The sequence below is a fragment of the Hemitrygon akajei genome, chromosome 5, assembly GCF_048418815.1.
Source record: "Hemitrygon akajei chromosome 5, sHemAka1.3, whole genome shotgun sequence".
NCBI classification, from domain to species: Eukaryota; Metazoa; Chordata; class Chondrichthyes; order Myliobatiformes; family Dasyatidae; genus Hemitrygon; species Hemitrygon akajei.
Window position 1 is genome coordinate 70,899,105 of NC_133128.1, and position 288,358 is coordinate 71,187,462.

Genomic DNA, 288,358 nt, shown 5'->3' on the forward strand with positions numbered 1-288,358 from the left:
ATTGTAAAAAGACATCTCCGTACCTTCATCAGAAAGGTCATTGTTGTTCCTTTCCATGCCCCTCTCCAACCACTGGGTGGTCATTGTATCTCTTCGAGTGAAAGGTTGTTAACAGTAACTGTTACGTGCTTGCTCCACTGTTCTACTCTCTCTACACTTATGACTGCGTGGCTAGGCACAGCTCAAACACCACCTATGAATTTGTAGATGACACCACCATTGGCCAAATTTCAGATGACGATGAAGATCAAGGGTAGGACAGATCTGCTGGTTGAGTGGTGTCACAACAGCAACCTTGCACTCAACGTCAGCAAGGCCAAGGAATGGATTGTGGACTTCAGGAGGGGGAAATTGGGGTCAGCAGTGGAAAGTGTGAGCAGCTTCAGGTTCTGGGGTGTAAATATCTTGGAGGATCTATCCTGAGCCCAACATATTGATATCATCATGTCAAAGGCATGTCGGTGGCTATGTTTCACGAAGGGTTTGAGGAGATTTTGTACGTCACCAAAGATTCCAGCAAATTTCTATAGGGAGCATTCTGACTAGTTGCATCACTGTCTGGTAAGAAGGTGCTAATGCACAGGATCTTCAGAGGCTTCAGAGGGTTGTAAGCTCAGTCAGCTCCATCATGAGCACAAGCCTCCCCACCATCAAGGGCACCTTCCAAAGGCAATGCCTCAAGAAGGCAGCCTCCATGATTAAGGAACCTCACCATCTGTGTACACATGCACTGTTTTCATTATTGTCACGTTTGTTCTTGATAAAAGACAAACTGCAGGGGTAAAACTAACACATACTGTATTTATTTACAGTTCACTCCAGTCATGGCTTCAGCTCCACACCAGCGGGTGTGACCAGCTCAGCAACGGCACTTCCAGTTCCGGGTGAACCACCCACATTGCACACTGGGAAATGAAATTCTGTATGATGTACAAACAAAATAACACAACTACTACCATCAGGGAGGAGGCTCAGGGGCCTGAAGACACACACTCAACATTTTAGGAGTGGCTTCTACCCTTTTACTGTCAGATATCTGAATGGTTCATTGAACCCACGAACATTACCTCACTATTCATCCTTTGCACTAAACAAACACATTTCACAACTTATGATGACAAACCTGATTCTGACCTGCTGGGTATCTGTGGCACCATTTGCTCGTATGGAGTGAAAATGCAATAAGTATCTTATGAGCTGATTATTTCACCCACAGTGTTGCTTTTAGGTACTTTAATTATAACTGCAATAATTTTTCTGCCATCCTTGATTGGCAAATCCAGAAACTCCTGTTGATAATTGGATTCTAGATCTCCAGGAAATTTCATTTTCTTGTTAACAAGCTTTTGGACGCTTATGCGCATTTCATTCACAAACAAGAGAAGATCTGCAGATGCTGGAATTCCAAGCACCCCCCCCCCCAAAACACACACACACACGCACACGCACACGCACACGCACACGCACACGCACACGCACACGCACACACACACGCACACACACACAGCAGCATTGGGGTACAGTCGTCCTTTTGAGAAATTGGTGGTGAGCTGTCTGCTTGACCATTGCAGACCTTGTTATGCTATGGCCACTGTGCTGTTGGTGAGGGAGTTCCAGGATTTAGGCTAAATGACAATGAAGTGTGCAGATTTTCTCTTGTTTATGAAGGACTGGCTATTTATTTCCAAATCCGAGTGGTGTGCAGTTTGGGAGTGCGATAGAGTTTGGGGCGATGGGGCAAATCTACTGATGCTCCCATGTTTATCTCTAAGAGGTTTCATGCCATCCAGGACCAAGAATTCTGCTTGACTGATAAATAAGTTATGTTAAACAGGTGTGCTGTTAGCATGTTAATTGAAAACAGAGACTTTCTGACTTTCCCTGAAGTTCATTGACCCTCAGTGCTTGCTGCTGTTGGTCAGTTTTAAGCTGGCTACTCTGGTACGTGCAATAGTGGAAGGATGGGAGGAGACATCTGGGTAACAACTACCGGTAGATGCTGCAGGAAGGTCGAATGGGTAAGCTAAGGTGAAACGACATCTCTGTCTGCACCCATCTATTATCTTTAGAGGAGGGACAAGGTCTTATTGAGTCCCCGATGACCCACACGTCTGGATTTAGAATTTTTAAGAAGTCACTGTTCTGAAACATGTAACTTTGAGCTTAGAGAACTAGAGGGCTATGCGGCAGGGAAATTCTACATAGTTTCTGAAGTAGGTTACGTGGTCGGCATAACATTATGGGCCAAAGGGCCTGTAATGTGCCGTAGATTTCTATGTTCCCTTTACAGCTGCTGCCCGAGCCACGGAGCATTCCCACCATTTTCTGCTTCTAGGAATGACTAAACACTCGACACTGTATACTCGTGTTCAAACTATTTAATTCTCATACTTGACAAAAAATACTTATATTTAATATTTGACAATATAGAAATAATTTCAATACATATGAGAAGTACATTAACATTGGAAACCGAGATGATAAAGCATTTACAGAAACACTGATGTTTAATCTTTGAGATGGTTTTGCATTGAGATAAATAATCTAGTAGTATGTCTAAATAGATAATCTGCTTTGGTCAAAAGTCACTCTTTACTTCATAATTTGCCAGTTTTTTAAAACTTTTCCATGAGGTACAAAGAAATGAATCCAAATTTGGAAGGGGAAATAATTTGAATGTCCATTGCTCTATTAATATCAGTAATAGAGTAATGGGGATAGAAGCCAATAGGAAAACAGCATAGTGCGTAATGACAATGAAAGTCAATCTTTAAGTGCATGAAACATCAACAATGGATTCTCTGCATTTATTTATACATAAAGTAAAATCTTTCTCTTACAGGCATTGCTAGAAAATGTAAGGATAATTACAGTAATGTACCCCTTGTAGAAATTAGGCTAAAGTGAGAGATGATTCATCAGCAGGACTGATTTTTTTGCAGTTACCAGTTTCCACACATTCAAGGCACAGATTTCATTCCGAGAAAGCTTATAAAATATTCTTTTTAATGAACTACTTCTTATTACTTTGCCTATTTTACATTATCCTTCACCCATTTTGATTTGACCATGGATATGTTGTGTGGAAACCAAAGTTAGAATCAAGCACCTTCTTGTTTATTAAAGGCCTAGCATTTTAAACATTTAAAGTTATCTTACTTTGTAAACCAAATAACCTTATTTCTTACCATGTACAAGTCTGGATTCTTTTACATTCTCTGCCCCCTTCTTAGTCTGACATATACTTTAAAACTGTGAGGTGTTTGAGCTTGGGAGGAAGAATACATATGGTGTTGGCGATGAAACGAGTCATTAAAAAATAGAATCTTTTGTCAAGTCTCCATAGTCTGTGAGATCATTAAAAGCAGTCATTCGATTTGCCTGCCGCTTCTATTTTCAAACACCATGGATCTCCTCTGGGGCTGGTAGAAGCAACTGGTTGAGGTCTCTAGCCTCTGCCCACTTTTAGGCACGCTCATGCGATTTCGAAGGGTGACCCCCTCTGGCCCTTTCTGACTCTCGGTAAGTTCCGCTGAGTGGCTGCCAGGAATTGGGTGGTCCGGCTCTGGCGTCTGTGACTCCGGACTGGATTTCACCGGGCTGAGGGGTGCCTTGCTGGCCTCCACGGGGGACGGGCGTTCCATGTTCGGCCAGGGAGGGCTGAACAGGATGAGGCTCTGGGGCCTGCTCGCCTTCGCCCTGTTCTGTACGTGTCGCGTAAACGCAGGCTTCTGCTGCGCTGCGGATCTTTCTGTTCTCAAAGGCGCAGAGCTGTCTGGTAGATCTTCCCCTTTCGCCTGACTGGTGTTGGACTGGGAGAGCGAGCTCTCTGCAGAGATGGCACACTTTGCATGATCCGGCGCTTGAGACTTCGGCAGACCATTTTCCTTTCCGTCTTTAGTTTCCGCCACTGGCGAATTGGTTAAAGGCGAATCCAGCCTTTGTTTGCTTTCAGGGCAATTTGATTCACACAATGTCACTGGCTGCAGAATCGTTAGTACTTTGTCCAGAGGGAGGGAGGGGAGTGTGAGGTTCTTCTTTGGCAAAGGCTGGGGGACCTGCGTAAACTGTACCTTCGGTGGAATGACGGGAATTGCTTTGACCTGACACATTTTTATCATGTAGGTTGTTCGAATAGCAGTGACGCCAACTGGGAATGACTGCACTGGGGATCCATCGGGTACAGAAGGTTTGTTATTGGCTGAGTGTGAAGCAAATATTGGTGGCCTATCTTCAGACTTGAAGTGTCCTTCCTCAGTGCTATCAGGCGTTGCCACTGTTGACATTGCATTGACGCTCTCTAAGCATGGTGTTGCCCCAGTGCTTCCAACATGTAGACCATCCAGTTGAGAAGATGCTAAAGGATCATCTTCAGCTCCTAAAACAGTTTGCTGTGTTTGCGTGGAGATTGCCTCTATTTCATTCAGGGCGTTTACAGGCTTGGTCACAGGACAGCTATTGTTTAAAAGTTCACCGTTACAAATTGGTGAAGGAGTCTCTGGGCTCTGATCGTTCCAATCAGTCTTCTTGTTAGCAGATTGATATGGCAGATCATAATACTCTCCAGGAGCTACTTTATCCACACAAGCATCAAGGGGCCATAAATCCTGATCAGCATATCGCCATTCGTCTGGCCGTATATCCGGTGACAGCTTTCCCGAGCAGTCTTCCTCATCACTTTTGGCTTCAACCAGTTGGAACGAAGGGGAGCTGGGTTGATTTGATGTGTCGCTGTCCGTCCACTGTTTGCCAGGGGTGCCAGGCTCACCGGTATCAGCTGGCAAAGCTTCAGATTTCAGGTCCGACTGAATATCTGCCATTTGCCCCTCATGATCTCCTTCATTGCAGGAAAGATTTTGCCCTGAATGTTCTGCCCCCGTGTGCAAACCGTCTGAGCATAGTTCTGAAAATTTAATATCTAATTCTGTGTTTGATCCAAGTTTGTTAATGCAAGATTCTGAAGACTGCAATTCTTGAGAAGCAATTGAATGTTGATCCTTTGCATCTGAATTAATATCAATTAATTGACTTGAATCTACAGATGCTCCAAAGCACTCTGTTGGTGAGCTCTCTGTTATTGCCTTCAAAATATTTTGATCAGTTATTGACTGTGTAAGCTCCATCTCGGAGGAAGGGTTCAGTAAGGACCCAGTAGCCTGGATTTGATCGGGTGTCTTGGTGCTGTCCCATTCACTGGAACATTGACTACCTGTGGACTGGAGAGAGATTTCTTCAGGATCACTTTCAACCATTAGAGGTGAACTTTGTGAAAAGAGGTTAGGGAGACTGTGCATTCTTTGATATCCAGACATATTTGCTATCGTTGAGGCATCAGGCAAGGATGTATACGTAGTATCATGGGATTGGACAAACTTTTCTTCCATATTTTCCAGGAAGACATCAGGCCCGGTGATCTCCTCAGGTTCAATGATCTTAAGTTCTTTGGTAAGGGGCCACTGACGCTCCATGACAGAGTTATTTGTGTCCTACAAAAAAAACACAGACACTGATATTTATGGAGCTTGCATTGGAATAGCATTTTCAGTTTACCAATATCTTTGACTAATAGGACTCTGTGTCAGATGGTGCAGAAATAACTTAGGCACCTACACATTGATCAAAAGGATAGTTCAATGGGATAACTGCACTAGATAATGAGTAGATTCTCTACCTATGGCAACCACTCTTGGCTCAGGGATGTAATTGACCTGAATAATCCGATAATGCAGAGACAAAAGTTAATCAGGATTTGTGCTCCTTAACGTTGCCCGTTCCCTTGGCCATGATGGCAAGTTGACTGACTTTCACCCTGCGTTGCAGAACTGAGAGAATGTTGCCTGGTCATGGGTGGATTGTACCACTAAACAAAAGGTACGCCTTCTCTTCTAGGTGACACAAAGACAATGGCAACTTTTAGAAAAGAAACAGGAGAGTTGTCACTGGTCTCCCATGACCAATTTCACTGAAGCAGAATATCTGGTCATAGAGTCATAACAGCACAAAAGCAGGCCCTTTGGCCCAACTCATCCACTGAGCTAGTCATATCTGTCCACATTTGTCATTTTTCCCTTTTACCCCATTCCCCCCTTGTGCTTATCTAGATGGTTTTAATGGTACTAATTTGCCCACCTCAGCTACTATTTCTGGCAGCTCATTCCAAATCCACACCCCCCTCCCTTTGTGTGAAGAAGTTACCCCTGATGTCCTCTTTAAATCTCTCACCTCTGATCTTAAACCCATGCTTTCACCTTCCCTGGGAAAAAAACGATGTGGTTTCACCCTCATGATCCTATATCCCTCTATCAGGTCACCTCTCAATCTCCTACATTCCAGCAGTAATGTCCTAGTATACAGTATGCAGCTTCAATACCCTGACTGATAAAGGCCAGCATGCCAAATGGAAAAGAGTAAACAGTCAGTGTTTCGGGCCGAGACCCTTCATCAGTCCTGGTGAAAAGTCGCCTGTTTACTCTTTTCCACAGATGCTGCCTGGCCTGCTGAGATGCTCCAGAATTTTGACAGCGTTGCTTTGGATCTCCAGCATCTGCAGGTTTTCTTGCCTCAACACACCAAGTGCCTCCTTTACCACCTTACCTACCTTACAGTGAACAATGCACTAACCCTCCTAGGTCGATCTGTTCCATAACTCCGCAGTCCCCTCCCATTTACTGTATACGCTCGACCCTGGCTGATCTCCCAAAATGCAATAGCTCACATTTACCTGGCTTGAGAGCTATTTGGCAATGCTTAACCCACTTAGCTAGCTGATTAAGATCTCCCTCTAACCTTTCATAACCATCAACAATTCTATTTTTGTATAATCCACAAATTTACTAACCACGCTTTCTACATTCACACCCAAATTGTTTGCCAGCAACCAATGTCCCAACACTGACCCCTAGACACAGGCGTTCGGTCAGATAAGCAACCCTCTGCTCCTTACCACTGAGCCAATTAAGAATATAATCGGCTATCGCCCCCCCGGATCCCATCCAATCTAACTTTCCAGGCCAGCCTGCCATGAAGGGCCTATTTTAGCAAGGCTTTGGGCAATGTCCTGCATGGGAGGATAGTCAAGAAGGTCAGGTTGCTTAGCATTCAGGATAAGGTAGCAAATTGGATTAGACATGGGCTTCGCAGGGGAAGCCCGAGAGTGGTAGTAGATGGTTGCCTCTCTGACTGGAGTGTGTGCAGTGAGCAGCGCTGGTTCCATTGCTGATTGTTATCTGTAGCAACGATCTGGATGACAATGTGAGAAACTGAATCAACAAACTTGTGGCTGACACCAAGATTCGGCATGTAGTAGTGTGGTGAACTACATATATCTGTCTGGACTGCTCCTGTGGCTCCTCCCACTGACCCCTGTATAAAGGCGACTGAGGCCTGTTGCCCAGCCTCATTCCCCAGGATGTAGTGTTGTTCATTCTTCCAGTCAATAAAAGCCGATACCTCGCTTCCTACGTCTCAGCGTGAGTTATTGATGGTGCATCAAGTAGACAGCAAGGAAGGTTATCAAAGCTTGCAGCGAGATCTAACCAGCTACAAAAACAAATGGACTGAGAAAATGCAGATGGAATTTATTGCAGGCAAGTGTGAGGTGTTGCACTTTAGGAGGGCCAGCCAGGGTCGGACTTACATGGTAAGCGGTGGGACACTGACGAATCTGGGAGAACAGAGGGATCTGGGAATATTGATCCATAATTGTTTGGAAGTAGGTAGATAAAGAAAGCGTTTGGCACAATGGTGTTCATAAATCAATGTATTGGATTTAAGACTGTTAGAGGTAGCTTATTATTTTTAATTCTTTCTTATTTCTCTTCTGATAGTTACATATTTGTATATTTGTGCACTTGTAATGCTACTGTAACACCATAATTTCCTTTGGGATCAGTAAAGTATCTATCTGTCTATTGAGTAAAGGTGTTGAAATACTATGACAAAGTTGTCTAAGACATTGGTGAGGCCTATTTTCGAGTATTGTGTGCGGTTTATGTCACCTCCATACAGGAAAGATATCAATAAGATTTAAAGAGTGCAGAGAAAATTTGCAAAGATGTTGCCGGGACTGGAGGACTGGAGTTATAGGAAAAGTTTAAATAGGTTAGGACTTTATTCCCTGAAGGGTAGGAAGATGAGGGGAAGTTTGAGGGGTATAGGTATGGTAAATGCAAGCAGGTTTTTTCCACTGACTGGTTGAGACTAACACTAGAGGTCATGGATTAAGGGTGAAAGGTGAAATGTTTGAGGGGAATATGAGGGGGAACTTCTTAATTCCAAAGGTGGTGAAAGTGTGGAATGAGTTGCCAGTGGAAGCAGTGGATGTGGGTTTGATTTCAAAATTTATGAGAAATTTTCAGTTATATGGAAGAGAGAGGTATGGAGGGTCATGGACCAGGAGCAGGCCAATGGATCTAGGCAGAATAATACTTCAGCACGGACTATATGTGCCAAAGGGCCTTTATCTATGCTGTTGTGTTATATGACTCGATGACATCATCACATTACTGTGAGATCTTGCCATACACAAAATAGATACTATGTTTCCCACAATGCACGGACAGTTTCTCATGAAATTACAATGGGTACAATATGTATTGTAATGTCCTGAGACAATGAAGGGTGCTGGATAAATCAGTTCTTTATCTACTTGAATATAATCGTTAGAAATATAATCATTGAAATCAAATAATCAGGATGGGCTGACAGGGGAAGGGGTTGAATCATTGTGGGTAGAATTAAGGAACTGCAAGGGTAAAGAGAACCTGATGGGAATTGTATACAGACCCCCAAACTGTAGTAAGGATGTGGTCTACAAATTACAATGGGAGATAGAAAACGCATACTAAAAGGGCAATTTTACAATAGTCATGGGGGATTTCAATATGCAGGTATATTGGGAAAATCTGGTTGGTGTTCGATCTCAAGAGGGGGAATTTCTAGAGTGCTTACGAGAAGACTTTTTAGTGCAGCTCATGGTTGAGCCACTAGCGGATCAGCTACTCTGGACTGGGTGTTGTGCAATGAACCAGAATGGATTAGAGAGCTGAAGGTAAAAGAACCCTTAGGGGAAAGTGATCATAATATGATGAAACTCACCCTGACATTTGAAACTAAAGTCCGATGTATCAGTATTACAGTTGAATAAAGGGAATTACAGAGACATGAGAGAGGAGTAGGTCAGAACTGATTGGAAAAGAACACTGGCAGGGATGATGGCAGAACAGCAATGGCTGGAATTTCTGGAAGCAATTCAGAAGACACAGGATATATACATCCCAACGAGGAAGATGGCAAGATGACATAACTGTGGCTAACAAGGGAAGGCAAAGCCAACATAAAAGCCAAAGAGAGGATGGAGCTATAATTTTGCTAGAGAGCAGTTTCTTTGAGCTCATTTGTGGAAACAGCTTAATTTCTACCTTTAATGTCTCTATTTCTCCTTTTCAAGATGGATGGGGTTCTGTAAGTGCCTTTGATCTCCAGCTGCATTTAGACTGTGGATCCTTATGGTGATGGTCCCACTGACTGGCTGCTTATTGATATCCCAAGGGCGTGGCCTGGAAGAAAAGTACGCTTTCAGGGCTCTGAGGCTTCTCGGCCCTGTGGACGAGCCAATTCCTGGCCTGTATCACTGACTGAAGCATTGTGGGAGAAAATGGAATACTGGGAACAGTGGATCAGCTGTCGGAGGTCTCAGTACTCAATGAATCTCTCTCTCTCTCTTTCTCTTGTTGGAGCGGGAGAGCTTGTTGCTTATTCTCGAGTCAGAGAACTCGAAAGAAAACAGCATGGCAAACTTTAACACCATTAACCAGCGAGTTGTTTTGTTAATGTCTCCCCTCTCGCAGGGTGACACCTCTCTGCCCTTTATTAGGGAGAGACAGAGCCTGTGGTACGTTGAATTGTCAGGTGAACGATGAGTTTTTGTTGTACTGCAGATCACGGTCTCTCCTGGGGGTTTTGCCATTGCTTGCTTGGTGGCTGATGCTTTTTGATGAAATTAGCGGGGGGTTGACGTTTTGCTGCTGCTTGTGTGTGGGAGGGGTGAAGGGGCTTTGGGGTTCTAATGTTTTTACTGTCACCCATTCTTTCATGTACCCTTCTGTTTCTTGTGGATATCTTTGAGGAGCAAGAATTTCAGGTAGTATATTGCATACATTCCCTGAGATTAAATTGGCTATATTAGAGCAAAAAATAGTGAGAAGTTAGAGGATTGGGAAGCTTTTAAAAACTAACAGAAGGCAACTAAAAGAGTCACCAAAAAGGTAATTAGGATATGAAAGTAAGCTAGCCGATACTATTAAAGAGGACACCAAAAGATTCTTCAGGTACATTAAGTATAAAAGAGAGGCAAGAGTGGATATTGAACCACTGGAAAATGATGCTGGAGAGGTAGTAATGGGGGAACAAGGAAATGGTGGACGAACTGAAAAAGTATTTTGCATCAGTCTTCACTGTGGAAGACGTTAGCAGTATGGTGGAAGTTCCAACTGGCAGAAGGCATGAAGTGTGTGAATTCACCATCACTAGGGAGAAGATTCTTGGGAAACTGAAAGGGCTGGTGGTAGATAAGCCACCTGGACCAGATGGTGTACACCCCAGAGTTCTGAAAGAGGTGGCTGAAGAGACTGTGGAATTATTAGTAATGATCTTTCAAGAATCACTAGATTTTGGAATGCATCTGGAAGACTGGAAAATTGCAAATTTCACTCCACTCTTCAAGAAGAGAGAGGCAGAAGGAAGGAAATTATAGGCCAGTTGGTCTGACTTTAGTGGTTGGGAAGATGTTACCATGTGGTTTCAGGGTACTTGGAGGCACATCATAAAATAGGACGCAGTCGGCATGGTTTCCTCAAGGGAAAATCTTGCCTGACCAATTTGTTGGAACTCTTTGAAGAAATAACAAGCAGGAGAGACAAAGGACAATCGATTGATTTTGGGTACGTGGATTTTCAGAAGGCCTTTGACAAGCTGCCACAAGCTATGAGCCCATGGTATAACAGGAAAGATTCTAGCATGGATAAAGCAGTAGCTGATTGGCAAGAGGCAAGGAGTGGGAATAAAGAGAGCCTTTTCTGATTGGATGCCACAGACTAGTGGTTTTCCACGGAGTCTGTGTTGGGATTGATTCTTTTAACATTATATGTCAATGACTTGGATGATGGAATTGATGACTTTGTTGCAAAGTTTGCGGATGATACAAAGACAGATGGAGGGGAAAGGTAGTTTGGGAGAAGTAGCGATGCTACAGAAGGACTTAAGATTAGGAGAATTGAAGAAGTGGCAGATGGAATACAGTGTCGGTAAATGTGTGATCATGGAGTTTGGTAGAAGAAATGAAAGGGTTGACAATTTTCTATATGGAGAGAAAATACAAAAATCTGAGGCACAAAAGGACTTGGGGGTGCTTGTGCCAGATTCCCTAAAGGTTATTTTGAAATCTGACTCTGTGGTACAGAGCAAATGCAATGTTAGCATTCATTTCAAGAGGCCTAGAATAAAAAAGCAAGGATGTAATGTTGAGACTTTATAAAGCACTGGTGAGATTTCGCTTGGAGTAATATGAGCAGTTTTGGGCCCCTTATCTAAGAAAGGATATGCTTACACTTTAAAAGAGTTTAAAAGAGGTTCATGAAAATGATTCCAGGATTGAATGGCTTGTCATATGAAAAGCGTATGATGGCTGGGCCTGTATTCACTAGGATTCAGAAGAATGAGGGGTGACCTCATTGAAACCTATCAAATGGTGAAAGGCCTTGGTAGAGTGGTTGTGGAGAGTATGCTTACTATGGTGGGGGAGTCTAAGACCAGAGGGAGCAGCCTCAGAATAGAGGGGTGTTCTTTTAGAACGGAAATGAGGAGGAATTTCTTTAACCAGAGAGTGATGAATCTATTGAATTTGTTGCCACAGGCAGCTGTGGAGGCCAAGTCTTTGTGTATATTTAAGGTGGAGGTTAATGGATTCTTGATCAGCCAGGGCATGAAGGGATACAGGGGGAAGGCAGGAGATTGGGGCTGAGAAGGAAAAATGGATTAGCCATGTTGAAATGGTGGAGCAGACTAGATGGGCCAAATGGCCTAATTCTGTTCCTATATATTATGGTCTTATGTGTGTAAAATAACCACGTGGTGAGATGCCATAGGGCTTTTGTAACAGTTGTGTCCTTTCGCAAGAATCACCACATTCAAAAATAAGTAGGAGCTTACATTATATAATGTCTGTTAAAGTGCTTTACAACCCATCAGTCCACAAATAATAAATCCATGTGACATGAATATCTGTGTTCTTTCGTGTTAGTTGATGGGAAAATACTGGCTAGGAAAGAGCAGAACTCCCCCGCTGGAAGAATGGATTCTTCACACCTGCCGATGCGAGTTCCTGCAGGAGCCTGCATACTCATCGGTACAGTTGTCCTCTGTCTGGCGTTAAATAGATGACCTTTAGATCTACCACTCTATCCTCGCGCCTTCACCACGTCGATAATAATTCATGATTCAAGCTCCCAGAGCAAATTGTCTTCAATCATCCCTCTGAATTGGAATTTCAGACATAGAAACCAACATCAGATAGCCATACATTAAAATGTATGGCTATAATTTTAATCAAAAATCATGTATCTCCACATTTGTGAGTCAGAGTTGAGATTGCTTGTGTGTGCTAATCTAGAATGGCAAGAGGAACTAAAAAAATTAATATGCAAAAAAATGAATGTGCATTGGGAATTCAGGGGGTGGAAATAGATGCCTAATGCACCTGTTGACCTGTGCCTAAAATTACAATATACAGGCCTAGCTGAAGGTGGCTTTCTGTGGGGGCTTGAATTTGTGAAGCCCTTGCAATTGCAAAGACAAAATGTATGTACTGATTGCTTCCAGTAGAGGGCAGCAGTGCTACACATCCACAGAAGATTGGTGAAATCCAAGCCACTTTCAGATCTAAATGTGACTTCATTCTGCACAGAAACAATATTTGGACAGCTCTGCTTATAGTGCAGTTTAAAGAAAAAAATATTCAAATGGCCATTAGATTTTCCATGGTGTGTATGAGTAAATCCCTTTTCAGTTATTGAGTATATATGTATATATATGTTGCAACCCAGAGGATGATTCATACAGAAGGAAAACAAGCCACTATATTTTAAAGAGGATTTTTTTTAATGCCCCACAATTTAAGGAGGCCAGAGCAGTACAATCATTCTGATAGGTCAACTTCTTCAAAGAATAAGGCAGATATGCCATTTTCAGCGGACATCACCTTGATTCTTGGGTGAGTAGAACTTGGCACAGGCTACGATTGGGTGTGGATGTGACGCGATGATAATATCCTCATTGGTGACTAGCCTCCGTCAGAATTGTCTGATTCAGATGTAAGATTCCTTCTGTTTAGAAATTCTGACGTGGATGTTTTGGAGACCATGTGTCTAGTGTGTGCTGTGCTGTTGCACCAGTCTGGTCTCCTTCTCCCTCTGATTTTGTACAAAAAAGTAGGGAAATATTGTTTCTTCTCCAGAACTGGAAGTTGGGAGAATGAAGGAGCAAGAGCAGGGGGCTCAAGAATTTAACAGCAGACTTAAGGTTCAAATTAAAACTGACTGAAAATTCCATATTTGTGACCAATTTCATGGCCTGCTGTGTTCTTTAAATTGGAATGCAATTTATTTCTGGACTAACTCTGAGTACCTGTTTTATATGGGTGTGTTTTGACATTTGTATAAATGAGTGGTAATGATGTAATATGATTGTTGCAAAGACGTGAATCATCAGGACCTTATTCAAATATGTCTGTAAGTTTCAGAAGGCCACTCACTTAAAACTGCAGCCATCAATTTGGCGGGTAAAGGCGTTCCCCCCTATTTATGGATCTAACGCCATTTCTCTCCAGTCAAATACTGCCTGAAGTCCAGGTGATGTTACCCAGAGCAGCTAAATCATCCTCAAAGATGGTTATGTTTGAGCAGAAAAAAAACTCATTCTAAACATCATTATTGATATTGTTACATTAACACCTGAGTTTTGAAAGCGTGTGTTACTATACAGTACGCTGTTGTAACTACTGATATGACTCAGTCATAACCTCACCCTTTCTATTCACCTCTACTTTCATCACTGGCATGAAATGCTCTTGGGCACTTTGCATCCTTAGGAGTGCCACACAATTGCAACATGTTGCTTTGCGTACAGCGTTCACATTCCACAACACAATGACTCTCACAAACATAAGCTTTTTAAAAACTCTACCAGCATGTGGGTGGTGGGGTCTCTACCAAAGGAGGTGTAAGGCGCTCCTTCCCTCCACTAGCCTGCAGGTCACCCTTGGGTAAGGTGTAGCACTCCAGTCAGGGTCACATGAAACCACGGGAGCAGGCGGTGGATGGTCAAATGAGCAGCCGGTGCAGATCACATGTCCTGGTTATGCGACCACTGACGCCAGGCAGACAATCTCGGAAGGGTATTGATAGCGGCTGGGGTCACCCGTCTTGTAAAGACACTGCCCAGAAGAAGGTGATGGCAAACTGCTTCTGAAGAAAAATTTTGCCAAGATCAATCAGGGTCAAAGACCATGATCGCCCAAGTCATACGACATGGTACATAATGATAGTGATGGCCAGTATTGAAAAAAAATTATGTTGGGAGCTCTGCTTTTGCTAATTCAGCCAGTTTTTCAGTAATGTGGGGTTGCTATTGGGCCTCCACTTCCAATCACTGGCTAAGAATATAGAAAGCAGTAACAGCACAGCCACTGATTCTGCAATTTCAATAGTTTCACGTGGAATCTTTTCCATTTTTCACTTGCCCTACATAGGGAGCTCTGAAGAAAACAGCTGTCTTTGTGTTGGTGTTCCTAAAAACTGAACGGCTTCCAAGGCCATTTTAAAGAACAGTTAAAGGCCAGATTCCAAATACCCATTCCTGAAAGATAGCAGTGAGCCAGAGGAGCTCTTCCAGCAGCCAACTGGTCACCGTGACTGACAATTAACTTTTTAATCCAGATTTGTTTAATAAATTAAATGTGAATTCTGGGATTTTGTTGTGTTGGATTTCTTACTATGCTCCCTGCAGACTCTCAGCTCCTAATGCACAGAGCCTGTGTCGAGTTAGTTGGGACATACTACATTTTGTAAACAGATGCTATAATGACCACGCTGTAACTACATTTACTGTTGTACAGCCTACCAGAAAGAACACTTCCCAGCTGGAAGGGAAACCACTGGGGATGTCCCTCTACTAGCTGTGAGCAGTGCAGACCAGGGTTCAGTCCCGACTGTAGGTGCAGTCTGTGTGAAGTTCAAACATTCTCCCCGTGGCCCAGCCGTTCCGGTTTCCTCCTACATCCCAAAAATGAGGAATTGGTAATTTTAAACTTCCCCTAGTGTAGGAGAGGGATATAGTCCCATGGGGTGGGAGATGAATGACATTTGTAGGGTGGACAGTAAGTGGGATTGATGTACAATGAGTGTAAATGATGGCTGATGGTCAACATAGGTTTGGTGAGCTTAAGATCCTGATTTTATGCTGTGCCTGTCAATGACTTGGAGCTGAGAATCAGAACACTTATGGTATGTATTGAGCATTGTTGAGATGCCACAAAGCAAACGCATCACAAAGTGCGCATGTCCTTGGCACCATAAGCAGCAGGGCATCAAAGGCTTCAGGAAATGAGAGGTGTTGAAATTGGCCACAATGAACTCGCCACCAGCCAGCTCCTTGTGTCAGAGGTTTTCTTTACATCTTTCCCTTTCTGTTTTCTCTCTCCCTTCCCAAGGTGGAGACTCATAGTGAGGTCAGCGAAGGGGAGCTGTTCTCAGTAGAAAAAGTATGCTTCCCTCCCTGATGGATAATTGAAATCTGAGAGTCACCAGCCTTTCAAATTGCAGGCGTGGCACAGCAACAATCTGGGTGTTTGTCTCAAAACAAACCCAGTGAACGTAATATAAAGTGAACAACTTCACACAGTCTGTGGCACATACCACGTGAAACCCAGAGGGATGGGTGATTGTACCTGCACCTCACTCAGGATTTTGGAGATGGAAATAGGTGGAGGCAGAACCTCTCACTACATTTACATCACCAAGGCATAGGAGGCTCCTGATGTAATGCAGGTAATAGGACGAGTGTCCCGTTTCTGTGCAATACCATGCTGTGACACCGTAACTACACTGATGTGAGCACCTCCCATGCTCTTCATCCCACAGAGTACCAATTCTGTCAAATACTGAATTAAACGTACAGTGATTTTTCTTACCGGTTTAGTTGCTGGCTGCTCTTCACTGCTCCCACTACAACGTTTTTCAGTTTTAGTTTCACATAGTTTCTCTGTTGAGGAAACAATTGGAGAAGGTGCTTCTTCCAACTTTGTGTTTTCTAAAGGATTTAGAGAAACAGATGCGGTAGTAGCTGGCTCTGAGGAGAAGAGAGGCTGCAGTGAATCAGAGTCCTGGAGTGTGGGATTTAGGGAGAGCTCTGCTTGATTCTGGGAGGTTGAATCTGTAGAGACAACAGGGGATTCAGGCTTCGATCCCACGTTTTCACTGTCCTTTTCATCTAAATAACAAAAACAAGTTAGATAAGTAATTTTGTTCAATGCAGAGAGAAACTGTCATCAAAGTAATAACTTGTCTCTTCCATCCTGTCAGAGAGATCTCCATTTCTGCTCTCTAGTGCCCGTTTCTCCACAACCCTAAATTAATTAATCTCTCTATCTATCTATCTATCTATCTGTTCATTCATCCATCCATTTATTGGTTGATTGATGGATTGAGAGACAGCATGGAATAGGCCCTCCCGGTCCTCCGAGCCACACTGCCCAGCAACCCCCGATTTAACCCTAGCCTAATCATGGGTCAATTTACACTGACCAATTGACCTACCAACCGGTACCTCTTTAGACCGTGGGAGGAAACCAGAGCACCCAGAGGAAAAGCTACGCCATCACAGAGAGAATGTACAAACTCCTTACAGGAGGGAATTGAACCCGAGTCTCTGGTACTGGTACTGGTTCTGATGAAAGATCATTGATTTGAAACATTAACTTTGCTCCCCTTTTTTTTATACCAGTTTCTTAGTACTACAGGGGGCATTATGGGACATGGGGTGATAAATAAAGTGCTCGTCACATTTCAGATACATCATATTCAGAGGTAGTCAGTCTCTATTAGGATTTATGGAACATACCATTCAACTCACGCTGGTCTGAATCAGTCTGTGTACTGAGCAGATCTGCCTTCTCTTCACTGGCCTTGGAAGTTCTGCTGCTTTCAGCTTCTGATGGCCTGTCCGTTGTCTCCTGTGATCCCGTGTCATTCAGAACTTGTGCATCGTTTCGCGCTTCCTTACAGGATGTGGCACTAGGGCTGATAATTCCTGAGATGTGTAGTGGCACAGAAACAGAAAAGGGCTCAGAAATATTCACTGCCATTGGCTTTCTATGATGCCGAGGGGATGCTTCAAGGGGAAACAAGTTACCAGGGAAATTAGACTTTGGTGAAGAATCATTGAGATTTGTTGAGTAAAACAACCGTCTAGTCTTCGGTGATGGTTCCAATTTGTTGATGGCATCTCCACGAGAAGATTTCGGTTGCTCTGGTTGTGCCTTTAAAATGGTTGGCTCTTTTTCACGTGTTCCTGGGCTAATGTGACCCATACATCCTCCAATTGCACCCACCAGGTCTTCTTGATCCCAATCGCTGTGCCTCCGACCCAGACTGTAGGAACTTCCCGATCCAAGAGTGTGTGATTTCATAGACGCTGAGAGACCTCCTCCCAGAGTTCCACAATGTTTGAATCGAACCCCTTTCTCGTCATCTAGGAAATAGCAATGACATACCAAATAAGGCCTGAAATAAAATTCTGCAGAAATTAGACTTTTGAGGGATGGGGTCCATATATAAGAGAGTGCCATTTTTCACTTCACTTCTTTTGAGGAAGTTTAATCAATGCCTTAGTCTCAAACAATGAGCTAATCCCTTACTAGGAGATAAGGCTGTTGTGATGCTAAGACTACCATTTGCAAAATCAGTAAGAAATCTCCTATAAATCATTGAAAAGCAGCTTGGAAAGATATATATTATGGGAAACATAGGTTGTGAAAAATAATTCCAATATAAGTGAGTATAAAAGGAACAATTGGAAAAATGAAGGAAAGCCATATAAACCCAATGAATAGCTCAAACTAGACACGTTTTGAAAGAGCTGTAGGGTTCTTTATCAATTCCTATCCTATGGTACACAAAAAATACTGAACAGAAACAGTGGATAGTGAGGTCAGCTGAGAAGATCATCGGGGTCTCGCTTCCCGCCATTACGGACATTTACACTACACGCTGCATCCGCAAAGCAAACAGCATTATGAAATACCCCACGCACCCCTCATACAATCTCTTCTCCCTCCTGCCCCCTGGGAAAAGGCACCGGAGTATTCGGGCTCTCACAACCAGACTATGTAACAGTTTATTCCCCCAAGCTATCAGACTCCTCAATAACCAGAGTCTGGACTGACACCAACTTCCTGCCCTCCACTGTGCCTATTGTCTTGTTTATTATTTATTGTAATGCCTGCACCATTTTGTGCACTTTATGCAGTCCTGGGTAGGTCTGTAGTCTAGTGTAGTTACTTTTTTTCTGTGTTGTTTTCATGTAGTTCGGTGTAGCTTTTGTACTGTTTGATGTAGCACCATGGTCCTGAAAAACGTTGTCTTGTTTTTACTGTGTACTGTACCAGCAGTTATGGTCAAAATGACAATATAAAGTGACTTGTCTTGACTTGAAAAGGCAAGGGCCTTGGAGTTAAACTGCAGAGAAAGGGGAAATGTTTCAGGGGAACCTGGGGGGGGGGGGGAATCTTCTTTTCTCTGGGGGTAGTGCAAGTGTGGAAGTGGTGGATGTGGGTTTGACTGCAGGAGTTTGGGTAAGTACGTGGATGCGAGGGATATGGAAGGCCATGGTCCAGCTGCAGGTCGATGGGACTAGGCAGAATAACGGTTCGGCATGGACTAGATGGGCCAAAGGGCCTGTTTCTGTACTGCGGTGCTCAATGACTCTATAACTAACTAGATAATACAATAGACACTTACTCTGAGACAAGTTGAGTTCAAAGGCAGACCACATTATTCTATCCTCTGATATTCTCAATCTGAGTGATCGTCAGATTTTTGCGGATTTGGAGTTTTCATTTTGACTTTGAAATCTTGTGTTTTGAGGCATTTTAATTAATTTCACCCAGCCTACGACAAGTGAACATTTAACCCTACCTCCTGAAATATGTGGAGGAACTGGCTGAATATATAATAATGAGACAACAGAAATTAAATTGACACAAAGTCTCTTCATATAGGCACAGCCACCAAAAAGTCTAACCCTTGATTTTAGAACGTTACAATGAAAATTGCAGTTTTGGCTGAGTGGTAATGGGCTTTAATGAGGTGATCTCTTTAATTCCATGGTTACTACAGCTAACAAGAAAAGTTAAACTTCCATCGTTCATGGCAGAATTACAAAGTTTAGTAAAAAAAATTCAATGTTTGAAGGAATAGAAGTATGTTGTTAATTGTATTTCTTCTCTTCCCTCTGCTTTGCCTTCATCTGTCTTCCAAAGTGTACAATTGGGTACAATATGAGGTATGGCAGTTTTTTGGATATCTTCTCTCATTGTTGCTTCCTTCGACAATCACAGCTCAAAGACAGTCTTACCCTTGTGCAAAGCTTACAGCAACATAGCTCCATCAGATCAGTACTAAAAGTGCAAAATTGGGCATATTTTCTATGATATTCTCAAAGAAATATTGAGCGTGAATGTAGCAATCCACTATTGCTTTTATTACGATGAAGAATCAGGGTTCAAATCTGGGACCTGTCTGCCTGTTGAATTATATTATGGTTAACAATGGCTTATTTTTAGTTCTCTATGATCATCCTTTCTCTTTCTATTTGAGATTGCGAATACCAATGACTCAATCACAGGGATTGAGTTGCTCTATCTAACCAGCCTGATAGGAAGAGAAGGAATTAACCTATATCCTTTTTCTTCTGGCTTCTTAATTTGTTTCCTTGCTTTGCAACATGAAACATAGCAGGTTCAATGCACCATGGCACCCAATTATAACACACTGACATTTAAAACAAGACCTGTCTGAAGAAGCTGAAACAAAGTAAGAAGATTCCAAGACAGTTCAGAATTGTTTAGTTTTTTAAAGGGTGCTCACGGCGATTATTTTTAACGTGTTCCAGAGCAGCTCGTTTGCTCTCTTCCTGAGCTTGGGCCCACGGTGAATCTGCTGTAATGTTTATCATGGCACCAGGTTACGCGCAATTTTCTTTCCTCTTAAGGAGGATATTCAACAATACAATGTCTTACCTTCTATTGGCAAGGAGCAAAGGGACTCCATACTCTTCGCAGGGCGGATGTTGCCCTTTTCTGTTCAAAACAAAGCAAACAGAGACTTGGTGAGCGATGAGTCTAGGGGGAGTCACAAGATATCCCTTTAATCAAGGTTTTCAGCCCTGACAACAAAAGTTAGGCTATATGTCAAATCAGAATCGGAATCAGAATCAGGTTTTACATCACTGTCATATGTCATGAAATTTGTAAACTTTGCAGCAGCTGTACAATGCAATACATGATAATATAGAAAAAAAGACTGGATTACAGTAAGTATATATATATTTTTTTTAAATGGTTAAATTAAATAACTAGTACAAAAACAGAAATAAAGAAGTAATGAAGTAGTGCTCATGGGTTCAATGTCCATTTAGGAATCGGAAGGCAGAGGGGAAGAAGCTGTTCCTGAATCACTGAGTGTGTGCCTTCAGGCTTCTGTACCTTCTCCCTGATGGTAACAGTGAGAAGAGGACCTGTCCAAACCATACCCTTAGTCAGTTTTGGCTGATTGACAGCATTCTTGCCTCTGAGTTATCTGGTTCGGAAGTGATACTTTGGCATGGCACATTAAACCAAAAGTAGAGTCTGCCTTCATTAGGGGCTGATTCGGATGGTTAAGAGCCAATGGTTAAGAGGTTGATTGGAAGGGAACACTGGCAGGGATGATGGCAGAACAGCAATGGCTGCATTTTCTGGGAGCACTTTAGAAGGTGCAGGATAGATACTTCCCAAAGAAGAAGCACCTTAAAAGCAGGGTACACAACCATGGCCTGCAAGGGAAGGCAAAATCAACATAAAAGCAGATCAGAGGGCATAGAATAGAGCAAACAGTAGTGGGACAGAAGAGGATTAGGAAGCTTTTAAAAACCATGAGAAGGCAACTAAAAAAACCATAAGGAGCAAAAAGATGAAAGGTGATGGTAAGATAGCCAATAATATCACAGAAGATACAAAAGTTTATTCATGTATGTCAAGAGTGAAAGAGAGGCGAGAATAGATATTGGACCACTGGAAAATGATGCTGGAGAGGTAGTCATGGGGACAGGGAAATGGTGGACAAACCAAAATAAGCATTTTGTATCTTTGTTCACTGTGGGGAAACACTGACAGTGTGCTGGAAGTTCAAGACTGCCAGGGGGCAGAAGTGAGTACAGTTGCTATTACTACAGAGAAGGAGCGGGAAGCTGGAAGGCTGAAAGGAAGTTGAGTCACCTGCACCAGATGCTGTACGTTCCAGGGTCCTGAACGAGGTAGCTGAGAAGGCGCTTGTAATGATCTTTCAAGAATTACTAAATTCCTGTATTTTTCTGGTCCCTTCCTTTGACATTGTCTACCTGCTCTGTATTCCCTGAATACTGACGTGAAGTAATTATTTCATATTCCTGGTATTGCTGTCAGTGATTTTATTCTTGATCACCTCTTTGTGCCCCTGACACTATTAGGCTTTTCTTTTTCATGCAGAATATTTCACTATTTTGTTTTATCCTCCTTGGTTACATTACTTCACTTATCGTCTTTGTAATACTAGTTGTTTGGTGATCTTTCTCTGAATCAAGTCGAGTCAAGCCACGTTTATTGTCATTTAACTATATACATGTATATAACGTGTATAACCATATAATCATAATATTATAATTATATACCTGTAGAAACGAGACAACATTTTTCTGAGCCAGGATATAAAGACAGTAGTGCACATAACACACATACATACAACAACTTATGAAGGTGAGGATCAAATCTACAGATGAATCCACACATAAATGACAAACTAAAAAGCATTAATATTAAAGCATGGAACAGATTCAGTGACACTTTGAATACATTGTAACAGGGAGTTCAGAAGCCCAATGGCCTGGGGGAAGAAACTGTTTCTCATCCTGACCGCTCTTGTTTTTATGCATCGGAGTCTCCTGCCTGATGGTAGAAAGTCAAAGAGGATGCTGGATGGGTGGGTGGGATCCCTAGTAAAATTAAGGGCCCTGCGTCTGCAACACTCCTGATAAATATCCCCGATGGATGGTAGGGAGACCCCTGTGATCCTCTCAGCTGTCCTCACAGTCCTTGGTAGGGACTCCTGGTCCAGTGCTCGACTGCTCCCATACCAGATGGAGATGCAACTTGTCAGGATGCTCCTGTAAAATGCAGTTAAGATGGGGGGCAGGGGGAGCCTTGCTTGCCTCGAATCAAATCATAGCTGTTTTTCCATATTATATCTTGCACTTCACATATTTAGTAATATCTCTTCCAGCAACCTCAGTACTTTTTCCAATTTCAGCTATGGGGTCCAATAAGTTTTTAAGTTGTTCTAAATTATTTAACAGAATAAACTCTGTTGAAAATACTTTTAAGGGCTTCCTTTCTCTTTTTGCTAATAAACTGACCAATCTTCTTTTTCCAAAATCCATCCTCAGCCTCTCAGTACCAACTTGTTATCGATTTGTGTATTTTGCAATCATTATCTACAAGTGCATATTATTTTCACTATTTTATAGACTTCTTTTATAGTCTCTCACCTAATTTCCAATTATTAGAACAAGGGGTAAATCTTCACTTGTCAGTCTTCTTCAACTCCATGGTTGAAAGAATACCTGTACACATTTTAGGAGCACCATTGTCCCTCACCCAGCTCTGTTAACTGGTGATTTCTTGTGTAAATGGAAGTGTGGTAACATGGTGCAGTGACAGAGATCTCACCTTCAACCAGATCTGAGTGTATAATCAAGGCTCATACTTCAGTACAGCACTAAGAGATTGCTCTGTGGACACAGTATTGTTGTTCGGCTAAGCCACTTAACTGCCCCTGTTTCTCATTAGGATTGAAAAATAAAGCTAGATTTTTTCCAATTCCTAGTCATCATTTCACATATTTCTTCTCTTTTCCCCAGTCTGTAGATTTCTACTTCATCTCTTCCTGGTATCCTACAAATGGGATTGGTCCTTTCTCTTCTTTCAACGATATCTACATGGATTCTCTACTCCCATCTTCTTCTGCTGCTGTTGTTTTCCCCAGTGCAACCAGTCCCTAGCCTCTTTTCCTTGTTAAGGTATGTTTAACTCTGCAAGATTTAATTGTGGCATAATAACCTCTCTTCAATTTGGCCTAAAGAAACTGCAGTTTTAATTTGGCTTGGTGGAGCTTTGAACTAATCTCTCCTCCAGCCAAAAGTCTCGAATATTAATCTAGTAATGTCGTTAACCCCATACAAACCATGTACCTGTGAGGAACACTGACCTGCAATGACATATTAACATGACATCCACTCTACAGCAAATTAATCACTTTTATCCCCTTGTACTTGACTGCTCAGGACTCAAATATCTAATGAGAGCAAGAAGAAAATAAAAGACAAGCAAAAGAACTTTGGCCTATCAGGTCTCATTCTGTTGTCACTCCTAGCTGCCAGGTCATATACCAAAAGAATTATTTTGAACTTGAGCACAATGTCAGTGTAACACTCCTCAAGGGCAGTAATCAGATATTCACTGTGATTGCTCCATCCCGGCCATTCTAAACACTCGACTAAATCACTTGGCTGTGATTCTGTCGGTATTTTTCCACATTGTTTTGATCTTTAAAACAACTGAAGGGCACAGTGGCTTTAGTGTAAGACAGACAGATCAGCTGCCTGTTAGGTATGTCTCAATGAAGTGGAAATAGAACTCAGAATGGGCACTGATATAGAACGGTTAGCTGATCCAGTAATGGCTGCATTGTCCTGTAGCCGGTAATAGAACTGAGGTTACTGTCACGACCAATCTCTTTTCTCTCTGTGCTAACTCTAACCACTGCACTAAGTATGTACGTCATTCATTTTTCTTACCCATCAGAAATATGTAAGCATAACACTTCCATTCTTACTTCTCCAGCCAGTTGGTAAAACAGAGCTGCTCCCTTCTGTAAGACCTGCACACACTGCGCTCCCCTCAGAGTTACTGGATAGAATGAATGGTGGCTGAGGAAAGGGTAGAAGACAGTTGAGACTGCTGGGTGGCTCACGTATAATTAACCCACTGCCACTGCCTTTATGTTCCTCACTAGATGTTAAAAGTCTAACCAATAATTTTCCTTTATTTTGCCAGAAATTGTTTGAGAAAAGCAGGATTTGCTGGGAGCACACAATACACGGCCACTGGGTATCGATACACCCCTTACCTGCAAACGGAGGCGCTCTCACGAACACACTGCCATTCCTGCTTAGTTTGCCCTTTGAGTCGCTTCCCAGCCGCCCCAGGTTAAATATGGATTTCCACTTCTTCGGCTTTGCAGAAAGCTTTCTTCTAGAAGTGAGGCAAAATCCAGTTTAATTGTAAATTTCATTTAACCTTTGGCCAAATTGCATAATTTCAACTCATTCCTGAAATTCAAGATTGAGGATTTAAGACTGTTCGTTGTCATTCTTTAGTACACAAGTATTAAGGAGAATGACAACACACAATAAGCATAAAGAACACAATAATAAACAAGAAAACATAATAATTGTAAACATAAAAGCAATCTTAATAAAACAGGATATACAAGTGATTGTTGTACAGTACTGTGCAAAAGTCCAAGGCACATGTATATTGCTAGGGTGCCCAAGACTTCTGCACGGTACTGCATTTGTCAATGTGGGGCAGAGAGCAAGTTTATAAATCTAGTGGGAGCAAAGGATGTTGGGAATGGTGAGGTCGGAGTGCTGCAGGTAGGGTGTGGGACAAGTGCAGGAGGAGGAGTGCTGGGCACAAGGTGGCGGCCCGGACACAGACACATCCAACCCTGAGACACCAGGCAAGATCTTTGATTCCAAAACAACTCGCTTAATGATCATTACAGAATGTCTCTCTGGTGCTTCCCACTCACTCCACTCTCTCTGCCCCCTTTTCCAACCCTCTGCTTGCCCCCTTCCTATTCTCAGTCCACAAAGGAGACCCATATATTGCTATTTCTTGTGGCAACAGTACCATGCAATACATAAAGTTGCTGAAGTCTTAGACAACCTGGCTCTATATATATACAGTCTACTGTATACATTGACTCATTGTATGTATGTAAAGTGATGCTAGGTGATGTATATGTAGTGGAGATGTTGATCAGCCTGCTGGTTTGAGGCAAGTAACTATTTGTGAGTCTGGTGGTCCTGAGTGGATGGCATATAGCCTCTTCCCTGCTGGGAGTGGGACAAATGGTCCATAAACAGGGTGGGTGGGATCCTCCGCTGTATTGCTGGCCTTTCTCTGGCACTTTCCAGTACATACATCATTAACGGTGGGCAGGCTGGTGCCAGCTATGAAATTCACATCACCTGAAGAAACCAAATGGAATATGAATATTTAATTTTGGCACCAGAGGAATCTGGCAGGAGATTTGGGGTGGATGGGGTGGTGAGTTAGAATAATCACTTCTCATAGAGAAGATCCCTCACTGTCTATAAAGACTTAAAGGTATCTTTAACCATCCAGCCTAGGATCTATCACCAGAAAGAAGATCAACATTGACTACCCCAGTACCACTGCCCACACACATCAACAGCTCTCACAGGACCACTCCACAGACTATCATCCCAACCCTTGCATCTGACAACACTACCCAGAAACATTTATGACCTACCCAAGACCAGTGCATGGATTTATTGAAAATCCCAACCCCTTTCCTAAAGACCATTCCCAAACTATCAACACCTCCCCCCACATGATGTTAAATAAATTAGGACAACCTAAACATTTCAGGGTTGTATATAATGACATATGTGAACTTTGATAACAAATTTGCTTTGAACTTTACAACTTCCTATCTCCTATTTTGTTTTCCACCCACTTTTTTCCAATTAATTTCTCCATGGTTTCTCTATTGGTGGTAAGTATCGTGGTCCGGTCCGGGGTCTGCGTTCCAGTTCGCGGTCCGCGGGCTCCGGACTCCGGGTCCTCCGGCTGTCCCTTGTTTCGATTGGACTAAACCATATACACCTGACGCTCATCTTGTTGGCTGGGAATATAAGTGGCCCTGGGATTGAGTGTGGTTGGGGGGGTTGTCTTGTCAAGCTTTCCTGGCAAGATTCTCATGGAGCAAATGGCTGGTATGGCCACTTGCCGTCTTTAGGCTGCATTGGAGAACCATTGCTTCTTGGAGCCTTACTGTTGGTAGTCAGAGCTGTCATTGCGGTACGGATTCGGCCGTTTCCCGGGCCAGCTGGGTGGCCGTCAGCCATTCCGAGCTAGGTAGGGATCCGGTTGTTTCCGTAGCCAGCCAACGTTGCTGGCCGTAACAGTGACTCGGAGCAGCCCCGATGCAGGGATGGAACTGTCTGTTGTTCTTCAGTGTTTGTCTCTTCCTGTCCTCGCCCCGTGGGGTAAGTCAGGCTGCCCTGCTGTTGCCCTGCAGGGGGAATCTGTCTTGTCTTGTCCTCGCCTCCATGGGGTAAGTCAGCTGTTCTGCCATTGCCCTGCGGGGGGAATCTGTCTTGTCTTGTCTTTGCCTCTGTCGGGTAAGTCCGGCTGTTCTGCCATTACTCAATGGACGGTCCTGCTCCACCTTGGTGTTTTGTGAAAGATGAGTCCTGGCTTGTTGAAGGAGAAGTCCTGGATCTACGTTTATGTACAGTTCCTAGTCTGCCTCCAAGCTCCAGCCAAGCCTCAAACCCAGCCTCAAGCCTCGACCCCAGCCCCAAGTCTCCAGCCAAGCCTCAAGACCCCAAGTCTCTAGCCAAGCCTTGTCACGTCCTCGTCTGTTTTTGGGGTCTGAGCTCAAGGCAAGTCCCAGGTTCTGGGTCCTTGTCCAGTCTCGGGCTTGGAGTCCACCCCAGGCTCCTTGTTCCCAGTCCCTCATCCTGCCCTGTACCTAGAACTACAATGTCTGTGTCCTGATACAACCCCCCTGTATGAGAGTAAGAGGTAATGATGACTAAATATGACTTTGTAGTTAGTCTTGGTACTAACTACTATGTAGCACTGGCATCAATCTTGTAATAAAGAAGCTCATCTCACTGGAGGTAAGCCCATGGGAGTGCTGTTAGAACAGCGACCCATGGTTCATTATTTTTCTCCCAGTTTGCCTCAGGTGCAAAGGCTAATTGCGAATCTTCTTTTGGGATCGAAGCTGAAATCAATCAACTCTGATTGGATGGAGTGCTGACGGGTGGGAGAGGGTGGCATTGCTGAGGTTGTGGGTGAGCACATGATTAAACTCGGCTCTTTTCTATGTGCCTCAGTCTAAAACAAGATGAACACACTGGGAAATTGCTTGAAGTGGATTTAACTCCATTAACTAAACCAAGCAGTCACTTCAAATGCAATTTGGTTGCTGGCATGTCAGGTGCCATCTAATAATTGTCTCTATTTTTACTTTCTTGACATGCAAGAACATGTTGATTTTTGAAATTATTTTGGTTCCACATGACGATGGAAGTCAGGTTGACTGCCAGTGTAACTAGGCAACACATTAAATCCTCAAATGTTACATTGAAGAATGGGCTGTATGCTTTTGTCTCTGAGTCACCCACAGTCTACTCCCACTTTCATACTCTGTTGTTTTCCTATTTCCATCCAACTAGCTCATTTTTAAAAACTTTGTGGATGTGACATCAACAAGAGTCTGTGGCAGAACTTCTAGATTTCCGAATTCCCTCTGCAGGAAGATGACATCACTTTCGTCCTTTGGTAACCCATGGGCATGCAAACCAGGAAAGTTGCTGGCCTTGTGTCATTTGATTCCCTTGCGTGTGATTGAGTCACTTGATAGCCTCGTCTCACACCCTCTCCATAACACCCAGCTCCGCAGGATCTTTGGATCTTTTAACCCTGGCCTCTCATGCATTCATGCCTCCATTCTGTCAATAATCATTGTGTCCTTATCTGAGTTGATTCTTTCACCAAATCATTTTGCTCTTTCTTTCCCCTTCCTATAGAGCAGGGGTTCCCAACCTGGGGTTCATGGACCCTTTGCTTAATTGGTATTGGTCCATGGCATACTACAGGTTGAGAAGACCTACTTTAGAGTCTGTGTAAAACTTACCTCCTTGAGTTGATACTGATCAACAGGAGGAATCCAGGTTAAAATGTCTCTTCCTCTGGAGCCAAAACGAGACAGGTACTTTCCAGCTATAATGATTAGTTCCCTTCTTCATCAGCTAGTATACAATATATTATCAGTGGCAGTCAATACAACTGAAATCTGCCTGCATTTCATATGAAATGATGAAGATTAGCTAGTCAGAAGTTGTCAAGCTGTGGACTGCTGTAAGATTCCAGCTAAGAATTTAGAGTGCTCCATGGGAGTAAAAGAATTTGGGAAGTATACTTACCTAGGATCTGGCAGGTCGATGACTGTATGATAAATGGTCCCAGCAGCAGGTCCGGTCTCCATTGGAACACAATGTATTTTCTCAAGGCGAGCAGGATGGTCTGGTTTCAAGGTCCTAGCCTGAGCCTCCTCCAGGGATAAGAGCTTCATGGACGGTGATACAATAGGAAGTGACTTGCATTTAGCAACAGGATTGTGTGCTGTGGAGTAAATGATTTCAAGTAGAATGTTACAAGGATGTTATTTTGCTTATTCTCCATCCAGATCTAGAGCAACTAAAGAAGGCGAGAAATTACATTGCGCAGCAATGAAAATTTATAAACCATGTAAGGAAATTCCATCAAAAGCCTGATCTACTTATGATCGGGTACTTATTGAATAGTTCTCACAGTAAGCTACATATATTCTGGGTCCCTTGTAACATGTGTCACCCTTGTGCTTGGAGACCTCCAGACATGGAGAGCAATGCAAATTACTGCACAATACACAGTTTACAATTACTAGACCAGAATTCATTTGTAGAAGTGTGTTCTACATTTGGAACAACCCATTCATGTTAAATAGTTCCTACACGAGGCAGGTGAGATGTATTTGCTGCAAATGAGAAGACTTGCCTCACCAGACTGACGGCAATGGAATCCCGTTTGTGAACTCCTCACCAGCTTGTTCTTGGAACTTTAGAGCCATGGGTCATGGTAATTAGCAGCTTTACTCTTCATATGCAAAGATACATGCAACCAACAAATGCCTCTTGTTATATAACTGAAATTGCTAGATTTCATAAAAACACAAAAATGTCATAAATATTCAGCAGGTTGGGTGGCATCAGTGGTAAGAGAAACAGAGTGAGCATTTCTAGTCCAAGAACTTTGTCAAAACGTCAAAATCTTGGACCTGGAACATTACCTGTTTCTCTTTCCACAGATGCTGCCTGACCTGCTCAGCATCTCCAGCATTTTCTGTTTTCATTATATCTCAGATTTCAAGAATCTGCAGGGTTTTGCTTTGAATTTCATAAGTAACTAATTGGCAGTACGATGCACTGTGTGTCCTGAGGATATGCTAAAATCCTGAAAAAATACAAGCCCGGAGTTGCTCTGTGGGCTGAAAAGACTGGTATCACGACACACAGCAGATTCAAGCTGCTCAGCTAGAGATAGGGATGGAGACCTCACTGCTGCTGTCTCAGTCCTACCTTCCAAGTCCTGTTTGGCCTGGGCAGTGTTGCTGTTGAATAGCTGGCTGACATGATTCAGGATAAATTCAATAACAATGGACTGAACACGCACTTCCAGAAATGCGGCATCATTGTTATATCCAGATCCTTCTATTTCTTTTGACCTGTGGATAAATAACATGGTTGCACACGTAAGATTATATTCTTACTTGAACTTCTCCACTTCCTTTCCAGTCCAGAAGAAGGGTCTCAGCTCAAAACGTTGACTGTTTACTAGTTTCCGCAGATGCTGCCTGGCCTGATGGGTTCCTTCAGCATTGTGTGTGTGTGTGTTACTTTGGATTTTCAGATTCTCAAGAGTAAAGTGCTAGGTTTTATAACACATTCTGGAAAAAACAGTAACCCAATAAGCAGCTTTCTTCATTCAAATCTGCACTTCTCATGGATTTTTACATTTCTAGGCAAGGATATTTTTTGTTTACTTTCAATGAAAGCTCCTCTGGGGCATATTCTAATACGTATAACCTGCAGCAATTACAATGTATTTACAGTTGTGCTCATTGTGCCCCACAACTCAGCGTTATCACTCTTCCCTGCCTTTGGTAACAGTGTAAGTCGGAGACTGGAACAGAACACTTGCCTGAGCACTGATTTTCATGCACTTAGTTTAAGGCAGTAATAGCTGTAATAATTTACACTCATGGGGCCATTTTTGATTTTTACTGTGTATCTGCTTAGCAAGTTTATTCATTTCCATGGACGCTGCCTGACCTGCTGAGCTCCTCCAGCATTTTGAGCATGTTGCTTTAGGTTTCTAGCATCTGCAGGGTTACTCGTGTTTGTGATTTGCTTAGCGCTTTGTCTCAAGGTGCCCTCGAATTGCTTTTCTCGTTTCCTCTACAGTCCTCCTTCGCTGGTCTTGTACTGTTACCAGTGCTCCAGATGGGGAAGACTAGCTCTTCTACTCAGTGGGATTCTCCCTAACCAAGCCCCTCACCTCTACTAAATCTTGTTCTACTTTGGTCTACTTCTCCCATGGTCAGGCAGCGGAAAGCAAGGCAAGAGGCAGCTGCAACCCCTCCCTCTCGGTAAGATGCTTACAATGGGATATCACACTGCACACATGCTTTGTGGAACTCTTTCAAGTCTTGAGAGACAGTTATGCTTTCCTGCACATCCAAGATATTCACAGCCCCATCATTGGTGGTGATGCCATCATGTCTTGAACTCTGGAATTTCTTCCCTAAACCTCTCTGCCTTCTTATCTCTCTCTTGCCTTCTTGATCTGGAAACCGATGCCTTGTTCAACATTTATACAGTTCAGTGTTACATTCTGTCTGATAATAGCATGGAGCTATTAATGTAAGTTTTTATTTAGGGACAGTGGACTTGCACATAAGGTCCCCATCCTCACATCCCCCAAGGTCAAACCCAAGGCCCCTATAATGCTGGCAAAACCACAAAATATTTTATAGGCAGGGGAAGGACTAGCGCCTTAAACACTAAGTGGTAGTCAAAGTGTAAAGGGCAGGAGGTTGGGTGACATACATCTGATGACAAACTGGTACAATGCAGAGGTGTTTAGCAAGACCAATACAGTGTGCAAAGGCCTGGCTGAAACCTCTGCTTAAGGACGGTGGAGAGGCACAATTATCACAGTCAGTAGAGGAGGAGAGCTCTTTCGCCAGTAGACTAGTTCTCTGTTAAACACAGTTGTCGCTCAGTGCTTTTGGATTAAATTGCCCATCATGGCATTTGACTGGCCATAGGCGAGATTGTCCAGCTGGTCCTTGCTGCTTGAGTGGGGCCTTAGGAAAGAGAAAATTTGAGTTGGTGTATCATAGACCACATATTATTTATTTCTGTTTACCAACAATGGAGCGACAGTTTATACTACAAAGAAGATTCAACAAGAACTTGAACTTCAGTCCCTAAATTAAGTTGGATTTTCAAACCTGAGAAACCATTCTAAAGGGAGTTTGACTGCCTGGAGATTATCTCATTTCCATGTTTGCTTTGGAATTACTGATTGCAAATGTCAACGCACTACAACAATGTTCCCTATATGTGTGTGATAACTTTTCCCAGTCAGAGTTTCAAACTGTAAATATTTCATAGTGAATAGGGGAAAACCAGCATGAAGAATTAACGTAGGAAATTTGACTCTCAAAAGTGGAGAGACCCAATGATCTGCAGGTGAATGTTCTACATGGAGACTTGATGTACTCCGGGCCAACCTTCCGCGGACTCCCGGCGTACTCCGGGCCAACCTTCCGCGGACTCCCGGTGTACTCCGGGCCAACCTTCCGCGGACTCCCGGCATACTCCGGGCCAACGTTCTACATAAAACATTTCCATTCAGACCACAAGTTTGGTCAGGAGCATCTGGTTTCTCACCACATTACCTCCTGCCCCACTGCCACTCGGAACTCTCTGCCCTTTTGACCATAACACAGCACCAATGTAAATAAGGAACCGCACATTATCTCCCCATAAAGGAGTTATTAGAGCTCCAGACTCAAAATCTAAATTCAACCATTTCAGATTAGCATCAGTGATTTTATCTGGAAATAAGTCTAACTGCTGTGAACTACATTTCCTCTCGATCCATATAAACACAGAGGGTGAGGGAAGGCTGCACATAGTGACAGAGTTATATCAGGTTTGGCTAAAAACCCGATGTCCAGCTTCTTCCCCACTTCTGACCAAGCACCTCTCTCATTTGCCCCTCCTGGTGGTGCTGCCACATTCTCAGTTTCTTTATCCACCTCACTGGATCATTGCATTCTGGTCATTTTAGCAATCTGTTTCACACTACTTCAGAGTGCCCAACAATCTTTGGTGTCCTGGAAGTTGCCCTCTTTATTATCATGCCCACATTTACTGTTTACCCTGTCGGCATGGAGCTTCATTGCACCCTAGTGTACATGACAATAAACAATCCCGAGCCTGATGAAATCTGAGACAAGCTTTAAGCTGGAGAAAACATACAGGAATGATCTGGACAGAGGACACCATGAGACTCCAGTGACACAAATGGTAACAATACCGGCTGAAAGTGGGTGGCAAGCTCATGGCTCGAGGAGATGTAAACTGTTCTTGTGAAGTATCACAAGAGGAGAGATGCGAGATGCCTGGCTCCTCATGGCCTAATATCTGAAATAGTTGAATTCATTGTAGAGTCTGCAATGTGTCAAGATGGAAGATGAGTTGATCGTTGAAATTGTATTCAACTTCATTGGAAGAGAGACAGGTCACAGAGAGAATAAGGTGGAGATTTTAAGTGATGGGCAACTAGAAGATTAGAGTCAAAGTGACCCACAAAGTTATCACTCAATCCACTAATGAGGACTCTATATTCAGATTGTCAAAATTTTATTTATTGAGATACAGCATGGAATAGGCCCTTACTTGAGCTGCACTGCCCTGCTCAATTTTAACCTTCGCCTGATCATGGGGCAATTTACAATGACCAATTGAGCTACTAACACACTCAACTTTGGACTGTGGGAGGAAGCCCGACCAGCTGGAGAAAACCCGTACAGTCATGGGGAGAACTTACAAACCCATTACAGGCAGCAGTGTCGCCGGCACAGTGAAGTGTTGTGCTAACCACTACCCTAACGTGTCAGCCCAAAATTTTCTTGTTCCTTCACTTGCCCATTACCACGTTCTATTCCATAATAAAGAGTGGGTTTTGTTGTTCAGATTTTAGAAAAATGATCTTATTTAAATATCCAAAATGCTGAAGGGGTCCAAAAGGGTGAATGTGGGGAGGACTTTACCCCAAGCTGAAGAATAGAGAGCCAGAGGTGGTGGTGGGGGGGAGAGGGCACAGTCACAAAATAAGGGGAAGGCCTTTTAGAAACAAGATGATATGAAATATCTTTACTCAACAGGGGTTAAATCTTAGGAATTATCTTTGGGGGTGTGGACATTCGATGATTGATGTGTTTAAAACTGAGAACAGTAGATTTCTGAATATCTAAGAAATCGATAAGACTAAGGGCAACTCAGGAGCACACATGTGGTCTGAAAGTAAGTGTTCTGGGTAGCCACTTCCTCTCCATCTGCACGTATTTAAAACCTACAGTGTTCATAAGTTCCCCTTTTCTGATGAGAAATCATTGACATGAATTATTGGCCCAGAATTTGTGGTCAGTGGTGAACCACGTCCACTTGCCACTCACCTACAATGAGTTCTCACTGTCACCGGGAGGCCCTACGTGGTGACAGGTACTTCAGCAATAAGACCACAAACTATAGGAGCAGAATAAGGCCGGTTGGTCCAATATGTCTGCTCTGCCATTCACTCAAGGCTGATTTCTTTCCCCCCAAATACAATGTCCTGCCTTCTCTCCAAAATCTTGAAGGTATTAACTTCTGCCTAAGGCCTCACAGCCATGTAAGAACATATTGGGTCAAAAGAAAAAGATTGTTTAATGATGTGGGTGCCAGCATGTGAGAGGTGAAAAGATTTAAGGAAGGAATTCAAGAGCTTATGGCCTAGATAGCTGAAGACATTACTATTGATGGTGGGGTGAATGAATGGGAATATGGCAGAATTAGAAGAATATATAGGTCCAGGAGCTTTGGAGGGCAAGAGAAAAGTATGGAATTGTAAGCAATGGAGGGATTTAAGGGCAATGATGAAAGTTTTAGCTTTGGAGAGTGCTGGACTAGAAGCCAGTGCAGATTAGTGAACAGAGGGGCGAGAGACAAGTAGCAGAGTGAGTCATGTTTGGGCAACAGAATTTGAGGCAAGTTCATATCCCCAGAGTGGAAGAAGGGAACCTGTTGAACTGCTATTGCCACACTGATTGCCATTCACCTATCATATTAAGTTTCTCTCTCCATAATATCCAGCTGGGCTGCTTCATTTCTCCCATGTTTCTGGTTTCAGCTTGCTCTTCGACTGGCAAAAGTGGTATTTTCATCCAAAATGTTTCCTGTTCCGTACAACCACCCCAAGTTTGCAAACAGAATGAGTTAGCTTTAGTTCCCTACCTCAGCAGATTGGGAGCCCAGACAAGGGCCAGGTTTCTGGAGTGCATGTTTGTCTTGGTGCTAAAGGAAGCTATGTGTGTTAGATGTTTGCTCAGGTATTCCAAAGTTCTGCAGGAAGAGAAAAGGGGTAAAGTTTATGAATAAGATTTCTAGCACTTTATGAATTTTCATTTTTGTTTAATATTACAAGATTAATATCCAAATTGAATAATCTATCTGCCTTGCACCACACATTCATATATTTACTCAATATAACATCTACAACTCTTGTATTAAAAGCACCTTTTATTCATTTGCACATTATGGACTTTGCTGACGTTGGTGGGTCTGGAGTCATACGAAGGTCAAAAGGAATAAAAACAGCAGATTTCCTTCCCCAAAGGATATACGTGACCCAGATGTGGTTTTATGCCAATCCAATGGTTTCACGGTTACTCTTACCAAGACCAGTATGTTTTTATAATTCTGTATTTGTTTAATTACGTAAATTTATATTCCCCAATTGCCATAGTGGGATTCACATTTATGAGTTTGATTAACATTCCAGACTTTTGATTGTCAGGGTACACACGTAATCGCACCAATCCTACAGATGATACTGATGTAACAGCAGAAAAGATTCAGATGATTCAGTGGGACAAAACCAGATTTTACCATGCTTCAACCAACCCCCATTGGTACTGAATCATGGGATCTGCCTCTTGTATCATTGGGGAGCTTGAGAAATCCTCCCGCAACGTATCTTCCAACTTATGATATAAGACATGCCTTAATAACTGGTCTTTCAAAACTGTACAACAGAGCTGTGTAGTGTAGTGGTTAGCATTAGACAGCCAGCAATTTTGTTTCAATTCCCACCACTGTCTGTAAGGAGTTTGTACTCCTGTGACTGCGTGGGTTTCCTCCAAGTGTTCAAGTTTCTTCCCCCGCTCCGAAGACTATGGGTTAGAGTTACTAAGTTGTGGGCATGCTATGCTGGTGGCAAAAGCTAGTCACGCTTGTGGCTGCCCCCATCACATTCTCGAACTAAGTTGGTCTTTGATGCAAATGACGCATTTCACTGTATGTTTCGTTACACAAGAGACAAAAAAACTGATCTTTAACCTTCAATTTTTAGGAATTAAAAAGGCACTAATAAGTGGGGAGAAGAAATAGAAGATAATTTAATTCCTACTTTTCTACTTTTATCACAGCTTAGTCTGTTTTTCTTCCTAGGTTATTTCAATGATTGAGAACTTCCTTGCATGTTAGCTGTCGGAAATGTGCTTAGAAGATCATGAAAAGCCAGATGGGGCATGGTTCTGACTGATCTGCTTGGTGTGGCAGTGATGTGTACACTTGTCGGCCGGCTTAGTTACCTGTAATGTGGAGGAGGAAGCTCTTTGATGACATTCTGGATCCTTAACAGCTGCTCCTCCTCTGACTGAGCAGCAACAGCTTCCTGAAGGAGCAAACAACAGAACTTGGTGAGGCACAATAGGATACCCTCGGTCTAATTAGATTAGCGTAAGGTAACTGGTTGTTATTTAAAGAAATTTAATCAAAACACACGATGGAGACACCCGATGAAGGCTCGCCTGTCCACTTCTTTCCATTGAAGCTCTCTGATCCATTGAATTCCTCCAGATTTTTTGTGGTAATAAAATGTTATCTTGCCTATCACAGTACACTAGTCAATCAATATCTCCATGAGATTATTGAAATCCCTCTCTCAGTGCAGAAAATCAAACGTCATTCTATTTCATTGCTATAAAACTGTTCAGTTAATTTGATTCCAGAGTTTCATATTATGAAAAATAATTATGATCCAGACTTTCGGCTGTCTCTAAATGCTATTTGACCAATGGCCCAAGGAAATTTCAAAGTAACTCACTGACAGGAGTGGAGCATGGTTAAAATCAATAGGCATTATATACCTATACTGGTATGTGTTTGCTGATGGGTGAAATGTGGGAAAATAGTGTGGACCTCCCATTTTCATTAGACCCCCATCCCCTCCCCAGCTATTCACTCCCCATCCATGAGCCTGAGTCAAATAGAAGTCTCAAGCCTCAAAGTTGTGACTGGGTATCAGGCCGTATACAGCTACAGGATACAATTAAAGCGATTAACTAGAGAAGTCACATTAGCTGATTGGCCTCTTCTTGCTTCTAAGCTTTGAACTGTGAATGTCCATGAACACTTAACCCGGTGAACATGTTTGGCAAGAAATAAATCAGAACACTTGATTGTGTGTGAGCACAACTCTCTCTATATTTTCACTGAACTCACAACCACTTACATGTTGTGCGTTCTTAGACTCAGAGAAGAGTTATGGCGCACAGCAAGGCGACTTTGCTCACTGCATCTGTGCAAGTGTTGCTGCCTAATCCGACCTTCCAACGTTTGGTCCAAAGCCCTGCAGTTATGGTTCTTCAACTATACGGGCAATTACTGCTTAAGTATGTCTAGAGCTTCTGCTTATACCGCCACTTCAGGCAGTGAATTCTACATCCCCACTAACCACTGGAAGAAAACTACTGTCATTTCCCCTCTGATTCTTCAATCAATTGCTTTAATTCTATACTTCCTGTTCTTGACTTTTCCACATGGGGAGATAAGTCCTTCTTCTTTTCTCTACCCAGGTCCTCATACACCTCAATAAAGTCTCTCCTGAGCCTCCTCTATTCCCAAGAATGCACCTCCAAACTGATACAAGCTTTCCTCATACCAATGGCTTGGTGGAACTGGTAACATCCTCAGCCCCTCGCCAGTGTGATCGTACCTCTCCTGTAACACAGTGATCACCTTTACCTCTTCCTCATCCTGGCTATGCAGGAGATTGAAAACCCTAGATAGTTTTTCTGTCTTTCCCAGGCACCCAGTATGAAATATCATAACCCAAAGAAGTCAAGAATAAAATGAGAGAAGTAAAAAAATGTAAGGCTATGCATCCAAACCAACTAGGGAGATAATTTTGGAGATAATGCCAGCATCCGTTAGTCTCGTGAGACTGTGGATTTGCACCTTGGAAGGTTTCCAGGGCGCAGGCCTGGGAGACCAGCAGTTGTCCAAGCTGCAGGCCTTCCCCTCTCCATGCCACCGATGTTGTCCAAGGGAAGGGCACTAGGACCCACGCAGCCTGGCACCGGTGTCGTCGCAGAACAATGTGTTGTTAAGTGCCTTGCTCAAGGACACAACACTCTGCCTCAGCTGAGGCTCGAACTAGTGACCTTCAGATCACTAGACCGATGCCTTATCCACTAGGCCACGCGCCAACACTCAACCTAAGGATATAAGTTATTCCTTTAAAAGGCCTACTTGCACAGGACAGCTCCTGAGCACCATGGAGCAGCAGATTGTATTGGCACCCCTTTGTAATACAAGTTTAACCTCTATCAAAGTCATAAAGTTCTGGCCTGCAGCAGGATCAAATATTATAACGTACATGCCAGTGGCCTGACAATCTCCTCGTTCAACATCAGATTTGGACATCTCGCAAAGCAGCCTAGTTTTGCTTTGTACACACTTTAGGAGGTTTGCTGTTCTATTCCTGCCTGTAATGGGATCAGGAGCAAGCTGAGAGGACACGGATCACTCAGATTTCTAAAGAGAAAATAAAAGCCTTTGCTTTCCAATAAGTAGCTGTTTAAGAAAAATGTGAGTAAACCAGATGGCCAAGAGACATAAATCTTTCAGTGTTGCTTCAGTGGTCCCTGGTCAGCTCTGCTTAGCAACTAATGTCTTTGAGCTTCAGCAGAGGGGGGGATGAAAGTGAAATGGAATTTAATGGGATATTAATGGTTGAGCCATAAATTCACAGTTAGTCCTGTGCCATCAGATACTAGTCGCTCCTTCCTTGGGGAAGCTTGGCCTACACACAACGAGTTTGTCTTCCTTGCTGTGGCAACACGCCTATTTTACTGAGTGTGAAAATGCAAAGCCAAACGGAGCATCGAGCTTGAGGAGAGTGATCCCAGCTGGGCAGCAAACGGAAACGAAAGTAAAGTCCGCTGGGAGTATTGCTCGTGATTGTTTCTGTTTTGCTCGTTGTCTCCCAGGTGCAGGGTCAGTTGTGATGCTTTGTTGTCCCTTCCACACCCCATAGGTCAGCGCACACCTGCTGGGTTTACCTAAGAAAGGTGAAGTGCTGGAGGGGTGTGGGGGGCAACAGTTTTCTGTAGGTTTGTACCTCCATGCAAACCATCGCCCTCACCAGAGCGGGACGAGGAGGAAGAAAGCGTAAACTTGAGAGCTGGAAGTGAAGGAGTACTCACTGTGAATTTTTTGTAGAGTTCATACGTGAGGAGAGGATTGGGGAGTTCTCGGAAGTAGAGCTTGCAGAGAGAACCCACACAGTGGATATCTTGTAGGTACACTTCCTTGGTCAGGTCAGGACGCTGCTCCGTGCCAAATTCCTGCCTGCAACGGCAACAACAGGAGGGGTGATGGCAGGACATGGACAAGTATCAGAGTTGCACAGTGAAAAACTAGAAAACCTGTTCCCCTCACAAATGATTGACATCAGCCTCATTTGAACTGCAATTGTGGAGGTTTTACACATTGAACAAATTAAGTTATAACACCACATTCAGAATGCAGTGAGGAGCCTGAAGATACTCTGAAAATGACAGCAGTCAGCTCCACACAGTGATGTGAGCAGGAACTTTAGTGTCTGCTTTGGAGAGGCATATTAAACACATATATCACACAATGTAGTACATCCTTAATAAGTTACTGATTATTGGTCCTGCTGGAGTGCACCCTGTGCCACATGCATCTCTGACGCCAGGGTTGATGTACGTGTTTTGTCAGAGAGACACAGTTGGGGGACTGCAGGGCGATTGAACATTTCCTCCCATTTATAACACTAGTCCCTGCGGAATGGAGTGCCTTTCGAAGCTTGGTAATAACCCAAAGAAATAATAAGTGTGATTCTGAGATCCCTTGGGGGGCAGTCTAACAGACCCTCCCTTTGCTTTGTTGTTGAGAACAGAACAGGCCATGCTTTGATTGGTTGCTGCTGGAAAAAGTGCAGGAGGATTTTCTGTAATGCCAATAATATAGAGGAGGAGGGGAGAAGTCAGCGATATCAAGATCTGTCTACGCTGCACTCTTCTGCTAGATATTTACAGTGCAGTATCTGCTAAATGTTTATAAAATGTTTGAAAATTTAGACCAGAAGACTGTAAGGCCACAAGAAATAGGAGCATAATTAGTCCATTCGGCCCCCTCATCTCTGCTCCACCATTTCATCATGGCCAATCCATTTCCCTTTCAACATTTGATAGGTTTCAATGAGATCCCCGCTCATTCTTCCAAACTCCAGCAAGGACACAGGCTTAGAGTTGCCAAATGTTTCTCATATGAAACTCTTTAATTTTCAGAATCATTCTCGTGAACCCCCTCTGAACCATCTCCAATGTCAGCACATCCTTTATTAGGTAAGGGGTCCAAAACTGCCTTACCAGTATCTTATAAAACCTCTGCATTACATCCTTGCTTTCATATTCCAGTCCACTCGAAACTGAATGCTAACATTGCATTTGCCTTCCTCACCAACAACTCAACCTGCAAATTAACCTTCAGGGAATCCTGCACAAGGACTCCCAAGTCCCTTTGCACCTCTGAGCTTTGAGTTTTCTCCCTGCTTAGAAAGTAGTCTACGCTTTTAATTCTCCCTACCAAAGAACATGATCATACACTTCTCTACACTGTATTCTATTTGCCTCTTCTTTGCACATTCTCTTAATCTGTCCAAGTCCTTCTGCAACCACCCTGCTTCCTCAACACTCCCTGCCCTTCCACCTATCTTCATATTGTCTGAAAACTTGGCCACAAAACCATCAACTACATCATCCAAATCATTGACATAAAACGTAAAAAGAAGCGGTCCCTACACCGACTGTTGCAAAAGACCACTAGTCACCATCAGCGAACCAGAAAAGGCTCCCTTTATTCCCACTCTTTGCCTCCTGCCAATTAGCCATACTCTATCCATGCTAGTGTCTTTCCTGTTGTATCATAGGATCTTGCTAAACAACCTTATATGCAGTGCCTTGTCAAAGGCCTTCTGAAAATCCAAGTACATAACATCCATTGATTCTCCTTGGTCTATCCTGCTTAGTATTTCCTTAAAGAATTCCAAAAAATTTGTCAGATAAGGTTTTCCCTTAAAGAAGCCTCACTGAATATGGCCTATTTTATCACGTGCCTCCAAATACCCCAAAACCTCATTCTCAACAATCGACTCCAACATCTTCCCAACCACTGAGGTCAGGCTAATTGGCCCATAATTTCCTTTCTTCTGCCTCTCTCCCTTCTTGAAGAGTGGAGTAACTTTTGCAATTTTCCAGTCCCCTGGAACCATGTCAGAATCTATTGATTCTTCTAAGATCATTACTTAGCTTCCACAATCTCTTCAGGTACCTCTTTCAAAACCCTGGGGCGTAGTCCAGGTAACATAATTACCTTCAGACCTTTCAGCTTTTCAAGTACCTTCTCCTTAGTAACTCACTAATACCTCCTGACACTCTCGAACTTTCACCGTACTGCTAGTGAAGACTGATGCAAAATACTTAATCAGTTCATCCACCATTTCCTTGCCCTCCATCACTACCTCTCCATCAGTTTGATAGCTCTTCTACCCCTTATATATCTGGAAAAAAAACTTTTGGTATCCTCTGATGTTATTGGATATCTTACCTTCATATTTCATCTTTTCTCTCCTTATTGTTTTTTAGTTGCCTTCTGTTGGTTTTTAAAAGCTTCCCAATCCGCTAACTTCCCACTAAGTTTTGCTGTATTATACGTCCTCTTTTTTCCTTTTTTTGATGGTTTTGACTTCCCTTGTCAGCCACGGTTGCAACACCCTGCCTTTAGAATACTTCTTCATCTTTGGGATGTATCTATCCTGGACCTTCCTTCAGGACCTCCACCCTATTCCTACCTATGTCATTGGTGCCAATATATACCAAGACTTCTGGCTGCTCATCCTTCCCCTTTAGAACAGCGTGGGCCCGATCCGAGACATCCCTGACCCGGGCACCTGGGAGGCAAAATACCGTCTGGGTGTCTTATCGCGTCCACTGAATCTCTTGTCTATTCCTCTCACTATTGGATCTGCTATCACTACTGTAGTCCTCTTCTCCCCCCTTCCTTTCTGGGCCACAGAGCCCGACTCAGTGCCAGAGACCCTGTTGCTGTGGCATTCCCCTGCCCCCAACAGCAGCCAAAACGGTATACATAATATTGAATGGAATGGCCACAGGGATGCTCTGCACTGGCTGCCCATTTCCTTTCCCTCTCATGACCCTTTCCACCCACGTACCTGCCTCTTGCAACTTAGGGATGACTGCTTCCCTGAAACACTACAAGGCTCAGAGACAGGATGTGATGACATCTCTACTTGCACCCTAACAGTAAGCTAACAATTACCACAATTTCTTTGCGTCACTGTTACAGCTGAAATAGCACAGGGGTATTTAGCTGCACAAAGTGTGGATGAGGCCTCAGCTCACTTTCCTCGTTAGTTATTTCTCCAAGCTAACTAAAACTTCCAAATTTTCATTGAGTGCACATCTCAGTGCTACTTCTGTTAATTGCTGATAGACTGTGATGCTGCGCTGAGTTATCAATCAGTATATATATAGAGGGCTGTTTTATACAACAACCTTTTAATGAGATAAAATACTCCAGAATGCCTCAATAAAGTACTTTATGTGAGCTGAGTAAGGGCCAAATACTTAGAGTCGTACATCATCAAAACAGGTCAGTTATTCCAACTCAATTACGTGAGCTAAATGTGTTGCCCATCGAGATAGTCCAACCTGCCCACGTTTGGCCCTTGACCCTCCAACCCTCTCCTATCCATGCACTTATCTAAGTGTTACTAATTTGCCTACCTCAGCCCCTATTTCTGGCAGCTTATTTTGAATATGCACCACCCTTTGCAGGAAGAAGCTGCCTCTGATGTCCCTTTTCAATCTCTCACCTTTGATCTTAATAAACCTGTGCCCTTTGGGAAATAGACTATGCACTTTTACCATTCTAAATCCCCTCATCATCTCATGAACCTCTATCAGACCACCCCTCAATCTCCTGCATTCCAGGGAATAAAGCCCTCGTCTAAGCAACCAGGCTCTGAAATCCATCCCGGCATAGCCTTTCCGTACTTTCCTAGTTTACTGATAACTTGACTCCTCCCATCCTGCGCACGGACTGTTTGATCTGCTTCCATCTGGTAGGCGCTTCAGATCCCTCCAGACTAAGACTAATAGGCACTGGAGAAGTTTTTTCCCTACTGCGGTCACTTTGCTGAACAGTTAACTGCTAGTTAACTGCCGGTTAACTGTCGGCTAACTATTACTTGGATTGCACTACCTGTATGTATAATCTATATTTTCATTTATATTTATCATTATTGTTATGAGCAGAGAGACAACATCTGCCGGAAGTAAATTCCTTGTATGTGCATAGGTACTTGGCGATTAAAGTCTGATTCTGATAACAGGGTGACCAGAACTGCATACAATACTCCAAATGTGGCCTCACCAACTCAGAATCAGAAGCAGAATCAAGTTTAATATTAGCGCATATGTCATGAAATTTGTTGTCGTTGTACAACGTAATACATAATAGAGGAAAATGTGAATTACATTAAGTATATCTATTAAATAATTAAATTAAGCAGTGCAAAAATAAAAAATAGTGAGGTAATGTTCATGAGTTCAATGTCCATTCAGAAAATGGATGGCAGAGGGGAAGAAGCTGTTCCTGAATCATTAAGTGTGTGTGCCTTCAGGCTTCTGTACCTCCTTCCTGATGGTAACAATGAGAAGAGGGCATGTCCTGGGGAGGAGAGGGGGGGCTTAATGATGGATGCCACCTTTGAGGCATCACTCCTAGAAGAAGTCCTGGGTACTATAGAGGCTAGTGCCCAAGATGGAACTGACTAAGTTTACAATTCTCTGCAGCTAACTTTGATTCCTGTGCAGTAGAACACCCCCCCCCCCCCACCAATTCCAGACGGTGATACAGCCAGTTACAATGTTCTCCATGGTACAAAGCAACTTCCCGATTCTTGTACACAGTGTCCTGATTGATAAAGGCCAGCATGCCAAACTCCTTCTTCACCACCCTATCTTCCTTTAACACCACTATCTGTGAACTATGCACCTACATCCCTGAGTTCCCCTGTTCCATAACAATCCTTAGAGCCCTACCATGCCCCATTTAAGCCCTACACTGGTTTGATCTCCTAAAATGCAGAACCTCACAACTTTTTGATTGCAAACCATTTGGTCAACCCTCAGCCCACATACCCAGCTCCCCTGTCATTTTTTTTATAACTTTGTACACTATCTATAACATCACCTATTTTAGTATCATCTGTACACTTACTAATCGTGCCTTACATATTCATATACAAATTGTTTGTATAAGTTACACACAACAAAGGTCCCAGCACCAACCCCTGGGGCACACTACTGTCTGAGAAACATCTCTTGGCTATCTCCTTCTGCTTCTAGCTATAAATTCACTTTGCTATAACCCCTGGATCCCATGCAATCTAACTTGCCAGACAAGCATGTCATGAGGGACCTTGCTAATGTCCAAATTGACACCATCCACTGCCCTAATCTCATTTACCATCTTAGTTATTTCCTCAACATTCAAAATAAATTTATTATCAAAGTATATATAGATCACCACATACAACCCTGAGATTCATTTTCTGTTGGCATACTCAATAAATCCTTAACAGAGTAATGACCACAATGGAATCAGTGGAAGACCGCACCAACATGGGCGCTCAACCAGTGTGCAAAAGACAACAAACATTGCAAATACAAAAATAAAGAAATGATAATAATAAATAAATAAGGAATAAAGAGAACGTGAGATGAAAAGTCCTTGAAAGTGAGTCCATAGGTTGTGGGAACATTTCAAAGATGGGGCAGGCGAAGTTGAGTGAAGTTAGCCCCTTTGGTTTAAGTGCCTGATGGTTGAGGGGTAATAACTGTCTTTGAACCTGGTGATGTGAGTCCTGAAGCTCCTGTCCCTTCTTCCTGATGGGAGCAGTGAGAAGAGAGCATGACCTGTGTGGTGGGTGGTCTCTGATGATGGACACTGCTTTCCTGCAGCAACGCTTCGTGCAGGTGTGCTCAACAGTGGACGTTGGTGGGAGGGGAGGGGGCTCTACCCTTAAGAAACCGGGCCGCATCTACTACTTTTTGTAGGATTTCAAGGGCATTGCTGTTTCCGTACTGAGCTGTGTTGCAGGCAGACAATATATTCTCCACTATACATCTGCAGAAGTTTGTCCAAGTTTTAGATGTCATGCCGAATCTTTGAAAACTCATCAGGAAGTAGAGGCACGGCCATGCTTTCTTCCTAATTGCACTTATGTCTGTGCCTGGGACAGGTCCTCCGAAATAATAACACTGAGGAATTTAAAGTTGCTGACCCTCTCCACCTCTAATCCTCCGATGAGGGACTGGCTCATGGACTGGTTTCCTTCTCCCGAAGACAATAATCAACTCCTTGGTCTTTCTGACATTGAGGGAGAGGTTGTTGTTGTGGCACCACTCAGACAGATTTTCAGTCTCCCTCCTATACGCTGATTCATCACCAGCTTTGATTCGGCCAACGACAGTGGTGCTGTCAGGAAACCTGAACCTGACATTGGAATGTGCTTAGCAACTCAGTCATGGGAATTCCAGTCCTCCAGAAATTCAGCTGTGGCCATCAAAGAAGCAAAAACCTCTGTAAGGACCACCTCTCTAACTTCCCACAAGGTCTGAGAATGCACTAAGTTAGGTCCTAGGGAATTTATCCAATTTAAGGCTTCCTGTTCCTCCTTCCTACTTATTCATATGTAGTCCAACACAACACCACTCATTTCTCATAAATCCTTAGCTTCTATCATTTCCTCCACAGTAAATATTGACGAGAAATCTTAATTGAAAATCTCCCCTTTAGCCATGTGGATCCTTAAAGGAGCCTATTCTCTCCCTAGCCACCTTTTTAATATACCTATGGAAAAAAAGTAGATTTTATGGCATGTCTTTTGAAGGAGGAGGACAAACCAATGATGTGAAGAGATTTAGGGAGGAATTTCAGGTCACAGGCTGGCTGAAGACCATTAAGGCAGCAGTCATTGTGTAGATTGACTAGAAATTCTAAATCTTTTCAAGCAACAAATATTTGTTGTTCTATAGCAGGGGTTCCCAACCTAGAGTCCATGGAATCGTCTGCTAATGATAGGGGTCCATGGTGTAAAGGTGAAAATGTGGAGCAGCCATTTTCACCTGTTGTCATGCACCAGCAGAGAACAGTTAATGAGTTTTGATCTGATTCATGTGAACCAAGAAATGAGAGATGTTGCTTTTCATGAGCTTAGAAAACAACCATCATTTCCTTTTCCTTTTCTACTGATGAAGTAATCTTTTCGTAAAGCATGTGCAGACCTGATATTCAATATCCTGTACGATGACCGTAACAAACTATAGCTGTGCGTAGCATGGGGAGCATTCAGAATCCGAGGCAAAGGAAATGGAAAACTGAATTGTGCAGTTGAGGTCATATTGGAATTCTGTCCAAAGGCACAAGTTGAAATGCAAACCATTTTTCTCTGATGTTTTGATTTCTTGTGTGTGTTGAGAATGTTGTTACTCAGCGTCTAAAGGACCCTGTCCCTTTTCACATCTCAGTGGCCAAAGGCTTGAAACAGTTGAACAGCACTGACCTGCTTCAAGAAACTTAAAATCAAGGTGTTTATTTGACTGGAGATATTCCCTTTGATTTGTTCTTTAGTGTAGCAGATGGAAATTCAGTAGTAGTGTTATTGGAACAAATATTGGAGAACTAAAGGGACGGTGTGGGTGTGGTACAAAACACTTTACGAGTAGTCTATTCTTTTGGTGTTGCTCGACTGAGCATGAAAACAGAAGGATGGGCTGGTTCCTAACAGCTATCTTTGGTTGTCACTTTGCACCTCCTATGAACCCACCAAGGGTAGAATGCCTGTGTGACACTTGCTTGTGGTTTAGCAGAGCAGATGTGGGTATTCGTGAGCTGAACTACACTGCAACTGGTTATTTGTGGATGGTCACTACTTAACATAAGCAAGGCTGTTTGTTATATGACCTTTAATGGCTGGATGCAACTTATTGATCCAGGATGGTTTTTAGTGGCAGTAAACATTAAAAACCTCAAACAAAAACTCATTTTTACCAAAGAGAACTTTTTGTTGCAAAACTTTCTACAATTATAGCCAACAGTCAGTCACATGAAATTATCTTTAAAGGCGTGTAATGCAAATTGTTGTTTCTGGACCAGTATTATGTGGCATGTACTGATTCAGAACACTGATTAAAAATCAAATACTACTCTCAAATAACAAAATGGACCAGTAATTAATGGTTTCATGTCTTGTTTTTGTGACTGATTGCTGCCTGCTATTGCAGCAAGGTTTGGTGATGGAAAGTTTTCTTTGGTAATAATGATTTTCAGATTAACTCTTTCAAACGTGTGTGCCAGGCAGGGTAAACTATTGCCTCACTGTTGCTTGGTAACGTAGGGTCACGGGCAATAGAGGAGCTGTTTAAAGTTGGCTACTTGAGAAGAAATGGCTCTGTAAGTATTAATAGCCAAAGAGTCAAAGTTAGGTCATTTTTTTTATTGAATTGGCATTCAAAGAGATTTCAGATGAAACAATTAACAATGAGTGCTCCCAGTATTTTTCAGGACAAATCCACCCCATCAATATTTGGCAGCTTAAAATGGAGAATGTTTCTGTGCTGCATGAATCTCTGCCTCCTTTCCTGCTCTGCTGACTTACGTCCTGCTTGTGAAAGTGCTGGTGATTCAGCACAGAATACAGACACAGTCCTTTGCTAGGAAAGAGAACCAGTCCATTATAGACAATAGACAACAGACAGTAGGTGCAGGAGTAGGCCATTCGGCCCTTCTAGCAAGCACCGCCATTCACTGTGATCATGGTTGATCATACACAATCAGTATCCCATTCCTGCCCTCTCCCCATATCTCTTGACCCTGCTATCTATAAGGGACCTATCCAACTCTCTCTTGAATACATCCAGAGACTTGGAATGCATCCACTGCCTTCTGGGGCAGAGCATTCCACATATCCACCACTCTCTGTTCTAAATGGCCTACCCCTTATTCTTAAACTGTGGCCTCTAGTTCTGGACTCACCCATCAGCGGGAACATGCTTCCTGCCTCCAGCGTGTCCAATCCCTTAATAATCTTATATGTTTCAATCAGATCCCCTCTCATCCTTCTAAATTCCAGTGTATACAAGCCCAGTCGCTCCAATCTTTCAACATATGATAGTCCCGCCATTCCGGGAATTAACCTTGTGAACCTACGCTGCACTCCCTCAATAGCAAGAACGTCCTTCCTCAAATTTGGAGACCGAAACTGCACACAATACTCCAGGTGGGGTCTCACCAGGGCCCTGTACAGCTGCAGAAGGACCTCTTTACTCCTATACTCAATTCCTCGTTATAAAAGCCAGCATGCCATTAGCTTTCTTCACTGCCTGCTGTACCTGCATGCTTGCTTTCATTGACTGATGTACAAGAACACCTAGATCTCGTTGTACTTCCCCTTTTCCTAACTTGACTCCATTTAGATAGTAATCTGCCTTCCTGTTCTTGCCACCAAAGTGGATAAAGTGGATTATGCACCCAATCTTAAAGAATTTCCGTCTTCTCATCCACCAGAGTTCCCAGCTGCGCAATACCTGACTTTGCTCTGGATGTTATATCTCAGAAACGACGCTGGGTTTAGGAGGGCTCTTAGTGTTTCAAGACAGCCAGAAAAGAACTTCCTACCCTGGATCCTCCCACCGTGGGGGGGGGGGGGGGGGGTGGGGCAGGGAAGAAAATACAACTTCTCTGCATCACTTCTCTGAAAAGATGTTATTGGTGAGGAAGGAAGAACATGAGCATGGAGGGGAATGCAAGAACTTAATCTGCCTGTATTTGGAGGGGCAGGTATTCACATCCTTAATGCTGTGTGGTAAGCATCCATAAATTAGTGCTGGTGTTCATTAAATTTTGAAGCAAGCCACAACCTTTAATTTTGCATTGAGAAGGATTCCTTCTGCAACAAATGCAAGTTCACATGTTGATTTACAAGTTCAAGTTTAATTGTCATTCAGCCAGACGTGAATAGCCATGAATACAGCCAAGCAAAACAGCGTTACTCTGAGGCCAAGGTGCAAAACCTGGTACCAACAGTCATACTCCGCACAAAGCACGTATAAGATATCAGTAAAATACAGTCACACAAAACATGTAGTCTAAGACAGAGTCCATTAACTTTGCAGAAATCTGCTGTTGACCAGAATACAGCTTGCCTTCTGCTACAGCAAGCGAACACGGGGGTCTGCACTGACTCCAGCTTGGACATCGTGCTGCACCGCCTCTGGTGGAGTGCACTGACTCCAACATTCCTCTCCTGGGCAGCTGCAAGCAGGCAACCCCGTGGCTTGAGGCCTAGTCCTTGCTACGTTTTAGGGCATGCAGCTCCCTCACTGTCCACCCCTGCTGCCTGCCAATAAATCAGTAGAATCTGACTTGCAGCTTTCTACATCAACAAAGTCCAATTGGGTCTTGCACTCACAGGAAAAGTGACTAAGACGATGACTTGCTGTTATACTGCACACCTCCATCGTACACTGACTTCTCCACCGCCTCTCTGACTCGAGCAGCAGCACGATCTGCACCATCCAGTTCCTCCACCAACGAGCAACCTGCTGATGGAGTAGACCTGCAGTACTTCAAGTTCTTAATGTCTTGTGATCATAAAAAATATGTTTAGAAAGGAAAGTAACACCTTTGCTTGACCCTGCAGAAACCACATGCCACCACCTGACCCTTTGCTGGCTATAATTTTGTAATTACAATTCATGATAAGATGTTTAATTGTCCATGTTCTTGAGTTCCTCCTGGAAAAAATACTAATTTATTCTCAGATACGGGTATCAAAAGGAAGGTTGGAATGCTTTACACTCCTTAACTACCCTTGAGAAGGTGGTGGGGTGAACTGTCCTCTTGACCCAGTGCAGTCCTTGGAGACAATGTCATCCCGTGGTGTCATTGGTTGCAGACATGGTTTTAATCCAGTTGTCATGAATAACCAGCTGTTCCATATTCAACTCTGGATGTTTTGTATTTCTGCAGGAGCCTCAGGATTAACAGTGTTCCCTCCACTTACTACCCTGTCTTTAATGGATCATGAGCTTGATAAGTTCTTTCGGACTACAGTGGCTACTCATTTTTTGATTTTTGTCCAAGCACTTTATTTGTAAAGAGTCTGTGACAAAACCTGAGTGTCTCTCTCTAGTTGTGGACAATATCTTACATCTCATCACAGGTAGCAGCTCAGATGCTTGTTTCAAATATAAAAGAACCGTCCAAAGTCAGCTTGCAGTTATTTTTGAACTACAGGCGAGAGAAGGGATCCAACTTAAATGATGTGTGAATTGTTCCTCAAAATAAGTGGCTGACATTTAACTTGATTCTCTAAATGTTTTCCATATTAAAAAAAACCCAAACAACTCGTGACAAGTGGTGAAAGCACTGGATGCATTAATGAATTATCAGGAAGGTAAACCGAATGGAAACTTTATGAAATGTGAGATAGACTAGCTGATAGGCAGAAACATTTCCCAGAAGAATAAAGAGCAAGTGACTTACAGCAAAGTAGCTTAATATCTATTGTGATCCTTACTATTTTGTTCTCTATAGTTGAGCACAATGTTCCTTCAGTAAACTGAAAAATTTAACAGCTCCTTTAATATTTTGCACATAAACAGAGATCTAACATGACATACTATTAACTGTGATGAATGAATTGAAATCTTAAGGCTGTGTCATAAAATATGGTATGCAAACACAATCTGCAGATAATTACATTCAGTACCTTATTGAAAGCATTACTAAATTCTAACAAAGAGAATTGGTAATTTGAAAACATGTATCAGAACTAAATGAATAAAGGGCTTTAAAAGTTCCCAAATAATTAAAAAAACAAGTTGGAATACATCCTCACCAAATAAAGCCTTTAATGAACCAAAGACCGAGCAGTCATTCCAGCTTTGAGTAATAGTGCAAATTGGCAGTGTCAGATGAGTCGCTCATTATTCACGTTACTTATTAAGCCGATCCATATCACATTAACCCATCTCACACCTGCCTCTTTGTTCTGGAGGATTCACGCTATTCATACACTCTTACATCAGCTGCAAGAAGTTTCAAACTCCTGGACGGAGGCATCCCACACAGCCAGAACACTTTAAACACAATCAGGACAGCTCACCAATATCTCTACTTTCTGAGGAGGCTGATGAGATCCGAACAATGCACATCTTTACTCACATCAGTTCTAGTAGAGAGCATCCTAACAATCTCCATCACTGCATGGTAGAGAAACTGCACTGCGGCAGACAGGAAGGGTCTGCATTTGGGTAGTCAAAACGGCCCAACACGTGAATGGCACCAGCCTACCCACCAGCAAGGGTGTTGGGAAAAGGCCAGTAACATCATGAAAAGTCCCATGTACCCTGCTATCAGACTGTTTGTCCCCCTCCCATCAGGGAGGAGGCTATGTAGCATCCACGCCAGGACCGCCAGACTCAAAAGCAGTTACTTTCCCCAAACAGTAAGGCTGGTCAACACCTGCACCCACTAACCCACCCTTCAACACTCCCACCATGATTACTTATCATTCAACTTCATGGACATATAATTAATCTCTATGTGTGTGTAGATATATATATATATATATATATATATATATATATATATATATATATATATACATACATATCAGCTTTTTATGTATTTGTAGCTATAGTGTGTTTTATTTTTACTCTGTTCTTTATCTTACTGTGTTTTTTTGGGCTGCATTGGATCCGGAGTAACAATTATTTCATCCTCCTTTACACTTGTGTACTGGAAATGACATTAAACAGTCTTGAATAAATCTTCAGACTTGATCTCCACAACTTTGATAAGTTGATAGACAAAAACTTTGGTCAATTATTTGGTGTTACTATCGAAGACCCAAACATGTTCCCTTCACTAACTCAAAGGACAGAAGATCTACACAATATCTAACATTTGTAGAAAGGCTGAAACTAGATGTATTCTTAAGTAAAATAAAAATATAGAAGCAAAAGTTACAGCAAGATGCTGAAGAGAATAAAGCTTAATGATAACTGAAGACTACCGCTTAATCACACCTGAAAACAATGTGGCAGCTGGAAGTAATTTCACTTCTGTGACATAACAGGCATGAGTATGTCATTGAGACTGATACTCCATTTTCAGAAGGAAATCCTACTTAACTGTGAAGCTGAACTCTGCTTTCCAGCTGCCTGCTTGTCTGATGCAGTGTATAGTCCATTGCACTCACTACTGGAAGGGATTAGGGACTACTTTTCATCTGATGGTCAACATTCTTCCCTTTAACTAAAAATGAGATAGATATTCATTTTTTTTGTTACTGGTGGTGGTGTATTAAAAACATGTTGCAGTTATCCAAAAAGTAGTGTCTGCACCGTAGGATTTTGTGATATCTAGAGGACACAATTAGCCACTTTACAAATGTAGGCTCTTTCTCGGAAACTAAACTCGTTTCGAGCAGCTCCTTTGAACATTCGGTGCACTTCCTCTTTCCTTGATAGGATCTAAATTAGATGTTACACATGGATCACAAGAGCTATGAATATCAGTGGAGCCAGGGCATCATTGCCAGAAATGGAAGTTACCAAGTGCAATATGTTCTGCTGGTATAATTCCCCCATGATCTCGGCACCATAAATGAAGAAAGAACCCATGGAATGTTAATGAGAAAGCAAACAGACATTGTTTAGGCTTTCGACATCTGAACAGATGAAGCAATCGACTTTCAGTGATTTACTGCGAAGGTGACACGCAGGGCAAACCAAACTGCTGCAAACCCAGGGCCACATATAATTCATGCCACCAGCAAGGTCAGACAAGACCCTTGGGAGTCAGCCAGCCATGCGTGCTGGATGGTACTTTGAACCTGGGGTGAGAAAGTGACACACAGTGAGAGATGGTGAACTGACAGATTAAATGGTGGAGGTAAGGGGGGGGGGTGGGTTTGAAGATTCATTGATTGTATGTCTCAACATTGCTGATCAGATCATGGTGACCTGATACGAGGCTGTCCTATCAATCAACACTCAAGGGCGGGTGTGTGATTATGGAGGATGGTGTTGGGATATGAGAGAGTGGTTTGACTCAGGCTGCCAGTCACTCAAGTTAACTTTGTGCTGTTCTGATCATACACATACAAATCCAAGCTTTCCGTGTCTGGGTCGCTTTGCCTGTTGGCCCAGAGTTGGTAACTGGCATGCTTAAGAACTATAAATTGCAACACAAGGTTCCATTTCACCAATATTTGCGTCAGTATGAATAGACCACTAACACCATTTTATACCCTATCGCTCTTGGAGCCAGAATAAGATGGACATCAAGTCTTTTCTGACTCCACATAAAAGATTATGCAGGTAGAAAGGACAAGGATTTATTTAAATTCAAATTGGTAATTTTTAAACGAAAGTCGAAAGAATCACTGATCTGAAACTTTGACCGCCTCTTGTTCGACACATACTGTCCGACCTGTGGCATTTTTCCAGCATTTTCTGTTTTGATTGGTCATTATTAAGGTGCTCTTTACATTACCGAAACCAGTGTAAAGCATTTTTACCTTTTAAAATTTCAAATGCTTTAATCAGGAATTTGTACAGTGCTAAAGAGGGGGCTTAGTGCAGTACTGAGGTTGCTTTCAATGGGTAAAAACAGGTATTATTGACATCTTTCAGGCCAAACACAATACATCTGCACTCATTCATGTTTAAGGATAAAGCTTAGCTTACATGGAGTGTTGTCTCAATGTAAGAACTATTTATGCAATTTCACACCATTAAAACCATATCAAGCGATGCCTTACCTTAGCCTTTGAATGTTGGATGTAATCCCTGAGTGTCTGTAGACCCCATCTACAATGCCGTGTTTTTCAATGAATTCTGCACAGCTTTTGAGGACTTGAGGAACTATTTAAATAAAGAAGAGATGGACAATTGTTTCAGTGCTCAATTCATTCAACCTCTTTCTCCTTAGCTGATGACTATACAGAAATATAAAATGAAGAAGTCTTTGGAAAAGTGAACCTTGATCTTTAAAAGCTTTACAGGAATAAATTTAGTTAAGTGTGTCTTTTTCTTTTAGTCAATAACCTAAATCCATATAGCATTTTCTCCGACTGTAACATATACTGAGTAAATATTCATTCTGCACTATTGCTGACCACAGCGACAATGGCATGTTCTAATTTAAGCTTTCAGAGATTCAGTTTGCATGCGAAAATGCAGCTCGATTTTTGAGAAACTCCTTTAAGATTAGAAGGACCTTATAAAGTAATACTTTGGACAGCCAAGCATGGTGCACAGGATCTTAACTTTTTGTTGCCATGAATTTTAGTGCATTAATCCAGGTTCCAGAGTGAAATAATTTTGGTCAGCAGGGAGGGGAGATGAGGCAAAGTGGGCTATGTCCCTTTGCAGCTAGACTATCTACAATATATGAAAGAAGAGCTAATGAGCACGTTTGCCCTTAACTCTTAGAATCTGTGTGCTCTTCAAAAGTTGGAAAATTGCTTGCAGAGCCTGGGCCTCTCCACTTCTTCTGGGTCCAGTTTGTAAATTGTTCAAGATTATTATGAAATTATATTAAGGAAATATTTTCCTTGGGCATGGAAATTATTTGCAGAGAAATTTTTCATTTGTCCCTCTCCCCAAGAACCATTGTAGCAAGATGAAAGTTTAAATAGGAGGAGTGAAGAGATAGAAATAGGAATTTATTGTGCTCTGGGTAGTATACTGGTTGAGGAACTGAATAAGAGCAGCGTTAACAAGTTAACAAGCGTTTACAAACAAGTAGTGGAAGTAGTGGTGTCTGTGGAAGGGCAGAAATGGAAAAAAAAATCCCCAGCACATTGCTAAAGGCATAACATTAACTGATTTAAAATTCCAATATTAATTGAATCCTACATTTGTAACCAATTTACTTTTCAATAAGCAATCATTTTCAGCCCCTTCATGGGTACCAGTCTCCACAGTATCCAAGACGTCTTCGAGGAGTGGTGCCTTAGAAAGGCAGAGTATATTATTAAGGACCCCAATCACTCAGGATGTGCCCTCTTCTCATTGTTACACCAGGAAGGAGGTACTAAAGCAGTTTAGAAACACAAAATTTGCATAATTCAGAACAAACTGATTTTATACACGATTACTTTCAAGGAATAAGGTCCGTCTCCAGCCAGAAACTAATTCATAAAATGAGAAGATCGTGGGCTCAAGTTTCATTTCATAATTGAGCCAAACTCCACGACATATGCCGGTGATATTAAACCTGATTCTGAAGAGAGTTATTTGGCATAGTAAAGAGGTAGAACTACATTCCTGAAAATGTTGAATGTTGGAGCTGCTGTTAAATTGCCATTGTGTTTGTCTTGCCGTGCGAGGGGGAACAGATGACTTCGGCCACTCTGACAAGTGTGGGGAACCGCAGTATATTTTCCCCAGCCAACGCCTGGCCTGGTCACTTCTGCCATCATCATTTGTGTGTGCTTTATAGAAATGGTTAACTACTAGCTTTTCCAAGCAGAGCAGGAACTGCACCATTGGTTATGAAGCAGAGCAACTATTGGCTAGATGTGTTGATGAGTACCAGGAACTGGCAATACCATTTCATACAGCACTCCAGTTGGGAAATGAGGATATTACAGATGTAGACAACAGTGTTTTTACAATTTTTATATATACTCCTTATTCTAATTTATAGTTTTTATTATTAAGTATTGCAATGTACTGCTGCCACAATACATTTCATGACATATGCCGGAGATGTTAAACCTGATTCTAATTCTCTGCGAGGGCTGCTTCCACACCGTACTCTCTCGGTTATAACGTTTGTCTGCAAAGACTTCTTGAACCATTTTATTTATTCCGATTCAGATGCATTCATTTATCACATGAATGTCAAAACACACAGTGAGACGTGTCATTTTCATTAACAGCCAACACAAGCTAAGGGTGTGCTGGGACAGTCTGCAAGTGTTGCCCCACACTCTGACACCAGCACAGCGTATGCCTGCAACGCTCTGCAGAACGACACAGCATCAAAGCAAGCTCCTGTCCTTCCACCCACTCACTCACAGTCCTCCAACCCCAGACCAGGCCAGCTGCAGGCTTCCAGCCTCCAATGGAGTCACGGGCTTGCAAATATCTGCCCGCTGCCTCCCCACTGGACTTGCAGATCACGGACCGGGACCTCAGCCAATGGGCCCGTACCTCCGATTGACTTTGATCTTCATCATCACCTCCAGTATCTCTCACTTTAGAGAGCTCCTTCGAATAAGCCGTCATTGCTTACTCAAAAATCACTAAACCTGCAGCAAGGAGTTATGGCAGCTACTTAGCAGCTAAGTAGCTTTTTTTTAATGAGGAGACTTATGTTTTTGCAATGCCAATTGATTTCTTGGCTAAATAAAATGGATAATTTAATTTCTGAAGCTTCTTTGCGATTGTGTTAGTGATTTTTAAGCACATTGCTGAAATTTTTTCTTTACATCTCTTTGTTTCTCAGTCCCATCTTTTTACTTTCTTCTTTATTTCTCTTTCTTTACCTGGTTTGAATCTGATTCAGCTTTTTTCTCAGTTCTCACTCTCAAATCTTCCTAAAGTGATGGACAGTTAAGCTAAACACCACTACAGTCTCAAATGTGCCACATCTGCACTTCAAGTATGTAAAAGGCCAAAACATTTTCAAAAATCTAACTAATGAGGTACACCGTGAGATGCTCTTTCCCAGCAAATCCTGGGTTAACACATCCAAACCTCTATAAGGTGTACGGAGGTATATGCTATGTAAGTACCAGGGTCCACTCACTACGGAGGTCCAGGACTGGTCCTGCCAAAGTTCACCAGCCCCCTTTATTATCTTCTCAATGACACCAATACATAGACCTGAGTTGTTACAGAAAATTGACCTCGGCTGCTTGAAGAGTTGGTCTTGTTCCCGCCACTAAGATAACGAGCCCACCTTTTACCCTTTTCCCTTGTGGAAATTTGTGCGCAAAACCTTTACACATTTAAAATCTCCAGCTCACATCCTGGCACGCTGCCTTCACAACTTTAAATAACCCAGAGCATTTAATTCTTAAATAATAACGTGTTGGGAATTAGGCAGCAAAAAACATCACAAAATGACGATTTTGCATGAAAGAAAGCTTCGAAATTTTTGTTGATCTGAGAGAAAAGTTTGAACTAGCACATTAAGCACAGGATGTCAAGTGAAAGCAGTTTTAAAAAGCGTGCAACAAGTTAAATCAAGATTTTCCCATAGCAATATATTTGTTTACTTCCCATCAGAACAACGACGTTCAGGTCCTTTAATTGACACCTTCCAAGTATGGCAATACTGCTGATGGGTTTGGCACTTCATGAAAAAATGTGCTCATTCCCTGCATTGTGTCATTGCTAAATCAAGGTTTTGAATGGCTCTTTCCATTGCAGGCAGGAAGGTTGAGGTCACAGGAAATGAAAACTGGTTGTTTGTTTCAGTGAAGCAAAGGTAACACACCCAACATGAGAGTGTTGTTGCTGTGTTGGAAATGGAACAGGCTGAAGCCCTGCACCTCGAGGCGTGCTAAGCGCTGTCTGCAAAGAGAATTAGACAGATCAGCTGCTCTCATCATTTACAAAGGAGGGGTCCAACTGAGGCCTAGTGAAAACAGGAGAGGAAGCCTTGCTTTCTGGCAGATAGATTGACATTCTTAGTTAGCACGTACTTCTAACATTTTACATTTAAACTTATTATAAGTCCTTGGTAAATATATTGGGAAGCACATCCATACATTGTAACAAAGATACTATATGATGGAGAGAAACATTCTCCAATGCATTTAAAGAGGTAACTGTATATCTAGACATCTTATGAGAGGGAACATTGCCAAATATAATTCATGAAATTTCTTCCTGTGTGAGAGAATTGAAAAACCAGTTCCAGACTTCATACACTGGGAATGATGCAGCAAGTGGTTGAGGCTGCTGGTGGGTTAATTGGCCTTGGAATCAGTCATTTTGTGGAGGCGGAGTGGGGACAAGGTATTGCTGATGTACTGTTGATTGCTGCGGATTGGCAGTAGCAAACATGCAGGCTGAGGTGTGTGTACTGCCTTACGGAGGAGGTAGTTCATGTTGGCGAGTCATAAAGAAGAGGCTCTTGTCTCCTTATTTCCAGGCAAAGCCAGACCTTGTTCTGATGCCCAGTCTACTTCAGGTGCATATTTTTGTGGGAACTTCTTGGTGAACTAGCTCCTGGAGGAGGATGCTTCTTGATGCACCATCAATAACTCTCTCTGAGACGTAAAGGCGAGATATCGGCTTTTATTGACTGGAAGAAGGAACCAGCAGTGGTTGACCACCATACTACATCCTGGAGACTGAGAGGCCAGGCTCAGACCTCCATCACCTTTATACCGAGGTCTGTGGGAGGAGCCACAGGAGCAGTCAGCAGGGGGTGTGTCCAGACAGGTATATGTAGTTCACCACACTTCTTTCCACAGCCAGCAATGATAGTTGTCAGCTATTACTGCAGGGCATTTCCTCTGCTGAACAAGTTGAGTTTCCTGGGATTGTGAGGCTGGATATGCTTGAGAGCATATTCTTCTTTGAATCAATATGGTTAGGTGTTGAGGTAATTTAAATGGTCCTTCTGGCCTTGCTCCCTCTGCTGGCTGTTGGGAAGGGAGGAATGAAACCTGCGGTGTGTCTGGTGTGTAGAATCCCTGGTTTGGAAACTGACTATAGATTTTATTTCAGGTGGTGATGTTTGGGGTTTTACGTCTGTTAGCAGGAACCTTTTCTGTTTCTCCTTTGAATCACGATTGGGCTAAACCTCGTTCCCAGGTTTCCTCGGTCTTGCTTCTGGAGGCTGCAAAAGGCACTTGTGAGGAAGTTTGCACAGTGTTGCAGGGTGCGGGAAGTAATGCTTCAACTGGGGATGATGCAATGAAGCTTCTCTGTTTCCTGGACCCCACCCATCTCTGCCACCACCACACCACACTCTTACCCCAGCTCTGTTCAGTCCTCTAGAGAGACCTCAGTAAATATTTCCCTTAGCTCCTCGTTGATTATAGCTTTAACTGTAATTATTGGACTCAGGCATCAACCCAGTCAATGGATGCTTTATTACACTCCATTTGTACTATTCCTCGTGTACAAAACAAATTCCAAATTGGATAATTCCTGTAAACAGACAGTTGGTTTGCAGTTAATCTTTGTCTGTTGCTTGACATTTGGACACTGGCTCTGTGCTCTCAGTTACATGATTTCAGCATTGAGCTACCGCTGGAGGTGTATTTGATTGCGTGGATATAGTGGGGGGGGCAATATCGTGGGGGCTTGTTCTGGTTAAGGCTGTTGGAAGTCACTGTGCTTCCTTCCACAGAGCAGAATTTCAGCTGGAGCAAGCACGGGCAGTCATATCCAGGGAAGCGCTGACAAATGGCATGGCAAGTATCGAGTTGTGGGTGCCGCATCCATGGGCAGTTGGAGGAACTGCAAAACAAAGGGGTTACCTGGTACACACAGGAGGCTGGGAGACCCTGCAGTCTCACACACAGAAGACAGTGGGAGCAGATGATGGTGGAATTCAGTGCTAGAAAGCAAGCTCAGAATTCCTGAATGTAAGAAGTTCAATGCCTTACATATTACAGGTCAGTGAATGCATTGACAAATCACATGTTCCCCCAATGCACTGTTCAATCCACCACACCCTCATCGTCAACCTTTCATTCCCAACGTTCACGCGGCCCACTGCGAATTTAAACTGCTAGATGCCTCAGTGGCCGTTTGTCACAGCCAAAGTACACTGCCAGCAATTTAAGGCAGGACGCTCAAATCGACTGCATGAAGCTCACCATGCACGCCCCTTGCTTGAGAGAGCAGGCTGCATCTCTAATCCTGGTAGAGCCACACACGCTCACTGCCTGATGAGATCTGCTTTCCAGCAAGAGGGAACTAAATATTCGGCTTTCTTTAAAAGTGCCTCTGCATTCTCCCTTATGCAGCAGAGCTTGCAAAGTTGTGATACGTTGCGAATGTTTTCAGCTTCTGCCTGCAGAGAGTAAAAAGTCATGGCCATGCTGAACTTGATAGTCCCTGTCCTTGCTTGCTGTTGTGGCTGCGGCAGAGGACACATTTCGAAGGAACATCTTTAGCGAAGAGCAAAACACGAAAGCATTGTTCTTTACTAGTGCCCAGCATGTTAGTGACAAGGACTCTTGCAGTAATGATGCCATTAATGTTTTCAGATGGGTGATGCAAGTGAGATGGTCATTGCCTGCCATTTCTGTGGCACCTGCCACTTATCTGTTTGGACATGGCCTTGAAGTCGTTTGTCCTGCCATGTGGTTCCTGTTTGTCTTCTCGAGTGGTCTGATCTCTGAGACAAATGCCTTTGCAGAGGGAGGCAGGCAGAGAAGTTCAAGGGTAACCATGGATAGAAAGACTGAAAACAGAGAAACTGGAAAGAAAGAGAGATTAGGAGGACAATGTGATAAGGGATGGAGATAGGGAGGAAGAAAGGGGGATGCGAGATTGGGGAGAGAATGAAAATGAGAGTCAATGTGAGTGACATTGAGAGAGAGAGAGAGAGAGAGAGAGAGAGAACATGGAGAACCTGATATACAAAAATGATGAAAAGATAAAGATTAGCTTTATTTGTCACATATACATCAAAATAAGTGTGAGAAATAAAACAAATCTAATACAGTATAATGCCTCTACTATTGCCATACACCAGCCTGTCTGATCTTGAGTGATTTGAGCAACACTCACAAGATCATCAGGCCTTTGACAAGGAGGGAAAGTAACAGGGGTGAAGTGGGAGTTGGGGGTGTCAGTTGCCCAAAAGGAGCAGTAATTATAGGAAATGATCAGTTATAGAAGAGAGACTTCATTGATGCATGAGACTATGATCAACAAGTCACAGTATTCTGCTCTACCTGTAGTCATTATCCACTCTGGCATTGTTTCAGGAGCAATGCAACATTAAGTCAGATTACTTCTTTCAAAAATCAACCATGAGTTGCATTTTTCTAATTAGAAAGCAACTCTGGTACCTCTGGTGCAGTGTTTTGGAGATTTCCCTCTGGGCATTTGGTGGCTGACGATTGAGGGAAAGACAAACACGAGGAAATCTGCAGATGCTGGAAATTCAAGCAACACACACAAAATGCTGGTGGAACGCAGCACGTCAGGCAGCATCTACTGGTGCTATAGACTTATAGATGCTGCCTGAACTGCTGCATTCCACCAGCATTTTGTGTGTGTCGATTGAGGGAAAGGGTTTATTTCCCAACTCTAACTGGAAATGTTGTACCTTTTCAGCCTTGTTGCAGGTTAATAATGGTTCAATGTTTCCAATCAATATCAGATAATATATACATTATACAACCTGAAATTCTTACTCATCACAGACATCTACGGAACAGGAGAAAACCCCAAAGAACGAATGACAGTAAAAACGTTAGAACCCCCAAAGCTCCCCTCCCCCCTCCCACACATAAGCAGTGGCAAAGCATCAGCCTTTCCCCATTTGTTCACGCAGGAAGCGTCTGCGTCCACCACCCACCGAGCAAGCAATAACAAAACACCCAAAGAAAGACTATGATCTGCAGTCCAGCAAAAACCATTGTTCATCCAATAATTCGACGTGCCACAGACTCTCTCTCATTAACAAGGGACAGAGTGTGTGAGGCGTCGCATTGCTCTGTTAGCAATGCCTCTCATTCGCCCTTTGAACCTGGCTTCAGCTTCACCTTCCACAGCATGCATCCCAAAGTCCTCCCACACTTTTCCCAGCTTCAGGCGGATATTCACTGTGGGTTCCATCTGTGAGTCATTTTGGCTGCTGTGATGATATCTATAGTAACTGAACACTAGACTAGATCCAGTCCACACACACCACTGTCTGCAAATGTTTTTTTTACTTAGTTTTGGAGAAGGCCCAAATAGGATGAAGGAAAATCTCAGAGACTCACCCAAGCTGAGAATATGAATTGCTGTATTCATAAGTTTGAACAGTACGAGACTGTACTGCAGTCCAAGTTTGAATTATATTAAAAAGGCAAAGCATTTACATTTTGGCCTTCTAATATCAAAAGCTACCAGCGGTTGATTTTTTAAAATCTCTGCAGATGACTTTCTGAATACTTCCACTCATTTTACTTCTACAAACAGTTGTTCCCCGTTACAGGACAGCTTTTGCACTGGCTGGTATGTAAATAATGCCAACATTATTGGCCATTCGGTCCTGTCTTCACTGCTCTGAGCCTTCCTCATGCAGCAGCCATTTACAGATTAATTTACTCAGCTTTACTAGTTGAAGTTTTTAAGATTTCTGGGGCAGAATCTGATTTGTGACCCTACTGTAAGCGCAAGGGATTTTGCAGATGCTGGAAATCTTTGGCAACGCACACACACAAAACGCTGAAGGAACTCAGCAGGTCAGGCGGTATCTATGGAAATGAATTATCAGTCAACGTTCTGGGCCAAGACCCTTCATCAGTACTGCAAAGGAAGGGGCAAGATGCCAGGATAAGAAAGTGGGGGTGAGGGGAAGGAGGACAAGCTGGAAGGGGATAGGTGAAACCAGGTGGGTGGGGGAAGGGAATGAAGTCAGAAGTTGGGAGGAGATAGGTGGAGAAGGGAAAACAGCTAGAGAAGAAGAAATCTGACAGGAGAGGAGAGTGAACCACGGGGAAAGAGAAGGAGGAGGGGCACCAGGTGATCACCTGAGGTGATCGTCAGGTGAGGAGAAGAGGTAAGAGACCTGAGTGGGGAATTGAAAAAGAGGGAAAAGGGAGGGGAAAATTACCAGAGGTTGGAGAAACTGATATTCATGTCATTAGGTTAGAAGTGGCCCTACTGTTGCAAGTTGCTAGTCATTGTACAGGACATTGACATGGTCCTGGAGATAGATAGATATATATATATATATATATACACTCACACACACACACACACACAGTAATGTGGATGCTGGAAGGAAATCTGAACTGTAAACAAAAATATTTTGGAAGTACGCAGCAGGCCAGATAGCACCTGTGGAGAAATAAAGTGTTGACATTTCAGTCGATAATTTTTCATCAGAAAGTGGTTAACCATTTCTGGCGTTCAGATAAAGTGTTCATTCATCAGTGGTCTTCCATAATTTACATCACATTGGTTCAAGGTTGACACCTCAAAAAATGCCTAATGTACAATCAGAATTGTCCAGTCAAATCCAGGTATATCAGTAATGGTATACCTAGATCTTTAGATCAGTTTTTAATGATTCTAACTACATTCTCCCAGGCTTTTGTATGCAGAAGATATAAAGTCTTCCTGATTTTTACAATACAAAGGTAAACTCCCTCAGCAGGAGGTGCTCACATCCCTACTGTGTAATGAGGTAAGTTTTTAATCTATTGTGTATGGTGGTGTTATATATGTGACGTACGTTCCTCTGGTAACTCAGCAGGCCAGGCAGTATCTATGGAAAAAAAGTACAGTCGACATTTCAGGCTGAAACCCTTCGGCAGGACTGGAGAAAAAAAAGCTGAGGAGTAGATTTGAAAGGCGGGGGGGAGGTGAGACAGAAGGATGAAGTAAAGAGCTAGGAAGTTGATGGGTGAAAGAGACAGAAGGCTAGTAGAAGAAAAAAAAATGGTGGGGAGGGTGGGACGAGATAGAGTCCAGGTAGCTGTGAGAGTCCGTTGGTTTATAATAGACATCAATAGATAAGCTGTTTCCGGAGATTGAGAAAGGGAAGGGAAGTGGTGGAAATGGACCAGATAAATTTGAGGGCAGGGTGGAAGTGGATGAAATCGACGAGTTTAGCATGGGGCCAAGAAGCAGCACCAATGCAGTCGCCGATGTAGTGTAGGAAAGGTACGGGACAGTCACCAGTGTAGGCTTGGAACACAGACTGTTCCACATAGCCCACCCACCCTGCTACTTGTAAAAATGCCATCCCCTTCTCTTAATTCCTCCACCTCCGCCGCATCTGCTCTCAGGATAAGACTTTTCATTCTAGAACAAAGGAGATGTCTTCCTTTTTCAAAGAAAGGGGCTTCTCCTCCTCCACCATCAACGCTGTCCTCAATCACATCTCTTCCATTTCACGCACATCTACTTTTACCTCATCCTTCCAGCACCCTACCAGGAATAGGGTTCCTCTTTTCCTCACTTGTGCAGCCTCTATGTCCAGCACATAATTTTCCGAAACTTCCGCCACCCCCAATGGGATCCCACCATCAAACACATCTTTCCCTCCCCCCTACTTTCCACAGGGATCGGTCCCTACGCGACTCCCTTGTCCATTCTTCCCTCCCCACTGATCTCCCTCCTGGCACTTTTCCTTGCAAGAGGAACAAATGCTTCACCTGCCACTACACCACCTCCCTCACTACCATACAGGGCCCCAAACAGTCCTTCCAGATGAGGCCACACTTCACTGTTAGGGTCATTGACTGTATCCAGTGCTCCCAGTGTGGTCTCCTGTATATCAGTGAGACCCGACATAGATTGGAAGACCACTTCACCGAGCATCTATGCTTGGTCTGCCAGAACAAGTGGGATCTCTCAGTGGCCATCCATTTTAATTCCACTTCCCATTCCCATTCCGATATGTCTATCCTTGGGCTCTTACACTGTCGTGATAAGTTTACACGCAGGTTGGAGGAACGACACCTTATATTCTGTTTGGATAGCCTCCAACCTGATGGCACGAACATCAATTTCTTGAACTTCCAGTAATGCCTTTCCTCCCCCTGCTCACCATTTCCCATCCCCTTTTTGCTCTCTCATGTTGTCTTCTAGCCCGCCCATCACCTCCCTCTGGTGCTCCACCCCACCCCCTGCCTTTTTTCTTTCTTCCATGGCCTTCTGTCTCTTTCACCAATCAACTTCCCAGTTCTTGGCTTCATCCCTCCCCCTTCAGTTTCATCTATCGCCTGGCATTTCTCTCTTCCCTCCCCCCCCATCTTTTAAACTTCTCAGCTTTTTTCCCCTAGCCCTGCCAAAGGGTTTTGGCCTGAAACGTCGACTGTACTCTTTTCCTAGATGCTGTCTGGCCTGCTGAGTTCCTGCAGCATTTTGTGTGTGTTGCTCGGATTTCCAGCATCTGCAGATTTTCTCTTGTTTGCTCTCTCTAGTGTTTGTCTTTCAATACAATCTCCAATGTACAGTAGGTGACGATGTTAATTCATGACACAGTTTGAACAACTACGATAGGAAGTCTGATTGCACTCTGCTCCTAAACAACCTGATATACGGTGTGAAAAGTTCAAAGTACATTTCATATGAGATATTATACAACCTTGAGATTCGTCTCCTAAAAGGCAGCTACGGAACAAAGAAACCTAAAAGAACCCATTAAAGCAAGACCGTTGGACAGCCAATGCGCAGCGAGAGAAGAAGATAAACCATGCAAACAATAACCGCCAGTGAATGGCGTTCTGAACTTAAGAGAACTATGAACACGAAGAGAGTTCATAGTTCAGCACAGAGCTGAGTAAATGTCCCTGAGCAGTGAGCTGAACCACCCCATCCCTCCCCTTGCACCTGACACGCTAACCTTTTCAACCTGGCCCGGTGCCTAATCGATGTTCAAACATTGGGTTCAGTTGCCTCACCTGGACCCCGCCGCTTCGATTCGGCTTGTAGCCTAACTTTCTGGTTTTGCACAGCGCTGAAACCAACTGACCGTTGGGTCTCCCTCACCCTCAGCGACAGGCCCACTGCCTCGCCTCAGTTCTGCCACATCAAGTTGCCTCCAAGTCGAAAGGACTTGCGAAGATCATTTACCAGAAAAAGTGTGATTAACAGAGTACTTAGTTGTGTTCCTTGTTTCGTTAGCCACCAGCCAGAAGTCGCTGAGGTTCACCAGTGCCATCTTAAACCAGAAAAGGACAGTGAAGCTGCTTTTATACTCTGGGGAGAGCAACCACAAGTATTAAACAGCTTAGAGGCCCAGACTTTGTGATAATGCCATGCACAATTTAAGGAGCAGGTCAACATACAAGAGACCCAAGTAAACAAAATAAGGCCATTCAAAATGCTGGTGGAGCGCAGCAGTTGGCCTACTGTGCATTTTGTGTGTGTTGCTTGAATTTCCAGCATCTGCAGATTTCCTCGTGTTTGCAAAATAAGACCATTTATGGCTTTCATGGTAAATTCTGAATCTTATAGCAGTTCAGAATAAAGATGTACTTTCAGTGATTTTCTTTGAATCTACCCTGTTATCCAAGTACTGTACTTGATTTACATCGATCTTCCCTGTTTTGATGTGAACAGTTAACTTCATTGATGAACTGTGACTAACGTGAATGCATTCTGTCCAAGTAGCGTGCATTAGCAGTGTGGACAGTAACTAACATCTAGTGCTATATGAACTGTGCCTGCAGATGCTGCTGAAGGGATGGATGGATGCATTTTGTTTTATAGCATGTGACTATAGTTTCAGGGGTAGTTATTACCTTACAACCATCAGCCTCCGGAGCTGGCATGGATAACTCCACTCAATGCAACTCTGAACTGATTCCACAACTCACAGACTCACTTTCGAGGGTTCTACAATTCATGTGTTCATTTATTTTTGTATTTGCACAGTTTGTCTTCTTCTGCACATTGGGTGGTTGTCAGTCTTTCTGTATGGTTTTTCATATATTCTATTGCATTTCTTTATTTTCCTGTAAATGCCTGCAAGAAAATGAATCTCAAGGTAGTATATGGTAATATATCCCGTACGTACTTCGATAATAAATTTAATTTGACTTTGGCTCACAAATGATACCTGTTTGAACACAATTAGGCAAATTCTGGCTTGTTTTGATGGGGATTTGTGCTCACAGGTGTGCTGGTTACGGGGTGATATGCCTGTAGGCCCTTTGGTGGTGTTGTTCTTTACCAAGATGAATAAGAAGGATATGTTCATGAATTTTTAAGTAACAGCAGCAGCTAGTACAACAACAAGTCAAAAGTCATGTAACATACGGTATTAGAAATTTTCAATTGCGACGTTGAAAAATTTATTTTTTATTGAAGTTCATCACCAAACAAACATTTCCATAAGATGTATTTCAGACATTGTACACATATATCATATAATCATATTTGCCACAAGTCTCCACACAATATTTATCTGAGGTATACACTTATAGAAAAGAGAGGAACGGAAGAACAAGCGAAAGGAGAAAACTATGTACAAGTAGGGAATGATCTTTTTTAACAACATATTCATTGATGTGTGAGAATAAAATCAGGCCTATGAGGTGTTATGGAGTTAAACCATTTCCCCCAGTATGAATCAAATTGTTCCAACTTATGATTAACAGATGCTGTTATCTTCTCCATTTTGTAAAAGTCCATTGTAATTTCCATCCATGTATTTAAATTTGGGCTCTCCTGTGGTAACCATTTCCTAGTAAGAGTCTTTTTACCAGCCACCAGCAGTATATTCATTAAATATTTATCTCTTTTCAATTTATTTTGAATTATGTTCGGGATTTCTGAGGGCTCGCAGCAAACTATGTTGGGGTGCTGGCACCTCAGGACAGCCATCGTAGATTATAGATGCTGAGTAAGAGTATACTGTGGGCTTTGACTAGGGAAAAGAGCTGTAATGAGAGGCTGAAGGATCACTGGTAGGGCTGTTCAAAGGGCTGTGGTCTCCTGAGCCTTTATGAAAGGCAGACGCAGAATCGTTTGTGATGGACCATGAGATGGTTCTGCATATTCTGTAAGGAGCCTGCACGTTGTCCCTGTGGCCATGTAGGTCTCCTCCGACATTGGGGTTAGTGAGTTGCAGGTGTGCGAGGTTGGCGCAGAGGACGTGGTGACACTTGCAGGCTGCACAGCACAGTCCTCGCTGATCCGACTCGCCCAATGCATCTCACTGCATATTTTGATGTGCAAGTGTTAAAAAAAGCAAAATTTTGTCTTAAACACAAGAGATTTTGCAGGTACTGGAAATCCAGAGCAACACACACAAATGCTGGAGGAACGCAGCAGTTCAGGCAGCGTCTATGGAAATGAATAAACGGTCAATGTTTTGAGCTGTAAATGAAGGGGTAAGATGCCAGGTGGGGGGCGGGGAACGAGGAGAAGCTTGAAGCAGATAGGTGAAGCCAGGTGGGTGGGGGAGGGGAATGACGACAGAAGCTGGGAGGTGATAGGTGGGAAAAGTAAAGGGCTGGAAAAGAGGGAATCTGATAGCAGAGGAGAGTGGACCATGGGGGAAAAGGAAGAAGGAGGGGCACCAGGTGATAAGCCGGTGAAGGGGTAAGAGCCCAGAGATTGGAATAGAACAAGAGGGAAGAGAGAGGGAAAAATGACCAGAATGAGAAATAGATTTTCATGCCATCAGGTTGATGGAATGTGAGGTGTTGCTCCTCCACTCTGAGAGAAGCCTCATTGTGGCCATGGACAGGGATAGGAATTAAAATAATTGGCCACCAAGAAATTCCACTTTTGCCGACTGGAACGAAAGTGCTTGACAAAGTGATTTCCCAATTTATGACGGGTTTCACCAATGCAGAGGAGGCTGCATCAGGAACACCAGATACAACAGACAACCCCAAAAGGTTCACAGATGAAGTGTTGCCTCACCTGGAAGGACTGTTTGGAGGAGGTGTAGGGACAGGTGTAGCATTTTGGCCACTTGCAGGAATAAGTGCCAGGAGTGAGATTAGTGTGGAGGGATGAATGGATAAGGGAATCACAGAGGGAGCGACCCTTGCAGAAAGTGGAGGATTGAGGGGGGGGGAATAAAGATGTGCTTAGTGGGAGGATCCCTTTGGAGATGGTGGAACATGTGGAGAATGATGTGTTGGATATGGAGGCTCATGAGGTGGTGGGTAAGGACAAGAGGAACTCTATCACTGTTAAAGTGTTGGGATGATGGGTTGAGTGTGGATGTCCAGGAAATGGAGGAGATGCAGGTGAGGGCAGCTTCAATGGAACGGGATAGGATACCCTGTTCTTTGTAGAAGGAGGACATCTTTGATGTTCTAAAAAGGAAAACCTCATCCTGGTGAACAGATGTGGTGGAGACAAAGGAACTGAGAAAAGGGAATGGCATTTTTACATGAGACAGGGTAGTAAGAGGTATAGTCAAGATAGCCTGAGAGTTAGTAGGTTTATAAAAGATGTCGGTAGATATTTTTTTCACCAAAGTTGGAGACAGAGAAAGGGGAGACCAGAATGGACCAAATGAATTTAAAACCATGGTGGAAGTTGGAGGCAAAATCAATGGAATTGAATTGAAATTTTACCTTTGTACTCATGAAAGCTATCTTATCTATTGGAGGGGCCTGGCTTCTACAATGCTTCCTCCAGATATCCACCATGGTTTTCCTCTGCAACAGGTATCGAAGTCTCCACAGTAATGTTCCGCCCTCTCTCAATGGCATGGAGCCTTTCAACACCAACTTTCAAACTTAGCAGTTTGGCAGCAAATTTTTCTTAATAACAATGAGCCAGTGATCTCTCTCTTTCTCTCTCCTCTCCCCTCCCTCACTCTCCCCATCATTCTCTGTCTCTGTCCTCTCGCTCTCTGTCTCTGTCTGTCATTGTTAAGCTCCTCTTTTTAACTTTAAAAACTGATTTATTTTTAAAATAGTACAGTTCCTGATCTTAGCAGCCCACAACATACTGTGCGTGATTGGGATATTCTGTTTATTCTTTTCAATGTGGACTAAATGAAGCATAACACTGAATGGTTGTTGATGGACCATTTGACATCATAGACAAATTGGATTGTGGATGCCTCAACCACAGTGAGAGGAATAATTAGTGAGAGTAATAAATCAAACTGGACCCTGTCACAATCCTGGTTTGTATAGAAGAATCAGTTCAGAACAAAGTCAGGACAACATTGACCTTTCCTCACTGATGCCTGTGTTATCCAATAAGTGAATATTAATTAGTTAAAAAGTGTATAGAAATGATACTGCAGTTTTTCTCCGTTGTGTAACCAAAACAGTAGCCACATTCTCAAAGCAGTTGATACAGCCCACATGTGACTGTCACACTGTACACAACTCTTCATTCTCACTGCAAAATGCACTCAGCCAATCAAGACAATAAATACTTGCAGCAAAAGTGATTACTTTAATTAAAACAGTATCACACAGCACTACACACAAAATACTGGAGGAACTCAGCATCTACGGAAAGGATACACAGTTGACATTTTAGGCCAAGGCCCAGATCACTAACACATATTAGCAATAACAGGACAGTCACTGGCAAAACACTGACCATCTTCGTCACTGTGGCATGATATGAACAGTGTGGTCAGTCGTACACTCTGATGCTTGTTGCTGACTGTGTATACATTTAGTCCATTATGGTAAATATAATGATCAGGACTCCAGTCATGAGTAGGAACACTGAAGGACCAGCAGAAAGAGATGCAGGAATGAAAACGCCCAGTCTTCACTCTAATCTCGACAGTTTACAGTACTATCAGTCTTTCCATGAAAGTCAAACAAAAAGTTGCTCACACCTTCAGGAAAAGAAGATCATACGTCAGAAATGCAGCACAGCGATGTTCACTTTTGATCTATTCCGTCCCAAATGTTGGGCCGCAGGTTTATCGTCAACATCTCTTAGAATGTGCTCCCTAGTGGGGCAGTGGGGGAAATAGCTCCTGGAATGCCTAATCCAGCACGAGCAGTGATTGCTCGACAAGCCTCCATCATCAGCATTTGGTACTATGCTTATTATAGACCTCTCATCTCCAGGAGGAAAATAAAAATCCTCAATAGATTTAAGGAATGCAGACTATGGTGGAAGGAATTCCATGGATGGGTCTGAAACCAAAGTTCAAAGTAAGTTTATTACCTATGGCACCATATACAACCCCGAGATTCATTTTCTTGCAGGCATACTCAATACATCCAATAACCATAATGGAATTGATGAAAGACCTTACCAACAGGGCACAGAAGCAATGTGTAAAAGGCAACAAACTGTGCAAATGCAAAAAGAAAGATAAAAAGAAATAATAATAATCATAAATTAATATTTATTATCACAAATGATCCATCAAGATATGGTCCTATTGCTCATTTACAAACTATACATAAAATTGTAACATCATGCATCTTGTAACCAATCACCAGTCACTCAGATAACCACAATATGTTTACAGAGGAGCAGAAAGGTTGCCGTAAGGTTATGAAAGGATGTAAAGAACAGCTGATAATGGATTCTGCAATTCTAAATCAAGCTTGGCGATAAAGCAAAAATCTTTCATGTTGCTATATTGGCTACCAAAAAGCATTTGACTTTGTCCCACACTCATTTACTAGAAGTTCTTAATATATATGCGGACTACACCCAATAGTTGTGAAATTCCTTTAACATCTGATGAACCAGCTGATCCAAAACCAAAAAAAAGATAAACAACCACCATTATCAAAATAAACCGAAGCATTTTTCTGGGTGTCTCTCTAAGCCTACTATGGTTCTGTCTAGCTTTAAACCCTTTCTCTAATTTACTGAATCAGATGAAAATAGGGTATCAAATCAGAAAAAAAACAAAATGAATTACACTTTGACACACCTTCTTTACATGGATGATTTGAAACTATACTTCATCAGTAAAACCAGAGCAATTAATTCAAATAGTAGAACTATTTTTGAAAGATATAAACATGAACTTCGTACTGAATAAGTGCAGAACGTTAAACATAAAGAAAGATGCAATAGAGCTAGTAGCAAACGATGTTGGGGTGCTGGCCTCTTTCCGCCTATGGACAGCTAGTAGAACATGAAACAGAGCAGCAGGGTGCAACCCAACTGATGGATGAATATGCAACATATAAGTATCTGGGATGTCAACAAGCAAAGAAAATATATCATAGTGTGATAAAGGAAAAACTCTTGACAGAATTTAATTCAAGGATTAAGAAAAACAGCTGAACAGAGCTCAACAGTAAAAATATAAAAGAGGCAATAAACACTTTCACACCACCCATATAAATGTATTCTTTTCACATAATATCTTTGTCTATATCTATCTGGAAAATTTACAAAGAACTGAAATGACAAATTTCTGAAAACATTATGAATACTTGAACATGCTTAGATTAACACTACCTAGGTCAGAAGGGGGAAGAGGAGTAATAAGACATTAAAAATCTACACAAAAGTCAGATAAAATGTCTAGGGATATACTTCATCAACAAAATCAGGACTCAGCACTCCATGCGAACATATACGACTCTGATAAGAATACACACCACTGAACTTAAAGGAAAGCACAATGAAGAAATTATCACCTTTGAAGAAAAACTTAACCAATGGAAAAGACATCCTCAAGATCCAAGCAGACTATATGTTGACAAGGAAGCATCGAAAGCGTGGATCAAAGTTGGAGACCTCTTCCCAGAAACAGTAGGGTTGCTTGTGGCAATACAGGACCAGGTGGTTAACACAAAATTCATCAAAAAATATCATAGAAGACCAACAAATTCAAAACAATAAATGTAGAAAATGCCAAGAGAAACCAGAAACAATCCAACACATTACAGGATCCTGCAGCAGTTTAATGCAATCTGATTACCTGCACAGTCACCACCAAATGGCAAACATCATGCACCAAATGTTGCTTTAAAATCCAAACTCATAAAAGAAACCATACATTACTACAAGTACAAGCCAGATCCTGTTTTAGAGTCAGAATACCACAAATCATATTATGTCCGATCAGTTATTACAGAGAGGGCAATCCATAACAACCGTCCAGATATAATAATACAGAATAAACAAGCAAGAACAACTTATTTAATAGATATAGCCATTCCAAACACACATAACTTCCAGAAATCAGTAAGTGAAAAACAGCAGAAATATGCTGAATTAAAAGAGGAAATTGAAAGACTATGGAACATGAACATGGTATACATTGTCCTAATAATAATACCATCCCAAAGACAATACACAATAGTATTAAACAATTAGGCCTACTCAGGAATATCTTCAAAAAGCCACAATAGTAAACACCACTAGAATAGTCCGAAAGTTCCTAGCAATTGAGAGATGAGTTTGCTTGGCTGTGCCTGTACCTTAGGTTTTACAAGCTTAAGCTGAGAAAAAGTAAATAATAATAATAATAATAAATAAATAAGCACTAAATAACCAGGCTGTCACTGCAGAAGAGTGGTGGAAAGATATGTTGTCTCATACATTGACATAGTGTGAACCACTGTTCCTGCATCCACTTCCTCCTGTGATGCTAAGAGTTGTCAGTAAAACCCATCAAGGAAGGTGATAAGGAGTGGGGTGTTAAATAGCCCAAGCATTGGGATGTAAGCCAGAACACAGTATTGATATTGCTGTACACATGGTAATGTTAGAACCTCTCTGGCTTTGTGCCTGGACTGTCGACCTACAACATTCTTCCCTCACCTCCTTATCTTAGACAAGGTTGGTGTATCAACAGATTTGCAATGATTGCTTAATTTCCTGTAAAATGGAGTCACTCTGAAATTAATTTGGGTCTGATTACTGTCAGCTGGGGGCAACTGATGATATATTAGAGTCATAGAGCACCACAGCACAGAAACAGGCCCTTTGGCGCATCTAGCCAATACTGACCTATCACTCTGCCTAGTCCCATTGACCTGCAACCTGTACCCCTCCATACATGTCCTATCCATGTACCCATCCAAATTTATCTTAAATGTTGAAATTGAACCCACATCCACCACATCCGCTGGCAGTTCATTCCACACTCTAACCACCCTCTGAGTGAAGAAGTTCCCCTTGATGTTCTCCTTAATATTTCACCTTAGTTCTAGTCTCACCCAACCTCAGTGGAAAAAACCTGCTCGCATTTACCCTATCTATAACCTTCATAATTTTGTATACCTCTATCAAATCTCCCCTCATTCCTCTATGCTCTTAGGATTATAAAGTCCTAAATCACTCTCAGGTCACTATGACACCCTATAACACAGGTCCTCAAGTTCTGGCAACATCCTTGTAAATTTTCTCTGTACTTCTTCAATTTTATTGACATCTTTCCTGTAGGTAGGTGACAAAAACTACACACAATATTCCAAATTGGCCCTCGCCAACGTCTCATTCAACTTTATCATAATATCCCATCTAAGGTACTCAATACTTTGATTTACGAAGGCCAACGTGGCCTTATCTTTATGACCTTATCTACCTGTGATGCCACTTTCAAGTAATTATGGATTGTATTCCCAGACCCCTCTGTTCTACCACACTCTTCAGTGCCCTAATGCTCACTGTGTAAGTCCTACTCTAGTTGGCCCTCCCAAACTGCAACACCTCACACTCGTCTGCATTTAATTCCACCTGCCATTTTTCCATGTGGTGCAGATCCCACTGAAAGCTCTGTTGGCTTTCTTCGCTATTCACTTCACCTCCAGTCCTGGTGTCATCTGCAAGTTTGCTAATGCAGGATACCACCCTACCGTCCAGATTGTAGATATAGGTGACAAACAACAATGGACCAGCACCAGTTCCTGTGGCACTCCACTCGTCACAGGCCACTAGTCAGAGAGGTACCATTCATTGCCACGAGTGTAAAGGGGGCAAGGCTTCTCTTATCCATATGTACCGGGCTTGTCCTAGTCTAGGGAAATTCTGTAGAGAAGTCTTTTTATCTTTATCTCATGTTCTTAATTGCCACTTAGAACCTAATCCTCTGAATGCCTTTTTTAGTACCTTGGGTGAGATGGACATGCATTTGAGTCTGACTAAATGTCGAACATTATCTTTTGCCTCTCTTCTGGCTAGACGGTTAGTTCTCCTTAGGTGGAGAGATGTTGCCCCACCCACTCATGCTCAATGGCTTAATGATATTGTGTCCTGTTTAGACCTTGAAAAAAATCATTATTCACTTCTCAATTCGGACATAAATTTTCAAAAGGTGTGGCGACCTTTTCTTGAATACTTTCAAAACTCCCTTTTAGAATAGGTTTATTCTTTTTAATCCCTTACTTTCAGCTTTTCTTCTCTCTGTAAGTTTTATGGTTTCTTTTTGATGGGAATAACATTACAGTTTTGCTAGTAGGCATTATAATTTTTAAAATTTATATTCACAGCTCTGTGGGGTCGAACGCTCCGATTAATTTATTTTTAAATATTGTAATGGTTGGCCTGGAGTTATGTGGTGGGAGGGTGGGGAGGATACTAACTTTATATGATTTTATTCTGGGTGCTGTTTCCTTATTGTTATGAATTATATATTTGATAAGCTTATTTTGAACTGTATTCACTTTGTAGTTGGGTTTTTTGTTTGTAGCTGTTTTGTAGAAATGCATAAAAAATTAATAAAAAAAACATTCATTGCCATTTGCCTGACCTGATACTTCTAATTAATTTTTGTTTCTTCTTCGTGTCTTCTGATGACTGATGTGCTGAGTGTTTTGCAAAACATTCATGAGCAATTGGGACAGATGTCCGTGCAATGAGAAGTGGTTGACTGCTGCACTGAAGTGGTTACTGTTTTGCTGGTATGGAATTGACCACATGCACTGCTGGCTTGATCAAAGTATCCAGGCAATTAAGAAAATCTGTAGTACTAGTGGCGTGTTAGAGTACACATCCTGTTGGACTCGGCTTGCTCTAGCATGACCTGTGGGTTCCTGACAATATCGATATTACAAACTACCTACAGATGGGAGCAGCTGGAGTCTGTGCGGCTGATTTAAGAAAAACAGACAGCTCACAAAAAATGCTGACCTCATTGACATGCAGTCCTTATTTGTCAATGTTGTAGCAATTCTGGTGAAAGATGAGGCAACGCTCAAGCCTGCTACAGAGCAGGAAGCCACAAGGTGGAAGTTCACAATTAACACACACTGGTACAAATATTCGAAGGGAGCTGTCAAGGGAACAGACACACTTATTTTGCATAAAATCACTCCTTAGATGTGGGCTTTCCTGGCAATTACTGACCACCATTAATTGTTTTGAGAAGACAGAAGGATGTTTGAGGGCAATTATTAGTTGACATCATTGGTTGGAATGCTGAAGTCAAAGCATAGGCCAGGCTGGGTTTGGGAGCTGAATTCTTATCCTAATGAATATGAATCAGCCAGATGGCTTTTTACTCCAATTCAAGAGCTTTTTTGGTTTCTTCGGCCATGTCTGCAGATTTTATGGGAGAGAAAAAAACTGAATTCTAATTTGTAACCTGCTGTATGTGGTATTTGGAACTAATTCTGTATTTGCCAAATTACTAATCAGGGCTCCCGGTTACCACTCCCAGATAAGGGCTCTGGATTACAGATCTTCAACAGCTCTCCAATCTGATCCTTCATGGTCTTCTAATGCATAACCCACTCCAGCTTCATCAACTTTTATTGAAGCATTTAAAGTCTTGAGGATACAGCAGGGTAGAAATTGAGGAGTTTCCACTTGAGGGAGAATCTTGAAGCAGGAGACATGGTTATGAGGCTGTGGTGGGTGGGGATTTTGTTATTTAACAAGACCTGTTGGAGTTTCTTATTGTACAGGGTGATGTGTCTCTAGTATTCCTTACCCCAGAAAATTCTCTATCCTGGAGATATGTGGAGGTTAGATTACTGGGAGCATTTTATGGGGAGGCATATCATTTTTTATTGAAAAATCCAGGGAACTAAATGCTCTAGGAACCACACAGAAGAGGAGATGTTGTCTGGGGCAGATAAGCCATGATCAATTTGAATAGTAGAGCACGATTGAAGTGGGTTTGGTTGTTTCTGTGCAACTCATGTAAAATGCTGGAGGAACTCAGAAGGTCAGGCAGCATCTATGGAGAGGAATAAACTCTCAACATTTCAGATTGAGACCCTTCATCAGGACTGGAAAGGAATTGGGAAGAAGCCAGAATAAGAAGGCGGGGGAGGGGAAAGAGTACAAGCTGGCGGGTGAAACCAGGTGAGGAGGAGGGTGTGTGGGCGGGTGGGGGAAGTGAGAAACTGGGAGGTAATAGGTGGAAAAGGTACAGGGCTAAAGAAGATAGGAGAGGAGAGTGGACCATGGGAGAAAGGGAAGGAAGAGGTGCACCATAGAGTGGTCATGGGCTGGTGAGGAGAAAAGAAGAGGTAAGAGGGGAGCCAGAATGGGGAATGGGAAGTAAGGCAGGTGAGGAGAAGAGAAGAGAAAAGTTGCCTGAAATGTTGACTATTTATTCCTCTCCATAGATGCCTGTCCTGTTGAGTTTCTCCAGCATTTTGTATATGTTGCTTTGGACTTTAAGCAATCTCTCGTGTCCTATTTTGATCTTATTTTCTTATTCTGTTATCAGTGAGTTTCAATGGCAACTGATAGGTTAGCTGGGAGTAAGTGTGGGTCAATTTGAATGAGTTTCCTTTAGCTGAAACAGATCTGTACATGGAAGGTGGGAGACTCAGGGTAGGATTGTTCATCAAAATTTGCAGTGGATTTGCAATGTACCTCCAGCAGAATCTGCTCAAAAGTTATTGTACATTTCATTTATCTGTAAAAGATAGAAATACAGTATATTTGCATTGATATTCAGATTTCACCCAGAGGACAGTGGGTTTTTTCATGTGTCTGGATTTCCTGTTTCTAATCTAGTATTTTAGTGTTGGGTAAATATGATTCCAGGTTTACACCCCTTTATATGAAGATCACAAATCAGTGCTGAATTGACAATACTCTTATTTGTCTTTGAATGTTTTCTCCACTCATTGTTAATAAGAAACAATGGAACAGATTTCCCAGCAGCATCTCCTTGGTAACACAATGGCATAACAGGTACATAGTAGAAGCATCTCATTGGCTCTTCACTCAACCCTGGAACATCTGGACAGCAAATATGCAAACAGCAGGATGCTCTCTACTGACTACAGTTCGACATTCAATACCATCATCCCCTCAAAACTAATCAATAAGCTTCAAGAGCTTGACCTCAATTCCTCTTTGTGCAATTGAATCCTTTATCTCCTCACTCGCAGACTCCAGTCAGTTTGGATTGGTAACAAATATCTCCTCCACAATCTCCATCAGCACAGGTGCACCACAAGGCTGTGTGTTTAGTCTTTAGGCTCTACTCACATCACACTTATGACTAAGCACAGTTCCAATGGCATATTTAATATTGCTGATGAAACCAGTGTCATCAATTGTGGTGACAAATCAGCACATAGGAGGGAGAATGAAAACCTGGCTGAATGGTGACACAACAACAATGTCAGCAAGACTAAAGAGCTGATTATTGACTTCGGAGGAGGTTGTCATCGCAGGATCAGAGGTGGAGAGGGTCAGCAACTTTGAATTCCTCAGCATTATCATTTGAAAGGAACTGTCCTGGGCCCAGCACGTAAATGTAATTACAAAGGAAGCATGGCAGCACCTCTACTTCTTTAAGAGATGGCGAAGATTTTACATAACATCTGTAACTTCAACTAACTTCTATAGATGTTTGGTGAGTGTATATTGATTGGCTACATAACAGTCTGGCATGGAAACACCAATGCCTTTGAGAAAATCCCTCAAAAATTAGTGGATATGGTGTTCAAATCCTGTGGACTTTTCCATCCTTATTCTGGCAATCCACTGTCTGGATTTGTAAGTGTAGCATTATCATTGTCTATACATGGGTGTATTGAAGAGTCTAGGACAAGGAGGAATTGACTAAAGCTAGTCAGTGGGATGAAGAGAAATTTATTTACATACGGCTGTCTCTTCCCTTCAGCATTCAATTCTTGAAGCAACCTGCACAACCCAAATCACTACGTCAGCGTAGCAACACTATGGCCAAACAACACCACTATGGGCATTTAATTGTGTTCTTTCTTGTATAATTTTGTGTGATTCACATTGTTAATTTATGTTTTACTTGTAAATGTTAGGTATCTAATGCTATGTGCCTGTGAAGCCATTGTGGGTAAGTTTCTCTGCACACCTGTGTATACGTGTACTTGTACACGTGACAATGACCTCGACTTTGAGTTTCACTTGTGAATCTATGGAATTCTCCAACTGAGGGGTTTTGTCAGGTTCATGGCGTCGTCTATTGAACCACTGCCTCTACCTCGTGTTTTTCCAGGGCTTAGTGAATGGAACAAGACGGAACGGAAGTAATCACATGCACCATGACTGTCTCGGATTTTCTGTTTACTGAAGCTAACTAATGGAATACTTTGTGGGCTTCTTTAGACCATGTTACTCTCCCTGAGTGAATTCCCTCTTTGTGCATTGCCCAGATGAGTCAATACTGCTGGCACCAGAGCAGCAGATCCTTTCCGTGCGCCTCTACCTTAGATAGTTTTGCTTTGTAAAGTGCAAGGAAGGATCTGAAGCACCTTTTGGCCAGTGGGTCACGGTGAGGGTGGGGTGGGGTGCAGATCTCCAATGGTGTAGTCAGGTGCAGGTGGGTGTGTGATTCCTGATCCATTTTGTCCCCTCCAGTGCAGCAAGCAGGATCCTCCAGACGAAGTGCAGAGACAAGCCATCGCAGGTGCTCCCTATAGGGGATCCACGGGGACCCGCCATTACAGTGCTCACCAGTACATTTACGCAAGTGCTATGGTTCCCGCCTTCATACGCTGGCACATAATCTGAGCACTCAGAATTTCCACATGCAGGCTGCCACACTCTCTCTCTCTCTCTCTGCTCGGAAGGCAGCCTGAAGTTTTGAAAAGTTTGGGGAACTTTCCCTCTCTCCTGTGGTGATACAAGCAATGGTGTGGACACTAATGAACAATAAAACTGCTTAAAACCATTCCCTTCTATCCACCGCACCCCGCCTAACACCTGCACAATCCAGGTAATGATAAGCTGAAGAGTGGTTCCAAGAACAGGGGGAGATCAGTCCAGGAGCACAGACCAGGCAAGGGCCATGTATCACCAGGCTGGAACACAGGTCCAGGGCCAAAGCATCAGCCTGCATTAACCAAGGTAAATCCCAGCCCTGTATTTATCTTCCCCTTGATTTAATTCAAAACAAACAAGCAAATGGATGAGCAGACAGCAGTGATGGTATTTTCCTGTTGTTACTGTGATAGAAAACAGCTCAGTGAAACATTTTATAAAAAAATAACTTTTAACAGAAGAAGACCTGCCCTGAGAAAACTCTACGAGGTCATATTAAGTCAGCTGTGACCTCCCATTTAGACTGGGGACCAGTTATGCAAAGGAAGTGCAGGTTTCAAAGTGTCTGCCCTGGCAGTATTCATTGTTTAAAGGAGATCTAAATTTAGTTGTGCCCAGTAACAACACACTAGAACTATAAATAATTCCATGTGCCTTATAAAATGTCTTTTTTAAATCTTGCTATTTATTTAAATGCACATTTTAGGTCATTTTCATGGAAGGTACAATGAATTATTTGCATTGATGTGCCATACTCAATATGATCTAGTAACCATAAGGTCATCGGACATAGGAGCAGAATTAGGCCATTCAGCCCACTGGGTCCGCTCTACTTTCAATCATGAACTGATTTATTTTCCCTTCTCAACCCCATTCTCCTGCCATCTCCCCATAACCTTTGACACTCTTGCTAATTAAGTACTATCAACCTCTGCTTTAAATATCCCCAATCACTTGGCCTCCACAGCCGTTCACGGCAATGAATTTCACAGATTCATCAGCCTCTGGCGAAAGAAATTCCTCCTCATTCCTGTTTTAAAGGGATGAATTTCTATGCTGAGGTTTCTCTCTATGGTCTTGGACTCTCTCACTATTATGAACATCTTCTCCACGTCCACTCCATCTAGGCCTTTCAATATTTGGTAGTTTTCAATGAGTTCCCCCTCATTCTTCTAAACAACAATACAGAACCAAAGCCATAAAATGCCCCTCTTACATAACCCTTTCATTCCTGTGATAATTCTCAAAAACCTCCTCAGGAGATATAGGGCTCAAAACTGCTCACAATACTCCAAATGTGGTCTGACCAGTGCCTTATAAATCCTCAGCATTTCATCCTTGCTTTTGCATTTTAGTCCTCTCAAATTGAATGCCAGTACTGCATTTGCCTTCCTTACTAGCAAATGACAGAATAATTGAGGTGATCCTGATTCCTTACTCAACATAGAGAGAGACAGAACAACCTACAAGCAATAAGAAGAGGCTGCAACTTCCATTTTGTACTCTTGCATGGCCTTGAATCTCACAGAGGGATTTGACAATGATCATGAAAAATATACATCTCTGGAACTTTTGTCAAGGTGAAGTTGTTGCATCTAAAATATTTGGCAGAACATTTGCACCTGAAGGAGAAACACTTTCACATGCAATATCAAAAGACACCCTCAAGATCTGATGTACACTAGAATTTGATGTCCAATTCCAAATCTTTTTTTAGTGTGTTTTACTAAAAAATGGTTCTAGATATGCTTTCTTTTGGTTGGTTTATGCTAATATTCTGAATTGAACACACTAAGAATTATTACGCATCACAAAGATTAATTAATACTGAAAGAGTCTGAATGTTTGGTTTGTATGAATGGGTAGTAAATGTTTGTATTTAAAAGATGGTTCTGTCTGGGTCAATAAACATCATGTAGCACACAGACTACTGAGATTGTATAATACTGCATCACAACTGATCCACTTGGAAATTAGTAATTCCCAAAGTACGTAAAGACACATTTATTTCTATCTACTACATGAAAACTATGAAAATATATTTTTAGACATTTCAGGCATATATCTGGCAATCAACCGTGCATGGGTTTGGCTGGAAGTTATGAACTTGAGCTTCTGAAAAATAATATATTATATTTTGATATTGTTCTTGGAGAAAATTTCCACAACTGCCATTTTGCTTGGCAGTTGTTAGTAAAGAAGTCATTAATACTTTCTCCACAAGGGAAGTATCAGCTTGGAATGGCTGAACAGAAAGCCCAAGCAGTAAAAGTTCTGGATATACTTGAGGAGTGCAATGTGTATTCTCAATATATTTTTCTATCTACTGGCTCCATTGAATACTAAACCAGAGACATGCATCTGTCTTCCACGTGCACCAGGAGTTAGCCTTCTGAGCCAAACAACTCAACTAATTGTTTCTGACAACAGAAACACCCAGTAAACATATGATGGAGCTCAAAGAGTTTCCTGTGTTATATTTTTAGAGAGAACATCACAAGGTAGTGCCTTAAGGGCAAAACTTAAACACTGGCAATGAGGATACTTAATTATTTATGACTAAATGGCTGCATTCGACATTGAATAATAAGTCAACTTATATATATAACTTACTTGATCTTTTATACCAATTTATAAACTAAGAGGTCGAAACATTATAGACCAAGGTTTTACAGTGGTTGAACTCAGCAGAATCAAGGGATAGCAAGGTAAATAGTTCTAAACATTATCCTGTCGTACAACGGATACAAAAAAAACACATGGAAATGAAGTATACTTTTTGTCAGAAATCCAGCTGCAGCCCATTGTTTTTCCAAAGCAAGTGTCAAAGGTTAACAATCATTCCATGGCAAGCATGGAATTATTAAGGAAGCATGTTATGGGTTGCAGCTTAGCATTAGACCCAAACTTAACAAATACAATTTTTATACACATGAAGAGAAAGATTGGCGAAAGCCAAACAGGAAGAAATGCAACTGACACAATAAAGTTCTCCCTAAATCAAAGTTGCAATGCTTACTGAGCATGGTCTGCTGCTTTTCATTTGAAAGGTGGCGAGAACCTTTCTGCGACATCTGCCTCATTAGAAACTTGTTCCATAAACAATCATGTATTTAATAGGAGCTGGATTATTAGAACCAAAAACCTCATTCACCAGGATCAGTTTGGTGACAGTTACCCAATTAGTCTGAGACTTTGCAGTTTATTAGTAAAATATTGTCTATTGCTAAATCATCTCCACTGCTTTGCTCCTGGGTCAAGCCTCCTCTGCACTTCCTGACAACACTTCAATGAGAAGAGCAAGGAGAGCGCCAGTGACTCAGGAAGGGAATGTCAGAGTCTTGGCACTATCAGGGAGGGACAAAATTGGGAGAGGAAGAGCCTTCTGGCAGCAAACCAGAACGGTGGGCATCTGGCAGGACTTGAAAGCAAATATGAGCATTTTAAAATCGACAAAGTTAAAGACCTACAGCCTTCCTAGCAATCCTCCATTAGCTCTTGCTGAAACTGCAACAGGAACTGTGCATTCTTAAATCAGCTCTTTGATGACCTGTCTACATGAATGCAAAGGATTTCTCAACCATGGCTCAGGTACAGAAGGGAATTGCAGTGAATTATTGGCGATTAAGTCAGAGTGGAAGCAGTATATTTGAAAAAAAGGAAGGACTTGTGTTTGCATTGCTCCTCTCACTCCCTCAGGATATCCTAGTATGGTGACATGAGTGCTCACAGGCTCCAATCTGAAGTAAAGATTTTGTTTCATTGATGCAGATTGAAAGACGTGATTTGTCCAGCACTGGGAATAGCTCCCTTCTTTATTTATGTAAGGGCATTGGGAGCCTCACTTCAACAGGGGCAAACAAGGCAACAATCCCTCACCACAGAACTGGAGGGTCAGATCGGAGTTTTGTGTTCAAAGGGAACAAAACCTCCAGGCTGCTGACTTGTACACAGCGTGCTGGATCCCACCTCCTGCAAACATCCATCAAACAATAGGAAATCAATATTTGCTCTGCTGAGATGCCAGAGTAAAAATGTTCCAAATCCTTTTCCTCCAACAATGACTGATGTGATGTTTGTATCACCACTCAGATGCCAATGGCATTCCTGATCTTAGCAAAACTAAATAAATGAAAACCTGTTTCTATAAAACCTCACTAACAAAGATACTCTCTGGGGGAGCTAACATCAACAAAATCATAATTTCAGTTTTATACATATACACACACAAGCGCACGCTCTTCTGTCACTGAATACTGATAATTAAAGAATTATAGAAACATAAGCTGAATGTCCATGCTTAAGGTCAAATGCTCGATTCATTAGTGGGAATTGCAAGTGCTTTCGTGCATCTGTCATATCCTTTAGTCTATTTGGCTAGCAAGCCCTCTTTCCGGTAATTGACTTGATTCTAAAGTTAGGAATCAGATGACTGGCCCAGAGTCTGTACCTAACAAACTAAGTAACAGTACAGTTATTTCTCTCTGTTTATCCCACAGTGTTCATTGGAGAAATTACTATTTACCCAGGAGATTGATTAGAATTAATTATATTATTTTCACCACAAATGTTAAGACATTTATCTGGTCTTTATAGTTTGGGTATAATGTTCATAGCTGAGATGGTTTGTCTTTTAACCAGATTTGAGATGTGAGAAATAATGCAGTCGGATATGTTAAAGTCATCAAGTGAGATGTGACAGGGAACGGGTTGAGTAAGAGCAGCAAAATGCCAGGAATGCCAAAATGATTTGTACAGCTTTGCTATAATCTTTGTGAAAATGAAGACTCAAGCTTCCCTTGAGTTTTAATGCATTGCTTCATTTGTCTTATTAAAATGAGTTAAACTACCTGCAGAAAGTGACACTGAGCATCAGACTGGTGATTCAAAAGACACCTGGTATTCCAAAAATGCCACAAAGCATCCAGCCCAGCATGGGAAAAATTGCAAGTTTGGAGTGTAAATCCTGCAGATAGGAAATAGTTCCTGGAGAAGCACAGAGCGCAGCTAGGGAAGCCACTCCCTCACATCTCCGGAGACTCCCTGTGAAGGTGACGGTGGTTCAGGGAGCCATTCAAGAGAGGAGAAAGAAGAGAAATTTAGTTGTAATTGTGGATAGTATAGTCAAGTCATTATACACAATTGCAAGAATTGAGTGTCAGTGGCCGGGTTCATTACCACTCAATTTCTTGATAAAAAGTGAAATCAAATCCATCACAAGTATGTGATATAGGACTGGAAGAAGCAGAATCCTCAGGCAGAGTTAAGAAATAAGTAGTGTTCAGGTAGAGTTAAAGTGGAAGTCTATCATAGAGTCTATGACTCTGATGGGAGTTACATACAGGCCTCCAAATCATTGCCAGGAAGTGGGTATAAATCACAACAGGAAAGTGAAAAGGCATGTAAGAGAGGCAATGTTATGATAGTCATAGGGGACTTTAATATGCAAGTAGACTAGGAAAATCAGGTTGGCAATGGATTGCAAGAAAGGGAATTTGCAGAATGCTATGAGAGCATTTTGTGTTCCAACTAAGGAAAAGACAATTCTTGATTTGGTGTGTAATGAACAAGATTTGACTCTGGAGCTTAAGTTAAAGGAACCTTTAGGAGCCAGTCATCATAACATGATAGAATTAATCCTACAGTTTGAGTGGGAGAAGCTAAAATCAAACACATTGGTATTGCACTTGAGTAATGGTAACTACAGAGGTATGAGAGAGGAGCTGGACAGTTGATGGGAAAGGGTCCTAGCAGGGACGATAGTAGAGTAGCAATCGCAGGAGTTTCTGGGAGCAATTCAGAAGATGCATGGTCATTTTATCCCAAAGCAGAGGATTAACTTTTTGCTGCTGTTTTCAATTTAGTCCCGAGAGGTATTCAAAGGGGAAAATAAGGTAAGCACTGCTGACAAGGGAAATCAAAAACAAAATAAAAGCAAAAGAGAGAGCATGCAATAGAGTGAAAATTAGAGGGAAATTAGGGGAAAGGATGCTTTTATTAATAAAGAGTAAAAGAGAGGCAAGGGTAGACATCAGACCACTAGGAAATGATGCTGGAGAAGTTGTAATGAGGAACAAATAAATGGTGGATGAACTCTCAAGAAGTATTTTGCATCAGTCTTCAATGGAAGACACCAACATCATAGTGTCAGGGGAGTCAGGGGACAGAAGAGAGTGTAATTACTATCAGTAAGGTGAAGGAATTTAGGAAGCTGAATGGTCTAAAGTTGCATAAGTCACTGGACGGGATGGACTACAAGCCAGGTTTCTGAAAGAGGTAGCTGAAGAAATAAGGAGGCATACTTAGTGACATTTCAAGAATCACGAGGGTCAGGAATGGCTTCAGAAAACTGGGAAATCAGAAATGTCACCGGACTCTCTAATTATGGGTGAGGAAAAAAGACAGGAAATTATTGGCCAGTTAGCCTGACCAGTGGTTGGTAACATTTCAGAGTCCAGTATTAAGGATGGGGTTTCAGTGTACATGGAAGCACATGATAAAATGGGTCAAAATCAGCATGGTTCCCGTAAAAGGGATATCATGTCTAACAAATCTGTTGGAACTTTCTGAGGAAGTAAGAAGCAGAATAAAGAGAGTCAGTGATGTTGTTTACTTGTGTTTGTAGAAGTCCTTTGACAAGGTGCCACACATTAGGCTGCTAAACAAGATAGGTCCCATGGCATTACAAGAAGGCAAAGAGTATGAATAAATGGACTTTGTTGGGTTGGCTGCCGGTGCCTAGTGGTGTTCTACAGGGGTCTGTGTTCGGTCTACTACTTGGATGATGGAATTAATCGCTTTGTGGCCAAGTGTGCAGATGATACATAGATAGGTTAAAGGGCAGGAGGTCTGCAGGACTTGGACAGGTAGGAAAGTAACAAAGTAGTGGTGGGAATGCAACACAGGGAAGTGCATGGTCATGCACTTTGGTAGAAGGAATAAAGGCATAGACTATTTTCTAAATGGGTGGAGCATTCAGAAATCAAAGATGTAAGCGGACTTGTGAGTCCGAGTGCAGGAATCTCTAAAGGTCAACTAGCAGGTTGAGTCACCAGTAAAGAAGGTAAATGCAATGTTAGCATTCATTTTGGGAGGATCAGAATATAAAAGCAAGGATGTAATGTTGAGGCTTTATAAGGCATTGGAGAGACCACATTTGGAATATTGTGAGCAGTTTTGGACCTCATATCAAAGGGAGGATCTGTTGGCACTGGAAAAGGAGCATTTGATGACTCTGGGCCTGTTCTCACTGGAGTTTAGAAGGATGGGGGTGGTCTCATTTAAATCTACCAAATATTGAAATGCCTGAAAAGAGTGGACGTGGAAAGGATGTTTCCAGTAGTGGGAAAGTTTAAGACTAGAGGACACAGCCTCAATAAAAGGACCTCCCTTTAGAAAAGAAATAAGAAGGAATTTCTTTAGTTTGAGGCTGGTGAATCTTTGGAATTCATTGCCACAGATGGCTTTGAAGGTCAGTTTATTGGGTATATTTAAAGCAGAGGTTGATAGTTGTCGAATGGTGTCGAAGATTACAGAGGGAAGACAGGAAAATGTGGTTGAGAGGGAAAATAAATGAAACATGATCAAATAGCAGAGCAAGCTCGATGGGTCAAAAGGCCTAATTCTGTTCCTATGTATTAAGCTCTTATTGTAGCTGCTAGATTAGTTAGGAGTTGATTTTCAGAAGTGTATTGATAAGAGGCTAATGTGCAAAATTAAAGCTCTTGTGATTGTAGTATGACAGCATGCTTGAAATAGAATTGGGATAAGTGGGTCCTTTGTGGGGCAGTAAATAATCACTAGTGGGCACTACAGCATTTGGATCCCAGTTATTAGCAATGTATATCAATGGTGTGATTGAAAGAACCAAAGGCAATATTTTCAGTTTGCTGACAACAGCATATGATGTGGGATTGTAAAGTGGATGCAAAGGGGCTTCAAGCCAATTTTGATAAATTGGATTAGCAAACCAATACACTGGCCAGTGGATAGGTGAGAATTCCTTCACTGTGGTAGGACAAACACAAAGGCATACAATTACATAAAAATGTCGATAGATGTGGAAATGTACAAGGGAATCTGGGTCTCTTTGTATACCAGTCACTCAGAGTATGCAAGCGCAGAAAGGCAAACTGTACGTTGGCCTTTATTACAAGAGGTCTTGATAAGAAATATGATGAGATCACACCTGGTGTATTTTGTGCATTTTCCTTGTCATCTTACTTCAGAAAGGATATATTTGCCACATGCAGAGTGCAATGAAGGTTCATCAGACCAACTTTTGGGAAGGCACAACTGTTCTACGAGGAGAGATGGGGTTAGTTCGATTCACTAGGGTTTTAGAAGAATAAGATGGAATCTCATTGAAAGGAAGGATGCCCCCACTGACTGGAAATAAAGGTCAGAGTTTCAGGATCTAGGGTAAGACTGAGAGAGGAGAAAACCCTTTGTTTAGACAAGGCTGCACACTCGGAATACTTTACCACAAGGAGCAGGTCACTGGATACACTTGGGAACCATACAGATAGATTTCAAGACACAACAAGCATCAAAGTATGTGGAGAGAGCAGGGATATGGGATTGAAATAAAGGATCAGTCATGAATGTGTCAGATAGTAGAGCAGTTTAAAGTTCTGAATGCCAACTTGTACTTTTCGATATTCTACTGATGCATCATTGAGCTTGAATGAGGCTCATCCCCTTCAAGTGAGTTTTTTTCTCTATTTTAGATCTGATTCAGATCAATAACAGCTCACAGGTAAACAATATCTGGAAAATTGAATATAATCGGCTTCACTTTCGAGGAGAATGGAACCAATGTATAGAATGTCAGTACCAATGACCCTCCTGTAACATACCTGTATAGATGGAAATGCTCAACATTAAGGAGCAGGTAAAATGTCCTCACCTGATGACAGGGTTTCTGCTGCTCATTTCAGATTGCTTGAGCTTTGAGATTCTGAATGAAGTGATTTAGTAAAATCGCTAAGGTTACAGAGTGACGATGATCAAATGTACCTCGTCAACTTAGGACCTTGCTCGTTGAGAAACAACGCCCAGTGGAATGCCTCAGTTCTTATGTAAGCTACTTGTTTGTTATTCTAACAGCTTGGTTTGAGAACCCAAAAACACAATCTTTCTGACTTCTGAATAGAATTACTGTATATACATAGAACTCCCAGCTCACAGGCTTGTACTCTAACTGTAATTCAAAAACTATTCTCTGAAATGGTGAAGTGATTCCCATTTCTATCAGGTTTTGCAGCCAACACAGTCAATGCCTTTCACAGCACCTGAAAGGAAGTAACAATAAATGACACTTGCCAGCTAATTGACAATTTATTCTATTGACTACTTATCTACAACATTAAGAGATTTAGAGTTATTCAGCTTTGTCTGTTCCTTAAATGTAATGACTACATCTGATTCCACCACTTCCTTTAACTTGCCAGTTGAAATGCTCTTAAATACAGCAATTATATCTGAGTCTACCCCCTCTGGCTGTTTGAGGCCACCCCTTAGCCTCCTTTGCTCCAGGGAAAACAAGCTCTCCCTGTCCAATCTCTCCCCATGACTTCAAAGCAATAGCTTAGTAAGTTCGACTTCATTAACTTCACCTCCAACTTTCACCCCGCCCTCAAATTCACCCGGTCTATTTCCGACACCTCCCTCCCCTTTCTAGATCTTTCTGTTTCTATCTCTGGAGACAGCCTATCCACCGATGTCTACTACAAACCTACAGACTCCCACAGCTACCTAGACTATTCCTCCTCCCACCCTGTCTCCTGCAAAAATGCTATCCGCTTCTCTCAATTCCTCCACGGCATCTGCTCTCAGGATGAGGCCTTTCATTCTAGGACAAAGGAGATGTCTTCCTTTTTTAAAGAAAGGGGCTTCCCTTCATCCACTATCAACTCTGCCCTCCATCGCGTCTCCCGTATTTCACGCACCTCTGCCATCATCCCATCCCCCCGTCAGCCTACCAGGGATAGAGTCGCCCTGGTCCTCACCTATCACCCTACCAGCCTACAGATCCAACGCATAATCCTCCGTAACTTCCGCCACCTCCTACGTGATCCCACCACCAACCACATCTTCCCCTCCCCCCACTCTTGGCTTTCCGCAGGGATCGCTCCCTACACGACTCCCTTGTCCATTCATCCCCCCCATCCTTTCCCACGGACCTCCCTCCGGGCACTTATCCCTGCAAACGGAAGAAGTGCTACACCTGCCCCAACACATCTTCCCTCACCACCATCCCAGGCCCCAGACAGTCCTTTCAGATGAGGCACCATTTCACCTGTGAGTCAACTGGGGTGATATACTGTATCTGGTACTCCCGATGTGGCCATTTATACATTGGGGAGACCTGCCGCAGACTGGGAGACCGTTTCGCTGAACACCGGCGCTCAGTCCTCCAGCAGTGACGGGATCTCCTTGTGGCCACACACTTCAATTCCACAGACCACTCCCACTCCGACATGTCTGTCCATGGCCTCCTCTACTGTCAAGATGAGGCCACACGCAGGTCGATGGAGCAATACCTTATCTCCCGCCTAGGTAGCCTCCTACCTGCCAGCATGAATATACAACTCACAGACCTCCGTTGATACCCCTGCCCCCCACCCCCTTACCCCATCCCTATCTATAATTTTAGTCTGGTTCTCTTTCTCTCTTTTTTCCCCCCTCTCTATAATCTCCCCCCAGCCCTACCTTTCTTTCTCTTTTATTTCCCATAATTCTCCACCTTCCCCTTAAGCCCATTTCCCTCCAGCCTATCACTTCCCAGCTCTCTACTTCATCCCTCCCCCCACTTCTTATCCCCTCTCCACCATCCCATGTTACTTCACTCCTGATGAAGGGTTTCGGCCTGAAATGTCGTCACTGCCTCCTCCCATGGATGCTGTCTGGTATGCTGAGTTCTGCCAGCATTTTGTGTTTTTTATTAGCTCAGTAAGTTTCTTTGGCACTCTAGTCTTTCCTGAATCTAGCCAACTGCTTAATTTGATTACAGTCGCTTTTCCACATACCCTAATGCAATCTGCACACTTATATTGGTATTCATCAGTAAATCCTATCTGTTAGAATCGTCAAAGGTTGTGCCCTCTGATAGGTGCTTAAGATCACCCAGAACTGAGCTGGCTGTGCCAAATGTAGACACCTGTTAGCCCTGTGCTTGCAGTGTTGTCTCCCAGTGAGGAAGCATCTCACTGGAAAAATTCTGATCTCTGTGTTTGTGATGGAGAGCACTCAGTAAACACATTCCATCTCGCTGTCTCTCTCGCTCTCACACACACATGCACACACAGCGCCTTGTCTTTCTGCTGCCATTGCATTGAGCGTACACACTTCAGTGTCTCTCCCCCGGTATATTTTCATAATGGATCCTAAAGAGTGGTGCTTTCCCTACCATACATAGCAGAATATTCCATTTCTTTAGTAATGGGGATGTGCAAATAATGTGTGTGTGTATGTGTATGTGTATATATATATATGTTTGTGTGTATATAGTTTGTATACTGTAATTAAGGTAGATACTTCTGTTTATTTTGTAATAGGATTGCAGCTACATTGTGGGGTGCATCATATTCTAATACATGTGTAGTCTTAAGTTAACTTTGTGGGTAATGAAGGATGATATGTCCTAGTGCCCAGTAAACAGGGTCATAGTAGGCGAGAGAGATCGGGTCTGCCAGGAGTTCACACCAGACAAAAATATTATGCAGCTATTGTTGTTTTTTTTCTCTGAGTAGATATCTCTTTGTCAATATCAGCAGTTTTCTTTTCGCTATTTTTGTAACTTTGAATTTTGACTCACCCAATGAACATCCTTGCACGGAAGTGCTAAGCGACTCCAGCCATTTCTTTTCCTTTGGTCATACCCCAAGTACCAATCAGTTTTCGGTTCCTTGTCCTTCCACCTGCTCACCTTTGTAATCTCTTCCTAACCACCAGCCTTTCAGATACCCTGCACTCCATTCTGGCCTCTTTTTCAAACCGTAATGTAAGTGCAGCACCAGCATTGGCTGTGTCTTCAGCTGCTGAGGTCCCTAAATTCTGGAGATTCCGTGCCATCAGAATAGCCGTCAAAAAAATTATTCTGAGTTATTCCGTCTTAATTTTGTTCCAATGCCTGCCCAGTTCAGGAAGTATTTTGTTGCCATATTTCCTCATTGCAGAGAGTTAAGGGAAGTTCATTAAGTATATAGCAGCTCTCACTTTCCACACTAACTTTTCTTGCAACCTCTTTCCCCCATGTTCCCACTGACTCCCCCATATTCTATTACCGACCCACACTCGCAGTTTACGGCAACTGGTTACCAACCTTTGGATGTGGGAGTAACTTGGAGCAATTGGAGAAAGCTCGTGTGGTTATAGGGAGAATGTGCAAACTCCACACAGTCAATATTAGAGATCAGGATGAACTCAGATCTCCGAAACACGACACAGCAGTTCTCCCATTTTTAATCATTCTTCAGTTTTTTTTGGTGAATTGTGGAATAAGAATTCTCCTTGAACCTCAGGAGGAATCCAGTTCCCCAGTGTCATACTCCGGAGCTCCCTTTCCTGATCACATCCAGAACCCTGTCACTGCCTATTGAATTGCCGGATGTGCTTCTACATTCTTCTGAAATCACTGCTGCCTCTAGACTTCTATATGCACCTGTTAGTTAGGATAGAACGGGGGTCAGAGAAAATGTACCTCCTCATTACACCTTTCTTGAATTTCTGCCTTAAAATTAGGGCCCTAGTGTAATTTCAATTCATCAAAGCTCTGCAAGAGGTTTCAACCACATTTGCTAAAATTCTAGTTCAAGTTCAGTTTATTGTCATTCAAGTATACGGCCAAATGAAACAATGTTCTACCAGACCAAGGTGCAGAACATAGTACATATAACTCACGCACATAACACATAAAGTAATATTACCACAAGTATAACGCTACTGGTGCTTCATAAGTGATGACATTTGAGTGATGCCAGGGAGTTCAGCAGTCTTACAGCCTTGGAGAAGAAGCTGTTTCCATCCTAACAGTTCTTGTCCTAATGGTAGCTCCTGCCTGATGGTAAGGGGTAAAAGAGATTATTGGAAGGATGGGCGGGGGAAATCATTGACAATGCTAAGGGCTCTGCGTATGGAGCAATGCTGATAAATATCTCTGATGGGTGGAAAAGAGATGATTCTCTCAGCAAGCCTCATGATCCTTGAGGTCAGATGCCTTGCAATTCCTGAACCAGTTGGACAGGACACTCTCGATGGTGCCTCCTGTAAAAATTGGTTAGAATGGGAGGGGGGAGCCTGACTCGCCTCAATCTCCTCAGGAACTGGAGATGCTGCTGCACTTTCTTGGCCAAAGAGGTGATGCTGAGCGACCGAGTGAGATTGTTCATTATGTGCACTCCCAGAAATTTGATTCTCCTAACTCTCTTCACGGAGAAGTTACGTTTACTCAAAAGCTGATTAACGTTCTTGAAATAATCATTTTTATAAATCATTGTTTAAATTTATAGAAGAGTTTAACTGTATTATAGCTATGTTTCTTACAAACTTTCATTAGGATTTATTAGATCACTTTTTAAAATGTGTTTAGCTTTATTTGTACTTGGATATTAAAATTTCTTGTTAATCTTGTTAACCTAAGTCATAACATTGGTGCTGCGGATAAAACTGGCCACATGTGAATTTTCTTCATCTTCAGTGTCAAAGCAGTGTCATTCATTAGGTCAAACTTAATGTTACAAGCACTCCCTGACCAGTTTGTGATGGTGCGAAATAATCTAAAGCATTTCACCCGGAGCACATGAAGGCAGAAAGCTATCCCATTTCCCATAATGAGGTGAACAGAACTGAACACAATACTCTAACTCTGCTGTAAACAGATTTTATACAGCTGCAACATTAGCTCTCAGCTCTTGAACTCAATTCTCTGACCAATGAAGCCCAACACACCATATACTTTCTTAATTAGCATATCAACTTGTGCAGCAACTTTGAGGGATCTATGGATATGGACTCCACACTGCTAAAAAACCTGCCATTAACCATATTGGCAAGTGGCTGTAAAAAGAGAAGCATTAATAGAAATGTTGTGGGAGCCATGCAATGTCAGAAAGCTTATTAAAGATGATGCAATAACCATCACAGATTAAGGTATATTGCACAGAAGTGCAGGTCCTTAAAGAAGAAAAATGATGAACATCATTGCTCTGGAAACCTTGGAGTAAAGATGTGGACCAATCTCACTGGGAAATAATCCAGACATTGGGATTATTTAATGAAGAGGTGACAACAGATGTGTTGAATGGTGTTTGCCATATGTCTGAGAAGAGACTAACACCAAAATGCTCAAATATACTCTTATTTATTGAGAATGCCATGATGTAAAGGCACGTTGACTTATCACATTGTCAGGGCAACGGCTGTGCCATTTGCAAGGGACATAAATATTGTGTAAGGTAACAGACTTGCACAGCCCATGGCAGTGAGGTCAGCTCAAGTATAGCAAATAATGTTGTAGCTGTTGAAAATACACATACTGGTAAAGAACTTGATGCCAACTAGCCTTCTGATGCTTAAAGATTCACAGATTGGCTGGTTTGTGGGAGGACTGTATTGCATTGTAGAGGTGATTGAAGTGATCTGAAGATCCCACGAGATGTGTTACCCCAGGCTTAGACTTAATGGATGTCAGCTCTATGCAGAATGGCCAAGAGTCCCGAGTGAGGCCGGAAGTGGTTATGGTTAAAGTGCAAGAACTGGAGATCAGAAGCAATGAATTTCTAACTTCAACAGGAAAAGCAGGAAAGAAAAAAGGTTCAGTGTCTACACTACAGATGCAAGGCAAAGCAGAGGCACTCGAGAAGGGATCAAAGCAGAAAATAATACGGTTGGGTTTACGTGCTTAGTAATATACTGAAAATGATGTACAATTTTAGCTGTATGAATTAATAAGTATAATTTGATTATTTAAACTGATGTTCAGCAAATGTATTGTACGAAGTATTTATGGTTATACTTAAGGATGTAGTATAGGATGAAGGATGCAAGAAGAAATATTTTGTGGAAATTAACTATTCTTGGAATGGATACTGTACAGATGTTAATTTTAGCTTATGCAGGAGGAATTGTGGGCGAGGGGACTACAGAAATGTATAAATATATGTTCAGCTAGATTAGGGTCTGAGCTGTGCTTATGTACAACATTGTTGATTGTACAGTATACATTTACATAGATAAGTAGTTTGCTGATACAACTCAATATGCACTATGTAAATAATTAGAGGCTTGCATGTTGTAGTTACTTTTTAAAGTAAACGTTCAGTGCATATAAATATATCCCTTTTATAACTGTGATACCCTGTGGTATTAATATTGGTTCCACCGGCTGCTGTTAGTTGAGAGCTGACTCCTTTCAGAAATGGAACTTTATTAGAAATTTCACTTGTTACTTGCCTTACTAAACTGTAACACTCAAGAACCTATTGACACTATCGTAGAGATCTGGCAAAAGGGATGTTTGGATGTCTGGTGCAGGTTGGAAAAGGCAGTGAAGAGCTACTGAATGAAAACGGCAATTGCGATTCCTGAAACTGCTGACCTGCACCAATTTCAAGTAGCTTCCAGAAAATCTGTGCATTAAATCAAATTATAGAATGGAGTGAAATCTTGAATGCAATGTAATTTCTGGTTAATCCAAAATCGGTGGTGGGGAGTTCTGAGCATGCTCTGTTGGTGCCAGAAGCATGACAACACTAGCAGGCCGCCCAGCAGAATCCTCGCTGATTTGATTTGATATAAATGATGCATTTCATTGTATATTTGTGACAAATAAAGCTAATCTTTAATCTTGACCACATGATCTACAATGAGGCTGTGTACAAGAAGGGTCAGAGTCACCTCTACTTCCTGAGGAAACTGAGGTCCTTTGGAGTATGCAGGCCTTTCCTTCATGTGTTCTATCAGTCTGTTGTCACCAGTACAATCTTCTACGTGTGGTGTGCTGGGACAGTGGCATCAACATGGGTGATTCCAGCAGGCTCAATAAACTGGTTAGAAAGGCTGGCTCTGTTGTAGGAGTCAAACTGGACACACTAGAGGCTGTGGTAGAACAAAGGACCCTACGGAAAATCCTGGCAATTCTGGACAATGTTTCTCACCCTCTGCATGCCACCTTGGCTGAACAGAGGAGCACTTTCTGTAACAGACTAAGACAACTGTGCTGCTCCAAAGAGCGCTACATCCAGAGACAGAGAAGCAGTTTCAGCGACAGGTTACTATCGATGCAATGCTCCTCAGACAGGATGAAGAGGTCAATACTCCCCAATGCCATTAGGCTTTACAATTCTACCGCCAGGACTTAAGAACTTTTTAAAAGCTATTATTAATGCTTTTTGAGATAGTGATTTAGATGCATATCATATTTTTTCACTGAGTTAAGTATTGTATGTAATTAGTTTTGCTACAACAAGTGTATGGGACATTGGAAAAAAAGTTGAATTTCCCCATGGGGATGAATAAAGTATCTATCTATCTATCTATCTATCTATCTATCTATCTATATGAGATCATTCTTACCCTTGGCCATTACCTATATCTGGGGAAGTTTTGACACCCTCCTGCAGGACTGTTTGTGGTAAATTACTTTTTATTCTTCTTACTTCTCTTCTAATATTTATATCTGCGCATTTGTAATGCTACTGTGACACTGTAATTTCCTTTGGGGTCAATAAAGTATCTCTCTATCTACCTCCCTATGGTCTTGCACCTTATGGTCTACCTGCACTGCACATTCTCAATAGCTGTTACACTTTAGTCTATATTCCATTATTACTTTGCCTTGTACTTCCTAATGCACTGTGTAATAACTGAACTCCATCAACATTATGTAAGGCAAACTTTTCACGGTACCTCAGTACATGTGACAACAATAAACCAATTCCAATTCAATTCATGTGTAGGTCTGCTTCATATATATCAGATTTTATTAGAGCAATAAATGACAGATCCACTACGTTTAAAAGGCAATTTAATTTCTTACAGCCATCTCTTAAATACAAAGGCCACCTGCTGTGTATCAATGGTGTTTCCTGACAAAATGTGATAACTCAAACACAACACAGCAGTTTGTCCTTGATTTAAAGGGGTTGTTGTGAGGGGATGGGAGGGGTTTGTGGATAGGATGTTCATTGTTATGAGCTTTTAGATCTATATCTGAAAGCTTTTATTTTAGATATGACCAGAGAAGTTATTTGTGCTATTTCAGGATCACCAGTCACATGTGCAAAGCCCCTCAGGCTCAGACCTTCGGGAATCCAGCTCAGAATCAGACGGAGGCAGAACTCTCAGCCTTTGAGAATTTAGCTAAAGAAAATACATTAAAACCACACAAACTGGGATGAGAAAGTTAAGTCAGTTTTGTTCCTTTCCCAGGCCAGGTAATCCCTAATTCCCCAAAATAATCTGGCTAAATATGAAGATTTTCATTGACTCCCATGTCTCTGCCATTTAACCTGGACCAGCTGCTCTCTACAAACTCATCCTTACACCCACATTCCCGTCTGCACATTAATCATTGCAGTGCAGTTCTCCTCTTGAGATATGACTGTATTTGGCAGTCCTAGAACTTGGACAGAGGGAGACGGGGTCCCTGTAGCAGTGCCTTGTATTTCTACTGTCACAGTGGCCAAACAAACTGGTGGCAGAGTCACAGACCTGCATTTCAGGGTCTGGACTCCAATGGTGGAAGAGAATGTGACTTGTTTACACACACTGTTGATGAAGCCAGGAGTCTTTCAAGATAAAGATACCTTCAAGGCATGTTTATCATTTCCAGTTTATTCATGACCCTTGTCAGAATTTAGAATTCATCCAGACAAGTCACAAGGTTAGAACAATTCACTGCACACCATTCTGAACTTTCAAGCCCCTCGTTGTAAATTGTAATTCTGGAGTGTTTTCAGTAATGGAATTTAGTGCCTGGTTTCTGCAGAGGTGCAATAGAGGTTCTAAGCCTGTTGTCTCATCTGGCTGCTTGCATGAGTCTGTTCCGGGGTAGGGATGGTGTAGGAGTGGGGAAAGCGGGCATGGAAGAGGGGAGAATGATAAGGCTCAGGATGGATGTGAGCGAGTGTGCTGTGGCAGAGTTTGGGGATAGTAAGTAGCTCTTGAATCCTATATCAAGCTTTTTCACCTTTATCCCTCTGATCTGATGTCACAATCTTCTTGAGTCTGATTGCCAATTTCTTAAATAACGCTGAGCTCACCTGCAGCATGACTAGACAGGAGGTCTACATTAAACAGTAGCTCAGGCTGAATCTGAATCCCACACAGTCCTGCTGAAGGGTCTTGGCCCCAAACATCGACTGTTTATTAATTTCCCTAGGTGCTGCCTGACTTGCAGAGTTCCCCCAGTGCTCTGTGTGTGTTGCTCTGGTTTTCCAGCATCTGCAGAATGTCTTGTGTTTATGAATCCCACATGCTCAGCTTTCTAATGTTAGTCTTGCATTAATTCATGGAATCTGTCAGACTGTGCAACGTTTACGTGTGGAAAGCAGTAGAAACTCCAATACTGGCATGGTGAAAGTTAAAGTCGTTTATTGTCATATGCATATGCACAAGAATGCATCTGGGTCCTCAAGAATATGATCTGTTTATGTTTGGAAATTCTTCCATATGTGAATTGTGTACAGAGATGTTCAAAGCACATTAGGATACTCATAAAATTCTTATGCAACTGCATAGACTACAAATGGCATGGGTCACTCATAGTCACGGCATAAATTGGCTTAATGAGAACATCACTATCACTATGGAATTTCACACTTGACTTTTTTAACCTTTTACTTTCCCCCCTCTCCAGTCTTGGCCCTCTCATTGGAGGCCTCCTTTGAGCCTCAATAGACCTCTCCCCCCCCCCCTCCACCAATCAGATCTTGACTCTCTTCCACCAGAAAGATAAATGTCCTGACACAATACATGAGATCCTGACCCCTTGCCTGCTGAAAATCAATGCTCCGTATCCCTCCTTGGGGCTCTCTCTCCATTTTGATCTCTCTGCTACCCATGATCTGATGCTTACCTAGTTTCATTGGCAAAACGTTCGAAGTATTCAAGGCTACATCTTGTATCTACTGCACAGAACTCTGGTACTTAAGTGCAATGAGATATTATAATAGGGAGTCACTGCACAAAGTATAATGAGCCATCACTTATCATCAGTTTAATGGGTCACTTAAGGACATTGCTTGGCCAGAGTTTCGTGACGGCTTTTTATATCATAACAGTTGTGAGAAAATTTATTGATTAGTAATGGGAGCAGTTCAGAGTTGATTTGTTTTAAATATATTCATTTTATAAAAGTTAACAAAGAAATGGGAGAGTAGTTATAGAAGTCACAAGCTTGGAAAGATAATTAATTAACCAAAGAAGTTAATTCCATTCCCTTCAATATTTCTAGCATTTTTCAGATTTTCTTTCACATTAATAGCAACTGGGCTATGTTGTACTTGAAGGTGATCAACAACCCAGTATCAGAGATAAAAACTGCCAATGTTAGTGACTGATCATTTATGCTTGATGTCCACTTTTTAGTCAGTGCATGGGTCTTTCTGGCATAAATGATTAACACCCTTGATTCTGCTCCAACTTCATCTACAAGTTTTCAGATGACTCCCTAATGTAATGGGCCACATCTCAAATTATGATGAGTTGGAGTACAGGAAGGAGAGAGAGCTTAGTGACATGATGCCATGACAAAAAACTTCCCTTCAATGTCAGCAAAACAGAAAATCTGGTCATTGGCTTCAGAAAGCGGGGGGGAGGGGAGTGTGCAATGGTGCTGAGGTTGAGAGGGCTGAGCTTCAAGTTCCTCGGTGTGAACATCATCAAGAGCCTATCCATGTTGATGTCACAGCCAAGAAAGCTCACCAGCACTCTTCTTAAGGAAGCCAAAAAAATATGGCATATTCCCATCGATCCTTATCAATTTTTATCGTTACTCCATAGAAAGCATTGTGTTTGGCAACTGATCTGCGCGTGACCACATTCCAATGATATCTGGATAATTCCAAGTTTCCTCATATACTCAATGGAAAGTCTTTGTACACGTTGTAATCCCCGTAAAGTTCCTCCTCCTTTTTACTTCTCACTGTTTGGTGGTCTGTAGAACATCCCAGTAACATCATCACACCTGTTTTGCTCATTAATTCCAGCCAAACGGATTCTGTCCTTGTCCTGTCAAATACAATAATATCTAACCAGATTTGTAATATAACTGCTGCTCTTTCTTCCCCAGTTTTATCTCCATGAATATTAGGGATCCAATCCTCACTTTTTTTTAAGCTCGTGTATAGCAATGACTGCCACTTTTAAAGTCCTACTTTTTATCTTTTTCTGGCCATAGCATCTCAATATCTCTGAGTCATTGGTATCAATTGTATCATCTGCATATTTAGCACAATATTAAAAAGGTCACAAATAAAATGAGTTGCATGATATGTCCAGTGTTATAAATCAGGAAAAGCAGAGGCAATTAGCAACAGATTACTTAGTGTAATCTGATTGGTGAAGAAAGAAGAACACAAAGTAACATAATTTATACATGAATACATACTTATAGGATTACAGTCTGCCTTTGACGTCAAGAAAACTTTTTGATTGAGTATGGCACCAAGGAGCCTTGGTTAAACTGAAGTTGATGGGAAACCTTCTGCTGGTTGGAATCTTACTTAGCAGAGAAGATGGTTATGGTAGTTGGAGATTCAGCCACAGAATGTCTCTGGAGATCCCAAGGGAACTATGGCAGAATATGGCCAGGAAGTATGTCTTTACCCAACCATTTACAGCTACTTCAACACTGACTTTCCTTCAATTGTAAGGTCAGAAGTAAGGACATTCACTAATTGCACAATATTTTGCACCATTCCCGAACCCCGGAGATAGTGATGCAGTTCACATCTATCAGCCTCACTGAACTCCCCGCTACTGATATCCTGCGAGTTACCATTGACCTCAAACAGAACAGGCAGTCTCATACAAAACGTTACCACTAAAGCAGATCAGAGGCTGGGAACCCTGTGGTGCTAACTCCTCTCCTGCTAACTCCCCAAAGCCGCTCCAACATCTGGTGATGAAATGCTCTCCACTAGCCTTGATGAGTACACTTTCAACAACCCTCAAGGAGCTCGATGCTTTACAGTATATAGCAGTATGTTTGATGGGCACCCCACCCAAAACCATTTACTCATTCCATCACTGAAGCAGCAGTGTGTACCTTCTACAAGATGCATTGCAGCAACTCACCAAAGCTCCCCAGACAGCACCTTGCAAACCCACAATCCATAACTAGCTGTATTAGTTGGTGATTCTAATTTCCCCAGTACTGACTGGCCAAGTGTGTTAAGGGCCTGGATGGGGTGGAAGTTGTGAAATGTGTCCAGGAAAGTTCCTTGAGTTAATATATAGAGGGCTGTACTCAGCAGGGTGTAATGCTGGACTTCCGCTTGGGGAATGGGCAGACCAAGTAACAGAAATGGCAGTCATGGAGCACTTTGTCTCTGGTGACATAATTCTACTAGCTTTAAGATAGTGATGGAAAATGGTAGGACAGGTCCGCAGGTTGGGATCTTAAACTGTAGCAAGGCTAATTTCTAGCAGAGGTCAATCGGATGAGTCTGAAGCAAAAGGAATGAACAGCAAGCATGAGGCTTTTCCTGTTCGGGTGAAGGCTAAACCTGGCAAGTTCAGTGAAGTTTGGTTGAGAAGAGACATTGAGGGTCTGGTCACGAAAAGGAAGGAAGTACAGTAAGCATTGAGTTTAGGAGGTCAGGATTGAGTGAATCCCTTAATGACTATAAAAAGATTAAGAATACTCTTACAAGAGAAATGAGGAGGGCAAAGCAACGGTATGAGATGGAACTGGCAGACAGGCATAAGAAAATCCCAAGAGGCTCTATAGCTGTATGAAAAGAGTGATGAGGGAGAGAGTAGGTCCTCTTTGAAATCAGCAGGACCTCCTGTCTTGATCCTCAGGAGATGGGTGGGATTTGTTAAAAATATCTTTCCACTGTATTTATTGAGCAGAAAATCACAGTTGATCTAGGGGAAATGAGTGGAGATGTTTTGGAGGCCACTCAAATTACCAGGGAAGAAGTATTTGCAGTCTTACAGTGCATTAAGGTGGATAAATCCACGGGGCCTGACTGAATGCATCTCAGACTTTCCGGGAGGCTAGAGAAGAAATTGAAAGGGCCCTTGCAGAGTTATTTGGTTCATCATTAACTGCTGGTGAAGTTCCCAAGACAGGAAGGTAACAAATGTCCCACTATTGTTTAAGAAGGGTAGCAAGGACAAGCCAAAAAACTACAGGCTGATCCACCTGAAATCAGTGTTGATGAAGCTACTGGAGGGAATTCTGAAGAGTAGGGCATACCAGCATTTCGATAAACAGAGTCTAATTACGAGTAATCATCATGGCTTTCTGTCTGGTAAGTTGTGCTTGATGAACCTTTTAGAGGTTTTTGAACAAAAATTTAGATGGGGGTAGGGTGAGGCAGTGGACGTTGTTCATTTGAATGCAAGGCAAGGCCTTCAACATGGCAGGCTGGTCTGGAAGGCTAGGTCCCATGGAATCCAGAGTGCTAGCTAGATAGATTCAAAATTAAAAGGCAGGAAATAGACAGTAGTGGCTAAAGATTGCTTCTCAAATCATAGAGATCAATGGTCATTGATAGAGGATGGAGATCAGTGGTCACTGTTGGAGATGGAGATCAGTGGTCACTGTTGGAGATGGAGATCAGTGGTCACTGTTGGAGGATGATCAGTGGTCACTGTTGGAGATGGAGATCAGTGGTCACTGTTGGAGATGGAGATCAGTGGTCACTGCTGGAGATGGAGATCAGTGGTCACTGTTGGAGATGGAGATCAGTGGTCACTGCTGGAGATGGAGATCAGTGGTCACTGTTGGAGGATGATCAGTGGTCACTGTTGGAGATGGAGATCAGTGGTCACTGTTGGAGATGGAGATCAGTGGTCACTGCTGGAGATGGAGATCAGTGGTCACTGTTGGAGATGGAGATCAGTGGTCACTGCTGGAGATGGAGATCAGTGGTCACTGTTGGAGATGGAGATCAGTGGTCACTGCTGGAGATGGAGATCAATGGTCACTGCTGGAGATGGAGATCAGTGGTGTGCTGCAGTGTCAGCAATGCAGGATGGTGATCAGCTCTGTGCTGCAGCGGTTGGTGTTGGAATCTATTTTATTTGTTATTTATATTAATGATCTGGATGCAAATGCACAAGTCTTGATCAGTAAGTTTGTGAATGACACAAAATTAGGAGGTGCTGATACTGAAGACAGTTATCGTAGATAACAAGGGGAACCTGATCAGTTAGTGAAGTGGGCCAAGGAGCAGTAAATGGATGTCAATACAAATAACCATGATTTGATGTATTTTGGAAGCTCAAACACTGAACGTACTATGAATGATAGGGCACTAGGCAGTGTAATGGAACAGAGTGATTTAGGAGTACAGGTGTTTTATTCATTCAAAGTGGTGTCACCGGTGGTCAGGATGGTGAAAATAGTGTTTAACATGCTGGTGCTCATCAGTCAAGGCACTGAGTACAGGAGTTGGAACATTATGGTGCAGATCTATAAGTTGTTGTTGAGGCTGTATTTGAGTACTTTGTAAGTTTTGGTCACTCTGTTATAGAAAATACATTATTTTATTGGAAAGACTTCAGAAATGATTAGCGAGAATGTTGTCAAGGCTAAAGGGCCTGAGTTATAGGGAATGATTGGCCAGACTAGGCCTTTAAATTTGCAGATGATACAACCATTTTTGGCAGAATTCCAGATGGTGACGAAAGGATGTACAGGAGTGAGATAGACCAGTTAGTGGAGTGGTGTCGCAGCAACAACCTGGCACTCAGTGTCAGCAAAACCAAAGAGCTGATTGTGGACTTCAGAAAGGGTAAGATGAGGAAACACAAACCAATCCTCATAGATGGATCAGAAGTGGAGAGAGTGAGAAATTTCAAGTTCTTGTGTGCCAAGATCTCTAAGGACCTGTCCTGGTCGCAACGTATTGATGCTGTTATAAAGACAGCAAGACAGTGGCTATATTGTATCAGGAGTTTGAGGAGATTTTGTTTGTCAACTAAAACACTCAAAAACTTGTACGTATGTACTGTGGAGAGTATTCTGAGTGGCTGCATCACTGTCTGGTATTGGGGAGGGGCTACTGCACATGATCAAAATAAGTTGCAGAAACTTGTAAAATTAGTCAGCTCCATCATGAGCACTAGCCTCCGTAGTATCCAAGACATTTCCAAGGAGTGGTGCCTTAAGAAGCCAGCAACCATCATTAAGGACCCCCATCACCCAGAACATGCCCTCTTCACACTGTTACCATTGGGAAAGAGGTACAGAAGCCTGAAGGCACACACTCAGTGATTCAGGAACAGCTTTTTCCTCTCTGCCATCAGATTCCTAAATGGACATTGAACCCTTGGACACTACCTCACTACTGTCTTTTTGCATGACTTATTTTGACTTAACTATTTAATGGACATATGTATATTTAACATAACTCAGTTATTTTCTCTATATTTATTTATCATGTACAAACGTTTGTATTTCATTGCACTGTTGATGTACAGTTAACAACTTGCACGACATATGCTGGTGATATTAAACCTCATTCTGATTCTTTACTCTATGGAATGTAGAAGAATGAGGAGTGACCTTGTAAAATATTTAAAATTTTAAGAGACATAGATAAGGTGGATGGTGACTGTCTTTTGCCCAGGATACAGGAGACCAAAATTATGCTTGTATAGATTTGGGGTGAGGGGAAAGATTTAAAGGGGACCTGAAGGGCAACTTTCTCATGTAGAGGGTTATAAGAACATGGAATGAGCTGCCAGAGGGAATGGCTAAAGCAACCATAATAGTTTCATTTAAGAAGCATTTGGATAGGCACATTGAGGGAGGGGATTTAGAGCGATATGGGCCAAATGCAGGGAATTGGGACAGGCTGGGAGGGTATAGACTCACTGGCCTGAAGGACCTTATCCATGCTGTATTGCTCTATGACTCTAGAAGGACAAGGACAGTAAAAGCACAGGAACACCAACACCTAGAAGTTGTCCTCCATTCCACGCACCATCCTAATTAGGAAATATATCATCGTTCCTTCACCATTACTGCATCAAGATCCTGGAACTCTCTCCTTAATACCATTGCGGCTGCACTCACACCTCAAAGACAGCAGTGGATCAAGAAGGCTGCTCAGTATCACTCCACGATTAAAATTAGGCTCAGCCTGCAAAGCCCACGTCCCTTGGATGAATACAAAACCTAAAGAAATTACTTCTGTTAAAACTGGGTCGAAAATATCTCATTGACTGATCCAGATACATGAGTAGAGTGTGGCGGAAAATAAAGGCAACTTCAAAAAGCCGCTCTATAACTATGGAGCTTTCAATGTGTGCCAGGCTAATGGAATGTCTAATTCTTTTGAAGATAAAAAAAAGATTTTTCCTAATCTCTTAAAGAGAAGTTGCATCTTTTTTTTTCACTTCATACATCTGAAGCGAAAATAAAAGTTACAACTTCTCTTTAAGAGATCAGGATAAACCTTAATCTTTAATAGTACAGAAACTTGTAACAAGGCTGATAAAAGTACACCTCCATTGGGAATATTGGCAACACTAGTAAAATTGTTGTCACACAACTCCAGCAAACTAGTTTCAATCCTGACCTTAGGTGCTGTCTGTGTGGAGTCTGCATGTTCTTGCTGTGATTGTGAGGGTTTCGTCTAAGTGCCCTGGTTTCTAAAACATCCCAAATACCTGTAGGTTGGTAATGGGACTACTATAAACTGCCTCTAGTGCATAGATAAGGGATATAATCTGTGGACAATTCAGGGAAATTATGGCGGGGTGGGGGAGAATAAAATAAAAGTAACTTAGAATTAGTCCAAATGGGGGTTGATGATCCAGTCTCCAAAGATCCTGTTCCTGCCCTGTATGACTCTATGATTCTCTACTGCATTGATGCAAATTGCTCTTTATTTGCATGATTTTGAATTCGTTTTAATAAATGAACCCTTGAAGATTCACATATGATCTAGGGTTGCATTACAATTTCTACGCATTGTGAGTAATCAGTATGAAGAATAAAGCACCCATTCATCCAACCTCAGAAGCACATCTCAACCCCCCACAGACTGACATGTTTCTATGTCTCAAGCAAGTGCCATTAAAGAGCCTGTCTACCCCAAACGAGGAGAATTTTTGTGCTATCCCACAAGAACCGGGATTGAGAAAAAACACGTGGAGCAAAAGGGCACAGAGAGTGGAAAACCAAAACAAAAACAGAAAAGGTTGGGCAATGGAAACAAAAACAGAAGATGCTTCTCCTAGATTCTGTTTGACCTGCTGATTGCTTCCAGCAATTTCTGTTTTTGTTTCAGATAAACCCCATTCATTGCATAAGACACCAAGAGGGTAAATTGATCCTATTGGTTCATACTGTATTTAAACCTTATCTCTAAAGTTGCAAAAACAGCAGGTTAATTCATTGCATTCCTCTGTCTCTATATCATGGCAAACAACCTTACCCGCAGGGTAAAACAATCACCCAAACAGAACTTAAATTTAACCATCACTGAATTTCAGAGACATCAGTCCTATTCTTTTGAGAAAGATTATAGCTATGTATGTATAATTTTCACAAAGGCATTAAAAGGTAGTGGTTAGGTGGGGTCTAGTAATCTTTTTCCAGCGAATCAGATTTTGACTATATAAAAATAAATCATGTAGCAATAGCAATAATGTGTTTTTAACGTTTCCCAGGCAGCTAATAATAGAACAACTGGTGAAGTGTATGTGGTTCTTAGGTCTCACTGCAGACTAAGGATTGATTGATGACAAGTACAAAAATTCCATGTTAGATGTCACTTACTGACCATTGCTACAATAAAGTGATATGAGTGTGCTTTCAATCAACAATCTGAAAGATGGAACCAACGTAGCAGGTCATCACAGAGGTGGTCAGCACTGCCTCATGATTCTCATGAACTGCTACAAGGTCCATCTTGAATTTAGTACATTAGCAGGGAAAGCAAAGATGAGATGATTCTCACTGTAAAGTGGAACATATTTTACAAATTATATATGGAAATGTATATAATATCCACAGGGACATGCATTAGTATGACAAACACAATAATAAAAATTGGCATTAATGTGTAGAAGGTGATGTATGAGTTAAATGGTAAGCATTCTGTGCTGTAAAAAGGGACTCATGTTTAGACTGATCTGCAGCAGCACAGATGCAGACCCAGGTGATAAACAGGGCATGGAATACGTGGACTCTGTTGTTGAGTTGTTTGTATGGGACAGCTTGAAACACGTGGAGGCGACAGAAGATGAGGAAGGGTAATAATTTCAAACTGTGTTTATCTGATGAAAATCTAATAATACCGCCGATGCTGGAAATCTGTCATGAAAAACAGAAAATGCCGGAAACATTCATCAGTTCTGGCAAAATCTGTGGGAGAAACGGATTTTAATATTTCAATTTGGAAACCCTTCACCTGAACTGGGAAGTAGGTAAAAAGAAAGATGCAGGGAGGGTGGCAAGAGGGATGAACAGGACACAGCCTTGCTGTTAGCAACATATTTTTCTTCTTCTTGAAAATAAACTGAAACTTCTAAGATTTTGTTGTTGGACAGAATGCGCAACCTAGATATGTTACTGTTAGCGTGTTCTGCTGCCACACATATTAATGGATCATGCTTAAATTCCGATAATGCAAGCAATGTTAATCTACTTCAGGCAGTTACTAGGTCAGCACTGGGTTCTGTTTTCACAGATGTTCCCCAGTTGATTCTGCCCATAAGTCAGAACCTACACAAAGTCACTGATCCGGTAACTATACCTCCACTGTATTGCAATGAACAACATCAAAGGCACATTAGACTGATAAGTACCAAAAAGCAATAAAAGTTCAGAGAGTGGAAAACAGTTCTGGTGTTTGTAGAAGCAAACACATGTGTCTACCTCATACTTAAGATATTAATAATACTATGGGAGCTTCTACGTATACCTAAGGTGTCTATAAGTCAGGCATTCTTAACCTGGGGTTGGAATGTGCACTGTGCTTATTAACTCTTTGCATACCACTTACTCTGTTTCATACAGCAAAGGCATCCCAATCATCGAAAGCACAAATGTACTGGGAAGCACAGCAGCAAATATCATCACTTTTGCTGGGCAGTACTCAGGACATTTTGAATGAAGAATGTGGCAGCTGAGTGAAAGCACAATGGTGAGGAGGCAATTAGTTTCTCGGTACTGATGAGGATATAGTGGAACACAGGATTTCTGTGGATCCTGAATCAATATTCCTGCAGGTTTGGCAGCGCGTCCCCCGATTTCAACCAAGCCTCATCAACTAGCATTGGGAACTGGATTGGCATGTCCACCATCTCAACAACATGTGTTTCCAAAGCAGCGCTGGGGAGATCAGGGACTATCAAAAATGCGCAAAGCCAAGAAAGCGGCCTTCAGCGACTTGGCCACCTGAACTGTACATGAGAATCCAAAGCATACAATGTTGGGAAAGCTCAGCTGGTCTCTTCCCACAGACGCATCATGACTTTCTGAGCATTTCCAGCACTTTCTGATCCGTTGGTTGCGGTGAGACAATTTTACTAGGACGACGCCTCATTACTTCGGGCCGGGACAGAAACCCTAATGCGTAACTCTGGGACAAGAGCACGTTGAGTCTTATGAGAAAGCATCGCTTCCAACAAAATGAACAGGAAACAGTGCCCGAGACTGGAGGAGTGCTGACGAAATCGGTCTCCACTTATTCTTTAACCAACGGGTAAACTGACCAGATTAAAATTAACCAAGTAATGATATGCAGTGTGATTGCTGGATGTATGTGGTGGGAGTCCGGGTACTGTTTCTATGGGAGTCAGTAGGGACGAGGTTGAGTTTATGGATCAAATTATCAAAGGAATGTGAGTGGCCTTTCTTTCCCTGCATCACGTCCTTCACACTCTCAACGTCGAGTAAGGCATTTGATTTCACAGGGTTATTTTCCCCCCCACTGCATTCTCAGCCATGACACTCCTCCCGAAACTTCTGTACCATCGATGAATCGTGCAGCCACTGAGGGGGAAAGATCTGCTTGCCAGCTGTTTGGGAACTGGCCAGTAGGACTCAACCTGCGGTTTGAAATCAGTTCCCACCTTTCAGCAACTGCAGTGCAGCTTTTCCAGAGGCGGGGGCCGCCCCTTCCATCCTCATACTCTTTCCCCTCCTGTTACCCCTGTCATATCCTGTCACTGGAAGGAACTGGCTGACAAATTACTTCTGACTTCAGGTCTAAATGCCACTACCAGTGTCAAAGAAAACATCATCTTAAAACTAGAAATGCTCTTACAAGCAGTTTCCCCCCCAGCACATTGCCACCGAAAGCTTGCAGTGTGTGTTAGACAGTTAACACATCTCGTTGACTTCCATTTTATTTAGGGAAAGTGCTGTCCACTGCTGAGGCTGTCAAGGAAATAAACAGTAAGCAATGGTCTTAATGGAGATGTACCCGGAATTTCAAACAAGAGACAATCTGCAGGTGTTGGGAAGCGTTTTAACGCCAGAGCGTTGAAACCAATTGCGTGCAAAACGCTGAAATCAACCGCAAGAATAAGAGGTGCACAGTCATTCATTTGAACCCCCCTCACCTTTGCGATATTATAACCAAACTGTAAAACACAGATGTTTCATTGCATGTTGTCACTTACGATTTAATTGAAATAAAATTTCCTTTCACTGAGTTAGCTGCAGCACGGTTTATAATGGAACGGGAACGGTGGTGGCGCGCAGGGACGAACCACTCACTCGGAAAAACAGCTTTTAAAAACAATATCCAAATAAGCTTTTACATTACCATCCTGATTGGAGTTCTGTAAGTATTCGCCCAGGTCACAGCCAAATGCTGTGTCCTTTGCACCCTTCCGCTTTCCTTTCTGCTTTGCCGCCTTGTTCTTCATCGGTGAACAAGTTGACTTCAATAATCCTCGGGTCAAAGTGTTCTATCACGGGAGCTATCCGAAAACAACCATGAGTTTCTGCTCCTTTAAAAAAAACACAATCCCATCAAATCTCTGCCGACCAAGTGCAGACTCACATCCTGGCACCACGCTTAATCAGTCGGTCCTGACAGAAAATGATTTCTGCAGAGTCCACATTGTGAGCGACGAGAAACAATATGATTCCTTAATTGTCCCACTTCTCGTCAGCCAGTTCTTCAGGTCTACACCGCTTCAAATTTGCGGGAGTTTTCTCTTCCAGGCCTGTAAGACCGTGAGTTTAAACATCAGCTTCTCCTGCTTTCCTTAAAAGTTTTTTTCACCCTTTTCCAAAGCGTGTCAATGGTTTATCGATTTGTGCTCAGGAAATGTTGTAAGAAACCAAGGAAGTGAGGCACTAAGGACAAACTTTACTCCGAGCCGGGTCTGACAGCAGGGAGATAACGGCTCCAGCGTTTAACAGTCGCTGCCTGACAGGAAACCTGCTGCAGGCCAGACTTGGTGCTCTATGCTAAACCACATCCTGTTGCAGTCTCTGTTACAAAACACACATATACAGAGGAGAAATAAAGAGGCTCCATGGTTTTCACTAAACGAATATCAAAATGTTATGGCACAGATGTAATTAGGTAAGGTATTTATGCCATTTCTGTTGAATTCCATTTTTAACAGACTTTGTTGTTCTTTTAAAACACGATTTCACAACTGGCAAGCAGGATTAATATTTGTCACAAAATGTTTATTTTTAAAGCCGGGGCTCCACTGCAAAATCAAATCAATGTTTAATTTCCTGCAACATGTTCCTGTTTATTCTCCTCTAAGCCCTGAGACATTGTGGATGAAGGCAAGAACCTGCACTTACGTAGCACCATTCACAGCTTCAGGATGTTACAAAGTGCCTTCCAGTCCACTTAGTCTTTTGATGTACGCTGGCTTTTGGCTGCCGATTCTATGTACAGTAACCCTCCATCTCGTGTTGGGCTCCTCTGGATGGTCATAACATCCAAGGCAAGCCACCTGTAAGGGCAATTATCTGTTTTGATCTGAGGTTAGAAATGTTGTTCACAAAATGCAATTCCTTTCCAAACCTTTTCAGAAGCTGTTAAAAATTAATGAGCAGGTGCATTGTTTTTTTCTGATTAATTTCTTTATTGTGGCTTTGATTTATACAGGCGCCTCCTGCACATTCACTAACAGATGCCCTTCAGCTGTGACTCAAAGGGGAGCACTCAGCACAGATTACCAAAAAAAAATCTAACCTTACTGTTCAGAGGGGCAGTGAGTACTGCGCTGTCTTTCAGATGAGATGCAAAACTGAGGTTCTATCTGCCAAGCCAGGTAGGCGTAAGAAATTTCATAGCATTATTTAAAAAAATTTGAAGAGATTTTTTACTTCTGTTTTAGCCAATGGTTGTTGTGTAGTCAATATCATAACCTGATTGACATCCTGTTGCCGGGTTGTCAGAGTTTACTGTCAATAAATTAGCTGTTGTGTTCCTGTATTGCAAGACTGTCTGGGTAAAACTTTTTAGCATCATTACGTCAGGAAGTAGGTTTCTGTAAATGCAAGCTTTTTTTTTAAAACCATTGCACAATAGCCATATTCTCTGTTCAATTCACCAATCCACGTCACTCCCCCCTTCCGATAATTTCTGTCAGCCTACACTTGAAGTTCACCTCACTTTTATTTACAATTCTACTGCAAGTTTCACACACACAATTCACACCTTATGTGTACTGTCAACCACAGCAGGCACATCACCCACATCTATTCACACACACAAAATGCTGGAGGAACTCAGAAGGTCAAGCAGCATCTATGGAAAAGAGTAAATAGTCAATGTTTAAGGCCAAGATCCTTCATCAGGACTGATGAAATCTTTTTGAAACCACAAATGTGCCTTGAATGCTACATTCTTGTAGGAATGAAGGCTACTCAACTGACTTGGTATAGAAAACATCTAGCCAACTCGCTTAAGCAGGACTGCTGAGTTCCTCCAGTATTTTGTGTGTGTTGCCTGGACACAAGCCTATTAGCTGCTCATCTGCTGCCATCCTGCCCATGGATACTAATGTTCAATGGGGCTTGCTGAGTCTCTTGGCGTCCTATTTTCCAACACATTCCCACTCTTCCCACCTTCCTCTTGGACAACTGTACATTGTACAGTAGCAATGAAGCATTATGACTGAAGGATTATGACTGCAACACATGACCTACCCTCGAGAGGATGCTTACAATCATGATGGAATCCATGGTGAGCAGGGAGATAAGGGGTTCATAGATATGGGTAACTGAACATGACAGTTTCCTCACAAACAGTCCTCCTCCCAACATATTATCCCCCTTCAACCCTCATCCTTTTCCCATCTGCAAGTGTAGAGGGCGTCATCTAAAATCTCAGAGACCTTCCTTCTCTCTTCAGCCTGGCAACTTGATGGGACTAGAATGGGAAAAGAGCAAAAATGAATTTACTTCATCAATGACAAAGTAGAAATGAAGTTCAAGGTTCAAAGTTGATGTTTCTCCTGTAGTGAATCTTCAGAATTTTGAATCTTTAGAAACCAAGAAACCAATTGAGAGTTTCAGTCACCAAGTATGTTCAAGGCTGAGATCTGATTGATGATTATAAATGGAATGAAATAAGGCATCTAGGGTTAATGGATAAAAATGGCTCTGAGGTGACAGATCAGCAATGACCTTTTGAATGCCAGAGAAGGCAAAAAGGACTGGAGGGATTACTGATGATGCATGCAGTCAGCAGCTTGGATGCAAATTTTTGCATAACGTAAGAGCTGGCACAGGGTTGGTATCTGCGTATGCTGAGCTAGTGGGTGTGTGAACATAACACGGTAATTAGGGGCGGACGTCAGCTATTTGGCCCTTCAAGCCTGGTCTTCCTTTCGTTAACATCATGGCTTGCCTTCTATCTGCGCTCCATCTTCCCGCATTATATCCACATCACTTGATTTCTTTAATATCCAGAAATCATAGATGGTATTCATGATAGACACATGCAGTCTATGAGTGATTTGTATGTAGCTAGATGTTATCAGGTGTCACTCCTTGGTTTGTTCTGGAGGGGCAAGTATAGACATAAGAATAGACTACCTCTGAGAGAATGCTGCTGCCCTGCCAGAATATCACGATGGGCTATGTTTAGCCTTGCACCAGTCTGGTAGCAGGTGTATTATATCCCTGAGTTCACATTTGGGGTTTACAATGGTACTCAATGTCCTGCCCTTTCTATTTGGAAGCTCAAATCCTGGTGAAGCCACAAGCCTGCCTTGATTGCTACGTTCTTGTTGGACTGAGCTGTACTCAACAGGTTTGGTATTGAAAACGACTAACCAACTCCCAATCTGTGAGCATTGTTTGTGTTTCCAGCTTCGGCCTAGGAAGTGTACAAATTGATGGTTACCGTAGTCTGAACACCACTCTGGTTGATCTTTCCTTGATCCTCTTGTACTTACTATTGTATAGATTTGCCCAAAGAAAATGAATCTCAGGGTTGTATATGTTACTTTGATAATGAATTTACTGCGAACGTTGAACTTTGAATGTCTGAAACATATTCCTGCTAGGTGTGACTGGGGTATTTGTCATAATTGAGTAAGAATCTCTTCGCCTAATTACAGATCGAAGAGGATTAGAGAATGAAGTCTCTGGCAGAGGTTCCCTCTTTAGTTTCTTGTTAATCTCAGCGTGTCCTGTCCTCATTCTCTGCAACGGAGGGATGGATCTTAAAGCACCCAGGAGTGACTGAGCATTGCAGGAGTCAGTGCAAACTACAAAAGCAGCTTGGCCATCTGAACTCCTAAGAAGTCCGGAAGTACCAAACACGAACCTGACATTTAGTCTGTAAGTAAACGGTGACCTCTTTAAACAGCAATGTGTTAGAGGGGGTAGTGGGAGGGATCCCGCACACTGTCAAATACTGAATCCGATGTAGATAGCGGGATTGCTTTGTCAAGCACCTTTGCTCCGTCCACAACAGGCAGGATTTCTTGCTGGCAACCATTTTAATTCCACTCTCTATTCCCATTCCGACATGTCTGTCCATGGCCTCCTCTACTGCCTTGATGAGGTACTCTTAATTTGGAGGAGCAATATTCCATTTGGGTAGCCGCCAACTTGACCTGCCTATCACATCCCTCTGGTGCCCATCCTCCTTTCCTTTCTCCCATGGCCCACTCTCAACCTATCAGATTCCTCCTTCTTCAGCCGCTTACCTTTTCCACCTATCACCTCCCAGCTTTTCGCTTCATTCCCCCTTACCCACCCCCTACCCACCTCACAATTCCACCTATCATTTTGTACTCCTTTCTCTCTCCCCCCACCTTCATATTTTGGCTTCTTCCAGTCCTGATGAAGGGTCGCGGCCCAAAACTTTGACTCTCCAGAGATGTTGCCTGACTTGCTGAATTCCTCCGTCACTTTGTGCGTATTCCGCTGGATCCTCCATGTGTGTTGATACAGGGTGCTGTATACCTCATGGACGTTGCATTTGGCAGTTACACGCTGATGGACGTTAGGGTCTGTTTGCCCTGTTTATCTCTGACAGTCATAATATAGCACCTTTCCAATGCGCTGGTACATCTCATGTTGCAAATGTGGGATAGTGCAAAGGATGCCAAATTGGAAACAAACAGGCACACCCGTCATCCAAAGAATGGTGCTGACTTTTAAGGCCTGGGCTTTGTTATGTGAAGGAAGATGTGCAGGGCAAGATTGAATGTTCAGATTTTGTTGCTCTCAGAGAAGGCAACAGAGTGGCAACACTCACTTTATATCAGCTTGTTTAACTTGGAAGGCAGCCACGTCAGTGTATTTCTGTCTTTTGCCAGGAAAAAAATCTCTTTCTAGCCCTTTCACATGTAATGGTGTCATTTTACAGTTTCAAAATTAAAAGTGGTTGAAATACAAAGTTCATGTACCATTTCAAGGCGGTTTCACTACTGGACATTTGAAGGAAATTAGTAAAAAAAACTGTAAAAGTTCTTAATTCAATATCTACTTTCTTAAATCTTTCTTAAACTCATTAAATTTATATCTAAATCCTGACAGATTTGAATGGTGCCTCATAAAGCAAACAGAAGAGATAAGGGAGATAATCACACTTTACTGTGGCTCTACATATAAAAATATAATTTCTTCAGTCAGCCTCTCTCCTATTCTCTTTAGGTGACTTTGTGACATGTGGAATGATGTCAGTTTGTACTTGGCACTGTTTTAACTGGAGCCCTGACAACCAAAGACATAGGCGACACTGTGGTTATTTTTGGAAAGTCTTGTTCACTCCCAGGTTTTTCATTGTTTCGATAATTTCCTTTCTAATGCTGCATTCTTGTCAACTCTTGAAACTTTTAAATTGACTGTTCAATGTTAACACCAAATTATAAAGATTAAGGTTCGGATTTATAGTCTAAAACAATTTACACTCACTTGGTGATTCCTATTTGCTTAAAAGCTTGAGCACAATTGTGCTTAATGGCAGGTTAAAAGATAAAATGTTAGACAAATATTTGAAAAGTCTTTAAAAGAAAGAAGGAAAACATAAGGGATTTCAGACTCGATTTTTCTTAGACCGGGCTCAAATGAACCACTTCTGAGCTCCTCTTTGTTTGCAACTTGAAAACGTATGTATAATCCGTAAGTTTCAAGTTGGCAAATGCTGTCTTGAATATCCCAGACTTACTTTTAATGTCATCACTTTCAGTTCTTATAGTTATGAGAACTGTGGCAAATTGATAAAATAGATCCCAATTAATAATTTCCAATGTAACAAATCCAAACACTATTAACATGGCCAATCATGCCTTTCACCATGATGCTCAATCTATTTGTCCATTGGCTGACCTTCAATTCTTCACCTTGCATATAAACATCAATCCATCCAAACTCTACAACCTGCCTTGTCTTTTCAACTATCTTCGCCATCCTTGTTTTCTCTGAGGCATGCTCATTTAAAATAACCACATTTGAAAGGACACAGCCCAAATTACTACCTCTGTATAGTAACAAAATGACCACTGTGGCCACTTGGCACTACAAAGGACTTTGTTTATTTACTTTTTTAATTGCCCTTTTTTTCTTGCACCCTTTTGTATAATTAATGTTGAATATAAGTTTTTCTTGTGAATGCTGTGCCTCTGATGTCACTTGAGTATCTGTGATGCTACTGAAAGTATTTATCGCTCCTGTGCAAAAGCATACTTGTGCACATGAAAATAAACTTGACTTTGATTTTACCAAGGTTGACAAGGCCAATGCATTCTTTGGTCTTTGTATCACTTTCCTGCTTTCCTTCATTCCCCTTGACTCCTCTGTGGCTTAAATGAATGTGAATGTTCCCATAAAAAGTATTCAATAATACCACCTCCACAGGTGTCTGAGGTAGGAAGTCTAAAGATTTTAAAACTCTAACTGAAGGAATTCCTTCTCATCTCTATGTGAAATGGGTGAGCACTCTTTCTGAGATTGTCCTTAATTCTAGATAACTCTATTAAGGAAAACATCCTATCAGCATCTACCATGTCAATCCTCTTCTAAACCTTTCATGTTACAAAAAGTCTTCCTCGTTCATTTGTGCTCTAATGCTCTCAGATGTCAATTCCCTTCCTTGCAACAATCAATCTAGTGAATCTTCTTATTATCCATTCTACCCTGCCTTAAAACTGGAGAGCAAGAAAACTTAATTCTGTATTCTTGGTGTGGTCTCTCTTGTGTCCTGAAATTGCATCAAAATAATCTATATTTACATACCAGACCCTTCATAGTAAAGCCCAAATTTTCATTAGTCTTCCTGCTTGCTTGCTGTATCTGTCTGCTAATTTTTTTATGTTTCATGTAACAGGAAATTAAAGATTCTGTACTGTTCTGTATTGCAACACTTCTGTTTCAATAATAATTCACTTTTTCATACTTCATTTCAAAATAAATAACTTCACATTTCTCCATGATGTATTTCAACTACTCAGGTTTTGTTAAGTTTTGTAATTCCAAAGCATAAAACTAATCAGAAGAAAAACAGTGTTGTCTGAAATGAGACTCTAATGTGTTTTTACTTTAAGTGAGATGCAATGACGTATGCCATTTACGTACTTTTACACGTAACCTGCAATTCATAATGTAAACAAATGAAGAATACTTAATCAAACACTATATTTACAATATTATTCAAATATTTAACACACAACCCTCCTCCCTGCTTAGCTGTGAATTTCAATTCAATATAGAATGCATCTTAATTTGTATACAAATACTTCATGCACTATTTACTATACAATACAACTACTTTAAAGACATCCACAGCATAGTAAATTCTAAATTGTCCCCTTCAGAAGTAATCTCTGTGGGTGCTTTCTTATTCTTGTGGGATAGCGTCTTTCCTGACAAAGGAGGTCATTTTGCATGGCAGGTGAGACCTGCAGCTGTGAAAGAAACCCAGGTTCTGGGGCCTCCTCCATGGAGGTTGAGGGAGTTGACTCTGGATTTGCAGGAAGTGATTCTGACAGCTCTGGACAATTATTTTCTGCTTTTCTTTGCATATCTCTCTGAATATACTTCTTTCGGCTTCTTTCACTTCCTTTATCCCACTCTCATCCCCTTCCTCAGTCGCTCTCCCTTTCCTTATCCTTGATTCTCTCATGATTCCTATCACCGTCTTGCTCATGGTCCCAATCCCGCTTATGCTCTTATTCCCAGTCTCTTTCACACCTCTCTCTTTCTTGCCTTGCTTTCCTTCTTCTAGTTTCTTGTGAGTGTCTCTGAGTTTGCTAATATAATCCACAATACATGATGAAAACAAATAACGAATGCTTAACAATAAATTTACAATATTACTCATATTAAGTAGACAACAGGGATTTTTTTGCAACGCCAATCTCAAGAGCTATTTACTCAAAACTTACTGAAATGGAGAACCTCCAGCTCTCCTCTTCCTTCATCGAAGCATCTGGCCTTCATTTGACCATTCTAAGTCATGTCAAATGCAAGCTGGGTATGTATGAGAGTAATAAGATGTGTAAGAAGCTTTTTTCCCAGCTAGTGATTTGTTTGAAGACAAATGCCATCATAGCATTTGATGCCATCAAAAGCCATCATGCCTCTTTCATTTATAACAAACATCTGGATTGGAAAGGGTGTTACCTGGATAAACTGTCTGAGCTCAACTCATCTGTAAGTGGATTTGTCAAGCCTCAAGACATGCATGGGAGACTCCAGGAATTAAAAATTACTCTTCTGATTGCTGGTATGGGTAACATGAGAAAATCACTGATCTATTAACAGAAATTGTATGATCTTTGTCACTTCATTTTGGTCTTTCTACTCATAGATCATAGAACATAGAACAGCACTGGATAGACTATCTGGCTCTCAATATTGTGCCTGTTTTCTGTTTATCATCATAACCTTTACTCCATTCATGTGCATGTACTCATCTATAAACCTCTTAAACTCCATTAAACTCCCTGTTCCACTACAACCCTGCTAATCCCTGCCAGGAACCTACCACCTTCTGTAAAAAAACTTGCTCCTCACATCACCTTTAAACTTCCCCCATAACCTTAAAAGCATTTGCTCTAGTGTTTGACACTTCTACCCTGGGAAACAGATTTTGACTGCCTCTCAAAAATTAAAAAACCTCTCTCAGGTTTCTCATGCTTTAAGGAGAACAACTCAAATTTGTCCAACCTAGCCTTATAGCACATACCCTCTAATTTAGACAGCATTCTGGTAAACCTCTTCTGCACTCTTTCCACAGTCTCCATTTCCTTCCTACAATGAGTTGACCAGAGATGCACACAATACTCTATGTTTTCTAGAGCAAGTCTTCCTTATTCTTATACTCAGGAAGCCTGCAAATGAAGGGAACTGTTCCTTAGGCCATCTTGAATACCACGGTAGCATAGTGTTAGCACAACGCTATGGCAGCTCGGGGCACTGGAGTTCAGAGTTCCATCCTGACATTCTCTGTAAGGAGCTTGTACGTCGTCCCCGTGGAATATGCGAGTTTCCTCCGGGTGCTCTGGTTGCCTCCCACAGTCTGAAGATACACCAGTTAGTAGCTGAATTGGTCATTATAAGTTGTCCTGTGATTAGGCTGGGGTTAAATCAGGGGTTCTGGTGGGATGGCCCAAAGGGCTTGAAGATTCTGCGTTGTATCTTTAAATAAATAAATAACTATTTATCTCCTTATCTCCTTGCAAGGGCACTCTCTGTGAACTACGGACTTGGACTATTCTTTCCTCTTCCACCATTTGACTTTCTAAAGTGCAACACTCACACTTGCTGGGATTAAACTTCATCTTCCACTTCTCTATTCATGACTGTAACTGATCGTATATCCCAATGCATTCTTTGATTGAATTAATAAGCAAGTCAATTACAGTGAGTGTGTGTGTGTGTGTGTGTATATATATATATGAAATAGTGCAAAAACAGAAATAATATATATTAAAAAAATGAGATGGCATTCATGGGTTCAATGTCCATTTAGGAATTGGATGGCAGAGGGGAAGAAGCTGTTCCTGAGTTACTGAGTGTGTGCCTTCAGGCTTCCGTACCTCCTTCCTCATGGTAACAGTGAAAGGAGAGCATCCTGGGTGATGGGGGTCCTTAATAATAGACGCCTTTCTGAGACACCGCTTCTTGAAGATGTCTTGGTACTACAGAGGCTGGTACCCGAGATGGAGCTGACTAACTTTACAGCTTTCTGTAGCTTCTTTTGGTCTTGTGAAGGCTGTCCTGGCCTTGGCTGAGGAAAAGAAAGGTGATGGACAAACCCAGTGAATCAAGCTAAAAGAACAATGTGTGAAACTGGCTGGTCCTATGAAACAAATGAAATGCGTCATAAGGCAGATATTCATTGCAGAGGACTATTTGAAATAATTCGTAAGGCATGCCTACAGTGTATTGTGTTCTATTTGAATTGCTGCCCCTCCTCAACAGGAAAACACTGCGTATGTCCCAGTGGAGATAGACGGAAAAACAAACAAGGAGAGTGTGGATTGTAGAAGACAAACACCTATTCCTGAGCCTTGAAGGCTGGCTCTGCATTAAGGAGAATTATTTTAAGTGACCACAGGAGAAGTAACCCCTTCCCTCAGCATTCCCACTCTGACTGCTACAAGTAACTATGTTTTATTAATGGAATGTCAAGCGTTTTCATGACAAAAACTGCGATAATATAAAATCCTGATCTTAACATGGTTTCCTATGATTCTCTACAATGTCCTAAATCCAGTACTTTTGATGTTTAAATTCTGTGTGGGGAATCTTCCCTTCCAAAATAAAGCAGGTGAATTTTGGGAATTTTCCAAACAGCTCTGTTACAGAATCATAAATACTTAGAGACCAGAAAGTCATCACTAAAGCACCTCTTCTCTGCAGGTAACGTTGAGGTAACTGATATATGTTGCTAAATGTGCACAAGGTGAGGATTGGATGCTTGGAACTCAAAAATTCAATGCTAGTAAAACTGCTGCTCACAGTAATCTTGTGACAGCAATTTCTTGCTTTCAGTCCAAGCTCTCTAGAGAAAATTATGCTTTTTAATTTCTTGTCTGTATCATAAAGCATAGAACATAGAGCAGTACAGCACAGTACATGTCCTTCAGTCCATGAAGCTGTGCTAACTTTTTAACCTACTTGAAGATCAATAGTTTCCTCCAATCTCCTTAAAATTTGCTCTCATACTAGCCTCTGCTGCTCTGGGGGGAAAAAAAGACTCTGAACGTCCACTCTATGCCTCTTATCAGTTTATAAGACCATAAGATATAGGAGCAGAATTAGACCATTCAGCCCATTGAATTTGCACCATTATTCAATCATGGATGATTTGCTCTCCCTTTCAACACCATTCTCCTACCCTCTTCCCATAACATTTCATGACCTTGCTAATCAAAAACTTATCAAACTCTGCTTTAAATATACCCAATGACACAGCCACCCATAGCAAAAAAAAAGACCCAGATTCATCACCCTCTGGCTAAAGAAATTCCTCCTCCAAATTCCAATTAGTTTTATCACTTTCCCAAAGTATTCACTCAGGCTCCTGAGGTTCAGGCTGTGACCTGCTGTCACAAAGCCATGCTGACTATCCTTAATCAGACTGTGCTCCTCCAAATGCTTATAAATCTTGTCTCTAAGAATCCTTTACAATAGTTGGCCCACCACTGAAGTAAGAGTCACTGGTCTATAATTCCCAGGATTATTCCTGTTACCTTTCCTGAACAAAGGACTAACTTTCACCACCTCCAATCTCTGGTGCTACACCTGTGGCCAGAAGGTGCACAAGATAATTGCCAAAGGTGCAGCAACCTCTCTCCACACTTCCCACAGTAACCTGGGATATATCCTGCCTGGCCTGTGGGGACCTATCTATCCTAATGTTTTTCAAAAGCTTCTTCATATCCTCTTTCATAACATTGACATGTTCCAGCATATTAGCTGACCTATGATAACCTCACATTCTTTGAGGTCCCTCCCACTGGTCAATACGGAAGCAAAATTTTCATTAAGGCCCCCCACTACCTCCTCGACTCCAGGCACGTTTCCTGTTTTATCTCTGGTAGGTCCTAGGGGTATTTGGCAGGGGTATTGCAATGGGAGTGATAGGGTTGAGCATGGGCAGCTGTTATACACGTAGATGCAGTGGATGGTGAGACTGTGAGGAAGGACAGGCAGATGATAGGGGGAAAATTGCAGTCAGTTTGATGGGTTGAAGTGTAACATGGGGGCAAAATTGAAAAGGGCGATGAATACAGGACTGAAGGTGTTGTATTTGAATGCTAACAGTACAAGGTAGATGATCTTGCAGTGTAGTTAGAGACTGGCAGGTATGACATTGTGGCTATCACTGAGTCGTGGCTGAAAGAATATCATAGCTGGGAGCTTTAACATCCAACACATTTCGAGACATTGTATCAAAAGGACAGAGGGGGTGGGGTGGCTCTGTTGGTAAAAAATGAAATTAAGTCCTTAGGAAGAAATGACATAGTATCAGAAGATGTAAAATCCTTTGGTGTAGAGTTAAGAAATTGCAAGGGTAGAAAGACTGATGGGAATTATATATAGACGCAAAGGTGTGGGGTACAAATTTCACCAGGAAATGGAAAGGCACAAAAAATGGTATTGTTATAAAAGCCACGGGGGATTTGAATATTCTGGTAGATTGGGCAAATCAGGTTGGTGTTGAATCCCAAGAGGGGAGATTTGTGAAATGTCTATGAGATGGCTTTTTAGAGCATCTTGTGGCTGAGCCCGTGAGGGGAAAGGCAGTTCTGCATTGGGTGTTGTGTAATGAACTAGACTTAATTAGTGAGCTTAAGGTAAAGGAACTCAGAGATGACAGTGATCAGAATATAATGGAATTCACCAAGTGCAGTAGATTGAGACGGAGAAGCTATAGTCAGAAGTAGCAGTAGTATAGTGAAACAAAGGGAATTACAGAGGAATGAGAGGAGCTGGCCAAAGTTGATTGGAAGGGGATACTGGCAGGGGTGATGGCAGAACAGCAATGGTTGGAGTTCCTGTGGTCAATTCAGAAGGTGCAGGATAGATACATCGCAAAGATGAAGAAGTATTCTAAAGGGAGGAAGAGGCAACCATGGTTGACAAGGGAAGCCAAATGCATCATAAAAAGAAAAGAAAGGCAATAAAATATTGCAAAAATTATTGGGAATTTAGAGGATTCACAACTAAAAAGGCAAAAGGAGACAAAATATGAAATATGAAGGTAAGCTAGCATATACTATAAAAAGAGGATACCAAAGTTTTTTTTCAGATCTATAAAGAGTGAAAAAGAGATGAGAGTAGATATCAGATCACTGGAAAATGACACTGGAGTGGTAGTAATGTGAGAGACAAAGATATGGCAGATGGTCTTAACAAGTATTTTGTGTCAGTCTTCATTGTGGAAGGCACTATCAGTATACCAGAAACTCGAGAGCCGGGGGCAGAAATGTGTGTAGTTGTTATTACTAAGGAGAAGGTGCTTGAGCAGCAGAAGAGTCTGGAGAAGGGTAAGTCACCTGGACCAGATGGACTACACCCCAGGCTTCTGAAAGAGGTAGCTGAAGAGATTGTGGGGGGATTAATAATAATCTTTCAAGAATCACTGGATTCTGGAATGGTTTCAGAGGACTGAAATATTGCAAATGTCACTCTTTAAGAAGGGAGGGAGGCAAAAGAAAGGAAATTATCGCTAGTTAGCCTGACCTCAGTGGCTGGGAAGATGTTGGAATCATTTAATAGGATGAAGTTTTAGGGTACTTGGAGGCACGTGATAAAATGATTTCCGTAAAAGGAAATCTTGCCTGATAAATCTGTTGGAATTCTTTGATGAAATAACAAGCAGGATAGACAAAGGAAGTCAGTGGATGTTGTTTACTTGAATTTTCAAAAGACCTTTGACATGATGTTGCGTATGAGACTGCTTGACAAGCTAAAAACCCCTGGTTTAATAGGAAAGATACTAGTGTGGATAAAAGTTTGTCCAACTGGCAGGAAGCAAAGTGTTGGAATTAAAGGGGCCCTATTCTGGATGACTGCCGGATGACTAGTGGTATTCCATATTGGTCAGTGATGGGACTGCTTCTTTTCAAATTCTATCTCCAAGACTTGGATGATGGAATTGATGCCTTTGTGGCCAAGTTTGTGGATGATACTAAGATAGGTAGAGGGGCAGGTAGGTAAAGGGGCAGATAGGTAGAGGGGCAGGTAGTGTTGAGGAAGCAGTGTTGCAGAAGGACTTGGACAGATTGGGAGAGTGGGCAAAAAAGTGGCAGATGGAATATAGTTCAGGGAAGTGTATGATCATGCACTTTGGTAGAGGGAATCAAAACTATTTTTTAAATGGGGAGTAAATTCAAAAATCTGAGATATTTGTATTTACAGTTTATTTTATTTCTTACATCCGAAGAAGTGAATATCTTTATGTTGCTTCTCTGTTGCTGTGTACAAGCAATAAGGAAGGGAAATGTGGGAGGGTATGATCCAAACACTAAGATTGTATACGTAATTGTTTTGTATACATGTGTGTATAGTCAGATATGCCATAAGATCAGTGTGCATCGATAACTCTGACGGCCTGGTGAAAGAAGCTGTCCTGGAGCATGTTGGTCCTGGAGCTGTCCTGGAGCTTCCTGGCCGGAAGCAGCTGAAGCAGTTTGTGATTGGGCTGGCCGGAGTTCCTGATGATCCTCTGGGCCTTATTTACACACCTGCTGCTGTAAATGTGCAGAATAGAGGATGCACATCCACAGATGTGCTGAACTGTCTGCATTGACCTGCGATTGAGGGTAGTACAGTTCCTGTGCCAAGCGGTGACACAGCCAGTCAGGATGCTGTTGGTGGTGCCCTGTAGAAAGTCCTGAGGATTTGGGGACTCATGCCGAATTTCTTCAGCCATATGAGGTGAAAGGCGCTGTTGTGCTTTTTTCACCACACAGCCAGTATGTACAGTTCTGGTGAAATCCTCAGTGATGTGTACACCAAAGAACTTGAAACTACTCACCCTCTGAACTATAGTCCCATTGATGTCAATAGGGGCTGGCTTGTCTCTATTCCTTCTGTAAATCCACGATCAACTCCTTCCTTTTTTCTATACTGAGGGAGAGGTTGTTTTCTTGGCATGACTGTTTTAGGGCGTTGACTTCTCCTCTGTAGGCTTTTTCATCATTGTTGAAAATGAGGCCTATCAATGTCATGTCATCTGCAAATTTGATCAGCAGATTGTAGCTATGCTTGGCAACACATTCGTGGGTGTATAGGGAGTAGAGGAGGGGGCTTAGGACACAGCCCTAGGGAGCTCCTGTGTTGAGAGTCAGAGGGGCAGGGGTGAGGGAGCCCACTCTTGCCACCTGCCGGCGACCTGACAGGAAGTCCAGGATCCAGTTGCACAAGGCTTTTGCAGGCCGAGGTCTCTGAGCTCTTTGTTGAACCTGGGGGGGGGGGGGGGAGGGCGGGGAGGGATTATGGTGTTGAATGCTAAACTGTAGACCAAGAACAGCATTCTAACATAAACATCCCTCTTCTCCAGGTGAGTGAAGACGGTGTGTAGTGCTGTGGCTATGGCATCGTCTGTTGATCGGTTGTGTCAGGAGGCGAATTGTAGGGGTCCAGCGTGGGTGGTGGCATGTCGCAGATGTAGTCCTTGACCAGCCTCTCAGAGCATTTGCTGATGATTGAGGTGACTGCAAAGGGACTTGAGAGTTCTTGTGCAGGGCTCCCTGAAGGTTAACTTGCAGGCTGATTTGATGGTAAGGAAGGCAAATGCAATGTTAGCATTCATTTCGAGAGGACCAGAATATAAGAGCAAGGATGCAATGCTGAGGCTTTATAAGGCATTGGTCAGACTGCACTTGAAATATTGGGAGCAGTTTTGGTCCCCTTATCTAAGAAAAGTTGTCTGGGCATTGGAGAGGGTCCAGAGGAAGTTTAGGAGAATGATTCCAGGAATGAAAGGATTAACTTATGAGGAATGTTTCATGGCTCTGTGCCTGCACTTGCTGGTGTTTAGAAGAATGAAGGGAATATCAATGAAACCTTTCAAATATTGAAAGACCCATATGGTGTGGATGTGGAGACGATATTTCCTGTAATAGGTGAGTCTGGGAACAGAGGGCACAGCCTTAGAATAGACTCAAGGACATCCATTTAGAGCAGAGATGAGACGGAGTTTATTTAGCCTGATGGTAGTGAATCTGTGGAATACATTGCCGCAAACTGCTGTGGAGGCCAAGTCACTGAGTCTATTTAAAGCTGAGGCTGATAGTTTCTTGATTAGTCAGGGCATCAAAGGTTATGGGGTGAAGGCAGGATAATGGGTTTGAGAGTGTTAATAAATCAGCCATGATGGAATGGCAGAGGAGATTCGATAGGCCAAACGGACTAATAGCCTGGTCTTATGGTTTTACCCTTTTCTAAATTGAACTTTCAGACTATTCAACTCTCTTGGATCTGAAGAACATTCTACTCGAATTCATTGTGCGCAGACAAAATATCTTTAATTTTTTTGCATATGTTTAACTAAAAGTAAATAGGGGACTTAGTATAAGAAGGTAATATGCTTACCCATAGCTTGTTTAAAAAATACCATTACGCTGATTGAAAGCTTAGCATATACAAGTGTTTATGAGAACAAGATGCCGGTTAAAGATCAGCGACAGAAAGGGCTGATCCATATAAGGGGCAGGTGATGCACTGAGGTTTTCCTCATTACTTCAAAGTCCGAATGTCAATGTAAGTTTATTATCAAAGTACATATATGGCACCATATACAAGACTCAGATTCATTTTCTTGTGGGCATTCACAGTAAATACAATGAAAACCCACACACAAGACTGACAAACAACCAACATGCAAAAGACAACAAACTGTGCAAACACAAAACAATAACAAAAACATAATAATATTAAATAAATAATAATTATTGAAAGCATGTGATGAAGAGTCCTTGAAAGTGAGTTCATTGATTGTGGGAACAGTTCAATGATATCCCCGTCATTCTTCTAAACTCCAGCAAGTACAGACATGGAGCCATGAAACACTCCTCATACTGAGTCTATTTAAAGAGAGGCTGATAGTTTCCTGATTAGTCAGGGCATCCAAGGTTATGGGGTGAAGGCAGGATAATGCCTTCCTGGAATCATTCCTGGAATCATTCTCCTGAACTTCCTCTGGACCCTCTCCAATGCCAGGACAGCTTTTCTTAGATAACGGGACCAAAACTGCTCCCAATATTTCAAGTGCAGTCTGACTAATACCATATATAGCCTCAGCATTACATTCTTGTTGTGGTGAGTGAACTTGAGCAGTTATTCCCTTGGGTTCAAGAGCTTGATAGCTGAGGGGTAATAACTCTTCCTGAACTTGATGATGTGGATCCAGAGGCTCCTATACCTCCTTCCTGATGGCAGCAGCAATAAGAGGCTTGGCCCTGATGTTGGGGACCCTCGGTGATAGATGCTGCTTTCCTGTAACAGCGCTCCATGTAGACGTGCTCAATGGTGGGGAAGACTTTACCCATGATAGACTGGTCCGTATCCACTACTTTTTGTAAGCTTTTCTATTCAAGGGCATGGTGTTTCCACACCAGGTCATTATGTTGAGTCAGTATACTCTCCACCACTTATCTATGGAAATTCGTCAAAGTTTTAGAAGACATGCTGAATCTTCACAAACTTCAAGAAAGGAGAGGCACTGACATGCTTTTTTCTAATTATACTTATGAGCTTGACCCAGTACAGATCCCCTGAAATGGTAACGTCAAGGAATTTAACTCTCCATTTCCGATCCCATGATGAGGACTGGCTCATAAACCTCTGGTCTCCTCCTATTTACAGTAATCAACTCCTTGGTCTTGCTGACATTGTGGCACCACCCGGCCAGATTTTCAATCTCCCTCCTATATGCTGATTCATCACCATCCTTGATTCGGCCAATGTCAGTGAACTGAAATACGGTTTTGGAGCTTTGCTAAGTGTCACACTCGTCAGTGTAAAGTGAGTAGAGCAGAGGGTTGAGCACACAGCCTTGTGGTGCACCTGTGCCGATAATGATTGTCGAGGAGATGTTTGCAATCCAAACTGACTGGGGTATTCAAGTGAAGAAATTGAGGATTCAGTGCCCAGGGAGGTTTCAAGGTCATAACATGACCTTCTCCTGATAAAGCTGATACTTAACGTATGACAATGTGAATAGGTGAGCAGGAAAGGTTAATGACATTATGGGGAGGATGGGAATTGAAAGGTGACTACATCCTCAAAGATTTATATTTTAACCCAGGTCTCTGTGAGATGGCAGTCACCATATTCCTGGCCAAGGGAACCTAAAGTCTTCACAGGAAAGGTAAATCAAAGGAATGGAAGAATTTGGAATGAAATGAAGATGATTCATTAAGCCAAAACATAGGAATATAAATTGGAAGTGATGTTATCAGTGGGTGACTAAATATAATCTGTCTTGTACTATTGTCCAAAGTGAAAATAGCAACCTTGTCCTTCATAAGGCATTAATCTATTTTGGTCTGTTTCCAAGCAGAGTGACTTTTAGTGTTATTGGTCAGCTGCTAATAATTTCCTGGACTACAGTGTGCGCTGTCAGCTGGGGCTCTGGAGATAGTCTCTTGCCTTTATGCCAGGTGAAATCCTATTCCAGATGTGAGTGCCAACGTTCAGTTTGGCAGCCCATTGCAGTACCATGCTGCTGAAAGTCCTGTCCCTAAAATCTGGTCTTAAACTGGGGCCCTGTTTTTTCTCCCAGGCTCCACTATTTTGAATCAATTTTGAGCCATATTTGTTCTTCTCTCAGCACTGCATGGGCAAGTCATATGGGTTGTTATCATTTTGGAGTTTGTTGGAGTTTGCAATGTGGAAATTAGTTGTTGTACTTCCTAGGTTAAAACTGGTCTAGTCTTCAAATAAAAAAATTAGGTTGTCTGGAAAAGTTGTGCTCTTTTATGCAGATTTTTAGAATCATCATCAGAATCATGCAATAACATTTCAAATATTTTGATGAATATGAAGTACTGTGGAAATCCCTGAGTAAGTGAGAAGATTCATGGCTTTTTGTATTGGTTTGTAGGGTCTGTCACTGAAATTGGCTGGTTGGCATCAAGTTGGGTCAATTGTGCTTTTCCATGTTTCAGGAATAACAGTACAGGGAGAGAGGGAGGAGCCAATATCAATTCACAGATAATTATTGTTATCATAACTTTTTACAATTGGTTTCTCATTATTTGGATACAACTGAGAAACATTTGGTGGCATTCTATGACTCAACGGCCATTTGGGTGTGAGCTTGAAATATCAGCCACTAAGTTTTGCAAAATTACATTAATAAGCTTAAAATTTTGTTCTTCAAATGTTATTGTAGCTTTCTTTCAGATGTGGAAATGCCCGAGCCAGATCCCAGACCCAGTGGAGCCTAGACAGAATGTGGAACAGTGACAGAGCAAATAAAATCTCTGGGGTATCTGTCACAGCAGATGATCCGGAGGTAAAGTGCAAGGATGATCAACAATCCGTTTGGGAGGTAGTGAGGTTCGTTACCTAAACAAAGAAACAATTTCTATTTAATTAGTTTCTTTCACAACCTCAAACCCTCTCCAGCCAAAGAAATTTTTTTGTAGTCTAGAAACTGTTGCAATGAAGGGAAGTCAACAGTCAGTTTGTACAGTTTAATCTCTCACAACAGTTGAGATGCATGCATTAATTGTATTTTTATGGTGTTAACTATTAGTCAGGATTCAAGGGCAATGTTTCTTTAACATTTTGTGCACATGCAAGAAAAGCAGAAATTTAAATCACTAAGTGTGTGTATTGTAAATTTTAGAACACATGCACACATCTAGTTGGATTGTGCTGGTGTTTTGCCCTCGGCAAACAATAGTGATAATCTCACATGCTAGGGCTCTTCCATCTACCATTGTTTCTCTTTCGTTGAGCGCTTATCTAAAGCACACAAGGTGTAAAATTTACTCACTGTGATAGAACGCCAGCGGGTTTAGCTGCTTTCAAGCCTGCTGGAATAAAGTGGCGGAATAAAACTGTGAGGAGTTTATCTGGTTGCCACAATTACTGGGTCAGCAGTCAGTTTCCTGAGAGAAGAACCGATGACTGAATTGGAATTAGCAGCTGTTCTTCGGCACTGGACTTACTGAAACTGAGGGTTCTATAGGATCAGGAAGTTCCACAAGGATCTTGCAGTCGAGAAGGGTGTAAGTAGTTATGGGATTTCTGCAGACCTAACTCTTGTGAAGATAATTCCTGGTCCCAATTCTTCTGAGGGGATTTCTTGGACCTCTTGACCACATGTAGAAAATTATGAAGCTTGCCTCTATGGCTTCCTCTGCTTCTACTAATAGAGCTTATTTTAGTAATTGTACTTTATAAACATTGCATCAAGAATTGTTCGGTTACCTGTTTAATGTTCAATACATCTGTGGTTTGCAGCCTGACCTTAGGCTGTATGCTCTTTGCTTAGTGAAGTCAAGCAGATCTTAAGATTTCTTACACAAATATCCTGCTCTGCAGTAAGGGACTACTGCACAGTCAGGAGTACTGCCTTTCGGATAAAAACTAAACACAAGTCCACAGTTCAGTGGATATAAAATAATTCCATCCCATGAAAAAGAATTGGAAAGTTATCTCAAACATCTTGGCCAATATTTGTCCAACGGTCAACAATATTTTTGCTCTATTGTCCCTTTCTTGCGGTGGATATTTCATTTGCCCCACATGTCCTGTGTTACAATAGTTAATATATCACATTAACAGCAAAGAGATTTGGAAAGGTAGTTTCGGTGAAATTTTTGGTTTTTCATTTCAGTAATTTCCAAGAATTTTTTTTCACAATTGAAAGTTGTTGTGAAAATGATTGACTCTGTGAGCTAGTGAGATGCAAGTTATTTTCCATCAAGCCTCTGGGCTAAAGCCAAAGTTCTTTACCACAGCTGTCACTTCTTTCTTATCAAATCAGTGCTTGATAAAAATTGTGTTTGCCTCTGCTAACAACGTGGTGTATGTGTTTCTTATCTGGGTAATAGTAAAATTATTCTGAACAATCAGTACATTAAATCTTTAACAATTCACAGAGGAAAGGGAGTACCCTGCTTGTATTCCAGAACTGAAACAAAACTAAGTAAAATCCAACTTTGTCTGGTCTCCAGGCAGTCCTCCTACAATCTTGCAGAGAATTTAAAGGGATGACAGGCTCTGCACCCCACCTGAACTGTGCTCTTCCCTCTTAAATGGACACTTTCAACCCCTCCACCAACCCACATCCTCAACAATTTCATTAAGGCTGCATAGCTCACAAGAAGGTAAAGACATGTTGGTTCAACAAAAGTTGGACATTTTCCTGCTAAAAGCTTTTGTGTGATGTGAGCTGCGGCATAGTCACACAAAGAGATGGTTTCTCATTCAGGTGAAGCTCTTATTAGATAGACAAACCTTTGGAGAGTTCGTGAAAGGTAGGATGGAGTCAATTACCTGAGCCATCAAAAGCCCCCTTCCCCGACATTAAAACCCAATTTGTCTGCTCACCAATTCTCACTTACCTTCTCAGCCCTTGTTGCAGCTATCAATGTGATCTTCCACTACCTCTACTGGGCCCACATCCCTCACCTGACCCGATCACACCACCCTCCCACCTCCACATCACTGTCTAAACACTGCTCCGACCCTGGTTTCTGTACTGGGGCCAATGCACAGGATCAGAAAAAAATTGCTGAAGGTTGTAACTTCAGTGAGTTCCAACTAGGGCACTAACCTCAAAATTCAGATCCCCACCACCCCCAGGATATGCATTCTTGTCAGGGAGGAGGCACAGGAACCCAAAGGCATGTACTCAATGTTTCAGAAACAACTTCTACCCGTCCTCCATCAAATTTCCGAATGAGCCCCTGAACACTCACTATTTTGCTCTTTTTTTGCACTATTTATATATTTGCTTGTTTGGTTATATTTCATATTTCTTGTTGCAACTCAGAGAATTTTTATGTTTTGCTCTGTAATGCTCCCATAAAACAACAAATCTCATGGCATATGTCAGTGATAGTAAACCTCATTCTGATTCACTGGAGTGGCTGGAGATGTGCTGAAAGTAAGCCAACTACATAACTGTTGTCTTGGTTGTTTGCCTTGAAACGTGACAGAATTCCTGAACTGTCTTCTCAAACAAAAGTGCTCAAAGCTATTTTAAAAACTATTTTCATCTCAAGTAATGCTGGCCTTCATTTCATAAACAGTTAATTCATTCCACAGCTTATGACATCACCGTTTACATCAGTAAAAGCAACAAAAAACAATAACGAACCTACCACCCTGATTTAGCTTCTAGCAGGCAACCTTTAAAACCTCATCAGTGCATATAACAAGTAGAATAGGATGGTAAAATGGTGTATTATGGACACCATTAAATCAACTTCATTCAAACTTGCTGGATACTTTGGGCTTTGGGAATAGTGGTACTCTCTTGCACTTGTGAGGGAAGTAATGTTGGATCAGTACAAATGGTTGACTGATTGTCAGTGTTTCTAAGCAGAAGGGATGTTCCTAAGCTGTATGCCTTATGACCCAATGATCAGAAATGAATATTGGTTTGGGAGAAAACCGCAGGCAGGGGGAGACAATGGCATTATTGGCCAGAAGAATGGAAATGGAAAGAACACATGACTAAATAACCATTAAGAAGAACAGTACCAGAAAGAAATGGATACATTGGATACCATGCTGATGACCTAAGTAAAAGTTGGGTTGATTCAGTAATACAGATTTATGCACCCTTTTCGGCAGGCTGCAATCATCCCAAGAAGTCGTTTGCTGGTGAGACAGCATGAGGTTTAAATAGAGCTTGGGGCCTTTCAGAACTTTTCAGCAGGCTGCATCCATTGTGAGAAGTAAGTTTTGGTGAGACAATGCAAGTTTTAAGAAGAGCTCGGGACCATTCAGAACTTTTTGGCAGGCTGTCGTCATGGTGAGAAGTCATTCATTGATGAGGCAGTGGGAGGTTTAAGAAGATCTCAGGGCCTTTCTGAACTTTTCAGAGGGCTGCAATCATAACGATCTCTTAGGCACTTGGCAGGGGCAATAAAAAAAGCAAGGTGTAGGCGGAGTGGCCACTGTTGGAGCTGGCCAGTGTTACAGTGGCCAGGCTTTGGCGAGAAGCTGCACAGGTTAGAATTTAGCTTGAGAAGTTAAGGATATAACAAGTGTAGACAGGCTGGTAGTTAAGACAGTGCTCTGCCTGTGAGATTTCAGGGTATCTGAATGTCTCTGATGACTACATTTGCAGGAAGTGCATCCAACTGCAGCTCCTGACTGACAGGGGCAAGGAACTGGAGCTGGAGCTGGATGTGCTCAGGATCATCCAGGAGGCTGAAAACCTGAGAGATGAGACTTTTGCTGAGGTGGCCACACCCGGAGTGCAGGCTCCAGGTAGTAGATGGGCGACCAGCAGAAGAGATAAGGGGAGTAAACAGTCAGTGTGGCCATCCCCCTTCGAAACAGGTATACCCCTTTGGACACTGCTGAGTGGGGGGGGGGGGGGTGACCCAGCAGGGCACAGCAGCAGCAGCCAGGCCAGTGGCACCGTGGGCAGCTCTGAGGCTCAGCGGGGAAGGATAAAGTCAGGCAGAGCGATGGTGATGGGAGACTCTATAGTTAGGAGGACAGACAGGAGGTTCTGTGGTCGTGAAAGAGACACCTGGATGGTGTCTGCAGATTTTCTCGTGTTTACCCTAATGGTATGTTGCCTCCCAGGTGCTAGGGTCCAGGATGTTTCAGAACGGCTTCCGAAGAGGGAAGGTGAGCAGCCAGAGGTTCTGGTGCACAATGGAGCCAATGATATAGGTAGAAAGGGGAAAAGGTCCTGCGCAGTGAGTATAGAGAGTTAGTGAAGAGACTGAAGAGCTGGACCTCGAAGGTAGTAATCTCTGGATTACTCCCATTACCACGTGCTAGTCAGAGCAGGAATAGGATGGTACGGATGGATGAGTGACTGAAGAATTGGTGCAGGGGATAGGGTTTCAGATTGCTGGTTCATTGGGATCCCTTTTGGGGAAGGTACTGTGGTGAACTACATATACCTGTCTGGACACGCCCCCTGCTGACTGCTCCTGTGGCTCCTCCCACAGACCCCGGTATAAAGGCGATTGAGGCCTGAGCCCGGCCCTCATTCTCCAGGATGTAGTATGGTGGTCAACTACTGCTTGTTCTTTCTTCCAGTCAATAAAAGCCGATATCTCGACTTCACGTCTCAGAGAGAGTTATTGATGGTGCATCAATTTTATTGACTGGAAGTTTTAAAACATGGAAAGCATTTTACGTCCGGAAAGATTGGATTTGGACCCCCAAGACCCTGAAGCAGCTCTTGCCTTTGAACTCTGGCTTGCATGCTTCCAATCATACTTGGAGGAGGTTCGTGCAACTGAACCCGCTGTTATGCACAGAATTCTCCTCTCGAGGGTCACCCCGATAGTTTACTCACTTATCAGAGACCTGTCGACCTACCAAAGGGCACTGGACGCCCTCAAAAGACAATACCTGCGGCCGGTGAACACCGTCTATGCAAGACATCGCTTAGCTACGCGATGACAGCGGCCTGCAGAGTCGAGCGCTGAGTTTCTCCGAGCCCTACAGACACTCGCGCGAACTTGCGACTGCAAAACTCTCACGGTGGAACAGCATGCAGAGCTCCTGGTACGAGACGCCTTCGTTACAGGAATCAGGTCAGTGTACGTGCGCCAGCGGCTGCTGGAAAATGCCGATCTTACCTTACGCTCAGCGATCGAGACGTCTGACATGCTGGAGGCTGCTCTGCACAACGCTGACGCTGTCCAGCCACGCGATCCCCCGCCGGTTCCGTGGACACCTCAGACCCTGCCGCTGCCGGTTCCTGTGAGCAAATTCACCAACACCGCTGCCAGTCGCGATTCCACGAACTCCCCGAACCCGACCACAGCTGCTGCCAGTTGCAACCCCGCATAGTGTTACTTCTGCGGACTCGAAAAGCACCCCCGAAAACGCTGCCCGGCCCGAGAAGCGACCTGCTCCAGCTGTGGGAAGAAGGGCCATTTCGCCAAGGTCTGTAAGACTAAACCACGAGCGGGGTCGGGCAGCGCTGCGTGTGAGGCATGGGGGCCGCCATCTTGCCTGCCCGGATGGTGGCAGCCATCTTTGTCAGCGCCAACATGCCCTGCCCCTTACCCACTGGTGCTTACCGGGCACCAAGACGGCGGTTCAACTCTGGCCACCGTAACCCTCGACCAAAGCGCCCCACACCAGCTTGCAAGGTCAATGATGGACATCCTGGTGGAGGGGCACAGGACTAGCTGCCTGTTTGACAAGGGCAGCACTGAGAGTTTTATTGACCCGGATACAGTGCAACACTGCGGACTCGTGACACGGCCGGTAAGCCAGACGGTCACCTTGGCTTCTGGGTCGTATTCCACAGACATCCAGGTGGGTTGTGTAGCGACATTGGTGGTGCAGGGCACAGAATATCGGGACTTTGCGCTACTGGTCATGCCTCAACTGTGTGCATCTGTGCTATTGGGGCTGGACTTCCAGAGCCACCTCGAAAGTGTGACTATGGCATATGACGGGCCCCTCCCACCACTCACTGTCAGGAATCCTCAGTTTTGTGGGGCTTCGTCATATACCCCGCTACTGACTACCACACACACCGAACCACACATCCCACCCAACACCATGCCAACGGCTGCGCTACTGACACCACTTGCAGCCTCTCCACCCTCAAGATCCCTCCCCCACCGCTGTTCGCCAACCTGACCCCCGACTGTAAACCTGTGGCAACTAAAAGCAGGAGGTACAGCGTGGGGGACAGGGCCTTCATTCAGTCAGAGGTGCAGTGGCTGCTCAGGTAGGGGATCATTGAGCCAAGCACAAGCCCTTGGAGGGCCCAGGTGGTTGTTGTTCAGACCGGGCAGAAAAATAGGATGGTCGTGGACTATAGCCAGACCATCAATAGGTTCACGCAGCTTGACGCGTACCCCCTACCTCGCAACGTGGATATGGTCAACCAGATAGCTCAGTACAAGGTGTACTCAACAATAGATCTGAAATCTGCTTATCACCAGCTCCCCATCCGCCCAGAGGACCGCCCCTACACCGCCTTTGAGGCGGGCGGCAGGCTCTATCACTTCCTGTGCGTCCCCTTCGGTGTCACAAATGGTGTCTCGGTCTTCCAGAGGGAAATGGACCAGATGGTGGACCAGTGCCAACTGAAGGCCACATTTCCCTATCTGGATAACATCACCATCTGTGGTCACGACTGGCTGGATCACAACGCCAACCTCCAACGATTTTTCCAAGTGGCCGAAGCCCTGAACCTTACTTATAATAGGGACAAGTGTGTGTTTGGAACCACCCGACTCGCTATCCTTGGGTATGTCGTGGAGAACGGGGTCATTGGCCCTGATCCCAACTGTATGTGCCCCCTGTTGGAACTCCCTCTTCCCACCACCCTCAGAGCCCTCAGACGGTGCCTGGGCTTCTTTTCCTATTACGCCCAATGGGTCCCCCATTACGCAGACAAGGCCCGCCTTCTGGTCAAGTCTACCACTTTTCCCCTCTCTGCCGAGGCCTGTGCGGCCTTCAGCTGCATTAAAGGGGACAATGCCAAAGCAACGATGCATGCGGTGGACGAGACCATTCCCTTTCAAGTAGAGAGTGACGCCTCCGATTTTGCGCTTGCTGCTACGCTCAATCAGGCAGGCAGGCCAGTAGCATTCTTTTCTCGTACCCTTCAAGGCCCTGAAATTCGGCACTCCGCGGTGGAGAAAGAAGCCCAGGCCATAGTGGAAGCTATTAGGCACTGGAGGCACTATCTCGTCGGCAAGAGGTTCACCTTGCTGACCGACCAGCGCTCAGTTGCATTCATGTTCAGCAACCAACAGCGGGGCAAAATCAAAAATGATAAAATTTTGCGGTGGAGAATAGAACTCTCCACCTACAACTATGATATCCTGTACCGGCCTGGAAGGCTGAATGAGCCCCCTGATGCCCTATCCCGGGGAGCATGTGCCAGCACACAGCTCGACCAGCTATACGCCCTCCATGCACATCTTTGCCATCCAGGGGTCACCCGATTTTACCATTTCGTGAAAGCCCGGAACCTGCCGTACTCCCTTGAGGACATCAGGATGATGACCAGGGACTGCCAAGTCTGCGCTGAGTGCAAACCGCACTTCTACCGTCCTGAAAAGGCACAACTTATCAAGGCCACCCGCCCCTTTGAGCGACTGAGTGTTGACTTTAAGGGCCCCCTTCCCTCCACCGATCGCAATGTCTACTTTCTCAATATTATCGACGAGTACTCGTGGTTCCCCTTTGCCATCCCCTGCCCCGACACCACTACCACGTCCGTCATAAAAGCCCTGCGCCAGCTCTTCACTCTGTTCGGATATCCCTGCTATATCCACAGTGATAGAGGGTCCTCCTTTATGAGTGACGAGCTGCGCCAGTACCTGCTGGCTAGGGGCATTGCTACTAGTCGGACCACGAGTTATAATCCCCGGGGAAATGGGCAGTTGGAGAGGGAGAATGCCACAATGTGGAAGGCCATACTTTTAGCCCTTAAGTCAAAAGGGTTGCCAGTCTCTCGATGGCAGGAAGTCCTCCCTGAGGCACTCCACTCTATCTGCTCCCTGTTATGCACGTCCACCAATGCCACCCCTCATGAGCACCTATTCTCTTTTCCCAGGAAGTCTACCACTGGGACCACCCTACCGGCTTGGCTGACGTCCCCAGGGCCAGTGCTGCTCCGGAAACATGTGAGGAGTAATAAATACTCCCCGCTGGTCGAGAGGGTTCACCTTCTACATGCGAACCCCCAGTATGCTTACGTGGTCTTACCTGATGGGCGGGAGGACACGGTCTCCGTCCGCGACCTGGCGCCCGCAGGAGCAGCAGACCACTACCCTGAACACTCCACGGTAACTATAAACCCTGTACCCGAGGTGACACCGCGCACACCGAGCCCTACACAGACTCCTCACGACACTCCTATACCGGGCGTCTCGTACGCGCATATACCAGGCGCCTCGCACACGCATGAGAGATCACTGTCGCCTAGTGGGCTGACACCTCCAGTTAGGCCGGAACCAGCACAACCACCGTCTCCGGTGCAATCACAGCCGGTGCTACGTAGATCACAGCGACAGATTCGACCACCTGATAGACTTAACCTGTAAATATACTTGTAAGAAACTTCGCCCCATGGGGACTCTCTTTTAAAACAAAGGGGGGGGGGTGAATGTGGTGAACTACATATACCTGTCTGGACACGCCCCCCCCGCTGACTGCTCCTGTGGCCCCTCCCACAGACCCCGGTATAAAGGCGATTGAGGCCTGAGCCCGGCCCTCATTCTCCAGGATGTAGTATGGTGGTCAACTACTGCTTGTTCTTTCTTCCAGTCAATAAAAGCCGATATCTCGACTTCACGTCTCAGAGAGAGTTATTGATGGTGCATCAGGTACGACCTGTACAAAAAGGATGGGTTAAACCTGAACCCAAGGGGGACTAATATCCTTGCAGGCAGGTTTTCTAGAGCTGCTGGGGAGATTTTAAATTAATTTGGCATGGGGATGGGAATTGGAGTGATCAGACTGAAGACGGGACGGTTGGTATACAAATTGATGGATTGTTTACTGAGACAGAGAGGAAGGACAGATTGATGATAGGGCAAAATTGCAGTCAGTGTGATGAGCTGAAGTCTAGCATGGGGGGCAAAATCGAAAAGGGTGATGAATACAGGACTGAAGGAGTTATATTTGAATGCCCACAGTATTCAGAATAAGGTATATGATCTTGTAGCATAGTTAGAGATTCAGAGGTGTGACATTGTGGGCATCACTGAGTCATTTATGAAAGAAGATTATACTTGGGAGCTTCAGAATCAGAATCAGATTTATTATCACTAGCATATGTCGTGAAATTTGTTAACTTAGCAACAGCAGTTCAATGTAATACAGTACATAATATAAAAGAACAGAAAAACAAAAATAAAAAATAGTAATAATGAATAAGTAAGTAAATCAATTACAGTATACGTATATTGAATAGATTTTAAAAATCATGCAAAAGGCTGAAATAATATATATTAAAAATATGTGGTAGTGTTCACGGGTTCAATGTCCATTTAGGAATCGGGTGGCAGAGGGGAAGAAGCTGTTCCTGAATCACTGAGTGTGTGCCTTCAGGCTTCTGTACCTCCTCCCTGATGGTAACAGTGAGAAAAGGGCATGCCCTGGGTGTTGGAGGTCTTTGATAATGGACGCTGCCTTTCTGAGACACTGCTTCCTAAAGATGTCCTGGGTACTTTGTGGGCTGGTACCCAAGATGGAGCTGACTAAATTTACAGCCCTCTGCAGCTTCTTCCGGTCCTGTGCAGTGGCCCCTCCGTACCAGACAGTGACGCAGCCTGTCAGAATGCTCTCCATGCTACATCTATAGAAGGATGCATCGAAGGATACACATTGTATGATAGGCAGATATGCAGAGGGGGTGAGCTGACACTTGGTAAAAAATGAAATCAGTTCCTTAGAGAGAAGTGACATAGGATTGGAAGATGTGGAATCCTTTTGGGTAGAATTAAGAAACTGCAAGAATATAAAGACCCTGATAGTATTTGAACTGCAGCTAGGATGTGGGATATAAATTACATTGGGAGATAGATAAAAGTTAGTCTTTTAGATCAATGACTCCCGTTAGCACTATGTATGGACTAATAACTTACCTATGGGCAGTGATCTGTTGTCTACACATGCACATTGATCCTCTCTCTCTCTCTCTCTCCCTGCAATGTGAATACATTATTAACCTCACTCTCTGCGGCGTGAATTTATTTTAATTGATATGTAGTTGCACAGACATAACAAAAATCAACACACAGAAAATGCTGGAGGAGCTCAGCAGGTCAGGCAGCATACAGAGAGAGGAATAAACAGTCAACACTTTGGTCTGAGACTCTTCTTTAGGACTGAGAAGGAATGGGGAAGGCACATCTTGTAACAAGGGCAATGTTACAATAGCCACGGGGGATTTCACTATGCAGGTAGATTGGGAAAATCAGGTTGCTGTTGCCTATGAGACGGCTTTTTAGAGCAGCTTGAGGTTAAGCCGACTAGGGGAATGGCAATTCTGGGCTGGGTATTATGTAATAGCCTAGATTTGATTAGGGAGCTGAAGGTAAAGGAACTCTTAGAGACAGTGATCATAATGTGACAGAATTCACTCTGCAGTTTGAGAGAGAGAAGATAAAGTCAGATGTGCCAGTAGCACAGTGGAGTAAAGGCAATTACAGAGTTATGAGAAAGGAGCTGACCAAAGTGATTGCAAGGGGTCACTATCAGGGTTAGTGGCAGAACAGCAATGGCTGGAGTTTCTGGGGGCAATTCGTAAGACACAGGATAGATACCTCCCAAAGATGAAAAAGTATTCTAAAGGGAGGATGAGGCAACCATGGCTGACACGAGAAGTCAAAGACAGAAGAAAAGGAAAAGAGAGGGCATATAATATAGCAAAAATTAGTGGGGAGGATTGGGAGTGTGGTGAACTACATATACCTGTCTAGACACGCCCCTCTGCTGACTGCTCCTGTGGCTCCTCCCACAGACCCCGGTATAAAGGCGATTGGAGGCACTGCTCCTCCCTCAGTCTCCAGGATGTTGTGTGGTGGTTTCTTGCTGCTAATCATGGTCTCTTGAAGCTAATAAAAGCCTATCGTTCGCCTCCCATCTCTGAGAGTTATTGATGGTGCATAGGGAGCCTATTAAAAACCACCAGAAAGCAACGAAGAAAACCATAAGGTCAAAAAAGATGAAATGGGAAGGTAAGTTAGAAATAATATGAAAGAGGATACCAAAGGTTTTTTTTTCAATCATATAAAGAGTAAAAGGGAGGAGAGAGTGGATGTCGGCTGGAAAATTATTCTGGATAGATCGTAATGGGGGATAAAGAAATAGTAGACAAACCTAATAAGTATTTTGCATTAGTTTTCACTGTGGAAGACACTAGCAGTATGCCAGAAATTTGTGAGACTCGGTTGGGGGGGAGGGCAGAAATGAGTGTAGTTGCTATTACGAGGGAGAAGGTGCTTGGGAAGCTGAAAGCTCTGAAGTTAGGTAAATCACCTGGACCAGATGGACTACACCCTTGGCTTCTGAAAGAGGTGGCTGAAGAGATTGTAATGATCTTTCAAGAATCATTAGATTCTGGAATGGTAGCAGAGGACTGAAAAATCACAAATATCATTCTACTCTTTACTGTATTGAGGAATGAGGCAGAAGAAATGAAATTACAGGTCAGTAGTTGACAATATTTTGGAGTCCATTATTAAGAATGAGGTTTCAAAGTATTTGGAGGGACATGGTAAAGTAGGCCAGAAACAACCTGGTTTCCTTAAAGGGAAATCTTGCCTCACATACTCTTTGATGAAGTGACAGGCAGGATAGACAAATGAGAGTCAGCGGATGTGTACTTGTATTTTCAGAAGACCTTTGACAAGGTGTTGCACATGAGGCAGCTTATCAAGATCAGAGCCCTTGGTAACATAGGAAAGATACTAGCATGGATAGAAGATTGGCTGACTGGCAGCAGACAAAGAGTGGGAATAAAGGGGGCCTTTTCTGGATGGCTCTAGAGATTTGTGGTAATCTGCAGAGGTCAATTTTGGGACTGCTACATTTTACAATATTCTGCATACCAACGAATTGGATAATGGAATTGTTGACTTTGTGGCCAAGCTTGCAGACAATACAAAGATAGGCGGAGGTGCAGATGGTGTTGAGACAGCAGGAGTCTGCAGAAGGACTTAGATTGTGAGAATGGGCAAAGAAATGGCAGATGGAATATTGTATAGGGGAGTGTATGGTCATGTACTTTGGTGGAAGGAATAATGCATAGAATGTTTTCTAAATGGAAAGAAAATTCATAAGTCAGAAGTGCAAAGGGACTTGGGAAGTTCTTGTGCAGGGTTCCCTGAAGCTAACTTCGAGGTTGTTGAATGGTAAGGAAAGGCAAATACAAAGTTCACATTTATTGCGAGAGGACTAGAATATCAGAGCAAGGATGTAACGTTAAGGTTTTATAAGGCATTGGTCAGACCGCACTTGGTGTATTGTGAGCAGTTTATGGCCCCTTATCTACAGTGTAATGTGCTGTCATTGTAGAGCGTTATGTTTTGGAACTCCAAAGCATAGGAGTAATCGAAAGAAGAACACAGGGAGACTGGAGAATGGACACACTTCATTTCTTTACCTTCAGTGAAAGTACACTTATGACTTGGCAACCTAATGACTAATGCCATTCACATATTTTTACATATAACACATAATGAATTAATTAAACAAAGAATGCTTAATCAAATAATATATTTACAATATTACTCAAATATTACTGATATATTAAATACACTACTCTCTTTCCTGCCTAAATATAAACTCCAACTCAATATAGAATCCATCTCAACTATATACACAGTATACTATATAATACAACCACTATATAGATATCCACAGCATAGTAAATTTTAAGTTGTCCCATTCAGGCCTAAAGATTTAATTGCTGTAGAAACATAGAAACATAGAAAATAGGTGCAGGAGTAGGCCATTTGGCCCTTCAAACCTGCACCGCCATTCAGTATGATCATGGCTGATCATCCAACTCAGAACCCTTGATGCACCATCAATAACTCTCTCTGAGACATAAAGGTGAGATATTGGCTTTTATTGACTGGAAGAAGGAACAAGCAGTGGTTGACCACCATACTACATCCTGGAGACAGAGAGGCTGGGCTCAGACCTCAATCACCTTTATACAGGGGTCTGTGGGAGGAGCCACAGGAGCAGTCAGCAGGGGGCGTGTCCAGACAGGTATATGTAGTTCACCACAACCCTGTACCTGCTTTCTCTCCATACCCCCGATCCCTTTAGCCACAAGGGCCATATCTAACTTCCTCTTAAATATAGCCAATGAACCGGCCTCAACTGTTTCCTGTGGCAGAGAATTCCACAGATTCACCACTCTCTGTGTGAAGAAGTTTTTCCTCATCTCGGTCCTAAAAGGCTTCCCCTTTATCCTTAAACTGTGACCCCTCGTTCTGGACTTCCCCAACATCAGAAACAATCTTCCTGCATCTAGCCTGTCCAATCCCTTTAGAATTTTATACGTTTCAATAAGATCCTCCCTCAATCTTCTAAATTCACTGAGTATAAGCCTAGTCGATCCAGTCTTTCTTCATATGAAAGTCCTGCCATCCCAGGAATCAATCTAGTGAACCTTCTCTGTATTCCTCTATGGCAAGAATGTCTTTCCTCAGATTAGGGGACCAAAACTGCACACAATACTCTAGGTGCGGTCTCACCAAGGCTGTGTACAACTGCAGTAGAACCTTCCTGCTCCTGTACTCAAATCCTTTTGCTATGAATGCCAACATACCATTTGCCTTTTTCACCGCCTGCTGTACCTGCATGCCCACCTTCAATGACTGGTGTACAATGACACCCAGGTCTCGTTGCATCTCCCCTTTTCCTAATTGGCCACCATTCAGATAATAATTTGTTTTCCTGATCTTGCAACCAAAGTGGATAACCTCACATTTATCCACATTAAATTGCATCTGCCATGAATTTGCCCACTCACCTAACCTATCCAAGTCACCTTGCATCCTCTTAGCATCCTCCTCACAGCTAACACCGCCGCCCAGCTTCGTGTTATCCACAAACTTGGAGATGCTGCACTTAATTCCCTCGTCTAAATTATTAATATATATTGTAAACAACTGGGGTCCCTATTAATATATATTGTAAACAACTGTGGTGGATTTCCTGCTCTTGTGAGATAATGTCTTTCCTGACAAGTGTGGTCTCTTTGCTTGGCAGGTGAAGCACGGCTATGGAACAGCCTCAAGTTCTCAGGCCTTCTCTGAGTTGGTTATAGGAGTTGACTCTGAGACTGCAAGAAGTGGCTCTGACAGCTCTGGGCACCTTTCTCCTGAATATGTTGGCATTCTGAACAGTGCCTACCTATCCCAGGGCACCAAACCAAGTTTCAAACCAGTTCTTTCATTTTGACTTTGCCAAGACGACCAGTATGTAGCTCCTCCAACACTTCATCTCCTAGCTTGGATAGTGCAACATATCCCAATATCCACATAAGGCAACCACCATCAAAAGCATGTTCATCCCGGCACAGGTAGAAATGGGGGAACTGGAGTTTGTGCTGCAGACTTCACCCATTTTGGATGGCCATGTAGACCTGAGATCGAGTGGGGTCTTTCCTGATTTCCCTTTTAATCATCTCAGCTGCAATTGGGAGACTTTCGATTTACATTAGGGAGAATATGTCAAGAGGGATGTCCTCTTCTGTAATTTTTTCAGGTATTTCTTTTTCCAAGGGTAAACAGGACAATCCATCAGCATTTCCATGATAGTCGTCCTCTTGAATTCGATCTTGTAATTGTCTCCTCCAAAAAACTGAGCCCATCTCCACATTCATGATGTTGCTGTTAGTGTAACAAGGGTAAACCTTCTCCCATACACGTACTGGTTGAAATGTTTTACACCTGAAACCAGATCCAAGGCCTCTCTGTCCATCTGTGTGTAATATTTCTCTGCAGTTATAAGGTAATGTGATACAAAGGCTATAGGGTGTTCACTTCCATCATTCATAACTTGTGACATGACTGCCCCGATACCATAAGGACAGACATCACAGGCAAGCTTCACTGGATGCTGTGAATCATAATATGCGAGGACAGTGTCTGACGTCACCAATTTCCTTTGCCTTTTGGAAGCCACCTCACACATTGCGATCTGTAGCGAAGAGTTCAGTATCAAGGTTTGGCAGGAACCTGTAATAGTCATTGACAAATCTTAAAAATGACCAGAACTGTGACTCATCCATTGGCTTTGAGGCATCCAGCACTGCTTGTATTTTCTCAGCACACTTATGCAATCCTTGCGTGTGAATGGTATGACCACAGAAAGTGTTGCTTGCTTTAAAGAATTCTCACTTGTAGAATCATACTGTGAGTTTATAATCTTCTAATTTTTTTAACACTAACTTGAGATTTGCAAGATGTTCATTGTCATTCTCATCAGTAGCGATGATGTCATCCAGGTAGAACCTGGTTCATAGCTTTCTGCCAGAGTGTAGACGCTACTCCTATTATCGTGATAAAGCTCCTTGTGAGTGCTTATTATGAGAAATACTTGGGACTCTTCTTCCATCTCCATCTGTAGGTTGGACTAGGCTTTGTCCACTTTGCTGAAGTGTTTCCCTCCAGAAAGATTTGCAAACACATCCTCTATCCTGGGCAGAGGATATTGATCTAATTAGAGTACTAGGTTGATGGTGAACTTAAAATCACCGCAGATCCTGACAGACCCATTCATCTTGGTTTCTGGGAGCAATGGTGTTGCCCATGGGTTCCACTCAACCTCGTAAAGAATTCCTTTAGCTTCCATGTGATCTAGCCTACTTTGTCACAGATGGTATAAGGAACTGGACAGGCTCGAAAAACATGGTGGGGCATTTTCATTTAACATTATTTTACCCTTGATATATTTGAGTTTTCCATTGTCATCCTTGAGCACTGTTGTGGCATCATCCAGAAGTTCTCTTAATATTCCTTCAGTTATTTCTATTGCAGGGGATGTGGTATATAAATTGTGGATGGTGTGGTGAACTACATATATCTGTCTGGACACCCCCCCCCCCCCCCCTGCTGACTGCTCCTGTGGCTCCTCCCATAGACCCAGGTATAAAGGCGATTGGAGACACAGCCCGGCCTCAGTCTCCAGGATGTAGTGTGGATGTCAATTGCTGCTTGTTCTTTCTTCCAGCCAATAAAAGCCTATATCTCGCCTCATGTCTCTGAGAGTTATTGATGGTGCATCAGATGGATCTCCAATCAAGTTGTAGTTGTGTCAGCCAATCATAACCCTACAATTCTGGCCCTCTTGTTTTCACCACATACAAACCCAGTGTGGTTTATTGGTTGTTGTATTTCACTGTTTTGAATGTCATTCCCACAGGAAAGATCTTTTCCCCAGTGTAAGTTCTTAGTTGGATATCTGCAGTCTTCAGTTCAGTATCTTTGAAATGCAGTTCAAACTCATTTTGTGGAATGAGTGAAACAGCCAAACCAGTATGTTCAATTCAATTTTAATATCTTTACTGTTCACTTCTTGTCTATCATTAGTTTCCACATAGTAAATCTCAAGGCTACTCAGTCCTGTGTCACCCTGATCATCAGATTTTTCATCAACTGCATGCAGACTAGGGCTCTCTTTGAAACTGCAGCTAACTTTTTATCTTTCTCTCTTCCCTGTGCAGTTCTCTCATTTTTGTCTGCTCAACTTGCTCCTTGCATGAATCCTACTTTGTTGCATTTTCTGCAAGTTTTGCCTTTAAATCTGCATTGGTCTGATGTATGTGGGTCTCTGCCACAACGGTAACACAATTTGTTCAGCTAGGCTGGCTTCTCTTTAGCCATTGGAATTTTGTTCCCGCTCACTTTCATTCCTGTCTGTAACTTAATTGTATTTCTGTTTGCTATTTCCATTGAGATAGCTATTTCAACTGTTCTTATAAATGTAAGTGCGTAGCCATTTTTGAGTGCCTTCTGGTCAAGTACCACAAATTAAACAATCTCTCACTGCATCATTAAAGCCTATCACTGAACTGAAAATGCTCAGATAATCTCTTCAATTTGGCCACATATCCTGAAATGGACTCCCTTTACTCCATTTATGAAACCTGAAGTGTTCTGCAATCAACAATGGTTTTGGTTCTAAATATTCCTGCATTATTTTCATAATATCAGCAAAGCTCATTTTGGTTGGCTTGGTTGAAAAATCAAACATTTAGGCCAACTGTATGCTCTTCCACTAATAGTACTCAGCAAAACTGACACTCGTTTCTCATTGGCTATTCCACTTGCTTTAAAATACTGCTCAATTTGCCTGGAATACATAGCCAGTTATCCACTGTGCAATCAAAAATGTTTAATTTTGAGCCGTGTCTGCTCTATTTTGATTTATTATGATTATTATTACCCTACTGGTCATTCATTGTTTATGAACCCATGAATTTATCCATTTTCTCTCTCTCATTTAACTTGAATGCCTCTCTGCACTTTTTTTTACACTCGAACTTCTTGATGCACCTTTTTAAAAATTGAACATCTTGCTGCTTTCAACAAGTAAGTTGTCATCTCAGGTTTGTTTAAAACTTCCTCATCACCACCGTTATGTTTTTTAATTCCAAAGCATAAAATAATTGAAAGTGAAACATGGGGAGACTGGGAGAACGGATACGTTTTGTTTCTTTGCATTAAGCGAACACACATTTATAACATGGTGGCATAATGGAAAATAGAACATAGAACAGTACAGCACAGGAACAGGTCATTCAGACCAAAATGCTGTGCTGAACCAGCTCAAAATCAAATCAAAAACACCCAAACATAATCCCTCCTACCTACACCATGTCCATATCCCTCCATCTTCCTCACATCCATGTGCCCATCTAAGTGTCTCATAAAAGCCTCGAATGTATTTGCCTCTAACACCGTATCAAACAGCACATTCCAAGCATCCATCACTCTCTTAATTAAAAACTTACTCCTCACACCTTGAACCTACTCCCTCTCACATTTCCTTGCATATCCTTTGTTATTAGACATTTCAACGCTGGAAACTGATACTCCCTGTTTATCTTATCTATACCTCTTATAATCTTGCAAACCTCCATCAGATCTCTCCTCAGCCTCCGACGTTGCGGAGGAAAAAACCAGTGTTTATCCAGCCTCTCATGATAACACCTGCCCTCTAAACCAGGCAGCATCCTGCATACCCTCCAAAGCCTCAACATCCTTCCTATATTGGGGCCACCTGAACTGTACACAATACTCCAGATGTGGCCTAACCAGAGTTTCGTAACGTTGCAACATAACCTCGTCACTTTTGAACTCAGTGGCTTGACTAATAAAAGCAAACATTCCATAAACTTTCTTAACCACCTTATCAACCCATATAGCTACTTTCAAGGAGCTATGAATTTGGATCCCAAGACCTTTCTGCTCAGCAACACTTTTAAGGGCCTTGTCCTTAGTAGTCTATTGTCTCCTTGCATTTTCCCTGTGGAGGTGCAACAGCTCACACTTATCTGGGTTAAACTCCATCTGCCATTTCTCTGCCCATATCTGTAAATGAACTATATCATGCTGTATTCTTTGTCAATCTTGCACACTATCCACAGCTCCACCAATCCTAGTATCATCCACAAATCCAGGTCATTTATATATGTTACAAACAGCACAGAGGTCCGACCACAGATCCTTGTGGAACTCCACTAACTACAGACTTCCAGCTCGAATAATTCCCTTCAGCCACTGCTCCCTGTCTTCTATGTGCTAGCTTGTTGTGAATCCAAGCAGCCAATTCATCATGGACCAAATGGATCTTAATTTTCTGGATTAGCCTCCCATGAGGGATGTTTTCAAATGCCTTACTAAAATCCATGTAGACAACATCCACTGACCTACCCTCATCAATCTCTCTCATCACCTTGTCAAAAAACTCAAGCAAGTTGGTAAGACATGACATGCCCAGCACAAAGCCATGCTGGCTCTCCCTAATTAGGCCATGGGTTTCCAAATGCTCATATATCCTATCCCTAAGAATAGACCCCAGCAATTTCCCTATAACTGACATGATTTCCCAGGATTTTTCCTTGTTCCCTTCTTAAACAGAGGTACAACATTACCCACTCGCCAGTCCTCTGGGACCTCACCTGTGGCTAGAGAGGACACAAAGATACTGATCAACGAGTCAGCAATCTCATCTCTTGCCTCCTGCAATAACCTGGGGTAAATCCCATCAGGCCCTGGAAACTTATCCACTTTAATACTGATTAGGGGGCCTAACACTTCCTCCTCCTTGACTTCTAATCACCCTAACATATTTATAAATTCAGCACTGATCTTCTGGTCTTCCATATCCTTTTCCTTGATAGATATTGAAGCAAAGTACTCATTAAGTACCTCACTCACATTCTCCACATCCAAACAATATTTCCCCTCTTTATCCTTGGGTGGTCCCACCCTCTCCCTAGTTATCCTCTTGCTCCTGATGTATGTATAGAATGTCTTGGGATTCCCTTTAATCCTACTTGACAAGGACTTTTCATGGCCCCTCCTGACTTTCCTAATTCCCCTCTTTAGTTCTTTTCTGGTTTCTTTATGACATCTACCATTCTTATATATCCTGTAATTAATTATTTAAACAAACAAAGGATGGTTCACCAAACAATCTTTTTACAATATTAATCAAATATTACTGACATATTAAATACACAGCAGAGAGGGTCCAGAGGAGGTTCACGAGACTGTTTCTGTCTATGAAAGTGTTCATGTATGAGGAGCGTTCGATGGCTCTGGGCCTGTACATGCTCAAATTTAGAAGAAAGAAAGGAGATCTCATTGAAACCTATTGAGTATTGAAAGGCCTCGATAGAGTGGATGTGGAGAGGATGTTTCCTATAGTGGGTGAGTCTATGATCAGTGGGCTCATCCTAACAATAGAGGAATGTCCGTTTAGAAGAACAATGAGGAGACATTTCTTTAACCAGAAGGTGATGAATCTGTGGAATTCATTGCTACAGATGGCTGTTAAGGTGAAGTCATTATATTTAAAACTAAGGTTGATAGGTTCTTCAATATTCGGGGTATCAAACATTACAGGGAGAAGGCAGGAGAAAGGGGTTGAGAAGAATAATAACTTGGCCATGATAGATTGGCAAAGCGGACCCAGTGGGCCAAATGGCCCAATTCTGCTCCTATATCTATGGTCTTGAAGGCCTCAAGTTCTGGATTCAAGGGTGATACCACTTGAAACTTTGTGTGTGCCATAATATTTTACATACGTGATTTAAAAGCGAGCACAACATATGGTTTGAATTAACTCTGCGTGTTCAGCTGACTTTGTGTGTATATGAGTATCACATGCTTAGACCCAGGAGAAAAATATGCCAGAATATTGCCAGCCACTAAGTACCCTGAACTCTTAACTTTCAGTCAGTATGCTTAATCATCTTCCTGCAAAAAATACATTTTCTGCAAAATATTTTTGTTGATTTGTGTAGGTGAATTTGCTTATCTGCATGTGGTCAGAGTTTATAGATTACCAGCAGTGAGTTTATAGATATCATAGCTGTGCCTAATTGTCAAGTTCTGGTTCAATTGCTTTCATTCAGTTGTGCTGCATTAATAATATATAATTAGATATAAAATAACAGTGTTACATAAAAACTGCACAGTATTTCAAAAACAGGTTAAATTAGGAAGCATTAGAAACCCAATTTTGACGCATCTAAGATACTTGGGAGTGAAGCCTTTAAACTCCATTCTCAAGAATTTTGCGTGCATCAAAATAGGAAGTAACTTTAAGGTTATTTCTCAATCAAAAGCGCAGAGATCTCTGTTATGTTTGTAACTTCAAAACATTAAACCAATTCAAAGGAAAACAAGAGATCGGAGAGATTCGGATCTTAGTTGTTCTTTAAGTGAGGCGTGCACATGTGACGTGGAAGTCACGATGCATGCAATTCACATGTTTTTACATATAACCATGATGAACTATATAAACAATCGCTTAATCAAGCAATACATTTACAAGGTAACACAAATACTACTGAAGTACTAAATACACAACACTCCTCCTTGCTTAGCTACAAACTCCAACTCAATAGAGAATGCATCTCAACTATATACACAGTATATTATATAATGCAACTACTATAGAAGTACAGACATCCAAACAGTAAATTTTAAATTGTCCTATTCAGGCCTAAAGATTTAATCACTGTAGAGGATTTCTTACTCCTGTGGGATAATGACTTTCCTGACAAGGGGGTCACTCTGATTGGCAGGTGAGACTCGTGGCTGTGTGAACAATTTCAGACTCTGCGGCCTTCTCCATGGTGGTTGAGACTGCAAGATGTGGTCCTGGCAGCTTTCTTCTTCCTTTTTTTACTTCTTGATTTTGCATCTTCATCCTGGCAAGGTGCACTTAGTTCACTGGAGTGTTCTGTTATTAATCCTTCTATTGCTTCCTTTACGATCTGAGCTCTCCTCTTGGCTTCCACATCCGCAACATCATGCAAGGAATCCTCTGTTTTCATATCTGCATTAACGACTTTCTTTTTGGCCTTCCATTCATCCAGCTGGGCTTTGGTCTTGGCATCTACTTTTACAAGCAGCTGTTTGTCTCCCACTTGAAGTTCATGCAATAACCTTAACGCACGCAGAGTAGATTCTCGTTCTTTATTCTCACAAAAGCTGAATGCTTGCAACTTTCCTGAAGCTCCTTGAACTCTTTTCCAGCCCAAAACCAAGCCACATTTCACAAGTAACTGATTAACGTATCAGAAGCTTTCTCACATATGTTGCCTACAAAAACTGTTGCAGTTGGACTGCTGCTTTTGTCACTTTGATAATTCCTCTGAGCATCGTGGCCCTTCCTTGATCCAATGTGCTTTCCAACCAGGGCACAAAGGTTGGCACCAATACCTGTTTGCCCTCTGTTGGGGAACAGTTCATGGTGTGCAGCATAGAGACAGCTGTGGCATCATCCAGTACCTTTCTTACTGCTGAAGGATCTTGGCCCAAAATGTTGACTATACTCTTTTCCATAGATGCTGCATGACCTGCTGAGTTCCTCCAGCATTTTGTGTGTATTGCTTCTATTATAGGGGATGTGGCATGTAAATGATGGATGGATCTCCAATCAAGATGTAGTTGTCTCAGGCACTCATGCCCCTACAATGCTGGTCTTCCTGTTTTTACCACATACAAACTCAATGTGGCTTTTTTGGTTGTATTTCACTGTTATGAATGCCATTCCCACAGGAGTTATCTTTTCTCCAGTATACTGTAACCTCAGCATTGGCCTAGCCAGTGTCCAATTACATTTTAATTGATTTGCTGCTCACTTCTGGTGTAAGCCATATTGCTTGTCCATAGTTAGTTTTCACATTGTAAATCTTAAGGCTAGTCAATCCTCTGTCACTCTCAACATGATCAGATTTTTCATCAACAGCATGAAGATTTGTGCTTTTTTTGAAACTTTTATCTTTTTCTCTTCTCTGTGCTGTCCATTTATTTTTGTCTGCCCAACATGCTCTTCGTATGTGCCCTACTTTAGCACATTTTCTTCAAGTTTCACCTTTAAATCTGCATCAATTTGTTATATGTGAGCCCCTGCTATAATAGTAACACATTTTTTTCGGCCAGGCTGGTTTCTGTTTAGACATTGTAATTTTGTCATGTTCATTTCCCTTCCTGACTGCAACTCAATTGCATCTCTGTCTGCTCTTTCCATTGATACAGCAATTTGAACTATTCTTTCAAATGTAAGTTGTGCTTAAGTTAGGGGTCATTTTTGAATGCCTTCCTGTAAGATTCTACAAACTAAGAGATCCCTTAGTGTATCATTAAGTCCATTACCACTCAGACAAACTCATCAATTTAGCTAGCTAAGTTAAAATGGACATCCCTCCCTTTTGATGCCGTTTATGATGACTGCATTCTGCAATCAACAATGACTTTGGTTCTAAATGTTCCAGCATTACTTTCACAATATCAGCAAAGCTCATTTTTGCTGGCTTGGTTGGAGTAGTTAAACTTTGAAGCAAACTGTACGCCTTTGAACCCAATGCACTCAACAAAATTGGTACTTGTTTCTCATTGGCTGTTTCATTATCTTCAAGATACTGTTGAATCAGCTCTGTAAACATGAGCCAGTTACCCATTGAGTAATCGATCATTTCTATCTTTCCAGTGTTCCCAGCCATTACTCTTTTCTTATGATTATTATTACCAGGTGCTCATTGTTTATGAATCCGTGAGTTAATCAGTTTTCTGCCTTTTTTTTAACTCACTCATGCTGTTTTTTACTCATCGTTTCTTGTTTCACTTCAACAAGTGAGTACCCATCTTGGGGTCATTTTAAAAATGCCTCTTCACTACTCTATTGATTTGTAACTTCAAAACATTAAACTAATTCAAAGGAAAACAAGTGAGCTGAGAAATGCGAGTCTTAGTTCATGTTTACTTTAAGTGAGGCCCGCACTTATCTTGCGGGAGTATCATAACGTATGCAAGTCACATATTCTTACATATAACCATAATAAATTATATAAACAACAAAGAATACTTGATCACACAATATATTTACAAGATTATTCAAATATTACTGAAATATTAAATACACAACAATCTCCTATAAAAGGAGGCTTTTGGCCCTCTGTGCTTGTTGATTACAGTTCATACTAATAACAGGGAAGTACAACCACCTTCATTCACACTCTTCTTAATAAGTTTCAAGGTCAGCTGTTGCTCCTAATCTTGACTGATACCTTGTGACTCCAGGTGCGAATTTGAGGCAGGAGGACTCTGCCCACTGTAGATAAATAGCGGATTTTCTCTGACTAGGAACAGCCACTGGGTGAGGTGACGGGCTGGTTGTGATGCATATAATCCAAACCACTTCGTCAGATCATTTTTAATAGTAATTGAGTTAGATATTGATCTTTTACCCTAATTTAAATCCTGTTTAGGCTAATTGGATGGAAGTCTCTTTCCATCTGTCATTTAGCAATTTCCTGTGCCTAATAAGTCTGGGTGGTAAATTAGCCAAAGAACTGTAGACTGGCTATTGTGAGAAATGGAAAACATCTCCTAGATTAATAGAGGGTCAGCTTCACGGGATAGAGTCACCATGCAATGGACATGCTGTTTGTCTTGTGCCATGGAGTCTAGCTGGCCTGCTAGACCCTGATGTTTTATTTCTTTCCACTTCCTCTAAATGTTTGGGGCTCAGATATGGGCAGTGGAACCAGACTTCACAGTGAATCTGGGCCATACACATGTGGCCAGTCAGCGCATTAGAAACTGTTCCTTGCAGTGTTTGTATGGCTAATTTTGTCATTACCTGATTACCCGCCCATGCAGTTGTGACTCCACATCCTCTCCCTACTGACCATTCTCTAACCAATCCCCATCCCACTGATCTAACAGCTGAACCCACTCTTGACCCACACACCACCCCCTCCCACCATTTCTTGCCTGCAGCATCCCATGAATCTAACACCTCACTTGTCCAAAAAGATCTGCCGCATCCAGGTCATACTGCTGCTCAACTTTCACCAGCTTTAATTCCCTGGCCTTCTGATCACCCTAACTCAATTTCATACTCCATGAATCACACCGCAAATCCACCACTACTATTCCCCAGAACCTTGTCATTCCTCACTTCCAAAGCACTTTGAGATCACCAAGCACAAAAAGAAAGGGCCTTTGAGAGTATTCTATAGTGTATCTTGAACAGTGCTTGCAGATGTTTGTTGCCTACCACAGGAAGGCCAATTAGCTTCACCAGAGTTCCTAGTAGAGTCACAGAGCTGTATATTTGTCCATCGTATCCATGACACCCATTTGCCCATATTAGAGCCATGCCCTTCTATGCCTTTTCTATTTAAATGTCTATCTAACCTCAAACTTAGTAACTGTATCAGATTCCACCACCTCTTTTGACATTGTATTTCAGATACTAACCACTCTCTGTGTAAAATGCTTACCCCTATAAAACTCTCACCTTGCACCTGAAACCTGTACCTTTTTGTTTTATATATATATATATTTATATATCAAAAGAAAAAGGTTCGGACTGTCTATCTCTATGTCTCATCTTACAGTATATACCTCTACCAGGTCACTCCTTATTCTCCTCCATTCCAGCAGAAACAAGCTCAGGCTATCCAATCTTTCTCTACAGCTCAAAAGTCTTCCAATCCAGCAACATCCTAGTAAGTCTCCTTCACATTTTCTCCAGCTTTTGATTTCACACACTGTCACACTCAGCCTTGTCTGATGCACGTTACTTAGCCACACCCTCTGCTGGCTCTACCAATGAGATCGGGAATAGTCAGGGATTGCAACATGAGTACGAATGAGTCAGGCTGTTGCTTGACTAGACCTCCGATTTACATACTTGTCTTTGGACAATGCAAGGGGCCAATTAGCTGGGAGTGACTTGGACTGTCCAAATTCAGAGCCCAGAATGATACTTATTGTGTATTTAATATTTCAGAATAAGGAGTGACCTGGTAGAGGTATATACTGAAATATTTGTATTTGAGTAATCTTGTACAGTAAATAAATTGTTTTATTAAGTATTCTTTGTTGTTTATGTAGTTCATTGTAGTTCTTTGTAGAAATATATGAATTGCATATGTCATGATTCTCACATGTGATAAGTGCACGGCTCACTTAAATTAAAGTAAACATGAACTAAGATTCACATCTCTCAGCTCTTGTTTTCCTTTGAATTAGTTTAATGTTTTGAAGTTACAAAGCATAAGAATACTGAGTGATCCATCCATTCTTTCTCTGTTACATTCTGATACAACCTGTGGTCATTTCAGAGTCAAACTCGTAACCTAATAACAACACTGAAGAAACCATTCGTTCCCATGTGGTCTATGCTATCTCACCTTCCCCCATGCCAGAATTTGCTTTCTATCCCTGAAACTTAATCTCTCTCAAGTTATCTTGGATTTTCTTTGCTATTAACCTACACTGAGGGTAAAATTACTGTCACCAAATGGCTTACTAACTCATTGTTGCATTATGACAGGAATCTGGAGGCACCACGGGAACATTCTGAGTTTGCAGATGGAACATGCACACACCACACAGACAATATCCAAGTCAAACATAGGTCCCTGGGCTAGGAGGCAGGGGCACTAACTTGCCGCACCAAGATACAGACAGTGCATTTCCACTCCTGAAGGGTATGAGGGAACCAGATGGGTTTTTACAACATGTTTTGCGGTCAGCATTATGACTGGTTTTGTGTTGGAAGTAACTCGGAAAATTCTAGGTTATTAGTTAAAGATAATTCCCGCAACTGCTCAGGTGTGATTTGAGCTAGTGTCTTAGGATTGTTACTTTAGACCTTTGGATTACTAGCCTCATGAAATAACCACTGTGCCACCATCAAATCAACTTTCCTACAGTTTGAAGCTAACTGCTCTGCACCAGAGCTGGAAGTGCTCAACCTGAAGCAGAATATTTGAGACGTGTAACTTCAATTCTTGAACACTGACATCCTTCAACAAAAAAGTCGAATTGTGATGTCTAGGACAGTGAAATAAAAACAGAAAAAGATGGTCGAATCTGCAAAGTAGAGGCAGAATTAGCATTTCATTTGCATGACTTTTCTCTAGAATTTCAGTGCACCAACATCATTTTCTCTTGCTGAGCTATTTGTTTAATAACAAGATGATCTAAGTGTCAATTTACATGTTCAGTGGTGGTTTGCCTCCTGACATAGCTAAATCCTAGATCAGCTAAAAAGAACTCCACAGAATTAATGGGGACAATGCTTGCTCAGTGCTGGGACATGTTGCTCCTTGTTAAATTGGATTGTCTGTATGCCATTTTTATGCTCAAGAAAGCGTCTCAGCACTTGACATTCCTCCCACAATCGGAGCAAACTCAACCTTGGACATGCTTTGAATGGACCACCAGAATAGCTTCATCTGCCTGATGAACTATTACTGCAAAGGGGTGCTGTAGGTTGTCAGCTCTGTCAGACACAAAGCCAGAGCAATAATGAATTGTAAATTTAATTCCTCTGGGCTGGCTGAATGCCTAATTGATAACAATAATTCAGGCCTGCTGTCAAAGGTTTGCAAAGGTGTTGTGATTAATTAAAGATTAGATAATACTATTCTGCAGAGCATGCCACTTGCACTATTAATGTAATTTTGATTTGGCTTCTCTTATTTCATGCTTTGTGTTTTGAGCAAAATGAAGGCCAGTATTACTGTCGGGTTGTGTCTGAGAGCAAAAGTGAAAAGCAAGTCCTGGTTATATTGATACTGCTGTTCTGAAAATTCATCACATTCGGCTAATTCCCCACACTATTGAGTATGACTCTCACGTAGTTCCTGTAACTTTAGAATTATGGAGTCATGGAGCACCATTGCACAAGAACAGACACTTTTTTTCATCTAATCCATGTTGATCTGATCTTCTGCCTCATCTCATCTACCTGCATCCAGACCAAATGCCTTGAACCTTTCCCATCCAGGTACCCATCCAAACTTCTCTTAGATGTTACAATTGAACCCACACCTACCACTTCCTTGTTCCACGTTTACAATCCTTCTGAGTGAAGAAGTGTTCCCTCAGATTCCTCCTGAATATTTCACCTTTCTCCCTAAACCTATGGTCCCAAGTTGTAATCTCACCCAACCTGAAGGAGAAAAAAGCCAGCATGCATTCATCCCATCTATACGCCTCATAATTTTGTATACCTCTATAAGATCCCCCCTCATTTCCTTACGCTCCAGGGAATGAAGTCCTAACTTGTTCAACCTTGCCCTATAACACAGGTCAGCAAGTCCTGGCAACGTTCTTGTAAATATTCTCTGCACTCCATCAAGTTTATTGACATCTTTCCTGTAAGCAGATGACCAGAACTTCACACAATGCTTCAAATTTGGCTTCAGTGTGTATCCTGCAGCAAGTGAGTCACATCCTGACACTTAAGGCCTTTTCACCATCTACAGTGGAATAAGACTAATTTCACACATGAATTTTAATGCCTCAATTGCTAGTGGAGTCCTGGTACTTCAAGGGGCCTAAATAATACAGCAGGGCTGTATGATTCACAGTCATTAAACAAATGGAGATGGAATGATGTGAATAAAAACTGTGGGTGGTGAAAGCGGTGGAGCTATTTTGAGTTTGAGACAAATGTCATCGGTAATGAGTTCTAAAGAACATAACTGATAGAAACACTGAGAATGAAATTGGTTGTTAATATTTTGAGGTCCTAGGCAGAAAAAATGGTATAAAGAGCCTAATGCAGGACTCAGTTCTTGTGTCAAGACTGGTGGCATTTTGGTGGAGACAACATTGGGAGTGACAATATGTTCTAGTGTATCCACATACATTACCCTGACCCTGGCCAGTAAGTTATCTGCTTGAGGTAGGAGCCAGAGTTGTACTGCTTTGGGTTAGTGTTTCTACCATATCGAGCTTGGAGTTGACAAAGGGATCTGCGGAGGTGTCGGCAACAATGCAGAGTTCAGCTGGAGCAGCCACACTGACACTAGTTGAAAGAGCAGGTCAGCTGCTGGCTAACCTCAGCAAGTGACTCAGCTCCTGACACCCCGAGCTCTTAACATCCACGGTGCAGCACGCTCAGGAGGTGGATGAGAGCAAATCCAACAACTCCCAGGAGGTTTGGACAACATCCAAGACAGAAGCAGCCCACGACTGGCACCGTCCACCACTCTAAACGGCAATTGTTTCCAGTGCCAGTGCATAATGGCTGCCATATGCACCAGCTACAAAATATACGGCAGTTACTCATACAGGCTTCACCAACAAGATCTTCAAAACCCATCGTCTCTACCCAAAGGACAGAACTAGCAGGCACCTGGGAACGCCGACTCCTGCAGGTTCACAGCCATTCTGGTTTGGAGATGTATCTGTACCGGGTCCTCCACTGGTACTGGGTCTAAATCCTGCAGCTCTCCTACTTGACGATCCTGTGGGAGTACCACTGCCAGACAGACTGCAGCAGTTCACCAGTATCTTCTTAAGGGCAATTCGGATGGGTCATACACATTGGCCTTGGCTGCACTGCTGACATTATTAAAATTGTATAAAAATATACGGCAATAACATTCTCACTAAAACTGCTCAATGATTTATCATAACCCATTTCTGCACATCTTTAGTGTGGCGCTGTAGTCATTGGCTCTGGTGTTGTGGTGAAACAATAGATCCATGGTGAATCACAGTGCAATCAGGAACAGGTTGATGCGTGTGCAGTACATTACAACTGGCAGCCTCTATGAAACAATCTCATTGACAAGATGGATGTATTAATGGTGTTAAATGAGAAGAGAGAAGATAGAACTTACTTAAGGATAACTGAATGTTTGCAAGGTCTTAATCTCATCTAGTTTTGGGATAGAAAATAAGGCATGGTGTTGGCTTGGGTTTTCCAGGGAAATGTCGACAGAACCTTTTATGTTCCCTTTTGTAATTGTAGGCAACTTTATGACTTTCTCATTTGTTGATATAAACACCTTTTGGCCATAAGGTTGCTATTAGATGTTTACTGTGTTGCCAATTGCACTCTGACTCTAGATTTCTGTGTGGGTGTGGGAAGTGGAGGAGCTCCCCTAACCCTTATGATAAGGAACCCATGCTGTCTCCTGATCCAGGTTGGAAGTGGGGTAGACAACCTCTTGCTTTTCATTTCAATGGAAGGTGCTGGCTGTGAAGGAATATTTACTAATTAAGATTATATTTGCTTTTATGTTTTATTGATTTTTAGATAGCTCTAATAATAATCAATAGCTTCTGAGTGTTTCTGTTTGTATGTCTAAAACATTTGCCCCTTTGCATTTCAGGGTGAGAAAGAAGGAGTCACTCAGCTGCTGCCGAAAAATTGTCTCACTGATCTGGCTGGGTGGGGTTTGCCCTGCTGCCAACGCTCCCACCATTCCGGGGTAGAAGGCTCTCTTGCTCCCTGAGGCCTTGCTGCAAGGCCTTACCGCTCAAATTCCTGCCACTCGGATTATCTGAGGTGAATTTGTGGTTCCATCAGAAACCTGTGGCAAGAGACAGTGCCTGGCTAACTCTGGCTCAACATCCAATGCCAGCAACAGTTTAAATGGACAGAGAATGAGATGTTAACAGGGGTCGTTAACATACCCTGTATTCAGTTAAACTAGGACACATAATCCACATTGCCTCTCTGTACTCACACAAAGTATATTGCATGGGCATTTTATTGTTACCACCAGTGCCTTGTTTTAATCTTAGAGGCCCAGTACACTGTTAGTGCAGAAAGATTCTGGAGCAGTTACCAGCTGTTAGAGAGTTCATATTCTCCTCGGCCAGGGACACGTATGAGGCTGTTAAAGGAACATTACTGAAAGCAGAATATTCAATTTTATAAGTGAGAAAACAGATTTTACAAGAAAGGAATTTTTCTCTGTTTGATCATCTGAGTCAACACCTGGAGGAACAGAAAGCTAGAAATGCGTTTTTAATGTGAGTTTTATGTTTCTCTTTGCTAGACATCTGTTTATGTGGCTTTAAATGAGAGTAGCAATGAGTGCAGGTAGGTTTTGCTTATGAGTCTGGCTATTTTAAACAAGTTTTTTTCAGAAAACCATATAAGGTTGAAATACAGTGAGAGCATCACAGTGGAGAACGTAACAAAAAGGTGCAATTTAAAATGAAGACGTTCTCATAACATTTAAAACACAGATGTCTTGTGACAGCTGCTTAAGTCCAGTTGTATGACTGAAGGATCTAATTCTTTGAGATTTCACGCAACAGTGTCTTCTGACATCCATTAAGCACAAAATTGAGCAACAGCTTAATATTATTAAAGTCTAAGGATTGAATTTGCTTGTGCGACTGACTTAAAATTGGCTTTGCTCCTAAAAATAGTTTTCAATGTTATGAGTTAATTTATTCCACCCATGCTACTGAGAACCACAGGCATCGGAAAATATAGTGTCTTTCTACTGACTGCCTATATATCTGTCTCACTGGAGAATGTTGCTCTTCAATGTTGCCATTGAGTGTCCAGTGTTACGTACCCCGTAACTGGGTCACTTACCAGCAAAGATAGAGAGGTCCGTTGAAGTCTGATGGTACTATTTTTAACAGTATTTATTGATAAAAACACACAAAATTAACATCGATGCAAACATACAGATAATATATGTCGTCAATACTAAATCTAAAAGCACGGGTATAATAATAATCAATAAGAAATAGCTCTATCGTTGTCTAGGGGATAATGTATTGTCCGATGGAAATATAAAAGTCACTCAAGTTCATTCAAGCTGCAGCTTTTGGTTGGAGAGAGAGACGGATTAAAACTTGCCCATTCCTTTTACGATGTCAATCCTTCGAGAGTCGTTGGGGGCTGATTTCTCCTTTGTTGTTAGTTAAAGTCGTTCTTCTGTGGCAAGGCCCACCAATTCCGAGGCAAATGGAAAAGGACACATGTGGCTTTCCACCGGCTTTCACTATTATGCTGTTACAGGATTTCGAGCGTTTCTTCTGGTGCGTCTGAGGGGCTGTTCCCACAGACCCTCTTTTATCCTGACTCACAGGGTCTCAGATGTCAATCAGGGTGGAATGATGCCAGCCCTCCACCAACCCCTCTCGGTTCATTGCCTGGGGGCTTCGATGAATCGTACAGTTCTCAATACACAATTCCGTCTCCAAGAGATAATGGCCGTTATCCGTGGCTTTGTCTCTCGGAGGCCCAGGACACATTCCAAACATTGAGGAATCTGCGTGTCACTCTCTCATTTCCTGAGTCTCCTGACCCGAATCAATAGCGATCCTGCGATTCTCAAAAAGGAGGGGGCCACAGGCGTAACACCAGAGACAGAATCAGAATCAGAATCAGGTTTATTATCACCGGCATGTGATGTGAAATTTGTTAATTTAGCAGCAGCAATTAAATGCAATACATAATCTAGCAGAGAGAGAAAAAATAATAAATAAAATAAAATGTAATAATAAATAAACAAGTAAATCAATTATGTATATTGAATAGATTTTTTAAAATGTGCAAAAACAGAAATAATGTATAGTAAAAAAAAGTGAGGTAGTGTCCAAAGCTTCAAAGTCCATTTAGGAATCAGATGGCAGAGGGGAAGAAGCTGTTCCTGAATCACAGTGTGTGCCTTCAGGCTTCTGTACCTCCTACCCGTTGGTAACAGTGAGAAAAGGGCATGCCCTGGGTGCTGGAGGTCCTTAATAATGGGCGCAGCCTTTCTGAGACACCACTCCCTAAAGGTGTCCTGAGTACTTTGTAGGCTAGTGCCTAAGATGGAGCTGACTAGATTTACAACCTTCTGTAGCTTCCTTCAGTCCTCTACAGTAGCCCCTCCATACCAGAGAGTGATGTAGCCTGTCAGAATGCTCTCCACGGTACAACTATAGAAGTTTTTGAGTGTATTTGTTGACATGCCAAATCTCTTCAAACTCCTAATGAAGTATAGCAGCTGTCTTGCCTTCTTTATGACTACATCGATATGTTGGGACCAGGTTAGATCCTCAGAGATCTTGACACTGAGGAACTTGAAACTGCTCACTCTCTCCACTTCTGATCCCTCTATGAGGATTGGTATGTGTTGCTTCATCTTAACCTTCCTGAAGTCCACAATCAGCTCTTTTGTCTTATTGATGTTGAGTGCCAGGTTGTTGCTGTGGCACCATTCCACTAGTTGGCATATCTCACTCCTGTATGCCCTCTCGTCACCACCTGAGATTCTACCAACAATGGTTGTATTGTCAGCAAATTTATAGATGGTACTTGAGTTATGCCTAGCCACACAGTCAAGTGTATATAGAGAGTTGAGCAGTGGACTAAGCACACACCCCTGAGGTGCACCAGCGTTGAGTGTCAGCGAGAAGGATATGTTATCACCAATCCACATAGACTGTGGTGAACCACACCTCCACTCATTCTCACTTAAATGCATGGCATTTTCTCTACCTGACTGGAGATATGGATGTTGATGGTCTCATTGCCGATCATTGTTAGCTCTGTTCAAGTGGACAGTATTTCTGTAGAGCTGAGACCAGAGACCTGGTGTTGACTGATATTATCTCAGCTTAACTGGAAACTGTGGGATACCCATTGTTGGCTAACAGTAGCATTGTGTGACTAGAGGATGTCAAGATCTGGAGCCCTAAGTATTGGCAGAAGATAGTATTTCTATTTATAAAGAACTACATCCTCCTGAGGCAGTGGTTTTGGAGTGTTTTGTGCATCATATATCATTCTAGTGCTAAGGTCTGCTGCAAATTAGTTAAACTGAACTTCTTACAAATGCTGATATGATCCTTGGCACATCCTGCAGTGAGTTTGTCACATGTCCACTGCCTTGGATTTAACTGGTTCAGGCAGCATTGACCCTGATTTTGAAAAGGAGATTCATGCCCAGTGGCCCCAAGGAGTTCTCACAAAAGCAAATGTTTTTAAAGAAATTAATTAACCCGACAAGTAAAATAAATGACCACAAGAACATAGAGAGAATAGAAACAGTCCACATGGTTTTCTTAAGAAAAGATAGAGTTCATGTTCATTGTCATTTCAACCATATACATGTATACCGCAAAATGAAACCTTGTTCCTCTGGACTAAGGTACACAACACAGTGCATACAAATCTCACACAATGCATAAAATAATATTACCATAAATAAATGAACAAATATTAACGTGCATTTATGTCACAAGTTAAAAAATAAAGAGTATAACACCACTAGCACTTGATGTGTGGGTGGTGGCAGAGAGTTCAGTTGTCTCATGGCCTGAGGAAAGAAGCTGTTTCCCCTCATTCTCCTGCGCTCCAGGGAATAATGTCCTAACCTATTCAATCTTTCTCTGTAACTCAGTTTCTCAAGTCCCAGCAACATCTTTGTAAACCTTCTCTGCACTCTTTCAACCTTATTAATATCCTTCCTGTAATTAGGTGACCAAAACTGCACACAATATTTCAAATTCGGTCTCACCAATGTCTTATACAACCTCACCATTACATGCCAACTCTTATACTCAATACTTTGATTTATAAAGGCCAATGTACCAAAAGCTCTCTTTACAACCCTATCTACTTGTGACACCGCTTTTAGGGAATTATGTATCTGTACTCCCAGATCCCTCTGTTCTACTGCACTCCTCAGTGTCCTACCATTTACCTTGTATGTTCTACCTTGGTTTGACCTTCCGAAGTTCAATACCTCACACTTGTCCGTATTAAACTCCATCTGCCATTTTTCAGCCCATTCCTCCAACTGGTCCAAATCCCTCTGCAAGCTTTGAAAACCTTCCTCACTGTCCACTACACCTCCAATCTTTGTATCATCAGCAAATTTGCTGATCCAATTTACCACATTATCATGGATATAGATGACAAATAACAATGGACCCAGCACTGATCCCTGTGGCACACCACTAGTCACAGGCATCCACTTAGAGTAGCAATCCTCCACTACCACTCTCTGGCTTCTCCCATTAAGACAATGTCTAATCCAATTTACTACCTCACCATGTATACCTAGTGACTGAATCTTCCTAACTAACCTCCCATGCGGGACCTTGTCCATGTAGACAACATCCACTGCCTTCCCTTCATCCACTTTCCTGGTAACGTCCTCGAAAAACTCTAATAGATTGGTTGACCATGACCTACCACGCACAAAGCCATGCTGACTGTTTCTAATAAGTCCCTGTCTATCCAAATACTTGTAGATCCTATCTCTTAGTATTCCTTCCAATAATTTACCTACTTTGTTTATGTGCAGTGAGGACCGGTCAACCTGCACCTTCGTAAAATCCACAATCATCTCTTTAGTCTTGTCCATGTTGAGACTCGAGTTGTTGTGCTCGCACCATTCTGCTTCATCTCTGTACTCCGTCTCGTCATCGTTGTCGATGAGGCTGACCGTGGTTGCGTCATCTGTGAACTTGATGATCCGGTTGGAACTGGATCTAGCGGTATAGTCATGCATCATCATCACTCACCACTCTCAGTGTGAAAAACTTACCCCTAACATCTCCTCTGTGCTTACTTCCAAGCACCTTAAAACTATGCCCTCTCGTGCTAACCATTTCAGCCCTGGGAAAAAGCCTCTGACTATCCACACAATCAATGCCTCTCATTATCTTATACACCTCTATCAGGTCACCTCTCATCCTCCATCGCTCCAAGGAGAAAAGGCCAAGTTCACTCAACCTATTCTCATAAGACATGCTCCCCAATCCAGGCAACATCCTTGTAAATCTCCTCTGCACCCTTTCTATAGTTTCTACATCCTTCCTGTAGTGAGGTGACCAGAACTGAGCACAGTACTCCATATGGGGTCTGACCAGGGTCCTATAAAGCTGCAACATTACCTCTCCGCTCTTAAACTCAATCCCATGATTGATGAAAGCCAATGTACCGTATACCTTCTTAACCACGGAGTCAACCTGCGTAGCAGCTTTGAGTGTCCTATGGACTCGGACCCCACGATCCCTCTGATCCTCCACACTGCCAAGAGTCTTACCATTGATGCTATATTCTGCCATCATTTTTGACCTACCAAAATGAACCACCTCACCTTTATCTGGGTTGAATTCCATCTGCCACTTCTCCGCCCAGTTTTGCATCCAATCAATGTCCCGCTATAACCTCTGACAGCCCTCCACACTATCCACAACACTCCCAACCTTTGTGTCATCAGCAAATTTACTAACCCAACCCTCCACTTCCTGATCCATGTCATCTATAAAAAATCATGAAGAGAAGGGGTCCCAGAACAGATGCCTGAGGCACACCACTGGTCACCGACCTCTATACAGAATATGACCCGTTTACAACCGCTCTTTGCTTTCTGTGGGCAAGCCAGTTCTGGATCCACAAAGCAATGTCCTTTGGATCCCGTGCCTCCTTACTTTCTCAATAAGCCTTGCATGGGGTAACTTATCAAATATCTTGCTAAAATCCATGTACATTATATCTACTGCTCTACCTTCATCAATGTGTTTAGTCACATCCTCAAAAAATTCAATCAGGCTCGTAAGGCACGACCTGCCTTTGACAAAGCCATGCTGAATATTCCTAATCATATTATGCCTCTCCAAATGTTCATAAATCCTGTCTCTCAGGATCTTCTCTATCAACTTACCAACCACTGAATTAAGACTCACTGGTCTATAATTTCCTGGGCTATCCCTACTCCCTTTCTTGAATAAGGGAACAACATCCACAACCCTCCAATCCTTTGGAACCTCTCCCATCCTCATTGCCAGATCATTGCCAGAGGCTCAGTAATCTCCTCCCTTGCTTCCCACAGTAGCTTGGGGTACATCCCGTTCAGTCCCGGTGACTTATCCAACTTGATGCTTTCCAAAAGCTCCAGCACATCCTCTTCCTTAATATCTACATGCTCAAGCTTTCCTGTCTGCTACAAGTCATCCCCACAATCGGTAAGATCCTTCTCCATTGTGAATACTGAAGTAAAGTATTCATTAAGTACCCCTGCCATCTCCTCTGGTTCCATATATACTTCTCTACTGTCATAATTGATTGGTCCTAGTCTCTCATGTCTTATCCTCTTGCTCTTCACATACTTGTAAAGTGCCTTGGGGTTTTCCTTAATCCTTCTCATGGCCCCATCTGGCTCTCCTAATTTCATTCTTAAACTCCTTCCTGCTGGCCTTATAATCTTCTAGCTTGCCATCTTTACCTGGTTTTTTGAACCTTTCGTAAGCTCTTCTTTTCTTCTTGACTAAATTTACAACAGCCTTTGTACACCATGGTTCCTGTACCATACCATCCTTTCCCTGTCTCATTGGAACGTATCTATGCAGAACCCCACACCAATATCCCCTGAACGTTTGCCACATTTCTTCCATATGTTTCCCTGAGAACATCTGTTTCCAATTTATGCTTCCAAGCTCCTGCCTGATAGCCTCATATTTCCCCTTACTCCAATTAAATGTTTCCCTAACTTGTCTGTATAGAATTGTGATCACTATCTCCAAAATGCTCTCCCACTGAGAGACATGACACTTGACCAGGTTCATTTCCCAATACCAGATCAAGTATAGCATCTCCTCTTGTAGGCTTATCTACATATTGTGTCAGGAAACCTTCCTGACCACACTTAACAAACTCTACCCCATCTAAACCCCTCACTCTAGGGAGATGCCAATCAATTTAGTTGTGCTATTTGGCTCATTCATATCCAACACACCCAAAGCTTGCCAAAGTTGTGAAAAAAAGGTATTTAGAAATAGACAAATGAAAACAAACATATATGCACAAAAATTTACAAATATACAGAGGCTTTCTCCACAAGACACAGTCTTTAACTTCCCAATATAACTATTCACCTTTTTCCAGATTAGTCTCAGCCCATGCTTGCTAATTCTGAATCCCAGATAGAGAACTTCCAGTTATATAAATGCACTTGTTCCATTTCTACAGTAAACTGTGCCTCTGAAACCTACTGCGGAACTCCCCTTGCACCTCATGTGTTTATGTTTGATTCTAGTAGCAATGAGAAAATCACCGTGATAGGATCTGAGATCTTGCAATCTCGTGTATTATTTTATCCACCACAGGTTCAAAGATCGGGGACACTGACCTGACTCGTATGGCTAGCTTAAGGTAAAATAAAGTCCTTTAAGCATATTAATTGTCGGGTGGTTCTGATTCAATGAGGCCACATTCAACTGTCTTCAGCCAGTGGGCAGGTGCAGCTTGCTAAAATATTGATAACTCATGAATTTTGCAAATTAACCTTGTGAGATAGCTTGTGGACTTGAATTTATCATCAGCAGTTTGGAGTGACTCTATAGTGTCCACATAACATACAGTTCTATCAGTTTTGGTTTCCACCAGTAATGGGACTGCAGGTTCATTGTGTTGGACCTTCACCAACTCCCTGTTTATCTCTTCCTTTGCCTGCAGATGAGGAAAAAAAGAATCAGTTACCATCTGACAATGAGTGGGCTTAGCCCCCAGACAAGTGTGGGCATTGGGTTTGTCCCCGCTGACGTTGCTGCACAAGTTGGTGAAGAGTTGCTTGTGTTTCTGGAGACCCACCAGCAGTTAGGCAAGACTATGGATCAGCGGCCACTTGAAATATAGTGTATGTAACCAGTTCTTTCCGCCCCATTCTGGCTGTGCTGGGCAATTGGCTGTGATCATTGGCAATCTGTGATCTGTGTCTTTGTGTGTGATACTCCCACTAAGACCTGCCTGGAGTACACCTGCGGACAGGTACTGTCGCTTACCGATAGAGTGGCATTGAACAGTGCCCATATGTGTCATGATCCATTGTCACACCTCGCTGTCAGCTGCAGGGTAAACGTGCCTGACGAGGGTCACCAGTTGGAAAAAAACAGATGGTAAGCCACAACAGCACGTTAATACAAGGTGAAAAACAATGCAAAAGCTGCCCAAAGTTGTGAAAAAAGTATTTACAAATAGACAAATGAAAACACATATGTATGTACAAAGAATTACTAATATAGAGGCGTTCTTCACAACACAGCTTGTCTTTAATTTTCCAATATAACTATTCACCAACTATCAAATCCAACCTCCACTACCACTGTATAAAAGCCAGACTGAGGGTTTAAATCTGCTTCCACCTGGCCTAGAAGGAACAGGAAATTCTGCTGTTGATCTGGGGGTTGGGGGGGGGGGGGGCAGTGTAATCAGCTGACCAGACCTTAATAATTATTTCAGGTGCAGAACTGGAAAATTTTAAACAGGGGTTCTAACATTCTACAGCTTTATTCCACAACAAATGCCTTAGTCAAACTCATAAATCAGTGCCCACATGCTCAGATGAATATTGCCTTCCCCCCAGTGGTGTTGCCTGCATAGGGTGTAATGCGCCTGCCCCCACTAACCCAGGCATTATTTTAGGATGCCCCAAAATGTCCCATGGGTCTTTTGGAGCCAACCTGTTGTCTGCAAACCAATGTAACGGTGTGAGTGAAAATAAATGAAACTGTTTGGAATGCCTGTGCCTACAATCCTTATTTTTATGAGTTATAAACCAGTAGAGCTCGTTAACTGAAGGGGCTGTTTTGATTAGCCAAGCTAGCAATTGCTTTACTATTGGGGTGTGTAAATGGTGAACTCCCAAGAGCCGTAGAATGGAAGGACAAAAGTGTGTGAGCTACTGGGGAAACTAGACCAGGGACAGAACGGGGAGGAGTGACTACCCGGGCAAAGGGGCAAGGTTAGCGGGAGAATTAGCATTGCCAATCTGTTCTGTCACCTCCGTTAATACATAATCTCCATGTATATCAACTCCTGGCTGCGCTGGATAGCAATTTATGGTGATTGTCATGGGGGATGGGGTGGTGCTGGGGACAGAGGTGAGGGATGGGCTGGTTCAGCTTGCTGCTCTGTGAGGTTTACTTGCCTCAGCGCTGAACAGATGCTGTGGCCTGCAACTCCTGAATCGGCTGCAGTGATGACTGGCTTCATGGCTGCGGACTCACTTTCGTGTAGTTCAGTTCTGAATGTCATCTACTTACTTTTTTTGTTTGCATAATCTGCTTCTTTCTGCACATTGGGTGTTTGCCGGTCTCGTTTTCTTAATGGGTTCGATTGGGTTTCTTTGTTCTGTGGCTGCCTGTAAGGAGGCAACTCTCAAGGCTGTATAAGGTATACATTGATAATAAATGTACTTTAAACTTTAACCTGCACACACTGCTGTAGAGCCATATCCTCGGCAGAGACTTTTTTTTGAGACTGTCCAGTACACTGCTTACGGAACATTCCTCTCTGTTTTCTACAATGGCTTTATGCCTCTCGTGACTAATGTTTCCCACTGAAGCAGCTGCCTGTAACCGCGTGATATAACACTACAGGCAAAAAAATGGACAAACCACTATTGTCCCCTTTTGCTTACACAAATGATCATATTCCACATTTGCATGCAAAGCTGCTTCATTTTCTTAAATTTACCTTCTGCGGTAGTGTTCGATCTACATTATCCTAGAGTGGTAAGTCTTTTGCGTTAAGTAACTTTGTCTGTTTTCTGTCATCAACCAGTCTGCCCACAAAATGATATCTTAACACTAATCTAAAAAATATCAGGAAGCCACCTTTCAAGATTCAAGATTGTTTAATGCCATTTCCAATACATGAGTGTAAAGGAGAATGAAATAATTGTTACTTCAGATCCGATGCAGAACAAAAAAACACAATAAGATAAAGAACACAATAAAAAAACAATAAATATAAATATGCAATATATACATAGATCGACCGTATGTACATAAAGTGACACTAGGGACAGGAGTGTCTGTACATAAGGTGACTAGGACAGGAAATGATAAAGTTGTGGTGGTGGGTTAGTGGGTGGAGGTGTTAACCAGCATTAGTGCTTGGGGAAAGTATCTGTTTTGAGTCTGGTGGTCCTGGCATGGATGCTACATAGCCTCCTCCCTGATAGGAGTGGGGCAAACAAGGTGGCTGGGATCCTTTATGATATTGCTGGTACCGTTCTGTAAAATACCCTTGGTGATGGATTAGGCACTTTTCAGTGTCTTCAGCCTAACCAAATATCCACTAGCAATTTCTTCTGCTCTCGGGTGGTATCCACATTCCATTCTTCCCATGTTGTTATAAGAGGCTTCAAGTACAGTTCATGAAGCTAGTGGACTTAGCAAATAACTCTTGCCCTCTCCGCTAGCAATGATATCACCTTCATCTTCTTGTATATAGAATCATTGAGGTATTGAAAATATTGTTTTTCCTCTGTAATACTTGATTTGGTCCATATACAGGTGAATATCTGAGTCTAGCATATAGGCCATTGCTCTCTGTCATCCCCGGTCTACTTAAAGCACCCAGTCCTCTATGTTCTTTTTCAAGGAGTGTCTGTGTCGCTGCTTCTTCAAGCATTAATATTCCAAACTCATTGTCAATCCAGATGCAAGGTCTCAAGCCCCTTTGACTCCACAGATGCTGCTCGACACGCTGAGCTCCCCCCTGTATTTCGTTTGGCTGTTGCTCCAGGGTCCTGCATCTATTGCCTCCAGTGTCTCAATGACAATGCAGTGCCAACAGGCTGTTTAGTGTTTCTGCTGACAAAGGCAAGAAGAGAAACAGAGCTTCCAACAGAGCATCCTTTATTGAAGGCAATGAGCTTTCAATTGACTGGAGTATCTAATACAACAATGGATTGAATATGACACCACATGGTACCTTGAGTTCTTAAAGGTACACTTACACTTACTTACCGCTCAAGAGAGATTGCAGTGATTAACCACAAGGATCGCCTGATGGGGTGACATACATAAATTCAGCCATGTTCCCTGGAAATGAGCAAATTAAGGGTAATTTATTTGAAGTTATCAAGATGTTAATGTGGTAAGTAGGAAGAAATTATTTCATTACTTGGGAAATCTAGGACTAGGAACATTGTCTGAAAATAGTTCATTCCTTCCAAGTGTAAAATTCAGTGGCTGCAATTCAGAAAATCATACCTGTGAAAGGCGATGGAGTTCACTTTGCTGTTCATCTAAAAGACTTGCTATTTATCAGCCTTTGTTAATGACAGGCATTTAGAAATACAGAGAATAGACAGGCACATAGAATTATGGATCTTATTGATGGATGGATAAGACTGCAGGGACTATATAAATCTCACTGTTCCATGTAATCAGAAAAGTTCTTTAGAGTACTTCACTGATCCATTACAACTATGAAGTTTTCCTAATAAGAAAATATCAAAAATATTATAATCATACAATTTTGGAACATCTTGAGGTCCACCTAGGTGAGAAGTTTGAAAACCTACCCTTCATTGTAAACAGCAGAAATTTTAAGATTTCGTTTTATTTTTTATTGAATATTCTTCTAACCTTAGGTAGTCCCTTGTGACTAGGCTCACTCTAGTTTTGAGGATTCTGATGTGGCTTTTGAGGTCTTTGCAGGGACTGCAGACTCCTCCACAGTTGGAGCAGAAGGTTCCTGATAGGGCAGGCAGCTAGTTAGGTGGTGAGGTGGTGCATTCCTTCTGCCACTTGCATGAGGATTCGGTGTGCTCCTGACGCATTTGCTCATGGTCTCCCTCAGTACTACTCTAAATGTTTTGACTCTGCTTTGAGTAGAGATGGTGCAGAGACTCCCAGCAAGTGTGTTGCTTTTTTTTTTCAAGGAACTTTTAAGCTCATCTTTAAATCATTTCTCTGTCAGCCAGGCAATCTCTTCCTACAACAGAAGTCAGAATAATGGTTTTGGTTTGGGAATCTGGAGTTTGGCTTGCAATTGATAGAATCCATGGAGCAGACTTAGTGTATCTAGACCCTCCATACTGGGTATGTTTGTCGGGGAGGATATATATATATATAAAAAATATGCTGTATAGTACAATTAGTATATAGAAATCCACAGCATAGTATATTTTTAAATTGTCTCATTCAGGCAATGTAAAGATTTAATCACTTTGAAGGATTTCATTCTCTTGTGGGGTATCATCTTTCCTGACAAAGCGGGGAGGTGGGTTCAATCTGCTTGGCCAGTTAAACATGGCTGTGAAACAATCTCAGGTTCTCCGGCCTCCTCCGTGGTGGTAGGATTTGAGTCTAGGACAGCAGGAAGTGGTTTTGATAGCACTGGACACCTTTCTTTAACAATTGACTCTGCTCTCCTCAACTGATTGACGTATCATCTCCAGATGATAGCAGATGCAGCCTCCTCTGTGTAGTGGTGTGGTCCAGTTCTGTCCTTAATCATTCCAAGTACCCACTTCTGTAGTCCCTTGTCAGGAGTGGTTGTCCAGGAGTGAAACATGGAATCAAAGTTTGAGGAGCTCTCAGTTTGTCTCAGCATTTGTTCTGCAAACTCCTTCTGAGGTTGGGTTTGAGGAGATCCAAGTGTGAGCACACGAGATGACCCATAGCTGATGAGCTGTTGGCTGAGGAGTGTGCAAGGAAAAATTTGGCGAGCTTCCGATTCAGTGTTAGTGTAGTGTGCTCTGCTGGCTTGGCTTGAGTACGCTCTTCGGCTCTAGACAAGCCATTTGTAGTTAGTGGTACGGTGCAGATGCAATATGTCTTATTCCATTCATTTCCTGGAGTGACTGAAACTGTTTCACAACAGACTGTGGCCCATTATCGCTGACCGAGTGTTCTGGAACGCCAGTCCTTGAGAACAGGCTTCTCAGCAGATCAGCAGTGTGTGCGGCTGCAGTGGAGGCTATTGGGAATACTTATGGCCACTTTGTAGCTGCATACCCTACTGCCCAGAAATTTGCACCCATGAATAGTCCAACAAAATCCACATGAACCCTCTGCCAGGGCAACAGAGACCATTCCCAGGGACGGTGAGGCACTGCTCCTGGCATCTTCTTGATGTGTTGGCATCCCAAATAGTGCATGGCATCTGCTCAATCTGTTGATCTATCCCAGGCCAGCAAAGATTTAAGTCAATGCTTTCATTCTGACTATGCCTATATGACAGGCATGTCAAAAGATGTTAGCTCTCAACTTGGGATGGTACAACAACTCTCAATCCCCACATAAGGCAGCCCCGGTCAAGGTCAAATGCATCCTGGTGCTGGTAGAAATGAGGGAACTGAAATTACTGCTATAATTTCCAGCCATTTTGGGTGGCCATGTCAACCTGGGTCTTTTCTGATTTCTCTTTGCATCACCTCTGCTGTAATAGGGAGATTTTCAATTTGCATTAGAGGGAATGCATCAAGAAGAGTGTCCTCTTTTGTAAATTTTTCAGATAGTTCCTTTCCGAAGGGTAAGTGGGACAATCCGTCGGTACTTTCATGATTAGTTGTCCTCCTGAATTCAATCTTGTAAATGTGTCCTCCAAGAAGGAGAGCCCATCTTTGCATTCATGCAGCTGCTGTTAGTGGAACACCTGTGGATTGAAAATGGACACTTGTGGTTGATGATCAGTAATGAGGGTAAACTCTCTCCCATACAAGTACTAGTTGAAATGCTTTACACCCCAAAGAAGACTTAAGGCTTCTCTGTATATCTGTGTGTAATTTTTCTCAGCAGCGGTAAGGGAGCACAATGCAAAGGCAATGGGGCGTTCACTTCCATCACTCATAACATGTGACATGACTGCACCTGTACCATAAGACAAGGTGCCAAAGGTTCAAAGGTACATTTAATGCCAGAGAAATATACACAATATACGTCCCGAAATGCTTTATTTTCGCAACCATCCACGAAAACAGGAGTGCATCAAGAATGAACAACAATTAAATGTTGGAACCCCAAATTACTCCCCCACAGCTCCCCTCCCTCCCTCGCGTTAGCGGCAGCGAGCAACAATCTCCCTCCCCCCCCCACTGGCAAAACTAAAGCGCACCCGCTACCAGCACTCAAGCGTGGGCAAAGCAATAGCAAAGACACAGGCTTGCAGTTACCCCAAAGACTACATTGTTCACCCGATAATTTGACATGCTGCAGGCTCTCTCTCTCCTAATAACGGGGAAAGAGGTGACTCTATTTTCCAACGAGCGAGGAGACATAACAAACAACTTGCTGGTTTACGATGTTAAAAGTCCGTTACTTCGCTTTTTTCGAGCTCTGTGCCTGAAGATCGCAAATCTCCCAGGTCCCCAGACACACAGCAGATGTTCCGACTCCCCCAACGACACACAGGTCTCCTGTGGTGACACCGACCCTTGATCTGCCTGTCTCCAAATCCTCGTGATCCCAGGCTACTGAATCCGTGCTGAAGTCTTAGGCCGAGACTTTGGCATGCCGAATAGCGGCCGATTGTGGAACCCCGAGAGCAGGTCCCATTCCTGCAAAGAACCATAGTCAGCGTGTCACTCCAGGTCAGGGTCTTCAAAAGAACCCCAAAATAGGAAAATAGAGTTATTAACGATGGAGATAGAACTATTTTCAAAGATGCAAGCAAAGGAGTTGCCGTTGGGCGCCATAACTACTTAAATCTGCCTTTGTGTCACTGGCAGGCTTCACTGGACAATGTGGATCATAATGTGTGAGTACAGTGTCTGATGTCACCATTTCCTTTGTATTTTGGAAAGCTGGGATCTCTCAATGCTTTGTCCATTGCCTTTTCTTCCTGATCGGTAGGAATGAGTTCATGGGGGGGGGGGGGGAGCACAGTAAGCAGGTTTGTCAGGAACCTGCTATAGTGATTGATAAATCCTAAAAAGGACTGCAATTGTGACAAGTCCTTTGACCTTGGGGCATCCACCACTGTTGGAATGTTCTCAGCATACTTGTGTAATCCTTGTGCACCAATGATGTGACCACAGTAAGTGATGCTTGGTTTAAAGGATTCACACATGTTGCGTTGCGCTCTGAACCCATAATCTTCTAATCTTTTAAACACTGTCTTGAAATTTTGGAGGTGTTCCTTGTCATCCTTACTGGTAACAATGATGTCAGCCAGGTAACACTGAGTGACTGGGCAGCCTTGCAGTACCTGATCCATAGCTTTCCGTCAGAGTGAAAGTGCAGATGCTACTCTTAAAATAAGCCTATTATAGTGACAAAGCCCTTTGTGAGTGTTTATGGTGAGAAACAATTTGGACTCTCTTCCAACTCCATCTGTAGGCAGACCTCAGATAAAGTCCACTTTACTGATACGTTTACCTCCAGAAAGATATTGATCTACTTTCAGTTCTGCAGTGACGGTGGCTTAAAATTACCACAGATCCTGACAGACCCATTCTTCTTGGCTACTGGGACCTCTGGTGTTGTCTATGGGCTCCACTCAACCTCAGAAAGAATTCCTTCATCCTCTATGCAATCTGGGGTACTTTATCACGGATGGTATAAAGAACCAGATGGGCTTTGCAAAACTTGGGTGTGGTATTTTCATTTGACATCATTTTACCCGCGTTATGATTGCGTTTTCCAATGCCATCCTTAAACACTGCTGTGGCATCATTCAGTACCTTTCATAATTCACTCTATTGCAGAGAGTGTGGCAAACAACTGGTGGATGGATTTCCAATAAAGTTGTAGCTGTCTCAGCCAATCACAACCCCACAGTGCTTACACTCCAGTTTTTATCATATACAGTGCAAATCTAATGTGGCTTGTTGGTTGTTGTATTTCAGTGTTATGAATATCATCCCCGCAGGAGTTATCTTTTCTCTGCCATAAGTTCTTAGTTGGATATCTGCGGGCTTCAGTTCAGTATCTTTGAAAAGCTGTTCAAACTCATTTTGTGGAATGACTGAAACAGCCAAGCCAGTGTCCAATTCCATTTTAATTAGTTTGCTGTTCACTTTTGGTGTAAGCCATTTTGATTGTCTCTTGTTAGTTTTTACATTGTATATCTCAAGGCTAGCCAGTCCTGAGTTATTCTCATCATCTTCAAATTTTTCATCAACAGTATGCAGATTAGTGCTCTTTTTGAAACTGCACCTTGACTTTTTCTCTTTTCAATGCAGTCCATTTATTTTTACCTACCTGACACACTCTTTGTATGTGACCTTCCTTGATGCATTTTCTTCAAGTTTTGCCTTTAAACCTGCATTGGTAACATATTCCACCAGGCAGACCTTTGTCTGGACATGACAATTTTGTTCAAGGTCACTTTCATTTCCGACTGCAACTCAATTACGTCTCTAGCTGCTGTTTCTATTGATACAGCAATTCCAACTACTCTTTCAAATGTGATTTGTGCTTCAGTTGGAATCTGTTTTTGAATGCTTTCTTGTAAGATTCCACAAACTAAATGATTTCTCAGTGCATCGTTAAGCCCATTACTGAACATTTCTTCAATTTCTTCAATTCAGCCACATATACGGAAATGGACTCCCCCTTCCTTTTGTTTCTGCTTATGAAACTGTTATGGTCCGGTTTGGAGCCCGCATTCCGGTTCTTGATCCGGTCCGCAGAGTCTGGGTCTTGTAGCCATCCCTCCTTTCACCCTTGAGACCAAGTAGTCACACCTGTGGATCATTGTGGCTTGTTTGGACTCAAGGAGGCGCACCTGATGCCCATCGGCTGGCGGTGTATATAGGGGGCTCTGGGAATGAGTGGACTTGGGGGGGTTGTCCTGCCTAACCTGTTCCTCCAGTTGCCCTGGCTTGGAGTTCCCCTTGTTAAAGACAAGTTATTCGAGTAAGTCTGGCAGTCACCCTAGACCTAGTTCCCTTCCTATCCCTTGCCTCCGTTGGGCAAGCCGGCCGGACCGTTGTTGCCTGGCGGGGGACTCTGCCCCTTACTGCCGACGGGTTGTGCCCCGCAACCTACCCAGGTGCCCCACGACCTGCTCAGGCCCTCATGTTCCTCCTAGAGTCTGCCTGAACTCCAAGATCCTGCCTTGCCTGAACTCTGGGATCCCGCCTGCCTGAACTCTGGGATCCTCCTTGCCTGATCTCTAAGACTCTCCCGGAACCCCAGAATCACCTTGAACGTCACGTCCCTCACGCACACCACGGTCACCACATCTTGTCTATCGTTTATTTGTTCCCATCCTGCCCCTAGTACTTCAGTGCCTGCGTCCTGTGCTTGGGTCCAGCCTCATGTCCCGCTATGACAGAAACCTAAAGTAATCTGCAATCAACAATGGTTTCACTTCTAATTATTCCTGCATTACTTTCATGATATCAGGAAAGCTCATTTCAACTGATTTGGTTGGAGCACTCAAACTTCTAAGCAAACTGTATGCTCTTCCAGCTATTACACTCAGCAATACAGGCACTCACTTTTCATTGGTTATTTCATTTGCTTCAAAATGCTGCTCAATTTGTTCAGCATACATGATGCAGTTATTTGTTGTGTAATCAAACTCGTCTTTCTTTCCGATGTAGCCAGCCATTTCTGCTTTATTTTTGTATTTATTATTATTATCACATGATCCTCACTGTTTATGAACCTGTGAACTTCTCCAGTTTTCTGACTTTCTTTTAACTCAATCATCTCTCTCCTTACAAAGACATATATGCTAGACTTTTTAAAAACTTGACCATCTCTCTCTCTCTCTCTCCCCCCCCCATGAAGAAAAATATGTGCTGCACTTTTTTTAAAACTTGAAAATCTCTCTTTTCTCTTTTAAAAGAGAAATCTGCTGCATTTTGTTTGAACTCAACAATCTCACTGTGCTTTAACAGGAAGGTAGTCATCTTGGGTTCATGTTTAAACTTCCTCATCATTGTTATATTTTGTAACTCCAGAAGCTAATCAAAAGAAAAACACGGAAGTGAGAAGATGCATGTTTTTATTTTAGTGAGGTGCACACATATGACGCAATGGCATAATGACATACGCCATTCATGTACGTACTTTTACATATAACCCGTAATGAATTATATAAATTGCAAAGATTGCTTAATCAAATAGTATATTTATGATATTACTCAAATATTACTGAAATATTAAATACCAAACAATATCCTAAAAGGCTGCAGAGGGGATTTACAAGGATGTTGCCTGGATTGGGGAGCATGCCCTATGAGAATAGGTTGAGTGAACTTGGCCTTTTCTCCTTGGAGCGATGGAGGATGAGTGGTGGCCTGATAGAGATGTATAAAATGATGAGAGGCATTGATCGTGTGGATAGTCAGAGGCTTTTTCCCAGGGCTGAAATGGCTAACACAAGAGGACACAGCATTGTGGGTTGAAGGGCCTGTATTAGGCTTTCTATGTTTCTTCTATGTTTCTATTCCTCCAATGAATTAGGTGGATTTTGTAGAGATGGTAATAGTGGTATTTTTCAGTCTGTTGAGATGTTTTCTGGAGGTCTAACAAGCTTACAGGAGGGAAGGTGTCACTGCTGTTTGGTAGAGACTGAGTTGCATTGAAGGTGGTAGTGGACCTCATCACTGCCTGCCTTTGCCAAGGGGTGACTCCCAAGATGGGAGAAGTACTCCAGAGTCCAAGGATTTGGAGACCTAAGAGACTGTAGATGCTGTAATCTGGAGAAATAAGCAACTTACTGAAAACCTGACTGGACTGAACAGCATCAGTGGGGTGCAGTGGGGGGGGGGGGGGGTGCGTAGTAGGGTGCATACTGCATAAGAAAATGTTGGCACTTCAGATCAAAACCTTGCTCACAGCCAACTTTCGGAGGAGCTGCTGTGAGTCGTGCATTGAATACGTGGGTGCCATCTAGTGGAAATGCTTCTCATACAAAGAACCTGCAACTCAGGGTATCTAGTGGACAAACTTAACATCGTGCCACTAACTACTGCATGGGGTATCGCATTCATTGCCTGAAAACTGTATAAAATAATGAAGGGCCCAGATGAAGTCTGTGCTTTACGCTACTCTGTCCATCTATTTACGTACCTGTGACAGGGGCATTTTCTGTAACTCTGGATATTCACAATGAAATGTACGATTTGATTAGATTCAATTCATGCCTGTCACAATAAGCACTGCTCTCTGTAGCCTCATTAATAAAGACCACATTGTACTTCATTGCTTTATGACCCATCTGTGATGATCATAAATATAGTTGTGCCTGAAAAACTAGTCATAAAGATGATAGGCTGCAGCTATTTTTATCAAATGTGAGTAGACATCTAGTATAACTGGGTACAGATTTGCAGCGGCATCACTGAAGCAATATTGTACTTTTGAGATCAATGGACATGAAAATAGATCTGCTGTGAATCAGTACAAAGGATTGGGTGAGATGATGTCATTTGCCTTTTTGGATATGCTATTGGCATCTAAATTTAATATGTCTGAAGATGTCTTTATATTTCATCCAGTACTGATATAACTTGGTCTGTCCTTACCAAATGCACCGCAGGAATGATGAATCCCTTGCTGTGTATCTTATTTCATTATTTTTATCTTCATGATTTTTTTTGTGGCCCAGCCAGACATTACTGTTCCCAGCAATAATTTGCTCTCTAATGTGGGCTTGTTAAACCCCAGTAGTGACTGCCCCTTGCATTAATGGCTAAAAATTTCCTACTAATGAGGGAGTCACATACAGATTTCTAGACAGGGATCAAACATAGAATAGTACAGCACAGGGACAAATCCTCTGGCCGAAGATGTCTGTGCCAAACACAATGACAAACTAAACTAAACCTATCTGCCCACCCTTCCATTCCCTTCAGTCCAGGGAAAACAGTCGCAGTCTATCCAGCCTCTTTTCTTAATTGAAGTTCTCCAGTCCTGGAGAACCTTTGTGTACCTTTTAGGCAACCTTTCTAGTTTAATCAGGGTGGTTCTAGTTGGATTTCTCCTTGTACGGTCTTTTAAAGACATAACATGACTTCCTTCTCTGTAACACACACAAAATGCTGGAGGAACTCAATAGGCCAGGCACCATTTATGGAAAAGAGTACAGTCAATGTTTCAGGCCGAGACCCCTCTTCAGGACTAATGAAGGGTCCTCAGCCTGGAATGTTAACTGTACTCTCTTCTATGGAAGCCTGCTGAATTCCTCCGGCATTTTGTGTGTGACAAGTCTTATAATCTTCATTGGATGTTTACTGTAGACATGCAGCTAGTGGAGCTGCTGCCTCATATCTCCAGATATCTGGGTTCAGGTCTGACCTCTGGTGCTGTCTATGTGGTGTTTGCACGTTCTCTCTGTGACTGGGTTTCCTCCATAGAGCAGCAATAGTGTAGATATATGCTTATAGTCGGTGTGGACTGTCTTGGTCAAGCTGTGACTTTATGGAAGCAGAGCACAACACACCAAGCACGACTAATTTCTACCAGATGCATGATTTCTAAATTTACTACAAAATATTTTCTTTACCTTTGTTGTACTCTCTACTGTTTCCAAACAAGAAATAGAAAAGTAGTCTGCAACATTCCGAGCTCAAAAGCACAGAACTGAAGAGAAAGTTACAAGAGGTCCAGGTGAGCTCTCTGGAAAGCCACCTCGCGGGAAAAGTGGCAACTCTGGACTAAGCTTGAATTAATGAAAGATGTTTGATGGTTGTGGCAAGGCTTGAATGCTATTATCTCTCATAAGGTAAAAACAAGCAACATCGACAACAAAAGGGCTCCACATTCAGATGACCTCAATGCCTTTTATGCTGTCTTTGACTGACCAAAACATGGAGGAACCATCACAAACTCCCACAGCCCCCGATGATCCTATGATTTCGGTCTCTGATGCTGATTTATGAGCAGCCTCCAGGAGGATGAACCCACGAAAAGCATCTGGCCCTGACAGGGTACCTGGCCAAGTACTAAAGACCTGTGCTGTTGAACTGGCTAGACCCTTTTGCTTCAGCAGTCTGAGGTAGCCACCTGCTTCAATTATGCCAGTGTCTAAGACAAACTTCACAACCTGCCTCCATGACTATCACCCAGAGGTACTTACATCTATGTTGATGAAATGTTTTGAGAGGCTGGTGATGAAACATATCAACTCCTGGCTGAGAAGCATTTTGGATCTGCTCCAATTTGCCTACTGGCACGACAGATCCACAGCAGATGCCATCTCATTGGCTCTTCACTCAACCCTAGAACATACGGACAGTAAGGATGCATGTACATCATGAGGCCCTTTACTGACTACGTCAGCATTGAATACCATTATCCCTTAAACTAAGCAATAAGTTTCAAGACCTTGGCCTCAATACCTCCTCATGCAACTGGATCCTCTACTTCCTCACTTGCAGACCCTAGCCAGTACAGATTGCCAAAGGTATTGTCACAACCACAGATTCGGCAGCGCTTGTGATTTTGCACGAGTCAGCTAATTATTATTTAATCATGATAGTATTTAACTTCATACTTGTCGTCGTAGTGCTTGTCGCGGCTTGGACAGAGCACAGCAACACTTCGCTGCCTGTTTGCTTTCGGCCTTCCCCGAGAAAATTGGACTTTCAAGTCAACTGACTCTGAAGACTAACGGTATTCGTTTAATATTTAGATTTTGTTTTCAATCGCAGTGTAGGCTTCGTTTACCATTTGAGAGTTTTAATTAATGGCCCTATTTGGCCTAGTGTTTATTGTTTTATTTTCCCTTTAACACTGTTCGCATTAAAGTTTGTGAACCATCGACCTACTTCAGTGTCTCTCACTCCGCACTTGGGCCATATCCGAACTGGGTGATGATATATCCTCTACGATCCTCATCACATTAATGGGACTATATTATAGACCACTCAGTCCATGAGATTTAGAGGAACAAATTTATAGAGAGGTCGCAGACTGGTACAAGAAACATAAGGTTGTGATAGTAGGTGATTTTAACTTTCCACATATTGACTGGGATTCCCATACCGTAAAAGGACTGTAGATGGGATAGAATTTGTCAAATATATTTAGGAAAATTTCTTTAATCAGTTCATAGAAGTCCCACAATAGAGTGTGCAGTACAGGCAGTCCCTGGGTTACGAACAAGTTCCGTTCCTGAGTTCATCTTTAAGTCGGATTTGTACGTAAGTTGGAACAAGTACATCCGGTATTATTTAGCGTCAGTTAGTCAAATGTTTGTCTTAGTATATAGTATATATTTTACCTTTCTATGCATATAAAACACTTAAGACACATATGTATTCCAATAATTAAACCACTGCATTGCTTAGTAATAATTGTAGCTGTCATTGGGGCAGGGCCTTTCACATGCTCCATTATTCTCACTTTATCCTTTATCCTTTAAAATTGTTCCGATTGTTGATCGACTGTAGCCTAACGCTTTTCCAATGACCAATAACATTTCATCTCTTTCCAAACGCTTTATTATTTCCACTTTATTTTCAATTGTGATCGTTTTCCATCAATGGAGCAGAAACACTGCGGGCGGCGGCAGCACCCGAGCTCTGCCGGGTCCCAAGGACCACCACACTAAATCCACTGCGTCCTAAGGACCACCGCATTAAATTCCCTGGGTCCTAAAGTCCGCCACACTGAGACAGGTTAAATGGGACAAGTGGGGGCTGTGCTGGGTTTGGGTATTTGATCCTCCTCAATATTCCGCGTGGGAATTTAAACTGGAGGTGGCGGTGTTTTTTTTATACGAGGTCGAGTTGCGAGCTCGACATCAACCCGGCACGCTCGGGAGCAGTCTGTCACTGGATTGAACTCGGGAACCTCCGTTCTCAAGCCCGGCGCTGATCTCACTGCGCCACCAGCCGACCGGAAAAGAGGGGGGGTCAGGGTGAATCTTGCTAAGAAAAATTTAAGCCAAATACAAAGTTACACACTCAACACAGTGTCAACGGTAACGACTTAAAACGGCAGAAGGTGTTGCGATCTGACTTTAAATGGTGGAAGGTGTCGTGATCGGATTTAAAATGGTGGATGGCGTCACGATCCGATTTAAAATGGCGGACAGCGTTCTCCTTCCTCGGTTCGGAAGTACGAGTTGTTCGCAAGTTGGACGTTCGTAACGCGGGGGCTACCTGTACTTGATCTGCAATTAGGGAATGAGACAGGGCAGGTGCCAGAAGTCTGTGTAGGGGAATACTTTGCATCCAGTGATCACAATGCCATTAGTTTCAAAGTAAATATGAAAAAGGATAGGTCTGGTCCACGGAGTGATTTTCTAAATTGGAGAAAGGCCAATTTTGATGGTATCTGAAAGGATCTGGCAAGTGTGGATTGGGACAGGCTGTTTTCTGGCAAAGGTGTACTTGGTAAGTGGGAGGCATTCAAAAGTGCAATTTTGAGAATATGAAGCTTGTATGTGCCTGTCAGAATAAAAGGTAAAGATAACAGGTTTATTGAACCTTGGTTTTCTAGAGATATTGAAGCCTTGGTTTTTTTTAAAAAGGAGGTGCATTGCAGGTATAGGCAGGTAGGAGCAAATGAGGTACTTAAGGAGTATGAGAAAAGCAAAATAACACTTAAAAAGAAATCAGGAGGTCTAAAAGAAGGCATGAAGTTGCCCTGGAAGACAAATTGAAGGAGAATCCTAAGGGATTCTACAGATATGTTAAGAGCAAAGGGATTGCAAGGGACAAAATTGGTTCTTTGGAAGATCAGAATGGTAATCTGTGTAGATCCAGAAAGAGATGGGGGGAATCTTAAGTGGATTTTTTGAATCTGTATTTACTCGGGCGGTGGACACAGAGTTTATAGAAGTGAGGCAAAGCAGCAGAAAGGTCATAGACTCTGTACAGATCGCAGAGAAAGGTGTTTGCTGTCTTGAGGCAAGTTAGTGTGGATAAAACCCCAGGGCCAGACAAGGTGTTCCCTCGGACCCTGTTGGAGGCAAGTGCAGAAATTGCAGAGGCCCTAGCAGAGATATTTACATCATCCTTAGTGACAGGTGAGGTACTGGGGGTATTGGAGGATAGTATTGGAGAATAAAGTTGCAACGTTTGCTGTGTGGCCAGAACTATGTGGCCAGCCTTGTGTTTGCTATTTGCTGTGTATCCAATTTATTGGCCAGGATGTAATCTCTGTATTGTCTCTGTACTATTGAACGCATCAGTGCCTTAAGAATGTAGCTAACAGTGAAAGTAAGCATGTAGAGATAATGTGGTAGACAGGGTCGTGGAGTGGTGTGATGGTATGAAAACCAGTCAAAGCCGGGAAGGGGGACACATGTTCCAAGAAGTAGACTAGACAGGATCGTGCGATGGTGTGATGGTATGAAAACCAGTCAAGGCACTAGAACAAGTATATGCTAATGTAACTGAGATAAGAAAGTACTATAAAGAATACCGTGTACTAGGCTCGGTGGGCAATTAGTGACACGTTCATTAATTGTCTCAGCTTTTGTTTGCAAATAAAGGCTTAAATTTCTCGAAGAATCTTCTGCGTCTTCTGGTTATTTCAAGAAACCACGACAATAGCAAATATTGTTCTGCTCTTTAAGAAAGGCTCTAAAAGTAAACTAGAAAATTATAGGCTGGTGAGCCAGGCATCAGTAGTGGGCAAGTTATTGGAAGATATTCTAAGGGACCCTATATATGAGTATTTGGATAGAGAGGGACTGATTAAAGATAGTCAGCATGGCTTTGTGTGTGGTAGATCGTGTCTAACCAAACTTATAGAGTTATTCAAGGAAGTTACTAGGAAATTTGATGGTAAGGCAGTGGATGTTGTCTACATGGAATTCAGCAAGGCATTTTGCAAGGTCCTTCATGGGAGATTGGCCAGGAAGGTTTCTTTGCTTAGCATTCAAGATGAGGATTAGACCTTGGCTTCATGGGAGAAGCCAGAGACTTGTACTAGATGTCTGCCTCTCTGACTGGAGGCCTTGTGACTAGTGGAGTGCTGCAGGGATCACTGCTGGGTCCATTGTTATTTGACATCTAAATCAATGATCAGGATGATAATGTGGTTAACTGGATCAGAACATTTGCGGATGACACCAAGATTGGAAGTCAGTGGACAGCAAGGAGGATTATCAGAACTTGCAGCAGCACCTGGATCAGTTGGAAAAATAGGCTGAAAAATGGCAGATGGAACTGGATGCAGGCAAGTATGAGGTGTTGCACTTCAGTAGGATCAACTAGGGTGGGTCTTACACAGCCAAAGGTAGGGCACTGAGGAGCGTGGTAGAACAGAGGGATCTGGCAATACAGATCCATAGTTCATTGAAAGCAGCTGCACAGATAGATAGGGTCATAAAGAAAGCTTTTGGCATCTTGGACTTCATAAATTATTGAGTACAGGAGATACAATGTTATGTTGAAGTTGTATAAGATGTTGGTGAGGCCTAATTTGGAGTATTGCATGCGGCTTAGGTCATCTACCTATAGGAAAGATGTATATAATGTTGAAAGAGTATAGAGAAAATTTACAAGAATGTTACTGGGGCTGGAGAACATGACTTATAAGGAAAGACTGAATATGTTAGGACTTTATTCCTTGAAATTTATGACTGAGGGGAGACTTGATAGAGTTATACAAAATTATGAGGAGTGTAGATAGGATAACTGCAAGCAGGCTTTTTCCAGTGAGGTTGGGTGGGACTACAACTAGTGGTAAAAGGTGAAATGTTTAATGGGAACATGAGAGAACCTCTTCACTCAGAGGGTTGTGTGAGTGTGGAATGAGCTGCCAGCACAGGTGGCGCATGCAAGCTTCCACGTTTAAGAGAAGTTTGGAAATGTACATGGGTAGTAGGAGTATGGCTGTCTATGGGTCGGGTGTAGTCGATGGGACTAGGCAGTTCGAATGGTTTGGCACGGACTAAGTGGGCTGAAGGGCTTGTTTCTGTGAAGTACCTTTCTATGTGGAAGATGGTCTTGTGGTCAGATGAGACTAAAGTGGATCTTTTTTGCCTCAACAATAAGTGGTATGTGTGGTGTAAATGTAATACTGTGCATTAGCCAGGTAACACCATCCCTCCTATAATATATGGTGGAGGTAGAATCATGCTATGGGGATGCTTTTCAGCAGCAGGGACTGGAAATCTGATCAGGATTGATGTGAAGTGGATACTGCTAAATACAGAGAGATACTGGATAAAAACCAGCTAGCCTCTGCCAGAAAGCTTAAACTGGGGAGGAAGTTTGTCTTTCAGCAGGACAACAACCCAAAGCACACTGCCAGAGCAGCCATGGAGTGACGTTAAAGGAAGAAAATTTATGTCTTTGAATGGCCCAGACAGAATCCTAACCTTAACTTAATCGAACATCTCTGGCAAAGCCTCAAGTTTGCTCCCCAGCTAACCTGGCACAGCTCGACCAATTTTGCAAGGGGAAATGCACAAATCATGTTGTGCAAAGCTAATAGAGACTACTGGCTATATTAGCTGTGAGAGGTAGTTCAACTAAATATTGAACACGGGGAGAGGGTGAATACTTTTGAACTGCTGATATTTCAGCTTTTGAATTTTTAGTTTTTCATGCTTTACAATTTGTTCCTGTTTTCTGGGCACTACTGTGAAAAAAGGAGCATATGATTCACAAATAAAAATTCTCAGTAACACTCATCTATGTGAACAAAGGGTTGGGGGCTGAATACTGTGCATGTTGCGTTAAGTCTTCAGTCGAAATATGTTGAATTATACTGTAGGTCTTCAATAGAACTATATATTGCTTCATCCTAGTAGTAATATATCATTGATGTTTTTTATTTGTGAATCTCCTCAAGGTTTCTAACGAGGCTTCCAGGGAGAATTGGGTTAGGTTTCCAGTAATTTAACTTTAATGAGCATTGGGACTACTCTTGCTTAAACACCCAACTGGGACCAAAATTCAGACTAATATCACAGTTGAACTGTTACAGAGAGAGAGGTAAACTTGAGCTCACAATGTTAGCTTCTTAAACATACTTCTTTTCCTCCAAGAGGACCACAGCCTTGTCGTGGTTTGGAGACTCGAGTGCCTCGATGGTCCAGAGAGCCATAAAGCTGGAGTCAGGGCTTTATGCTTTGTCTCTTGATAGGGTCACCTATGACAAACAGGTCAAAGGGCAAAGGCCAGACTAAAAATGGTCCACTGGTCCTCCAGGTTCGGGGGTGCAGCTCAGGACTAACAACCATGACTGGTAAAACAGAATATTTATGGACACAGCAATGAAGAATCTTTCTGCATCTGGGTGCAATTGAATTGCTGAGACTCCACCCGGAAATTGCATGACTGACAGTGGAGAAGACCAAGAGGAAGCTACGGACATGATGAAGGAAGCCCTGAATTCTACCAGAGATGGAGGGCCTTCATTGCTGCCCTAAGTGCCAGTGGTGTAATGGACAGTTACACACAAACTTCTTTTGAACTACAGCAGTGATCATTCACTGGCAGGAAGAGTTACTACAGGACAGCACTTAGCTTTGTTATGATTACCATATCTATATTTGAATATAATTATTGATGCACCATCAATAACTCTCTGAGACGTGAAGTCGAGATATCGGCTTTTATTGACTGGAAGAAAGAACAAGCAGTAGTTGACCACCATACTACATCCTGGAGAATGAGGCCGGGCTCAGGCCTCAATCGCCTTTATACCGGGGTCTGTGGGAGGAGCCACAGGAGCAGTCAGCAGGGGGCATGTCCAGACAGGTATATGTAGTTCACCACAATTATAGCTCAGTATGAACTGTTCAGGATAATGAGAAATGCATTAACTTTTGGGAGAGTTACTGCTCTTGGTTTTTCTATCAGCCCAGAGCATAATTTGACAAAATGGGCTTTGCTAACTTATTTGTGTATGGTGTGGAAGAATGATAGGTAATCAATTTTTGCTGCATGGTCCTTAATGATAAATGATTTTGCTTTGTGTGGTGCATGGTAATGGAGCTACACTTTATCTAGAGGGAAGGGTAGATCTTCATTCTTTATCTGTCACTGTTCTTTCAGCTTAATGGTTGTAAAATTGCTCATTTGGGACGTAATTCATGGGCGTTCATTTTACAAAAAGACTGTGTACATACAACAGTAACATACAGCACTTATACATAAAATGATGATGATGATGACGTCGACTCAGTCTGAGAGGCCAGCATCGGGCATTTTCAAGCCTTACAAGGCATGGAACGAAAGACTGTGCGGCACGCCGCCCCTCACACAGACATTTCATGGTATTTTTCTTTATTTTACGAGGTTGAGTTGCGAGCTCAACACTCAACCCGGCACGGATGGAAAGCGTACTTGGGAACAGCCCGACTGGATTTGAACCTGGGAACCTCCGTTCCGGAGGCCGGCGCTGATGTCACTACGCCACTAACTGACAATGAGCAAGTCAATTCAAGCGTAGTGTCAAAGTGAACTTGATTCTGCACAGTTGGAACTCAATTAATCTGAACATCAAGCAAAGATTTTCAATTAGCTACTGTAAAATTGTACACACACTATGATAGACTGAGATATGAGACACTATGAGATACTGAGAATTGATTTTTGTCACTTTTCAAAAAAAATAATATACCTAGAAGGGCATTTCCTGCATTTATTGCCCTAACATAATTGTCTTTAGGAAGGTGAAAACCAGCTGATTCCTTGAATTGCTACAGTCACTATGGCAACATATGTCCACAGCAGATTTTGGATAAGCAGCTCCAGGATGCATACCCACTGTCAATGAGGAAAGAGCAAATTAGGGTGGTATGTAGCCTTAATAGGAACCTGGATTGGAGGTACTCCCAAATATACAATGCTGTTATCCTTGGTTTGAGGTATTTGCTGATGAAGTATTTTTTATGGTGTTGCTGTAATGCTTTTTTGAAGCTCCCACCGCAGCTTCTGTGTGCTGCTGGTGGAAAGAATATGTTTAGAATGGTTGATTGAGTGCCAGTCAAACTGGGAGCTTATTTCCGAAGGGTGCCAAGTCTTCTGATTGTTGGAGTTGAACTCGTCTACATTAATGGAATGAATTCCATTCATCGCATTTTGGACTTGCTCCTTGGAGATGATGGAAAGTTATATATCTGAGGATTTCCAGCCTCTGGCCTGCTCGTCTTCCAACAGTGAGCAGGAGGCTGGTTTAGCTTGTGTTCCAGGTCAATGTATGATCTCACCTAGTTCCTCAGCACCACCTTTTCAAGCAAGAAAGCCCAGCAACATCTCCACTTCTTGAGGATATTGAGATAAATGTGACTACCCCACCACCACCAACCAATTTTTACAGGAACATCATTGAGAGTGTCCTGACCATCTGCTTCACTGTCTGGTACAGGAATTGCAAGGTGTTGGACTTCTAGATGCTACAAATGACTGCTGAGAGGATCATTGGGGTCCCTCTTCCACCCATCAGAGATATCTACCAGAAACACTGTCTATGCAGGGTCCTTAGATTATGAGGACACTCAGTCCTCGTTTATTGTCATTTAATAATACATGCATTAAGAAATGATACAATGTTCCTCCAGTATGATATCACAAAAACACAAGACAGACCAAGACTAACTTACAGAAACCACATAATTATAACATATAGCTATAACAGTGCAAATCAATGCCGTAATTTGATAAGGGCAGACCATGGACATGGTAAATGAAAGTCTCAAAGTCCTCGATAGTCTATCATCTCACGTAGACAGTAGAAGGAAGAAAAACTCTTCCTGCCATGAACCTCCAGTGCCACAAAGCTTCCCGATGCAGCCTCTGGAAGCATCCGACCACAGTCAACTCTGAGTCCGTCTGAAAACTTCGAGCCTCCGACCAGCCCTCCGACACTGAGCACCAAGCACCATCTCTGCCGAGCGCTTCGACCTCGGCCCCGGCCGCCAAGCAACAGGCAAAGCCGAGGATTCGGGGCCTTCCTCCCGGAGATTTCTCGATCGCACAGTAGCAGCGGCAGCGAAACAGGCATGTCAGAAGTTTCACCAGATGTTCCTCCGTGTTTCTCACGTCCATCTCCATCAGATCAGGATTGTGCACGGCCCCTACTCACAGATAACAGATATTCATTCCTGGAGTGGCCGCACACAATTTTTTTAACCATTTTTTCTACCTTAGCATTGTCGATGATCCCTCCCATCTGTCCAACAATCTCTTTGACCCCCTACCATCAGGCAGGAGGTACCGTAGCATTAGGACAAGGACTGTTAGAATGGGAAACAGCTTCTTCCCCCAGGAAGACTAATGAACGCCCTGTCACCACCCTGGTCCTACCTTGTATGAAGCGCCAGTAGTGTTATCTTGTTTACTTGTTAACTTGTGTTGTAAAAGCAATTTCTTATTTATTGATTTATTTGTGGTAATATTACTTTATGTATTGTGTGTGAGGTATATGTACTGTGTTGTGCACCTTGGTCCAGAGGAACATTGCTTTGTTTGGTGGTATGCATGTGTATAGTTGAATGAAAATAAACTTGAATATTAACTTAAACTTGAGAAACGACAAAAGGTGAACAGGGGTTAGGAATGAAGCTTCTTTGTGTATCTTCCTGGAAGACCAGTGACAGTGAATTCAGCATTAAATGAAAGTGAGAAAAAACAAATGCTTGATTTTTAATCTTCGGCTTTTATTTCAGGTATACGAAATCTGATTTTTTTTGCCTTTTTGTTTCCTTAAACTGTCAGATTGAGTGACTTAGAAACTAACATGGCAACAACTTGGGTGTATTAAATCTCCAAAATGTGCAGTAAATAAAACAGAGTGAAATTGACTTACAAGAATAAGTAAATAGACTGAAAGGGAAAGTAATGCAAATGCAAATATCTAAACTTTTTTATGTGTTTCAAAACAGACTCATATAAAATCCAAAGATTAACAGTTAATTTTAATGCTATTTACTGCATAGTGGTCTCTTACTAGTAGAAGGCTTCCAGTAATGGATTCAACAGAACTGTATTTTCTGCACTGAGTTTGTGCCTGTCATGAAAATGCAATATCTTCCTACCTTTCTGTAACACCTGTGTAGCGCTTGTCTTATCTAGCGCGACTTGTCACCACACTCTTCACGAGAAAAGCAGATTGCATAGTACCACACTGGGTGCCATCAGAAGCTCTAGGTATTGGGAGGAGGCAGTGAATAGAAACACACTTCTGGAGGCAAGTTTTGTTTATAAAAGTAGCAATATACAAAACATTTACTGAGTAAGAACAATTCAAAATTCCAACATTCCATTTAGGTTCCAAATCTCACTTATCAAATGAAAACCAAATTCCTATTTAGTTAGAATCAGTGAGATTCATTAGAATAACCTTTATTACTCCAATTTCTCTAACTAATTAGATCTAGTGCTATTTACAGACCAGCGATTGCCTTTCTATTTACCCCTAGTTAGTTAGAAAGTTAACTGAATTTCTATTATTAAATACTGTGGTTAACTTCAGTTTCAGTTCAAGTCAGTACGTCTACAATTTCAAATTCAAACCTGAAAAAAATATATATATACCTGAAAAGTTCTATTATATATACACATACATACATACATACACACACAGCTTAACTCCTTTCATGACAAATTCTCCAACATCATAACTTTTAAACAAAGTAAATCTCATTAACTTACCAGAGTTCTTGCAAAAATAATATTTTCTTCCAGAATATCAATTTCAGATACTTCGAATGAGAATTAAACTTATACATCCAACCACATTAAATCATCTATGTCTTGAAACGTTTCGTTCCCGCGCTGGTTCTTTGGTCTTAGGTGGTTCGCCATCTTGTTTCTTGGCTTGTTGAATAAAATTGTTGGTTATCCATGGAAGGTTGATTCATAAAACTTATACAAAAAAATTCTTAACCAAATCCCTTGATATGATTTAACAGAACTAATTCCAGGTTACTCGGTAGAGATCTTGGACACTTGTCTCTACCAATATCATCTCACTATAGCCGCTGCTTGCTATAACTGTAGCTTCAAAAAACCTTTTATCACTACGTCTTCCTCCAGGGATTTCACCCAGAGGTTTTCAAGTAGGTAGGGTAAAGGTACTCACTACTAATTCCACTTGTAATAGTTTATATCTTTAGTTTCTAATAGTTTGCTGTGTTTCTCTCGCTTGTCCACACCTGCGTCAGCCACGCTCCCTTCTCGCATGGCTTTCTTTTTCAAAATTCAGTAGGCCTCGTTTTCATCCCTCCACTGGTGGAGCTTTCTAACATTACATCTTTGGGTTTAATTAACCTGGGTTACATTTCAGTGTGAATGCCATTGTTAAAATAGAAATAGCTGGACGCACTCAGCTGGTCAGGCAGCATCTGAGGAAAGGGGAACGGAGTTAATGTTTCAAGTTAAGGACGCCATTGGAACCTTTCATGAGTTGACTAACAGCAGAGCATCTCCACTAGGACATCGTCCTCAGGATGTTTGAATTTACCCGCACATCAACACTTCACTTTAAATTGCTGTGCGGCATGTTGAGTCACAGAGAATTCTGACTCTGTGCATTTCTTCAAATTCTTTCCACCTCTCTTACATAACTGTTATTTCCCACATACCATTATTACATTTAATTGAGTGAAACCAGTTCTAAAGATAAAGTTAAAGATTAGCTTTATTTGTCACATGTACATGGAAACATATAGTGAAATATGTCATTTGTGTCAAGTCAGCGAGGATTGTGCCAGGCAAGTGTCAACACACACCTGGCGCCAACGTAGCATGCCCACAACTCTCTAGCCTAACTGTATGTCATTGGAACATGAAAGGAAACTGGAGCATCTTGAGGAAACCCATGCCATCAAGGGGAGAACATACACGCCAGTGCTGTCTTGGTGTAACATGAACCGCAGCCATGGTTCTGGTCTTACACATGAAGGAATTGATCTTGCATGCCTTATTTCCCTGATGTTTATCATGAACTTGTCTGCATTTTATTGATAAGTGCTCTACTAGATTTTCCTCTCCTGCCCCTTCAATAGTTTAATAATGGATTGCTAATCATTTCTCCATCTTCTAACCTCACTGTATTGACACAATAGACTCATTACAAAGGTCCATTCTCTAACAGTTCTTTCCCATGATCTCAAATCTTGTTGGTTTTTACAGTCTTTCACTCCTGAAGAATTTGAGCTCAGAATGATCTAATTACTACTTCCTGATTTATCTGGTCTCTAGTGTTCATTACTTCTCTTGGCAATGGACTTACCATGTTTCTGTTTTTTACATACTGCATTAGCAATTCTAATATCTAATGATACTGTGTTAAATAAAGAGAGCTTCACGACCAACAACCAATTATTACCCTCCACCTTCAAGTGGTAAATTGTCTGGATAAGTTTTGAAAGCCGTAAGTACATGAAATTCTTTTCGCTTCAGCTATTTTGCTGCTTCCTGCATGAGATGGACTGAGAGTGTGCCTTCTGTCTCTATAATAAAAATGTTGTGTTCAAATGTGTAGAGCAATGTCTACATCTCAATAAGCATCCAAACACCTGTAACAGCCCAGCAAGGCATTTAGTGTGTTGCGGGAGTGACCATATTTCAAAAAGTGATTAAAAATAAAAAAATTTTTATTGAATTTTCAAATAGGTTACAGAAAGAGAAAAAAAATCACAAAGTGATTTGTTAGCTATCAAGTAACTGAGGATATCAGTGTTCAATAAAGGTTCAACATAAATGTAAGTACTTCTTGCCTTTCAGTAATCTTTGTTCTGTGCCTTGCTGCTGACACAGAGAAAGGAACTTTAAAAAAGTAATCAGGTGCTTTTGTGATCTATATTATGAATTAGTGACTCTATCTTAAGTGCAAGTTCATCATTTCTATATCTAATTTTTTTAAAATACAACACTGAACACATGCAGTAATTGCTGATTTATGACTGCATCAATATTTGGCAAGCTTCACTGGAATGAGCCAGTATTCCCTACCCTACTCTGCATCTTGGCAACAGGATAAATGAAGTTCCACACTTCCCCTTCTATGACTGATGCTGCTACTGAGAAATTCTTTGCACTCCCCAGAGGAAATTGTCTGCCAAGCACTGCAGAGCCTGAGGAGGAGATAATACATTCAAAAGATTTGACAATGTGCTGCATAAGATTACAGAGAATTGTGATGAGAGCAATTTAATGTGAATAGTTTACAGCAATTTTACAGAAGCTTAAGTTTGTATACAATTTCCCGCATTTTGGAAAGCCTTGACAGTGACCAGAGCTTACAAATGGAGTTGGAAGCATTTTTGCACAATTATCGAGTAATTATTCCCAATGCCCAATTTTAATGGTATTTGTGAATGTGGAATTAGTGTCCACTGGATATTTAAGGAACAAGTATCTTACAGCAATTGGTCAGTTTACAATTACGTTTTGATAATGTTGTTTTTGAAATCATTGTACCAGTTAACGCTCTCTCTCAACTTTATATGAGTGAACATGAAAACAATAAAAGAATTATGATGAGATGTGAAAATATTAGTAGTGCGATAGAGACCAACTGGTTAGGAATATAACTATGAGAAGCTAATGATATGAAGGTGGTTAATTAGAGACGATAAAAAAGTAATCCTAATTTAAGAAGACAAAACCTAGTGAAAAGCTGGATTAGAAAAGGATAATAGAAAACAAAGCTGAAAGGGTTTCAATGCGGAAATGGAAAAACAAAATAAAGCAATGTTGAGCTTGCAATTAAGATAAACAAGAAAAAAAATATAAAGCTAAGATAAGAAAAATGAATGAGATGAGAAGTAAAGAACAAAATAGAAAGGATTCTAACAAAAAAAAGATAGAATGGAAGTATTAAGAGTTCTTGCAAATAACCCTCAGACATCAGAGGAAGAATGGAAGAAACACCTTGTATTATATATTGCTGTGTTGGCCTTAAGGCATTTATTTTGCTTTATTACATTTTTGCTTTAAATAATTCTCTTGTAACTATTTTCTAGTTAAAGTTAAAGGTTGATAACTACGTTGCGGTTGTTGAAGGTAAATTCATTATCTGTGATGTATCGCGGCATGTGATGTCACCCCCGGTTTCGCCGGGTCTTGTGGGTAAGTTCCGGTTTGGAGAAACAGGAAGGTGGGGGCTTGCATGTGCAGGATCAACGCGAAAAAAGCTCTATTTCTACCCACTAAGAAACATCATAGAAGCAACACCTTTTCACCATATGTTAATGTGGAAGAGTGAACAGTAAACGGTTAATCTTACTGCGACTCTGTCGTCATTGGCTCCGGATAACTTGGTGTTTAGTTCAGAGTTTCAACACACTGCACGGAACACTACAATTGCCTTTTGCTTCTGGGCACCTCAGCACCTTTGGCTGTAGTCACTGCTGTCATTTAAGAAGCAAAGCAGTCAATATATAGTCATAGAAACATAGAAAACTTACAGCACAATACAGGCCCCTCGGCCCACAAAGTTGTGCCGATGATGTCCTTACCTTAGAAATTGCTAGGCTTACCCATAGCCCTCTATTTTACTAAGCTCTGTGTACCTATCCAAGAGTCTCTTAAAAGACCCTATCGTGTGTGTGTGTATGTATATATATATATATATATATATATATATATATACACACACATACATACACATATATATATGGAATTGTATCACAGGATACATTGAGACCAGTACATCTTGGCACAATTAAGTGACTGCCCCAATTAGCTGAAGTTTCATGGAAATAATTTTTAAAAACTATGATTAACCGAGCAACAAATTACATATTTAAATGAAATACAGAGCAAACTAGAGCACTACTAATGCTACGACAGTATTATACAACTTTGTATTCATTCCTAATAATCATTGATGGATGAATTTATCCTGTGTAGGTTTCTATGTATGGGGTGTCTAGGGAGGGGTAGCACCTCTGGTGAAGGGGCTAGTTGTGCCTATTCTAGGGCAGCTCACTCACATTTGGTCCTCTCCGGGCACTCACCTCTCACCTATGGCTCCAAGTAGATGCTTGCATGCATACACCACTTTGACAGGTGGGCTAAACCAGATGAGGGTAGCCAGCAGGCCTCATACCCCAGTGAAATAGGGATATGACTATTCTAGTATGTGAAGTCAGCTCTAGTGTACTGAGTGGATGAGATCCAGTGGCTAAGAAGGCAGTTCTGCAAAGCTTTGTACAAAGCAAAGGGCATGGTACGGCACAGAGGAAGTCATGGTTGTCTACTGCAACCAAGGAAGAGCCCAGCTTGTGACCACTACTGGTGCCACTGGACCTGGACTTCTGAAGATGGAAGAGTGGAAGTGTCCCAATGCAATGGCTTTTCCACTTTAAAAAACTCTCCCCTACAGATTTCACTGTCATTGTCGAATATGATGGACAACCAACATGCTGCCATGGGTTTGTCAGGGGCAGGCCGTGCCTTACAAGGCTGATTGAATTTTTTGAGGATGTGACTAAACACATTAATGAAGGAAGAGTAGTAGGTGTAGTGTATATGGATTTCAGCAAGATATTTGATAAAGTACCCCATGTAAAGCTTATTGAGAAAGTAAGGAGGCCTGGGATCCAAGGGGATATTGTTTTGTGGATCCAGAACTGGCTTGCCCACAGAAGGCAAAGAGTGGTTGTAGATGGGTCATATTCTGCATGGAAGCTGGTGACCAGTGGTGTGCCTCAGGGATCTGTTCTGGGATCCTTACTCTTCGTGATTTTTATAAATGACCTGGATGAGGAAGTGGAGGGATGGGTTAGTAAGTTTGCTGATGACACAAAGGTTGGGGGTGTTGTGGACAAGAGGACACAGGTTTAAGGTGCTGGGGAGTAGGTACAGAGGAGATGTCAGGGGTACGTTTTTTACTCGGAGAGTGGTGAGTGTGTGGAATGGGCTGCCAGCAACGGTGGTGGAGGTGGATACGATAGGGTCTTTTAAGAGACTCCTGGATAGGTACTTGGAACTTAGAAAAATAGAGGGCTAAGGGGAAGTCTAGTAATTTCTAAGGTAGGGACATGTTTGGCACAATTTTGTGGGCTGAAGGGCCTGTATTATGCTGTAGGTTTTCTACGTTGCTATGTATACACCTCCATCACTGTTGCTGGCAGCCCATTCCATGCACTCACCACTCTCTGCGTAAAAAAACTTACCCCGACATCTCCTCTGTACCTACTCCCCAGCACCTTAAACCTGTGTCCTCTTGTGGCAACTATTTCAGCCCTGGGAAAAAGCCTCTGACTATCCATACGATCAATGCCTCTCATCATCTTGTACACCTTTATCAGGTCACCTCTCATCCTCCATCGCTCCGAGGAGAAAAGGCCGAGTTCACTCAACCTATTCTCATAAGGCATGCTCCCCAATCCAGGCAACATCCTTGTAAATCTCCTCTGCACCCTTTCTATGGTTTCCACATCCTTCCTGTAATGAGGCGACCAGAACTGAGCATAGTACTCCAAGCGAGGTCTGACCAGGGTCCTATATAGCTGCAACATTACCTCTCGGCTCCTAAATTCATTTCCACGATTGATGAAGGCCAAAGCACCGTATGCCTTCTTAACCACAGAGTCAACCTGCACAGCAGCTTTGAGCGTCCTATGGACTCAGACCCCAAGACCCCTCTGATCCTCCACACTGCCAAGATCCCACAAGCAACAAAAAATGTATATCTAAATATTAACAAAGAATGAAAGTAAACAGAAAAGCAAAATAAATAAGCACAATGAAGAAGCATTGTAGAAAAATTACAGAAGAAGAGAAGGAAGAGCAATTAGAAAATAAATTGTTGGAATAGGAGTGAAGCAGAAAGCCAAAATATAGAGTAATGGGAAGGCGAGAAGGTTGACAAAAATAAATTTAATAAAAAGGATTTGAAAATCATAAAGTTGGAAAAGGTGAGCAGATGTTAAGTACGTAAGACGAAAATAATATTTGAAAATGTATGAAAACTAAAAGAGTCTATGAAAGCAACAAATAGAACATTTTGTTTAGCAATGTTTATAGACAAAACAAGGAGAGACAGATGAATTCATCGCTGACCACTAATAGAAGAGCCTGCATGATCTAGCTGAAGTGGATTATCACTCAAGCAATGGTAATGCTGCCAATATTGCTCCATCCTAACAAGCTCACAAATATTTGCCTTCAAGGCTACAGGAATGGTCTTGGTTCAGGAAGTAGCGTCGAACCTCTATGTGGGGCTTGTACCTATAACTCCGCTTGGTTTACAGTGCTAGTCAAAAAGAGCAAAGAACTCTGATTCACCTGAGTTGTAACTTACATTTGGGAAGAGTTGTTCGATGGATTTGATGACGTTCTTGGCTTTGCCTTTGGACTTTGGGATTTAAATCTCCATATATTGGCACATGTTGCAAATTCTGCTCATGCAGATTATGCGCTATTATCCATTACCATAATACCTGGAAATAAGTTTTGTTCAGAATTCTCCATGTGAGAACCTTTTCATTTACTGTATTTTTGAAGTTACTTGTGTTTGTTTGCTGTGTACTGACTGTAGAACTACATAGATTTTTTCTAGGTCATGACAGTTACAAGAAGTTATATCTCTCCTCTCTCCTTCAACAACACTCCTGTTACACAGTGTGGCAGCAACAGGCCACTGCTGGACCAGCTGTGCCATATTGTGGAATGATTATTTTCTTGAGGTTGTAAAAAGGGAGAATAAATTACTTGGTGATGTTATCTTGAACTGTTTCAGCCTGAGTTCTTGTTATTCATCCTGGGATCACCTTATATTTGAGAAAATCTTTCAGAATCTTTATGATATCAGTCACTAATGGCACCTTCAAACTTGTCCTAATTCTGGTTGGATCAACACACAGTTAGGCACATGGATAAAAGAGGGTTGTTGGGCTACAGGGCCAAACATGAGCAGATGGGATGAGCTCAGTGGGCGACACATGGGCAAGTTAGGCTGAAGGACCTGTTACCAGGTTGTAAGACTCTATGATTCTATGACTCTTGTGTTTAAAAGAAGATATTTAATTCCTTTGACATTTCAAACTGCCCACCCTACAATTGTTCCATTAATGAAGGAACACTTCCAGGAGTTTGTCTTGGGTATTACTTTGTCTCCAGAAGCACCTTTCCAAAATTGCTGTTATGAAATTGCCTGCATTCTGATCATTCTCTCAGGGATCTTTAGTTGGAAGGTCACTGTTGAGAAACTATTTATATCCTTACCAATATGTGGCGATACTCAGTAGTACCTATGTGATAAACATAGTGCGCATGTTGGAAATTGCAAGAACATGAGCATTGTGCAGCATAGTGGTTAGCGTAATGCAGTTACGGTGCCTGCAATCAGCGATCAGGATTCAATCCCTGCCACTGTCTGTAAAGAGTTTGTACCTTCTCTGGGTGATCACCTGGGTTTCCTTTGGGTGTCCCGGTTCCCATCCACATTCCAACGACATACAGGCTCAGGTTTTTTGAGTTGCAGGCATGCTATGTTGATGCTGGAAGTGTGGCAACACTTTGGGCTGCCCCCAGCACGCATTTGGACTGTGTAGGTTATTGACACAAATTACACATTCCACTGTACTGTATATTTCAATATTTCCATGTACATGTGATAAATAAAGCTAATCTTTATCTTTAGAATATATGGTTTCAATGGTCAACAAAGAAAACTTGGTCCTCTGGGATCTAAGCAGATGTGCATTCGTCTTTGCTGTTGTTCCAGAACCACGAAGTGTCGGACTGGACCATGAGGAGTTGCCTCAGTTTAAGTTTTAATGCTACTAGCATTCAATGTGGAAAGTTTAATTTAAATGTATTATGCCTGTCATTTGTCAAATTGTTCTGCAGCATTGCTGGGCAATGCAGTATTGTTCTGTGTTAAGCTATTTGTGGCTGGTGGCTGTATACTGATGCACCAGAAGAGGGTGTTTCTATTAATTTAACAGTACATGTATTTGAACAATTGATCCTACAAACCTTACACACCTGCACAACGCGGACTGTGGTGCTGCCAAGAAGCTCAGAATTCAATTTGCACCAACTATCATCACGGTTGATTCAAAGTTCAGATATATATTTAAAGAAGGAGTCTTAAACTGGTGTACATTTCAATTACGGACAAATCTGTAGATGCTGGCAATTCAAGGCAATCTGAACAAAATGCTGCCTGACCAGCAGAGTTCCTCCAGCATTTTGTGTGTGTTGCCCTGTACATTTCAATCTTGGTTTTCAAAAGCACCAGAACTTATGTATTATTTTGAATTATATCACATTTTTCCACCACATTCTCTTTGGAATTTGAAGTAATTGCATGCTTCATGATTAGGACAGGAAATTCATTCATACAATTCCAAAATGAATATTTTGAAAACTTAATTGTTGGAGTAATTTTGCACATATTTCTGGGTGTGTTGGTGAACATGGAATTTATCTTTACATTTACTTGGTAAGGTGCTGAAAACCTGTGCCAACCAACTGGCGTGGGTTTTCAAAGTCATTTTCAATCTCTCACTGCTACAATCAGAAATTCCCACCTGCTTCAAAAGAGTGACAATCATACCAGTGCCCAAGAAGAGCAGGGTGAGCTGCCTCAATGACTATCGTCCAGTAGCACGCACATCTACAGTGATGAAATACTTTGAGAGGTTTTCACTAACAGAAGGTGTTTTCACTGTTACAAAAAAAAAGGCAGTGCACGCGCCGAGCAGTCAAATTCCTCCCCCGGAACTGCATTCTAGCCGGCATTGCTTAAACACGTACCTGTGAGCATCTGTGCTTTATGTCGATTTATTTTGTGCATCTGTTAGCAAGACGAGTTCTAAGGTATCGGGAAAGCCTAAAAGAGCTTGTAAGGGTGTTACACGTGGCGTAAAACTAGACCTAATTAAGCGTTTCGATCATGATGAACAAAGTAAAGACATAGTGAGTTTGGCTAAGGGTTTGTGGAAGTTGACGAAGATGATGTTGAAGAGATTTTGGCATCCCATGACCAAGAACTGACAGATGAAGAGCTGATGAAGAGGAAAGGATAACAACTGAAGCCGAACGCAGTAGCGAACAGCCCAAAAGTGAAGACGACCAGGAACTGAACGTGAAGCAATTGCGTGAGATTTTCGCTGCGATTGACAATGCTGCAATGATTGCAGAAAAGTATGACTTTAATTTTGAAAGGGTACGTAAGTTTAGGGCATGTTTGCAGGATGGTTTGAGTGCTTACAAAGAACTGTATGATAGAAAAGTGTGCGAGGCTAAGCAGTCAAGCATACTGTCGTTTTTCAAGCCTTCCACATCAGCCACAGCAGACGACGAAACTCGACCTTCAACATCGAGGCAGGCAGACATAGAAGAAGGTGACCTGCCTGCCCTGATGGAAACAGATGACGATGAGATGACACCCCAGTCTCCTCTACTTCCCACCACCCCAACCTCCGATGACTCAGCCTAACACACCATCATCAGTGTCCTCACTGCCTTCCCGATATCGGTAAGTGAAACTACACTGCTACAGTACATAATTTCTACTTTATATAGGCTGTGTATTTTTATGTGTTATTTGGTAGCTTCATAGTGTAAAGGTTACTGGAAAGAGTGTTTCTGCTGGGAGTGCTTGCGTGAGATTTTCGCTGTGGTGGGCAGTGCTGCAATAATTGTAGAAAAGTATTCCTACTTTATATAGGCTATGTATTTATCAGATCATTCCTGCTTTTACTATATGTTACCGTTATTTTAGGTTTTATGTGTTATTTGGCATGATTTGGTAGGTTATTTTTTAGGTCTGCGAACGCTCACAAATTTTTCCCATATCAATAAATGGTAATTGCTTCTTCACTTTACATCATTCCGGCTTACGAACCGTTTCATAGGAACACTCTACCTTCGAATAGCGGGGGAAACCTGTACCTACATATGTCATGACACGATGCTGTTTGTTGACAGCATGTAACGCCATCATTCCTACAATCCTGATCAAAAAGCTATGGAACCTAAGCCTCTGTACCTTCCTCTACAAATGGATCCTTGACTTTCTAACCAGTAAACCACAATCTGTGTGGATCGGAAACAACATCTCCATCTCACTGACAATCAATGGATCTGTGCTTAGTCCACTGTTCTACTCTCTCTGCACCCATAACAGTGTGGCTATGCATAGCTCAAATGTCATCTATATACTTGCTGATGATGCAACCATTGTTGGCAGATCTTCAGATGGTGACGAAAGGGCGTACAGGAGCGAGATATACCAATTGTTGGAGTGGTGACACAGCAACAACCTTGCACTCAATGTCAGTAAGACCAAGGAGCTGATGATGGACTTCAGGAAGGGTAAGATGAGGGAACACAAGCCAATCCTCATAGAGGGATCAGAAGTGGAGAGAGAGAGCAATTTCAAGTTCCTGGGTGTCAATATCTCTGAGGACCTAACCTGGACGCAACATATTGATTCGAAGTTCAAAGTAAGATTTATTATCAGAATATATACATGTCACCAACATACAACCCTGAGATTCTTTTTCTGTGGATATACTTAGCAAATCTATAGAACAGTAACTAAACTACAAACATTAGGAACTGTTAACTGTAAACATGCTGTGCAAATGCAGATATAAATAAATAGCAATAAATAGCGAGCATGAAATAACAATATAAGAGGGTCTTTAAATGAGTGTAGTTATCCCCTTTTGTTCAGGAGCCTGATGGTTGAGGGGTAGGAACTGTTCTTTAACCTGGTGGAGCGAGTCCTGAGGCACTTGTGCTTCTATCTGTTGCCAGCAGTGAGAAAAGAGCATGGTCTGGATGGTGAGGATCACGTAGATGTGCTCAGTGGTTGGGAGGGCTTTACCCAGGATGTACTGAGTCAAATCCACTACATTTCGTAGGATTTTCTGCTCAAAGGCATTGGTGTTCCCCTACAGGCCATAATGCAGCCAGTCAGCACACTTTCCACCGCACATCTATAAAAGTTTGCCAAGGTTTTTGGTGACGTGCCAAATCTCCACAGATTCCTGAGGAAGTAAAGGAGCTGTTGTGCTTTCTTTGCAATTATATTCAGATGATGGATCCAGGATTGGTTCTGTGAGATAATGAAAGTTACTCACCCTCTCCACCTCTGATCTTCCAATGAATATTGGCTGATGGACCTCTAGTTTACCTCTCCTGAAATATACAATCAATTCCTTGGTCTTGTTGACATTGAGTGTGAGGTGGTTGCTATGACACCACTCAGCCAAGTTTTCAGTCTCCCTCCTGCATGATGATCCATCTCCCCATTTGATACAACTCACAACAGTGGTGTCATCAGCAAACTTGTATATGGTGTTGGAGCTGTATTTAGCCACACAGTCATAGGTGTAAAGCAAGTAGAGCAGGGGGCTATGCACACATCCCTGTGGTGCTCCTGTGCTGATGGAGATTGTGGAGGAGATATTTTTGCCAATCTGAACTGACTGGGGTCTACAAGTGAAGAAATCCAGGATCCAATTGCACAAGAGGGTATTGAGGCCCAGCTCTTGGAGTTTACTGAGGGGATGACGGTGTTAAATGCCAACCTCTAACTGATAAAGAGCATCCTGATGTATGCATCTTTGCTGTCCATATGTTCTAGGGCTGTGTTGAAAGCCAACGAGATAACATCTGCTGTAGACTTGTTGCTTCAGCAGGCGAATTGTTGCAGATCCAAGTCACCATTCAAACCAGAAGCTGATATGTTTCATCACCAGCCTCTCAAAACACTTCATCACAGTGGATGTAAGTGCCACTGGGTGATAGTCAATGAGACAGGTTACCACGCTCTTCTTGGGCACTGGTACCATTGAAGCAGGTGGGTACCGCACACTGCCAGAGGGAGAGGTTGAAGATATCCATGAATACACCAGGTCTTCGGTACTCAGTCAGGTATTCCATCCAGACCGGATGCTTTCCTTCGATTCATTCTCTTGAAGGCAGCCGGCACATCATCTTCAGATACTGAGACTAAAGGATCATCAGGAGAAATGGGGTTGTCTGAGGTAGTCTCGAAAATCCTCTCTCACTAGGCAGCTATGGAACATTTGATCAATGCATGAGGACCCTGAGCAGACTGTTTTTGAGGTCTGGCCCCTGCAAGAGCATCTTGTTCAGTGCACCTTTGGACTGCACACATGATTCAAATACAATTCATATTTGTGCAGGCTTCTGACATGGTAAACACTGAAGCTGGAAAAATACCAGATTTTTTCTTGTGATCTGGTGGAGGAGCTAACTGAGCATGATTGTTCTGAAGAATATCTCCATGAGCCCCATGAAATGATCTTTTGTTTCTGGTTTCCTTCTCAATGTGCGACTGAGGGACATGAGTGGACTACGGGTCTACGCTCTTCTGTGTGGTAGGAGTTGTCATGGAGAGCGGAAAGGAAGGGGAGATACTCAACTGTTTGACTCATCTTTGCTAAACTCTTTGTTCTCGATTTAAAGGAAGACCTCATCTTCAATGGAAGCTGCCAGATTATAATCATCTTACAAGTAACAGAGGACCAGCAGGTGTAAGTATGTTAGGGCACTTGGCTTGCTTACCTACAATCTTCACTTCCATGTAGGTTCTACTCTCATAGGGTCTGAAATGACTTAGGCACCCATTCTCCAGGATATTAGTCTTAAGTGTGCTGTCAGTGGGCTGGAGAGCACCATCGAGGCAGTTTTCACTCACTACAATCCAACCCAGGTCTAGTCATTGGATATAAGGTGTCCATCGCACTGTTCACGTACCCTATGTGGGGTGTCTGCTGAGCAACAGTGGGGGGGATCTCTCCACCTCTAGAGGCCAGATCACCTGTACTGGAGATATTTAAATGAAAACACTCAAACTGCATTGTCTGTCTCACTGAGATCTGCAGCAATGGTCTCACTTGTACATCTGCCTTAAGTGCTATTCCCAAGGAGGTCATGATCAAAGCTATTCTCAGTTTCCTAGTTTCAGGATGATTCCAGGTATTGCTGCTGGTGTGTGCCAAATCTCATGACTTTTGGGAGAGATCACCCAAAATCCTTTGTCAAAGAGAGGAATCATCATCTATATTTTATTTGGCCCACAAAAGCAGGCATGTCTATGTTCCTCTGACAACCAGCCCTCTCTGCCCTTTGAGTAGACCTCTCCCCTTATCTGCACAACAATCACTGACACTATTCAAGGGCAGCACAATGATGCAGTCGTATAGATGCTGCCTCGAGTCTCCAATGACTGAGATTCCATCCCAACCTTGGAAACAGTCTGCATGGAGCTTCTATGCTCTTCTGTAACTGCATGGGTTTCCCATGTTCCACCCAGGACTTCTGTTTCCAGCCACATCCTGAAGATGTGCAGGTTGGCTGGTTGATTGGTTACTGTTCCTTGCCTTTAGTGTTGTTGATGAGTGGTGGAATTTGGTGGGGGTTGATGGGAAAAAATCGATTAAAGTAGAATTAGTGTAAAAATGAGTAGCTGATAGTCAATGCATATTTAGTGGGTTCAAAGTAAATTTATTATTAAAATATATACTGTATATGTCACTTTGTACAACCCTGAGATTCATTTTATTGTGTGCATTCTTTACCAATCTATAATAGAATGATAGCCATAATAATGAATGACCATAATGAAAGACCACACTAACTTAGACCATTCAACCAGTGCATAAAATATAACAAACTGTGCAAATACAAAAAGAAAGAAATAATAAATAAATAAACAAACACACAAACAAACAAATAAATAAATAAGCAAGCAAGCAAAGTAAGGTCTGTTTCAATGCTGTGTCTTCGTCTTCCGTGACCTGATGGCTCTTCCATAGCGCAACTCGTCTGTACCTCTAACAGATTAGTCCTGGTTGTCTACATTGTGATAACTGGAAGAAATTTCCATAATTCAACAGAATGACAGGATGTAAATGTTACACAGGGAATCCAGCAATGCTACTCTAGGAACCTTGTATTCCAAGCCCATAGAGTCCATGTGACTTTCACAAATGGTATTAGGGTGACCCAGACACTAGTGTAATGCCAAAGTAATGTTGTATAATAATTTCTAGGCCTAGCTTCAATGCTCTGACTCACTGAATCCAACAGCTTCTCCCTTCCTGACTACAGTACTTACTGCTGTGATCGTTTTTCTACTACAGTATCAAGTGATTCTGTTTATTTGTGTTTCACTGTGAAAAAAAAAGACATTTTGCACGTTATCCATTTTTCCAGGTCAGGGCACTGCTCCCTTCTGTTTGTGCTAAGTTTTAGAGAGAGCTTCTAGCATTGGCCCAAAGTTTGTCTCTATCACACACTGGTGTCTACTTGATGTTTTGCACTGATGATTTTGCACCAATACATATTTAGAATGTATTTACCATGTATTCTGTCCTTTATTCGAATCATCTAAGGAGCTTCACATCTGCAATCACAGATACACCAGTCTTGGAATAGTTCTTCTGGACCTTTACATTTTGAAGCTGGCTCTTCAGGAAGTGGTTACCCTAAAAACTCGCATGCACACGAGACTAATTGGGCTGAAGGGCCTGTTTCCATACTCTATGACTCTATAATTCCAGGATGAACCTGTGATCACTTTATCCAGATGTGAAGGACATTAATGCATTTAAGCTTGTATTCTAGTCTCCACACACAGCGTGGTCAACAGGAGGAGGAATGATGGCTCTGAGCCAAATATTCCTACAGGTAGCGGTGGACAGAAGTAACTTAATGGCTTGAAATTCAGAACAGTTATCAGAACTTTGCAGTTTAGAAGGATCTCCTCGTAATCAGTTTCCATAAGTAAATAAATTGCTGCTCAGGGATCCTGAAGAGCTCATCTGACAAAATGATTGATGGATTTCCAACTCTGAAGTTTCAGCTTTTCAAATCCATTAAAAATAAGCCGCAAAATGATTAATGCACTAGTTTTCTGCCATTTGCAGAGTCATTAAGGTAAATAATAATTTAAAACCCTTCAACAATAAATAAAAAGGAGAGATAGAAAACGTCACTGTTCTACAACATTTTCAATCATATTCACAGTGTGAATAAATCTCTTCCATGGACAAGGAACCAAGAGAGTGATTACCAGGAAAAGTTAGACAGGAATCGATCAGAATTAGGGGAAGGAATATTGAAAGCAGCGAGCAGCCTTTCTTTACAGGTAGTGGTTAGAAGTGGATCACACTTCCATGATGAGTGGGCCAAGGGAGGGAATGTAGATTACAGGGAAACAGTTCCAGCTGGGATCAGTCTTTCCCTGGAGACAGAGATTGGGGAAGAAATAGAGCTGGGATCACCCTTCCAACAGGACAGCATTAGGGAAGCAATATTGATTGCAGGGAACAGTTGAATCTGCGGTTGTGTTTCCATAGGGAAAAAGGCAGGGGTATAAAACAAAAAGGTGTGCCGTGATGACACTATCAATGAAAACCTCCCACTGGGAAAATTTTCAATGAATTTCCAGTCTGCTGGAGCCTTTGATTTCCATTGTTTGAAAAAGTTTGGCTGCTAGTTCTTTCCTGGCACAGGGCTTGAAATCTGTAAATGGGGGTTGCTGGCTTTACAATTCACCACCAAGATAGGACTGCTGAGTCTTTCAAAGGCAGGGGAGGTGGAGTGTGCTTTGTGATTAACTCCTCATGGTGCACAAATGTGCTGCTTCTGTCCCAGTCCTGCTCACATCACTTGGAACATCCTGCGACCAAGTGTGGTCCATTTTATTTACTGCTGGGAGTTTTAAACCAGCTTCTTGGTAGCAGTGTATATCCCACCTCAGGCCTGTGTTAAACAATCTCTAGACAAACCGAGCGATGTAATCAGGCAGGTATGAAACGGTGCATCCTGCTGCCTTCCCCATCATTTTGTTAGATTTTAACCACACCTGCTTGAAAAGGTCTCTAAGTAATTATCACCAACATATCACTTGTGGAACCAGAGGGGCCAACACACTGGAACACTGTGACACTACGATCTAGAGTGCTTCCAGTACCAGCCCACGCCCCACTTTGGAAAGTCTGATCATCTGGCTGTATCTCCCTGAGTTTAGTCTTAGACTGAAGATCACAGCACCAGTAGAGAGGACCAAGAAAGTACGGACAAGGGAGGTGGAGGAGCGCTTACAGAATTGCTTTGAGTCAGTAGACTGGACAATATTCAGGGATTCATCTTTAAATCTGAATGAATGTACCAGAGTTGTCACTGATTTCATTAAAACTTGTGTGGATGAGTGTGCGTACAAGAACATACTGTACTAATCAAAAGCCATGGATGAACCAGATTTGCAGTCTTCTGAAGGCTAGAATTGTGGCATTCAAGTCTGGTGATCCAGAACCATGCACAAAGTGCAGATACTAGGCTATCTCAAGAGCAAAAGAACAATTCTGATTAAAGTTAGAGGCAGAATTGGATGCACGTCAACTCTGGCAGGGTTTGCAGGCCGTTACTTCCTACACAGCAAAACCTAATGTCATGAATGGCAGTGATGCTCTGTTCTCTAAAGCTGAACTGTGGAGAGCATTCTAACTGGCTGCATCACCGTATGGAATGGGGGCTGGCACTGTTCAAGATCAAAATAAACTGCAGACAGTTGTAAACTCAGTCAACTTCATTGTGGCCACTAGCCTTCCCAGCATCACAGGACATCAACAAGCGCTGCTTCAGTAAAGCAGTGTCCATTATTAAGGATGCCCATCACCCAGGACATGCCTTCTTTTCTTTGCTAACATCAGGGAGGAGGTACAGGAGCTGAAGTCACACACTCGATGATTCAGGAACAGCTTCTTCCCCTCTGAATGAACCATACCCAGAATCTAGAGTCAGAGTCACAGAGACACAGGAAAGTATAGCACAGAAACAGGATTTTTGGCCCATCTAGTACATGTAAAACCATTTAAACTGACTAGTCCCATCAACTTGCACCTGACCCATAGCTGTTCATGCCCCTACTATCCTTAAATGTTGAAATCAAAATTGCACTGGTAGCTCATTCCACACTCTCACGATCCTATTAGGAAGAAGATTCCCCTCATGGTCCCCTTAAACCTTTCACCTTTCTCCCTTAACCCATGACCCTTAATTGTATTCCCACCCAACCACAACGGAAAAAGCCTGTTTGCTTTTATCTTATCTATACCCCTAATAGTACCTCTGTAAACGAAAAACTTACCTGCAGCAGTAGCACAGGTACATGGCATCATATAAGCAGCATTCACAAGAAAAACATTAAAAAACTTATATTATACACAATTTTAAAAAGAAAGAAGACAAATAAACAAAAACAAAGTCCATTTTAGTGCAAAAGGTTCGTAGATGGATGTGATAAGGGTTGTGCTGGTTGGTTCAAAAACCAAACGGTTGAAGGGAAGTACCTGCTCTTCAATCTGGTGGTGTGGGATTTCAAGCTTCTGTACCCCCTGCTCTATTGACATCTGAATTGGTGAAATACTCATTGGTGTCTGAATTAGCTTCAATGCACACACTAGGATACTGTTAAATCTGCTGTCTAGTAGGTTTGTTTAACAGTAAAACATGTCATGGCATTTCTGGTAGATACTCATTGCAAGGCATTAAACTCAGATGCTTCATGATGGTATTCTCACTAAAGATCAATATAACATTCACAATCAGTCTACAAACACTGTATTTTAAACAGGTAATTATCGTATCAGTCAAGATTGAAACCCATCAATGGAATCTCTAAGATAAGTTTTAAAAATAAAGCTGCTCTAATGTTCTGTGAGCATAGGATGGGAACAGAAATAATTCACCATCTTGTAGAATTTCATACATATGATGTTTTGTATTTCTCTGCCCTTTGAGAAATACTACACCTGTTGCAGAAGTTAGCCAGCTTTGCAACACTTTGACTTAACAATCATAGCAACTTTTTCATTTAAACTAATGTCAGGATTACTAATGCAACTATCTAGGCTTTAAGCTAATCAACTCGGGAACACAAGGAAGACATAGCAAGTAGAAATGTAACAACGCTGTCAGGGAGCACATTACCATTCAGATTGTTTAGAGGAATTGCTGCCAAAATGGTGCGATTATCCCCTGCTGTGGAAAGGTCCATGCCATTCATTAGAAATTACTCTGCAGAATCTTGCTGCCTGGGGTGAAATTTCATCTTCAATGCCAAGGTAGCAATCTGGTTGAGTAAAAGGACTGACGGCTATATACATAGTTATATACATATATGTCTATTAGTATGGGACAGTGGAGTGTGATGGAGAGTAAACTTAGCTTTGAAGCAAGGGTTCCAGGGTTTGCTACTGGAGTAAGTGCCAAGAAATAGCACCAGGCAATCCAACCCTTTAAGCCTGTTCCATCATTGAGAAAGATTGCAACTGTCTGTGTATTTTGTGCTGCCTGATCTCCAATTTCCTGGCTTTGTCGGAGCACCCAAATCTATCCATCTTGGCTTTTAATATATTTAGTGACCAAGCATCACAGAATGAATGCAGGATAATTTTTCACTGTGGTGGAATTAAAACAACTAGGATATCGGTCATTTCAGACTGAGATGAGGAGAAAGTCTTTTGTGGAAAGGTTTGTAAATCCTTGGAATTCTAGATACCGTCCTCCTTTTTCAAATGGGATGTAGCTGGTATTTTAGTGACCACAAACCTCTCAGTTGACAGCTGATGGAAGTTCATTGACTTGAAATATTCAATCGCTTCTCTTTCCACAGACGCTGCCTGACCTGCTGAGTATACCCAGCATTCTCTGTTTCCATACATAAGGGTGGTATGATGAGGTCTCTGTTACTGTTTTGCATCACCTCCTTGTTATGTGAGTATTAGTCACATAAGCTGAAAGCCACTTCCATTGTGCCGGTCATCGACTGGCCTCTTTGAAGAATGCAGCAGCTCTTTCCCATCAGTTGCTTTGTATGCCTGGCACCAGTGCCCCATTTCAGGCACCTCAGAGGTGTAAGAATAGCAGTATGGGAGGCTTCCTCTCTCCTTTTCTTCCCTGGGCACACATCACACAGAGCTCATAACCAGCACTGAAGAGTCATTGGGACAGTATGCTCCAGATTTAGAAGGCCTGTACACACTCTTAGCTAAATATCTGTTTGTGGAATATTTAGTTTTGTAGTTTGTGTAACTTGGGGGACTTAGATGTCTGGTCGAATCTTATAATGTTTTTAAGTAAATGATTATTATGCTTATTCATTATCAGTGACTTCAGTCTCACTCAACAAATCTGTGAACTTGCTATCACATTACATTTTGGCACTGCGAGCAGGGCCTGATGATTGAGAGGGAAATGAATATTTTTAGCAAGTTATTTAAAAGAGAGGACCCCCACCCCCACTATATGGGCAATGTCAAGTCCCAGGGTGGACCATTAACAGCTGTGGATTTGGGAATCTCGCCGACCTACTGGTGGGTTATGGGATGTCCATAGATTGGTCAGATCAGGTAGTTTTCCTCGTGGTTGAAACTGGACGCCACATCGTGGTCATACTTAAAACGTTGGGATTTCCCAGGAGAAAAGACCTCTGTTTGCTGCCACTGATAGGCAGCAGCACAAAATGATCACGGACCTCAAGAATGAGGTGGAAGAGCAAAATCAGTGGTGTTGTATTATGGGGAAAGCTCTGCGGTTGGCCCAAACCCAGGCCACAGAGCTAAAAGATAAGAATACAGAGATAGCCTATCAGCTAATGAAGGTACAGCAATTAGAGGCTGCCTAGTGGGATAATTAGCAACTGGATCCCATTAAGGTTCAGGCTTTGACACAGTGAGGTGACGATCCTACTGCGTGAATGGGGAGGTGGGGATGTCTGGCTGGATGGTGAAAATGAGGTAGAGAGGGTAGAGTGGACTCCTAGGTTAATCCCTTGAAATTATTGCCCTCTCCCTTATGTACTCGAAGCGGCATGGGCAGGGCCAGTGATCACGCGGTCCCATACCCTCCCTGTGGGAGGCATCGGCCTGAGGCTTTTTCCTCGCAGGAGGGAGAGGAGGAGGATCAGGAATGTGTGGGTGGTATGGTACAATGGGCCCATTTGAGACAACAGAGATCAGGAAGTTCTCCCCTAAGGAATTGGTGAGATTAGGGGAAAGGTACTATCACAGCAATCGACTTGGCTGCGCAGCAGATTCGGCAATTGCACTCGTGAGTATGCATGTGTCAGCTAATTATTATTTAATTATGGCTGTATTTAACTCCCTTCTTTTCATTGTAGCACTTGTCGAGACAAGACAAAGTAGAGCGACGTCACGCTGCCTGTTTGCAGTCAGTCTTGCCTGAGAAAGTGGACTATCGAGTCAACTGATGCTGAGGACGAGCGGTATTTGTTTCATATTTAGATATTCCTTTCTGCGGTGATGTTGGCATCTAATTTTCCATTTGAAAGTTTTAGTTAATGGCCCTGCTTGTCACGTTTATTGTTTTCCTTTCCCTTAAAGTCCTGTTCGCATTAAAGTTTGTGAACTAATGACCCACTTCAGTGTTTCTCTCTCTCCACGCTTGGGCCATATCCAAATGTGCTGAGAGCAAGTTTTGACCAACCAGGGTCGTGATGTTGGTCTTTTTTCTTGATTCCTGAGCTGGAAGTCCCAACCTTCAAGCTAGAGAGGTGTTCATGAGATTCCCGGCTGCACTGGACTCGATAAACGCCTTAAGTTCATGGGTCCAAGACCTCCATGACAAGGCAGCTGCGAGCATAACTCAATTAGGCTGATTGCTGAGAGAATTGAAAAGTCAGAACTCCCCTCGCTGGACACAGGTATCCTCTTTTACTGGATGCTTGGAATATGAAGCCTGGAAATGTCCTGGATCACCACAATAGAGGGAGGATGTCCACGATTTTGTATCTGCCTGTCCCACCTACACTCAGAACAAGATGTCACGCCAGTGTCCTGTTGGTCTGCTGTGTCTGCTGCCTGTGCCCCATCGCCCCTGGTCCAGTCTCAGCAGGTTTCAACACTGCTCTGTCCCCGTCTAATGGAAACACTACCATTTTGGTCGTTGTGGAGCAATTCTCCAAGGCTGCCCACTTCTTTGCCCTCCCTACGCTCCCGTCAGCTAGTGAGACTGTCACACACGTAGTTCAACATGTGTTCAGGCTCCACGGCTTCCCTCAAGACATAGTGTCAGATCGTGGAGCCCTGTTCACTTCCTGCTTTTGGAAGGCAGGTACGGAAGTTGATAAGCAGATGGAGAGTGCGGTATCCCACATGGCCAGTAAGGGCATGTTTTGTCCTTACAAAACATAAGGAAATGTTTTTTCTGGTGTTGCTCAAAGCTAGTATACTGAAGGAGCAGGTAAATCGGGTTCCCACTCCCACCCAATGTAGAGGAAGAACTTCAAAAGGGAGAGGGGTCAAGAGGCCATTAAGGAGGAAGGGTCATTCTTCAAGCCCTCGCCTGATAAGGGCTCCTTTTGTCCTCTGCTAAATTCCTCACACTCCATTCAGGGTTCCTTAAATCTCTTGCTAGAGGCTCTGCAAAAGTCACTGATGGGCCTTCAGCGGCAGCAAGCGTCAGGACTGGTTCGTGGCTTCATGCCTCAGCTGTGTAGGGAGGGGGTCATTTGGCCTGCATCCCTCTTCCCTGTGGATTGGGTGAAGGGGTTGAGTGCGGGAGAAATGTTGCGTGAGGTGTGGCCACTTGTCTCAGTTTGTTTCAATGTGTGAGAGTGAGGGCTTTGCTTTTGAGTCTGTGTGAATGTGGCAGGCCCCGTCCAGTTGTTTCTTTTTCTCTCTTTTCTTTTGTTCTTTGGATAGTGTGTTATTTTTTCCCCTGTGGGAATTAACTATTCATTTTTCAGTTACAGGTGAAGGTTTTGAAGGAAGAGAAGTATAAGCCTGAATTTTTTTTTTTGTCTTGTATGTGTTTTCAGTCTCGCCCATGCAATTGGTTTTGGGGAAAAACCCACATTCCACATCGGCTGGTTGAAATCTGGGTTAGTCGGGTAGAAATCTCAGCAGCTTTATCTCAGATGCCCACATTTCAGAGGGAAAAAGGCATTTGGGGAGCAATTGTAGAAGTTGTAGTTTTTTTGTGTGTGTGGTTGTATCTAAGTACCCAGTGACTAATCAGGAGTGAGTGAGTTTGTGTCTCCCTGCATTACAAAATGGCAAAGTGGTGAATGCTGTCTTGTGGTGGGAGATCCTGTGATACAATCCTGGGGATGGTGTTTGAATTTGCACACTGGACCAACGTGTCAGATTGCTGCATTTGTATGATGCCACTAATACGGATTCCTTTGAAAAGAAAAAAAGACTTGGGGAAATTATCTAGCTTCTCAGGTTTTGGCAATCTGTTTTGGGGGAAGCCAGGAGGGAGCAATCTGCCCCAGCCAACCTTGACCCATAGCATGGTAGCAGCCTTAAGAGTCTTGAACTTTATTAGCCCCTGCTGGAGTAAGTGCTTTAAGGGCTGGTATTTCCCTACATAAGTTAAGGTCAGAAACTCCTAAACTGTGGTATGGGTTTATTGAAGATAGAGGAACTAGGAACACAATTTTCATACTACAAATGCTTTCAGAAAGGGCAATTGAATATCAAAATGATGTATTTTTATGTTTTATTTATTTCACTAAAGCATTCGACAAAGTGCAACATGAAAAATTATTTCAAATTCTCGCTAAACTAAACATTGACGGAAGGGACCAACAACTGCTTCAAAATTTATATTGGAATCAAATGGCGACGGTAAAAATTGATGATTATATAAGCAGTTGGACTAAAATTCAAAGAGGAGTTAGACAGGGTTGCGCTGCCTCACCGGAACTATTTAATATTTATAGTGAAATGATTCTCAGAGAAATAGAAGACCTAGATGAGATAAAAATTGGAGGTGTTAACATCAACAATATAAGATATGCAGACGATACCACCCCAATAGCAAGTGCTGCAGAAGACCTACAAATCCTCCTAGACAAAGCAGTACAAACAAGTGCAGATTTTGGTCTGACTATCAACTGTTAAAAAAAAACAAATATATGGTGATATCAAAACAGCAAAATACTCCCAACTACCAATTGAACATCGATAACCAAGAGATTGAACAAAGGACCAGCTTTAATTACCTTGGTAGCTTTATATCACAAGATGCTAGAAGAAAAGTAGAAATAAAAAGAAGAATTGCCATTGCCAAAACCAACTTCCAAAAAATGAAACCCAATTTTACCAACAGACACATTTCTATGACAACAAGACTTAGGCTACTAAAATGTTACATCTGGTCAGTCTTGCTGTATGCTTCCAAAACATGGACTATAACACCAAAACTCCAAAGAAACTTAGAAGCAACAGAAATGTGTTTTCTCAGAAGAATGCTGAAAATATCATATAGAGATAGGGTAACTAATGAGACAATACTCCAACGTGCCCATACATAAAGATCTTTAATGAGAACATTAAATGAGAGGAAACTTAAATTCCTGGGCCATGTCATCAGAAAGGGAGAAATAAAATGTATGCCTGGGAAACGCAGAAGAGGAAGGCAAAGAAAAAAATATATGGACACTGTGAAAGAAATAACAGATCTAAATGTGCGAGATAACACTGACGCTGCGAGGGATCATTCGATGTGGAGAGCTATGATGGCCCATGCGTGTAACGTGCAAGACGACGACGATTTCCCTACATGCCATTTGTTCAACTGGAAGGTCCTGACTCTTAAGCTGCTTTCTCCACCTGGCAGGGAAGGGAAAGGAATGCTGGTGGATGTGGTATGATGCGCACAGGTCCAACCAGTCAGTGGGATACAGGGAGTGTGAGCAGGAACAGTATCCTGGGATGGCATATGGTGTTATGAAGGTGGCACTGAGTGGCACGTACTGGATAGGCAGCTTCTAGGCCTGCCCATGTCTCCCCACAGGGTGGTGCAGCTGATACGTGCTGCCATATTTATACCACGCCAGTGCCCTGGATGAGCATGCTGGTTGGCATAGTAAGAGAGCTATTACAGAGAAAGGAAGGCTTTGGATGATAGCCTTTCCCAGCATGGTACAGCCAGACTGGCCATAGATTACCTGGTCGCAAAGAAAGGTGGCACTTGTGCTGCTATTGGTCAAGATTGGGGCACCTACATTCCTGGTGAGTTAGGGAACCACACTCAGCTGGCTGATCACACCTGAGAGTGGGTGGATAAGGTTAAGTGGGAGACCAGGTCATTACACTCTAGGGTGGGGCTGGTGGCCCTTTGGGTGCAGAGAGGCAGGTGGACTACTGTAGTACACTGGGAGCGGGTGAGTATTTGGTTTACAGTACTGCGGTGTACAATACTTTTGTGTAGTGGGGTGTTTGTGAGGGTCATACTAGTCTGAGGGTTGAATTCTCACGATGTTGCACCTATGTGGGGGTTAGTTTACTTGTTGGTCGAAAGCTGCTTCCATCGTGCGGGTCCTGGATTGGCTCGTTTGAAAAATGCAGCAGCTCTTTCCCATCAGTTGCCTTGTGTGGCTCCAGTGTCCGGATTCAGGAACCTCAGGGGTAGAAGAATAGCATGTGCAGGAGACTTGCTCTCTCCTTTTGTCCCCTGCGCACGATTTATACTGCGGTCACGACCAGTGCTGAAGAACCATTGTGAAGATGTGTTCCAGACTTAGAAGGCCCGCATGCGCTATTAGCTAAGTATCTGTTTGAATATTTAATTTTGTAGTTTGTGCAACTTGGGGGACTTGGATGTTTGGTCCAATCTTTTACTGTTTGTAAATAAGTGATTATTATGCTTATTCATAATCGGTTTCTTCTGTCGCGCTCAACAAACCCATGAGCCCGCTTCCACATTATACTCCTGCTACTGAACACAAGCCCGTTTCTTTCAGACACAGAAGTATTAACAGTTAAATCCATCCATTGTGCACAAAAGGTTAATCCTGACCAGACATTTTAACCACATTAATATTCATCACAACGAGCTGAAACATTAATGTGGTGCTTCATTGCTCTAGACTTAAAGGAGGAGGAAATAACATATAAAGATGTAGCTGGGAGAGAAAGATAAATGAGAAAAAAAATTAATTTATGAAATAGGATTTTAGTTTGCTTCTGTTGTAGAGGCTGCACGTGACAGTTGTTCATTTTATGTGCAGCAGTTTGAGATACTTCCACAAGATGGGTGTAGAAAACCTGTATGAGTGCATGTCTTTCTTTACTGGTTATTGGGAAACTCAATGATCTTGTGTCATATGGAATCACAAATTGCAGAGACAAAATGGCCAGGATAAAATGTGGAGAAGTAAGGGTGCAGATATTCCAGTTTTTTATCACATTGTACCAGAATTTCCTGGAGAAATAACGATGTGCTTATGATAAAAACTGTTGTTGATTGACATAATATTCTGGCAACAAAATTGAGAAGCAAATTGCTGGATAATTTTACTACTTTATACTAAATCTTTCTAACCTGTAAACACATTGTTAATGTCCTCACTTGGTTTCACCCACCACCTGCCGGCTTTTCCTCCTTCTCCTCTTCCTTCTTATTCTGACCTAACCCTCTTCCTTCTTATGCAGGATCTTGGCCCAAAACTTCAATGTTCTTTCCATTGATGCTGCCTGACTTGCTGACCTCCTCCAGCATTTTGTATGTGTTGCTCAAGATTTCCAGCATCTGCAGAATTTACTGTGTTTATAATTTTTGTTCTGTTTTATTAATCATAGTCAGCTCAATAAATTGTTACGATACGTACCCGACAGTGCTAGCTTCTGGGGTTTAGATGCTCTAACTCCCTGGAATATGGATAGCTGGCATGGCCTCTTTAAGGATTTAAGATATTCCCGCTAACTGTCGGCCATATTTTGGCACCAGGATTTCAACACTTAATGAGGTTCAGTGCTCAATCGTTAGCTCTACTTGGATTATCATCTAGTTTTGTACTCTGTTCTCATTTCAGTCTCAGATACTGCAGCCCTTGTGTCCTGACCATCCTTTGCCATTGAGCCAACATGGACCCAGTCTTTCATCGGCTGAGGCCAGCCACAGCGAGAGGATTTTGGGACAGAGCCTGGAGGTTCACAACCTCTAGATCGTCGTGCATCAACTCTCACAAGGAGGAAGCCAGAGTTGCTGGGTGATGCTGTTGGTCACTCTACAGAGCCAATACCTCTTCCAACCCTGAGAGATTCAACGGAGACCTGGCCTTTTTGCCGCAGCTTCATCGCTCAGTGCTCATTGGTGTTCAAAGTCCAGCCATTCTGGCTTACTTCAAAGTGCGGAAGGGTGGCCTTTGTTATCTCTCTCCTGACTGGGAAAACCCTGGCCTGTGCCACACAGCGCATTGGGAATGAAGACTGGAGATTTGCTCAGATTTGGAGGAATTTATGGCACCCTGAGGAGCTGTTCCATCATCCCAGTTGTGCAAACCAATCCTCGGACCGTCTGATGAAGGTGGGTCATGGCAGATGATCTGCAGCCATCTACACTACTGAGTTTTGGACTTCAGCCTAAAAGAGTGGCTGGAATGGGGAGGCCTTGGCTATTCTTTACCACCACAGAGAGCCAGCAGAGGACTGATCTACCAGTCCATCCATCTTGATAATCATCTGGTGGAGTGTAATTGGGACTACTTCAAGAGGGCGAAGAGGGCTAGCCGGAGTCCAGCCTTAATCCATCACAGTTCTACTTCCTGACCTTGGATAATGACCAGCCCATATCCTGCTCAGGACTCTGTTGAGCCCATGCAGATTGAGTACACAAGACTATCACCGATGAGAGGTCCCAGCATTGGAGTTGAGCTTGCTGTTTTTACTGCGGGGCGACAGGTTGCCTGTGGCTTGAATGCCAAAGGCTGCAGCCATTGGGAAATTGCTAAGACAGTCCAGTGTCAGGAGGTCTGTGAGGGTAGAAGCCATCATGGACCCAACCCTACAGATTCTGGCAATACACTGAGGGTGGAGATCTCCTGGGGAAGAAACTGGCGAGAGGTGAATACCTTCTTGGACGTGGACTGTCCGTTGGCTCAACATATCACCGCAGGAGTTGAACCAGTCCATGCCTGCACCTGTCCTGGATGGCTGTTCGATAAGTTCCGGGCAGATCCTGCAGTAGACATTGGTTTTGTGAATGATGATTGAGGATCATGTGGAGGTCATTAGTTTCTTTATCATCCATTCCCTTCTCATCTCCTTATCCTCAGACACCCTAGGCTGTCCAAGCATAATGCTTCAGTGAACGGGAAGGAAGGGATGATCATTGCTTAGTCCAGTCATTACAGGGTATGTATTTGGCAAGGTGTTCCAACTCCTAGTCTCTCCCAAGACCAACGAGGGGACAGACTTTGGTTCGGAATAACCTGGACCCTTCTGGAGTCCTCAAGGGCAGACAAGCCGGCTCCGGCCAACGGGACTATGTGAGTCCCGACTCTGTCTAGTTGGGTGCATGCTGGAGCTAGAGGGAGGCTTCTCTAGTTCAGGAGCGACCCAGGAGGTGACGAAGCAGTCTGGAACTCTAGCAGCTAAGCTGAAGGAATCCAGCTGCCAGGTCCCAACGAAGGGAAAGGTTCCTAAATGCAGACCCTTCGAGCCCAGACCTGGGAGTTCACGGACCATTTGTAACACCTCGTTACCATTGGCTGAGGATATGGATGAGGATTTAGACTCTGATTTGGCCACTTTCAATGAAAGTCTAGTTAACCCATGGAGGATTATGAGGTCTGTGAAATCTCTCCTGCTATCTAAGGAGCCTCGGGAGTCGTCCTCAGAGGAAGGCTCAGAAGGTAATTGCCACACCCAAACCAATCAAAATCCCTTCCATCAACAAGGAATTGGAGGAGGCATTCAGTAAGGGAAAGGCCTTGATTCTTCCACTACACTGACCTAATGACTGTGCTATAGATCTTCTGCCCGGTAGTTGTCCTCCGTGGTGTTGATTATCTGCGCTCTCTGACCCAGAGAGAGGTGTGATGGAGGAATATATAAAGGAGGCTCTTGCCATGGGATTCATTCAGCCCTTCACTTCATCAGCTGGCGCAGGCTTCTTCTTTGTACAGAAAAAGGAGGGGATCATGTGGTCATGCATTGATTATAGAGGGTTGAATTGCATAACAGCCAAAAATGATTATACCCTTCCACCCATGAATACTGGCTTCAAGGTTCACCAAAGGACAAGGGGATTTGTGAAGCTAGGCTTGCGGAGTCTGTTCAACCTGGTCCACCTAAAGGAGACCAACAAGTGGAAAACTGCATTCAATACATCGACAGGTCACTGAGAACCTGGTCGTGCTCTTTAGCCTCATGAATGCTCCAGCACTTTTCCAGGCCTTTATAAATGACATTGTCCGAGATGTTCTCCATAGTTACCTGGATGATATCTTAATCTTAAAGTCCACGGAAGAGCATATCCCTCACATCAGGGACATTTTAAAGAAGCTTCTTGATCTTGGAATTTAAGTCGAAATGGAGAAGTCCAAATTTCACATGGCAACCATTTTATTTTTGGGTTTTATCATCTCTAACGGCAATCTCAAGACCCAGGCAGTCAGAGATTGGCCACAACTATCCAGTGTGAAAGAAGTCCAACAATTCCTGAGATCTGCCAACTTTTACCGTAAGTTCATCAGGAATTTCAGCTCAGTGGCAGGTCTGTTGAAAGCTCCAACTAAAAAATCCATGGTCCTTTTGTTTGGACTACTGAAGCATAGGCTGCTTTCGCTGAGTTGAAACAACGGTTCATGACAGCTCCCATTTTGGTTTCACCTAACCTGGACCTTCATTGCCTCATGGAGGTGGATGCTTCTGATGTCAGAATGGGTGCACTGTCGTTTCAACGAACACCTTTGGACAAATTGCATCCATGTGTGTTCTCCAAGCGGCTATCCCCAGCAGAGGTGAATTACAACATCGATAACAGAGAACTGCTTGCAGTCAAGTTGGCTCTGGAGGAATGGCCTCACTAGCTTGAGGGGGCCAAGAACCCTTTCACTGTTTGGACAGAGCACAAGAACCTGGCTTGTTTTCAGGAAGCCAAGAGACTGAATTCCTGGCAGGCCAGGTGGTCTCTTTTCTTTAACTGCTTTAATTTCATCCCGACCTTCCAGCTGGAGTCTAAGAATCAGAACTTGGATGCTTTGTCCCATCAGTTTGACAAATCCAGAAGAGAGTAGCAGCCTACCACCATTTTGCCCCAAGCCAAGATGATAGCACCACTTTATTGGGAAATTGACACACTTGTTAGTAAGGCACAAGCGCAAAAGTGATTCCCAGGAATGGTCCTCTGGGTTGTCTGTTTATCCCAAGTTCCATCAGGTCACAGGTACTTCAATAGGGACACTCATCGAGAATGACCACCCACCTAGGGATTGCCAACACCCTCAAGTTCATCAAAACAAGAAATCGGTGGCCTGGAGCAGTGAAGGAGGTTTGACAATATGTGCTGGCATGCAAGGTGTTCACCGAGATCAAGGAGCCCCACACCCAACCTCAAGAGATCCTTCACCCCCGACCCGTACCAGAAAGGCCATAGGTGCACATCTCCCTGGACCTTGTCATGGGTCATCTGCCTTCCAAGGGGAAGACCGTCATCATGGTATTTGTCAATTGGTTTTCAAAGGCCTGCAAATTCATTGCCTTGGACAAGCTACTATCTGCAGTGGAGCTGGGCAAAATTGTTCTGCACCAGCTCTATGGTATCCATGGATTTATGATAGATATTATGTTAGATCGCCATGCTCAATTTGCAACTCATTTCTGGAGGGCATTCTGTAAGCTGGTTGGGGCAACAGTGAGTCTTTGGCTTTCACCTGCAGTCCAATGGCCAGACAGAATGGGTGAACCAAGATTTGGAATGAACCCTTAGACACCTGGCCCCGGAAAGGTCTGACGAGTGGTGAGACCATTTGATGTGGGCAGAGTTCGCCCACAATATTTAACAGCATTCAGCGCACGGGATGTCCCCAATTTCATTATTCTCTGCTCTCTTCCCTGAGCAGGAGCCAAGGTTGTATTTCCTGTGGCCAGTGATCTTGTCCAGTGCTGGACTAGGACAAGGGAGATTTTGTTGGCCATGACCTGGAAGGCTAGAATCAAGGCTAACTGAAGGAGAAGACAAAAACCCACTGTACTACCTGGGCAACGGGTTTGGTTGGCTACTCAGGATTTGCCTCTCTATACAGAGTCTAGAAAGTTGGCTCCAAAGTTCATTAGACCCTTCAAGGTTCTCAGGGAGGTAAACCCAGTGTCTTACTCCTTGCAGCTCCCCAAGACCTTCAAGATCAATTCCTCTTTTTACATCTCCTAATTAAAACCAGTTAACTCTAGTCCTTTAGCCTCACCACCATCAGTCCCGCTGTCACCCAGGTTTGTCGAAGGGGAAAAGGTCCTCACCATTAGAAGAAGTTTGGATTCACGATATGTTCAGGGTGTTCGCAGTCATTTGCGGACTGGGAAGGATTCGGACCTGTAGAGAGCTGCTAGGTTCCTGAAAGTTTGAATAGGTACATTTAGTGTCAGAGAAATGTATACAATGTACATCCTGAAATTCTTTTCCTTCACAAACATCCATGAACACGGAGGAGTGCCCCAAAGAATGAATGACAGTTAAATGTTAGAACCCAAACCCTCCCAGGGCAATGGCAAGGCAATGACCCCCCCACCAGCAGAAAGCATTGGCGCCCTCTACTGAGCACTGAAGTGTGCAGCAAAGCATCAGTAATGACACAGACTTGCAGTACTCTGAAGATTCACCCGGTAATTCGACATACTGCAGGCTCTCTCTCTTCCTAATAAGGGAAAAAGGGGTGTCCCTTTGAGAGCGGAGACATAGCAAACACCTCCCTGATTTACGATGTTAAAAGTCTGTTGCATCACTTTTTCCGAGTTCTGTGCCCAGGGAATCAGCCCCAGAAAGGCTCAGCTCTCCGGATACACAGCCCACGACAGCTAACCCGCTGCTCCCGATGTTCCGTGTTCTCCCGCGACACCTCCGCCGGGGCACTGGCTTAAAACCACGAAAATCCGGCACCCTGAAGGCGCGCTAGTCTTCCAGGCCACATCCTTGGGATATCAAAAAGCAGCCAGTCCTGAAAGCGGGTCCCATTCCCGCAAGGAAAGAAGTCAGAGTGTAACTCCAGGTCAGGGTCTTCAAAAGAACTTCGAAAAGAAAAAAAAAAGGATATCAAAGATAGAAATAGAGCTGTTTCTGAAGATGCAAGCGAAGGAGTCCCCGTTTAGTGCCATCTTGACTTTGCTCAGCCCTCTTGGGACATCTTGGATCCAGCTCTCATCGATGACTACCATCATCGTTTCTCTGAGCACCTAGAGCCATTGGAATTCAGCCGTAGGGGAGATGGTCCTATTATGACACGCACCCAGCTGCGCCAGCTTCTGGGCTTCAGGCACTGATTGGATTCCTGCATATGTAGACAATCGACATCCCATTGCATGGACACAACTGTAATTAACAACACACACAAAATGCTGGTGAAACACAGCAGGCCAGGCAGCATCTATAGGGAGAAGCGCTGTCGACGTTTCGGGCCGAGACACTTCTGAAGGGTCGACAGCACTTCTCCCTATAGATGCTGCCTGGCCTGCTGTGTTCCACCAGCATTTTGTGTGTGTTGCTTGAATTCCCAGCATCTGCAGATTTCCTCGTGTTTGACAGTAATTAACACTCATTTTGGAAGCGATGGTGGGAAGACCCAGACATTTTAAACTGTTGCCAGTGTAGCTCAAGAGGGCATTGTAAATAGGGATTTGTTTGAATTTTTCTTTGATCTTTATCACATAAAATAATGTGTAGAGTTGGGTGAAGCATACCTTTTTCAACCAAAAGGGTCTCCTTATGATACCTGCTATATCTTGTTTTGCTGAATAAAGAGGATGCTTCTTTATTTTTCTCTGCAATAACATTTGGTGTCAGCAGTGAGATACCTTTGTGTGGCCAATAATCTTAGCAGTCTAGGTGGGTGAGCATCATTAAAATTATCAAAATTATAGATGCTGCCTAGCCTGCTGTGTTCTACCAGCATTTTGTGTATGTTGTTGTTTATTAAAATGATCATACTTGGATCTGTTAGGGTTGGTGGTACACGGGAACGCGAGGTATCACGAACGTGGAGAGCTGAACTGGTAGATATAAAAGCAGTGTTTGATGCACCATCAATAACTCTCTCTGAGACGTGAAGGCGAGATATCGGCTTTTATTGACTGGAAGAAAGAACAAGCAGTAGTTGACCACCATGCTACATCCTGGAGACAGAGAGGCCGGGCTCAGGCCTCAATGGCCTTTATACCGGGGTCTGTGGGAGGAGCCACAGGAGCAGTCAGCAGGGGGCGTGTCCAGACAGGTATATGTAGTTCACCACAAGTGTGTACGCGTGTTAATTTGGTGAGGCAGAGCTAACGGTTGCGAAGGGTGGTTATTGAAGGTTCGGGGCACCAGTGGCGACGTTCCGGGAGCTGCATTTTAACGGGCGCGTTTTGCGAGTGTGATGCATCATGAGTTTAGACGCACATAACCGGCAGATTGCGGAGTACATTCTGTGGTTTTAATTGTGTACTTTTTAACTTGTATCCATCATTTTGCGTTGTGTGGGAATTGATGTGGAGATATTTCAGGAAGAGGTTTTACCCAGATATATCTGCCAGAATAGCACCTACTGAGATCAGGCAATGTCAGGTTGAGAACCCTGAGCATCCAGCTAATCCTTGCAAGTGGCCAGGGATGTTGAGAAATTCTGCCCAACATAGCCCTAGCAAGGGCATAAAGCTACAGCTGGCAACATCCTGGGAAAACATCCAGATGGACGTCACAGGGTGGGGTGGGGCTGACAAAAAGCAGGGGGAAAATCTGCTGTCTAGTAATTATAGATTACTTCACCCGGAAGGTAGAGACATTCCCAACAAGGGACTGCACAGCCAGCACCTCTGCACAGATCCTAATTCAGGAAATCCTCCCAAGGTGGGGAACCCAGTCCAGGTGGACTCGGATCAGGAGCACATTTCACAGGGAAAGTGATGAAGGAAATGTGTCGACTGTTACGGATTCAACAACAGTTCCAAGTATCCTACCATGCTCTGAGTTCAGGAATGGTAGAAGGGATGAACTGAACAATTAAGAATGCCTGAGCCAAAGCTACAGCTGAGCCTGGAAAGACATGGGTTGATGTATTACCAGGAATCCTGATGAGATTGCGAGCAACTCCAAACCGCACCCTGGGTCTCAGCCCCTACGGGTTATTGACGGGGCGAGCAATACGACCCTTTATGTGGTAATTATGAGTTGCGGTGAGCCTGGGGCTTACAGGGATGGAATGACACAGGAGATGAAAGACCTTTGTAACCAACTTAAAAGTGTTGAAGGACTGAGCAAAACAACAACAGCACATTGCTGATCAAAGAGAGCCAGATGAAAAGGAGACAGTCCTCCAAGAGCTGGGTGACCAGGTCATGGTGAGGGTGCTGCTGAAAGGATAGGGTTTGCTCCCAGATAGATAGGACCACTGATGGTACTTTTAACAAATGACACTTGTGTCTGTGTGCAGACTTGGTGCGGCAGCCAGTGGAAACATTGGACTCATGTTAAACTGTCTGACTCACCTTCTTGTAGACCCCACAGAACAGGGTATCAAGTGTACCCAGTAACCATGTAATGACAGAGAACCTAAGAGATGAACACTAGCCAGCCACACCAGGCCTGACCACAGTTGATTGAAACACACCCACAGCAAATGCAAAGGTAGAAGACAATGAGAGGATAACAGAAACCCAGGAATAGCATACTAAAGTGTGATGGTGAACCATACTCTGTAATCAAGGCTGGTTGCTGAAGGTAGACAATTAGTTGAATAGCAAAGATATAAAAGATATTGGGGAAAATAGATGGGGAGAGATTTAAGTTAAAACAGAGACATCAGGTTCCACAACTTCGATGGCATACATGACAGACTGAGAAAGACTACACATAGCATCTGAAGGCAGTCACCCTAGCCTGAATGGGGAGTGAATGTAAGTGAGCAGGGCCAGCGATCAACTGGACAGTTTGAAAGGGACACCACCAGACAGATGTCCTTGCTGTCACCCTATGCTCTACACACTCTTCACACATGACTGCACCCCCATCTACACCTCCAACTCCATAATTAAATTTGCAGACGATATCACAGTGGTTGGCCTGATCTCGGATGAGAATGAAAAAGCCTACAGGCTCGAGGTGGATCATCTGATGGAGTGGTGTAAGGACAATGACCTGGTCCTTAACACTTCTAAAACAAAAGAGATGATCACTGACTTCAGGAGATCAAAGGACAGAGTACACACCCCCCTCCATATACATGGAGAGGTAGTGGAAAGTGTGGAAAATCTAAAGTTCCTTGGAGTTATGTTGTCAAAACAGCTGACATGGACCACCAACACCTTGCTGCTTGTAAAAAAGGCACAACAAAGACTCTTCTTCCTCAGAAAGCTGAAACAGGCCAAAAGCTGTTGCTTAACTTCTACAGAAGCACAAAAGGGAAGCAGAAAGGGAAGGGGTGGCCACTAGACAGCGTAGCAGTAGGCAGGTAGTGCAGGAGTCCTCTGAGGTCATCTCCCTCCTAAACAGATATACTGTTTAGGATACTGTTGGGGGAGATGTCTCATCAGGGGAAGGCAGCAGCAGCCGAGTTCATGGCACCATGGGTGGCTCTGCGGCACAGGAGGGAAGGAAAAGGAGTGGGAGAGCTATAGTGATAGGGGATTCGATTGTAAGGGGAATAGATAGGAGTTTCTGCGGCCGCAAACGAGACTCCGGGTTGGTATGTTGCCTCCCTGCTGCAAGGGTCAAGGATGTCTCTGAGTGGCTGCAGGACATTCTGGAATGGGAGGGTGAACAGCCAGTGGTCGTGGTGCGCATAGGTAACAACGATATAGAAAAAAAACGGGATGAGGTCCTCCAAGGTGAATTTAGGGAGTTAGGAGATAAACTAAAAAGTAGGACCACAAAGGTAATAATCTCTGGGTTACTACCAGTGCCACGTGCTAGTCAGAGTAGAAATAGGAGGATATTTCAGATGAATACGTGGCTTGAAAAATGTGCAAGGGAGAGGGATTCAAATTTCTGGAGCATTGGAACCAGTTCTGGGGGAGGTGGGACCGGTATAAACAGGGCGGTCTGCACCTGGGCTGGACTGGAACCAATGTCCTAGGGGGAGCGTTTGCTACTGCTGTTCAGGAGGCTTTAAACTAATGTGGCAGGGGGATGGGAACAAGTGCAGAGAGACAGAGGGGTGTAAAATGAGGGTAGAAGCAAAAAGTAGTAAGGTGAAAATTAAAAGTGGCAGGCAGGCAAATCCAGGGCAAAAGGCAAAAAGGACCACTTTTCAACATAATTGTATAAGGGCTAAGAGTGTTGTAAAAACAAGCCTGAAGGCTTTGTGTGTCAATGCAAGGAGCATTCGTAACAAGGTGGATGAATTGAATGTGCAGATAGTTATTAATGAATATGATATAGTTGGGATCACAGAGTCATGGCTCCAGGGTGACCAAGGATGGGAGCTCAACATCCAGGGATATTCAATATTCGGGAGGGATAGACAGGAAAGAAAAGGAGGTGGGGTAGCATTGCTGGTTAGAGAGGAGATTAACGCAATAGAAAGGAAGGACATTAGCCTGGAGGATGTGGAATCGATATGGGTAGAGCTGTATAACACTAAGGAGCAGAAAACGCTAGTGGGAGTTGTGTACAGGCCACCTAACAGTAGTAGTAATGTTGGGGATGGCATTAAACAGGAAATTAGAAATGCGTGCAATAAAGGAACAATAGTTATAATGGGTGACTTCAATCTACATATAGATCGGGTGAACCAAATTGGTAAGGGTGCTGAGGAAGAGGATCTCTTGGAATGTATGCGGGATGGTTTTCTGAACCAACATGTCGAGGAACCAACTATAGAGCAGACCATTCTAGATTGGGTATTGAGCAATGAGGAAGAGTTAGTTAGCAATCTTGTCGTGCGAGGCGCCTTGGGTAAGAGTGACCATAATATGGTGGAATTCTTCATTAAGATACAGAGTGACATAGTTAATTCTGAAACAAAGGTTCTGAACTTAAAGAAGGGTAACTTTGAAGGTATGAGATGTGAATTAGCTAAGATAGACTGGCAAATGATACTTAAAGGGTTGATGGTGGATATGCAATGGCAAGCATTTAAAGATCGCATGGATGAACTACAACAATTGTTTATCCCAGTTTGGCAAAAGAATAAACCAGGGAAGGTAGTGCACCCGTGGCTGACAAGGGAAATTAGGGATAGTATCAAGTCCAAAGAAGAAACATATAAATTAGCCAGAAAAAGCAGCACACCTGAGGACTGGGAGAAATTCAGAGTCCAGCAGAGGAGGACAAAGTGCTTAATTAGGAAAGGGAAAAAAGATTATGAGAGAAAGCTGGCAGGTAACATAAAAACTGACTGTAAAAGCTTTTATAGATATGTGAAAAGAAAAAGATTGGTCAAGACATATGTAGGTCCCTTACAGTCAGAAACAGGTGGATTGATCATAGGGAACAAGGACATGGCAGACCAATTGAATAACTACTTTGGTTCTGTCTTCACTAAGGAGGACATAAATAATCTTCCAGAAATAGTAGGGGACCGAGGGTCTAGTGAGATGGAGGAACTGAGGGAAATACATATTAGTAGGGAAGTGGTGTTAGGTAAATTGAAGGGATTAAAGGCAGATAAATCCCCAGGGCCAGATGGTCTGCATCCCAGAATGCTTAAGGAAGTAGCCCAAGAAATAGTGGATGCATTAGTGATAATTTTTCAAAACTCCTTAGATTCTGGATTAGTTCCTGAGGATTGGAGGGTGGCTAATGTAACCCCACTAGTTAAAAAAGAAGGGAGAGAAAAACTGGGGAATTATAGACCTGTTAGTCTGACATCAGTGGTGGGGAAAATGCTAGAGTCGGTTATCAAAGATGTGATAACAGCACATTTGGAAAGTGGTGAAATCATTGGACAAAGTCAGCATGGATTTGTGAAAGGAAAATCATGTCTGACGAATCTTATAGAATTTTTTGAAGATGTAACTAGTAGAGTGGATAGGGGAGAGCCAGTGGATGTGGTATATTTAGATATTCAAAAGGCTTTTGACAAGGTCCCACACAGGAGATTAGTGTGCAAACTTAAAGCACACAGTATTGGGGGTATGGTATTGATGTGGATAGAGAATGGGTTGGCAGACAGGAAGCAAAGAGTGGGAGTAAATGAGACCTTTTCAGAATGGCTGGCAGTGACTAGTGGGGTACCGCAAGGCTCAGTGATGGGACCACAGTTGTTTACAATATATATTAATGATTTAGACGAGGGAATTAAATGCAGCATCTCCAAGTTTGCGGATGACACGAAGCTGGGTGGCGGTGTTAGCTGTGAGGAGGATGCTAGAAGGATGCAGGGTGACTTGGATAGGTTAGGTGAGTGGGCAGATTCATGGCAGATGCAATTTAATGTGGATAAATGTGAGGTTATCCACTTTGGTTGCAAGAACAGGAAAACAGATTATTATCTGAATGGTGGCCGATTAGGAAAAGGGGAGGTGCAACGAGACCTGGATGTCATTGTACACCAGTCATTGAAGGTGGGCATGCAGGTACAGCAGGCTGTGAAAAAGGCAAATGGTATGTAGGCATTCATAGCAAAAGGATTTGAGTACAGGAGCAGGGAGGTTCTACTGCAGTTGTACAAGGCCTTGGTGAGACCGCACCGAGAGTATTGTGTGCAGTTTTGGTCCCCTAATCTGAGGAAAGACATTCTTGCCATAGAGGGAGTACAAAGAAGGTTCACCAGATTGATTCCTGGGATGGCAGGACTTTCATATGAAGAAAGATTGGATCAACTAGGCTTATACTCACCGGAATTTAGAAGATTGAGGAGGGATCTTATTGAAACGTATAAAATTCTAAAGGGATTGGACAGGCTAGATGCAGGAAGATTGTTTCCGATGTTGGGGAAGTCCAGAACGAGGGGGTCACAGTTTAAGGATAAAGGGGAAGCCTTTTAGGACCAAGATGAGGAAAAACTTCTTTACACAGAGAGTGGTGAATCTGTGGAATTCTCTGCCACAGGAAACAGTCGAGGCCGGTTCATTGGCTATCTTTAAGAGGAAGTTAGATATGGCCCTTGTGGCTAAAGGGATCGGGGGTATGGAGAGAAAGCAGGTACAGGGTTCTGAGTTGGATGATCAGCCATGATCATACTGAATGGCGGTGCAGGCTCGAAGGGCCGAATGGCCTACTCCTGCACCTATTTTCTATGTTTCTATGAAACCATCCTGACCAACAGCGCCACAGTGTGGTATGTCAGCTGCACAGCCGCTGAGCGACAAGACCTGCATCGCGTGGTGAAGGCGGCCCAGCGAATTGTCAGGATGGAGCTCCCAAGACTGGACACCATCTATTCCAGCAGATTTAGGAGGAAAGCAATCAGCATAACCAGAGACACCACACACCCCGGCCACTCCCTGTTTGACCTGCTGCCGTCCAGCAAAAGGTTCAGGACACTAAAAGCCAGAACTAATAGACTGAGGAACAGCTTCTACCCCAGAGCGGTGGCCTCCATCACACCACAATGACTGAAACTGTGAGCACACACAAGGACTCAAATACTTGCACTAACGGCAGTTTGTGCATTACTGTGATACTCTGGTGCTGCTGCAGCTTATTTTCTGCTACTTATCTATTTAATACTGTTTTTCTATTACTGTCTTGTTTTTATCTACCACTTTATCTAATTACCTGAGAGGAAGCCAAACAGAGTTTCATTGTATCTATGCATAATGACAATAAAGATCATTCATTCATTCAAATAGAGACCACTCCTTCCAACCTCTTTCTGTACATCGGTGAGAGGGCCTGTGAGCCTGATACATTTACCTTGCTGTTGTCCCTGGAAGGAGAGTTCTAGCTTCCAGAGAATGAAGGGAGAAGGCAAGGAATGTGATTGAACTGCAATCGGCCTACAGGGAAAGAGCCAACAGGCATACGAACACAGCCGCATTTCTGAAAACTGTTGTTCAAATTTCTGGAACAACCTCTCTGCTTAGCATCTTGTAAGTAGCCACTCGGGATGATAGGGTAGATGTAGATGCACATAAAGTAATTGTGGGAAATTCAGAGATAGGGCATTTCTGCTGTCCTATTTGAGGTTGGCCTTTGCTGGTATAAATTTATTTTTGTCCATGAGTGCCAAGAGGAGGGACTGTTAGAGCAATTTATTTTTTCCCCCCGGTTTAGCATATATAGCAATTAACTATACTGACTTCAGTCACTAGCCTTCAGATTCGAATATGCATTGAAGGTTAAATTTTAAATGCAGACCTGGAAACAGGCACTTAACTGATTGTCTACATGTGTACAAATCCAATTGACATCCCATTGCATGGGTATGACAGTAATTAACACTTATTTTGGGTGTGTCGCTCAAGAGGGCATTGTAAATATAGTTTTGATTGAATTGCCTTGAATTTTCTTTGATCTTTAGCACATAAAATGCTGGGTAGCATTGGGCCAGGCAGACCTAACCCCCGGAAAGGGTTTCCATATGTCTGCTGTATCTTGTCAAATAAAGAGGCTGCTACATATTTACTGGTACATTTCTCTGGTGACTTCACTCATGCAACAACAAGAACCATTCCGCTGATTGGCAGCCATGTTTTGGCACAAGGATTTCGATATTTAAAGAGCACCTGAATGGAGGTTCAGTGCTCAATTGTCAGCTCTACTTGGATTATAGTCTAGCGTTTAGTTTTGTACTCTGTTCTCATTTCAGTCTCGCATCACATCTCAATTCCAGTCTTGGATAGTCCAGTCTTTGGGTCCTAACTATCCTCGCCTTGGTCTCTCGTCATATAAGTAATGCAAAACCTCTTTTTATTCTTTGAGCAGTTTACTTCAGTTTGGGTGTCTTTTTTTTTGTACCATTGTTTATCACTCTCACAGAGACATTACACATAGAAGGAGTCCATTTCTTCTGTTGAATTAATGGTTTCACCTAATACATTCCCTTTCAATGCACATCCACATGTTATCTTAATTTTAATGCACAGAATTTAATTTTTATGTTTCAGTGCTTATGATACCACATCTCAATATCTCTTTCTAAGACACTGAAATAGGAGCATAAGAACATAGAAATTGGAGTAGGAGGAGGCCATCTGGCCCATTGAGCCTGCTCCACCATTCAATAGGATCATGGCTGATCTGGCCATGTACTCATCTCCACCTACCGGCATTTTCCCCGTAACTCTTAATTCCCCTACTCTGCAAAAATCTATCCAACTTTGTCTTAAATATATTTACTGAGGTAGCTTCCACTGCTTCATTGGGCAGAGAATTCAACAGATGCATCACTATTTCAGAAAAGCAGTTTTTCCTCATCTCCATCCTAAATCTATTCTCCCAAATCTTGAGACTATGTCCTAAAGACAATAGTTTAAATTAATAAGAAGGTAGTTCATTTATTGAAGAAAGTGCATTTAGCAAAGCAGCATTTTTCTTCTGATTCCTGCCATGTAGGTATCCAACTTCTCCTCATGGCCAGGTAAAGTATCGGAAAGCCTACACTCTAAAACATTTGCACCAAATAACAGAGGGCAGTTTGTCACACACTACAATTCTTGAGTTTGCATTAATTAAGATTATTTAGACATATATCATATTCACTATACTGTACACTATCCAGTTGTGGTTTGAAGAGGATCTTTGAAACAAATTGAAGACTTTGCCTTTTAGCTTATTTTCTTGAAAGAGAATATCCAGGACATGCCACTTACAAACAGAAGAGATTCTGCAAATGCTGTAAATGCAGAGCAATACACATAAAACATTGGAGGTATTCCAGGCAGCATCTATGGAATTAACAGTCAGTGCTGGAAAGGAAGGGGCAGAAGCCACATAAGAAGGTGGTGGGTGTGGGGGGGGGGGGGGGGGAGGGAAAGAGCACAAGCTGGCAGGTGATAGATGAAACTAGGTGAGGGGGAAGGTGGGTCAGGAGGGGAAAGGAGTAAGAAGCTGGGAGGTGAAAGGTGGAAGAAATAAAGGACTGAAGAAAACTGAATCCTGTAGAAGAGGACAGTGGGACAAGGGAGAAAGGGAAGGAGGAGGGCACGCGAGGGAGGTGATAGACAGCTGAGGAGAAGAGAAGGTGTAAGAAGGGAGATAGAGTGGGGAATTTTTAGCCTGTCCCTAGCTTAGCAAGAGAAGATTGTAGTGATTCACACATCTTCAACTATTGCAGTCCTTCTGCTGAGGGGAGAACCATGGCATTGTTAGGGAGGCAGTTCCAGTATTTAGCTTCAGTGACTACGAAGGAACAGAGCAGAGTGCAGGACCTGGAGGGAAAAATGCAGTAGATGGTATTCCTGTGCACCTGATTTTTGTCTGTCTTGATGGTAGTGGTTGTAGATTTGGAAGATAGTGTTAGAGCAACTGATTAACTGGGGCAAGTAACTGCAGTGCATTTCATAGGGAGAATACATGCACCAGTGATGTGGAGCACAAATCACCTGGGCTGCTTTGTTCTGTATAATAACAAACTTCTTGTGGGTTGTTGGTATTCCACTTATGCAGGAGAGTGGAAAGTATGTGAAAAAAAAACTGCAGATTCTGAAAATGAGGATGGTGACCAGTAGGTATCTGTTCTGGGACCCCCGCCACACCCCCTGACAACTTTGTGATTTTTATAAATGATCTGGATGAGGAAGTAGAAAGGGGGGGGGTTAGTAAGTTTGCTGATGACACAAAAGTTGGGGGTGTTGTGGATAGTGTGGAGGATTGTCAGAGGTTGCAGGCCAACATCGCTCGATTGCAGAAACTGGGCTGAGAAGTGGCAGATGGAGTTCAACCCAGATAAGTGTGAAGTGGTTCATTCCGGTAGGTCAAATTTGAAGACAGAATATAATATTAATGATAAGTTTTGGTAGTGTGGAGGATCAGAGAGATCTTGGTGTCTGTGTCCAAAGGACACTCAAAGCTGCTGCGCAGGTTGACAGTGTTAAGAAGGCGTATGATGTGTTGGCCTTCATCAACCATGGGATTGAGTTCAAGAGCCGTGAGGTAATGTTACAGCTATCTAAGACCTTGGTCAGTCCCCACTTGGAGTACTGTGTTCAGTTCTGGTCACTTTATTACAGGAAGTATGTGGAAACCACAGAAAGGGTGCAGGGGAGATTTACAAGGATGTTGCCTGGATTGGAGAGCATGTCTTATGAAAATAGATTGAGTGAACTTGACCTTTTCTGCTGGAGCAACGGAGAATGAGAGGCGACCTGATAGATGTGTGTAAGATGATAAGAGGCATTGATTGTGAGGATAGCCAGGGACTTTTTCCCAGGGTTGAAATAGCTAACAGGAGTTTTACAGTGCTTAGAAGTAGATACAAGGGTGATGTCAGGGGTAAGTTTTTCACACAGAGTGGTGGGTGTGTGGAATGCACTGCCAGCGAAGATGGCAGAGGCAGATACAATAGGGTCTTTTAAGAGACTCTTAGATAGGTACATGGAGCTGAGAGGGCTATACGATAGGGAAATTCTAAGCAGCTTCTAGAGTAGGTCACATGGTATGCACAACATTGTGGGCCATAGGGCCTGTAATGTGATGTAGATTTTCTATGTTTCTATGTGATATGAACATAAAATGCTAGGAAAAAACCCAGATCAGCCAGCATTTGTGGAAAAGGAAACATTTAATATTTCAGGACTGCAACCCTTAATTAGAACCAAAACGGAAAGAAACAAGTTAGTCTAGGTAAGGAGAAGCTGAGGAAACTGATGGTGGAACAAAGGGGATTTCACTGATGGGGTGAAATAATAGGGCAGGAACAGGTCTGTTGACACCACACAAGGCACTTCATGAACTCAGCAGGTCAGGCAGTATCTGTGGAGGAAATGGACAGCTGCTGTTTCGGCTTGAGACCCTTTATCTGGACATCTTCATCCAGATGAAAGGTCTCGACTGTAATGTTGACAATTTATTTTTCTCGATAAATGCTGCCTGAACCGCTGAGATCCTCCAGTGTTTTGTGTGAGACTCGGAATTTCAGCATCTGCAGTCTCTTGTGTTATGAGTGATGAACAGACCTGATGGTCAATGGGGTGCAGAGTTAACCATTCCCAACCCCCCTCCTGAGAACTACAAACTATTGCTGTTGCTATGCTGCTACTGGGAGAGAGAGATAAAGCCCAGGAAATAACATTTGCTACAGATGAGGGGGAGAGAGACTGTTGATTTACTATATTATGACTCTTCCTGGATTATTTACCTTCCACTACAAGGACTGTACTTTGCTCGTTAACATTCCTCAGGAGACAGCAGGAGTGGCCTGATTTGATGGACACGGTCATTCAGAGTTGATGGATAGCTGAGACCCAGTGAGTGGGGATAAAAGACAGGTCTGGAGAGACACCCTTCAGACACACCAGTGGACACTGACTGAGTGTTGGGAACCCACAGAAAGGTGGGGGCTTCAAAGACCGAACCAGGAGATCGGTCAGTAAAGCTCACAGTGTTACAGCAGGGCCGGTGGGGGCTTGTGTGTGTGTCCACTCATGCCAAAGTGACGAGTCCACCACAGAAGAATGGTCTAGCTGAAGACCAGAGGGGTCATAACTGAATGACCACAACGACATGACAGATTAAGAAAGCAACGGAAGGTTTGGCTGCTGTAACTGTTACATCTCGCTCTCTCTCTCTCTCTCTCTCCAACGATTTCAATACAACAACCATAACTACCTCAGCATTTATGAACTGAACTCTATACTTTCCTATGACAATTCATTTACCCCTAGACATCGATAGAGCTTGTTTATTATTGATTATTATTATTCCTACACTTTTAGGTTTATTACTGCTAACTTGTTTTATATGTATATTTGCAGTTTTGATATTGTATTGTGTAGTTTACTAATAAGCATCTTTAGTTTGGTACCACCAGACTCCAACAGATTCTTCTTTCTCTGCTGGTCAGACACCCAGTTACAGGGTACGTAACACCTGTATGTTCAGCTCAGTTGTGTGTGTAACATGTTGTTAATGTATAATTGGACTAGCCCTGCAGGTCAGATTGTGAAAGCAAAAGGAAAAATACATTACAGTAAAAAATGGAAGGTATTCCATCACCCAACTGCATTGTGCTTTGCACACGGTGAGAAGGAGTTAGGCCACCATTCACTGCAGGATACCAGCTTTTGTAGGGTCTGGTTTTGCAGCCACAACTGCTGCATTTGAGTTTCTGATTAACGGTGATCCCAATAATGTTGAAAGTGGGAGACTCACTGATGCTCCTGCTGATCTCTCTCTGGGCAAGTATCTCTGCATGTGACAGAAGTGCTACACCTACCCATTCACATCCTCCCTAACCTCCATTCAGGGCCTGAAACAGTCTTTCCAGGTGAGGCAACACTTCACCTGTGAACCTGTTGAGGACATCTATTATATCCGGTGCTTGTGAAGCAGCTTCCTCTACAATGGTGAGACCCGGTGTAAATTAGGGGACTGCTTTGTTGAGCACCTCTACTCCATCTGCAAAAAGCAGAATTTCCTGCTGGCCACCATTTGAATTCCCATTCCCATTCCAACCTGTCTTCGTCTGCCTCAGGGTGGAGGAGCAACACCTCATATTCTGCCTAGGTGGCCTCCAACCTGAAGGCATGAACATTGATTTCTCCTTTTGGTAATTTTTCCACCACCCACTTCCCTCTTCTTCCTTTTCTCATTCTGGCTCCTCTCTTCTTTTCTCCTCACCTGCCTGTCACCACCCCTTAGTGCTCTCCTCCTTCCCCTTCTCCAATGGTCCACTCTCCTCTCCTGTCAAATTCCTTCTCCTCCTGTACTTAGCCTTTTTCACCTATCAGCTGCCTGCTTCTTACTTCATCCTGCCTCCTCTCCCACCCACCTGGCTTCACCTATCATCTTCTAGCTTGTCCTCCTTCCTGGCCCCCCTCCTTTTTATTCTGGCATCTTCTCCCTTCTTTTCCAGTCCTGAATAAGGGTCTCGGTCCATAGAAGCTGCCTGACCTGAATTCCTGCAGCATTTTGTGTGTATGACTCAGTGATGGCAGTACCCTAAGTAGTTGTTCAGGCTCTCTCAGATTGGAAGTGGTTATTGCCTGGCATTTATGAGGCAGGAATATTACTTGCCATTTATCAGCTCCTTGCTATATATTGTTTAGATCTTGCTGTACTTGTAATATTTCCCAACAAATAAAAATATGACAAATTTAAAATTTTATAGGTCATTTATTGGTCCCAATAATTTAAGGTAATTATGGGAAAGATTGAAGGGAAGAAAGCAAGAGGAAGGCAAAGACAAATGATGATGGAGACAGCAGCCAGAGAACTGGAAATGAATACCAATGAATTGATCCACTTGACCTGAAACAGGAGTGTGTGGGCCATGACAGTCGAAGCTCAAACTGGGCATGGCACCTGATGATGATGATTGATCCCAGAGAGTTTCTTATTGCACCAATGAAACCTTTTCAATGAAGGAGTTGCTACACAATATCTGACCTTCAAAAATCTAATTGCATTGGCTGCAGCCACATCTGTAGCTGCCCATCTCTGAGACAGCTACCCAGCAACCCCATCAGTTAGTCCACAGCCTGTCTCTCCAGATGCAGCCACAAATGTATCTGTCAATCACCAGGCCTGATGACAGAGACCCAACGCACTCATTGGTCAATAAATCATTAATCACGCCAGCTGCAGCCTCACCTGTGCCGACCCAACACTTGTCCAGCACCAGATGAAAGTAAGTGGCCACAAAATAGGATAATAGAGATAATAGAAGCCATTGTAGTCAAAAGGAATCAAGCAACATTTCTGTATATACCATTATCAAAAGAAACCATCGAGAAATACATCAGAGAAGTATTAACAAATGAGCTTCAGCACTGAGGTATGTGAGGAGATACTGGGCATGTTTGGCCCTGCTTGTATTTGCACATGTCCAGTTCTGTTGAAGGATCGTTCATCTGAGTTTTCCTTTCCACAGATGCTGCCTGCTCCATCAAGTGCTTCTGACATTTTCCGTTGCAGGCTTTAAGGATTGTCCCCTGGGAAGAAATGGATGTAGAAAAATGCAAAGGATACTGAAAGACCAACAAATTTCCTTCCCTGGTCTGTAAGTGGTTGGAGTTTTTCTGACTGCAAATGTTGACGTTCTTCCTTCGTCCCAGGGGAGCTGAGGCAGCTGACCTCTGTTACTGGTTTGGAAGGGAGGTATCTAAAATTGAGAAGATATTGGCAATCTTCATGACACAACACATTTGGAGAGGTCCTTTTCCCATAGAATCTTTGTTAGACCTTTTTCCATGGATTCTGACTAAATCTCCAGACTCCAATGGAAATGTGCTTGGTCTCAATTTTAAGTATATTTGGACCAAATCAGGAATGTTAGGGAGATTATTGCATGCAGTTAGTGCAAGTTATTCATTTCACCTGTTTCGTCGGTACAGAGCTCCAAGGTTGCTGTACATTGGCGCAGCTGGTAAAGCTGCTGTCTCAAAACTTTAGTAACCTGGATTCACTCCAGACCTTGGGTGTGTGTGTTCACACGTCGTCCCTGTGACTGCATGTTTCCTCTGCAGATTTCAGTTTCCTTCTACATCCCGAAGATGCGAGGGTGTTAGGTTGGTTAATCACTGTAAACGGCTGGTTGCATGTGGATGAGTGGTGGAATCATGTGGTCATCGTGGAGAAGAGGACACAGCAGGATCAATGTAGGATTAATCCAAAACATTGGCACTTGATGGTTGGTGCAGACTCGGTGTACTGAAGGGCCTGTTTTCCTCCTGTGACTCTCTACATCTCTGTGAATTGCAGCCAGCATTCATAACACATCTTTCCTCATCTGCTTTCATGTCAAGTATGTTTGAGCTAGCCAGAGAATTCCGAAAAATGTATTAACCTTCTGTCTTTAGTAGTGCACAGGGTGAAGTATTTTGCTGCGATAAGGTGCACTGCAAAAGCAGGGATTATAGTTTGTTTATTTTGTCGTGTTTTCTGTTTCAGTACCCACGAGTTTCTGAAAGTATGTGGCCTAATCTCCTGCCCCAGAGTCTGAGTGTTTGGGGCAGAGTATTAAAAAGGATTAAAAATTAGAGCAATTAAAAGCCAGAGTATATGACCACAATGCGCTAGTTTAAGAGCAATGCAAAACTGCTCTCAAAATTTCTGACAACTGGTTTCATAAAAAGGAAGATTGGTTTCTCTCCAAGCATTAAGACTTATTAAATAGCATATAATTAAAGCCTTAATTAGCTGAGTGCAAGTGGCAATTTCCCCAATTATTTTTTAAACTCAATGATACACAAAACCGACAGACATTGCATAAAGTCATGTCTTTGGACTTGTTTCTTTCCAGAGATGTAAAAATATGGGTTCACTGAAGTAAAACAAATCCCTGATGTGTCCCAAATCTCTCTGTCACTCCCTGTACAACATTACCTCAGTGTTGGGAATTTGAGTTAAGCATTCTGACAATTTTTGTTAACTCTTGAGTCGAGATCACAAATTTATTTTGGATTATGATCCCAGGGTAAAGTTGTCATGGTGCTAAAGGGGAGTTCTATTTGAGAAAATACAAACGAATTGCTGCTAAAAGGGATTTTTGTGACTGTTTCCCAACCATCTGCTTGAATATCTAAGTTAATAGAATTGAGAGAAATGTTTCAATATGACGTAGGAAGAATCAAAAGGCTTTTGTGCTGAAAATGTTCTTCATGTTGTGTGTGATATTTATCGTTCTGTTTGGCATTATGGCTTAGAAATTGGTGATGCTCACATTTGACAAATGCTAAATGCATTCAAGCCATATTTTTTACCCCTGATGTTTTGACACAAATATCAATCTGCCTATTTTATTTTCATCTACCAAGATACATTGGTGGTTTGCATGGCCAAGTGGTTAAGGCTTTGGGCTGGCGATCTGTAGGTCGTTAGTTCGAGCCTGAGCCGAGGCAGTGTCCTTGAGCACACACTTAACCACACACTACTTCTGCATGTTTATAGCCCAGTGGCAGCGGTTGGCACAGTATGAACACCGTGAGTCTGTCCTTTCCAGCTGATAGTTGTAACACTTAAGTTTAAGTGCGACTGTCTACATGGGTCCATTCCTAACATGGTTGGAGCTGGACTGTGTGCAGTTGAGTTGGTACCAACCACCTCTCCTTAACAAAACTGTGGTGATTTAATAGCCTATTAATGCTGTTACCACTCTGTGACTGATGGGGGAAGTTTAAACATGAGATGAGTTTTTGACCAGTATTTTACTTGCTGGTTTTATCATGTTGATGGCTATGACAAATTGGTCACCAGAACATGGTGTGAAAACCAGCAAGCACAATGAAGTGGTGCAGCCAGTAGAGCCATTTCCTCAAGAAGCAAGATATCTGGGTTCAATCCTGACTTTGGGTGCTGTCTGTGTGGAGTTTGCATGTTCTTCTTGTGACTGCATGGGTTTCCTCACATATTCCAACAGTATGCCAGTTGTTTGGTTTAATTGGACACTAAAAATGATCCCTAGTGTGTGAGAAAGTGGTGGAATCTTGAGGAGACAGTTGATAGAACACAGGGAGATAATGATTAGTGAAAATGAGTCAGCACAACTTAGTAGGGTGAAGTGCCAGTTTCTATGCTGTATGTCTGACTGTGTAGTAACTTAATGAGTCAAATATTAGAAGGCTAAATTTAAATTATCCTTGCCCTCTTACCCCATCCTGGTGCAGCCCTCAAAGGATACTGAATTGCCTGTCTTAGGATCATATTCTGACTTCTAACATTTTAACATCTAACTCTGAACTCTCGGCTTCCATTTTTATGTGCTAAACTTCAGACCAGGCCACCTGCTGGAAGGACATTTGCCCTATGCATTTATCCATCGATCTTGCCCATATTTGTATGTGACAATAGAAAAAACACTCAATACATATCATTTTGCCTTGTTCCTGACTGAACAGTGACAGGCATCCATGTGTCGGTGCTCCAATTCCCTGGAGTATGATTCGCTGGTGCTGTTGGTACTTAAGGGCTTCATGCTGAGCACTCTGTGCTCAATCATAGGAGTTCCATTTCTAGTACTACTGTTCGTGATTTTTGTCTTTGGAATTCATTTGTGTTGCCTTGTTTATTTCCGGTCTGAGTCTGAATTATTTCTAGACCTTGGATTTGCCACTGTCCATAGCTTTGCTATGCTATCCTTGATCAAATGGGCTAAATGCACAATATAACAACACACACAAAATGCTAGAGGAACTCAGCAGGCCTGACGGATTCTATGGAAAATGGTAGTCAAATTTTGGATCGAGACCCTTCAGCAGGACAAATGCACAATATAACTGTGATCATAGGCTGTACAGTATTTCTAAAATTTGGCTGCTTTGACTCCAATGGAATGAAGTTTCTTTAAGGTGTGCCCCATACAGTCTCTGTCAATGCACATGCAGTTAGTGTATTCAGTCTAGACCTTCTCGAAGGAGGAGGTAAATTGATCTTCCTGAAATGTAGGAAACTTCCTCACCCTCCACTCCCCCAGATTTTGGTGAGAGGAGAAAGAGAAAGAAATCAATATTAGTAGGATAATGGAATAGGGAAAATTGCTGGGATTGACAATTGAAGAAATCTAAAATAGTTTAGATTCTGGATTAGTTCAGAATGATTGAAGGGTAGTTATTGAATTCCAATCTATACCGATTAAACTGAGCTTGATAATGAGGAAAATGTTAATATCCTTTATTAAAGATGAAAAGCAAAGTAACAAAGACCTGAACATTCAATATCAGCATGGATTTACACACTTACTGGAAGTCTGAGGATATCAATAGCAGAACGGGCCAATGTCTATGGTTTGTATGAAGCTTTGGAATTCTATTACCAAGATCTGATTGAGGTTTACGTGCCAAACTAAAGCACACAGGATTGGGTAACGTCATAGACAAAGAAATGGTTGTCAACAGAAAGCAAACTGTAGAGCAAATGAGTCCTTTTGCAAATGGCAAGACGTGACTAGCAGGAAACTGCATAATCCGAGCTATTCAAAACGTACATTAATGATTTAAATCAGGGAATTAAATATAGTATCAAGTTTACCAATTACACAAATCTAGGAGGAAGTGTGATACTGTAGAAGTATTTGTTGCAATGTGATTGGAATGGATTTAGTGAGTGGCCACTGCATGCCACATGCAGTATACAGTGGATAATTAATACTAGCCATGCTAGAGGCAAAAGAATGAAGGCAAATTATTATCGGAATGCTGAGAGAATAAGAAATGGTGATGTGCAGCAAGATCTGGATGTTCTTGTCCACCATTCAAGAAAAGAATGCAGATGCAGCAAGTGTTTGAGAAAGCAAAGGTCTGCTGGACTTAATAGCATAAGAGATTGAATAGAGGAGCAGGGATGTCTTTCTGCAACTTACACAGCTTTTCTGAGACCACAAGTTCAGCTTTACATGCGGCTTTGGTCTCCTTGTCTGAGCATGAACAGAGAACGTTCATGAGACAGAATGCCTCGAGAGCAGTGACTAATGTATGAAGAGATCGGGACACTTACCTATGCTGGAGTTCAGAAGAATGAGAGGGTTTGATATTGAAACATGAAAAATCCTCATGGGACTGGGCAGACTCGATTCAAGAAAGATGCTCCATGTGGTGGAAGGTGCAGAATAACCTAGGATAGCGGGTAGGCCATTTAGCACTGAGGTGAGAAAAATATCCACATGTAAAGAGTGATAAATCTGTGAATTCTTTAACATGGGAGCCAGTTGAGATGTCCTCAGGTTCTTGTATTGATGTGTCCTTTCTATAGGCATGCAATCAATTGGCATGTCTCATTTGCAAAAGGTGTTTCCCTGTCATTTCTTTCCCCAGTGGCAATGGCTGGATTGAGTTTCTTTTTACCCTGTCGACAGGTAATAATAGGATTGGTGTTGGATTGGCAGAAGCATGTCTGACCACCCTCTTTCTGTTAGACTGGCATGTGCTCCTCCCGTGACATGTCAAATGTGGTATGTCTTCACTTTAGGAGAAAAGGTAGAAATGTACTTTTCTTTTGATAACTGCTACCTTTTGGCCAGTTTGTTTCCTCCTGTGATGTGTGTTAAGGTCTCCCTTCGCTTGCTACAAAAGTGATAAGATTTGTCGCTTAGGATAGCTGGCCATCGGTGGCTTCTATGACATGCTGTGTACTATTGACTCAGAGGCCTGATGCATTTTACCACCTTTTTGTTCTGACACCTTCCTTCTTCCTTTCCAGTCCTGATGGAGGGTCTGTGCCTAAAAATTCAACTGTTTATTCATTTCCATAGATGCTGCCTGACCTGCTGAGTTTCACCAGCATTTTGTGTGTGTTGTTCCGGATTTTATGTAGCCCGTGTGGAAATATTTATTCACGTTTTCTTCCTGACTTGTGAAGGAAACTGTGAATTTGGAGACTATCCATGTGGCTGGTTACATTACCAAATATAATGCAATGGACCTCATAATAGTCCCCAAGTTTAATGTAAACTGGTTATGTTACTAAATCGATATCTCTATTGCATCGTCTGGATGCTATAGTATACTTACGTACTTACTGCCCGTAACACCGCTGGTACTTGTTAGGTTCTCCATCTTCATTGCTGTTTCCATAAAAAAAAATTTTTTCACCAGTCAGGGTTGTTAGCCCTGAGCTGAACCTTGGGGATTGGTGGACCACTCTTAGTTTGGACTCTACCCTTTGACCTGTTTGGCATGGGTGACCCTATCAAGAATCAAAGCACAAACACCTGACTCCAACCAACAATGTTCTCCAGGTCATTGAGGCACGCAAGCCTCCAAACCCTATGACATGGATGGAGGACGTCATAGTATGCACCACTTTTATTTACCTTTGTGTGAAACATTGAGGTTGCCTATATGCATTGAGATGGTGGCAGGGAAATATTAATTCCAGCTTTTGGGTTTTAAAGTGTTCTATTTTATTCTGTATAACCTTTTCATGTCATTGTGCATCTTCCATTGGTCAGGGATTCCTATCAAAGTTACTTTGATTCCATGTATGGGAATTGCAACTCAACCAGATAACTAATAGACTTGTGAGTCACTCTAATTCAGTGACTAGCATGGAGCACTACCTCATCTTGTAACCATGACAACAGAACGCCTGCACACAAAGTGGGCAGCTCCTCTGCTTTCTGCTCCCTGCAGTTGGTGTAATATAAAATTAGTCCCTAATTTAAAAATATAAATTCAACTTTCCAGAAGTAAATATGTTAAATGTTCATATAGTGTAGTTATTCCTCAATGTTCAGCAGCAACCAGAATTCTTTAATATCTGGCAATTCTCCTGAAGCCATAACTGAGAGAAATGAATGATCATTCTTATGAATAAGGCTCAGCAGGAAGTCTCTGTGCTCAACTGATTCACTGTATAAGCCTTTGTGGAGAGAAACAGTGTTAATGGTAGAAGGACAAGTTCGAAAACAAGGTGTGAGGTTGGAAATGGGGAAGTATTCAGGATGGTGGTCACTATGTGCAGAGTGTCAGGGAATGTCTTTGAAAGGATGAAGAGTGATAAATGGAGATGATGCCAACCAGGGGAGGGTGCTGAAGGTTTATTCATCTCACTGGAGAAGGTGTACACAGAGGATATTGAATGAGGACATTGAAGCCATGACCATTAGCAACTCTCCTTTAATAGAAAACCATTGTGATGTCTTGTTTTCTCTCCTTGCTGGTGGTCATGGATTCAAACATTCTATAGACCATGCTTTTAGTTGGTAGACCACTGCAAAACATGGGTTCAGCCTTAAATTTATTAGGGTGAAACAGCTTCTGATAGTCTTTATCCCAATAGTGTTCAATATAATCAATTATTCCTGTGATGTGTCTAATTGCTGGAAGGAACCTATGAGAAGACTCTGGGCTACAGATAGGCTATCCTTGCTGAAGCTGATCTATCACATGCATCATGTCTCTGGAGACAGGTTAGCCACATCAATTACAGTCATGGAGAGAAACAGGCCCTTCAGCCTGTGATCTAGGCTAGCTACCCAATAAACTACTATGTCAATAATCCCAATTTTTATTTAGCATATTTTTCATTAGCCCCCTCTGATACTGTCACTCATCTACACAACAAAGCAACTTGACGTACCCATACAATGTTCCCTCTAAGGCAGGGGTGGCCAACCTTTTACATTCCATGCGTCAATTTTTTCACACACGAGTTTCAGATGTGCCATACAACTCTTGTATCCCCATTCAATTCCTGTAAAAATCTGTTAATATAGGCATATTTAGCATTTTTACATGATATATTGATTTAATATTAAAACAACATAAACATTACTTACCTTAATGAGACTTTTAACAAATATATTTTGTCTTCTTTTGATTTCTTCCTTTTTCTTAATCACATATTCTTTCCATAATTCAGCCCCAAGCACTAGCTTCAGTTTTCCTTCTATTTCAGTCTGATGTTGTGTTTTATAGTGTCTATTAAGATCATGTCTTTTATTATGTGAGAAAGTGTTTTCACAAACAATGCACAATGGCTTTCCTGACTGATCCGCTATAAGTAAGAACTCATTTTCCCACTGTTCATTGAATTCATGCTTACTATCACTTTCTGCTTTCCTTTTGCTCATTTTCTTTTTCTTATTTTTTTATTTTCTTTTGCACTGTGATGGGTAACTGAATGTAAAAACAAGGCTTAATTTTCGAAAAAGTACAAAACTGCAAATGTTGACAAAGGACAAACAAAGCACAACTCCATAGCACACGAGTGTCAATTGTAAACTGACAGGCAAAAACCTGCGACGCACCGCTGGTGCAGACGCCTGGCGCCTCAGGATCAAACAAGTATCAAACGTGTATTGAACAGTTGTGGAACGACTGAAGAACAAAAGTCCTTCTCTCCTAGTTTGACTCATTGAACATTTTTTTAAATTGAAAACAGATTAATGTGAAAGAAGATAAGATTGCCAAAAGCTGTGCACGAAATAATAAAATCGCTAAAAATAATTGCTAAGTTTTAGATTTATTCTCAGTAAAACCCATTTCTAGCTCTAAGCTACTTGAATTCCTGTTATAGATTTTTTTTCTACAAATCGTTTTTTGGTTAATATTTCTTGCACGAGTAGGCTTACTTTTTTATTATTATCACTGAGGTGCAACGCGCCGCTTCCAATCATCTAATGCGCCATAGGTTGGCCATCCCAGCTCTAAGGTGTGCGCATGGGTGCGCACACTCATATTTTGCTACTCGTGCACAAAGGGATTTAGATTGCACACAAAAGGTTGTTACCCTCCACCTCATTGGCACGTTAAGTATATTTCACAATTGTACACAATCACATTTCTTTTTCTGGTTTCTCATACGGACAGTGTTGACAATGCAATGATATATCTGCAGATTTTAGTACTGGCTTATTTTTGCTGTTTTTATCGAAGAAGTTATTGATTCACTATACCAAATTCTAAAAAAACAAAGGGTGTGAAGCGCAAAGGAACTTAGTTCATTTCAGGCAGAATGGCTTAACAAAACAGTAGAAATTGTTATACCAAAAGCTCATGAGGTCAGGAATGTGCAGCTATGAGAAATATGGGTGTACCTACACCTCAGGGACTGCAGCGGTTCAAGAAGGCAGCTCATCACCACCTTCTCAAAGGCAGCCTGGGATGGGGCAATAAATGCTGGCGTAGCTGGTGACATCCCACATCCCATAAATGAATAAATTAAAAAATATATATTTACGTACAATACAGAAACTGGTGTTACCTGTATGTATTGTCACAATGCAAAAGTTGCTGAAGAATTTGCAAGTGGGGAGTGATATTTAGAAACATGACTTTTTAAAGCGTCTTTTAGCAAACAAATCGTGCATAGATGGTGCGCAAAAGCTCTGCATAGAAAGTCGTCATTACCCGCTACAGGCCTGCTACGTATGTTTTGAGAGAGTGCAGATGAACGAGAGTGAAAACAATTAAATCCATAGGAGATCGAAGTTCTTATTGACAGTGTTTTACTAGTTGTTTAAAATGAACACTTTGATATATAAAATTCAGTGTACACACGTTGTTGGAACAGGGCAAAAAATTTCACGGCACAAGATTTTTGTGCATGCTGGTCATTACAAATTAGAGGGAACATTGTAGCCATACATCTTTGGGATGTGGAAGCAATCTGAAGCACCTGGAGGAAACCGGTGTGATCACAAGGCAAAAATGTAAACTCCACACAGATGGCACCGGGGTCAGTACTGAGCCATTGCTGTCCCAATCATGACCCCCTAGTCAAGTCAGTTATCTACTTTGACCTCTTGCCTGCGTTATCTCTTTTGGTGATAATCTTTCCAGTGTTCTCATATTCTTACAATGTTCCTAGATTTGAAGATGATAATTAATGCATTTACTATTTTCCTGTAAAATTCACAAAATTCATGTAAAAACCATAATCAATGTTTTAGAACAGCTTCTTCTCCTCTGCCAGCAGATTTCCGAATGTTCCATAAACCCAGGAACATTACCTCACTATTTTGCTCCCTTTTGACAATATTCATTTAATTTTATGTATTTCTGACTGTAACATACAGTAATTTTTATGTATTGTGCTGTACTGCTCTCTCAAAACAACAAATTTCATGACATGTGTCAGTGATAATAAACCTGATTTTGATTCTAATTCTGAAAAGCCTGTGATGTTGTATAAACCTGAAGATATCTTCAAGGGAAAACCTTTGTTAACGTTGACACCACTGGATGCCTAGGTGTATTTATTCTACAAGTAGATGCCTCTTATGCTTTATACAACTCTAGGCTTCCATCTCATTGAGTTGTGACTACACTATGAGATAGATGATTGTGGGTTGAGTTGCCATGGAGATGAATCTCCATTGAGCTATTTAATTCCATCAATGCTGAGCTGAAAATACTAACTCTTTCTTTGTAGAACTGCCCCACTGGTTTGAACATTGAGTATTGGACTCGTTTGTTGCTTTTTACCCTATGCTATGAATTCTGCACAAAGCAAAAATAAAAATTGATGCTGGAAATGTGAAATAAGAAGGCAGTCCTGCAGTGACTCAACAGGTCAGGCAGTATCAATGCTCAAAGTTAACATTAGTGGGTAGGAGTCTGGTAACCAGAGTGATAGGTTAGAGAATGGGCTATTGGTATACAGGTAGATGTATTTGGCTGCATCACTGTCTGGTATGGGGGGGGGGGTTGGTTCTACTGCACAGGTTCAAATTAAGCTGCAGAGAGTTGTAAACTTAGTCAGCTCCATCATGAGCACTAGCCTCTGTAGTATCATAGGACATCTTCAAGGGGCGATACCTCACAAAGGTGGCATCCATCATAATGGACACCCATCACCCAGATCATGCCTTGTTCTCATTGTTGCCATCAGGAAGGAGGTACAGGAGCCTGAAAACACACACTCAATGATTCAGGAACAGCTTCTTCCCCTACTTCCAATTTCTGAATGTTCAATGAACCCAAGAACACTACCTCACTAATTTTTAATTGCTATTTTTGCATGACTTGTTTAATTTAATTACTATATTTAATATATGTATACTTACTGTAATTATTTTTTCTCTATTGTTATGTATTGTATTGTACAGTTGCTGCAAAGCCAACGAATTTTACAGCATAGGACGGTGATATTAAACCTGATTCTGATTCACTTTGCAAGATTGGATTTAAAGGCAGAATGCAGGATTAATGGCAAGATTCTTAGTGGTATGGAAAAACAGAGAAATCTTGGTATCCATGTCCATAAAACTCTCAAAGTTGCCATTCAAGTAGACAGGGTTGCTAAGAAGATGTACGATGTTCTGGCTTTCATTAGTTGGGAAGTAACGTTGCAGCTCTGGACGTCTCATTTTAGGAAGGGTGTGGACACTTCAGAGAAGATGCAGAGGAGATTTACCAGGATGCTACCTGGATTAGACAGCATATCCCATCGGGATAGGTTGTGTGAGCTATGGCTTTCCTCTTTGGAACAAAGGATGATGACTGGTAACTCGATAGTGGTGTACAAGATGATAAGAGACATGGATTGAGCTAATGGCCAGCAGCTTTTACCCAGAACAGAAATTGTTAGTACAAGGGCATAATGTTAAGGTGATTGGAGGAAACTATGGGGGTGGGGAAGTCAGTAGTAAGTTTTTTAAACAGAGAGTGGTAGGTGCATGGAGCTCCCTGCCAGGGGTGATGGTAGAGGCTGGTATCTTAGATACTCTTAGATGGGTACATGATTGATTTAAAAGCTGGAGGGTTATGTGGGAGGGGAGGGTAAGAATGGTCTTAGAGTAGGTTAAAAAGGTCAGTACAACATTGTGGGCTAAAGGGCCTGTACTGCGATGTCATGCTCTATGTTAAAAGGCAGCCTTTTATTAGAAGTGGAGAAGTAAGAAATCAAATGCGTTTTAAGTGGAAGGGCGGTGAGAACAGAGACTATATCTGTGGTAGGGTGGTGTGCAAATTAATCCATTAACAGCAATGCTGTTAGTGCCCTCTAAGAGTGGGTGGTGAATCTTCATTAATCATTGCTGCCCTGACTAGAGGAGGCGTGAATAGAGGAAAACAATTAGCATTCACAACTCTCTCTCTCGGATATACTTAAAAGGAAACTATATGCAGTAAATACCAAAGGGAGAAAGGAATAAGAGACTATGTCAAAAGGATTGAATGGAGTTTGGGGAGGAAGGATGGAGACTTACGTGGATCATCAACATTAACAGCTCGGCTAAATGACATGTTTCAGTGTTGGCTGCTTCTCTTTGGATGCTTTTGAAGCATAAGTTTGATTATCACATCTTTTTACTGAATGCCAGTTGGTAGAGAAGACCAGGAAATATTTCTGACAGATGACCGGTACCTATAATGCAGGTAAAATCACTGTAGTATTAGCTCCGGAACAGATCGCCAGAATTCCTAATGCACTTACTTCAGAGATACAAAGTTTTAGGTGCCAGAAAAATACATTTATGTCATATTATTCATAAACAGGATGGATACACAGCTGGCTATCTCCTCATTATAGTTGCACTATACACCCATGAGTGGAGAGAGAGCTTTGCTGTATGACGTGCTGCAGAAGTATGTATTCTGATGGTCATTGCCCAGGAGTCCATTCAGTTCCCAGTGTTGGATGTTGCAGACTTATTCATGATACACATCATTGTCTTTTTCCAGGGATCTTTCCTGTTGAACATGATCTTCAATGTAGACAGTACTGTTTATAGAAAACACGTTTTGAGGATCTAATGCTTTGACCTCGAAGTGTCAAGTCCAGTAAAAACTGATTCACAACAGGTTTCATTTTGCAGCAACATGCCTACTTCCCTACAGGTTTATAAAACAGATATATAGACCCTCTGCCACATCTCACTGTTTTCCTGCCACCAGTGCTCTTCAAGGAGTTTTGGAGCCGACTTCTTAAAGATTTAGCTTTTGAGTTGATTGTCTATTGTACATTATTTTCATTACTGGATTAATCTTTTTAACTTCATATTTCCAGCATCTGCGTTTTTTTTTGTAAATTTTCATGAGCCTCAGCAGATTTTCCTGGGTGCCAGAATCCCTGAGGATGCAGGCCATCAAGCATGACATAACTAATTCCAGATGGACAAGTCTCCTTATGGGGCCAAAGAAAACAACATTGACACACCCATCTCAGGCACCATTATGGGCACAATTTCAGCCAGTTCAAAACTCCAGTGGCTGAGAATATGTTGTTAATTTTAGCCATCTGCAGTCAGCCTAATATTCTGTGCAGGATTATTTAGAAATTATTGTTGTAATTTTTTAAAAAACCATGGCATACCTTATTCTTAACTCAGATTTTATTCCTTTGAATCAAAAACCATTTTCCAGAGGAACATGCTAGAGAATGGGATTAGTTGGATAGCTGATTAGTAGACACAACTTGTTAAACAGCCCCTAACCGTATGATAGTCTGATAATTTGATAAGAGCGAGGTCAGAAGTTTTTTTCTTTTTGGCATCAATTTGCTTGGATGTAAATCTTTTAGAATTAAATACCCAGTGACCAGTTGCCATCTCACTTCAGTTCTCTTTGAATTACCTCCCCCATGCCCATTACATGATGTCAGATTGTATGGGAACACCAGCACTCTGTCATCACCATCTGTCTTCTTTTAAAATGCCCACATTCAGCCAATGCTGGTGAGATGTTAATAACATTCATCACAGGATTCTATTAACTACCACTACTTAACTAGAAATACTGGTTGCCTAACTCCTGCCAACTAATGGAGATGGGTCAAGGCTAGAGTCTTTCAGTGCCTCCGCTACTGCGGTATAATCATTACTTGCAAACTGGAGACAACACAGTCTAGCTTTAGAGAAAAGAACTCTAATTATTCCAAATCCTTCCTGGAAAATGCTATTCTTTTTTTGATGTGCATCAACAAGCTCAGGTAAAAATGTCTCAGTGAACCAGGAAAGCTCCTTTTCTAAAGATATCCATTTCTTGCTGCTCTGTGGTTCCACGTGGATGTGTTCTTACATTTTAACCACACCTTCAGCAGTCCTTGGAATTGAAGTGGATTTCTGCCATGTTTCTCTGATGGATGCTGAGCTGACTCAGTAATCTACTGGCAAACCTATAGAACCATTCACAGAAACTGCACCACTCTCATGCAGAGGACCTGCCGGACCTGCCCACTGACTGGGGATTTCTCCCCTTGATCTCTTTTCAATACCGACGACAATGCGTTTCTGTTTGAGGTAGGTTCCCACTTGCCTTCATGTCTTTGACACTGATGTCATGCTCTTCAAGCTCATGATATAACCCTCTGTTTTCTTGAGATGGACCTACAGAGTTTCTTTGTAACTGAGTGGGAAATGTGGTGCTGATCCAGCTTGTGGTTAGTGTGCTCACCTTACTTGCAAAATGTCAAGTTAAGGAAACATCTAGTTGCCAGGAAACGGCCTGAAGGTATCTTCAACTGAAAACCTTTACTAACATTATTAACACCACAATTCTGCAAGTTGATACTCTTATAAAATTCCTTTCCTCCGTCTCATCAAGCTGAAAATGCATAATTGCCTGTACAATACTGCTCTCTTATTTGGTGGTATCTTTAGGTTAACTGGCAACTCTCCATGAAAAGCTATTGATAAAGGTGAGATTTGAACGTCAGAGCCATTACCTTCGATAATCCGTAGATTTCTGGATCTGGCTGCAGCCTGACCCTGACTGATCTCTGGATATATGAAGTTATCAGTGAAGGTGAGTCAAATCCCAGCTGGATTATCATTAACTAGCAATTCATAGTCAGATTACTGTGATTACAGATTGGGGTAGATTACTGTGTTCCCTGTGGGTACACCCTATCATGGCACTCACATTTATTGCAGCCATTCTGTTTGTTCAGAAAGCCATTTTAAAATATCTGAGAGAGCAGTGCAGTGTCAATGAGGAAGGAGCCTGACCATTGGTAGGCAGCGCTAAGATTGGCATGAGGCTTTCTGCTGTAGCAAGGAGTAGGATGGCTCCGGAAAGCCCTAGAGTTGTATAATGTTCCAAAATGGTCTGCAAGTCTACATTAAAACTGGTAAGCTCTGAGATAAGTTATCTTGCAAATTGACTCCTGAAGATTAAGGATTCTTCCTCCTTTATCTCTGGATCTCACTCCCCATCCAACCTGTTCTTTGTACTTCCATCTGATCATCATTTCACTCCATCTTCTTTCCATCTCACTTTCCAATCACCTTGATTTTTTTTACACCACTCCGCTGTTTGAAAGAGGGAGACAAGTTGAGAAAGTGTGTGTCTGTTCCTTATCCTGGGTTTCCTCAACACTTTGAAGAGGCAGTGTTGACACAGATACAAGAGTTTGTGGTGATGCTGGAAATCCACAGAAACACATATAAAATGCTGGAGGAACTCAGCACACCAGGCAGTATCTATGGAGAGGAATAACATGTCGACGTTTTGGGCCAAAACCTTCCATAGATGCTACCTGACCTGTTGAGTTCCTCCGGCATTTTGTGTGAGTGTTGACATGGAAGGGTTTTCACTGCTTGTTTTCCAGCAGACTAGAGGAAATGCTACATAAAGTATGATCAGTGATGGGAAATAACCATCTCCTGCTACTTTACCAAATTTTGCCCATTGCATTGAAAAACACGCTCTTAAAATGTGAAGAAATATTCACAACTTAGAGCTCTTGATATACCGACTATACCATCTCTTGCTGCCTAATGTCTATTGCTAACTCTAGTTATTGGGAAAACAGAAATATGTAGGGAAGGATTAGGGAAAAGTGAGTACTGAACAAAAGGAGGCTGGTACCGAAGGTGGTGATTATGGGAAGAATAAACAGTAGTGTTGGCTTATTAAAAACGATACCAATATATTCACACACTCCAGCAATGTGAACATACATACAAAGGAACTGTTTCTCTCAGTTATATTTCCTACAGTAATCTATAACCAACTTGGTTCTAAATACTGTATCCAACTTGTTGTTTCTAATAAGGGTGATTGCATTTTTCCAAGTTCAAGTTATTTTGATAATGACTGGATGACATGCTTTAAAGGTGGCATGAGGGCAATTTTTTAATGCAGGGAATGGTCGTTGCCTGCAATAGGTTAGCAGGGGTAGTCGTGTAAGCAGGCAATTTGTTGGCATTTAACAGGATTTTGGATAAACATATGAATATGGAGGGAATGCAGGGATATAGATGACACACAGGAGGAGGATTTGGATCAAGAATAGCCTGTCCAGTGCTCTACTGTTCTGTCTGTATCTCTGATATTATTTTGATCAATGGCTTCTGACTCATGTTTATCCAGGAATCAGAGTGGAGTGTGACAGCCCTCCTCAGCCACACTTACTGCTACAGAAGTTTTATGGCTATAATCACTATTGCCTTGCTGTTGGCACGACTTTTTGTAGGCATTTTTTCCCCATGGCTTCAGAATAACAGTTATAAATTCCAAAGGAAAGAGCAAGTGTTTTTTTTAGCAGTTGAAAGCTTTTAAGATGTGCACACTGACTGACAATCCCATTGGGCAATTATTGAACAGGAGACAGATGCTCTCCTATTTCATGCTAATTACTTGCAGCCAGCAGCAGTGTTGGCTTCAACAAATTTCTATCTTTACATTTCTTAATATTTCTAAGCTGTGGGAAGCTGATGGCTTGTGCTTTCTGCTTGAGAAGCCAAACATTGCAAGTGAACGCTGGAGGAATAAGCACACTCGAAAAATGATTTTCATATCTTCAGTTCATACTTCCTTGTGACAGAGGAGGCCACTGCCCATGAGTCCATTCCACTTCTCAGAGCATTCCTGTTCCCCTCCCCTACCCCACCGCCATGACCTACTCTCTCTCAGATCCTGTTAATTCCCCTCTTATGTTTTCTAACAACTACCTACAGTAGATGCAATTTAAAGCAGCCATTTAACCTACCCCCGGCATTGCCTTGCCTTGCAATCCAGTTATATCACAGTGCACAACAGTAATACTAAGTGGGAAACCGGAATAGGGAATTTATTCCCATGGATGTCGTGTGCCAGCCCAAATTCTCAAGCTCCAGGCACTTGGTAAACATTATTCAATTTAAAGAGATGGACCATGTTCGCAGTGAATGCTAGCTGTTGGCAAGACAAATGTAACACCTGCTGCTGAGCCTTCTTCATGCCTAACTCAAAAGAAGCAAATTGCATGTCTGAGAGAGTGTAAGAATCTAGCATGGTCATGCCATGGTTCAAGTCTGTACTGTATTAACTGATACTGTATAAAGCTGGTATCCCACTGAGCTGAGAGTCATAGTCATTCAGTGTGGAGACCAGCCCCTTGACCCTGTAAATCCATGTTGATCATCAGTTACTTAATTCCAAGGTCTGCAGATATTCTCAGATTGAATTGGATCTATCTTGCTTTAGTAGACTTTGTTAATGTAGCTCATGTTCAAATCGACAGAGAGGTAACTTGGCTTCAAAAACTATTCTGCTAAGCAATAAAAAACCTTAACATGTCCTCCTTGCTGTGCGATAGTTCATACACCCCATAATCACTTCTCCATCATTCAGCTACATCTTCAACCTAACACGAAATCTTTATGCAACACACTAGACTGTGGATCAGTGGCTGCAATACATAAATCTCAACCTCCAAATCTGCAGTAGGAACTCTGCTCAATTCAACCTGCAACTACAACAGTTATAAGACCATAAAGCATTGGAGAAGAATTAGGCCATTCACCCCATTGAGTCTGCTCTGCCATTCAATCATGGCTAATTCATTTTCCCTCTTAACCCCATTCTCCTGCCTTTCCCTCGTAACATTTGATATGCTATTAATCAAGAAACTATCAGCCTTTACTTTAAAATATACCCAATGACTTGGACTCCATAGTTGTCTGTGGCAATGAATTCCATCTATACACCACCTTCTGGCAAAATAAATTCCTCCTCATCGAAGTTCTAAAGGGATGTATTTCTATTCTGAGGCTGTTCCCTTTGGCTCTAGACTCTCTCATAATTGGAAACATTCTCTTCATGCCCACTCTATCTAGGCCCTTCATTATTTGGTTGGTTTCAATAAGATCCCTCCTCATTCTTCAAGACATCTGTGAGTACGGCCCAGAACTGTCAAATGCTCCTCATATGTTAGCATTTTCATTCCTGGGATCATCCTCATGAACCATCTGTGGACTCTCCAATGCCAGCATATCCTTTCTTAGATATGGGTCCCTAAAGTGCTCTCAATACTCCAAATATGTCTGGCAAATGCCTTCCAAAAGCTCAGCATTCCATCCTTACTTTTGTATTCTAGCCCTTTTGAAATGAATGCTGACGTTGTATTTGTCCTTCTTACTGGCAATTCAGCCTGCAAGTTAACCTTTAGGGAATTCTGCATAGGATTCCCAATTACCTTTGCACCTCTGATTTCTGAATTTGCTCCCCAGTTAGAAAATAGTCTACACCTTTATTCCTTCTACTAATGTGCATGACAACACTCTTCTTTTCCCTACCATGTATCTGTCACTTCTTTGCCCTTTCTCCTAATCTGTTCAAGTCTTTCTGCAGATTCCCTGCTTCCTCAATACTACCTGGTCTTTTGCATCATCAGCAAACTTGGCCACAAAGCCATCAAATCCATCATCCAGATTATTAACATGCAATGTAAAAAGTAACGGACCCAACACTGACCCTCACAGAACACCATTAGTTAACCAGAAAAGGCCCCCTTTATTCCCACTCTTTGCCTTCTTCCAGTCATTTAATCCAATCTTCTTTCCATGCTATCTTTTCTGTAATTCAATGGGCTTTTATCTTGTTTAGCAGCCTCATGTGGGGCACCTTGACAACCAGCTTCTGAAAATACAAGGCAACAACATCCATTAACCTTCCTTTGCCTATCCTGTCTATTATTTCCTCAAAGAATTCCCAACAATCTGTCAGGCAAGATTTCCCTTTAAGGAAACCATGTTGTCTTCCACCTGTTTAATCGTGTGCCTACAACTACCCCAAAATATCAATAATGGACTCTAACACCCTGCCAATCACTGAAATCAGGCCACCTGTCCTATCATTTCCTGTCTTTTGCCTCTCTCCCTTCTTAAAGAATGGAGCGATATTTGAAACTTTCATCCTGAAGTATCTGGACTGTATAGGTCAACATTCCCAGTTTTCTTAATCCTTCATGAATCTGGTGCCTAATCTCTTGTTTTTCAGTAATTTTCTTTTGGGAATGATATGTGCTCTCTTATATGCTAGTCGAGTGACTAGTCTGACAGATAGCAACTGTATGATGTTGGTGAAAGACAGTGGTGGACAGTTTGCTCAAATCATCTGTGGATATGCAGAAACAATGTAGAAGGGAACCTAACTTACTTATAAACACAAGAGATTCTTCAGATACCGGAAATCCAGAGCAACAAAGAAAAAATGCTGAAGGAAATCAGCAGGTCAGGCAGCATCTACAGAGGGGAATAAACAGTCTACATTCACACCAAGACTCTTCAACAGGACCTGATAAGGCACCTCAGCCTGAAAAGTCGTGTGTTCCACTCTACAGATGCTGCCTGACCTGCTGAATTCCTCCATCATTTTGTGTGTTGCTCTTAAGTTACTTATAGCTATCCTTTCCAAAGCTAGGTTGTTGCACTAAGTATAATAATCAGAATTATACTCCATACTTTAGATAAATCTCTCTCTTGTTACCATGACAATTACAAAGCCTCAATACTTGTTTCAACACAGGATAGTATGGCATCATGCTGGGTCAAATTTGGACTATTAATGTAAATTTATCTCCTTTCTTCACAAAAGATTATGAACTACTGCATAATAATGGAGTTTATGCATATTTCATCTCCTGTGAGGCATGCATCCTCCTTCAGTCACAGATTTTATAGCAACTTGGTGTCCTGAGTGTACAGTAGAATCAGCATGTTCTTTTCACTTCCTGTTGCTGTTTTCTCAAATTCAGTGAATGTTTATGATATAAAAGGCTCCTCTATCTAATGGCTGTAGCTCCAATGTGTTTGAGCTGGCTTAGAGTCTTCCTCATGGTTTGTCTTCTCCCCTCCCATTTTAGTTTCTCCACAATGTTTTAACCCTAGCTCCTAAGTTTAATTCATCAGCAAGACTTTGCTTATTTTCTTTCAATTATATTTCTACTAACTCTGTCTTCAAAGTTTCCCTTCTGCATCCTCAATTTCAGCTATTATTTTGAATTATTCCACTTGGTCTTCCATTATTTAACTTTGTAGTAATCTCTCAACTTTGAAAAGCAAATCCTCATTCTGACCATTCAGCTTTAGTGTTTTTTTTTTGCCTTTCCAAGTTCTTGAATGTGTTGTCACCTTTTTCACTTGAGCACCTTTCCTCATTCTAGCAGTAGCAGGTTTCATTCTCCGTATCCAGACCTGTGCCTTTCTCATAGAAAACAAAACTGGCAACGCACAACCCAATGGAATTCTTGGCAATTGTGATTATTATGCGCCATCAGATTTTTAATCTACAACATATTCTATCTGTAATGTCAACTGTTCCTTTCCCTCCGTAGATGCTGCCTGACCTGCTAATTTTTTTGTGCGCTGCTCAAGATTTCCAGTATCTGTGGAATCTCTTGTGTCTTCTCTAACACTTTGTCAAGAAGTATCAAATCTACTCTTTTTTAAATGTTTTAAACCTTGGCGTTCATAATCTAAATATATGAAGCAATGGATTCCCTTCCAATTCCCAGATCATCAGTTTTGATATCATTTATATTATGTAAGATGTTAAATTTATATTTGTATCACTGCATCCATATCTAATTGCTGCCTTTTTTGACTACATTTGAAGCCTTGGGGCCATTTATCATTGCAAGCTGAAGGCAACCAGTTCCACCTAAATCTACTGATCCTCCATTGTCGAGTGTTTGCTGAAAACTGGATAAAAACTCAGCAAAAGTCAGGCATTACCAGGGCATGGAAATCAAACAGTGCAATAAAATTCATTACAAGATGGATGGAAAAAGGAAGCAGAGAAGTTACGATAAATTTGTATGTAAGCTTGTCCTTCTGCTTCTGCTAGAATTAGGCCATTTGGCCCATCGACTCTGCTCCGCCATTTCATCATGACTGATCTAATTTTCCTCTCAGCCCCAATCTCCTGCCTTCTCCCTGTATCCCTGACCAATCAAGAATCTATCAACCTCTGCCTTAAGTATACATAAAGACTTGGCCTTCACAGCTGCCTGTGGCAAAGAATTCCACAGATTCGCCACTCTCTGGTGAGCCAAGTTCCTCCTCATCTCCATTCTAAAAGGATGCCCCTCCATTCTGAGGCTGTGTCCTTGAGTTTTAGACTCTTCCACCATAGGAACAAGCTCTCCACTCTATCAATTTGATCACCCCGCATTCTTCTGAATTCTAATGCATACAGGCCCAGAGCTGTCAAACGTTCTTCATCTGACAAACCATTTAATCCTGGAGTCATTTTTGTGAATCATTTTATAGGATATTAACAGAGATGTTTTCACTTTTGTGTGAGATTAGAACTAAGGACTGAGTCATGAGAAGATTGTAATGGACACATGCACAAACTCATTGACTTATTGTCTCCTACTAACTGGCCTTCCTAATTACAGAAAAAAAATGCCTAGAAATTTACCCTTAGTTGGCATAAACCTGATGTTTAACAGTATTATTATATTCTGCTCTTCTTGAGCAACACAAGAATACTTCTATGTAAAAAATTCAACACTACTGACTAAGGATGAATTTATAGGCAAGATTAGAGAGCCCTATAATACAGAACCAGGCCTGTAGGCCGACTGAGTCCATGCTGATCACCAGGCACTTAATTACAACCATCCTACATTAAATCTGTATATATTCTTACCTCAATGCACACAAAAAGCCAGAGAAATTCTGCTGATCTGGCAGCATCTAAGGATAGAAAAGAACAGTTGACTTTTCAAGCCTTAACCTTTATTAGGTCTGGAAAAGAAGGGTACAGACACCAGAATAACAGGGTGCTGGGGGTTGGAGGAGTACCAACTGGCAGGTGATGGGTAAGACCAGGTGAGGAGCAAGTTGTGAGTGGGTGGAGGAGGGGTTATGAAAGGGAATGATGTGAGAAGCAAGGTGCTAATTGGTAGATGTGCTAAAGGCCTGAAGAAGGAGAACAGTAGACCATGGAATAAAAGGAAGGAGATGCGGAACCAGAGGGAGTTGATGGGCAGATCATGAGGTTGGGAGAAGGGAAGAGAAGGGGTGAGAAGTCCTCCAGAATAAGGGAAGAGAAAGGGATGTATGGAAAGAAAGGTGAGTGGTTATCAGAAGTTAAATAAATCAATGTTCATACCATTAGGTTGGAGACTACTAACACAGATTACACAATGTTGCTTCTCCAAGCTATGTCTGGCCTGGAGGAATAGCAGTGGAGGGAGACATAGATAAAAACAGTAGTGTAGGGATGGGAAGTCTAATTGAAATGGGCAGCTACTGGAATATCCTAGCTGAAGTGCCAGAGAGAGGAAAGGTGCTTGACGAAGCAGTCCTCCAATTTGTGTTGGGTCTCACCAAAGCAGAGGAGGCCCTGAGAGCACCAGGTGCAGTAAGTGACCCTGCCAGGTTCATAGGTGAAATGTCACCTCACCTGGAAGGACTGTTCAGGGCCCTGAATGGGGGTAAAGGAGGAAGTGTAGAGGCAGGTGTAGCACTTAGCGTGGTTACAGGGTTAAATCCCAGAAGACTTAGGTTAACTCCCTAAGGAGGAGTAAACAAGGGAGTCATGGAGAGAGCACCCTCTGCGGAAAGCGGGGAAGGTGGGGTGAAGGGTAGGATCATGGTGGGATCCTGTCAGAGATGGTGGAAATTGCAAAGGATTGATTACACTGGACAACAAACTTTTTTCAAAAGTGTTGCTTCCTCAGAATACTTTTTTGTTTATGATAGACTGCTTGAGATGAACACAAATATAATTTCAGACTACTTGTATCACGTAGGAATTTGGAGAAACAACAAATTAACTTTTACTAAATATAATGTGTTTAATTGCATAATGGTGCTGATGTTTTGCAATAGTTCAACTAAATTAAAAATATTTTATTAATGATTTTCATTTGTACTCAGTATCTGAGGCTTCTTGCTTAAGTGCCCAACAATAATTTGCCAGCATTGATGGATTCCAGTTGCCCTGGTATCTTTTCTCCATGATCGCAAAGTTCTGGTGAAACCTTTCACCATGCTTGTCACTAACAGCACCAAGGTTTGCAGGGAAGAAGTCTAAATGGAATGCAAAAAATGAATCTTTAGTGACATGTTGCATTTCATGGTTTTGTATGCTTGAAACATGCTTTCAACCAGCTGCATGTAGATTGGTACTCTATAGATGCCAAGAAAAATTCCTTGAATGCCTTCCATGTGATTTTCTCCAGTCCCACTAGAACTTCTTCAAATTGCCTGTCATTGATGACATGTTTGATTTGTGGACCAACAAAAATGCTTTCTTTAATCTTGGCATAAGTTATTCTGGGAAGCATCTGTCTTAAATATCAAAATCCTTCCTGGAAGGACCGTGGTGGATCTCATCAGCAAGAACAATGAGTCAGCTTACAGAGAGGAGGTGCAGCAGCTAACGGACTGGTGCAGAGCCAACAACCTGTCTCTTAATGTGAACAAAACAAAAGAGATGGTTGTTGACTTCAGGAGGACACGCAGCGACTACTCCCCGCTGAACATCGACAGCTCCTCGGTAGAGATCGTAAACAGTGCCAGATTTCTTGGTGTTCACCTGGAGAATCTCACCTGGTCCCTCAACACCAGCTCCATAGCAAAGAAAGCCCAGTAGCTTCTCTACTTTTTGCAAAGGCTGAGGAAAGTCCATCTCTCACCCCCCATTCTCATCACATTCTACAGGGGTTGTATTGAGAACATCCTGAGCAACTGCATCACTGCCTGGTTTGGAAATTGCACCATCTTGGATTGGAAGACCCTGCAGAGGATAGTGAGGTCAGCTGAGAAGATCATCTTCCTGCCATCACAGACATTTACACTACACACTGCATCCACAAAGGAAACAGCATTATGAAATACCCCATGCACCCCTCATACAATCTGTTCTCCCTCCTGCCGTCTGGGAAAAGTCTCCGAAGCATTCGGGCTCTCACGACCAGACTATGTAACAGTTTCTTCCCCCAAGCTATCAGACTCCTCAATACCCAAAGCCTGGACTGACACCTTGCCCTACTGTCCTGTTTATTATTTATTGTAATGCCTGCACTGTTTTTGTGCACTTTATGCAGTCCAGTGTAGGTCTGTAGTCTAGTGTAGCTTTCTCTGTGTTTTTGTTTATTACGTATTTCAGTCTAGTTTTTTGTACTGTGTCATGTAACACCATGGTCCTGAAAAACGTTGTCTTATTTTTACTATGCACTGTACCAGCAGTTATGGTCAAAATGACAATAAAAGTTGACTTGACTTAACTTGAGAAATTTTTGTGCCTGGTGATAGCAAATTCCAACCTTACAGTCCTGAACCCAATAATTATTACTAAAACCTGTCCTGCCATGCAGCAGCTGCACTGCCTAAGCATGGCCAAGCATGTCTGGACAAGATAGGAAACTTTTCAGCTTATATTGTAGGCAACATTTTAATTGACTTGAATTGTGAATTGAAATAATAAACATAAGTTTATCAAAAATGGTGCATGATAGGTAAATTTCATGGTGATTTTCATGATCAGTAGCCCAAAATTCATAAGATACACCTAAAGGTATTCAGGAAGCAAAATCTTTGTTGTCCAGTGTTATATGTTGGATGTTGAGGCTCATGTGGTAGTAGCTCAGGACAAGGGGAACCCAATCTCTGTTATGTCAAGGACTGAGGCAGACATGTGGGAAGTAGAGGAGATAGGGGTGAGGACAGCATCCATAGTGGTGGAGGGAAAAACTAATTTTCTCAAAAAAGTTGACATCTTAGATGAGTGGGAATGGAAAGCTTCATTCTGAGAACAGATGGGGCGGAGTTGGAGGAACTGAGATAGGATAACATTTTTATAAGTGACAGGGTGGGAACAACTGAAGTTGGGTGACTATAGGAGTCAGTGGGTTTGTAAAAGATGTTGAACAGATAATTTGTCTTTGGAGATGGAGAGAGAGAAATTAAGGGGGAGAGAGGTGTTAGAGACAGATCGAGTACAGGATGGAAGTTAGAAGCATAGTTCAGGAAACTGAACATCTCAGCTTGGGTACAAGAAGCAGCACCAAAGAAGTTGTCGATGTAATAGAAAAAGGAGTTGGGGAGCGTTACTAGAGTAGGCTTGGAACATGAACTGTTCCACTTAGCTGATGAAAAAACAGGCATAGCTGTGGCCCATGCGAGTGCCCATGGCTACATCTTTGGTTTGGAGAAAGTGGGAGGAACCAAAAGAGAAATGTTGATGGTGAAGACCAGTTCAGCCAGGTGATGGAGGGGAACTGGTTAGGCCCATTGTCTCCCATAGTTGATGCTCTGCACAAAATAAACACAGTGTGGCCAAGTGTTGTGGACAGTTGTTTTTGCTCTGTGATTAGATATTTAGCTATATCACAAGCTATCAAATAAAATTTGATAAATCTTTCTTGTAGTACTTAGATGATTCACAAGAATGTGTAATAGAGAACAGAGAATAGTCCTTGTGTAATTCGCAGGATCTTATAAGCTACAGATCTATGTTCACTCGTTCTTGCAACCTCTAATCTTTTTACTCTGTAGTACAGAGCAGGAACATGAAGTGAGAATATTACATCTACTCCAGGGTGCAGCAGTGGATGCTTGGTTCTGTGATATTGATTTCTGCCTGATATTGACCTGTTAAATAATTGTTTCTTAATTTAACATTCAGTACTTTTTGTTGGAGCCTGTCTGTGCCTCTGAGAATAACACATGTTATGACTCACCAGGTATTCCTAACACTGCAGAAGCTGCAGAGTAAATCTTTTGCTAACTAGAGTTTAATGAGCATTCAAACAAGGTTCTCTGCAAGCTAATCTTAAAAATCCCACCAAATATGATATATACCAATGCAATAAATTTTTTCAAGTGTAATACAGGAACCTTTTGAAAAGCTACAATGTTCTGCTATATACTTGAAATTTGTATAGATTTACCTTGCATACTGCATTGGCAGAGAGTGTTGTGTCATTTTATATTTATTATTCAGACCTTATGTAGTTATTAAAATACTGTACAGTCAGCACCACTTTAAAGGCATGAATCGTACACATGCTTCAGCAAAGATTATTTACAGCCCTATATTATACAGAGGATACAAGTTCATTCTCTTTGATAATAACTCTCTGTTTTGTTGAACTTTTACATAAAATTACCTTGAAGGTCTGAAAAAAACCAGATCTTTATTTTTCTTTATACTGCTTTTGCTCATCAATGGCTGGACTTACAAAAGAACACCAAGCATCATCCACTGTATGACATTTACAATTAAGTACAGAGTGAAGAATGGAACAGTAAAGTTTTTGTCAATGCTTTTTTTAAATATCCTTATTATGCCAGTTCAATTTCTTTCACACTACATTTATGGCCACTCCAGGTAGGATACAGAGGAAAGATTCTGTGGAAGATAATATATTGTATAGGGAGGTTCCTGGTTTCCCCCTGCAACACGAACAGAGAAGGGAGCACCAATGGAATTGTTGATGGAAAATGAATCAGAACAGATCATAGAATCATACAGCAAAGATTAGTCTACCTAGTCCATGCTGTCTGTGATGTCTTTCTAAGTTAAACCAACTTGTCTGCATTAAGCCTGCATCCCTCTATGCCTCCCCTATTCAAACACCTTATAAACTTTAGAATTTTCTCTGTCTCCTCCAGCTCACCCAATGGCTCAAACCAGACAAGCACCATCCTCTGTGGGAAGAATATCCCTCAGATCTCACCTCCTTTCTCCCCTCGCAAAATTGTAGACTTTCTCATCTTGGGAAAGAGATTGTGACTAGCTATTCCAAGTATTCCCCTTATAAAATGACCACAGAAACAGAGGGACCCAGTTCACCAAAAGTTACAGCACAGGTTGAGAAAGCAGCTACTGAGGCATATACTGTACAGTTATGGGATTTTATCAATAGTGGAATAGAGTACAAGAGCAGAGAAGTTGTGCTGAAAATGTAGGAAACACTGGTTAAGCCTCAACTGGAGTGCTAATTCTGACTGCCTCATTTTAGGAAAAATGTGAGGGTATGAGGAAATGTTTTATATGAAGAATGCACAGGCTAAGCAATTGGGATCGCAAGGATAGATTAGAGAGGGTAGAAATGTTTTCTTCAGAGAAGAAAAGGCTGAGGGAATATTTGAGTGAAGTATATAAGCTGGTGAGAGATTTTTGAAGTTAGTGGATGTTGGGAGATTGTTCCTGCTGGTGGAAAGGATGAAGAATAGAGATCACAGTATAAAATAAAAGGGAAGAAAATGTCAGGGTAACACAAGAGAAACTGCGAATGCTGGAAACCTGGAACAACACACAAAATGCCGGAAGAATGAGGCAGACCAGGTGACATCTATGTAGGGGAAGTGAACCGTGCTGTGGGCCGAGATCCTTCACTGGGACTGGAAAGAGAGAGGACAGATGCCACAATAAAGGGCAGCTACCATGAACTTTACACCTATTGTTAAATGTGGTCCACAGGTCAACAGGGTAACAGGATTGGTTCTGGCAGATGTTGGCTGAACCCTATCGATGGCACCCATATAGTGAGGTTCAGACTTTTTGAGAGAACTTCCTTGGATTGTATCTCTCCACTATCCAGCAAGTCTATGATGAGAAGACTGTTGCTGGTCCCGCTGTTGTTGCTGCTCGTGTGCAGCTGATGAATATTAAAGTCCTCACCTGATTCCCAAAATAACAAGAGCAGTGACCATACTGATGTAGATACTCACAGCTCCCACATTGCTAACATCCCAACTTTACAATCTCACCCCAGGTTGTGTCAAGCCATTCACAGAATCAGCCAAGAAGTTATCACTTATTGTTGAGCTCCACTGTCATTCTTTAGACCCCTGGCTGTTGTATCCTTGGCCTAAGCTTGATATTCCCAACTCTGAACTATCTACTCCGGAGGTGGGGGGTGGGGGTGGAAGGGGGTTAATGTTACCTTCATTGTGCCCGGACAATAGATAAGATGTACCTAGCAGCAGAAATCAACAGATCACTAAAAATATCAATAGTGACCAGCAAACATACAATCAAATTTCTAGAATTGAAAGTAAAGGAGCTTTGTGTACTTTGTTTAGAAACTGATCTTCAGCATTTACTAGTCCTTAATCCTTTTTCAGTATTAGTTGTTGATGCTTAGACCACAAAGACAAGATTTCCTTTTGTTTTAACAACTTCACTTTCTCTGCTCACATTCAGTACGTAAGGGCTACCATTTTCTTACCCACAGATCCCTTCCCCCCTTTGTGCACATGCCCACATCAGGGAGAGTGCACATCCTGATTAATTGCTTTGGTAGCCCAAATGAACAGAACTCGACATTAATGGCATCTGTTTAAGAGTTGTGCTTAACCACATATCCCATCTCATCAGTTTCTGATGGAAAAGTTCGAGGGGCTGAGTGATCTAATGCTGTTCCTATTTTTTTTACAGACTTTTTCTTATGTTTGTTTGGAGAATCTTGCAAGTGACCGATCCAACTTTGCTTCTGAGTGATCCATCCAGGTCAGGTCTCCAGGCAGTGCAGATGCCAGTAATGGACTTTATTTTAGGATCGGTCAGGGACTACAGAAGAGAAAATGACTCATAACAAGTGAGCTCTAAAGTTAAATGAAACCTAACGGAAGAAGCAGATTGCAGACAGGCTCCTCAGTTATAGGCTAAAGGAGAGAAGATAAAGGTCACGAATACAAAACAAAGGAAAGAATGCTTTGAGGAGAATTCACCACAACTTACTGCACGCGTGTTTTAATGTCTGATTTCTCTTTAAAACTGCTGACAACTGACCTGTTTATCTGTCAATCTGTTCAGATGAACCATATCTTCATGATTTTGAGTAGATTTCTGGAAGGAATGATAGGATCACACAGCATGGAAGCAGACCCATTGGCCCAATTCTACTTACTTAGGTGGTTTTTAAGTGTAATGTGCCTGCTTCAACCAATGGCCCTGCCCCTGATGTCCCTTTTAAATCTCACATCTCTTATCTTAAACCTCTGCCCCATTGTTTTCAGTACCCCCTCCCTGGGACAAAGACAATATACACTATACATCATGTCTATAACCCTCATAACTTTATATAACACTATTAGGTCACCCCTCAATCTCTTATGTTTCTGGAAAGAAAGTCCTAGTTTATGAAGCTTCTTCTTATAACCCAGGTCCAGATACCATCTTTATAAATCTTTGCCTCACTCTTTATGGTCTAATTACTTCTGTCTTATAATAGGGTGACCAAAGCTGTACACAATAGTTCAAATCCAGTCTTATCAACATCACGTATAACTGCAACGTGACTTCCAAACTTCTGTCTTCAGTGCACTGACTGACGAAGGCCAGGATTCCAAGTGCCTTCTTTACCACCCCATCCACTTGTGATGGATCGTTCTATGAGCTGTGTACGTGCAGTCATGGGTCCCTCCGTGCCATGATACTTTCCTGGTCCTACCGTTCACTGTGTACCGTAAGTCCAACCTGGTTTGGTCTTCCAAGATCCAATACCTCACATTTTCTGGACTAAGAACTATTTGCATAACTAACTGATAATTACTCATGACCTTCTGCACTATCTACAGCACTACCTATCATCCTCAGATTTACTAACCATTGCTGGTATATTCATATCCACATTGTTTATATGCAGTAAATTACAACCAACAAAGGTCCCAGCACTGACCCCTGTGGCACTCTACTAGACACATGCTTCTAGTCTGAGAAGCCACCCCACAATTGTCATCTGCTGTTTCCTACCACAGAGCCAATCTTGTATCCAATCTGCTCTCTCACCCTGCATCCCATGTGATCCAACCTTCCACGCTAGCCAGCGGTAAGGGACCTCGTCAAAGACCTTGTTAAAATCCATACAGAACATAGAACAGTAGAGCCCAGGAACAGGCCCTTTGGCCCACCATGTTGTACCGATCCAGCTAAAAAGCAAATCAGAAACACACAAACACTAATTTTTCCATCTTCCTTATATTCATGTGTCTATCTAATTGTCTTTTGAAAGCTTCTAATATATTTGGCTCTATCACCATACCAGGTATCCACCACTCTCTGAGTAAAAAACTTACCTCTTACATCCCACTGGAACCTGCCCCCTCTCACCTTCATGCCCTCTGGTCTTAGACATTTTTACCCTGCGAAACAGATATCCCCTATATTTATGCCGCTCATAATCTTATAAACCTCTATCAATCTCCCCTCATTATTTGCCACTTCAGAGAAAACAACCCGAGTTTATCATGATAACACATGCCCTCTAAACCAGGCAGCATCCTGGTAAACCTCTTCTGCACCCTCTCCAAAACCTCAATATCCTTCCTATACAACCAGAACCCTACACAACACTCCTGATGTGGCCTAACCAGAGTTTCATAAAGTTGCGACTTTTGAACTCAATGCTTTGATTAATAAAAGTAAGCATTTCAAAAGCCTTCTTAATCACTTTTTTGACCTGTGGAGCCAGTTTCAAGGAGCAATGAACTTGGATCCCAAGATCTCTCTGCTCAGCAACACTGTGAAGGAATTTGCACTGAACAGTGTACTGTCTCCTTGCATTTGCCCTACCAAGGTGCAACACCTCACATTTATCAGGGTTAAACTCTACCTGCCATTTCTCCGCCCATGTCTGCATCTGATCTATATCACATTGTATGCTTTTCCAGTCTTCTAAACTAACCACAACTCCACCAATGGTAGGAAACTCCACCAATGTTGATATCACCCGCAGACTTACTAATCCACCAATCTTCCTCCAGATCATTTGTATACTGTACATCACAAACATTGGTGGTATTAGCACAGATCCCTGCAGACTACCACTAATTATGGACTTCCAGTTCAAATAAGTCCTTTCAACCACTACCAGCTGTCTTCTATGTGCAAGCCAGATCTGAATCCAAACAGCCAATTCACTGCTGACCCCATGCATCTCAATCTTCTGGGTTAGCCTCCCATGAGGGACTTTGTCAAATGTCTTCCTAAAATCCATGTAGACAACGTCCACTGCCTTACTCTCATCTCGCCATTTAGAAAATGGTTTACAACTTTATTCCTTCTATCAAAGTGCATGGCCATATACATCCACCCTCTGTATTCCACGTGCCACTTCTTTGTCCATGCTCTCAACCTGTTCACTTCCTTCTGTAGACTCTCTACTTCTCCACTTAGCATTAAATTATCTGCAAACTTGGCATCAAGCGTCATCTATTCCATTATCCAGATCATTAATCTATAACTTAGGAGGCTAGAAATGGGAGTAATTGGGTAAGATTTGCAAAGAGCTGGAACAATTTTGATGGGCCAATCAGCTTCCAACTACTGTAAGATCCTATGATTCCAAGCCTCTGGTTCATGGCTTCAAATTAAATTAGTTTTATCAAAATAGATACTGTGAAAGCAGACTCAAGAAAGCCTAAGGTGCAGACATATCACGAACAAACCCCTAACGTCTGTGGTATTTCTCATAATCCCACTCTCTGCTTTTATCCCATGTCCCACCTGAGTTTTCTGCCAGCAAATCTTCTGGAATAGACGGTGGGGGGGGGGGATAGGCATTCGATAACTGATGGGGTAAATATTCATCCATATTTGTTCAAGAAATGGTGACAGCTCTGGAGAAGATCTGATATTTTCCTCTAAGTATCAGGAAATCTCACAACACTGAATTATCTGGCAATTCCTTTAATACTCTGCCCAACATCTTCATACTTCTGTTAGGCATTCTTCAAGTTAATAATTTTCTGAATATTTTATTCACTATGAAAGTCTGATTATAGAAGGCTAAGCAAAGATTTAAATAAGGTTCATGAAGATTATTTCTCCATCAAGGTATTCATTGATGAAGGGCCCTCACTTATTGAACTGTTGTTTCATCAGTTAAGAGAAAACTGAGAAGTAAAGGATTTAGTTGGAAGAATTTGCAGCCTAGAATGCATCATCTATGAGAGCCATTGAGGCAAGGACTGTTGGCTATTTTAATGGAAAATGGAATAAATAAACTGGAAAAATATCCTGGGTAAATAAGGAGAAGCCACTAATAGGATTAATTTGGTATTTTTATAATAAAGAGGTAATTGTGAAATTACTGGCCAAAGAGAGTATCTGTGGCAATTTAGTGCATCAAAAATGGATGAAACCAAATTTCTAGATTCATGTGTATGACCTTTCAAAGTCAAAGTAAGTTTATTTTCAATATATGTCACCATACACTCCTCTGAGATTCGTTTTCTTGCAATCATTCACAATACAACAAAGAAGTACAGTAGAACCAATGAAGAACGACACACAGAGACTGAAAAACAATGTGCAAAAGAAGACAAACTGTGCAAATATGCAAAGAAAGCTAATAATAAATAATTCTGAGAACCTGAGTTGTTGAATCCTTGAAATTGGGTTCATGTCCCTTCTTAAAGGTGCCCGTATTAGTAGCCCCAAGCTGGTAAAAAAACAGTGACCTAATTTGTGTTTTGAACCAGTTGCATAAGAAATTGGATTTTCTGTAATGACTTTTTACCACTAAAGTAATTGTAACAATCCCCTTTGCTGACTTCAGATGTATTAGAAGTTTCTGCACTGGCTGCTAGTATTAAATGATCATCACAGAAGATTTAGCATTCTACATACTGACCCATTAACCCAATATTTTCAGATTTTGTCTATCAACATCCCAATTTAAATATTCACATCCCTTGATTTTTTTTCCATTAATTTGATACAAGTGCCATCATTGGTGATGAGCTGCAGCCCACAGGGTATGATTTGTGCTCCAGAATACTGGCCACATCACAATATTATGTTCACACTTGTAGACAAGTGCGTCCCCACAAAATCGTTCAGTGTCTTCTCCAACGGGAAGCCCTATGGGCTCACTTTCAAGGATTCTTCATCTCATGTTCTTCATATTTATTGATTATTTATTATTATTATTTCTTTCCTTTTGTATTTGCAGTTTGTTGACACTGGTTGAAAACCCAAGTAGGTATGATATTTCATTGATTCTATTATGGTTATTATTCTATTATGGACTTATTGAGTATGCCCGCAAGAAAATGAATCTCAGGGTTGTATATGGTGATATATATGTGCTGTTGTAATGTGAATAAAGTCACTGAGCAGACACTGAAGCTAGTGGATACAAAAATGTTTTATTCAAAAAAATGAGACACTCCTTGGAGGAAAAGGCCTGTTTGACCCAATATTGCATGTTGTTTTATATGCTAAAGATCAAATGTAGAGGCAGGACAACTCTATAGTTACAATTCCTACCCCTTTCTTTGCACCCAAGCTCCAGACAACCAGAATGAATGTTGATCAGTATTTCTGGATTTCAACTAATAGACATCCACAGCTCCAGGAAACTCTTGTCCAGGGTTGCATTTTAAATTTAATCAACAATCCATGTTCAGGTCTAAAGATTGGTTGCTGAAGTTAATATTTGCTATATACCCTAACTCCAGAAAATGCCCTTGTCTTGGCCCTCCTGGACAGGAAAGGCCAAACCTCAAGGAAGATCTATGAAATAGGGCAGCAGAAATGCTTTGTACTTTGAAACCCCCTTTCCGAATTACACTATGTGCATCTACATCTACGCTAATATCTCCAATGGCTACCTACAAAACTCTAGCAGAGATTGTTCCAGAAATTTGACAACAATCTTTAAAATGCTGTTTCATCATCCGTATGTCTGTTGCCTCTTTCCCTACTGGCCGACTGCAGATTAATCGCATTCTTGATCTTCACCTCTTCATTTTCTGATAGTTAAAACTCTACAGTGTGTGTCAGTGGTTACTGTCTGATCAGGGGCACTAGCAAGGGAAATGAATCAGGCTCACAGGCCCTCTCATTGATGTATAGGTGGGGTTGGGGTATTCTCTATTTGAATGACTGCAAGAACCACCCCCTTCTGGACTGTCCATTCGATCACTGGCCCAACCACTGAAAGGACCCAGCTCATTTGTATTTACTACCCGTTCAGGCAAGGGTGACTGCCTTCAAAGGCTGCGTGCATTTTCTTTTTCTCAGTCTGTCCCACCATCAAAGTTGTGGAGCCTGATATCTCTGCTGTAACATAGATCCCTTCCCATCTATAGTTCCCCAGAGTTTTTCTACACTGCACTATACAACTAATCATCTGCCTTCAGCAATCAGCCTTCATTACGAGTACTGCTACTGTTCCCCTTTAACATGCTATTCACGGCTTGCTGTCACTCTGTCTCGGTGTCATATGCCTTCGTGTTTGTTGTGGGTCTGTGTCCATCAGCTGTGGTCAGGTCTGATGCAGCTGGCTGGTGTTTATTATCGTGTTCTCTTCAATGACGCGGTTACTGGGTACACTTGATCTTTTGCTCTGTCTGAGAGGGTGATAAGAAGGTAGGTCATATGGTTTAACCCTTACATACTGTTTGGGTCAAATTTGACCTGTTTTGACATTTGACAGCAGTAAAAACTCACTAAATGCCATTTTTTTTTCAGCTGAAATTTGATGACTTTTCCTAAAGTGACCTAAAATACACAAAAATGAAAATATTTAAAATTTTATACTTTTGTACAGGTGCTACAAATTTTTGTACATTGAGGCTGTTCCAGGTCAAATTTGACCCTTATCTATTGAAATGGATTTTAGATCTCTGAAACATTAATTAAGGATTAATCACCCATTTATTAATGTCAGATTGGCTATTTATATATTCTAAATAGATCTGTGGTTCAAAATTTGGTATAGACACTTTTGTTATGAGGGGATTCTTGGGCCAGGTCAAAATTGACCCAGACCATACTGTGAAGGTATAGAATATGTAATGTTCTATGGTTCTATGAACAGTATGTAAGGGTCCAGTGTTTCTGCTGGCTGCCTTGCTGGGACTGTACACCAACACAGACATTAGTTGTCCAGAGCGCGACCTGTGGTTTTATCCACCTGGGAGTGAAACCTAGCTCCTTTACCATGACTTTGTCATCTGGCTGTGGGAGGACTACAATCTCTCCCTCTGATCTGCAACGTGTCGGTGCAGCTTTGCTCGATCCCTCAGTGTGTTACCCTGGTTACAGTGGTTCCTCACATCTCCACCTAATCTTACTGACTTGGTATTTGTAGTTTCTTCCAGTGCTGTTGAGATTTCTGTTGCTTCTTTTTCTTCCGCTGCCCTCCTCACACAGATGTCTGCCCACTTGCTCCCTTTCTGCTCCTTACTATCCCCTTTCAGGTGAGCTTTACTTTAATCACTGCCACCTCTTCAGGCAGCTGCACTACTTTTAACAGCTCACTGTACTTGACCCCTCTCCTTGGGACGTCCTGACATGATTCCCACACATCGCCCTGTCTCTCCATGGGCCATGTTAGCTGCTTGGTGGGTCACATGTGTTTGCTCTCTCTGTCTTGTCCATGTTACTTCTCCTTTTCCTGAGTCTAAGATAGCATCTGCCTTCTTAGAGTGTCTGTCTCCAGGATACCACCTTCAATGTATGAGCACACCTAAAATTCTCCAGGAAGCTGCTGCACTCCCTCAATCTCAAGTACTGGGCTGACTTCTTTCTGCCCTCGTTGTTTCTCCTCCCGCACTGATAATGTAAATAGTCTCTCCAGTCATGGGCAAGAGTGGATCAGTTATGAATCCTGATGACCCCGTGTCCACTAACATTTCACATTGCTGGCCTCCTAATAAACCTCACCAGCTCTATGATTTGGTCAGCAGTTGAATTGCAAAGAGAGGGCACTGCTGTGGATTCTCCCTGCTTTGGTGAGTGATTCTCACATTTTGCTCTCTTTTCATGTCACTGCCTCTAACCATGGCCTGACAAGCCACAACTTCAACAGCATCTCCCTTACCCTCCCACATCTATTCCAGCAGTTTCTTGCTACGTGCCCCAGCTGCTGGCACACAAAGCAAGTTCTCTGTGACGTCACACTGGTGTGCCGAACAGTCAGTAACCACCCTTCACAACTGGTGGCCCCGTCTCACCAAACTAACTCGCAGATGTTACATAAACACACATGCATGCGTACACACCACACTACTTTTAGTATAGGCTCTCTGCTGTGTTTGTGATACCTCATAATCAGTGAGCCGAATAGATACAAGTGTGATTGATGCTGACTAAAAACATACTCACCCACGGAGATCACTGGCCCCACGATGGGTCACAAAGGCATCCTGGACGAGCCTCCAAATGTTGTAATGTGAGCAAAGACACTGAAACTAATGGATACAGAAACATTTCATTTAGCAAAATGAGTCATTCTCAGAGGCAGAGATCTGCCCGACCCAATATTGCATGACATTTTATATTGCAGGACAATATTGCAGGACAATATTGCAATATTGTCCTAATATTGCAGGACAATTCTATAGTTATAATGTATCTACAATGCTTCCTTTGAATTACTTATAATTTCCACACCTCCTTCTTTGCACCCACACTCCAGACACCCAAATTAAATATCAATCAGTGTTGCCAGGTTTTGAATTAATGGGTGTCCATAGCTCCAGGAAACGATTGTCCAGAACTGCATTTTAAATTTAATCTACAATCCATGTTCTGGTCTAAAGATCGGTTGCTGAAGCTAATATTTGTTCTGTACCCTAACTGCAGAATATGCCCTAGCGTATACTTTAATAATAAATTTACTTTGAACTTTGATATTTTGTATGTTCCCTCTTCTGCGTTAGCTTTGAACTAGAATGGAATCATTTTAAGGCCTCAAATGATCTATATTAGAATCATGTAAATGATGATAATTTAATATTGGCAACACTTCGTACCAAGATACAGACCACTTCTTTAATGAAATGCCCTATTTTTGCTTTATAGTTTAACAAGTTTATATTAAGTAGATTGTAGGAATGGTGCTTACATGCTTTTTAGGTCAGTGTTTCACTTCAATATGATTTCTAATTGAATAGGAACATCAGGCTTTTCTTATTTCTCCATCTGGACCTCATCTATCACCTTGTGCTACTGCCTGCTTCCATTGCCTGAGGCATTATCTTGCACTGTCAGACCTAGAATAACATACTGAAAGCACATTACAGAAGTTATTCTGCGTATACATATATATCACCCACCCTGCTCAAAGCAATTACAGCTGAAATGAGTTATAGCTGCTTATGCTTTGGCTAATAGAAAAAAGACCAGTGAGAAGAGGTAATTCCTGTCTTAGATGTCCACTGGGGAAGCATGAAAATCACTCAACTTAATAAGTGGATAAAATAAAACAGGAACTACTGTAAGTACTAGGGAGTACTGTAGAGGGATTTCAGTTTGCTGACCTTCCTTCAGGACAGGGGCAGTTTAGAAATGAAACAAGTTTTAAGATGCAAAGACAGGGGCAGAAGGATGACACAGGGAAAGTCCACGAGAGCTTAAATGAGAAGAATTGCGAGTGTGGGAAATGGCTTAAGGAGTAACCAAAGCTCAATCCTGAGCATTCATCCCTACCTTGCCTGCCACCCTGACATGCCCTGGTGTACCACTTTACCATGCACAGGAGGTTGGATCCCTAAAGCAGGAAACTTACTTTTCCCTTTAGGAACAGGGTGTGCAGAGTTCTTTGGAGCAGTGCTGTCCAATAAACATTGAAGTAAAATTACACCTGCCAGATTACTGTGGCTAGAGGACTCTGTGTTAAATGCCTGCTAGGAGTATGGGAGACTGCCGATCCTCTTGTATTATTTGCTGGCCCTGCTCTTCAGTTCCAGGCTACACCTGTCCCATGCTCTGACTAACCCGGAGAGAGGGGTTGGGGTGGCAGGCAGTTGCAGAGACCTTTTCGATGGTTTGGTTCCAGACCTGCGCAAACATCAAGGGGCTCTTTCAGTCCATCTAGTTGACTTGGCTTTGTAGATGCATTCACATTTAGTTGGTTCTGGAAAGAGAACACGCAGCACGCACCACTACCTCAATAATGCTTGTGAGATAGTTTCATCTATGTTTTTTTTCCTCAGGTGAAAACATTTCTTTGTGTATACCGGCAGCTTTCCAGCTATGTGGCATGTGAAGGACAAGGCTCTGCAGCAAGTGTGTGAACAATCCTACAAGTCATCATCCAACAGAATTCTCATTGTTATCTGGAGGATGGCAGTAGTCCTGTGGAGACCCAAACAACTGTCCTCTCAGAACCTCAGCTTTTGTTATCCCACAACTGATGTTCCTATGCTTCTTGCAAGCCAGCTAGCCCAACTATCGGCACACCATGGAAGGATGGAGCAGTCTTGAACTGAACCCAGGGCTACTTGAGGTCACCCATGAATGCCATCTGCAGACTACTCCAGTGAAAGCCAGCGGTCTCTCACCAGCTGTGCTGCAACCAGTGGAAATAGACTGTGTGGAGCAGGACAGGCTAAGCCACACGGAGAGCAGATACACAACGGTCTCACATAGTTCAGTATTCACACTGTGATTGGCAGCAGCTGACAGAAGATAAGGGTTCTGCCGATAGATGAAAAAAATCATCTTTGGGATTGTGTTTATTTGTTTTGTGGATAATTAAATTGTTCACAGATAGCCTGGTTGGGATTGGCTCTGCAGGATTGCCTCTTACCTTCTTTCTTCCCTCTTCCTCTCCTCCAACCCCTCCTGCCAGAGTACCATAGCTGCCGTTGTATCATTGGTGCAAAACCGTGCCCATGTGGTTGTGCAGGATTCTGCAATCAATCCAAATCCGGGCTTCCATTCTGCTGGGCGTGCAGGGCCATTGAAGTATTTTGTGCTACATTTAGACCACTGATTGTCTACTCAGTGTCACATTGTGTGGCAGCATGACCCTCGTAGTTCACATGATGTTTATACGTGTTGTCAGCACGTACCTCAATCATTCTCCCATTGAGACTACTTGACCATAGTTTCATCATGAACATCAGGTCATTCTCCTCCGGACAGTGATAGACCTCATTTCATTGGGAAATATCTCCCCAGAGCTTCCAGCCAGGTGGTGCCTTGGCCCCACACTATCTGTTTTGTCCTATTGTCCATGATCCGCAGATACAGACCATTGTTTCTGCCTGCTCTTATCCTATCTTCTTATCTTGTCTCTATCCTTTTGTCCCTGATCTGTCCCCTTCCCACTTCTGATGCCCTTTGTTACTTTGACGGTTTCCAATTCCCTGGTTCCAGATGTCTCATCTTTACAATATCCTTATAAGACTATTCCACACCAGAATGATCTGAGGGCCCTCCACTTCTTCCTTGAGTAGAGGTTCAATCTGTTCCCCTCGTCCATCTCACTCATTCAGGTGGTTGAACTTGTCCTCACATTGAACAACTTTTCTTTTAATCCACTCATTTTGTCCAAATCCAGGAGGTAGCCAAGGGTAATCACACGGGTACAAGCTACACCTGTCTTTCAGTGAGATATGTGGAGCAACTTTTGTTTCAGTTCTACCAAGGCCCTGTCACTTCACTCTTCCTCTGTTGTATTGACAACTACTTCTCGTACAGAAATCAAAAATGTTTTTCTTCTGTTTCCACAAATGCTCGATGAGTTCTTATTGGAATTTCTGTTCTCTTGTCAAACATGTCTTGACTTTTTGCTGCTATTTTCCATCCTGCATTCACCTTTACCTGTAAACTCTGATGGACTCTTCCTCCTCTTTCTGAATCTCTGTCTCCATCTCAGGAGGGAGATTAACTTCAATCATCCATGGCAAGCTTATAGATTCCCACTAGAAACTCGAGTATGTTTCCTCTCACCATGCCTTCTGTAGGAATATCAATCCATACATCTAGTTCTCTGCCTGCTTTGTACTTTCTTGGATGATGGAACTTTCCACACTGATGTCTCTGAAATGTTCAGCTTTTTCCTGAATCTTTCTTTACCTTCACTGCATCTCATTTACTTCCCAAACCTCTGCTCTTACCCCTTTTCTCCTGGAGAAAGTCTTCACCAGCCTCTGAATTTTAACAGATTCTACCTTGAATTTTCACTACCTTCAATGGGATTGGGCCACCACCCTTCCCATTCTGCAGTTCAAAGGGCCCATTTCCTTTGTAACTCCCCGGTCCACTCTTCCATCTCCACCAATTGTCCTGTATACAATGGTACTTTACCATGCAACCACAGGATGTGCAGCACTTTCATTGTCTTTCCTTTCGACCAGCCCGGTATCCAAATGTTCCTTCCAGGTGAAGCAGCAATTCAGATATACTGCTTCCACTCTTTGGCATGCATAATGTGGTCTTCCCTGTCTTGTAGAAACCAAACACAGGGGGGACCCTATGCTCCCTTAAGAGAGAGCTCTCTTAATGCCCCAAGAGAGCAAGTGTCGATACAGAACAACTTGTGCGTCTACTGCAGAGCAGCTGACTACCAATGTATCAAATGCCCACTTCATCTGGAAAACAGTACCACCAGGTAGAGATGAGGGTCATTCTATCTTGTAAGCTTCTGCCCCCCAGCCCCTCCTTCCAGCACCATGGCCTGACTCTCACTCTCTATTCTGCTCCACACCTTGAGGGCTCTACGTGCACAGGAAGCTCTGGTGGACTCTGGCACAGCAGGCAATTTCTTGGACCAGACTTTGTGCATGTGGCTTGGACTTCCTCCTAAACCTGCCTCTCACCCCTTCTGCATCACTGTCATCGATGGACTTCCCTTAGGGTCTGGGATGATCAGAGCTTGTACAGCCTGTGCACGTGAGCAGTGGATAACACCATGAGTCCATCTAATTCCTCCTTATTGACTTACCCAACACTCCGCTCATCTTTGGTCACCCCTGGCTCTGCACTCATGACCCTCGCTTTGCCAGGTCCAGGTTCAATTCCCAGTTACTGCTGAGATGGGAACCCTCCTGCGGGACCACCTGCTCACAACCTCAGTTGTCTTCACCCTGTAAATCCGTGGAAATGGAGGAAATGCTCAACCTCACCAAGTCCCACAGGAATACCACAATCTTGCCATCGTCTTCGGTAAGAGGGAAGCAAGCACCCTGCCACCTCACAAACCATAGGACTGTGCGATCGACTTCTTGGGCTCCTGCAACTACTCCCACCATTTGATCTGAAACTACAAGATCACTGCTCCTCTCACCTCCCTCTCCAAGTCACCTACCTCACGGATAATCTGGTCTGCTACTGTGCACCATTCTTTCAAGGAACTCAAGAGACACTTTATCACCGCTCCCATTTTCTGCTACTGGAACTCTTGCAGGTCTTTTGCATCTGATGTGAGTGTCAGGCTCTCCCAGCAATGACTGCACTGGAAGACACATCCTTGTGCCTTCTTCTCTTGCAAATTCATCTCTACACAGCTCTGCTATGGAGTAGGAGACAGAGACACCTTGGGTCTTGGAGAAATGGCGATATTGGCTGATGGAAAACACTGAGCTCTTCCAGATCTGGACACCACCAGAACCTCATATCCATTCACCAAACCCCCCCAACTCGACCTAAGTCAGGCTTGCTGACCCCTCTTCTTTGAGCAATTCAAATTGGTCATCTCTTACCGTCCTGGCCCAAGAACAATAAAGTGATCATCCTGTCATGACTGTTCAACCCAGCTGAAATGCAGATCGACCTTCAGCCCATTACTCCATCCTCGCAGATCCCCATCCCAGTCATCCAGGATCTTGAAAACCATATCCTCAAGGTATGTCAGTTCATCACTGTCCGTCCTCAATGTGCCCAGTCCAATTTGTCCAAGCAGTGGCCCCCTTGACATCCATGGTCCCGTATCGCTAGGTATTTCACCACGGGTGTGCCACCTTCCAATGGAGTCACAGTGATTATGACAGTGGTGGATCAGTTCTCCAAGGTGGCCCACTTCATTGTCCTCCCCAAACTTCCATCAGCCGCTGAGAAAGCAGCTCTGGATCTCCAACATGTAATTCGCTTCCATGACTTTTCTCAGGACCACGTGTAGGACCAGGGCTCACAATTTATCCTCCACTTCTGGCAAACCTTCTCTTCCCTCCTCCACACCTCAGCAAGTTTGTCCTCTAGCTATCATTTGCAGTCCAACAGGCAGTCAGAAAAAGCCAATCAGCAAGTGGAGAAATTTTTGCGATGCTTTGCCACCTCTAACCCTTCTACATGGTAGAGGTATCTGCTCGGGGTTGAGCTGTCCCACAATTTCCACACCTCCTGTGCCATGAATATGTCATTCCTTGAAGAGCTTCATGGCTACCAAACCCTGTTGCTCCCGCAGAGGAGCCAATGGTGGAGGTCTGGTTTGCTGCTGTCAGAATGATTGGAAGAGGGCACAGAGGGCCACGTTAGCGTCTACTGCTGCCACTGGTTGTGCCCGGACAGACTACTCTGGCCAGTGGACCATATCTGGCTGTTCACCCAAGATCAGCCACTGTGTACTGCATCCTGTAATCTCTTACCCTGGTTCTTGGTCCCTTCAAGATTACCTGTTGTGTATTTAATATTTCAGTAAGATTTGAGTAATATTGTAAATATATTGTTTGATTAAGCATCCTTTGTTTGTTTAAGTACTTCATTACGAGTTATATGTTAAAGTTTGTGAATGCCATATGTCATCATGCCACTAGGTCATATGAGTGTGAATTGCTAAAAGTAAAAGCAAATGTTATACGCATCTCTCGGGCTCCCTTGTTTTTATTTTGATTAGTTTTATGTTTTGGAGTTACAAAACATATGTAACATTACCCATTGCATCAATTCAGTCACTTACCATCTCCAGCTGCTACTATCCCTCAGGATCACGCTTCACTTCTACATGTCCTGCCATGTCAATTCCGTTGTCTATGGACCACCCAGCCCATCTGAGCCTGCACCTCTTGTACCTAGGGTGGTTCAGTGTCCATGGTTTATCAGTTGATGGATTCACCTTGTCGTGGATGGGGTGTACAGTACCTGGTCAACTGGGAAGAGTACAGCCCAGAAGAGAGACATTCAGTGCCATCCAGTTTCATCTGGGATCCCTCGCTAATTGAAGAGTTCCACCTTACCCATCCGGGTTGCCCTGGGCCATTGGGTGCTTGCCATAGGATTGTTGGGGGTGGGGTCTGGTTCCTGTCAGACCTGCATGGGCAGGCACCTTCCAGTCTCCACCCAGCTAACAGGAATCACCTGCCACTTGTTTCCAACTCATCACCTGCAGCCTATTTAAACCCAGCTCACATCCACAGCTCTTGTTCACTTATCAAGCAAGCCAGCCTCAACAAGTAGCTTCTAGCCTCCAGTTATATTGTTACCTGTGGTGCTCAGTATTTGTTCTCTCTTGTTTTGTGGTCCATTGTGGCTTGTTATTTATTTTGCAGTTTATTATTAAAATTACCATTCACCACTGAGTCATCTGAATTGCTCTGAGTTTAGGTCAAGCCTCCTCTACATTTTGTGACACATCCCTTTCTTGTTCCTCAGTTACATCCATGTAGCTTCATTAGATGAAACTCTCCAGTCTGCCCTGTCTGAATACTGCCAACAACATTTTCCCTGATGAGTAATGCTACTCCTCCCCCTTTAATCCATCCCTCTCTATCATGACTAAAACAACTGAACCCTGGAACATTGAGCTACCAGTCTTGCTCCTGCCCCGTCTAATGGCTACAGGGTCATAATTCCACATGCTGATCCATACTCTGAGCCCATATGCTTTTATAATATGCTTATAATGCACTTTGCATTGAAATAAATGCAAGTCAGAACTTTAGTCCCACTATGCGCAACCTTTCATTTCCTGTCTTTGTATGTAGGCTTAATATCTTCTTTCCCCACAGCCACACCACTATCTGACCTGGTATTCTGGCTCCCATCTTGCTACAGTCTAATTTAAACCACTTTCTCAGAACAGCATTAGTAAACCTTCCGATAAGGATATTGATTCCCCCTCCAGATCAAGTGAGAACAGTCTTGTTTGTATAAGTCCCACCTTCCATGGCTGAGTGGAGGGGCGGGGTGGAGATACGTCTATAACAAAGTAGGGGTAGGGCATTCTTTCCCTCTGGTCACCTTTGGGCAAGATGTAGCACTTTCTTAGTCTCCCGATCAGGGTCACATGAAGCATGGGAGCAGGTGGTGGGTGGTTGGATGAGTCCTGGTTATATGACCACTGACTCCAGGCAGACTACCTCTGAAGAGTATTGATAATGGCTGGGGTCACCCATCTTGTAAGTACACTGTCCAGAAGAAGGCAATGGCAAATCACTTCTGGAGAAAAATTTGCCAAGAACAATCATGTTCATGAAAAGACCATGATTGCCCACATCATACAATATGGTACAAAACAAGTGAACAAACCTTCCCTGGAAGAGAGCTCAATGATCTAAAATTCTGACACCCTCCCTCCTGCCCCATCTCCTTAGCCACATACTCAACTGTATTATCTTCCTCCTTCTAGACTCACTAGCATGTGGCATGGGTAACAAACCTGAGAATACCACCCTGTAAATCCTCTCCTTTAATTTTGCACCTAACTAGTTAAACTCACTCATCAGGACCTCATCACCCTTCCTTCCTATGTTATTCATATCAACGTGGATCACGACCTCTGGCAGCCGGCCTACCGCTTAAGGATGCTATGAACTTGATGTAAGATGTACAGGTCCCACCTTCCAGACAGGGAAAACCAGGGTTGTTATACCTTGAAGGGAACTGTACTGAAGGAATTTAATGCAGGAAAGTTTTACAATTGTTAGGGAAAGCCATTCATTGCTGTAGTATCCAGAAGCAGATCAAAACTGCTCTATTGGCAGCAGGTGAATTGTAGTATATGACCAACTTAACACTCAATTAGAGCATCTGAGCCCTGGAACAACATTGTGAATTTGAAAGCTAATTGTTACCTTTGCAGCGGAGATTCTGATTGGGAATTATTGGTGGCTCAGCACACTTTGCAGTTGCTGGCACTGAACTCTCCATGGAACTGCTCTGTCCTAATTAATCTTGATTCTGCTATTTTATAATGTCCTGGTGAATGATTGCAGCAATAAATCCCCAAGTACGATCTGCTGCAAAAGTTTTATTCCTTCCCTCATGAAAAAGAGCGATGTTTTCCTTAAAGCTGTCAGAGTGGTTGAACTATGTCTAGTTCAATGCTAGAATTATCGAGAACAAGGGTAATGAACTTAGAGCATGGATGAGTACATTGTGGCCAGTACAAACACTCGGCTGTCACAATGGCAGGAATGGCTGCTGAATGTTCAGGGTTTTGAATGGGTCCAAAAGATATAGGGGGAGGTGAAACAAATGGGGGAGTGGCATTTGGGGATAGCATCACAGCTGCAGAAAAGAAGGGAGCCATAGAGGGATTGGCCACTGAGTCAGTGTGGCTGGAAGTCAGACAGACAGACATACTTTATTGATCCCGAGGGAAACGGGGTTTTGTTACAGTCGCACCAACCAAGAATAGTGTAGAAATATAGCAATATAAAACCATAAATAATTAAATAATAATAAGTAAATTATTCCAAGTGGAAATAAGTCCAGGACCAGCCTATTGGCTCAGGATGTCTGACAGTCCGAGGGAGGATTGTAAAGTTTGATGGCCACAGGCAGGAATGACTTCCTATGACGCTCAGTGTTGCATCTCAGTGGAATGAGTCTCTGGCTGAATGTACTCCTGTGCCTAACCAGTACATTATGGAGTCAAAAACAGGAAGAAAATCATCACTGTATTGGGAGTATTTTATAGACACCTTTCCCCACAATAGCAACAGAGGTCAGAGGAGCAGACTGGAAACGTGTAAGTTAGAGCTTTTCTCATTAGAGTGAAGGAGAATGAGAGGTAACTTGATAGAGATGTACAAGATGATAAGAGACATACAGTAGATAGAGTGGACAGCCAATGCCTTTATCCAAGGCAGGCAATGGTTAATTTGAGAGGGCATAATTTTAAAGTGATTGGATAAAAGTATAGGGAGGATGCTATAGGTGGGGCTTTTATACAGAGAGAGGTATGTGCAGGGAATGCACTGTGCTGGGGTTGTGGTAGAGGCAAATGATGTAGGAATATTATTCCTAAGACTGTTAGATAGTCACATGGGGGGCTTAGTGGGAAGGAAGGGTTAGACTGAGCTTGGAGTAGGTTAAATGGTCGCACATCATCATGGGCCAAAGGGCCTCTGCTCTGCTGTACTGTTCTATGAATTTGAATTTTGGTTCTAAATGGCTTCTATAGCAGACCAATGATTAGACAAGGCCCACTTGAGTTAGAGTTAGAGTAACAGACCTTACCCTAGGTCAGTTGGGAGGCCAACACTAGAACTTCTTCAGTGCACAAAATAGCCCCAAATATCCCTGGTAAGGACCTCTATATTCCTTTCGGAGAAAGGGAATGGACAGATGAAGAGATGTGAATAGAAGTGAGGTGGTCCAACCGCTCTTGCAGTGTGCCAGAAAAGTGAAATCCCACCCTCAAGTCCACACCACCTCTCCCATATTACACCCTAATATTGGTAACAACTGTTCCACTGAGAGCTGTTGCTTTAAGAGTTCCCGCAACTCTCCTCATTTCTGCACATAAAACGAAGATCAAGAAGATCATGGCTGGTGTGCACAACAAATCTTGGCTCCAGAAGAAACCTCGGTGAAGCTCTTCTCTGGTACCATTTTTGTTTCCAGATGCTATAACAATTCTGTCCCTTTTATCACTATTGTTTCACCTATCTCAAGTCAGAACATAAACAATACAATGCTGTAAACAAAGTTCAAAGTAACTTTATCATCAAAGTATGTATGCTACTGTATATATAATTGTAAGATCGTCTCTTTACTGGCAGCCACAAAGCAAAGAAGCCCAATAGAATTCATAAAAAAAAAGAAAACCATCAAACACCCAATGTTCAGAAAGAAAATCGTGCAAACAATAAAAGTAAGCAAATAACACCCAGAGCTGAAGTTCACAAAATTGAGTCCTCAGCCACAAAGCCAGTTGGGGCTGATCTGGGAGCCTGTTAGTTGTAGGCCACTGCCTCAGTTCAGTGCAGAGATGAGTAAGTCTTGTGGAGCAACAAGCTAAACACCGGCCCATCCTTTGTCTCCATCCTCGACACCCTGACCTTTTAAATCTGGCCAGGTGCTTAAATTGGCCAAACCACAGGTCATTCCTCACCCTCGGACCCGGGCCCTGCCACTTTGATACGCTGTTTGGCCTGTGCTCGCTAGCTCAATTCAGCCCACACCCGACCTTTACAATCTGGCCCAGCGGTTAAATTGGCCTAACCGCAGGTTGCTCCTCATCGTCGGGGCAGGGCCCCACCTCCTGGACTCTGCTTCGCCTCAGTTCTGCAACTTCAAATTACCTCCAGGTCCACTCCTGCAATGGCCAGACATTGGCTTGTTCCCCACCCTTGGGCCCAGGCTCTGAGGCTTGAAAAGCTCTTAAAATAAATTTGCTTTTCTTTTGTTAAGGAAGTGAACTAATAATGTACTTGAAGGTTTCTCCATTGTTCTGTGGGAGATACAAGGTAATAAATAGATCATTGCACTCTATGTAGTCTATGTCCCTATCTCACCTTTGAAGCACCAGCTAGTCATTTCTGGCCTCTGTTCATGGTTTACTGCATTTTTACTTTAGTTTTCCAGATTTTGAGGGTATATGATACATGCAGACCATATGGAGTGAAAAGATTATATACTGTATTGTTCTTGACATGAAATTCAACAAGGTTCCCACACTGGTAACAATTAGGATGAATCAAACTGCTACACACCACGTCGAATCATCTTGAGACCTTTGTTCATATGAATTTAATTTCCATTTCATGTGCCAAGCTGACCTGTTCATTCAGAGTATAAAAATGGTGCTAGTGTAGTTACAATGCAGTATATTCCATTTAAGTGTGGCACTTCTTGTCAAGATAATAATGTATTTTTGAGTACTGAAAGGGTGGGATGACAGGACGCTCTGCACAAATCTGACAGGAGCAATTAAACTTCTGATAGGCAGTGCTGGAAATGTACTGCAAATCATGTACTTATGCTGGATTTAGATATAAAAAAAGTCACTGCTGAACTGAACTATCTGAACATAGTGAGAAGGGACTTCATGAGTCTAAAAATGAAGAAGAACTTATTTAGAGAGTCTGTCTCTGATTAGTGGTGCAATTGAACAATAGATTCTGTTGTTTGGTTTTCTCTGTGAGTTGTGACTTTATCTGTTGATCAGTTTGGCCAATACAATGCAAGTGAATAAGGGTGAGAAAAGGTTGAGAGGTTTTTTTTCTGATTTTTCCGTTTTAGGTGAAAAATATTCAGGTAGTTTGTGTAATCTCCCTTCATTGAAGGTTGAGTAACGAACTAGCTCAAATAGATTCCACTCAAAGTTGAAGGCACAGAATTTTTCCTTTGTTTGGACACTTTTTCCAGCATTATAAACGAGAAGGGGGGGGGTTGTTTTTTTTTAACATTATTTACTTCTAGATCAAGTTTTCCACTCTGAAATAAGTAATTCAAGTTAATTTTTGAATAGTTTTGACCCTAGTCACACCAGGCATCCCAAATCACATTTTGTCATGAGCTAGGTTAAAGACAGAATATGCACCTTGTTTTTAACGCTCAGTTTCAAATCATTTCATAGCCTTCAAAGCACTTTTGTTTCAGCAGAAGATGCAGCACCTGAACAGTGTTGGGTTCCGTGGCCAGGTAATCCCTTTTCGTAGTCCTGAAATGCAGACAATGGGAAAACTAAAATTATGCCATCGGATCATTTACATCACAGTTGGATGGTTTGCTATCTTATACACAAAAAAAAACATCTTTTGTTTATTTTTGGCAACACCAGCATGACCACATTCCTTAGCTATTCTGAGAAGCTCCTGATCGTACACAGCCTTAAAACTCTCTATTTATTGAGGTGAAGGGGCACACTCATTAGTATAGAGAGGGCAATTGCCCAAGTCCTGCCTAGCAAAAAAATGAAGGAACTTGTAGGCATTGCTGTCCTTGTTGTGCATCCACACTCGTGGCAGGGGGTCTCAAGCTAGAGAAGGAATGATGAATAAATTGTAAAATTTCTGTTTTCTCTCTGAATGATTAGAGGAGGTGGGTAATGCAGCAGCAGTGAAGTGACTTGTACTAGTTGTGTAACACAGAGACCTGTAACCTATCCAGTTAAGGGGAGCTTCCATCACAACCATAATAGGAGCTGCAAACTCTGCAGTGATGAGTGGCTGAGTTTCGTTTTGCAGATTGCATTGCAAATCTTAGAGTAATTCAGAAAACAGACTTGACTGCAATGGTTTTCATCAGCAACTTTCTTCTACATTTGTATAATTTGAATTGCATTTGTTGGAGGTTGATGATGGGGAACTCACTGATGGAAGTGTTTTTGGAGGTTAATCAGTGCTGCCCGTTTGTCCTCAGCTTGAGATGACAATTAATGTGGTTGTTTATGTCACTTCTCTGCTCCAACCTTCCCCATTCTACTGAAGATCTGGTTTATTCTTTTTGTGGCCCCCTGTATGGGCTCATATGGAAACTAGGCTCATTGCTGGTCCGCTAACAGCCATGTGACTCAGCGGTGAGAAGACTATCTTTCATAAACAATATATGTCTAGGGTCGGTATGATTTGGAGTTCAACCACACAGGAACATTGTGATGTTCCAATCAAAGAAACCTTGATTTGAGTAAATGCTGCCCATACACAACTGATGGTTGGCAAGAAATAACAGATCGTACACTGCATAAAATTATAAAGGAGGTATATTTACTAATTTCAGCTTTATTGAATAGCCAATAGGAAAAAAGAAAAGAAGAAAAAAAAAATTAAAGGGCCTGTTACAATTAAACTAAATGAGCACGTTGGTGGAGTGCATCTTGATGCTGTCTTACTCACAGTCTGGACCCACGGTCTGTGGAAAAGCACACACCGTATCTGAATGTAGCTAAACATCCATCTTAAAAAAACGGGTGCTCTCTCCCGGGAGTATTGGCCCTTCCTCCTTGCAGCCATTCATCTACACAAAGCACCTTGTGCAAAGGGGATGCTTTTCCCCGCGGCATCCTCAGCCACCTTCCCTCCCGTCCTCTCTGCAGTTCCTGCCAAAAAGACCACCAGTGTCCGTCACAAATCTCTCTTTGCCCAGCTTTCTCTAGAACCTTCTCCCAATCCCACCATCCTGATTGGCTGACACAATGTTCCTAAATTGAACATCCCAGCCCTTTATATTTACATGCTATCAACAGATGCATTGCTTCAACAGAAAGCTACTAAATGAACTACCCTTCAGGGCATTACATTCATATTTAAAGATTGTTGCTGCTCCTTTCAGCACCTTGTAGCTCATTGGCAGCAACCTTGCCATTTCTTTAGCATGTTGTCTATTTTTTTTAAGATGGCGAGTTGATAGCTTGGCGCTCAACCTAGCACAAATGGAAAGCGTGCAAGGAGCCGGCTGGATTCGAGCCTGGGACTACTCGCCTCGAAGGCCGGTGTGAATGCCACTACACAACCAGCCAGCTATATTTAGATATAAATGGTAGTAGGCCCTTCCAGCCCAACGACCCCATGCCGCCCAATTACACCCATGTGATCAATTAACCTACTAACCTGTACAGCTTTCGACTGTGGGAGGAAACCAGTGCCGACATGGGGAGAATGTGCAAACTCCTTAAAGACAGCGGCAGAACTGAACCCTGGCTGCTGGTACTGTAATTGTATTCTGCTAGCCACTGCACTTCTGTGCTGCCTCTCACGGATTACTTCCATGGATTATTGACAGAGTCATTTATTATTCTGAACTCCGCAGAATGATCAGAAAACACTCTCTTTGCTAATCCCCAGAATGCTGTTGGACGTCATTGCAGTCGTGTCCGATTTCTGAATCATTCTAGCATTTGCAGCAAGGTAACAAGGGCACTGGTACCCTGGGGAAAGGAGCTCCCTGAATTTTCTATCTGTATGCCAATTGAGAGTGTCATCAAAGACATCCCTATTCCTCTGAAGAACAATTTGGGCGGTCTGATGAAAGACCATGTTTTTGAAGAGGAGGAATGCTTCTGTGTTGTACTTATAAAGAGCAGAATAAAACCGGAGGAACTTTCCACTCAAGTTCCATATTTGTGGAGGTGGCTTTTCTTTTGATCATAATGGCTGAGAAATGGTAACAAACCTTTCCATAGCAACACCCACATTCCCCTAACACTCTTCCTGATACATCTGTATTAATAAATATGAGAAGGTCTGCAGATGCTGGAAATCCAGAACACACACAAAACGCTGGAGTAGCTCAGCAGGTCAGGCTGCATCTATGGAGATTAATAAACAGTCACCATTTCGGGCAGAGACCCTTCTTCCGGTCTGAGAAAGAAGGGGGAAGATGCCAGAGTTAAAAGGTGTGGGGAGGGGAAGGAGGGTAGCTGGAGCCAGGTGGGTGCTAAAGATCAAGAGCTGGAGACAAAAGGAGTCCGATAAGAGTGGAGAGTGGACCATAGGGTAAGGTGAAGGAGGAGGTGACCCGGGGGAAGTAATAGGCAGGTGAGAAGAGGTAAAAAGTCAGAATAGAGGAAGAGAGGAGGGAAATTTTCCATGCACATTCAAACAAAATGTCCCAGTGATTTTCCTTTCAAATGTTCAGTAATGGGAAACCAGTAGCATTGCTGCCACTGGTTCAAACCTGACCCTGAGTACTGTCTGTGCATTTTCTCTGTGTGCCTGTTGGGTTTCCTCTGGGTGCTCTGGTTTCCTCCCACATTCCAAACACATGCAGGTTGGTAGATTAATTTGCCACTGTAACTGCCTCTGGTGTGTAGGTGAGTGGTAGAATCTGAGAGCAGTTGATTGGAATGTGGGAATAAAGTGGGATTTGCATAGGTTTAGTTAAACTGGAAGCGATGGCTAGAAAAGATGCTCTGCCAGAAGGCCTGTTTCCATGCTCCGCCACTCTTTTCTGCAATGCTTTTCTGTATCCTAAGCTACCCAAGCCTGCATGCTTAGCCCCTGCTCTA

The 288,358-nt window shown here is 42.4% G+C and overlaps 1 protein-coding gene and 1 long non-coding RNA gene across 4 annotated transcripts; one reads left to right on the forward strand and one right to left on the reverse strand.

Annotated features, from left to right (window-relative positions):
• Positions 1-2,363: 2,363 nt before the first annotated feature.
• arhgap31 (Rho GTPase activating protein 31) lies at positions 2,364-109,801 on the reverse strand. Of its 2 annotated transcripts, none has more exons than XM_073045719.1 (12): positions 109,547-109,801; positions 53,834-53,936; positions 39,093-39,237; positions 36,195-36,277; positions 34,837-34,944; positions 29,848-29,993; positions 28,654-28,852; positions 24,531-24,652; positions 20,351-20,410; positions 17,173-17,802; positions 16,244-16,542; positions 2,364-5,486 (listed from the first exon to the last, which is right to left on the reverse strand). In XM_073045719.1, the coding sequence occupies exons 1-12, from the start codon at positions 109,647-109,649 to the stop codon at positions 3,369-3,371; spliced, it is 4,116 nt and encodes a 1,371-aa protein (XP_072901820.1). In that variant the 5' UTR covers positions 109,650-109,801; the 3' UTR covers positions 2,364-3,368. The 2 variants fall into 2 exon arrangements, with proteins under 2 accessions (XP_072901820.1, XP_072901819.1); XM_073045718.1 differs by having other exon boundaries at positions 24,531-24,655.
• A 382-nt stretch (positions 109,802-110,183) lies between these two features.
• On the forward strand, positions 110,184-158,850 carry LOC140727861 (uncharacterized). Of its 2 annotated transcripts, XR_012098954.1 has the most exons (5): positions 110,184-110,317; positions 110,861-111,026; positions 113,325-113,547; positions 136,922-137,153; positions 143,101-145,029. It is a non-coding gene; the product is annotated as an uncharacterized lncRNA (long non-coding RNA). The 2 variants fall into 2 exon arrangements; XR_012098955.1 differs by lacking the exons at positions 136,922-137,153; positions 143,101-145,029 and adding an exon at positions 158,723-158,850.
• Positions 158,851-288,358: the final 129,508 nt, after the last annotated feature.

Bases quoted from the DNA above. Each gene is read 5' to 3' on its own strand.
- arhgap31 (XM_073045718.1), bottom strand. From the start codon at position 109,649: ATGAAGAACAAGGCGGCAAAGCAGAAAGGAAAGCGGAAGGGTGCAAAG. The intron at 39,238-53,833 runs GTAAGGCATCGC...TTGCCGTTGCAG, and splicing joins TCCAACATTCAAAGGCTAAG to GCAGGAATTTGGCACGGAGC. The intron at 28,853-29,847 runs GTAGGACTGAGA...TTTACTCCACAG, and splicing joins GGCCAAACAGGACTTGGAAG to CACACAATCCTGTTGCTAAA.